Raw genomic sequence first — 256,614 nt, 5'->3', positions numbered from 1 at the left:
AACGCCCCACGGCTGGGAGGGCGAGCATGTTTTGGCGCAACTCGGGCGCGAACCCGCGACCCTCAGATTACGAAGTGCACGCCTTAACGCGCTAGGCCACTAATGCTGAAACTCAACTAACTTTATTTTCTGTTTCGAAAGATAAAAATGTATTATTCAAAGGAATATCCTGTGCATACATATACAAATAATTTTGTTTTCAAAAGTGAGACATTTCAGTAAAACAGTTTTTTGATAGACTGAAATATATTTTCTGTTTTAGTAAGGGAAAAATAGACAGAAACAAAGATTCAATGGACAAAACCCATTTCTTATGATGAAGCATCTTAAGACAAACAAAATCTAGACACAAGTAAAAACTTTCTTGTTATTTGTTTGTTTATTAAAAAAATGTCATGCACACAAAAACAAAGTCCTTCCCCGTTTTCAAAATAGAAATCACTTATTAAATTAGTATCATTTGTTTTTGTTAAGACAAAGCAACACAACGCCCGCTGCAGGGACAGAACCTCGACATTATAAGCGATATAACCCTGATGCTTATCGCTGAGCCATAGGGGAAGAGTTTACAAAACAGACAAATCCACACTACTGCACAAATCTTTGTTGCAGAGGTACAAACAATTGAAGATAACAGAATAAAGTGTCTTAAAATCACAATTCTCTACAGAATGGATAGTTAGTAAGTTCACAAAGAATTTTCAATTTTTTTCATTTCACTTTTTAGCCATATGAGTAGTTTTAGCAACAGAATGTTGGTCAAGGATTGTGGATAACTTCACGTAAGTTGTGTTTAGTCTCTTTCTTCAATAAGAATCAAAATTTCAAATCCAGATTTGTGATGCACTTCCTGGTTGTTATTTCTGTTATTTGCAACCTAAAAGGTAAATTAGTGCACCTCAGAATTGTCTGTAAATATGTCGCCGCGTGATGTTCCAAGACTCAAAAGAGAGGAAGCACATGGTATAATGAAAAATATACTGAAGAACAGATGTATTAATTTGTTGCCAGATGAATGAAAGCGAGAAAACTGAGAGTGACAGTGAACAAAGACAAACGCATTATTACAAGAAATATCATTTGAAACGAATTGTTATAACAATATACTTTAAAATCTTAAATCTGTTTGCGTAATTAATTTGGCAATAAAATACCCATGATTAGCAGTTGAAATATTATATCTAACAACAACAAAACAACATGTAGACCAGACATCCTGGCTGTTCCTGGTACTTGTAACAATAACAAATGTAAGAGAAAACACAGGAGCTATAATGCCACTAATAACAAAAGGATGCAGACAAGACGTAACAGTATGTTGTAGATCTTCCTAGTTTAAAAATATTTCTTCAAGATCATCAAAACTATAATTCACAATATTTTGTTCTACCCCACCCCATGTGATGGTAACGAATTAATCTTACACGCGCACGTGGTGATGTTGGCTACAGTAAAACTACCTCTTGATATAGTACGAACAACATTTGAATGAGTCATACGCACAGGGTTAATTACTCACCTGATTTATTTTATTAGGTTCTAAGCTAGAACTTTAGGATAATGTAAAGTTTTTATTATTGAATATAAATACCAGCTACAACAGAGTGGGATGTGTGCTACTTATATAGCACAACACATGTTCTTTATTTTAGGAGTGTTCTCAAACTAGTTTTGTTTCAAATCTATCTTAATTAATATGCGATACATTTTTCTCTTAGCAAATTATTACATCTTAGTTGACTGGATACAGTTTTCATGGGAGCTACATGACTGAACTGTGTATAAGTTACACTTGCAGGAGACCAATAGGCATGAAAAGTAACCTTGAGCAACACACAAATAGCTAACTGAATAAGAACTAAAGAACAATGCAAAAATTGAAGACAAAGATCAAAATAAACATAATTGTAGGTAAATTTATTTTGTATTTACAGAAAACAATTAATAAAATAGTTTTGAGTACGGATAGATGAGCTCCATAAATACAATAAACCTTCTAAACACAATAAAATTAATTACATTATGTAATTTCCAAAAATTTGTGTTTCCGTTGGGGTGAGTTTTTTGTTTTCAGTTGAGACTTATGTTCGTAACATCTGTCCAATGTACGTGTCACATACTTTAACATTTTGCTTTTCTTTTGGCATCTCAGCAGTCTTTGTATCTGGTGTATATAATAAAATGCTGTTGATGTGGGTTTAACATGAAGCTCCTAATCCACTGAAAGAAAAGGCCAGTGTGAATTTGAATATTCACGGGACTTCAGGAGTTCAACTGCTACTAATATATTTCATCATTGGCTCTTCTCCTTAATCTTCATCAAGTTAGATCACATATATGGTGGGAAATAAGGAGGGATGGCCTTTATCTATCAGCAAGAGAGCTGGAAGTACGTCAACACCAATTAATCTGATACAGTTTTCATTCATTCCTCTATTTCCATTGATGAATTTATCTCCAAATTTAAGATGTTTTGATATTGTTAACATTGTATTGGTGGTTCTTTAAAAAAGCACAATTTGGTGAATGAAAATAAATAACAAATTTAATAATTATCTGGCCAACATGAAGTCAAATGTCAGAATTTCACACACACAGTCTTAAATATAAATTGCTTTTACCGTAGCAACTATGAAGACTTCTAGACCACACTGAAAATTTGGTGTGTGTTTTTTTTATTTACTTGTATGTCAATAGTTTGTTTTGTTTTTTTAATTTCGCGCAAAGCTACTCGAGGGCTATCTGCGCTAGCCATCCCTAATTTGGGAGTGTAAGACTAGAGGGAAGGCAGCTAGTCATTACCACCCATCGCCAACTCTTGGGCTACTCTTTTACTAGCGAATAATGGGATTGACCATCACATTATAACGCCCCCACGGCTGAAAGGGCGAGCATGTTTGATGCGACCAGGATTCGAACCCGCGACCCTCGGATTACGAGTCGAACGCCTTAACACACTTGGCCATGCCGGGCCTGTATATCAATATATATATTTGATAGAATACAAGCTTTTCATCTACACGGGAATGTAATAATAAAATCACAGCTTATAAGTAGTGAAAGGCTGTATGTACTTAATGTGTCATTTAGTTTTTCTGCCTAACAATGTATGTAAAATCTCAAGCCTTAAAATACGTTGATAGTACTTGCTTCTTCACAGATTGGCTGTGTTGCTTTGGTCACCATAACAGTACAATACTCTCTCCTTGTGTCTCTAATTGTTCATATAAGTCAAAGAGTTTTCTTGCTACATTCAACAATCGGTAAAAGTTGAATTTAAGCCTGTTAATAAAAACCAATTTTTGAGGTAGATTAAGATTTTTTAGCAATCACCATCCATTAATCGATGGAACTCTTACTCCTGATAAAATATATTTTAAGATATAACAAATCATAATATCTGACCTGGCAGTATTGCTTGTTTTGAATTTCGCACAAAGATCCATAAGGGCTATCTGCTCAAGCCGTCAATAATTTAACAGTCAAAAACTAGAGGGAATCCCCAAGAAGGTTCACTTGATGTAACTCCAGTGACTGTCCAGCTACATGATGGAAAAAAGAAACAGCAGGAAGAATGCAAAAAAAGTCTAGCCAAAATATTCAGAAGTTTACATCTCTTACTGTGTCAAGGTTTAGCATTACGTGGACGTACTGATACAGAGGGGAACTTCCTACAGTTAATGAAGCTCCTGGAAGAGGAAGATCCTGAGTTGACGGCCTGCTTGTTAAAGAAAACTACATTCACATCACCCCAGGCTCAGAATGAAATTATGGAGATGTTCAGCCATCAAATATTGAGGAACATAGCACACGAAGTGCAGCAAAGTAAAATCTTTGCATTAATGGTTGATGACACTCAAGATGTTACAGGTGCCGAACAGGAAGCAATATGTGTACGATACGTAGATGAGAACCTTGACGTCCATGAGACATTTCTTGGTTTGTTCAGTGTTTCCAATACAACTGGTGAAACAATATCCTCGACTATATTTGATGTACTGACTAGACTCAATTTACCACTGTCAGGATTAAGAGCACAAACTTATGATGGAGCCGCTAACATGAGTGGTGCGTACAGTGGATGCCAGGCAAAAATAAAAGAGAAGCAACCATCAACTTTGTTTTTCACTGCGGAGCACACAAGGCTAATTTAATAATGCAACATGCAGCTGAAACTTGTGAATGTGTTCGAGATTCTATCCAGTGGGTACATGAATTTGGTGTCTTGCTTCAGAGGTCAGGCAAATACAAGACAATATTGTATCGTCAGACAGCCACAATGGTCCAGTTAAATACATCTGCCCACTGTGTCCAACACGCTGGTTGTGCCGCTTATCTGCAATTACATGTGCTAATGATCACTACAGTGACATTATTGATTCTTTGTCTGAATTATCAAATGAAAAATCAGATGTAGCAGTGAAAGCACGAGGTGTGCTGGACAGATTTAACAAAGGAAAGACAGTTTTAGGATTGTTGATGGCTCAGCATCCATTAGCTGCATTAGAGGAACTAAACCATGCATTCCAAGCAAAATCAGCGACAGTATCTGGCTTGGTTGAAGCATCTGCAATGACAGTTGAGCAATTTCGGGTATTGCGAACAGAGGAAAATTACAACAAGATATTTGATGAAGCTGACAAAAAGGTAACTTCCTTAGATCTGGTGCCTATTGAACTACCATGCATTCGCAGACCCCCCAGAAAAATCACAGATGATAGCTCAGCACACCATTCTGCAACAGCTAGAGATTACTACAGAAGCCAATATTTTGAATTTGTGGACACAGTCATAAAACATCTGACCACTAGATTCAATGCATACAACAATGACTTGAGGCAATATCTGGCACTTGAAAACATGATCACATCTGGCAAGATTGACAACTCGGTTATAAACTTCTATCTAGAAATCTCTGCACAATGGCTCGAGTTTCAGTTGCTCACGTTTAAAGGAACAACAAAACCAGTATCTCTAAAAGGTGCGAAGGATGCTTACTGTAAAATGCAGGAAACAAGCCAGCAGAAGTTTAGTGAAGTGTTTCTTCTCATGAAAATTTTGCTTGTATGTCCAGTATCCAGCTGCGAATGTGAACGCAACTTTTCTGCATTAAGACGGTTGAAGACGTGGTTAAGGTCAACTATGTCTCAGTGCTGTCTCAACCATGTGGTAGTTTGTTACACTCACAAAGATGAGGTCGACAAGATAAACATAGAAGAGCTTATGAAAGAATTCATAAACAGATCATCACAAAGGAGGTCTACGTTTGGGAACATGTAGACTAAAGGACTAAATGAATCTTACTTCAATGAAAAGTATGAATAAATATGTGCTACATTGTATTGATGTGTAATTTTCAAGAGTTCGTAAAGACAATTTAATTATTTTTATCAAACAACATGAACAGTTTTTCAGTAGATATAAACTTATCAAGGATAATTACTAATTTTATTAATATTTGAAAACGTAATTCATGCAATGAAAGTTATTAGTAACCTTGTAAAGTATAATGACCATCTTTTATACTGTGCAGGGTGCAGGAATAAATTCATGTGGCAGTTAATTTGTGACACATTTGTCTTTATTCTATTAACATTTTAAAAACTGTTCACAACACCTCACTTATACAAACCTACATGGAAACCTTGAAGTATCGTGGCAACAAGATTACTCTATGACTGCATGTTTACACCTTTCAGGTTCACGTAATCAGAGATCACTTTTTGCAAATTGAACAGTTTACATAAGTGGTTGCAAAAATATTCCCCCCTCCTTTGGGTGTAAAATATCTACGCCCCTGAATCCTCTCCGTATCAGTATGTCCCATTATAGGTTGTGGGAAAATATTAGTAAATTTTGTTAAAACATGCTTTGCAAAGCCGTTTAACAAATTTTAGAATTGCTTTATATAGTACCCATGGTTCCACTGAAAAAAATCTTACCTTACAAATATTTCGATATTCTTTGAAAACGTTACTGCTTATATAGATGACAGTGAGGGTAGATTAGGTTTATATAGATTTGTCAGAAAGCACTTGCAAAGTTCCACATAAATGGCTGTGAAGAAACGTCTCTCTATTGGTGTGAAAGATAAGTGACTGGATAGAAGAGTGACCGGATGGAAGAGTTAGGTTGTTACAGATGGAGATTAGTGAAACCGGACTAATATTGTAACTAGGGTACCTCAGGGCTGGGTCTTAGGACCATTGCTCCTTTTGATTTTCATTAATGGTCAGTAAATTACTTAAATTTGCTGAAGGTGTCAAGTTCTATGGTGTTGCTGGCTGTGAAGACGATGCTGCTGCTTTACAAAAGGATTTATATCACTTAGTGAGTTGAGAAAATAAATGATAGATGAGTTTTCATTGTGATAAATGAAAAATATTCCATGTGGGTTATAATAATTTGAGTTACAAGTACAATTTGGATGGGAATGGTTTTATCAGTGTCGTGAAAGAAAAGGATCGTAGTTTAAAGATTGATCAGTCTCTAAATCAATCTAAGAAGTTGAATGTTACTAGTGACAGGACAAATAATATTTTAAATTTTATCTACAGAAATATTAAATACAAGTCTAAAGAGGTTATGATGTTATTGAATCTGTCACGAGTTAGGGCAGATTTGGATTATTGTGTTCACTCTTGGGCTCCTTACCTTCAGAAAGACATTAAATTGTTTTAAAGGGTTCACAGAAGGTTTAGTAGAACAGTACCTGGGATGGAGGGGTTCTCATTCAAAGACAGAACTTTTTTAAACTGTGTTTTTTTTTATAAAATAAGAGTTATGAAAGATCTGATTGAGGTGTTTAAGTTCTTAAAGGTAATTGATACTATTGATGCATTATCTTTTTCCATATTTATTAGTGAGAACAGTAGGACTAGGATACTCAAGTATAATTTTTGGCAGAGTACGAGTCATCTTCTGCTAAGACAGTTTCAATTTTCTAAAAGTCCGATTGATTTTTGAAATGGATTACCTTCAGATGTAGAAGAAGCAGAAAATGTGAGGTGAAGAAAAATGCTTGATAAGTACGTGAATAATAAAGGCTGGCTATAACATTTTAAAATTGTTTTAGTTTAATGTAGAGGATGGAACAGCTGAGATGGACAAATAGGTTACATATTGTCTCAAAATATTATGTTAATAGACGTGCCATTTTGTGTATGACACCTCCTTTCCACCTGAGTCTGACACTCATTTAACGACTTATTGCACAAGAGCTGGGACAACTAGTTACACCTATCATATTTTTAATAACTATGACACAACGTTACAAGTTGCATGGAAAAAATAAAAACATCTTTAAAATTAGGTCGTACAAGAGTATTTTTTATGATCAACGGTAACCTATAATTTATAATTTTACTAAAATTTAAGTAAAACGTTCCAATATACAATGTTCTATATAATTACGAAAGTTACATATGGGGGGTTATTTCTTATAATGTATTCAGTCTTTATTTTTTTCTGGGATTATTTTGTTTCAGACGTTGGTTTACTTTTAAATTACTGCCAACCACGTAAGGTGTGTTGCTAAATATTTATCAATCCAAATCCTCTCTCACTGGCCATAACGCGCATTCGAGCTTCCTCTATGTTGGTATTTGGGTAATTATGTGGAATACCCAGGAGAGTGAGGTGCACTAGACGTCTTTCTCTATCCCGTACTTTGATGGCGTCTATACTTAGGGTTTGGTATTTGGTATACCTTTGGGCCAGAGTATTACACCGTACTCAGGCCCGTTTCAGGGCAGTGGCCATGTTATATGTTGTATAACAGTGACTGTGTTATAATCGTGAAAAAGTGTTTTTTCTTTTCCTTTTCTTCTCTTTTATTTTTTTCTTTCTTTTTCCATATATATGAAATACTACTACTAATAATAAGAATAATAATGATAAAATAAAACTAGTTTTAAGTGTCTACTGCTCGGTGACCAGCTTGTTTGATATTTCTTAAATATATATTTATAGGAGAGAGGTATTTAGAGCTATGTTCATCATGTTCGTAGTATCTGTCGAGATCACACATTAAGTCATTTTTATGCCAATTCTTATTAAAATACATTAGTGTATTATGCAAGAGTCTTTCAGATATTGTTTCTATGTTCACATACTTGTAGATGAAGTGCTCTGTGGTACTTTATAGACTGAAGTTAAAACTGAATTTTGTATTCTTTGTAGTTTCTGTAATTGTTTGGGTGATTCCAAACAATCCAGGCAGGTTAATTTTAATAATTACATTGTTGCGACCTTTTACCATCATCATTAATTAAACATTGTAATTATTGTATTTTGAGAACTAACCTTTACCTTAGTTTCTGCAGGATTATTCCATGATAAATGCCAGAATAATTTTGTTTTCTCTACAACGAATTAACTTGCAAATAATAATCCTTTCATTTTGAAATATATTAATAAAGTAGATGTTTGCTGAAGGGTCCTCTAATGTGTTTTGTTTGAATAGTAGACAAAAACAAAGTCACGAGTAACAAATATTTTTATTTCTCGCTTTTAAAGTTCATATGTCATGCTCTTACAGAGTCCATAATTATTGTCGTGACTGATGGCATATGGAAGTTTTACCAATGTCACGGCAGTACAAATTGCAATTTCAAGCGTCACTCATGTGACATCATAGTAGTGCTACCTGATTGAGTGACAAACAGACAACACACAGTGGCGCAATTGGTTAAAACAGGCTATCTCTCTAGGTGGTTTTGGTCCTCTGTTATTGTAATAACAATAAAATAAACGCTGTTCTGTTATAAACAAGAGGGTGCTTACCTTCATTGTTTTCGATCTTTCTCTGGCCTACCAAAATTCCGTATAGTTTTCCAAGAGGTTTTATTAGCTCCACTACAAGTGATCCATCTGAGTGAAACTAAATAAGTGCTCCACTCGTGTCATCGGAAACAAGAATATAGCTTCTGTAACTATATCTAGACCTAGGTAGACTGGAGTGTGGTTTTATACGTCTTGTGAGAAGAAAAACTAAGTTAATATAAAGATTGATGTTTCTATTTTATATTAACATGGGTGAAAAAACTTAAAACATTCAAGTACTGTCATGTCAAGTTTATGATACTAACAAACATAAAACACAAGTCATGGTTGTTGATAGATATTTTACAAACATATATGATATAAAAACTCCACACAATTTAAACTTTACTGTGAAATGAATATTAAATTAAAATTCATCGATCATCCACAAGTGATGTCAAAACTATTGTATTTTTTACATCTGAAAAAAACACGCTTCTTTGAAACAGATATTTACTAAAGTTAAACTTTATTAATTTATTCTAATATCTTCCACTAGCATGGGAGAGCAGTACATAAAGTCTGCATATAGGGTTGTGTATCTTAATGTCTAAAATTCGAGCCAAGGTGCAGCTAATTACAATCCGTAATTTCAGTTGTGCTTGCGTTATACAGATGACAGTTAATTTTGACCCTAGGGTTGAATAAGTTATCTTATTTCAGAGGGTGCTTCTGAGTGGTTGGTCAGTTTAAAATTAGGAACGATGAGATGATTTTGGCTTTTCATTTAGCTCTCGTGAGGACAGGATGCCCACCAATTGAAAATATCGGTATTAATATATTAACAGAATTCCAGAAGGTTTTAGAAAATTATGATCTCTCAGTTTTTAACCAGACAGTATTTGTGTTTAAATGTATTATATTTTAAAACAAAAACTACCTATTAAATATCTACTGGAAGTTCAAGTTAATTTTCCTCTAGACATTTAGTATCATTAGTAGCTCTAAAGACCATGTTAATAATACTGAGGCCACTTTATGGATCAGATAATGACTGTTGTATAAAGAACCCTTTTAATTATTAACTTGGCCACTAACAAATTATTGTCGTTTCACCAGGTAAAATACAGCTAAATAGTCAGTGTGACTATTACTTGTATGAGAAAAATATACAAAGGGCACACAACGTTCTCTGCAAAGTCACTTATTCCGAAAGCTTTAGTGCTTAACCTTTGTCTAAAATGTTCACCATGAGAAATTATTATATAGATATATAAGTATAGACAGAAATGTATATTTTTAAGTAACGAAAAAGCCAGTCAGACCATGTCCTGACCATCTTTTCACAATTACAATTTATGTATTACAACTTGTTTCTTGTAATGTAACACATTACGTTCAGTATATGCTGTATGAAAATTCGGTATCCAACTTAAATCATAAAAACCTGGTACTTACGAGTCGTGACGTACAAAGTCCGTCCGGTTGTCAGTATTTCATTTTGTTCTTCTGAAGCACGTGGGAATCCTCAGCCTTTTAATAAAATTATGTGATTTATCTGCACGGATTTTGCTGTCTTTCTTCTTTAGCAGGCATTTGTACAGGTCATTGTAATAAAAGAAATAATTACAAATAACGAATTTGTCATTGTACATTTACACAAAAGTGAATCTGATAAAAGAAGATATATATATATATTTATTTAAATAAACAACTAAAAGCAGCAATATATAATATACATAAACTGTTACACATTGTTCTCAAGCCGTTTGAGTCCAGTTTCATTTAGAAGATATTTAAAAACGTCTTTATAATTTTAAAATATTTATTGAATACTACGTTTTAAATGCTTGGTTTGTTTTGAATTTTGCGCAACGCTGCATGTGAGCTGTCTGCATTAACCGTTCTTCATTTAGCAGTTTTAGGCTAGAGAGAAAGCATCTTGTCAACACCACCCAACGTGAACAATTGGGTTACACCTTTATCAACAAATAATGAGATTGTTCGCATATTATAACATCCCCTCATGGCAAAAAGGGTGAGAGTATTTGGTGTGACAATAGTTCGAATCTACGTCCCGCAGACTACAAGCAGAGTGCCCTAACAACCATTAAAGATAAGAGTCAGGATTTACTTCAAAATTCATAAGTTTGAGTTATAAAAACTTCTGAAGGAACTAGGTGGTCTTGTACGCCACATTATTTATTTTTTTTACCTTTGATAGACGATTTACTGATTGTACTAGGAAGAGATGGAACGCTAGATCTTATGTTTTCCGTAACATCGTGATGAGTTGTTCCCACGTGCTTGGTTTTGTCTGATAACATTTCACCTGGAGAAGAAATATTGTAAAAGGGTTTTCTTTAATAACGTGGTTCTGGGAAGCTTCTAACTAATATGATTTCGAATTATTCAATGTTATTCACACACAAATATATTTATATATACGTATTTCAGAGGTGAAGTGAACAATTACATTTTGGTTTAGCCCAAAGATCATAGATGGGGCTTTTATTGAAGTTCAGAGCCTACTATACTAACTCTAGCCTTCTGCCGACATCCTATATCACGCCAAAATACCCTCATGAAATCACTAGTCTCTTTAATATCTTGAGCAGTGACATTAAATAAACACGTTTTTATCTAACCCTAAATAACTCGTACTAAAGAAATGAAACAACGCACTCACACACACACATATATATATGAATAAAATTATGAAAAGTATGAAGAAAAACATAAAATATTATGGATAAAAGTTGTCATTGTTGGCTTAACCATGAAGTATTAGAGCCTATGATATTTGTGAACCATTGTAAAATACAACGAGTTAACAAATATAATGAATTTTGGAACAAAGAATGAAGATCCAGCATATTTCCTTGTCAGAATGTGTTGAGACTTCTCATAAACTTTTGTTTCATCTGTGATGGACTTATTAGACATGTTAAGGGAATGTTAATAAATGTTAGACGTGTAAGAACTCAACATGGTATTTACATTCCCTCATTTTGTCTTTAACCTCAGATAATCATTAGAAACACGTGAATGTGATTCTCAGTTTGAATGTTCCTTGGTATGTACGTATTTTAAAAAGATTGAAGTAAATTATTTGTCTGATGATTTTTACTTTTCTTCAATCCAACTTTACTTGATAGTAATGCTGTAAACCGGTAATCAACTACATCTGCGGAACTGACTTACTGTAATGTGACATTCGATTTTTGATCTATTTGTTGTGTGTGTTGTCTATTCCAGTAGATAGGTCATTTCGTAGTCCATCAGAAGTTGATGGTAGCTCATGCTCAATCAAAATATAGTTAAGTGATTTAGTTTCAACTCTTCTAAAGAAACACATATGCTAGATCGCGACGATATTCTGAACTAGATTTTCCTTTCGTCTTTGATATTTTTGGCCCATAAGAAACATGTTTTACACTCTATATTTTGACCATTTTTTAACCAGCTTCGGTTTGGCAAGAGCCTTGTTAGATCTACCGAATATAAGATATGAGTTAGTTTTCTGCTGCTTGGGATTTTCTGATGGTCATACATAACTGTGGCTTGAAATATCAGACGCATTTGGTCTTAATTTGCTCTAATAAGAAAAGTGCTCAGGATGTGTGTTTACTAACTCTACAAGATTAAGTGATTGGTCGTTTTTATCAGATGAATATTCCGAGTATATATTAGGTTTTCGAGCACGAGATTAAGTTTTAAAAAGTGGAAGTTTTTGCGTATATTGATAAGATATGTTTTCTTTCCAAATTTATTTTCTCCATTTTTGAATACAAATTGCTTAAGAAACATTTCTGTGGTTATTTTAGCGAAGAAAAGTAAATGAAATTTTAATTCTATACTTTCGATGTTTCCACTGAAGATCTACAACTGTGTTAATTTGGAAAGTGGGGAGGAAGAGGTTTTGTTCTCGGGTCTACAAATAAAATAAACATTCTAGAAAGATTTTCACTGGGACTTTAAAGATTTTACAACTAGTTTTAATAAGGAGTATAGGAAAAATAGAGATATTTTGCATTTTTCTTTAGAGAGTTTATGGACATTTCAAGGCTTTCAGGTTGGTTCGAAGTCATTGGTTTTGTGGTATTCTAATGAAACAAATATATATACAAATGTAACCAAAACTCTGTTTCATTGATTATTTGTAGTTAAGCCAAAGCTACACAAACGGTTATCTGCGCTCTACCTATCACGGGTATCGAAATCAGGTTTCTAACGTTGTAAGTTTGCAGATATGCTGTTTCTTTATTGATGTATTTTACTGGTTTCGTAATTTCAAAAGTCACTGTTCAGGAAATAGTCTTACTGAGAATCTTTAACAGGAAAACATCTAAATACTGCTTTTCAACTGCATATAAATATTTTAAAATACACTCTTACTCAAAAGGTTGTTACATGTTCGAAAATGTGATTTTTGGTTATTTATATAATTTTAAAATTAAATTCAATTTGTGTATTGTTCTTAAACTTTCAAGTTTTATTTATCTACTACCCTGCATTACTGGAGTTCATTTTGAGAGGGTTTAATCCTTTGAACATTGGAGTGTTCTGAGAATTGTCCCAAACGCAGTGTCTGGAGTGAGGTATGAAAACCAGGAATCTTGGTGTTACTTTCGTACCCTACCTGTTGACGACGCGTTTTCAACTCTGTAAATATTCTAGACATTATGCTAGGTCCTACTAACGTAGATTTGAGAAATCAGATGGTCGCCTACAACAACGCTGGGTTGAAACAAGGCGATATTGCAAGACGATTTGGTGTATCCAGGCAGACCGTCAACAGAGTTCTCAGAAGAAGATCTCTAACAGAAGGTGTGAATGACTCCAAGCAGACCTACGGGCCGTTCACGTACCACTACAGCACGCGATGATTGCTGGATCCTCACCATTGCTCGTCGAAACCGTACGATGTCCTCCAGGTCTATTGCCTCTGTGTTACGTGCGCAACAACTGATCTGGATTTCACGCCAGACGCTTAATCGACGGCTAGTGCAAGCTGGACATAAAGCAAGAAATCTAAACTTACAGTTAGACACCGCAACAACAGACTGCAGTGGGCTCAGCGACACCGTAATCTGACGATCACACACTGGAATTATGTAGTTTTTTGCTAACGGATCCAATTTTCTGCTATACCCCACTGATGGACGGATACGAGTGCGCAGGCTTCCTGGAGAACAGCTGAATGATGAAAATGTTCAACCCAACGTCGCAGGAAGAGGAGATTCAGTGTAGGTCTGGGGTGTATTCTGTTCTACAGCTGTCAGCCAATTGGTCATTCTGGTTCAAAACGTCACTGGTGCTGTGTATCAGGATATCTTGGATCACCACTTCCTGTCAGGGTATTTTCCAGGACAATGCACAGGCTCATACTGCTCGCAATGTGCAAAAATCCTTGCAACAACGTGGTGTGTTGGTCCTTGAGCAACCACCTGTAAGCCCAGACACCAACCCGATAGAACATCTCTGGGATGATCTTGGCCGAACAGTTAGGAAGAGGAACAAACCCTCTACAATCCTACAGCAGTTACGCCATGCACTGACTGAAGAGTGCAACATAATTCCAAATCAAAGACTCGTAAAGTTAATTGAGAGTATGCTACGCCACCTAACGGACATTATTGCAGCATGTAGGAGTCACACACGTCACTGAGTTACATATTGTGAAGTGAATGTAATTGTTGCACGTTTACTGAAAGTTTTAGTTGTGGTTTGTTTATCTTTTTTTCAATGCCTTATATAAATTCTTCGTTTTCTGCCATTGCAGCAGTTCATGAAGGAAGGAAGAATGGATAAATCAGATGTGTACATTACAACTGTGTATATTGTTTTTTAGTAATACGAAATGTTGGATGGAAGGAAAACCAAAGGGTCAGAGAAAGACGTTATTAGTGGATATAAAAGGAAAGGCCTTTTAGTGGGAATTTCTTAAAAACCAGAATAGTACTGATGAGATTAGTGAGAATCTTTACAATCAGATTAAGATTTCAGCTCTTAATGAAATCATAATGTAACATATATATTGGGTAATATTAAAGTCAAACCATGAAGGAGAAATGATTTTGTAAACTGTTGAGCTTCTTAAGCAATTAGTCAATGAATCTATTAAAACAATGTTATGTTAAATTTATTCTTAATACAGAAATGATTATGAAAATTGTGGAACATCTGGATGGATATGATAAGTGATCCATTAGATGCAATGTTTTGTTGTAAATATAGGTAAATAACAACGATATTTGGGTCATAATTTAAAATAAAAATTAAAAGGATGGTACAAGAATAATCTGTTTTGAATTGGTCAACTGAGTTATTTGGCGACACTGATCAGATGTATAAACTTTTTAAAGGTAAATTCTTCAATATTCAAGGTAAACATATTCCTTATAGAATGAAAAAGGTAGCTGCTGGGAAACAACAAACAGGTTGAGTCACACAGAGTTTAAGAGATAAGATTTACTAAAATCATCATAAATTTAAGAAATATCAACTCACTGGTATGACACCAGATTCATAAGATCAAAAAAGTTGGTTAAACAATAAATCAAAATATCAAAAAGGATATATGAGAAAAGATGTTCTGTAGATTTAAAAATTAACAGTAATGATTTTTAAAAGTACATTAAAAGAAAAGAAAATGTTGTTTTGTCATACGACGAGATGCTGAAATTTATCAAACTGTTTTCTCTACATGAAACAAGAGTTGTATTGGTCTGATGAAACAGTTTGAGGTTGAAAGTAAGGTTGTTATTGTGCTGATGTATTTTACACATATAAAGATAGCTACATTTTGTAATCAAACTGTCCGTCAGGGCTGAAAACTGTTGTATTCAGTGAAGCTTTCCTCATAAGTTATATCTCTATCCAGATTGATTCCTCTGTAGCAAGTCTGTCTTGAATTCTACCCCCTAATAGCTAGTGTTACTTCCTTCTTGTAGCCGTCTGCCAGTCTCTGATTTAAAAAGAGTTTGAAATTAGCTATTTCACTGTCCAGAAAATAGTCAACAAGTGGAGGGTTTTCAAAACAACTGTCAACATGCACAGGTCTGGTCGTCCAAGTAAGTTCACCCCGAGAGCAGACCGCGAGATGCTAAAAGAGGTCTCCAAAAATCCTAAAATGTCATCACGGGACCTACAGCAGGCTCTTGCTACGGTTGATGTGAAAGTGCATGCCTCTACAATCAGAAAGAGACTGCACAAGTGTAACTTACATGGGAGGTGTGCAAGGAGGAAACCTTTGCTCTCTAAGAGAAACATCAAGACCAGACTGACGTTTGCCAGAGAGAATGTAGACAAAAACCAGGACTTTCGGAATAATGTTCTTTGGACAGATGAGTCCAAAATTGAATTATTTGGACACCAAAACAGAGGACATGTTTGGCGTAAACCAAATACAGCATTCCAGGAAAAGAACCTCATGCCAACTGTAAAGCATGGAGGCGGAAGTGTCATGGTTTGGGGCTATTTTGCTGCAGCAGGACCTAGGTAGCTTACAATAACAGAATCCACCATGAATTCTACTGTGTATCAGAGGGTGCTTGAGGATCATATGAGACCATCTGTAAGAAAATTAAAGCTAAAGCGGAACTGGACCCTGCAACACAACAATGACCCAAAACATACCAGTAAATCTACTAAGGACTGGCTGAAAACTAAGAAATGGAGAGTCCTGGAATGGCCGAGTCAAAGCCCAGATCTTAATCCCATTGAGATGTTGTGGGGTGACTTGAAACGGGCTGTACATGCAAGAAACCCATCAAACATCTCACAGCTGACAGAATTCTGCATTGAGAAGTGGGGCAAACTTTCTTCAGACCAATGTTAGAGACTGGTAGATGGCTGCAAGAAGCGTCTCACTGCAGTTATTTCAGCCAAAGAGGGTAACACTAGCTATTAGGGGGTAGGGTGTCCTAACTTTTTGCTCAGTTAGAATATGCATTTTTGTAGAATTACATTTACAGAAGATCTTGAAAAGTCTTTTCTTCAGTTTTAATTGTTTAGTTATATTCCTATAATCTTTCAGTATTGTTAAAATTGAGATTAAATATCTATATATCCAAAAATGTTACAAATATACACAGGCTTTCATAGGGTGTTCTAACTTTTTCACATGATTATATATTCAGTTGTGTTTTTGATCCGATATACACATGGTTGTCAAACATATATTCTTAGTTTTTATTATTTTGTTATTGATCTCTGTGTTGTTCTCCACTCTGACACTGGCGCCACTTAATTCTATGATGACGTCACCCGGATCAAGAAACGAGGAGAGCGAAATCAATGTTTAATGATCTTTCATCAGGGTCACGAACACTCCTGGATCTATTAAAACAATATATATACAATATACACTTTGTAGTGATTCCTACATGTTAGTACTCTGTCACTAAACTAAAATTCATCTATGAATAGCTAATTTGCTTTGTTCAACGATGTTAGTGAGGTTAGACACGAATACAAAATATCTTGAAAAAGATATTTTCCATATAAGGAAACAAAATGCTTGAAGATTTAGATTACGTTAACCAATTGAAATCCTTCTTCCATTAAATTATCTCGTTGATGATCCGACAGTTACGGATGGTGAAACTGATTTTTTCTTATTACTATTTATCATTTTCTATAGGTAAGTATTTCCCAAACTGGCAGTTCAGTGTTTATAACAAATTAATTATAACAGTTATATTGAATATTGTTTAACTATTTTTGGCACAAAAAATAACAACGCATTGCGGCTTGTTTTTTTCTTCTTCTCTTTTCACAACATAAACAATCCTTAAAGTAACAAGAAATCAATGAAAGACACGCGGAACAGCGACTTACAACTATGAAGGCGTGATTACGCAATTTTTTTCCAGGCTTTGCTATGCAACTGTTGGTAATACAACGTACCCTGAGCAAATGGGTCCTTATTGACTGTGTTAAATTCGCATATTTATTACCTGACTTGTCCCTCAAATTAGAAACTTGGCTGTTAACTACAGGTGAGGAGACAACATATTAGGTCATATTGAATAATTTCTATGCTTTTCCTTATTGAAACTGTTAAGTGGGTAGGGTGTGGGACTGTAATAAGCTGAAAAGGACAATGGTCTTATTCAGTAATTAACTTCCATCTTGTTCATTAGTTTAAAACCTAGAACTGCTATGAGCAGTTATTCCATGGGTGACTTTGAGTGAAGAACATGCTAAAACATAAATTAATCAATCTGTCATGACACTTCTGTGTAAATCTGTGTGTGTGCGCGTTTAATCATATCAAAGGACTATCTGCACTATGCTCACCCTAACTATTTTTTAAACTTTATTTTTCAAACCTTTTTCAGTGCAAAGTGTAAAACTAATAAAGTTTGTTCGTTTTTGAAATTCGCGCAAAGCTACACGAGGGCTATCTACGCTAGCTGACCCTAATTCAACAGTGTAAGGCTAGAAGGAAGGCAGCTAGGTATCACCACCCACAGCCAACTCTTGAGCTACTCTTTTACCAAAGAATAGTGGGATTGACTGTCAGTTATAACGTCCCCACTCGCGACCCTGGGATTACAAGTAGAGTGCGTTAACCACCGGGCCATGTCGGCTCAAAACTATTGAAGTGAAATTTAAAAACGTTAAGATAAAATTGTTTCAGTTACGATGCAAAACTTGCTAGACTAAATAATTAAATTCAAAATACAATAACAGCAACTTCTACAGTAGGTAAATCCTGACTTTAATAACTGCATCATATCGACCTTTAATATGCATATCATCATCATTAGTTCAAAATTGTTGTTATTGTAATTTTAAATTAATCGTCACCTTATTTTCTGCCGGCTTACGCCATGATAATTTTGTTTCCCCTGTAATTAATTAACCTGAAAATAATATATTGAGCACATAGTCCTTTCATCTTTGTTTAAATTTGCACTCACGAAATACATTAATAATCTAGATGTTTGGTGAAGGGACCTCTGACGTGATTTGTATCAAAAGCAGGTAAAAACAAAATGAATAGTAACAAATATGTTTATTTCTTGCTTTTCAAGTTCATACGTCATGCTGTGTTGTATCCTACAGATTGAAAATTTATTCTCGTGATTTATGGCATGTGCACCATTTACTAACGTCACGCAGTACAAATTGCAATGTTAAGCGTCCCTAAAGTGACAACATTTCAGTGTCTACTAACTAAGTTACAGAGAGACATCATTCTATTATAAAGTGGTGAAAATGGTTAAAACAGGTGATCTCTCCAGGTCATCTTTTACTGTTATAATAATAATAAAAGAAACGCTGTTCTGATACACACAAGAGGTTGCTTACCTTTCCTGTTCTTTAACCTCCCTGAGCAATGAAGAATCCATGTGCTTTCTTCTTTGATTGTACTTCCTCCACTGTACGTTTTTCTTCCGCTTGAATATCAATCACTCGACCACACATTTCGCCCTGTTTAGTATTGTTGCAACTAGAATATGGTTTGGAGAAAATAAATGTTGTTAAAGCACAGATTGTTGTTTTCCTTTTATACAAGCATGGATTAAAAAGTTAAGACATCTAATTAATGTCATGCCACGCGGATGATAGTAAGAAACAAAAAAAACCACGACATAGTTGTTAAAAGAAGTCCAACAAAGCTGTATGATATACAAACTAAATACAATTTAACGTTTACTATAAAATGTATTCTAAATTAGAAATCGTCGATTACCCAAAAGTCATGTTAAAAACTGTTGCATTTTTCATTTCTAAAAATCACTCTTTCTCCAAACAGATCCGTACTGAGATTAAAAGCTGACATTATTTTATACTTGTTATATTCTACTTGGACAGTGGCCGATATTCAGAGTGCAGGATTGCGTTTCTCTGTGTCTAAAATACGAGCCACAATGCAGATAAATACAATCAGTATTTCGGTTTGCTCGCGTTATAGTAATGACAGTCAGTCCCATTATTCGGCTATAAGAAATGGCTAAAGTTTATTATGGCAATGAGTGGTTAGTCAGTTGTTTAGAATTAGGAATGTTAAGTGATTCTGACTTGCCATTTAGCCCTTGTGGGCATGGAATACCCATCAATTGAAAATATCGGTATCCAGTCAGACCATGGCTTGTCCACTTTTACACGGTGAGAATTTATGTATTAAAACTTGGTTTTTGTAAAGCAATACATTACGTTGAGTATATGTAGTATGAAAATACTATTTATCCTATTTAAATAACAAAAACCTAAAACTTACGAGTCGTGACACCAGGAGGACTCTTCCTCGTCCATAGGATCTTTTATACTTCTTATGGTCTCCTCTTTGAACGGCTCGTAGCTATGGTGACAACTAAACACATTTTTGAGACCGTTCCAGATCCGCTTCCTAAGTGACTTTTTGTTCACGGCAAAGTCACTGGAATAGAAGCAATACTTACATGTGATGAATATGTCATAGTATATTTACACATAAGTGACTTGTATGAGAGAAGATCAATATTTATTTAAATGAATTGTGTTATATTGATAAATCAGTACCTTAGTGTTAATGATTAACAACTTAGATAAAATTGGTAAATATCACGATTCACTCTAAAACAGTTATTGCTCAGACAACATGACAACAGTATTTTAACAACTACTAGATCTGTCGTGTACCAGTCAAACTGTGGAGTACTGGTATTGTACAGAAGTCCTCGACAACAGTGGATATAGCAGATGTAATGGAGTTGATATATTCTTCTCTACTTTCATTCACAAGTTACTATAATATCCACACTAAAGTTACTTAGAATGAAAAATGGTTGGAATTGTGTCTATAGAAAAACAGTAGTTGAGGTTCGTCAAATGATTATTAAACGTACTTGAATATTTATATGGTGGAATAGATAACGAATTATTGTTATTTCAGGGTCACATGAAACATATGTTACGAAATTGGTCTGCTTGAATCAAAAATACAAGAATTAAGGGCTTAAAAGAAATTATAAGTGAAAACGACTCTACAAGATGTTGACGGCAAAGATGATATGACAGGTAGCGTTTAACTGGTTTTAGCCAAGCAGCAAAGGTGCAAAGTATTGAAGAAATACATAGATTATATAAGTAACTATAAAACCTAATTATATTATTGGATTACATACTTTTCATTGCATTTCAAGTTAACAGTTTTTCTGCTTGATAACAGATTATAATCATCAATAGTACACATTCATATCAAAACATAAGTTCACCATGGTGAGATAAAAACAACTAAGAACAATAGTACATGAACTGTTACACATTTATCTTAAACCATTTGTGTCCTATTTCATTAAGAAACTATATGAACATATTTTGTTATAGTTTTAAAATGTTTATTCAATACTTAGTCAATTTGATTTGGTTTTTTTTAAATTTTGCGCGACTCTACTCGTAGGCTATATACACCAACCATCCTTTCATCAAAAGAAAGACACCTAGTCAACACCAAACAACGTCAACTATTTGTTTACTCTTTTTATCAATGAATAGCGAAATTGACCGTCATATTTTAGTTTTTTCTTTACAGCTAAAAGGGTGTATGTGTTTGGTGTGATAGGAGTTCAAAACAGCGTTCCGCAGATTGTGAGTAGAGCGTCCTGGCAACCATTTGAGCTAAGAGTCAGGACTTACTTGAAAATACATAACTTTTGTGTATGGAAATCTCCGGAGTCATTGATGTTTCTCGTTCATCACAGATGGTGTTAATTGTTTCCCAAGATTCATCTAAAATAAGATGAAAAAATGCTGATTTTCAGAAAACTAAATAATATCTAAACTAGCTTTGATTTGTTATCTAGTAAGGAATCTGCTAGATTAAAAAATTAAATTCAAAACACAATAACATCAGCTTCTACATGAGGTAAATTATGACTTTAATAACTACATCGTATCGTCCTTTGTTTTTTTTTAATTTCACGCAAAGCTACGCAAGGGCTATTTGCGCTAGCCGTCCCTAATTTAGCAGTGCAAGACTAGAGGGAAGGCAGTTAGTCATTACCACCCACCGCCAACTCTTGGGCTACTCTTTTACCAACAAATAGTAGAATTGTTTGCCCTATAATGAATTAAACTGAAAGTAATGAACTGAACATATCATTCCTTTATCTTTAGTTAGATTTGCACTCACGAACTATATAAATAAACTAGATGTTTGGTGAAGAGTCTTCTAACGTGTTTTGTTTCAAGAGCATATAAGAACAAAATGAAGATTTAAAATATTTTTATTTCTTGTTTACAAGTTCGTATCTCATACTGTATTGTATCCTATAGATTGTATAATTTTTCTCGTGATTCATGGCACGTACATGTTTTACTGATATCATGGCATTATAAATTGCAATGTTAAGCGTTTCTCATGTTACAACTTCTGGAGGAACTTATTTCTCTTGCAGCTCACAGAGGATGTCACTCATTGCCCTACGAAAAAAAATGTGGTATCCTGACAAAGGCAAGATTTTATTTTTTCAGTAACATCATGGTTGGTTTTGTCTGATTTTAAACCTGAAGAGAAAATATTATAAAGCTGTTTTCATTAACAATTTGACTTCTAAGAAATTTTTAACTGATATCTTTACGAATTATTCCATGTTATACGAACACAGATATTTAAATACATGTATGTAAGATATGAATGGAACGATTATTTTTTGGTTTTAGGAGGAGAATCCTAGAATCACAAACTCCTTATTATATTTTGTTACAACACTGTAAACACAAAGAAGACTCAGAATTGAATTGCACTACTTAGAAAATGTAGTACTATCTAGAGGTTTAGCCAAACTTATAAATAGGGCTTGTATTAACTTTCAAAACCACACAATATATTATAATAACCCTAGTCGTTCTTCCGACATACCATTTCATGCTCCCTCTAGTCTCACACTACTAAATTAGGGACGGCTAGCGCAGATAGTCCTTGTGTAGCTTTGGTGAAAACATTTCTTTTACTATAGATTCTTGTATCTCTTGTATTTGAACTTGTATATAAACCATGTACTGCTTTGCTGAAGACCATATCTGAAGAAGACAGACCAATACTCTTTCAAAAAGTGTTGTACGTTCACCCCAAACTAAATCACTTTATTGTGTTTATAGATTATTGTTTACATTACATACTTTCGATGCTTGTATTGAAGTTTTGCAATTGGTGTAACTTTGGTAAGTGGGAGGAAGAAACGGTTTTCTTTTCGGGTCTAGTATATGATGAAATAAATATTTTAGGAAAACATTTCACAAATTTTAAAAGATTTTGCTTGTACTTTTAATACTAGACAAACAAAAATAAAGATATTTTACCTTTTTCTTTGGAGATTTCGTGGACGTAATTCAAGGTTTTAGACTTGTTCTTAGTCATTCTTTTTTTGTTATCCTAGTGAAACAAATATATATATATTTAACAAAACCTTTGTCTGTCTATAAAGTTAAGATAAAGCTACACAATGGATTCTCTGCGTTCTGTCTATGACGGGTTCGAAACCAGATCTCTAATATTGTAAGTCCACATATATACCGTTTGTTTCTGGGAGTAATATCCAAAATATCTAAAAGATATTATATGCCTTTTATTTCCTTCTTTTACCGGTTTCGTAATTTTTACTGTTTAAGAAATAGTTACACTGAGAATCTTCGATATCCGTTGTGAGCAGAGCAAAAACAACCAGTTGTGTAAATTTGTGCTTAATTTCAAAATATCAATCATTCAATTAACGTTTGTCGTCTTTTTAAATAGCTAGTAGTAAGGAAGCAGAAGAAACTGGTTACGTACAGCCACCAGGAACTGTGAGAAGCTACTAAGACTTATAGATATCAAAAAGTAAGTTAAAGTTTGAAGTTATATCATAAATAAATTGTATTTTTATTATAATAACAACAAAAGTATAATTAGAATAACATATTAATTTAAAAAGGAAAATATAATAAGTAGTTATTTTTTAATAAGTACTTTATATATGGATTGTATGATGTGTGCACATATGGCCAGCATATGTATTTATTACAGATTGTTTATGTTTAGTTGAGAAAACGGTATTTGCATGTTTTATTCTTGTCGCAGATTAATGGTAAAACGGCCCGGTTTGGCCATGTGGTTAAGACACCCGACTCGTAACATGCAAATCGCGGCTTCGAATCTCCGTCACACCAAAAAAGTTCGTTCTTTAAGCGGTGAGGGCGTTATAATGGGACGGTGAATCCTACTATTCGTTAGTGAAAGAGTATTCAAAGAGTTCTTAATATTTTTTCATAGCAACATTTAATGTAAATATTAATCTGTCTTTATTATAAATCAATAAACATGTGTCATTTCTACAGTCTGCTGCTGGTGCAGTGGGAAGTATTCAGACTTACAACACCACAAGGAGGTTCTCAAATCTCACCGGTGGACTCACCAGATAACCCGATGTGGCTTTGTTGTAAGGAAAACACATTCTTAGAGTTTAAGGTTAATTCGGTAAGTATGAAAAACAGAACCACAGTTATTAAAATGTTAATATTATTTTTAGCGAAAATGAAATTTATGAATATAATTTACGCTCAATTCAAATTTACAGCTGACTTCACTTTGTGATAACAGGAAAGAAAATCCGTTGATATCTTAGTCCAACAAAACTTGTAATGTAGGAATGGCCAGGTGGTGAGGGCGTTCGACCCTCTGTTCATTGATAAAATAGTAACCAAGAGTTTGACATATGGTATTTCCCATAATGCACTTATTAATGTTTATCTTAATGTTTCGTTTGTGTTTATGGCATAAAATACGTAAATTTATTCTGAAACTCGATGCAACGAAAAGAGAAAAAGGAGGCTGATAAAAACAAAACATGGTGACAAAACAATATAATAACATGGACAGCATTAACGTCTGTAATAAGTGAAGAGAGAACAGGCATGGAAGTGTTCGAAGTAGTGTCCTCACAACACGAGATACTGGCGATGGTTGTGAGAATAATAATAATAAAAAACTTTTCTTAACAGACAGCTGTTAAAGCATCCGAAGTAATGTCTCCAAAACAAAAGCTGAAGAAATGGCACATTATACAACAGAAAGTAAAAAACCCATTTCAAATCCTTCCTAAGTTTTAGACAGAGCCGCTCTTTATTTACAGCTGTTAAATAGATACGGACGACTATCAGCAACAGTTACCATTCTTAAGTAGCTATTCTTAACCGAATAACGACACTGATTAAGGTAGTTAAAACACCCTACAGTTAAAACACCCTACAGTTAACAGCATGTAATGTGTTTAGCGATACATTGTGGTTCGAACATGGGGCCATCAGTCAATGACTCCCAACACTCGACATTAAACAACACCCAGCATTACTATCACGTATAGTAATTTGTAAGACCCGGAGAAATTTTACGTAACTTGTGATCTTTTATATCATGATGTAATTAGTACAGGTGTTTTCTTGTTGTAATATTTTCTTCTAAATGAAATTCACAAAAACCTCATTGCATATATTGCTTACTTCGCACATTATAATAAAACATATTGTTTCCATTTATTCAAAGTTGCTTTGTGTCTCTGTGTAAGGAAATTCAAATTGGTGGTCGGCTTTTAATTACCGTCTTGTGTAAAATATATTTAAAAATAAACTAACAAAGACACTTCGTTTCAGTAAAAGTTTTAACGTTGGGAAGATTCGAAATGCATTTCTAGTTTATCTAGTTTTCTCATTTAATTACTATAAAGACATATTTCTACAAAACAGATTATGTCCCTCAATTTTTTACATGAAAAGATGAAAAGAATAAAAACCAAAGTATGTCCATATTCACAACTTACAGCCATGATTTTCCTTAAGATGTATCCACAAGGACAGTTGATGGTGTTTTGGTGTGCCAAATAAACTGAATAAAAAATTAAATAAAACTGCAAAAAGTGCCAACATAACAATCTTCATGAAAATATTTAAAAAGGTGTTTTATTTGTGTTTGTACAGGAAGTTTTAATGACGATAGGTAAAATTCTTCAATCTTTTTTCTTGCTGGTTTCATTTACACAATATTTTTTCTGGTATACAGCATTACATTGAAATGGCTCATATCAAGAACTCATAGAACCCAAATTAAAATATCACCTGTATAAGTTTTACACTATGATTTTATCTCCGACCGCTTTAGCCTCTACAATCGTTAATTAACAGAAGCAGTGATTTAGGGTTTTTCGGTTGGAAACAAGTGGTGTACAATGAACTGCTTACTATTTTGTTTCTGGTTATAATAGTATATGTTTTTCACGTTTTTAAGAGATAAAATAGATTTTTCATACATTTGAGTTTGGGTTTTGACAGTAAATATAATTAAGCAAAAAAACACTTCTTAATGACAATTCTGTCATCATAACTTACTTCTTCGTTTATGAGATGAAATATCAAAATCTGTTAAGCGTTGTAGTACTTGACAAAATTTCTGAAATTCTTTTCCTAACATTTTCGTTGCTTAGATACTCGTATAGTATAATCATTATTGGTTGAATTCTACTTAATAGATGTTCAATCACAGTCGTAGTAAATATTCAGATAACGATACATATATGTTATTCTATAAGAAAAACTCCTGAAGTATAAATAAGCAAGGTGGTCTTGTGTTGAGTGAGCAATGAACTTCTTTTATCACCTTCACTTCAAAGCACATGCTGTGTGACCCAAAAATTGGTAGATAAAATACACAATGTGTTTTACACAGTAACTTCCTGTTGTTATTTTTCACACTGCAAATATTTTTTTACAAATCTTCACTTTTGGTGAATGCAATTAGAATATATTAAACAGTCAAAATTTGTAATTCTGTTTATTTCTCTTTATTGTTGTCACAGTGTTAAGTTGTATATTCTTCAATGAGTAGATTTCTGGGAGGTATAATAGCACCACAGAATAAAGCACCTTTATCAATAAAATTCCACACTTATCAATATGTTAGGGATTTTCTGTTAATCTCAAAGTATAGGTTCTTATTTGTTAAGAAACTGTCATCCATTAAAAATACAATTAACCAACTCTTGTTTCTTTTATGGTTTGTTTTTGTGTTTGAAGACTCATTATTACACATTTCAAGTCTCATCAAATGATGCAAGACCATAAAAGGGTAAGAGCTGTTAATAGAGAACAGCTTTGGAAATGAATAGAAGTAAAGTTTAGTTATCACTGGATAAAGATTATCAACTAGTTACATGATGAATAATTTATGCTTCTGTGATAATGTCATTTAAATGTAACTTCTGTACCAATGATCAACATAATTTAGTGGAAAGTTTAAAAGATATCGACATAAATCACAGTCTTAGAAGTTTATTATAGTATTTTTAGATATTGTCTTCATTCCTGTAAATGTTTTCACATTAGGTCTATTTGTATGTGTAGATGTCAAAGCGGATGTTTTTTGACATTTTAGAGAGTACCATTTAACATAGTATTGTGTATTTGATGTCGGTTATTAAATATGTTTATTTTATACTTTATTACTGACTTAGAAACATTTTGTGGTAGGTGAAAGTAAGTAACAGATTCAATATATGTGATAGTATTTACAAAAACTTTAGGTATGCATTTCAAAGGCTGTTTAAATACAATATGGAGATCATACAATGACAAAAAAGAAACCTTATTTTTAACATGAGCTTTGATATGTTAATCTAAGTAAAACAGGTATAATCAATTTGCAGACATATCTTTGTAACTCATCTAGTTTTTTGTGCATAATAGACTTTTATGTTCTACTGAAAGCTTGCTGTGTTTCGTGCACATATATATGATAGATTTTGAATTTTATTAAGTATTCCTTTTTCAATATCGGGTCAGTCGATTGAACCAGTTCCATGTATGCTGGATTCAGTTGTATTTGGTCACAAATTATGACAATTTTTTAGTATTTGAGAAGACATTACACAAGCCTTTTTTATGTTTTAAGAGTGTACAGCAGTAATAGTAAAATATCAAATTGGTCCAAATGTAACTCATATCCGTAAGTATTGAACATTATTGTTAAATGTATCATATTCAAGTAACACAAATAAATAAAAGAAGTTTTAAGTTATGTAGAGACAAAATATACATAAATTAATTATAACCAACAATACTGTTAGCAAAAATATTGTTAAGTAAATGTTTGTCCTTTTTTTACATGCAAGTCTCTTTTTTTTCTATATATTTTGGAGTGAAAACAACAGGTATACTGTATTCATATTTATGATTAGCCTTCCATCTCCATTGTTGTTGTTTTTTTTTAACTTGTAGTCAATGTTTTATTCCTCTCGGTGTGGATTCCTGTACTTGATGAGAGGACCTCCGAGGGAAGGTTCTGTTCTTTCAGTTTACCTTTTCTGAGATCTAAACATCTACTCACATGTTTGCCCTGCATGACAACCCATGAAGGGGAGGAGAGGATCCTGGTGGTTGAGGGGTCCAACTCTAACACACCACCTTAGCTTTGAATTCCTATATACAGGTGACCTTGGGGTGGCCCCTCCTTAGGTCAGTTGCATGGCTCCCTTGGGCTAGGGTCATCCAAGTACCAGTGTTGGAAGTTCTCAAGAGGTGTTGTGGGCATTGTGTCTGATGCTGGTATTTGGGTATGGTGCTCACAAAACCCTGGCGTTGCTGCAGTGTCCTTGCTTGACATTGTAGTGTGTCTCTCATAGGGCTCTATGGTGGGTGGGGTCAGAGAGCACTGAAATTTCCTTTTTTCTTATGGATACTCCAAACACAAATTCAAATAAAATAGTGAAAAAACAGTCAGTAGGTAAACGACCACGTCTTGATATTTCTCAGGAGCAATCATCAACACCTGTACCACCTGCTGTACCTCATTTTCTTATCCTACGTTCTCTTTCAGAAAAACCTTTAGGGCAAATGTTCCCATTTTTTTATTCAGAAGGAACTGGAGGGACTTGCTGGCTCTCCAAAGTCAGTAAGGAAACTTTGATCTGGTGACATATTGGTGGAAACATAAGAGATTCTCACTGGTTTTTCCACTCAAGGGGTTTACTGCAGTGAGGCGTATCTCCACTCGCAAAGATGGAGTTACATTTCTGACAAATATCCTCATTCTGACATTTACATCACCATGTGCACCTGCCACCATCAAGGCAGGTTATCTAAATTGGAAGGTATGGCTGTACATTCCAAACCCTCTCCGATATTTCCAGTGTCAGAGGTTCGGTCACTCAAAGATGTCATGCTGTAGTTCCCTGACATGTGCTCATTGTGGTGGCAAGGACCAGGATGCATATGAGTGTGAAACGGACCCACATTATGTCAATTGCAATGGCTCTCACCCTTCCTACTCATAGCTCCGAACCAGGAATAGAAAGGCCATCTTCAGGTGACTGACAGTGGTTCTTGTACTTACCTGTTAGTCTTCCTGGTGGGTTATTATAATTACCATTATGCTACAGAAAGTCCTTTACGACTTCACTTACTGTAGTTTCTCTCTTAACGTTGTAGACTAGATTTCAACATTGGTTGAACAAATTCACAAACATGTCTCCCAATGGAACAGCGGTATGTCTGCAGAATCACACTGCTAAATACCAGGTTTCAATACCCGTGGTGAGCAGAGCACAGATAGTCTATTGTGTAGCTTTGTGCTTAATTCTAAACAAACAAACACATATTATAAATTAATAAAGGTACAATTCTCCATTTAATATTCCTAAGACATCCACATATTTTTCTGAATATTTTTTTTTCACAGCTTTAGAATGACCTTGAAATTGTATGCTAATTCTGTAGTTGAGAGACAATTAAAGGGTTTTGGGCACCTACAGTTTCTTTTCCTTTGGCATTTCACATTTTGCAAATGCTGTCATTTTTGCATTTGTATGAGCTTTGAAGAGAAAGAAATGTCTTGTTTCAGATTATCAAAGATTTTTGCAAGACTAACCTCAATGTCAAGTAAAATTGCTCATTATATTTCAGAGCTAGATATAAAAGTAGTCAGTTACAGAGAAATATATTTTAAAACAGCAAAAGATGTGATACTGTGATTGTATGTCTATTAAGTAATCATTTTCTTTCTCTGTAATTTTATAACATTTAACATTTTGTTAGGAGATTTTAAGAGGTTATGGATATGAAATTTCAGATTTTTTCAGATAAGTGGAAGTACTTTCTAATTTTAACATAAAAAATCATTTTTCACTCTGAGCAGCCAACACTTTGACTCCATATGTTCATGGAGAAATACTTATTAAAAATACTTCATTAAAAATTCTGTTTTTCTCAAAAAATGGTTCCTGATGACTACTGACAGATTTTGATATTTAGTAGAAATGAACAAAACATATAAGTTATTGAATGGACACAATAAAGATCAATTTGGGATCACGAACTTAGTTAACCCTTTCACTGCTTGGCTTGATATAACATACACGAGTTCGTCTACACTTTTCCACACATTTAAGTGTTTGTGCTATAACCTTTGCATATGTATTTTTGCAAAATTTGGTATACTTTTAGTAAAGATTACAGATTGTTTAATGAAATATTTTTACTAGAAATGTGTTTGTGAAAATTGTGTCTGTTCGTTACTAGTCTGAATGTAAAGGGATTTCATGTTGGGATTAAGAGAACAATTCTTCATCTTCAAAATCTCAAATATTATTTACCTAATCTCTAAAACATCCTAAATACATTTCAAACATTTATTGATGACGAGAAACCCACTTGAAATAAAATTGTATCTCGGAACGGCGGGTATGGGTATTAACACTTTTATTGAAAAGGAGAGAACAACGTTTCAACCTTCCTACATCATCTTCAGGTCAAATGGAAATTCAAACGAAAGCTTTGAGTCTTCAACGCCCTTAAAGAAAACGAACGGAAGAAAACAATGGAGAAGGGACAATTAATAAAACATTTTCTGAAAACCATGGTTGGTTATTTTGTTTTGAAAAAACGCTCTGTGGTTCATAATGTCCGTATTGTAGGTAAAAGTCCAAGTGAAGACAAAGATGCTGCTGAAAATTTTCATATTAAATTTATAGAAATTATTGAAAAAGTTCGGTGCAAAGATAACCAAATTTTTTATGTTGATGAAACTGGTTTCTCATGGGAAAAATTGTCTTCTAGAACTTTTCATCAGAAAATGAAAAAAACCCTCAACCAGTTTACAAAACGTAAAAAATTGTTTCACCCTTTTGTTAATTGGAAATGCATCTGGCGATTTAAATTAAAACCCATGCTTGTGAATCGTGTGGAAACACCCCGAACACTGAGCGGCTGTGCAAAGAAGACTCTTCAAGTTGTTTGGCGATCAAATAAAAAGTATGGATTACGAAAACTTTGTTTGATGACTGATTAAAAAGTTACTTTTGTCCTACAGTTGAACGTTACTGAAAGAAAAAAAGGCTCAAGGTGTCATTGTGACGCTTAAAGCTCACCATTTGAAGCGAACTTTTTCTCAAGCAATAAAGGCTACAAAGCGACGTGGGAGAACGTTTTGCCTGATTGTACAAGCCATTCCTGTGGCTTTGAGTCCGAAATTAGGGATGTTTCGGAAGACGTCGTCAAAATTGGACACAATATTGAATTCGAGTCTTTGGAAGTGGATAATATTCAAGAGTGCATTTATGCACGTTCTCAAGCTCTCGACAATGATACGCTTCTTAATTTAGACCAAGATTGGGCATATCAGGAAGAAGACGAAAGTCCAGAGTGTAACGAAAGTGCTAGTGAATAGCAGGAAGAATAATTTCTCTTAAGGAACTTGAGAAAAAATGTTTCGGGCAGTGGAAACTGCTACAGACTTAATTATGAATCATGATCGATATTCCATTCTGTAATTTTGTACCTATCATAAATAAGACGAATCACGTGACCAGTTTAACGTTAGAAGCATGTGAATGCAGAGACGAAGTGATATAAATGGACCTGTCAGTTGATAGATATCCGTCCAATAGGTACTCCGTATAGAAAGTTCGTGTAGACTGCATACATGGCAACCTACGAATTCAAAATGAATTATACGTATGTTCGTTGTTATTTATTTAGTGTTATATATCTGTATTACGTTTTTATAGTGTGTGGTGATTAAGATACGACATTCAGTTTTCTGAACTGGTAAAATAACACTGTACAACAGTTCTGCCCAATAAGAAAAGCATGGGCACGTAATAACACGAATAGCGAGTACTGGTTGGTTATTGGTTCAATGAACAAAATTATTTTTTCTTCCTTTCTTTGTTTTATGGGTCTACATAAACCTAAATAATTAGACTACAGAACATTGATGAATGAGGACTTGAGGTATTACGTGTATGAGTTTGGAAAGTTGTTACCTGGATTATCTCCGGATGTTGTCATTAACATAGTTTAATTAGAACACGCATACCTTTTCTCCTGCTAATAGTCATAATTCTGAAATCAACATCACTATCTATTAGATGAACTCCTGTTATGTTTCCCAAATGTTAAATCCACCATAGAAGTTGGATGAGTTGTTCTTTGTAAAATTTTAACAGAAAGCATTATGTGGTACAAAAGATAGCCTACAGTAAACATTTACAATGAAAATATCAAGAAGTTAAAATTGTATTAATCTCAATTTAAATGATGGTTTTACGTGTAATGATAGTTTATTCATCTATTCATAACTTCTTTAAGACATTGTCCTATAGGGTACTTGTTTCCGCTATCATTAGTAAAACTTATATATTATTCAAATGTGACAGTTATTATCATGAAAAAATTTTATCACCTTACAACTAAACATAATGAATGATTTTTTTTGTTTAACTTTACTGTTATATAAAATATTAAATTACATAAATTTTTAGATTCTCCATGTATAGAGTTTGGAGACTTTTAAGAATTACAAAAGTCATACACTTATAGAAACAGTGATTATACAGTACACAAACTACTGTGGAAATATCGATGTTGTTATCATATATACTTCAAACAGCCTTTAAATAAGAGAGAAAGGTGATTAGACCCTATCGAGTTAGACGTTTAAGAACGCTTTCCAACTTGGTTTAGAAAATATATACGACAGTCGTTAAATTAAGAAAAACCATTTGGCCTTTAGAACTAGCTAAACCTTGAATGTTATAATATAGAATATTGCCACATGGTCACTGATATATATAAAACACTTGAAGGTAAAGTTGACGTTGTATTCGTACAATCTGAGTAATACTTTCATTTCTTGATATCTATTTCAGTATCTTACATTGAAATCCAGTATTTGAAATGCAAAAAAGTACATCAAATTATAAATCAAGTCATTATTTTTAAGATTTTTGCTAACATGAATCACAGAAATCGGTGTTTGTCCTACCTTAATATATTAGAGACTCCAAAATATCAGTTACTATAATACAGTGGAGCGCCATTAAGCCGCGGACCAGTAAACCGCGAAATCTCTTAAGCTGCTGTAGCAAGTCTTGTCCCAAAATTATTGATGTATTAAATCTACTACCTGGCTTTTTAAAGTTTCTCACACTCTCCTTGTCTTTATAACTTCAAGGGGATATTTAAAAAGGATTTGCTTTAATTTGGGAAATAAATAAAATATATTACAATAGAAATCGACCATTAATCTACCTTATCCACTCTCTATGTCAGCTTTATGGAGGCCGCCATTGTTACCGAATCACACCTCTCCATACGTTAAAGTAAATCCGCGGTAAATCCGTGAAAAAAGTGATCAATAATTAAAGTATTATTTTTAATTCGATAATCCGATATTTTTATGGAATTGTATAAATATTGGCCACAAACCCAATAGAAATCACTTCAGTTTCTGAATTAATAGTGAGCATATCATATTGACATGGCGGCCCGCATGTAACACGGGAAGACGAAATTTTAGAGGGAAAAGCAAACCATCGCAATGCATTGGTTGTTTGTGTTAAAACGGCACTTGTCAATTGTATCTGAATAGTCTATACATTAATATTATAATGATCACGCAATGGCCCGGATGAGGCTCCTCGGCGGAGCTGTTGGCGACTTCGGCTTTTCCGTCACAAAGGTTTAAGCCGCGGACCACTTAAGCAGGTTGACCCCCCAAATACCGCGGCTTAACGGCGCTCCACTGTATATGTATACGTAAATATATAGAAGATTTGATAATGAAACTCTACATAAGATTAATGTCCACTTTACAGAATGATAAATGTATTCAAGTAGACTGTGAGGTTCTGTAAATAAAAACTGTAAGACAATATCTCTATTTAAAGACAAAGTATATAATAATGAAATTAAACTATACTTACAGTTAATGTTCACCATACGTTAATTTGTTTTTTGTGTGTTTCTGAAACTTAAAAGTTGGCAGACGTAATCTGTTAAATAGTGTTAAAAAACAGTAAATTTTTATTTTGTCACTCAGCTAACCTACAGTTATTATATACAGTGCCCAACATAATCAGTGATGTCGAGAAACCCACTTGTTGAGAAATTTATATGCATAAACGGCTCGTTTGGGTTGAGAAAATATTTTGCATAGAAGAGCGAACAACGTTTCGACCTTCTTCGGTCATCGTCAGGTTCACAAAAAAACCTCACAACTCTTCCAGATTTTCTTTGCCAGAATCCAAAGTATAGAATTAAAAACCAACCGAACTTCATTTGCACCTCTTCTTCAAAACAGCCACAAAGAAATTTCTCAAGTAATGTAAAACTTAAGTTGAAAATAATACAAACACCTTATAATTAAAGACGTTCAAGCTTCGGATATGGGTGAGTAAAACTGTAATGTTATTTACTGGAATGAAGACATCAGGCCACAAACCAAACAACAAATCGTTGTTAACCATTATTTAAAAGGTAGATAATTGTACTGAATATTTATAACTTCATGTGAATATTTACCTTACGCTTAGAAAATAATTTCCGCTAACATAGTATTCTAATTAACGGGGATTTAGAGTTAACATCAATTTAAATTTGCCATGGAATCTAATACGATATTTGTACAACAAAAACGTTCAAGGCTCATACAAAACTACAAGTGTGGTGAGTGGCCGTAAAGTTACATATATTGGCGAAACTAAGCGCTGTTTGAAAGTTAACTTAGGAATATATACCGATACCGTACAGATCGCTTGTTTGTTTAAAGTTAAGCACAAAGCGACACAATGGGCTATGTGTGTTTTGCCCACCACGGGTATCGAAACCCAGTTTCTAGTGTTCTAACTTCACAGACACACCATTTGGGCCACTCGGATGTACATAGATCTTTACTACCGTAACAGATAGATATACAGACATTGACGTTACCATCAAAAGTCTTCTAATTGTGAAGCGCACACGAATCAAAATATTCAACAAACACCATTCCAACTCATATTGTTTTATTTAACCATCTGTAATTCGCGTATTATAAATTGTGATTGATGAATATGTAGCATTACATTTTTAGTTTATCGTATTGTATATATATATATGTTCCTTAATTTTCATTTCTCAAAAATAATAACAGTGTTTTTTTATTGCACCCTATAAGCTACTCTCTAAGTTCCATATTCTCATGGGTCATGTGGACTTTGCAAAAGTCTACTAAATGAAAATGCGATACCTTATATCCGAGAGCTTTCAAAAGGGAGACATTTGTTTTTCATTGGCAAACTAGAAATAACCGTTTTGATTAGTTTCTGTCACTCTGTGATCTTTAACAGAGTTTATGTCTTATAGAGTAACTCATCAAGAAATATCGGAGAGATAGGAGAAGTGGCCAGGGGGAGGGAAAAGTTTTCTGAATGTTCATGAAGCAAAATAATCGTGAGGTATAACTACTAACTAAAAAAAAAGGAATACTAAACAGATGTAATAGAACAATAACCCGAAAATTATCATAAATAGATGACAGTTTATTACATTTTGCACTCCTATATGATCAACAAAAATAAAGATTATTGAACAATAAACTTATATGGGAACAGATTTCTACGCATTCACGCGTCCCTTGGAGCTCAAATTTCGTTTATAAAAGACTCAATACTGAACTAATTTGGTGGGTATTTTCAAGGGTGGTCTTAGTCATTCTGAAGCCCCGGGAGAATTCAATAAATGGGGATCCCATAATGATGAGAAAAGTCAAAAATATATTAACAAGCACAGCATCGGGGACCCTTCCATGTCTGAGGACCCGATCAATTGGCGAGTTTGGGAAACAGGTAAGACCATCTGTGAGTATTTAGGTTCTAAGATCTAACAAGCTCTTAATGAGCTTGATTGACAAACGATCAGGAGCGCTAAAAATGTTGTTTCTCTTTGCCCAAAGATACGCAGACACCATCCCGCCAAACATGCTTGCCCTTTCAGCCGTGGGGGCGTTATGATGTGACGGTCAATCCCACTATTCGTTGGTAAAAGAGCAGCCCAAGAGTTGGCGGTGGGTGGTGATGACTAGCTGCCTTCCCTCTAGTCTTACACTGCTAAATTAGGGACGGCTAGCACAGATAGCCCTCGAGTAGCTTTAACAAACAAACAAACTTTTTGTAAGGAAAGCTCGAAGCTACTTCAATAACGTTAAAGATCCACAATCTTTCTATTAGAGCATTCTCCCATAATTCCCTAGACGTAGTTTCTAGTATTATGCATTATCTTGACTTTAAAATTTCAAACTCATCAGAGATGTTGCCTGTGAGTATCATGCCGACATAAGACTCATTTATGTTAATGAATGTTGATGTGATATAAACATTCCAGCTTAAGATGTTTAACTAACTGATGGTTTAAACTTATAAATTTACAAAAAATTATAAATCGTTTAGAAACAGAAAAATTTAACTAGACAATTTCACATATCGTCATTTAAACTTCGTGTTAAAACATACAGAAAAGATTGTTTAATATTTTTCAGTAAAATGGTTAACTTAGCATATTTTAACAGTTTAATTAATTTTTTATTTCAGTTTATTCGTCACCAGATAACAATATCATCTGTCCATATGGATACATGTTAGGGAAAAGTGATAGCTGTAAGTTGTGAATAACGATTTACTTTTGTTTTTATTATTATTATTTTTTATGGAAAAAAAGTCTGTTTCGTAGAAACATGTGTTTTCATTAATTTAAAGATAAAACATGAAGTACATTTGGATTCATCACAACTCAAATGCTTTTACTGAAACCTTGTGAAGTGTTTTTGTTAGTATATTTCTTCTAGAATATTTTTCACGAGAGGATGATGAAAAATCGGGTTTGAATTTTAATTTCTTTTACACAGAGACATAAAATAACTTTTCTTTTGGAAAATACATTAACAAAGCAGCTTTTACAGAAAACTTATAAATACTGTAACATATTTATCTATAAAACTAAATGTTTACGAGCTTGTGTTGGTTCTGTTACACGATTTAATTCATGTTATTTAAGTCATGTTATTCATGTAGTTTAATATTATCCATTTCTTATATAGTGAGTAAACCAACTTACGCAATGAACTTAATACCAAGTTCAGACAAGTGACCTGTTTCTACTATTCAGACAAATTATTTTGTTATAATTTTATTCTTTGGTACCCCTGATTTTATTAAATAATTTTTGTTTGAAACAGAGATTTGACTGGTTTTTGTTTCGATGTTTTTTATCAGTTACCTTTTAAAATTATATTTTCTGTTTTTTTGTTAGTTTTAATGTAACTTATGTTATTTTTATTATCACCGTTTTTCCTAATTTTCTCCGACTTCCTGTTTTTTTTTGTTTAAAAATACGTTTATCTTTTCTAACGATCTGAATTATATGTTCTCATAATGCAGAATATAAAATACAGTAGCGTATTGTTGTATTTGCAAGTTATGGCATATTAGGCCACATGCTTAGCATCTTATATCCGAATGATTACAAAAAATTTCCAAAATAAAAATATTCTTATGTCATGGTTGGTAACTACGTAGAAGTGAGAACAATGTTTTAAAAGGGGGCTCAGTTTTCCAATAAACCAGAAAAGACTTGAGAATTCGACAAGTTAGGAGTGTAAGGAACTCTAACCTATCCTGCACAACATCATCATTTATTATGATTACTGAAGAGAAGAAACAATTGAAAAACAACAAAAAGCATTGTGATGAAGCTGGACACATATTTCTATTTTTACAGGGTAATAAACAATAATTTGAGTTTTATAGGCTAAAAGTTTACAAATGAGCTACTGTTTTCATTTGAACAATGATTGAAACAGTGAGAATCACATTATATCTTCAAAGTCCACAATGTAACTATACAATAGACATTTATTCATTTAGCCGTTTTAAGATTAGCATTAGAATCCGATATACAGAGAAGAATCTATGTAATATTTGAAAAATGTTACTGGTCAAAAACTGACACAATCTGCGGCTACTAATAATGGTAATGAAGTTGAGTACGATCGGAACAGCCCGTCTAGCTTGTAATACTTACAGTTACTTGGACAGATTTTTAATTTTAATTCAGACAAAACTGAAGCAGAAAATATAAACTCAATGGAACATAAATTGTACAGCCACCCTCTGAAACATTCTTCATACGTCTATGATTTTGGGCATAAAGAACTTTAGTAAAACTCCATAAATAAGTATTTATATAAATGTGATCCGTGCATATGGGATGTCGTTTCGACACATTTATTTGAAAAAAGATGCTATATATCTGATTTAATAAAAACATCTTCTGTAAATTAAGTTTCGACGAGGTTTATAACAAATGGTTTCGGTGCTTTATTCTCGTTGGTTGCCTTTATCTATAGGTATTGAAATTTATAATGAGTTGAAATTAAATATTTTTCACAGGTTAAATATTACCCAACTGGTGCGGTTTGAAAATATTTATTAAGAAAGAATACCAATGTTAAACAATGATAATATTGTTTTAATTTCAACACCAATCATAGAAAAGATATTCACGCCTCCATTTTTTTTTGCCACGGTGGGAATACCACTCCTAATACTTTTATTACGGTAAGCATAATATTTTTGTTGGTTTAATTTGTTTATTGTAAGGTGGTACAGAGGCATCCAATAGGATCGAATTCTCTCAAGTTTATAGCTAATTGGTTGGGCAGGGTAACATTTTGGATATATTTCAATATCTGTATGGTTTATTATAAATATTTTGAAATTGATATTTTATAAAGTAAATTTTAAATGGCACTTACGAGTTTTATACTGATTAAATATTTCTAAGATGTAATAGGTTACGAATAAGGAAGGTGTGGAGTTTTAGAACTATGAAATTAAACTCAAATTTTTAACAAGTACTTACAGTGGGTGAAACAATTTAGATTTAACTGCTAATTATCAGTATTCGTCAGAGATATTTAGTCACCAGCTAACTCATTTAATATACAATTAATATTTTTATTTCTTCCTCTAACTTAGAATACAATTTAAAATTGTTCTTTAAGAACAGAACTCTACGACGTTGATTAAAGCAATTAAAAATCTTATTATGAAACGTGTCAATTGCCGATGTACTAATATTGTACTGTAATATTGTAATGACGTTAAAGTTATATAAACTATATTAAGATGGTTGCTACTCATCTGTTAGCTCAGGTTACTTTTGATACAAGTGTATTGATAATTATAGCTACAAACATGTTTATCAAAATTAAACTGTTCTTTTTTCAGTATTATAATTCGTAAACGACAGAGTCTCAAAGTATCACTGTGTTACCAAAACAGGAATTCAGGAAGAGAAGGAAAATTCAATTATGTAAAATATTCACCAATTAGAGATTCTAGTGTAGAACGTGAAGAAGATGCAGAAAAAACTACAAATGCTACAACGACAAATTTATCAGAAATTTGTGACGTGAGTGTTAAGAAATTTAGTTCCAGATCTTATTAAGTAATTATGCAATGAATGCAAAATGTAGGTTGCTTTTTCTTATTGTGAAGCATAAGCCTACGCAGTGGGCTATCCAAACGAAATACGGTTTTTAGCATTATAAGCCTTCAGATTCGACACTGAGGTACTGGAAAAAAAAACTTGAAATATACAGTGGCGAGATCGAATCTCGTCATCGAACATGACTGTCATTACAGCCATATAGGCATTATACTGTGACGATCAGTTTCACTGTTCATTAATAAAGTGTAGCACGTGTCTTGTCTGTCACTTAAAAATTAGGGACGGATAGCAAAGATACCCCAGGCTTGTACGAAATTCAACAACAACAATAAAACTGATAGAAAAGTTATCTGTACCACTCGTCGTTAGATTGAAAGCAGCCAGCCAACACACCAGCCGTCACACATACTTAAACTACTATAATCGAATTATGGGACTTCATCGTCACTCTTATAACACAATCATAGACGGAAAGTCTAGAGAGTAAATTCCCATTAATGGAATTAGAACTGTGGGCCCACTCTAGCTGCTAAGGCACACTGGACAAGTGATTACATCAAATTGACCGAAACAATAATCTTGATATGTACCAAATTAAGCTGTAAATCCACTGATACAAAATACACATTGACTGCAGAGTGAATCACGGAAAAGACGTACTTTATAATTATTGTTCTTACACTTTAATGAATATTTAATTTATATCCTAATTTGAATATACAGACTTTAAGAAATTAGCTCATCAGCGTATTTATCTATGATATTCAAGATTGTTTTATTACATTTTATTATTAAATTAGGTTGAAGCTTGACTTTACGACCTTAAGCTGGGCCTGACATGGCCAGATGATTAAGGTGCTCGACTCGCAATGTGAGAGGCGTGGATTTGAATCCCCGTCTCCTTCTAGCTGTCGGGATGTTAAAATGTGACAGTCAAATCCACTATTTGTTTGTAAAAGAGTAGCCCAAGAGTTGACGGCTGGTGGTGATAACTAGGTGCCCACCCTCTATTCTTTCACTGCTACATTAAAGAAGATTAACCTCGAAGTCTTTAGGTGAAATGAAAAAACAAACGACTTTTAGGAAGTTGTTCATCACCGTATGATATTTAAGATATTTTTTTAATATTTCAATATAATAAATAAATAATATGAATTCGTTTAACAGTCTGAGATATATGAACATTAACTTAGTAGCTAAAGTTTCTATTACGTCCTTCCTGCATTACAAGTTTTCGTGGGCCAGTTTTTTAACTGTTTTGCTTCTCGGTTGTCACATACACAAAGTGAAGTTCGCTGTGAATTTAAGATGAACGTAAACTGATATTGATAAATCATCATAAGCGCTGAAAGTAATTTGACATTAATTACTTTTTTGTATTTTAATACAAATCGAAATTTCTTTATTTTCTTACAATGACAAAACACTATAGATTTATATATAGGACAGATTAATATTTATACTAAATATTGCAAGGAGAATATGTTACAAACCCACACATCTGATATTTAAAAATGAGTTTAATGTATTTTTGACATCAATGTTAATACATATGAGTTACTTAATTAGGAATGTTTTTTCTGTTAAATAAGGATATTATTTATTTTATGTGACCGATTTTGTTTGAGACAAATATATTATTAACATATTTTTGTGTTTATTTCACAAGGATAACAAAAAGCCAATGATTTCAAGGGATCTTACAAAAAGTGAAATTGATGGAGTGCCGAAAACTGAAATTACCAAAAAACTCTTTAAACCTGTCGATGAGATTCATTCAAAAACATTTCATTTATCTGCAAAATCAAAGACAAAATCTTTTTCACTTTAATCTACCCTTTCTAAACTCACAGCTCTTGCAGATTTTCTTTGCCAGAATCCAAAGTACAGAATTAAAAACCAACTTAAGTTCAGTTGCATCTCTGATTATTAATGTATTTGATGATGTTTCAATAAAGTGGAAGATAATCGATTACATGTGAGGAAAACATTTGAAACATAAAATAATTTTCTGAGCCGACAAAGTGAAATGTTTAGTTTATTTTGAATCCATTATTCGTTTATTTGTATAATAAAATACGTTTGGTATGATGTATCAATGTTTATTTTCTCCTATTGTTATACAGATGTAAAATATAGACTTTATCTGAAACCGTAATAAAATCATAGTGTAGAAAAGTTTAATGAAAGTTGATCCGGTATTTTATGAACTAAAGTGTTTCTGGAATAACAGTGTATTTAGAAGTTTTGTCAATAAATGTATCAGTTTTATTCTCAAGCCTGTAATTTCACATTGTTATTGTAAGGTGTGTTCTGTAATAATAAACATAAGTATATTGGATATATAAAATGTGGAAGAATATCAAAATATCAAAAAGGATATATGAGAAAAGAAGTTCTGAAGATTTAAAAATTAACATTAATGATTTTTAAAAGTACATTAAAATAAAATAAAATGTTGTTTTGTCATACGTGGAGATGCTGAAATTTATCAAACTGTTTTCTCTACATGAAACAAGAGTTGTATTGGTCTGATGAAACTGTTTGAGGTTGAAAGTAAGGTTGTTATTGTGCTGATGCATAATAGTTGTTTCTATATTTGCCAATGAAAATAGAAGAACTAAGGGACACAGGTACAACTTATGGAAGAATAGGAGTCATTTTTAGCTAAAGCAGTTTCAATTATTTAAGAACTTGGTTGGCCTTTGGGATGGGTTATCTTCAGATGTTGTAGAAGAAAATGAAAGTTTAAACAAAACGTTTGATAACTATATGAATGATAACAACTGGTTGTAATTCTTTTAAATTATTCTAATTTAGTTTAGACGATGACACAACCGAGATTGACTAATACTTTCCGAAAATGTTATGTTACAAGACGTGTCATTGTGTGCATGTCATATTGAAAAATATATGTTGTTAGAAAATTAATAAATTGTTAAAAAGAAATATGTCCTGATTATTTCATTGTAATCATGTTACCGAAAATCATTATTGAGTTAATGTAATATCTAAGAGCTGTTTTAATTATTCTACAGTGTCATCCTTTTCTATGATGGTTTAATTGAATGGTAAGGAAAGTTAATTAACTGGTCAATTACTAATTTAAACTGATTTTATTAATTATATCTATATTGATCAAATATGTACTAGCCCGACTTTGTGGAACAATGACATTTTTGTAACCAGTCATAGCAACCTAGTAACACTTCGTCTGGTGACATAAGCAAGACATATAAATTTAGCACATAATGATGCCAGATAGGAAAGAATATAACTGTACAACGATATGAATGCATTCCAGTGACACCTGAACCAAGTATCTAAAGACAGTTACAATCCGTGATGACGAGAAATCCCACTTGGGCCCGGCATGGCCAAGCTTGTTATAGCGTGCGACTCGTAATCTGAGGATCGCGGGTTCGCATCCCCGTCGCGCCAAACATGCTCGCCCTCCCAGCCGTGGGGGCGTATAATGTGACGGTCAATCCCACTATTCGTTGGTAAAAGAGTAGTCCAAGAGTTGGCGGTGGGTGGTGATGACTAGCTGCCTTCCCTCTAGTCTTACACTGCTAAATTAGGGACGGCTAGCATAGATAGCTCTTGTGTAGCTTTGTGTGAAATTCCAAAACAAGCAAACAAACAAAGGAAAAAATAATTACAGGGGTATAGTAAGTTATATCGTAATATTTAAATCTGGAAGTCTCGTGTCAGTCACAACCGATAGAAGCGATATTTGTAACAGTCCTTTCCGACGTAAAATGCACATATACTAAAATCTAGGATTAAGAATTATCAAGACGGGAATATATCTTGTACTTAATGACATTAGAAAACAAGGGAATGTGGATCAACTTGAACACCAGGACCACCTACAACTGAACCTGCCACAATTCGCACCACAGCCAAGTTAAGCAAACTGCTGTGTCTTTTAACAAGTAAGAAATATATGAACAAAAAGGTCAATACAAAAGCCATCCTCGCCAACAGTATACAACTTTATCAAGATGAACAGCAATTATAAACGCAAGAAAGCTTATTTGCTGCGGTTTTCTACCATAAGATATTAAAAACCTAACTGTAGGAAATTATATGTGAGCCGGAGAAAAGTAGTATATGTGTACATTTAAAACACTTATGTACAGTTGCTTCCTTCAATGTGAAAATTATTATTTTTCAACGTGAAAAACTATAGTTACTCAACACAATAAAAGTATATCATAATAAATCATCGTCCCTCCCGTTATCCTAAAATAAAAACAAAGTTTCAGATCTAAAGCTTTTATTAATTAGTATGTGACCCAAATCACTTTACTATCGTGTTGTCAAATGTAACAGTTTGAGTGGAATGACTGCTATTGTTTGAGGTGTGATGGTATTGTTGCATGACGATATATATTGTTTGACGGAGGCGACTTTACTATCTCTACGTCGGGTTTCACGATGTAATATATGTTTTTTAGGTACAGTTTTGGTGATAGTGTATACATGCAGATCGAAAATAAATTATAATTTAACAATGCTGTCTGTTTGAGAATAGAATACATTACAATGCACAAAGTTGTAGTTTCAAAAACGAAAAAGTTTAGAATTTAACAATTTTTTAGGTTTGATAATTAAAAGATTATAATGTAATAATATTATAGTTGCAAGAGTTTGCTCCTGAAAAAGAAAGTACCATCTTTCAAAAACACTCCGGTTATAGGGTTTTTATAGTTTTGTAGTTGCAAGAGTGATAGAGGTTAGAATGTAACAATTACATAGATTTGAAAGTAAAAAAAGTTCGAGTCTTCAAATTTTATAGGTTTGGTGTGAAAGAAGTTACAATGTGACTATTGTAAATTCGTGTGTAGTGAGAGTTTACAATGCCACAATGTTTGTGTATTGGAAGGTTAGAGTGTAACAGTGTAGTAGATTCGTGAGTATAGAGGGGTAACAGTGTTGTAGGTTCGTGTCTAGAGAGAAAGAGGTTACAGTGTAACAGTGTTATAGACTCGGGTGTTGAGAGGTTACACTGTAACACTGTTATAGATATGTGTGTGGAGATGACATATTGTAGCAGTGTTATAAATTCGGGTATAGGGAAAGGATACAATGTAACAGTGTTATATATTCGTATAGAAAGAGGATACAATGTAACAGTTATTACAGATTCGTATAGAAAGAATATACAACGTAACAGTATTGTAGATTCGTATATAGAGAGGTTACAATGCAATAGTGTTATAGATTCGTGTGTAGAGAGGTCATTCTGTTACAGTTGTTACGTATTATAATTTATCTCGTACGAATTACCAATTGATTATTTTTTCGCACGTTACGTGTTCGATTGTTCTACATTGCTGTAAAACTGTCAGACAACTCCAGGGAACGTTTCAGGCCCAATAGCCTTCCTCGGTAACTATCAATTACACCTGCCCTGAGAGCAGGTATTTCTGTTAGTTAAAAATAAATAACTTGTTGTTAATGTTGGAGACATTCTCTTTCATTCTCGATGTTTGTGTGGAACTATATAACTTATTTTAAATTCCGTTATCTCTGCAATCACTTCCCGCTGTTTATGTATCATGTATGTTAAATGAAAATTTCCATAACATAAAATTACTTCGAATGCGTTAAAACACACGTTATAATAAAATATGTTACTTTGAAAAAAAAGATAATTTTTAGTTGGTCCAGTGTGTGAAAAAACGTCATAGTTTGTTTGTTTTAGATTGGAATTACAAAGAATCCAGAGTATGAGTGTTGAGCGGCTTGAGGAAACTCAATACAAAAAAAAAAAAGTTTGATAAAATGTTATATTATTGTCTTTTTGTAAAACAGGCTAAATGACGATAAGAAACTTGTCAAAAGTTTTTTTGTATTTGAGTAGCAATTATTAGAGGTTAAATTCCCTAAAATGACGTAGTAAAGCATCGTCCTGTATGAGGGCCCGGTATGGCCAGGTTCGACTCGTAATCTGAGGATCGCGGGTTTGAATCCCGATCGCACCAAACATGTTCGCCCTTTCAGCCGTGGGGGCGTTATAATGTGACGATCAATTCCACTATTCATTGGTAAAAGAGTAGCCCAAGAGTTGGCGGTGGGTGGTGATAACTAGCTGCCTTCCCTCTAGTCTTACACTGCTAAATTAGGGACGGCTAGCACAGATAGCCCTCGAGTAGCTTTGCGCGAAATTCAAAACAAACAAACAATGCAAATAACACTATGTAACAAAGTGTTTACCTGTTCTTGGACAGAAAGTGTTATTTCCCAATTGCTTATGCCTAAAGTAAATGGAAAAGACCTATTTTGCTCTTCAAACTTTGTTTTTGTTGACCTGGGTAATGAAATTCTCAAATTTATCCATTTTCCAGAACATTCCAGGTAGATTCAGTGCTGAGTAGCTGAAAGAGAATTTACAAGAATTTTCAAGAACTTTCTAGAATGTTGTAGAGCTTATGAGAATTTTCTGGAATGTTATAGAACTTCACTCGTCAAGATGGGTTCTGATTCTGCCACAATGTATCCGGTCTGTGCGAGGCAATTAGAATTGACTGTAACCCGAATGAGTGGTGCCTAATAACTACTAGTGGACCTCCAGAAGGTGTTGTTCCCACCATTGCACATAAAATTAGACCTTATGAAACAATTTGTTACAGCTCTTGAAGGAGTCTGCAGCCTTCAAATACCTTCGAGACGTTTTCCTTAAGCTGTCTAAGGCAAAGGTCAAAGCTGGTGTCTTCGTTGAACCACAAATAAAGAAGATTCTGGAGTGCACAGAATTCCCCAAGAAGCTCAGTAGGAAGGGTAAAAAAAGCTTGGGGCAGTTTTGTCGCAGTGGTTCGAGGCTTCTTGGGCAATCACAAGGCCGAAAATTATGTGGAACTGGTTGAGGCTCTGGTGAAGAACTACGGCAAAATTGGCTACATGATGTTCCTGAAAGTCCATATCCTCGATGCTTATCTTGATAAATTCAAGGAGAACATGGAAGCATACTCAAAGGAGCAAGGCGACCACTTCTACCAAGATACACTGGACTTTGAACGCCGCTACCAACGAGCGTATAACGAAAACATGATGTGAGACTATATTTAGGGGCTGATACGTGAAAGTTATTTATATTACAGTAGCAAATCTTGAAAAAACTACTCACTTCTAAACATTTTTGTATAACTTGAGCACGAATACATGTAAATCTTGATTCATATGTTGTTTTATTCAGACCTTATGTACATGAAAATGTGCAAATTTGCCCGCTTTTACATAGAAAATAGGTTAATTTCTAATTTTCTTTATCCAGGTCACAAAAGCAAAGTTTGAAGGGAATAATGGCAATTTTCTGTACTTTTACAACATAAGCAATTAAGAAATAACACATACTATCCAGGAACAAAATTTGTGTTGTACAGTGTAATGATTGATACTAGAATATTGACGTGAACATTTTTAATAGTAATGATGGCCTGGCATGGCCAAGCGCGTAAGGCGTGCGACTCGTAATCTGAGGGTCGCGGGTTCGCGCCCGCGTCCCGCTAAACATGCTCGCCCTCCCAGCCGTGGGGGTGTATAATGTGACGGTCAATCCCACTATTCGTTGGTAAAAGAGTAGCCCAAGAGTTGGCGGTGGGTGGTGATGACTAGCTGCCTTCCCTCTAGTCTTACACTACTAAATTAGGGACGGCTAGCACAGATAGCCCTCGAGTAGCTTTGTGCGAAATTCCAAAACAAACAAACTATTAATAGTAATGTCAAACCAAATCATTATTAGTACAAGAATACTTATATAAATATATTTAATTGTAATGCCAAACCAAAAAATGATTGGTTCTAGAATACTGACACAATTGTATATAATATTAACGTTTATTTATCACTACAGTAAACTAATACACACAGCTCGATTTATTATGCTATCATATCTTATAAAATTCGTTCTAAAATTTATTATTCTTTTACAAGTGGATTACTCATACTGCTGCCAGATCGAATTTTGAAAAACAACGCCAATCCTCCTGCTCCTATGATTAAACCAAGTATCAACATGGTGATCCCAAGTGCGGCCATTGCACCTGAAAGTTATACATGTATTTAAACTGGGCTCTGTAACATTTAGACATTCTCACACAGCGTCATCATCCTTTGAAACATTATTATATTTCGTATAATATTATTTGTCAAAAGTATTAATTTACTTATTAGTAGTATGGAAGATCTTATTGTCACTAATAATGTAATCTTAGCCTATCTATATATGTATGTATATACACTGATATTCTGCGAGGCATGTTCTCACTAAATTCTCTATCTCACCCTATTCAAAATCCTTTTCATGGACGATGACTAAAGAACCAAAGACTATTATCGTCAGTTAAGATCTCCAGATGATCCAGTTAGTGTTAGAACCATGAGCTCTGTATGAAACAGTGCAGAGTATTACTACTGCTGTTTTAAATCTCGGAATGGTTTGTGCATAATTTGAAGTGGAAACCACTCTCCCACTATGACGATACAGTTGTATTCCGTCGAAAAGATGTGAAACATTCCATTGTTATATTATCTACACAGTTACAGAATGCAGACTTTATGATAACTCTACTATCTATCCATCTTTCACAACTAGCAGGAAATAATCAAATTTCACTCAGTCTTAAAACTTTGAAATGTTAGTTACCCATTATAAAACTTCCATTGTTGTATATTCTTGGATTAATTCAATGTATGGTTGATATGTGCCAGTTCTTCAAAGGCTTGAGTTCACTTACACAACACTTCAATACAATTCCATATCAAGTGTGACTTTGTTTCAAGTAATGAGTGTTTATGTTGTTTTTGTAGCCTAATGTATGCTTTAGGTCAAGGTTCTTAGCTCTTGTATTGTCTTTCCAGACTTGTAGCCTTTTCTTTACTTCAAATTCTCAGTTTTTCTACTGTCTTTCTTGTGTACCCTTGTCTCGTGGCTCAAATACGGATTTCTTCCACTGCATTTATAGCGTACCCTCGCCCTTTTAGTTTAAAGACACAGTTTTCTGCACAGTTCCTAAATGGATTCTGTAAACCTCGAAGGCAGTTAAAAAGTTCAAAATTTGAAACTTTTCAAACTATAGCTGCAGAAGAGGGATTAGGGTGGATTTCAGGAAAAGCTGCTTAAATATATTTCTGATTTTCCTAAACTATACTTGAGATTCGGGTTTATTAATCCAGAAAGACTCCATTCCTTTTAATCCACCTTATATTTTTAACCCTCCGACTATTGTTTGGATCTCTTTACCCTACACTGGTTTGCATAACGTTCAAAAAATACAATTTAATATACCTGAAAGGGATTTGCTCTGTTAAGAGTTTACATTGGCTTCTAATATTCTGAAAAATGTGAGAAAATATGCAATGAAAGTATTTCATTAGTTCTACACTGTTCCAATTTGTGCCTAATTTCCGAACAAAATGTGAACAATTACTTAGATAACACTAGTGTAATGAGGAAAGATGGTTTTTGATATTCACTTACCTGTTCCATAACCATCAGTGCCTGTAATACAAAAAAAAACTACAATCACTTAAAAAAACCTTTAAGTGACTTATTTCATGCGCTTCAATTAGTCAACTAGCTTAAAAAATAAAATTTAGGCCTATGTCGAATAACTCCATTTCCTGTCCTCAAGAATAACAGTTTGTAAATTTTACAGTTTATTAAAAGATCTCAAACTATCAACAGCAACAGAATTTAAAAGTCTAAATATAAAAAAATAAAATTAATAGTTTGATTTTCTCGTCTCTAATTCTCTATTATTAAGACTGATTATTTATTATTCCAAGTTCCTAGATATTATTAGTTTGATTTTCTCATCCCAAGTTCTGGATGTTAATAATTGGATTTTTCATTTTCTGTTCCTGGATGCAATACTTTAATTTTTCATCTTTATTTCATAAATATTAATATTTTTATTTTTTATTTTTAGTTTCTAAATATTAATATATTGGTTTCCTCATCTACAATTGATAGATGTCAAAGTCTTACTTGAAACATCATAAAAGTTGGATTTTTTAACTTCTACATCGAATTTTTCCTGGAAAGAAAAATATTTAAAAATATGAGGTTGATTTTAGTTGGCATTTAAATATACATATATATAATATTTTGGTATAAAGAATTATACAAACGAACATTAAGGAACACGTAACTTTGGTTTATAAAATCAATACAATATTTTAAGATATGCCAATCAACATTTGTACTATTATTATCTCTTTTAACTTTGTCGTTAATTTAAGTGATTCTAGGAAGTGGCAAAAAGTAGAAAGCAATGAAAAAGACATTAACAGCTCCTTCTCCTATCCCCTAATATTTCTATTAATTATAATTATATTCAATAATATAGTCATCCTATTATTTGAAGTTTCTATTGTTTTTAATCCAATATGTATAGTATATAGTATTGTTTTTTTCTAAACTAAACTAAATATAGTTAACACAAAATTACTGAAAACGTAACATAGGTTAACAAATAATCGTACTGCTGTTAAGCTGTTAATAGAAGATACTTCTCATTCGTGATTAACGAAACTCAGTTTTTCAGAAAGGAAACTTCAAGATAAAAACAACATTTCGCAATATACAAAACTGAATAAAAACAATTAATTATTTTAAGTTAATTTTATTAGATTAAGATGTTTGCACTAAACTACACATGGGTATTTGTACATAGTTAATCAGCAATATCCATCACCAATTATTGGGCTAGTCTTATCTCACTGAATAGCGGTGTTCAACCATCTTCTTACATTTCACCTCCGTTTCCGATATATTAATATTTTGATAAGGTGTTTATAAAAATATTGCAAGCTAAAATAAACCTCTTCAGATTGGAGACAAGAAAAATGGATGTTTTTTTTTGAATAACACTTACTGTGAACGTACGCTAAATGACCAGGTAAAAATGCCTTAAGATTCTGGTATAAGTGTCCAGAAATATGTCTTTTTTGGCTCCCTCAACTGAATAATGAAAATTACTGTTACTCTTATAATCTCACCCTTACCATAAATCCTGGAATATTTACGGCAACATCACATATCTCAAACCCTGGATCCTACAACTTGCAAACCATTACCTTAACAGCAACATCCTGTGTGTCAAACCCTGGACAATTCACCCTTAAATCCATTATATTAGCACTATCACGTGTCTCGAACCCTATACCTTTCAACTTGCAACCCATTACGTTAAGAATGATATCATTTGTCTCAGATTCCTGACCTTTCATCTTGTTTCCCGTTATATTAACATAATCGGCACAATATTTACCAAAACAGATAACACAACGAAATAACTGAATTCAACCTTAACAAAACAGATAACACAGCCACAAGACCCACATAAACTTCCCCTAAACAGCTAACACTACTACATAGTCAATATCAACCTCACCAAAACAAATCACACAACTATATAACCGACATTAACTTCAATAACATAGACAATAAGACTATATATTTCACACAAGTCTGCAGAAAACCAACATGTTAAGACTATATATTTCACACAAACCAACATGTTAAGATTATATATTTCACACAAACCAACATGTTAAGATTATATATGTCACACCAGCCTCATTAAAACCACAATACTTTCACTACGTATCCGGCTATAATCTTACCAAAACCTCCAGGTTTACATTGCATATTTGACACTAATATTACGCAAACCTACATGTTTACGCTACATATCCGAAACTAGTATTACCCAGACCTCAATATTTACACTACATATCCGAAACTAGTATTACCCGGACCTCAATATTTACACTACATATCCGAAACTAGTATTACCCAGACCTCAATATTTACACTACATATCCGAAACTAGTATTACCCAGACCTCAATATTTACACTACATATCCGAAACTAGTATTACCCAGACCTCAATATTTACACTACATATCCGAAACTAGTATTACCCAGACCTCAATATTTACACTACATATCCGAAACTAGTATTACCCAGACCTCAATATTTACACTACATATCCGAAACTAGTATTACCCGGACCTCAATATTTACACTACATATCCGAAACTAGTATTACCCAGACCTCAATATTTACACTACATATCCGAAACTAGTATTACCCAGACCTTAGTATTTACACTACATATCCGACACAGGTATTACCCAAACCTCTATGTTTACAACACATATCCAACACAGATATTACCCAGAGCTCCATGTTTACACTATATATTTGACATTTTCCACGACCCATCACGTGAACAAGGACGACAATCTCTCACTACTCGTTTCAACAATCCAATTACGTCGAAATTTATAGAAACTGTGGCTTGATCTACGTATTTATAGAAACTGTATCCGGTGATCTAAGTATTTTTATGTGGAGTAATGTAAATACCCGTTTGATTTTGATTACAGTTGAAAGGATATAACATGGAAGGAACTTTTGTTTATAACTAAGTTTATTCAAATTCCTTTATTTTATAATGTCATTACGTGCAAAGGAAATTCTTGGAAAATGTAAATTCTTTATCCCGATAGATTTTTATAATCTTAGTGTACAATTATTTTGAACTGGAAAGAGCTTTTTATATAATTTGGTAAAACTGGTCATATTTTAGTGGCATCACGAACGCTAAAACTCGTCAAGATGTAGTTCTTATACACCCGTTCCATCATGACCTTACAACACTAGTCGCGTGAATTGTTGACTAGCATAATCATAACAGACGTAATATACCGTGCGTTATCCTCAGCACGTGATTTATTTCTCTCTATATCTGACGTCTACTTCTCTTCGTATATGAAGCCGAATTCCATTGACTCAAATATATGAAGACCAGTAAATTATAATTTAACTAATCTGATATCTTATTCTCGGGAAAGTATTGATATCAAGGTTGGAGGGGTTATCAACATGATACACTATAGATCTAGATAAAACAGTCCCAATACTTAAGAATGCCATATTGTAGATATAGTACTTTTTTTTTAATTTCGCGCAAAGCTACACGAGGGCTATCTGCACATAATAATAATATTTAAAGATGTTACATTGTTGATTCTGATAGATGCAGTAATAAAACTTAAGGATGTTATACTATGATCCAAACAAACATTGTAACAATACTTAAGGATGTTACATTGTAGATTCAGACAGGTACAGTAATGATGCTTGAGGGCTTTACATTGTAAATTCCAATAGATAATTTCATAATACTTTAAGGACGTTATATTTTAGATCCCCAGGTATAGAGAACCAACCCCACCTATTACGACTGACCATAATCCCAACTACTCTGGGGTCGGCCAGTATTTTGGTAAACCAAGGATTTTTACACCCGTGTGGCTAGCCCAGTCGGCAATCATGTGGGACGTTTATGCTCAGATTGCAAGTCGAGCGCCCTAACCACTAGGTCACGCTAAGCCCAATAGAGAGATTAACAATAATTAAAAATATCAACATAAAGATCCAATGAAAATATATAAAGCTGTGGCACTCAAATATGTTGCTGTATAGAATAAAATGTGTAATACCACAAAATATCTGAGATTTCTGTTTGAAGATATTTATGTTTCGCTTCTTGTAAAGTTGTTAAAAACGTAAACTGACAATATGATAAATATTTCAAAAATGTATCCTTCTATTTTTTCACTTACTCCATTCTTTCCTAATGTAAATGAAAATGTTGTCCATTTCTTCAAGTTTTCAAGTGCCTGAGAATTGGATATGTCATCTTTGATAGTTCCTACCTTAACTTCAGAGAAATATAGTTTTAAGTAGCTAATACATTACAGTAATAAGAAATGTTCCATAGTGAAAAATATTAATAACACTTTTGTTTGCACGCTATATTAAACTTTTTACATCAACACATTACAGTGTCTGGAACGTATCTCTTCATACAACTAGAAGATACAAAACATAAGAACCAGAAATACGTTAAGAATTTATAATTTCCATTAACAGTAATTTTTTAAATTTTCCTCTTTAACATTCTGTGTTTATACGATCAAAAGTAAAAGAAAAATGTTTAAAGTATTTTATTACTGAACCTTATAATATAATTCAAAATTAGTATTGTATTGCGTGTTAGTCCTTAAATGTATCGTTTAAAATTGTATATTCAAAATAAGGTTATTTCAAAAACTTCCTACATTCAAGAACTTCGAATGAAAAACATGAAACATAAGACTGTACAAAGAATAAGCAGAGAAACACTGGTCAAAGAAGAGAGTATCAAAATGAAAACGTGAAAATAAGACTGGACAAAGGACAACCATGAAAGAAGAGAATGTGAAACATAGCATTTGACAAAGAACAACTAGTAAAAGAAGATGAAGTGGAACATAAAACACTGGACAAAGAACAACCAGTGAAAGAAGAGGGCATGAAATATAATGTCAGACAAAGAAAAATAGTGAAAGAAGATGACGTGGAACATAAAATATTGGACAAAGAACAACCAGTGAAAGAAGAGGACGTGGAATATAACATCAGACAAAGAACAATCAGTGAAAGAAGATGACGTGAAACATAAAACATTGGGCAAAGAACAACCAGTGAAAGAAGAGGACGTGGAACATAAGATTCGACAAAGAACAACCAGTGAAAGAAGAGAATGTGAGACATAAATTTGACAAAGAACAACTAGTAAAAGAAGATGAAGTGGAACATAAAACACTGGACAAAGAACAACCAGTGAAAGAAGATGACGTGGAACATAAAACACTGGACAAAGAACAACCAGTGAAAGAAGAGGGCATGAAATATAATATCAGACAAAGAACAATCAGTGAAAGAAGATGAAGTGGAACATAAAACATTGTACAAAGAACAACCAGTGAAAGAAGAGAATGTGAGACATAAATTTGACAAAGAACAACTAGTAAAAGAAGATGAAGTGGAACATAAAACACTAGACAAAGAACAACCAGTGAAAGAAGAGGACGTGGAACATAAGATTCGACAAAGAACAACCAGTGAAAGAATAGAATGTGAAACATAAATTTGACAAAGAACAACTAGTAAAAGAAGATGAAGTGGAACATAAAACACTAGACAAAGAACAACCAGTGAAAGAAGAGAACGTGGAACATAAGATTCGACAAAGAACAACCAGTGAAAGAAGAGAATGTGAAACATAAATTTGACAAAGAACAACTAGTAAAAGAAGATGAAGTGGAACATAAAACACTGGACAAAGAACAACCAGTGAAAGAAGAGGGCATGAAATATAATATCAGACAAAGAACAATCATTGAAAGAAGATGAAGTGGAACATAAAACACTGGACAAAGAACAACCAGTGAAAGAAGAGGACATGAAATATAATATCAGACAAAGAACAATAGTGAAAGAAGATGACGTGGAACATAAAATATTGGACAAAGAACAACCAGTGAAAGAAGAGGACGTGGAACATAACATAAGACAAAGAACAACCAGTGAAAGAAGATGACGTGGAACATAAAACATTGTACAAAGAACAACCAGTGAAAGAAGAGGACGTGGAACATAACATCAGACAAAGAACAATCAGTGAAAGAAGAGGACGTGGAACATAACATCAGACAAAGAACAACCAGTGAAAGAAGAGGACGTGGAACATAACAGCAGACAAAGAACAATCAGTGAAAGAAGAGGACGTGGAACATAACATCAGACAAAAAACAATCAGTGAAAGAAGAGGATATGGAACATAAAACACTGGACAAAGAACAACCAGTGAAAGAAGAGGACGTGGAACATAAGACTGGACAAAGAATAACTAGTGAAAGAGGAAGACATGGAAGATAAAACTGAACAAAGAACAATCAGTAAAAAAAGATGATATGGAATATATCACTGGTTAAAGAACAACCAGTGAATGAAGATGGCATGAAACATAACTTTAAACAAAGAACAATCAGTGAAAGAAGAGGATATGGAAGATAACACCAATTAAAAAACAATCACTAATAGAAGAGGACGTAGAACATAACATTAGACAAAGAACAACTAGCGAAAGTACAAAAAGATTTTAGAAACACACACAGAAGAAATGTTATTGAAAGAGCAAAGCTAGAATATTCACAAAGACCTGTTGTTAACATACTTACACACAGAATAGGGGTCCTCCAGTAAGTTCACCTCAACTTCTAATGTTCTATTATCTACACGATTAACCTTTGGAAAAATGTTAGGTATACCTTAGCAATTTATCAAAATAAACTTAAAGTAGCACATAATAAAAACACAAATAACAAAATTAAATGTAGTTGTTAGTAGATTTCATTTTGTGCATTAGGTATTAACACAACTTGCGATTTTACTGCTTTACTTAATGCACTAAGAGCAGGTTCGTGAGTTAATAATCTTTGATTCCTGAAACTATATTTGATACTTTAATCGGGAGTTTGTTTATTATTTTTTTTTCACTTTAATTTAATGCTACAAAAAGCGTTCATTCAAATATTTTTATTTATTTCCCAGTTACAATAAAAAAATCAATCATACATGTTTTACCTCTCAAATATAGGTTCTCACTGTCTCAGATATATATCTTCACTTGAAACACGAGACATCGACTGTCTGCGATACGAAACTAAGTAAATCATGCTTTCTTATTCACTCTTTAAAGATAGGACGTTTGATTCGTCAGATACGAAACTAACCGATTCGTTATTTTTCGTTTCAGTGCTCTTATATTCAGTAAATTTGAAATATAACAATTATATAAATAAAGTAAAAGTAGCTTTATCTCTCAAAACAAAGTATAATCGAAACATTTGGATCACAGTCCTGCGTTAGGCAGTTACCGATTGTAAACTGCTAGGAAAAACAACTATACATGACTGTGGTTTAATTTTTTTAAAAAAAGGAAAACACACTTTGTGTTTGTTCGTCATTCCTAGCTCGGGTGCTCGGGAATCTCTGTTTTCCTTCAACCCCGTCCCAGAGATTTAATTGTGTTAGTGAATTCGGTTGTAAGTTGTTCTTGCAGAAATAAGCTGGTGAAAAGAGTTAATAGCCAACGAAATAACCGGAGAACAGTGAAGAAAGTCGGAGGAGACAGGCGAAGTGTCTTGTTGTTCAGCAACGGTTGAGTCGATGAACTTGATGTAGTGACATCAGAGCGTGAGACACACAGACGAGACAGGAATATCCACACGAGTTCCATATATTAAGTTTTCCTATCGCGTGGTTTTAGCTGAGATATTGGATTGGAAGAGTTATTGATGCCGAAATAAAGTGAATTTTGTTTTAAATGTTTTCCTATTTCAATTGGTTTCTTATTGTTGGGATAGGCTAACGGCCCTTTTCCGGATGGGGACCGAAGGCTCAATGCCCAGTTGAATTTAAATGCACTAGGAAACCGGGTTGTCTGGAAAAAATTATTTTCATAGAATAGACATGGAATGATTTATTTGTTCTGTGTCCTCGTTGTAAGGCCATGATTATCGTTAGATACGACATAATGGTTCACCCTTTGTGTGAGTGTGTCTTTAGTTGTATTATTGTTGGCAAAATAAATTGTATGGTTAGGTGTGTTTGGTGGGAGAGCTAAGAGTCTGTGTATTACTGAAGTCAGGCTCTTTCTTTTTTCTGTTTCTTTTTGTTTGTAATATTTGAAATATAGTTATGTTAATCTGTTTTGTTTTTTAGTGGGTGTGAAAACTGCTTAATTTGTGTATGTTTTGTCCAGGGGTAAAAGCTAGGAGATTTAAGGCTAATCTTGTGGCTTTGTTTTACTGGAGTTAAACTTTTGACGTTGTCTTTGGACATATTATATGTTATTTGGCAGCCGTATTCTATGAGTTGACGAACGAATGTTTTGTACATTTTTGGGATGGTTGTGGGTGTACAGTTCGTATGTTTACCTGCAATTAGACTTACACAGCTGATGCATGCGCTGATTGAGGAGTGTATGTTCTGAATGTCTTTGTTCCATGTTAATCTGGTGTCAAAAATAATTCTCAGGAGTTTTATAATGTTGTTAATATTTACTTGTAAACATCCAAGTGTTAATTTAATTTCCTGTGCTTGCAAATAATTTTCTAGAAAAGACTATGTCTGGTGTTTTCATTGAATTGTGCATCCCTCAACATTTTTTGTACCATTTGAGGATTAATTCTAGTGTTTTATGGATGCAATTTGTGTCAGTGATAGAGTTTCTACAAATGATGTGGACTACAATATCATCAGTATATTGGGAATGATATGTATATGTTAATTCTGAGAAGGGAACATCATAAACAAGGAATATATATATATAGGAGGTGCGAAAGGAAGGACCCTTGCGGCATTTCTGCCGTGATGTTGAATGTTGTAGATAGTATGTCATTGACTTTGACTAATCAATTTCTTAAGACGTTTGATGTCCATCTGATTACCGTTTCGTTAATATTTAACATATATTTTACGGCACTGTGCACACACTGTCAAGAGCTTTCTTAACATCTAGAAAAACACCTATTGTGGCTTGATTGTTATCTAATGATTTAAATATTAATTCGGTTAATCGTGTGAGGTGGTTTATTGTTTGCCTGTTGTTTTTTAAGACGTTTTGATACTCTAATAAGAAATTGTTAGAGTCTCAGAAATATAAAAGTCTGTTTGATTTTTTTCCATCAACTTGCTGTGGAAACGTATAATACTAATGTGGTGAGAGTTATATGGATTTGATCTGTTGGTTTATTTCTTGTTGTTGTTTCTATTATTAGTGTAAATATTGTTTGTTTCCATGTGTCGGGGTAATAGCCACTGAACAGCGGCAAATTCGTGATGTTTGCTAGGTGTAACAGTAAGAGGTTAGATGATTTTTTTTAGAAGGATATTTCTTATACCGTCATGCCCTGGGGCTGTATGTTTGAGTGTTTTGATGTTGATTTTGAGTTCGGTAATAAACACTTTTCTGTTTATCATATTCTGTTGACTGTTATGTTTTCATGGAATGAAAAGTGTAGGATTAGAATTGTTGCAGGTGTTCACATGAGTGTGATGGTCGGAGAAGTCATTTTTACAACTTCATAATCAGAATATAACGTTATCGCTACACAATGTATTGACCTGATATCTTTCTGGTTGTGATTTAGTTTTTCTTACATACAAATCAATCTCTGGTATTCAACCCAGAAAAAACACCAATAACCAAATCAATCTCTCACCTGAAATCGTGACAAACGTCGTGGGTTTTTAAGGTTCATTTTCTTTGACAAGTTCATCACAATTTCTTCTTTAGCAGCAGTCATCTGTGAATCGCTGTCCTTCTGGAAGTTACCTTGGGATTATTAATATAACTAACGTCAGCCTCGCACAGTAAAAATAAAACACAATGATGCACACAGTTAACCACCCAACAATGTGTTAAAAAACAATTGTCTTTTTAGATACCAAGAAATTTAAAATATTCATAAATTAGAAAATTTTGGATTACATTAATACCGTTGGTATGGGTATTAAAGGTCAGTTGCAAACTCTCTGTTAACCTGAAGATGACCTGGGATATTTACTAGCTGTCTTATTTTTAGTCTATCAGTTCAAAATAAGAGGCGGCAAGCGCAAATATACACATGAAGATAGTACTTTAGATTTGACTTTCAAATGTCTTTCCTTCGTTAATTAAAATATTGAACGATAGATAATAATTAAATGTGATTTACGAATGTGTTTCCTTCAACAACGAAAATATTCAGAGTATGTATGTTTCTTTATGTATCACTACGATGAGGGTAAGTAATGGAGGAATATGTTATTTATCATTATTCTTGAGAAGTTTAAATATAAGATTGGGAAATCGTTTACACTGTTGAGATATCAAAATATCTCAGCATTATCATTACCTTTCACTCCAAAGTGTAAATGAATCTGATTCTTGTTTGCGTAGCAATACGAAACATCGAACGCAGTAAATCGGTCGTGGTCCACAGTTTGGTAATTGAAAATACTACGCTGGAAATCTTCCCTTTCCTAAGAATCAACAGTATTTTAACCAATAAAACTGATAAACTTTATTTTTGTATTTTTCTATTATTATAAAGGCTGGAGGTGATTAATCGGATATATAATTGAATCACGTGTTTCTACCACGCTAAATAATAAATATAATTACTTGTGAAAGTATCACTCGTTTGCACTGAAACGTTAACTATGTGCTGTAATGCAATACATATAAATTTAGTTTCTCAGTTACGGTGATCATATCCTAATATGATGTTAACACGATCTCTAAAAATTATTAAACATCCGTTGACACTGGAAAAGTATATGCTATTCTCAGAAACAAATCTAGCAGCGTAATTAAATAAACATAAGAATAAAATTCAAATATTTACTTACAACTGAAACCTGTTGACTGTGTGTTCGAGAATTAAAGAAAAGAATTAAGAATTAAATGAAAATTCTACAATATATAAATCTAAAAATTATTTTTTCCAAGCATTTCAACTTCATTCATTTGTTAACAGCGTTTATACAGCGCTACACATAATAAGCTCCCTAGTTTACAAACCTAACGAGTGAAGATGACAGATAACCTGTCTTCCTGTCAATAAAAAACCAATACATCTACATGTTTCTGATTTCATTTCTTTAAAGAAAAATGTCTTAAAATTACAAACCTTAAAATTATTCTTAACCTAAAAACATTGTTCTACTGCTCAGTAAAAATGTTTTAAAGACAACTATCGTGGTAATCAGTTGAGACGTTTCCATTACGACTAATATTCTGATAATCATTAGAAATGTATTAATCAAGAATATTATCCTAACAGTCAGCAGAATAATTTCAATGAAGAATAATGTACTGATAACCCGTAGAAATATTTTAACAAAGAATAATGTTTTGATAGTCAGCCTAAAACGCTTGTTAAGTTAATTTTTTCTGTGTGGTTTAGATACATCTTAAAGTGTCTATCATACAAATGGCAGTTTATCTTTATCCTCGTTTGTTAACGTTGATGAATACGTTGTTGCTATCTGCTGATTTATGCCTTGAATACATCTGTCTTCATAAAGAGAGCCAACAATGACATAAAAGACTTAATTATAAGCTAACAGTTTAGTAGTTTCCAAAACATATCTCGTAATGTAAGTCATAATAACAAAGCTAAACCTTCTTTAATGATAAATCTAAGGAAAGAAACTTGTCTCTGAGGCATCAATTAAAATTTTACATATAACACGAAAACTGTAAAGCCCGTTATTTTGATTCTTCTTTCAACACGACTGCTTTTGTTTTGGAAATACTGTAATTACACAGTTGACAGATATTGTTAAATAACAATAGGCGTTATTCGGTTTCATTATCAGTCTTTCTAAGAAGTAAAACTAGCCTCTCGTGACGTAACCCCACAAAATTAAAATACCAGTTGCTATTTTCATAAAGTATTAATATTAAACCTACAGAGATCAGAAACAAAACAACTTGGCTGTAAGTACACCTAATTAAATATACTGCTCTTGCCTACTTACTTATACAGATTAGTACGTATTATTATATCGGTTCAGTATTTTCACTATTAACGACAATTTCGGCCATCATCCCAACAATAACGCAGCATGTTCGGCAAATATAAGAAATTTAGATTAGTTCTAAATTCATACACTAAGCTAGTAATGTGAAATAATTCCTATAATAAAAGTATAATAATAAATTAAAAACAATAAAAATACATGTATTAAACGAAAGCAACCTTGCTTATGAAAGTAACATTTTAGATTTTCTTTATTTACTGGATTTGTCTTAAATGTTTGAAAGCTGCTATCGTAAAAGAGGTTGAGAGATGGATAGTTTATGGTTAAGCACAAAGCTGCACAATGGACTATCTGTGCTTTGTCCACCGAAATCTGGTTTTTAGCGTAATAACTCCGCAGACTTACTGCTGTGCCATTAGGGAGTAGACAGACAAACTCACCTGAGTGTTTGTGATAATGTATACTCTAATACCAATTGGAACAGTTGAAACTGTAATAGCATCATTCTCCACCACCGTGTCCTAAAAACAATTTAAACGTTAACGAGGTACTAACCAGTATGTTCTTTTTATACAAACTGTTAAGGCAATTTATTATGGTGAGATAAATAAAATGCATTAATAAATGAATACAGACGTAACACCAATAGTTAGTTAAAATTAATTAACATCATGAAGGCGTATCACAATTAAATATTAACAACTCATTTTCTCTGGTCTCAGAAACTGCGCCCTAGCCAAAGAATAACGTACTTCTTAACCCAGTTCTTTAACTTACTTTCTCAAAAAATACCATAACCAAACAATTAAACCTCCACCCAATCCTTTATCAGAACTCTCTCAAACAGCACCATAATTGGTTTATTCTTCACCCAGTTCTTTTCGGACTCTCTCAAACAAAGAATTAGTTAATTATTCACCCAGTTCTTTGATATACGCTATCAAACAGCACCATAATAAAAGTTGATATTGTCTTGATAGTTTGAATGACTTACCTACCCCTAGGCAAAGATTCTCTTACTCATTCAATAATAATAGTAAGTGCAGCATTGTCTCATCATGTGACATATATCATTGTTCAGTTTTGTTATGCCACTTCTCAACTTTATGGTTTTGTTATAAACTAGTGACGACTTTCAGGAAACAAAATAAAGGATTGAAAATCCATACTCTAAAAAGCATTCTATGACATTGCCATATTATCAAATAATATCGTGTTGATTTTAGCCCCGACGACTTCAAGCTGCCACAACTGTATCAGTTGTTCTGGTTTTAAAGTAGCCGGGTGAAATGTTTATATTCAAGCATTAAAATTTTCTTATTTCTTTGTTATTTAGTCAAATGTGGTTTTATGTCCAGATTGTAAATCTGAGGGTTTGTCGTTTGTTTTACATGTAAATACGTTATAAAAGTGATGGTCAAATTCCATTATCTATGTAGAGTAGTAGCTCAAAGGTTGATTTACTAGCAGCCTTCCCTCTAATCTACGTATTTAAAATTAAAGATGGCTAGAGTAGAGAAACACTGGGAGGCTTAGCGAGAATTTCCGAAATAAACATACATATTTACTTATGTTGTTTCCGTGAAATATTTGCATATGTATATAAAATATGACTGTCACATGCAATTTAATACAGTAACGAAATTCAACAATCAAAATAATGTAGAGAAACGCGAGTAGATATAAAGTTATAATCATAGAATAATAATAACTGTTCAAACCAAAAGAAATTTGTTCCTACCTTTAATATATACAAATCTGAAACTTCTTCTGCGTTTTCATTTAATTTAGACATTGCTGACCAGACAAGACATTGGTGTCCTCTACACCTTCTCTAGGTAAGTTTAATAAAATAAATAATAATGGTATATGTAAAATGATTTTATCCAAAATAGCAAACAAATTAAATATTTTACTGTGTGAAATAAAGTTTGAAAATAAACACACTTCACAACTAATAAATACCGAGGGAAATATTGTGTTACTATTTTTAAATCTATGTTTCGTTTCTTCGAAGAAAATGGTATCGAAACAAACAATGAATGTTTCTTAACTTAAAAAAAAATAGACATACATACGGTTTTAAGTCGATCAATTACAATTAGAAACAACCTGTCTTTGTATTGAACTTATGCTAAATCAATTTTAAACGGGTTACATGTATTTCAAGACAATTTATTCTTCAATTTCCGGACTCTTGAGTTTACACGGATAGATAGAATCGATCTACTGTGTCCGGTATGGTTAGGTGGTTAAAGCATTCGACTTATCATTTGAGGGTCGCGGGTTCGAATCCCCATCACACCAAACATATTCGCCCTTTCAGTTGCAGAAACGTCATAAAGTGTCGGTCAATCCCATTGTTCGTTGGTAAAAGAGTAGCCCAAGAGTGGGTAGTAATGAGTAGCTACCTTCCCTCTACTTTCACAGTGCTAAAGTAGGGACGGTTAGCGCAGATAGCCATCGAGTAGCTTCGTGCGAAATTCAAAAAACAAACAAACATCATTGGAGAAACAACTAAGCCATCAGTTTTCAACTTTTTGCGAACATTAAAAGTAAATATAAATTTCTTTTATCTTTCGAATATTTCAACTACATTTGTTGACACGAAACATTTTAAACAGTATTCTAAAAGTAAAGTCACTTTTCAAACGTATTATTTCGTAAAATATCAAACAATAATTACAGAATATGAACTGTTAAGCGGCAAAAAACAATATATATGTTATTTAACTAATTATTTGAGACTATATATCATAAAGCTGCTCATTATGCATAGAATATAAACAATAATTTAAAGTAATATAATCTACAGTACCATATATACACTACATGGCCAAAAGTATGTGGACAACCCTTCTAATTAGTGGGTTTGGCTATTTCAGCGCCACCTATTGTTAACAGGTGCATAAAATCAAGCATACATCCATGCAATCTCCATAGACAAACATTGGCAAGAAAATAGATCGTACCGAAGAGCTCAGTGACTTTCAACGTGGCACTGTCATAGGATACCACCTATCCAACAAGTCAGTTCGTCAAGTTTCTGCCCTGCTAGAGCTACCCTGGTCAACTGTAAATGCTGTTATTCTGGAGTGAAAACGTCTAGAAGCAACAACAGCTCAGCCACGAAGCAGTAGGCCACACAAGCTCACAGAACGGGACCGCAAAGTGATGAACCGCATAAAAATTGTTTGTCCACAGTTGCAACATTCATTAACGAATATCAAACTGCCTCTGGAGGCAACGTCAGCACAAGAACTGTTCATCGAGAGCTTCACGAAATGGGTTTCCATTGCCGAACAGCCACACACAAGCCTAAGATCACCTTGCGCAATGCCAAGCGTCGGGCTGAAATGTTGTAAAGCACACCGCCATTGGACTCTGGAGCAGTGGAAATTCGTTCTTTGGAATGATGAATCACGCTTCACTCTCTGGCAGTCTGATGGACGGATCTGGGTTTGGCGGATGCCAGAAAAACGCTACCTGCCCGAATGCATAGTGCCAACTGTAAAGTTTTATGGAGAAAGAACAATGGTCTGGAGCTGTTTTTCATGGTTTGAAAAACCAGGTTCTTTAGTTCCAGTGAAAGGAAACCTTAATGCTGCAATATACAGTGACATTCTAGAGAATTATGTGCTTCCAACGTTGTGGCAACAGTTTGAGAAAGGCCATTTTTTGTTTCAGCATGACAATGCCCCCGTGCACAAAGTGAGGTCCATAAAGACATGGCTTTCCGAGGTTGGTGTGGAAAAATTTGACTGGTTTGCACAGAGCCCTGATCTCAACCCCATCGACCACCTTTGGGATAAAGTGGAACGCCGACTGCGAGCCAAGCATCCTCGCCCGACATCAGTGCCCAACCTTACTGATGCTCTTGTAGCTGAACAGAAGCAAATCATTGCACCCATGTTTCAAAATCTAGTGAAAAGCCTTCTCAGAAGAGTGGAGGCTGTTATGGCAGCAAAGGGGGAACCAACTCCATATTAATGCCTATGGTTTTGGAATGAGATGTTCAACAAGCACATATGAGTGTGATGGCTGACTGCGAGCCAGGCCTCCTCGCCCGACATCAGTGCCCGACCTCACTGATGCTCTTGTGGCTGAAATTAAAATAAATATATAAAGGAGATAGGAGTTATCTATACATAGAAAATAAAAAAAATTAACACTAAAGGTTTAAATAAGAAATTTAGAGTAAGTTACACACAGGCAATAATAACATTTATAATAAAGACATTAACATAAAATTAAAAGCAATTGTACGTTAGGGAATAAGAATATTAAAAATAAAGATATTATCATGACATTGAGAGAAAACAACACATAGGGAATGACAAAATTAATAATAAACTATACACGTGGGTTAAGCAAATTAACAATAAAGATAATAACAAGCAAATAAGAGTAACTTATACATAGAGAATTATTTTCTTTGTTTCTTTTTGAATTTTGCGCAAAGCTACACAAGGGCTATCTGCAGTAACCGTCCCTAATTTAGCAGTGGAGTACTCTTTCATCAACATATAGTGGGATTGACCGTCACATTATAAAGTCCCCACGGCTGAAAGGGCGAGCATGTTTGGTGTGACGGGAATTCGAACTTGCGACCCTCAGATTACGAGGGCCCTCATAGGGAGTAATAAAATTAATAAAAGTATATAATCAAGATATTACGAGACAAATAGAGAACAACAAAAGTGATAATAAAATATACACAGGGATAAGAAAATTAAAAATAATGATATGATCAAGGAGTTTAGAGTAACGAAATTAATAACAAAGATATAAAAAATAATTAAGAGTAAGCTATACATATGGAATAGCAAAATTAGTAGAAAATAAAACCAACGAATTAATGGAATTAATAAAAAATGTGTAGCCAGTGAATTAATAAAATTAATAGTGAAATTTGCCCACAGAATAACGAAATTACTAATAAAGTATACACGGAAGATTAAATGAATTGGTAGTTGAATATATACAAAGAATCAAGAAAATATATATAAACATAAAATTAAGAGTAACAATGAAATTTACAAGTGGAATAAATAAAATTATTAATAAAGTATACAGTTGCATCAAGTACAAGATGACAATCTGGGGAGTTGAACCCTCTTCTAAAAGTCTGATGTCTTTCTGACTATTTTATTGCCCTATGGAATCCCTATCCTTTGATTTTCCCAGCTGCGCCATACAGTATTGTGTCTTCTAACAATATATTTCCTTCTCAATGTCTATGAAGACCTTCCATGGACGCTTTACTGGTGCAGAGAAGCTCGATAGCCCGCATGAAGAGTTGTACCGGATTTAATACAATGGTCTTACCATGCGGTGACTTTTCTCTTAGACATCCATCTGGAACAACCCAGATGTTGTACGGACTTATGTAGTACTGCCTGCGTGTCAGCTGTAAATATTCCGTTGAGGTTCATTCTTTTCAGGAATCCAAAGTAGAGCTTGCTTTACTTACCATTTTCGTACTTGTTTAACTTGTACGAAGTTTGAGATCTTTATTATCTCTTTCACCATCTGTGTTGTAGAAAAATCTTGAATGTAATGGCAGGTGACTGTCCACAATAATCCTTAATATAGGAACTAACTCTTTTCTGGTTTTTTTTTTGCTTAAACCTCTACCCAGTCTATATATTTTCCGTCTAGGCTGATTTCTATGAACCACGACGATACAAATGTTGTTGTTTTTTCCGCAAGAGGGGATTTGAGACCCAGTGATGACCATTTATCTCGGTGGTGGTTGTATAGTATCCATTCCTGTTTCCTGACTCTTCTTTCAGAAAATCTACTTCTTCACTGATGCAAATGTAGTTCTTGTGGAGCTAAAATATACCAACTATAAAGGCAGTGGCTCAATGATAGAATTTGCAGTATTTACACTGCAAGGCTCTATTGAAGAATTATACTTCTAACTAACTCTCTTGATGACAAGAAAAGCACTTGAAACAAAAATGTATCTCAGAACGACTAATATGGGTATTAACACTTTTATTGATTATTTGCTGCTTATCAATAAAAATGTTAGTATTGCCCATCCAGCCGTTCTGAGATACATAACTGATTTTCTACAGTGCTGCTGAAGTTTGTGAGATGTAATATTACCTTGATATTGGTGGCTGAATTACACACAATGACTAGCCATAAATAAGTATTTTGCATCTAATTAATTGCATTCAAGAAAGGAACTGATAAGACTTTGGTACAGCATATGTAGATAACGTAACTGATAATTCTGATTTGGCATGAGTAAATGATGGAACTGATAAGACTGGTCGGGCGTAAGTAGGTAATGGAAGTGATAAGGCTTTGGTGGGACATAAACAGGAGACTTCCTTGTGTATAGCGTATTACAATAGTATGTGTAATTATGCTTTTGATTATCATAGATTTAATATGGCTGAAAATGTTAGGTTGTCTTTTGAAGGCTACCCGCTAATACTTCAGTATTTCTTCATCGAAGATTGATGATAGTTAGTATTGTCCTAAGCATTACTGTTGTTAGTTGTGTATATTATTTATGATTATGATAGGATGATAATACTGTTTAGTTTTTTTTCAGCTATGTACACCAGAATGTCTTCAACACATGGCATCTGGTTGGACTGTTAAGGTACTAAATCTATAGTGTACATTTTGAATAGAAGTGGTATTAATGGTCATCAGGTTTCATTGCCAGGCTATTTGCCAGATAATGCATCTTCTGGTAGTTAGTGAAGTTAGGACCAGTCTTATTCATGCTACACCGATGCCTATTCTTGACATATCGTCAGCAAGAATTGGCAGCTAGACTCCAGCGTAGAGACCTACCAGATATGTAGTTACTGTCAAAGCTTTCTGAACGACTTCAAAGCTTTGTCCATGTATCAGCTGTGAATTCAGCGGTATTGATCCGTAATATTCTTTCATCACCATAACCATATAATGATAATAATATTAGTGATTGAATGTGATGAGCAAGCATTTTACACGCAGCCTTCTCTGGCATCTTGCCAATGATATTTTGGAGCCTTTGAAATGACAGTGATTTCTCTATGGGTTCTAGTGAGGATTTGGTAACGTATCAATCCATTATTCTAGTACTACACCTGCTGCTTAGCTACGTTGGTACTCCAACACTAACTGCGTGCATGTATAAGTTCTTAAAAATGTAGATTTTTACATCATCTGGACTTGGAGGTCTTCTAACTTTAAATGTATTTATGGTTCGGAGTACCTGATCCGAAATAAACATGGCTTCCATACCTGAAACTTACATTGACAAGTCACTTTTTTGGTCTTCATCTGTACGACGTGATAACATCATCATCGAAAATAACCATTTCTACAATGGATAATACATGTAAAGATATAAACAAGGAATTCACAGTATTAGTACTAAAGCTCTATCCAGTAGTTCAGCATAATTTGTAACAGCTTTATACACGTGGAATAGATAGAACTGGTAGAAAAGGTTTATTCCAGGTAATAGTATTTGGAATTATTTGAGATACAAATATTACCTCTCCAATGAACTGCACTTGACTACCATTCAGATCCATTCCCCACACAATCTCAGCTACAGAAGGTGCTTGAGTTTTCTCCATAGTGTTTATTGTACACGTTCCAGTTATCTTGTTAATCACGTAGCTAATACCTGAACAAAATAAAACAAAAAACTTAAGAGAGAAACTTGAATAGACAAAAAGAAAATACAAATATAGATAGACAAACAGATAGATTTGTAGAATGGTAGGTACATAAATGGGTAATTTTCCTCTTACTTGCTTTGTAATCCTTCAAGTAAGTAACGTAGTCAGGGATTATTGGTCCAGATGTTGCCACAAGAATTACATCAGTTCTAAGAACTTGATGGGTCTTATCATACCAGACCTAGGGTGAAGAATTAAAAGAGTATGACTTATAAAGTTTATCAAAAAATATACATTTACGTTTTCGGTATGAGACATCTTATATTTAGGGACTTTTCTATGATGTCCATAAATCAGTTAATTCGGGGGATTATTTTAAAAAGTACTTATAAATCATTTATAATACTAATTAACCTAAATTGTGCAGTTTTCTTACGAAATAAGATAGACCTCTACGTTTCATACAAACAATAGAAAACTCACTAAAGTTATAATAAGTAATTATTACTTGAAACGTGTTTGAACCATCGGCTTATAATTTTATGAAGACTGAATAACAACATCATCTCGAAAAATGTTAGATGTTAGTAATCTTAGCCCTTTTTTAAAGGTGTTTCTTATTAACCAGTCTGATAGTCCATAATTCGTACTCTGTTATTGCAAAATCACGTCACGAGCTTTGAGGTAATGTGTGCGTTATAAGAGTCACAGTCAAATTCCACTCATCAATGACAGTAACCCAAGGGTTTGTCTAACTATCCAAAACAACTAAATGTCACTCATACACAATGACAGTACGAAATAGAATTATATCTCTCCTTTCTCAATACTACTATGATCTTCGACGTTTCAAAAATCTGACCGACGTTTTGTGTAATTGTGCTATATCTTTCAGAGTGTCATCATTCTCTTTGCTCGTAATGTTCAGTTTATCAAGGCATTAAATAAATCACGCATGTATATAACACCACGTCCAGTTATAACGATTCTGTGGGACTGTATTGTTTCTAGCGTTAATTGTCCAGTTATAACAATTCTGTGTGACTGTATTGTTTCCAGCGTTAATTGTCCAGTTATAGAGACTCTATAGGACTGTAATGTCTGTACTGTTAATTTTTTAGTAATTGAGCAAGACTATTTCTTTTCTCACTTTTTGTAACAAATTTTAGTACTGCATACACACCTCACAGGCACAAGTGATTCTCGAAAATAAACCAGAAATATAGAGTGCGTCCTCAATCCTCTTGTGGTTATTCAACAAATGACCGATTTGGTTTGTTTCAAATTTTACTATATGCACTAGCCCTCCCTAATTAAACAGTGAGGAACTAGAAGGAAGACAGGTAGTTGATGAAAATCACCGCAAATTCTTGGGTTACTTTTTGTCAATAAATAATGGGATCGACCATTACATTATAATTTGCCCACTATTGAAAGAGCAAACATGTTTGGTAAACAGAGATTCGGCCAAACAACCAGAGGGTCTTCAACCTTACCTAGACGATTTTTAATAGTTTGAAGTAAAGAGTAAATTCTTGTCTCATGCATTTTCATTTAAAGTAGTATTTCTGAAAATTAAATTCGAAATACCCAACTCTAGTTTCATGGCACGTTCTGTTTCATTTCCTAATGACAAGCTGAAATGGGAACGAGAGTATAAACGGGTATCGGATTGTAGGGGACGTTGCCAGATACTAAGTAGGGAAACAAATATAAACAAACGCAATATCAAAGAAGCCCTACTTATACAACAAGTTAAACCAAAATTAAACCAATATAAAGGAACACCTTTATACCTATACTAATTAATCTAACATCCAACTGCAATGCCCCCTACAATCCTTTATCCGTTTATAATCTCGTCCCTAAGATATGTGTCCGGCAACGGTCAGTTGCAAACTCTCTCTTTGTTGACCTGAAGATGACATAGGAAGGTCGAAACGTTCTTCTCTGCTTATAAATAAAAGTGTTAATACCAATACCAGAAGTTCTGAGATACATTTTTATTTCAAGTGGGTTTCTCGCCATCAAGAAGGATATGCTGAAGTGTTCTGTGGAAGCCACATTGTACGGTGGATTAATGTAACAATAATTCTTACAGTTCCTGTAGTAAAAGCAAATGTTAATAAAATTACTCTATTACAAAGTGCTATGAAAATATCTTGTGCAAACATTTAATATTATCACATATTAATGATTGCATAAGACAAATCAAATTTCAGTAACAATATAAACATGTCATTCCAATGATTTTAGTGTTCATTAAAAACTAATTTCTATAAACATATATCAAAATTCAAGCCATTAACAATTATTGTTCCGGTATTCTATTCCCAACCTCTCCTGAGTGGAATTAAGCCAGAAATATCATTCGTCAGACGGATGTTGTAAAAACTGGACAAGTGAAACTAATGCCCTAACTATCAATAGTAAGATTCTTTTTAATAGTTCAAACTACCGCAATCCCATACTTTATAAGTATAGCCATTATGTCCATAGTGTATTGTTAGTATTTCTCTTTTGAAGATTGAACTTTATACAACTGGAATTGCCCTCACGAGGTCAGCGGTAAATCTAATGGTTTTCACACTAAAAATCTAATTTAGATACCTGTGTTCAGTACAGCACAGTTGGCACATTATAGAACTTTGCGCTTAACAACAAGTAAATATCTTACATGCCAGGTAAATGTTGTAAGTAAACATATCCAAGTGAATGCCTTAAAGAATTGAAGAGGTTAAGTTTATATAAAATTGAAGAAGTTAACTCGCTAGAAAACTATAAAAGCTTTCGACCCCGAATATCTTACAGACTAGATATTTACCCTCAGTTGTTGTTTAATCCCGTCTGGAGCTTCAATCCTGCTTTCTGCCCAAACTTTCACATGACCTGGACCTTTACCTTTAATTATTTGCTCACCTTGTCTGTAGCTTAAATTTCGTTAACTGCCCCAAATTTCGTACAATCTGGACCTTTAACTTTAACTGTTGTTTCATCCTATCTGGAATCTTAACCTCCCTTTCTGTCAAAATTGCACATAATCTGGACCTTTAACTTTAGCTGTTGTTTCACCCTATCAGGAATCTCAACCTCCCTTTCTGCCAGAATTGCACATTATCTTGACCTTTAACTTTAGCTGTTGTTTCACCCTATCAGGAATCTCAACCTCCCTTTCTGCCAGAATTGCACATTATCTGGACCTTTAACTTTAGCTGTTGTTTCACCCTATCAGGAATCTCAACCTCCCTTTCTGCCAGAATTGCACATTATCTGGACCTTTAACTTTAGTAAGTGTTTAAATATGTATAATGCTTCAATCTCTCTTTCTGCGTATGGTTTGGACCTTTACCTTTAGTTGTTGTTTCACTCTGTCTGGAAATTCAATCTCGCTTTCTGCCCCAAATTTCACATAGTCTGGAAAGGTTGGCAGCTTTTGTCCAGGTTTTTTATCTATACAAAATATTCCATGTGGTTGCTACAAAAACAAATACATATCATGTAAATGATAGCTGGTAGGCAGTATTTAGTAAGGGAAGAAGGGTGTAACAAAGTGATAGAATAATATCCTTAGTGGTATTGTGTCAATAACTTGTCAAATATACAGGCTAAAAATTGAAAATTAGTTACAGAATCAGACAAATGGATGAACAGACAATCAGACGATCGGTAACGAGGCAGGAAAAAGGGAGGTGAAAAGTTTGATTGTAAGAGGAACCACAAATAAAACAGTTCATACATAAATATAATACACAGAAGTCTTGAAGAATATAAAAATTAAGCCAATCACATAACAACGTCCTCCTCATCCCAGGGAACATCGTGCTCTATGAGAAAGCAAACTTTCCTTCTTCAGAAATTAACAGGGAATTAACTTAGGAAACAACAGGTGTAATATTACTAACCTAAACCCGTTCTTTTAGTCAACAGAGATAGGTTTTCGTGACACATAATGTCACTGACGATTATTACATACAGTAAAACTTTTTTGAACTACATACTTTTGAACTAAATACTGTACATATTACATGCTATACAATCTTAGCTTCTAAACAATACATAATTTACATACTCGCTGGTTTTAGCTTCTAAATACTGTACATATTACATACTCTACAGTCTAAGCTACTAAATACTATATGAAATAGATACTCTCTAATCTCAACTTCTATTTATGAATTACATACTGTATAGTCTTGGTTTGCAAGTATGTATGAATTACATACTATCTAGTCTTAGCTTCTAAATGCTATACGAATTACACACTCTCTATCCTTAGCTTTTAACTACTCTATGATTTCATATTCTCTCGTCTTAGCTTCCAACTACTGTAACAATTGCACACTCTATTCTTAACTTGTATCGATACTGTGAGTTACATAATCTACGGTCCTAGCTTTTAAATACAGCATGAAGTACAAACTCTTTAGTTTTAGCTTCTAAAAAATATATGTATTACATATCTATAGTCTCAGATTCTAAATACAGTATACATTACACACTGTCTAGTCTCAGTTTTTAAATACTGAATGAATTACATACTCTTTAGCCCCAGCTTCTAAATACTGTAACACGTACATACTCTTAGTTTCAACTTCTAGTCACTATATGAATTACAAACTTCCTAATTTTAAGTTCTAACTGCTATATGAATTACATAATATCTAGTCTTAGTTTCTAAACGCTGTATGAAATACGTATTCTCTAAATTTTAAGTTTTAAGTACTGTATGAATTACATATTTTTAGTCGTAGCTCCTGATTAAAGGAATTATTTAGGAATTACTTTTTTCCTAGTCTTAACTTCTGAATATTGTATGAATTGCATACTCTCTGCTCTTAACTTCTAAATACGCTACGAATTACATTCTCTATACTCCTAATTTCTAAATATTATATGAATTGCATACTCTCTGGTCCTAGTCTCTATATATTGGATGAATTGCATATTATCTAAATAATGTATGAATTACATAATCTGTAGTCCAAATTTTAAACACTGTATGAATCACTTATTCTGTAGTTTATTTAGCTTAAATCTTATTTCGTATTATTTTACTACTAACCTGGAAAACTTCTGTGTTCAAAATAGTTTCTGAGTAGTCAAAGACGTCTGCTATCTCTACGAAAGATTTTGTACTGTCAAGAGTTTTGCAGTTAGATTCTGTTTTCACGGGTACGACAGGACATGGGATTTTCTGACAAGAAGGAGGCTGCCATGCCGGTTCTACATAATAACACAGTAAAGTTTCTTTATTATTGTTTCTATTGTTTCGGATTTAATATAGAAACTATTGGTTAATCAACCACTAAACTATCTTAGCAAATCGAGAGGAGATAATAGAATTTTATTACCTTTAGTCTGGTGTTAAAAATCGTCACAGATTGATAAGTGTTGGTGGAACGTTATCGTATTTGGTTAGGCTATCAACTAGCTGAAAAGACCAACATGAGTTGACAGAATTCTCTTCTGTTTATTCAGCCACTGAAGAAACTTATTAGACTGATAAAATTTTCTTCTACTTAGTCAACAACAGAAGTTGTTTAGTAAATTGTGATAATTGATAAGAACACAATTGTATTTACTCGATTGCTCGACTATTTAAGCATGGTTCAATAACTCATTGTCGTGGAAAAGAAATTCTCCACCTTGAATCATTTATAAGATTGACGGAAAAAAACCTCACTTTTCATTCTGAAAAGAGTATCTGAAGTGTTACAGGTTGGTGCTGTTGACTAGCTTCCTTCACATTCAGATTGAAACTAGGGAAGATGCACTTTATCTTCCCACAGTTTAGTTCAGTACTCCTAACTAAACTGTATCTGCTGTATCTTTTCATAATGACTTGTTGCAATAGACGTAACATCTGCTGCATCGTCTTACAACGTGGTAGTCGGGTAGTCATAAATAATAACACCTGTATCATCTCACAACGCTATAATTCATTAATCCTAATTAAACAATATCCGCTTCATCATTATTAATTTTATATTATAATTTATTTCATATTCAAAAGACAAACTTACTTGAATAGTAATGAACAATATCACACCGCAACGAAGTTCCAAATACGTCATATTTGTTGATGGAACTCTTCCAGGTATCGCAGGGAATACCCCGTGAGATACCTGGCCCTAAATATGTCTGCAAGATAAACACACTTTCCTATATAAACAGTCTGTTAATATTAAATTAAGCCTAGTTCTTTATTTATTGAACATATAATAAAAGATTATCAATAAATAAAACTGAAAGAGACGAATAAACTAGACCCGTTAAAATGTATAAATTGTTTGTTAGGTATTACTTGTTTTATAACATGCTCCTACCTATACCTAGTCGTGGTTAAGGTATTTCTTGTTTTATAACGTTCTCCTACTCATACCTAGTCGTGGTTAAGGTATTTCTTGTTTTATAACGTTCTCCTACTCATACCTAGTCGTGGTTAAGGTATTTCTTGTTTTATAACGTTCTCCTACTCATACCTAGTAGTGATTAAGGTATTTCTTGTTTTATAACGTTCTCCTACTCATACCTAGTCGTGGTTAAGGTATTTCTTGTTTTATAACGTTCTCCTACTCATACCTAGTCGTGGTTAAGGTATTTCTTGTTTTATAACGTTCTCCTACTCATACCTAGTAGTGGTTAAGGTATTTCTTGTTTTATAACGTTCTCCTACTCATACCTAGTAGTGATTAAGGTATTTCTTGTTTTATAACGTGCTCCAACTAATACCTAGTCGTGGCTAAGGTATTTCTTGTTTTATAACGTGCTTCTTCCCATACCTAGTCGTGGTTAAAATACTGGTGGTTTTATTATACGCTGCTACCCATACATAATCGTGGATAATATACTGGTTGCTTTATTATATGCTGCTACCCATACACAATCGTGGTTAAGGTATTGCTTGTTTTATAATATAATTGTACACATATCTTACCATCACTATATTATTACTTATTTTTATAACGTGTATCTAAGTTGATCAGACCAATAGCCGTGTGCTGTATTAACTTAGCATAAGTAGTTTATAACAGAATATAACTTGTTACGTCTTGAAACAAAACACCATTTATTTTTAAGCTCCGTGTCTCATTTTTAGCATTAAATCGACTCACCGCATTATTCAACCAAGTCCCACCTTTCAGCGTCATGTTTCCAGATTTATCAATCTCAACTATGAAGGGGAAGTTTTTATCTCGTACTACATCTTCAGTGAGAGTTGTAGCCTTACAATTTGTACCTTTATGTTTAGAAAAAAAATATGGTTAACAAGCAAGTATTAATCATACAGAAGTAACGAACGGAAATATTATTACACCTCTTTCTAGCTTTATTTTCTTTACGACATAATTTTAGCGTTGTGAAACGTCACCACGTCGTTGAGTTTTATATTATTTGAACACTGGTAAAATGTGACTTGTTTCCTACTTTGATCCAGTAGAACTACAAATTGTAATGTTTTTTTGAGATAATTAGAATGTGTGTGTGTGTGTTTTCTTATAGCAAAGCCACATCGCGCTATCTGCTGAGCCCACTGAGGGGAATCGAACCCCTAATTTTAGTGATGTAAATCCGTGGACTTACCGCTATACTAGCGAGGGGCGGGAGGGAATAAAATGCTATTAAAATGTTATGAATATAATTGTAAAACAATGATGGATTAAGTTATATTGGTTAAAAACCCTGATATTAGTTAAAGTTTTGTTTGTTTGTTTAGAATTAAGCGCAAAGCTACACAATGGGCTATCTGTGTTCTGCCCACCACGGGTACCGAAACCTGGTTTTAAGCGGTGTGTGTCTGCAGACATACCGCTATTCAACTGCGGGCATTAGTTAACTTTGAATCAAAGTTTGTTTGTACTTAAGCACAATGATACAGAAAGGGCTATCTGTGCTCTCCTCGCCATGAGTATCGAAGCCCAATTTCTAGTGGCATCAGTCCGCAGACTCTCAGCTGTGCCACTGGAACACGTGAATCAAAGTACCACTCGTTTTATGTCAAAGTAACCCAGAATTACTTGTGCAGACAGAACAAATCTGAAGCATCCACAAGTTTCAACAACTGATTATCAAATTAAATATAGCACTTCAAGACTATGAATTATAATTGTTGAAACTATTCACTCAAATGAAACAAACAGTATTACACAAGACTGAAGAAAATCTGACGTGGTAATCTACTACCCTTTCTTTACATTTCTTAAACTTATTCCAGAACTCCTACCTCGAATTTGTAACACTTCCTTGGTTTTAAAGTCAATTACTGTCTGGATAACACTTCCGTTTACTTTTATTGTCTCAGAAAACCTGTTATTTGGTTGATCGTAGTAAATATCCTCAATCATCTCAAGCCTGGAGTTGCTACCATCTGATATCGCAACAAAAGCTTTGGCTTTAAACACGTCCGGTATTTTCGGAGGTACTTGAGCTAATGAAAAGAAAAATCATAAATGAGAGTGAAGCTACCACACGTTTATAAACACCACAAAGTTTTAATAAGAGTGAAGCCATCACAAATTTACAATGAAAACGAAACAACCATCAGTTTATAAACACCACAAACTTATAATGATAACGATAGTGAAGCCATCACAAGTTATAAACAACACAAGCTGATAATGACAGTGAAGCCAACACCTGTTTATAAACAACACAAGCTGATAATGAGAGTAAAACCACCACAAGTTATAAACAACACAAGCTGATAATGACAGTAAAGCCAATACCTGTTTATAAACAACATAAGCTGATAATGACAGTGAAGCCAACACCTGTTTATAAACAACACAAGCTGATAATGAGAGTGAAGCCTCCACAAGTTTCTAGTGAGAGAGAAAAGTCACTGAACCTTTATAAGCACCACAAATTTATAATGACAGTAAAGCCAACACATGTTTATAAACAACAGAGGCTTATAATGAGAGTAAGCCACTAACTACACTGTTGTAAACAGATAAATACACTTATCTCCCATGGTACTGGACGTTGCTTTTTCGTGTGTTTTTTTTTCTGAAATCGTAAAACTGAGAGAGGAATAAGAACGTTGTTAAACACAACACAAAACGTTTTACAACTCTGCTGAATCTTTATGAGTAATTTTAGTTGATAAATAGAAAAAGCAGAATCTTGACGAGCAACAAACTGCCCTTAATAAAGGAATGTTACGTTCAACTGGTTATGTTCATGTCCACCATTTGAATATGTATGCATTCTCTTCTGTTGCTCCTTACTTTTCTAATTTACTGTGTCTGCTTACTGAAAAAAACTTATAATTTCCTAACATGTTAGTATCTTGCTTTAACTCGCTAAATACATTAGATTATTTCCATTTCAAAAATTTTTTAAGAAACAAAACGAAAAATTCATCTCTCATATTATTCTATGTATCTTTATAATTAATCAATTATATTATGTACGATTTTTTTCCATTTTTACCAGCATATTGTTCTGAAAATGTGTGTATAATGTATTATACAGATCCAACAGCATTACATAATCCCCTTATTTTAACTAAATAGTAGTTGGCATGGCCTGGTAGTGTTGATTGGTTGGTCAATTGTTCGCGTCCCCTTGTTTCAAAATAGCGCTATTGCTTTAAAGACATTATTGCACAGAAGAGTGACGGTCAAGTCCCAGTATTTGGTTTAACTAAATTTTGACCAGCTGTCTTTCTTTCAGTCTTTCAGTTCAAATTTATACACAGTTAGTGCACATACACAACTGCCTTTCTTTCAGTATTTCTTTTCAAACTTATTCACTATTAGTGCACATTAACAATTGCCTTTCCTACTAGACCTTCAGGGCAAACTTATTCACTGTTAGTGCACATTACCTTTGTGTAGCTTCGAGAGGATACCGAAACAAACTCAATTAAATATATAATTTTGTATTTTAAATGTTGGGCCTTCGATTCTATCTAGAAACTCTCACCATTTAATGAAACCCAGTCTTTTCCAACTAAAATAGCAACCTGCGTGTTCTGTTAAAATAAATAATGTCACAGAATACATTCTGAAATAACAGATTACAACGATTGCTTCCAAAAACAAAAAGCATTAAAAAGTGTTCAAAAACACTACATAGATGAGCAACAATAAACACAGCACTAATCAATTATCTATATGATAAGTAAGAAAAAAACATGCATAAAGGTAATACTGAATCGAATAAAAAAACTTTTTAAATATCATGAAGTCCATATAGTCTTTGGAACTTGAACGGATTAGAAAATACAAACACCCATACCTGATACAGTTACCAAATACAGAGTCCAGAAGGACATCAAGTAAAATAACTTTAAAAACTTCATTTCGAAGGCGCTTGAAAAACCGGACACAACTGTTGAAATCAGTGAGGAGTTTTTTCAGGGCATATCAATCAAGAGGAGTACGTCAGAGGGCACTTCTACTACAAGTATAATAAAAGATTACATTTCACGCCTACTTTGATAACAGGTACTTGTAAAACAAAGATTAATGTACTGAATTCATCAGTTTTTTTATTGTTCTTGGAAAATATTTTCGCGATATCTCTTATCACAGTTACCTCGTGCAGAATAAACAAAACGCCCCTGCCATTCCTCCGAGGGCAATAATGATTGAGTAATTCTATCCAGAATCTTTGAAAATATTTTGTATTATTTAACATGAGTGATTAATATCTAATAAACCTTCTGAGCTTGTGTTAATTTTTACTTCTTTTTTAATAATTCGTGTCCCACCCTCTAGAAAAGTCATTAGACGTGTTTAAAATAGTTAACGAACTACCATGGGTTTCCATCCGCAAACTATGAATTCTTTTGAGCGTCTGAATGAATTGCGTTACGTACAGGTGCAAGGATGCGACCTCTCACCTTATTATTTAATAGAAATGTTAAATTAAGCCACTTATAGGTACCTTACTCTCATCGCAATTCCTTCTTTGAAAAAAAATTCAAACATAGAAAAGACGTTGTGTAATTATGTTTATTGCAACTGGTAAAGGTTAACTGCCCAACTCCCAATTATTTGCTAACGTTTATTGGAATTTATTTATTATATAATTAATGTTCATGTTGAAGATATTGTTTTTGTCTGAAGTTATGGATGTTTTAAAAAGAATATATCTGCTTATGTTGAGATCCCTTACCCCCTCTTGCGAACTTCTGTGTCTGAATAATTATTTTATTAGGTTGTCCAAAAATAAATGTCGCTTTTGAACTGCAAAGTTTGGAAAAATATAAACCAGTGTTATAAAATATGCTTTAATCAAAGTAACCACCATTTGCTTCAACACACTTTTGCCAACGTGTACCGATGCTGTTTATGCCCCTTCTGTAGAAATCAGAGTTTCTTTGGTCATTGAACTTCCTGAAAGCTTCTTCTGCAGCTGCTTCGTTTTGAAATCATTTATTGTTCAAAGCTTTGTCAAAGTGCTTGAAAAAATGAAAATATGTAGGGGAAAGGTCTAGAGTATAATGGCCCTGCATGGCCAGGTGGTTAAGGCGTTCGACTCGTAATCTGAGAGTCGCGGGTTAGAATCCCCGTCGCACCAAACATGCTCGCCCTTTCAGTCGTGGGAGCGTTATAATGTGACGGCCAATCCCACTATTCTTTGGCAAAAGAGTAACCCAAGAGTTGGCGATGGGTGGTGATGACTATCTGCCTTCCCTCTAGTATTATACTGCTAAATTAGGGACGGCTAGCGCAGATAGCCCTCATGTAGCTTTGCGCGAAATTCTATAAAACAAACAAAACAACTAGGAAATAAGGTGGATGAGGCAGAACCTCGATTCACAATTCGTTCAATTTTTGGAGCGTCATCCTTGACAGGTCACATAACGCCGATTTTACTGATTTTCAGTCAGCTAATGCGGAACTCACTTATCCAACTTTCTCGTCTTTCCAATCTCACTCAGGTAGTTGGCAATACTTGGTTTGCTTATGCCTAGCTTTTCTGTAAGCTTACGTACTGTTGTGGGAGGATCTGTCTCAACTGCTTCCCTTAATGTGTTTTCATCTAAGGATGGCTTCCTTCCACGTTCAGTAACAGATTCATGGCCGAATGTCCGGTTGGTGTTACGTGTAGTTTCGGTAGCTTTTCATCCAAATTTGAAGTCGTAGAGGAAAATCAGACGAAAGTCCTTCTTGTTCATGCTGCCTTGCGAGCTGCAAAACTTACTCTGAATAGATTTGAAACAGCAGACAATTAAATCACCTTGTAAGCGACAAACGTTAAATTAAGCCAACCAACCAACCAACTATAAGCTACTCAATATTCAACTTCTAAATGTCATCGTGAAAATTCCGATATTTAATTACCGACAACCTAATAAAATGTCTCAGGTAAGGATATCTGCTTTATTCATTGCAATAATCTTTTTATGATCAGAAGTGATCTCTATATTATTACATGTCCCACGTATTTAAAAACAGTTTAGAAAGTTGGTTCTTGTCATTACGCTACTCCTCGGTGGACAAGCGATAAGGTTTGTTTGTTTGTTTGTTTTGAATTTCGCACAAAGCTACTCGAGGGCTATCTGTGCTAGCCGTCCTTAATTTAGCAGAGCAAGACTAGAGGGAAGGCAGCTAGTCATCACCACCCACTGCCAACTCTTGGGCTACTCTTTTACCAACGAATAGTAGGATTGGCCGTCACATTATAACGCCCCCACGGCTGAAAGGGCGAGCATGTTTGGTGCGACTGGGATTCGAACCCGTGACCCTCGGATTACGAGTCGAACGCAAGTGATAAGGTTGAGGGCTTATAAGACCATAATTATAGGTTCGATTCCTGCAGTTTATTTTTAAACAAACAAAACGTATATTAAATTACACTGATGCTGGCATATCCATTAATTTGGTATTTTTAAAGTTTCTAAACAGGGTGACGTAACCCTAAGAGAAAAAGTTTAATTAAAGAAAGCTTAAAGCATTTTACTTTATTTTCAAGACTTTCTTCAAATTAATTGAGATACACAAAAAGAAAAACGTTCCTCTTAAGGACAGTTATTTGACACAAGGAATTTCTTATGTTGTTAATTATCACGTTTTGAGGAATAAACTAGATTTAAACTCGGAATAAAATTCAAGGAAAACGCACTTGTTACAACAACAACTGGTTTAAGTAAATAAATAAGATACTTGTATAGAGCAGTCAACTTTCTGAAACCTTTTATTAAATGAGTAAACTAATTCACTTTGGAAAGCACCATCTTCGATGTCTCAATTGTTATGGTTTATAATACAATAATCGGGTTTTGATACCCGCGGTAGATAGAACACAGAAAATTCATTATTTAGCTTTGTGCACATCAAGAAAAACAGTTTGAAAAAAATTACGTCATCTATACGTTAGCTTTGTTTGAAGTTACTCACAAAGAAACATGTTGGACTATCTGTGCTCTGCCTGCTACGGGTATCAAAACTTTGATTCTTGCGTTGTAAATCCGCAGATATAGCACTGCGCTACTGGAGAGCCCTCTACGTTAGCATTCATCCTATTGAGTGAGTCTATCCAGAAAACCCTCAACCTAGAAGTAAACGTTTCAGTGACTTTCTATATTTAACATTACACAATATGTAAAAGGAAATAGAAAATGTTCAAACATAACTTACAAGTTTTGATAGAAAATAACATGTTACAGACAGAATACAGTTCTCCTTCATAAAACATTTCGAAAAATGTGTTACAAGATCATGAGAAAGACATAATAAAAATTATACGAATGTGAACTTTTAAGTTATGTTCAATTACCCAAACTTCGAGTGAACGTGTAGTAGCTATTTACTGATTAAGTTAGGTTTTACTTGAAGTTTAGAAACGTTTCATTCATCTGTGTAGCGCAGTTTCGTTTTAGTTTCACCAATTACTTGAACTGCGCTTGTACCTATAGCATTCCTTTAAGATGGTGTTTTGATTGAACAAAAAGAGATGGGCCCGGCATGGCCAGATGGTTAAGGCACTCGACTCGTAATTTGAGGGACGCGGGTTCGAATCCGTGTGGGCGTTATAATGTGACGCTCAATCCCACTATTCGTTGGTAAAAGAGTACACCAAGAGTTGGCGGTGGGTGGTGATGACTAGCTGCCTTCCCTCCAGTCTTACACTGCTAAATTAGGGACGGCTAGCGCAGATAGCCCTCGAGTAGGTTTGCGCGAAAATTCAAAACAAACAAACAAAAAGTTTTGTTACAGTCCTACCTCATGTATTGCGAGAGGTATTTGAGGATGCTGATGGCGTTTTTTGTGATGTTGAGTCAGCTAACGAATTGATCCAGGCTTTAAATGGTAAATGTCTCAATAGAAAGTTTGTAGACACTCCTGTCTTAAAATAACCAGCATATACTTATCAGTAAATTTTATAACTTTCATTGGACCTATTCACATTTTGCAAATTTCGTTTTTTTCATTTTATCAAAGAAAACCTAGTTGTATCCCTGTTAAATAAAACCGTTAAGATATTAAGAAATGTGCGTAAAGTTTTCAGCAGGGAGCGAGCCCATAATTGTATTGATGCTTAGCGCTGAGATTGAAAGACTTCAACAATCAAAACATATATTTTGAAGGTGGAGACAGTTTCAATGTGTCTATCTATAGTCCATTTCTAACTTTGTTTACAAGAAGAAATGAATGGTTGTTTTACACAAAATAGCATACAGCTTTTATTTATCTTTACCTCAACTAAATGTCGTGATTAGTTGAATGTCAGATTATCAGAATACTGTTCAAGTTTTATCAGATATTTTATACTATGTGTAATTATTATAAAAGAACTAATCCCAAAATGAGTGAACTCCGTAACCAACATCTGGTTGGTTTAATAATGAGATGTGATTATGACCTTGAAAAGATATGTGGTCTTTCTGGGCGGCCTCTAGCTGATTGAATAACTTAAGTTTTATTAACTTTGACGTTTACACTAAGTACAGAGGGAGTTTTGACGTTGCGTAGTTTGAGCGAGATGGTACTAAAATATTTTTAGAAGTTGAAACGATAAATGAAGTAAAGTTTGTTTGTTTGTTTTGAAATTTCGCATAAAGCTACTCGAGGGCTATCTGTGCTAGCCGTCCCTAATTTAGCAGTGTAAGACTAGAGTGAAGGCAGCTAGTCATCACCACCCACCGCCAACTCTTGGGCTACTCTTTTACCAACGAATAGTGGGATTGACCGTCAAATTATAACGCCCACACGGCTGGGCGGGCGAGCATGTTTAGCGCGATGCGGACGCGAGCTCGCGACCCTCGGATTACGAGTCGCACGCCTTACGCGCTCGGCCATGCCAGGCCAAATGAAGTAAAATATAAGTGCAAAAATAAATCAGTGATCTATAGAAGAACATCAGCGTCATGATAAACATTTATTAGGTGAACTGGCATATGCAAGCATCAAACCACCCACACATCTCTATACATGTGCTGAAGAATTAGGACTACAAACATAATAAATTATTTCAAGCACAACAGAAGACACCATGTTATCTACACCTGTTAGTACTACTATTGAGTCATCTATAAAGGTTGAATCTTCCTGAACTATTCCAATTATTCCACTATATAATCGCTTTGCAAAGTATTTCTTGTACCATAAGAGGCATATCAGACATAGTGTGAAATAATTTCTAAAGTGAATGGATGGAATAGTTAACATCAAGCTATTGATCTTTCTGTTAATTTAAAGAACCAGCTTTATTGACATTAAGTTACTTTCCAACAGTGCTGTAATACCTATTAGACATGAACAATTACCTTAAAAAAGCAGCTTATCTGCAGAACATGGTATATTTAAGTTAAATTATCATTATTTGAAGTGATGGAATTGATGTACTGTATAGGAGATTTAACAGATATCTATTACAAATCGGTTCAAAGCTTGTATCAATAGCTGAGTTCATGAAAATCAAATAAACACAATGTAAAATACAAATAAACAATCTTTATCATACCACAAACACAATGAATGTATGTGTGTACTTTCTTGACTAGAAAAGGATGGCTGCATTTACAACTGACTCAGCTAACTACTTTCCTCGAAATTGTATATCATACATTCTTAGTATGTAGCAGGCTATTTAAACCCAATGTACCTTATTTGATAGGTAATACCAGACTTAAAGCAACAAGTGCTACCTCTGTAACTAGTCTTTGTGACCTCAAGTTGTCACCTGACATATCATTGAAAAATGTTGGACACTAATGTATGAATTCTTAGATAAAGTTCATCAGTATTTCCTCCCCTGCACAAGCAGCTAAAATGGAACCGACTTAAAGTCTTTCTTAATCACGTGTTGCATGAAAACTGCAGACACAAGACAAACTGGCAAATGTAAAGTAATATTGTATTGAGACCAGAACGAAAAAATGTATCTGAAATGTACTGTGACCAAAATGGTTTGTAAAGACACGACTTTGGCACTAAAGCAGTATTGCGTTGGAAGAGTTGCTTTGAAGTTTCGTTTTGTCTTGTTTCTTTGTTTGTGTAATTTCACGCAAAGCTACTCGAATGATAACTGTGCTAACCATCCTTAATTTAGAAGTAGCAGACTATATTAAAAGTAGCTTGATAACACCACGTAACACTAGCCCTTGGCCTACTCTTTACCAAATAATAGTGGGACTAACCCTTACATTATAACGCCCCCACCAATGAAAGAACAAGAATGTTCGCTGATGGAACATAAACCCATGATTTGCAAGTTGCAGAGATTACTCAAACCACCAGGTCATGCTAGTCCTGTTACAACAGAGCAAGAGTCTGAATAAATATAGTTTGGTGAGTAAGAAAAATTGTCAATGCATTTGTTTCAAAATCTCAAATGTTCTGAGACTTCATTCAGGGTAACAGCCCTTTATCCATCTTCCAATGAAATGTTAGGGATACACAACTTACACATATAAATCATAAAATGAACACCAAGAAAGGTGAGGTCAAACTCTTTTACTCTCGCTTATAAATTACCAAACAGCAATACATTAAGCCACAAGTAACATACAAGTATCACTAATGTTTTAGAGAGGATTTGAAGTTCAGTTGGACCTTCTGAACTCAAATCCACAGAATAATTACTCAGCAGTCTTACACAGAATAAATGATGAAACTAATGAATACGTGCATGACTTTAAGCAGAAAAGACTCAAATCTTCTAGTGATAGGATGAAAAGCCATTATAATAATGTAAAGGCTGAATGATTGGATTTCTTCGTGGTGACTCTGTATAGTTGTACAGTCCATACCAGAAGATACAACTATCTCCAAAATGAAATAGGTGTTAAGATAACTCTATGTGGTAGCCAAAATAAACAAATAAGTAATTTATTGAATCGAAAGTAATAGGATATACCCATTTTGTTTATGTTCATCATGAATATTCCATCTAAATAATCTATAATGCAACTTACGAGTACAAATCATACAGTTCAACAACAACAACAAGAAACATTGTGCAAAGATTTTCTAGCCTTTACCTGTGTTTATAAGATACCGGCCCGATTTATTTTTTATTTTTAAACGTCGGACGCACGTGATTATATGTTTCAATTGTAACTCTACAAAATTACAATTACAATATACTCTTGTTTTGTTGTTGTTGTTCTTTTTTAGTAAAATGTATGAGCAATAGATGTCACTATTGAATCCATGTGATATTTATTTAACAGCATTATAGTGATAAGACTATACCGACATTTCAGGTAACGTGGACGGTGTTAACGTTGCATTAGTTTGAGTTGTTTTTAACAGACGTTTGGTTTGTACGGACAGAATTTTGGAAACAACGCGATTGTTATTATTATCGAAATGGAAGCACTTAGTCCTAGCGATCCAAATTCATTTTCACGTCCAGAAGAATGTATTGTTATTGCAATTCATATCGATTGGGATGTAAATTTTGAAAAACAGGTACTAGATGGTTTCGTTGACTTGGCGATAGAGAAGAAAGACCCCAGCGCAAGTCACTTGGTAGGTACAGTGTAAACTTAATTATACACCGGAATCGAAGTTATTAAATGTGTAATACAGCGCGATTTTCAAATATTATATGCAGAATTTTGGGACTTACAATTAACAGCACAATATTTTATCTTTAAAATTAAAGGATAATATTGTAAACTAGCTAATAACTTTAGAAGTAAATGGAATAGACAGTTTCGCCAATATTCGTCTTAAGTTTCTAGAATGATCTTGAAATTATCAACACGTATTTGTTTCTTCTCTTACTCTCTTTGCATATTTCAAGTATTTGTAAAGAACTTTTTAATGATGTAATTTTATGTTTTCATGTATTGGTTACAGTCACTCCCAGTAACATATTTATTGTACAGTAAGGCATTATTTTAAGTGTCAGTAATACCAAAATATTTTTAATATAGGACCTCTTTTTCCTTTTTTTACTGTGAGAATTGTTGAGTTTATGATCGTGGAACATTGTTACACATCGTCAAGTCTAGTGCACAAAATACAACAAAAACTTTGACCACACACTTCTTTTCAGTATCTTATCTATGCATTTCTTATACATACCTGTACTATTTTAAACTTTTGTTAGTAAAGTTTAAAGATCAATAAGCCATTATACTTGATTAGTTGTAAGTTTGCCTTTACATCTGTTATCTATAAATATATATCTTAGTACCCTTGTGTGCAATAACAATTTTGTAACACTGGATTTAGTTACTGTTGCAATTTAATATCTGCAATGACTTACAGGATGAAATTCTGAGAGTAATTATATTTTTAAGAAAATGCATATTTTTGTTTGTTTCAGATTACTGTAGTAGTTCAACAGAATTTATAAACTTTGTTTTAAAGCCATTGTTCATCTTTTGAGAATAGTATCTTAAAGAATTAACTGTGGATGTTAAACTGTGTTATGAAATGTTTGTGTACAAATATAATGTATAATGTTGGTTCGTATAGGTTGTTCTGCCCCTATACTAAACTTAACATAAAAATAAGGAAACTAGCCCTCATCATTCAAATATTTATCAAGCTTTCCATTAAATTTACTCTGTCCACTACATCTGAAGTAAATCCATTCCAAAAGTCATTTACCCTGTCTTTCTCACTTTTAAGTTTCAATAAAATATAATGCATCAATACTCTAAATTTTCAATACTCCTAATCATCTTCAACATTCTAAGTCAGTAGGTATGTAGATGTAAGGTGAGATATCAACCATGCTTCAGGTTTTTCCATCGTTACTATACTTGACTTTCAGAAGGTTGTTCATAAGGTAACACAAAAGAAACCTCTCATATCTGTTGGGGCAGAAAATATTAAATAGTTTGAGAATTGGTTGAGTGGTAGAAGCAAAAGATTGCTAATAGAGAGATGAAATTAAAGCAGGTTACATGTGGTATAACTCAGTTCTGTGTTAGAGCTTTACTGATTTTAATTTTCATTTACAGCATTAATAATAGAATAACCAATAATTTAAGTTTACAGACAGTATTAAATTAATAGTTATATCAAATTGGTTTGAAAATTGCCATGGTTTTGCAGAAAGAAATAAACTGAAATAAAATATGGTTGATGGCATTTAACATCTAAAGTTATGCAAGGTGGCCATCATAATACTTATCATTCTTATAGCATTGCTAGGGAAGCTAGTGAGAGGAAATGTCTTATTATAGCTATTAAATAATGAATCAGGATGTACAGTATAGTTTTAAAATGAGTACAGACATACAGTGTATAATTGTAAATATTGAATGAAGGAAGGATAATTTAGGTCAGCTATTGCCTTGTTTGTAGTTTTGTTAATGTTAAGACTTGTGTTATTTTGTCAGCTATGAGGATAAGGCTTGCTTTCTGTGGAGGTATTCTGTTGTTTTTTTCCATTGGGCTGTAATTCAATGAAAAGAGATGTATATTAAATTCTAATTAATATAAACTTTAACAATCCAAAAATGATTTAAAGTAATTAGAGTTAGAGAAAATAAAGGTTCTGTAGAGGTTGTTTAACCCAATGCTGACCCTGTTTTCTCTTGCTACATTACTACCTTTTAAATGATTTGGGTTTGTTTTTTTATTGTAAACAGGCTATTATTTTGAATATTAATTTGTTTATGTTTCAAAAATGTTTAGTAACAGCTGCAAGAAGTATACTTGTGCATGTATAAAACTAGTTTAACTAGAAAGTGTATAAGGTTAAGAAATAAGTACATTGTAGGTCCCTGAACCTACTTGATTGAGGTACGATAAGTACTAATAACAAAGACAAACATTGAAAAATAAAATCCTTGTTGTAAGTTATTAAAGATAAGGAGTACCTTCAGTTTAAATGGGTGTGTTAAGTTTTATATAAACACCTTGCACAGGGTATCTTCTGTTTGTGTGGGCTCTGTGGTCACCACATGATTTAAACTAGGTAACTTATGCTATACCTCATTAATCTAATGTTTACTTCCTGTTTGGTAGGAATTGTTGAAAGTCGCTAAACGTGGTGCTACACTGTAACTAGTTAACACTGTGTAAATTCAGGTTTGGTAAATATTTGCTTCCTGTTTGTGTAACTTCTGTACCACTGAAAAACAAGGCTCTGGTTTATCATTCCACTGACTAATCTTTAAGCCAGTTTTGCTATTAACATTTTTAATTATGTTTCCATATTTTTTAATTTATTTTTTCAAATATAGATTTTGCAAAATTTAAGTTTCAAGTTTGTCTTCATGAAACAAAACACAAGAATAAAAGTAAACATCTACTAAAGGACTTCTTAACTGTACTCTTGATTTTTCTTTTTACTAACAAATGCAAAGACTGTAAAATAAACAGCACATTTTTGCAAAACAGTATCTGATGAACAAATAAATTAATGTTTCAGTGGTATATACTTGGTAATGCAAATATTTTACAAATTGTTTTATTACATTGTAACATCAATATTTATTTCTCAGGTTTTAGATATTCGGGACCTTACTATAAAAAATGTAGTAGATAAATCAACTGAAAAATCATTGAACTATGTATGTGGAGAGCCAGTCCTCACTTTTGGTTCCAAACTGGAAATTGAGCTCCCAGACAATATGGAAAACAGGTATTAATTGTTTGCTTAGAAATTATTTTGCATTAGTTACAATGATTTTCAAAAGAGATTCAAAACTCAAGTGCTTTCAAATAGTTCACTATTCTTCTTCACCCTTTATTCTCCTGAAGTAGAATAGTGAACTATTCAAAAGCATTCGAGTTTTGGGTCATTTTTAAAAACCATTGCAACTTTTATGTGTGATCCTGTGTACTGATTTCTTAATCAGAAGAAATTAGTTGTTTCATGGATTTCAGACAAATTATACAATGTCTTCAGACAGAAGTTAAAATGAAATAGTGTGACAGCTATACAGTTGAAGTGAAAAGTGATACTTAAACAAAACAAATGTACATTAGTATAAGAAAGTCATTGTTAGAATAAAAGAAAAAAATATTAATTAAGTTTTAAAGTAAGTGCAAGTGTACAGGACCAACTTCAGAAACATTCAAAACAAATCCTGCTAGAAAACAGCTTATCTTTTTTTAAAAAAAACAAAACTCTCAAGATATCAAAAAATAAATGTAAAAGAATAGTTTAAATTTATCAGTCAGGTGCAGTGTTACGATGATGAATAGAACATAGCCAGACCACTTGGCCTATCACTTGCATTTCTTTCCTAATTTTTATCAAAACTTGGCCCATTATCTATACAGTTTGTTAATTTTTTTCAGTCAAAAGACATTTCTATATGTATTTTTTTATAATATTCTGATCCATTTGACAGTTGATGTCAGCTTAAATTAACATAAAGCCATAATGATTTATATCCTGTCCCTTTTGCTCACTTTACATGACAGGTTAATGGTATCATGGTAACATACACCAAAGAGAGGTTAAGTTAATAAAACATACAAACATTATTGAGTGCCAACATGAGTTAATTTAGGTGACACTATTTGATTCTAGTCCTATTCTACAAGACCAAATTTCATGTTAGTAGATTTGTTTCATCGAAGGTATTGTGAGGTGGAAGCAGTTGTTGATAGACTGCTGATGTTTAAGAGAACTCTAAATGCATTCTGTCTTGCAGTAAGTATGACAAACATTGTGAGAAAGAGCTGTAAAAAGATAACCAACCATGTAAAATAGAGCCATAGTACTTCATTCTAATGTTAATAATTCCAGGTTCACTTAAAAAATTCGTTTGTTTTTTATTTACTGCAGTTTATATGAAATAAGTTGTCTAATTGTAGACAATTGTAGACAAATTCAAAAAATATAGTTAAAATATCCTTTTTGTTGATTTTAAGAAAGTGTCATTCTAGGAAATAATCTAATCTACCAACAACCAAAGTGCTTAAAAGAGGATAATTTCTACTTACAGGAAAGAGTTTAGAATATTCTATGAGACCATTCCAAGTTGTAGTGCCCTTCAGTGGCTAAAACCAGAACTAACAGCAGGAAAGAAGCATCCTTATCTCTACAGCCACAGTGAGGTGAATTTTCTACATTATGATAAACTTGATACTCAGTCTCAGTTTCATAATTTTTTCTACATTGTAGAGCTTCCATCAGAATTATATACCAAACATCAGAGACTGCCAGTGCCCTCCAGTGGTTGTCCAAAGAACTAACTGCAGGCAAACAGCAACCTTATATGTTCAGTCAGTGCCAGGTATACATTTTATTAGTAATATCACATGCAATTTTTTTATTCATACTGATATATATATTGTGGATCACTCATAATAAATAAGTAGAAAAAAAAGTCATTGTTATTTGGTACTTGCGTAAACATATGGAGGAAAATTAGATAAAAATTAGGGTTAGATATCTCACCACTTAAATAAAAAAAAAAAAAAAAAATTCATCAACTAATTGGTCAAATTTACTTCACATTGCATTTGTTGACTTGCATTCAAAATTTTATTGAATTACTATTTTATGAACTCATGTCAATAAGTTTGGAATCAAAATGTAGATTATAATTCAACTTTTAGTATTACATATCAGTCCTTTTCTTAACTTAAAAGTAAACATTATAAGAACACACCTAAATATTGATTTTTGTGAATGTGTTGTATGCAGCTCTGGTTCAAATTGGACATTTGTGAGGTCAAAATACTAAGTCCTTAGATGCATACAAATTAAAAACTCAAATTGGTAATATTGAGAAGCTACAATATAAAACAGGAATCTCAAATCATTATTATATGTTGAGATAACACTTATGTACTGAATCAAACATGGTGGCCCCATTTACCTCTTTCTATTTTTGAAAATGATTCCTTAAATACTCTTATTTTAATATATGACCTGTGAATAACTAGTTGAAAATTCAAAATATCCCACTGGTCACTTTCTCAGCCATTTGAAAGTACTTGGAAGCCATCTTGTTTGTTTTTTTTAACCGAGATTTTAAGCAGGTAGGTTGCATGTTTAGTCTGCTTTAGTCATATTTCTTAGACAAAATGCAGCTTGATTACTAAGTCTGATAAATTATAGGAGAATTCTATGATATCATTATAGTTATTTATGATTTTTCTGGTTATATCAAATGTATACATAAAACATAAGTTATTTAATATCAACCACATGCAAAATTTGAAAAGGCTTAACAATCTACAGCAAGCAGAAAACAAGTGCAAAGGTCATTGTAACTAGAAAATTGTTTTCTACACTTGTCTATTTACTGTTCTATGTTTTAAAAAAATACATTTAAGAATTTATTTGTAAACAGTAATAATCAATATACATATATAATGTATATTAATGTATCTGCATTTTATTAAATACTAGTCCACTAAAGTACAGGTCAAGGTTGGCCAATTTTACAGGCCCCACATAGTAGGGTAGAAAAAATAACAGACAAAATATAAAATCTTACTGAAAACAAACATTTGAAATATGTTTAGGAGGTTTTAGAGATTACACAAATAATATTTGAGATTTTTTGGATGGATAGTTTTTAATCACAACAAGAAAATCACTTTGCATTTGGACTAGTAACAAAACAACTTGTTATTGTCTCAAACAAATTCTTTGTGAAAACATTTCATTAAAAAATCTGATTTTATATGTACAAAAACTTTCATTCTTTATTGAAAGTTTACCAAATTTTATGAAAGTATACTTACTGCGTCTAAAGCTGTAGTACAAATACTTAACTCAAGTGTATTATACCCTTCATTAACCATGAAAGGATTAATGGTCATATAATAAATTGTCAGTTGATCAGCTGGGAATATTACTATGTTGGTCACATGAATATTTGCCAGCCATTGTGAAAATACTTTCTGTGTATTAAAATGTAAACAGTGACAATTTTTCTCTGTAATAGATACAAATCTATGTGTATTAGTGGTGATGGCTGTTTTCAGCAATGGCTACAAGTTTGTGTGTATTGCAACCTAAATGTTGATAGTTGTTTTTGGTAATACATAGAAGTTTATATGTATTAACACTTAAATGGTGATGGTTGTTATTGGTAATGGCTACAAGTCTAATCACCTGAATTTGGAGATGCTTTGATAGAATATCACTATTATAACTGTTTCTTGTCTAAAATTGTTTTGCCAAGTTTGAAGATGTGTTTGGTAAGATGCCACTACTTGCATATGAAATTTTATAAAATGTCTAAAAGAAATAGCAAGTGAAAGGAATCAATAAACCGAGGAATATTAAAACTACTGGTTTGCTTAAGTGAGAATTATAGTCACACATGTTGTATGTGTTTGGCAGTAAAAAGATAAATACTTATAATAATACAAGAATTATAGTTAGGCATATTGTATGTCTTTGGCAGTAAGAAGATAATATAACACAGGAAGTATGATAATGCATTTGATAATCGTGTCTGAAAATGTTGTTTTTCCCTTGTCCTGTGTAGGCTATTCATGCCCGCTCTATGATTCCATGTCAAGACTCTCCTGGAGTTAAGTGTCCATATACAGCTGTGGTAAGGTTCTTGTTATGTAGCTGTCTTTCTCAGACTGGTAAACATAGTAATATCTTTTGAGTAGCCTATGTTCCACATGTAATACACATTTGTATAGGTTACTTAGTAGATTTATAAACATTCCTTTTTAATGTCTAATACATATTTATATAGTTTTTAATTAATAGATTTATAAACATTTGGTTATTGCTTAATATGTATTATACATCATTAGTTTTGGAAGGCAGCAAGATGTGGTCAGAAAGTGGGTCTTTCCTTATTTCATATCATTATTTACATTATTTTCATGTTTGTTTTAAAATACAAATATAACAAATATGTTGTGCCTTTTGTTTCCATAATAAAGAAAAATAAAAAAAGAATAAGAAATGTTGAAAATTGTTTTACATAGTTTTAGAATCATGTATAAAACACTGGCATGTTTTTAAACATACCCCTACTTCAGACCCAATGATTCATGGTTTGTATTCAGTTGTTGAAAATCATACTATGCACTTTACACTGTGTGTACTATAACAAGAATGACAGTAAAATCTCGCTATTCAGCAAGACCAAAATAAGCTTGCAGGTGCAATTGTCTCGATACCTTCCCTCTGATAAAACTGTTAAAAATTAGGAATGGCTATGTGCAGGTAGCCTTTATATAATTTAAACAAAATTCTAAAACATAAAACCTCACATTTTTCTAATGAATAAATATTTCTGTGTAGAGGTTTTCCAAAAAATTGAGAATACGTTAAAGTCTTGCTGTTTACTTTTGAACTCCTGATTCTAAGATGTTTTAATTTGTTTGTTACCCTAATAATTGAGTTATCAGTACAACACATTATTATAATACAAAGTTTTTTACCAGGATCAGATAATTAATTACCTGAACTAGTTAAAAGCTGAACTTTTTTTTCTTTTAGGTGCGAGTTCCAAAAGAGCTGGTTGTTCTGATGAGTGCTGTACGTGATGGAGAGGAAGATTGTAAAAACACAAACCTAAAGACTTTTAAGTTTACCCAGAAGGTCAGTTCAACAAGCTTGTAACTGGATGGAGCTGTATTTCACTGTTGCTCCAAGTTGCAGCTCCACAACTATTTTGTCAGTAATGAATTATTCAATGTTGGATGGGGGATAAACCATAGTCATCCAAACCTAAGGATTTTTTAAATGAGCTTTTTTATTATTTTTTCTACCCCCATTACTTACTCTAAACTTTATTTCTCTAGCCTGTCTCCTTAATTTAAAAAAAACAACAAAAAACATTAAACCATAGCTACAGATTAGCTTATCAAACAGTAAAACAAACCTTATTTTTTTCTCTGCTAGGTTCCTGTCCCCAGTTACTTGATTGCAATTGTTGTGGGTGCTTTGGAAAGTAGGTCAGTTTGATTTCATTTGTCTTTGATGTATATAGTTTAAAATTTAGTAAACTAAATTCATCATATCTTCAGTTTAGTTTATAACAGTTGCATTCAAGAATGTTTATACCCCTAAAATGATATGTTAGTTAATGTCATATATCAGTTAAACATTTCTAATGCTGTATAATGCCTTATGCCAATTATGTGTTATTATTTTGTTTTACTGGAAATTCATATAAGGCTGGTAGAAAAAGGTTTTTAAGTGTTATTGTTAACTCTCTTGTGATGTAACAATGTACAAATCACAAAGTTTTATGTTTTATTAAATTGTTCTGCTAACCTGGATAACCTCATATTTCTATATTCTGTATCATTTTTTTAACTTTATGAATGACAATATTGCATTTAATTTTGTAAACATAACAAACAAATCACTCATTTTTGACTTGATATTATTAAAGGACTTAGTGAAAGAGACAGATATTGTTTTATTGATTCAGTAAAACAACATATACAAGTTATTAATCCCATTCACCCAATAAAAAAAACCATATTCTTTATCTTATTTATCAAATAAAAAAAAAGTAACTGTATTGTTAACAGTATGAGTATAATACAAAATATACCAATATTTTAATCCTATACCAATAATATCTGTAATATATAGAATATGTTTCTAATAATATCTGTAATATATAGAATATGTTTCTAATAATATCTGTAATATATAGAATATGTTTCTAATAATATCTGTAATATATAGAATATGTTTCTATTTACATGTATGCTCGTTGGTTATAAATTGATTAATTTGTCTTTAAATACAAAATAAACATCTCGGACAACTTGTAACAAATTAGGAATATCTACTGGAATTATTCTTGGTATCATTTTTTGATAGCTGGGAAATTTAAACAGCCATGAAAATGCAGACATTAGTTTGTTTTAAAGTTTTGATAATGTGACAATACAAGTATGAAAATATAGAAGTTAGTTTCAATGGTTTTACTGTTTTCCAGAGAAATTGGACCCAGGTCTCGTGTGTGGTCAGAAAAAGAATTTGTTGACAAATCCGCTTTTGAATTCAGTGAGGTAACATTGTTTAATCAAATATTCATTTGATATTTAGAGGTTAAATCTCATGACTGAAAAGTACAAGAAATGGAAGTGAAATAATTGTGGTCAAAATTTTGGTCATATGGTCTGTTGGTGCCTGCCTTTGAATGATAAACCTGAAGTTGAAGTATAACATTCTAAATCTTTTGGCCTAATGATGCAACTAAAATACTGATATGAGGTATGACAGAATATAGAGAACCAGTTGACATTACAAGTTTCTAAGGACAGAAGAAAAAGGTCACCTTTTGAAAGTGCTTGGGTTAGAGAGCATCATATTTTTGTATTTAATTGATTTCTTGAACATGAGTGTTTTTCTAACATCATGAATGTATCTCCATATAAGGAACATAGACCCAGTTTGGGTAAAAAGATCCTTCAAGTAAACCTTTCTATTTTCTATTGTTGGCATCTTAGGAAACTCTATGGTCAAGTATCTACATGAACATTTAAAATTTCTTAATGGAATCCAGTCCTTTCAAAATCCATTAATAGAGATAAAATAATAATGTTATAGCTATAACCATTTCCTCTTCTGAATCTATATGATTTTTGAGTATTCATTATGGTACTAATAACCTGAAACAGACCAATAAATCTTCTGAAGATTGTTTCTCAGAATGTGAAAACAATAATTCATATCTTTAACCTCAAACAACACAATAAACTTGCTATCTCTAATTTAATCCACACACTTTCACTTGATTACAACACAAGAAACATCACACCAATCCCATAACTCAACAATAAAATTGAACATTTTCACAAACTATGAAAGCTTAACTCCCGACTTACCTTCATTAACTACACAAATGTAACACCACTCACTGATTTTGTCATGTGTGATGGGCTTCACCTCACCTTTATCACTTCAAATAATTTATCACTGCTATATTCATCTAGTCTTTTTTTTTTCTCCAAAGTCATCCCAACTGTCCCTAACTAGTGAAACCACCACCAAGGGAATGAGCTTATTGAAATCAGCGAGTAAAGAAACATGAAGGCTGCAGTCTGCTCTCCATATGTTTCTATTAGTTTTTCTATCCTAACCTATCCAAACTCTACATACTCTCCTAGCTCAAGAACTATCAGTGTCTTGCACTTCAGTACCTCTGTCACTCGTTTCCTCCATCTAACAATTCCTTTATTTTATCAGAATCATCTTCTAGGTTCTTTTGGTTCTGCTAATGAACTCAACACAAATTGCACTTTCTTGTAAACACCAAGTTCCACCAATAAGAACATTTATTATTCTTATACTTGTGTTGTCCATTTTTCTTACTACCAAATCCTTCATCTTCCACTTCCTTATCTGAGAAATGACAAAATCAACACTAGTGAAAATACTGTGTAGCCATACATGTCATCACTTCTACTTCTCCTGCTGCATTCCCTTCATCAAAACATTATAGAACTTTCACTAAGATTGGATCTAACAATGATCTTCAACCTACATCTTGTGCTTCATCACTTTTTCTCATACATGCACGTGCACACAGCAATGTCCCTTTCCTTTCCCTTGAGCTCCCATTTTCTGTATTTAAAACGTAAAGCAACATTCTCACCCCAATAGCTGACAACACTCAGCTTAATCAACATCGCGAAACGTTTTAAATGCAGAAAAAGCACCTTTTTCAGAAACTTATGAAATTCATTGAAATGTGCACCAGACACTGTCAACATGCCAAGTTGCTACTGTGTAACATAAAGCTTATAAGCATACCTCATCTCACACATTAAAAGCAGTTGTGACCAGAATTTCTCCAACATATGGCAACAGATCCTTTTTTTATTCTGTTTTTAACTCATTAAAAAGTTACTTTGACCACAATATTGCAGAAGTTTAGATGGTCCTTATTTATGGTAATAAGGCAGCTTGACTCTTTGTTCTTGAAGATTAGAGTATTTTATTTGAAAAATTACAGTAATTATCTAGAGCAGAATAGCTAAGTAACTGAAAAGACTTAGTTATGTCATCTAAATTTAGATATATCTAAGACACTGTATCTTACCTTAATATAAATGCCATATAGCTTTTATTGTAATCCCTATGCAAATAAATTTGCTGTTAACAGAGTTGATAGTGAAATATATCTCTGAACCTGACAACTTACTAAAATTCTTGGTGTTGTAAAGTAGACACTTGATTAATGTGTTCTTCATTTATCTTATAGACGGAAGAAATGTTAAACACAGCTGAAAAGCTCCTTGGACCATATGTTTGGGGAATTTATGACCTTCTCATTTTACCTCCATCTTTTCCCTTTGGTGGAATGGAGAATCCATGTCTGACATTTGTTACTCCAACCCTTTTGGTAATTATAAAGGATCATGTTTCATCGTCTTAGATGTTGTCTATAGTACTGAAATTACTCAAGCACACTTATTAAAATAAATATGCTACTTGCATTATATAACTTTGCTTTATTACTCTAGGGTGTACTAAGGTTGACTCTAAAAGTAGGTTAATCTAAAAAGAAAGAAACAGGAGTAAAATAACTTATAAATTATAAAAAGTGGTATAAAAGGATAATCTAGGAAAAATAGTAGAAACAAAATATAATTTATTCTAATTAAAATTAAAGAAATGAAATGGATAACGTATGTATATATCTCTCGACTAAACAGCAAGTTTTAATTTAAAAAGAAACAACAAAATATGTCAAGTCTAATGGGATGGCAGTCTATGGAACAGAGACCCTGATTTAGAAATATTACTTGCCATTGATCAAGCAGACTTTCACACTTCAGTGTTTACTTTCTGGACTTGTAATAAATGTTTTCTGTGACATATAACAGAGAATTCTGAAAATGAACTACCTCTGCACCACTATAGCTATCTCGACTTTCATTTGCTCTCTAGTCACTGATAACCATTTTAAAAGTTCACCAAATCTTTTATACCCCCTTTATTTTTGTGCATCCTTGCATCAACGTGCTGATCGTGTGACAACCCTCCACCAATCCCATTATGCCCTCTATACAACTTGTGGCACATTCTTCACTTTCTTAATTGGCATTCTCATGTACAGACATGTTTTACGTTCTTTATGTAACTGCACACTTTTTTTTGTGCTTGATTACCAAATAATATCAGGTTCACGTTTCTACTTGTTTATTTATTTCTATTTCCCAAATTCTTCTTTGTTCATATGAATTTGAGTTTCTTATAGCAACTGATAATTTTTCCACCATAAGTAGACACAGGTCACGACACCAGGTGTCATTCTCAGGTTTCAAAATGTCTGTTGAGAATGCACAGACTTTTGTTTGCAAAAGTTTGTCTTACCTTCAGATAGTGATTTTTTTAAAGATAGTATTGTTCTTTTTCTCAAGAGATGTGTAGATATATTCATGTTCAGTGAGTTTGTGAGTGTAGGTAGTACAGTTTAGAAAATGTATTTCCAAGAGGTACTTCCCAATTGATTTGCCAAGGTTTTTGTGTTTGCATGTGCTAATTCTTGAAAGTGAGAATTGTGCCACAAGGGTGCTAGTTATAGAGGGTGGAATGTGATTGGTGGAAAAAGGTCACATGTTCAGCACATGTAGTTACAATGAAGCAAAAATTAGAGGTATAAAATACTGGTGCACTTTTAAAAAGTTCGCTAATGCCCAGAGGTCTAATGAAAGTTGAGAGAGTTATGGAAAAAGGAGGTAAGTACCTATCAAAAATACATTTTCAATGTTAGAAAATGTTAACTGTCATTTTAAGTCTGTAATACCCATCCAAATATTGCAGATGTTTTCTCATTGGAATTGCTTTAAGCTTATAAATGGCCAGTAGTGTATAAAATGGGGGATGAATGAGAGAAACAAAGTATAATTTAGGTAATAAAAATATTAGCAAGTGCAAACTAGGCTAGTTAAGACAAAGAGCAATACATGTTTAGACTATAACCTATACTAGTTAAGACAAAGAAGTTAATACAGTAAAACTAAGATAGAAACCTGTACAAGCTGGAAATATCAAAATTTTGCAGCATTATTTTAAGATTTCTCTTATAAAAGGCCCTCTATATGGCATAACCTGCATAACATAGATGGAAAACTATCTTTCACCTACCTCATCTATCAACAAGTAGGATTAGAACCTGAGTAAGGTGGAAAAAATGTTTTCAATTAAATATTAATTTCTTTAAATGTTCATAAATTTTTGTTTAAGGAATAGTTTGTTTAAACTTCAAATGTTCATTTAGTCTTTCTATCTCCATGTACAACATCAGTTCTACAACCACTAAATAATGAAATTATTGTGTATAAAATTGAAATACAGAAAATTGATACTTCAGCATATTATTGCAAACATGGAAAACTGTAAGAGATCTCTGAAGTGACCATGAAAATTAGTGTTACATGCAATTGCATTTTTAAGTCATTCAGTCAAATGTGTAAAAGATGAATGCAAAATAGAGTGCATTTGAAAATGTGGATTTATTCTTGATAATGGTGGAGATTGTGGAGAAGTTGTTTGCTATGATGATTCTAGTGAAATCCAAACTCTGAGAAGATTGATGCAGATGATTCTGTGAACATTGACAAGAATATTTTAACAGAAACTGATAAAATTGATTTAAAATCTATAGTAGAATCACAAGATGGTAGCAGTGTGAGAGATTCAGAAGATGAACAAAACAGAAAAGATAGCGAGGAAATAGAAACTTCTACTTCATCACAAGCGTTAAGTTATATTAATGCTGTCAAATTGTGTGCAAAAATGGAGGAAAATGAACTTCATGAAAAGGCCATAGAATTGGTGTTCTCTTCTAAACACATGAAAAAGCCCATTAAAAAAAAAAAAACAGTTGAAATTGGACACTTTCTTCAAATAAATTTGATTAAGATTTTGTGTATATTTTAAATGTGTATTTTTGTTGTTATTCTAATAAATATAACACAAACAGTATAATAACTTTTATTCACAAACGTCTTATTTCCCTTGAGTCAAGCAAGTATAACATTCTGCTTGAAAATCATACATAATTAAAGAAATGCACATTCACTATGTCTAAGCCAGAAAACCTGCTTAAGCTGGAAATTTTACTCGGTCCTGTGCAATTCCATCTTAAACAGGTTTTACTGTACTCTAAGCTAATTAAGATAAAGGGGTAATACATGGTTAGACTGTAATCTAAGCTGCAGATTTTATCTTAGTTATTGTATGATAATATTTTGTCCAGTATAAGAGGCTATGGATGCTTGTTTTAAGTACACAAAAATCTCTTTAGTTTCTGTTTTATAAATCACTTGAAGATATGAATATTTAACTAAGAATACTGGACTTACAACATCATTAATTTTTATTAATAATAAATGTTTCTACCTTCCCTGTATGTAACAAGTGACTTAGAATTTAATGAATTTGTTAAGAATGTTAAAAATGTAACTATAAGTATAGTTCTACATAACAAACTGACTAGAAATACAAAACTACAAATCCATGTCTAGAGCTTACCAATTTTAGTGGAGTGAAAATTGTGTTTATAGCTTCAGTGTATAATATAGACACTATTACCAGTTTAGTTTCTTTACTGTTGTTTGAGACCTTAGTAGTAGGCTTAAAAATATAATATTTGCATTTTGATTCTGCTTGTTTCTGTACTTTTTATTATCTCTAGTCCCCTTTTCAAACAAACATTTTTTAAATATCTTATTTCTTTACTTTTTATGTTTATTTATGGAAAATGTATTTAAGCTACATATGTGTATATGCATTTATTTGATTGTTACATATGTTTCAATAATTCACTGCTGCACCCAGCTGTTGCTTACTGAGCCAAAGGATTTTGTGTAAACACACACTTAAGTAAAATACAAAAATTGGTAGAATAAATCGCCACACACAAGAGTAGAAAATATATTATGGTAATCATCAAGTGTGAGAAAACTTGCTGAAATAGTTGCAGAAAACCACATAGAGACAAAGTACGACAGTGAACTTGAGAAATGAGAAATTTTCATTGTAGGAGTTTCCAATTAATGCACTATAGATTTTACAAATTATACTCAGATTAATGTGCATCAATCACATACATGGTTCTTTCAATGACTGAAGTAAGGACTTAGAGAAATTATTCTGAGTGAAAAAGCAAAACATTTTTATTAATCTTAACTTTCCTATAACATACTCAATACTGCATTCATTATTATTATTGTCCATGTTTCAGTAAAATATTTGTAGTTACTATTGCTGTAGTGGATTATGAAGCTTTAATCAATAATATACACAGTTTACTCTAATAAAAGATTTACAATGAGTATAATGGTGTTTCAATGGCTTCAAAGAGCTTATGTTGATAGAAAAGAAGAATTTAAAACACTTTAGAAAGTGTAAATCTCAACATTCGAGAAACAACTTTAAAATAGCCCCACAACCTCCACATGAGTTTGTTTAGTAGCTGTATACTCTCTTCTTCTCTTTGAAAAATTAACATTAAATATATCCCTCTGACCTGTGTTAATAGATTTGTCTACATTTGAATAAAATATTTATGGTTATTTTTTGTCTAACAATTGGGAAACCAACCTTTTTGTTATCATCAATATTTTAGCAGCCTTAACCGTTGAATAGATCTTGTGTTGTTTTGAAGAACAAGTCTTTTTTTATTAAGATGATTTTTACTTCTGTGTTCTATAATTTTTTGTGAAATTTCTCAGTGATCCCTATCCAAACCTAAAAATATATTACATCAAAGATAATATACATTATAATTTTTTTCCATTGATTTGTAATTCTTATATTTTTTTGTCCAAGAAATTAACCATATTTCTAAAGCTACTGAGGTGTCAAAGTGCTTTATAAATATAGCAAATTATCTTGTGCATAGTGTGTGCATGTTAGTTATGCTTATTATGTTAATTATTTTTATACATGAATTTGTCAGGCTGGTGATCGTTCTCTATCTAATGTTGTGGGCCATGAAATTTCCCATAGTTGGACAGGTAACCTGGTGACAAACAAGAACTTCCAACATTTCTGGTATGCTCAACAGAAAAAATATTTGATCTTTCTGAATTAATATAAACTGAAAAAAAAGTTAATTTAAACAGGGTTTCATGAAGTAGTTTTTAAAGGGAACTATTATACCATTTTGTTTGAAAATCTGTTATTTGGTTTAAAATCAAGTTTAAAATCTTGTTTATAATTTCAAAATTACTAATGAAGGAATCAACACAGGCAGCTGAAAAACATAAAATTATTTTACATTTGTGTTACCCCAAGATGAAACCCCATGAAGGAATTTTTTTTATATATATTCTTTTAAACCCCAAAAAACTTTCAGATCTCTTGATAATCAGTTTTGTTAGTAAGTAGCACCAAATAACACAACTTTAAGGGAGTTAAGAATGAAATTTTGATGTTCAGTCACTTCAGTATGCAACTTTTGTATATTTGGATAAATCTAATAAAGTAGTTACTGTACCAAATAACTACTTTGTGCTAGTAAGCTAATATGATAGCATAATTTTGATTTATATCAAAGTATAATCCTTAACTAAATGAGTTGTCAGAAGAAATTAATTGATCATACTTTTTATTGAGCCAGATACGTAGCATGTTGAATAATTGTTTCCAGTGTATAAAGATGCCACAGGCAGTCTTTTGAACTATATTTGTTGTATTTTTTTAAATGAGAATGTTTCTAATAGGCTAAATGAAGGATTCACAGTCTTTGTTGAACGTAAAATTGCTGGCCGTATGCATGGAGAATCCCACCGGCAGTTTCAGGCTGTGGGAGGTTGGAAAGAACTTCAGTATACTGTAAGTATCAATACCTTGGTTCTACCAGTACTCAAGTGTTCATACTTGAACTTATATTTTAAATTACACAACATCTAACTAGACAAACAGAAGAATACGTTTCATTTCTCTAATTGCTTTAGTGCATCACGGATAAATTTTCCATGTTTGTTAACCTCAATTCTTTGTATCATTAAAATAAAAAAATACAAGTGTTACAACTTTGTTGTAGATGTTACTTTTCAATCTGGAAACAAAGGCCGTCACAAGATCCTCATAATTATGGAAATAAACAGATCAACTTTTAAAATTTTAAAGACATTTCTAAAGTCTTTCAAGTAGTTTTAGATATTTTATATCTCACACCTTATTATGGAAACGGTTTGCCAAGTGTTGAGTTGCCAAACATAATAGAGTATACATTCAATTTCAGGTTACATTTTATTGTGATTTACAAATGGAAAAAGTTAAATATCAATATACTGATCAATTTTGTGTTACTAGAATTTAATGCAGTTGTTATAAGTTACCAATTACCAAATTATGCTTTATGTCATATACAGAAAATCTTTTCCATTAACAGTAGTAAAATGCTTTTTTTTTCTTCTATTTTTCATTTATCTTGTTTATGCCAAACAGATTGACACTCGAGGAAAAGATGATCCTTTGACAAAACTAGTGCCAGACCTGCGTGGTGTCGACCCTGATGATTCTTTCTCAACTGTACCTTATGAAAAAGGACATACATTGTTGTTTTATCTAGAACAAAAGTTGGGAGGTCCAGGTATGTTAGTTATTACCTGTTAAACTTATTGTATGAAAAGGGAACTTGTTTTGTTGAATTTACTATGTGATAATGGGGACAGGCTTTCTTTGTTTTATCATTTTATCCAGAAGTTGAAAGGCACAAGTCTGTCAGTTATTGTCTGTTAAATTGATCGTATGAAAATATCTTCTTATATCAAAGTTAAGAGGTCGGTGTCTGTTAAATATATTTATGAAAAGGGGGTGACTTTTAGCTCATATTTAACATGACAACAGTATAGTTATCTAGAACAGTAACTGGAACACTTCAAGTTTATCTGTCATATTTTGTTGTACAGGTTTTCTTACAAAAATATATTATTTAGTGTTTTGCAGACACTGCTTTCAACTAATAATTATGCCCTCAAGTGGCTCAGTTGTATGTCTGCGGACTTACATGTGAAAATCTGGGTTTTGATACCCGTGGTGGGCAGAGCACAGATAGCCCATTGTGTAGCTTTGTGCTTAACACTCCTACGAAAAGACGTTTCTAGTCCTGATTTCTTCAAGCCCGTTCCCCTGGCTGTGGTTTCGCTAGATAGTAGATAGGGACAGTGGGAATCTCGTTAATCCATTCATTAATGGATTTAAATGGGAATTTCACTTAAATACAAAATTATTAGCCTAATATTAATAACCTTTCAAGTTGCTCTGGGGCCTATTAGGCCCCAGTTTTCGTAGGAGTGTTAATTCAAAACAACAACAACTACTAATACTTATGACTTATATAAACATTATGCCAATTTATGTGTATTTTAATCTACTGTTTTATTTCCACATTGTTGATTGGATGAAAAATAATATAAATTATTATGAATAAAATTAATTATCAGATAAAACTATCAAGTTATGGCCAAAGAAATGCACAGAACCAATGAAATCCCATGTTTTTCAGTTTAGTTTATGTATTGTTGTGTAAAGTGTTTGAATGTTATTCATCTCAACTAAGCACTTGGTTAATATTTTGATTCATTATAATGATTTTTCAAATTCATAAGTGTTTTCCTCAGGAAAAGCAAAACCAGACATTGGAGAACCCATCACATTCTCAATATTGTTAAATTTTCAGCAAAATATATTGAAATATGCAACTTAAAGTTGAAATAAACTCCTGGACATGATTTTCTATAATGAACTTCAAAGTCAAGTTTACTGTAGTTATTACAACCAATAGTATCTACTGACATAAGTTGGTAACTTTCTACTATGGAATACTATTGTTAAAATATTCTGGTAACTAGATTTATATCAGATCATTAACAATGGTAAACATCCAGTACATGGATGTTTAGAAAATTTTATTCTGTACAGTTTTTCATGTAAGCAAAAATAAAATTAGCTAATTACAAAACATCTTCAATAAAATGTGCAATTCCACAATAGCAAAACTTGCTTTTATAGCTTATGTTAAGAGAACAACATAATTTTTTTTCAAATTCTCATTAATTAGATATGTGTTATAAAAATATATTGTTGCTCAAAGATTCTAAATTGACAGTAGCACAAAAACCTCACAAATTTTAAGGTCTATATTCCACATAAAAAATGTTTTAAGTTATGGGTCTCATTGGGTTTCTTTATGTACTTTAGAAAGTCCAGAAATATAGGGCAGGTGAGCTGACTAATTGTTAATTTAGTTTTTAAATTCCACATTAACAAGACAGAAAAAGATACTACTGTAATTGATGCATCGTTCACTTTCATAATTCGCCTTAGTGTTTGAGAAGGTGTAGATTTTGCACTTTAATTTGTTAATTTTTCATACTGTCTCTACATCAGAATATGCTAGAGTAAACATTGCTGATTGTAATATTACAGTATATATCTTTAAGATGTTAGAGAAAAGGGATGATTTCAGTGATTTGTCTTCTGTTATGGGTTCTAGAGTTGCCATGTAATTGAATGTGCAATAGTTAAGTCCACCATCACATTTGTTTCTGTAGAGTCATACTTATGGTTGAACTACTTGCTTCAAATGTGCAACAGTTATGTCCACTATCATGATAAATTATTATGAAAGTTCAGAATGCTTAAGTAGCACAAATCCCAAACTGAGCATTAAGTTAAACTCTAGCCAATATGCATTTTAATATGGTTTTATCGTAAATGGTTTTTGTTGTTTTTCAGCAGTTTACCTAATAAAAACCAAAAGTTTTCATTGCTTTGATATTAAAATAGTAATATTAAGACAAAACTAATGTCTTATTTTGTTGAGGTTATTTTTTGTCTGTTTGTAGAAATATTTGAACCTTTCTTGAGAGCATACCTAGAAAAGTACAAATATAAATCACTGGACACTGATGAATGGAAAGAATTTCTGTATGAATACTTTAAGGACATGGTAAGTACATCTTCCAATTTCCAAAATACTGTAGATATGTTGGTTCACAGTTTGAATCTTTCCTTGTCATGTACATCAGTATTAAGTATTTCTACTACTAATACATTTAATACTATATCTTTAAGTATTGTAACACAACTCTTGTGACTCAGTAACAAAATTAGAACTAAAATGAAAGTATAATTTAAAAATAAACACTATCACAAGATTCAATGTTTTGTTTATGTTACTGGAAACATAACACTAGAAGTCAAAACTCATTAATATAGCACTGGAAGTAATTAAAAATAAAAATGAGGAATTCCATTTAATATATTTCGGTCCTAATACAAGTTAATTAGAAGTGATTTATCATAAAGCATAGATGAAAAGTTATGAAAAGTAGACATATATTACAATAATCTATTCACATAGCATATGTGTGTATGTGTATGTGACTGAAATAAGAAATACAATATGGTGCCATCTATTTAATGGCAAAAATTTCACATTTTGGATATTCCAAGTTCAGACAGAAAAATAACTAACAATTTCTTTATAATAGAACAAATATTTCAGTTGAACTGTATGTGAAGGTTTGATTATATTTTTGTTTATGTAGTTTGTAAATACAGTACTAAAAATGGAGTTCTTAAAAAAACTTTTCTATAAAGATACCATGGTTTATATATATAATATAAAAACATTACAGCTTATATCAATACAATCTGAATACTATTTTCAAACCTTTCATTGAGATGTGAATACCACAATTAGTAATTACTAGCACAAACAGCTGCCTAGGTACAGTCTTTTACTTTGTTTTGCAAATTTGTTCAAATTTCAAATATTCTCAGTTCTTGGACCAATAAACAACAATTGCCAACATTACATATTTATATTTTTGAACAATATGTAACAAAACACTTTACAGATTAGTAAGGTATATCTTTTTTATATCAGTAATGGTGTTAACTGCTTGTTACAGACTGACAAACTAGATGAAGTTGACTGGAATGCCTGGCTACATACACCTGGAATGCCTCCAATAAAGCCAGAGTAAGTTTGGTGTATAGAGATTGTTGTAGTAAATAAAGTATAATGAATATTCTTGCTCTATACATATGTAGTGTCTCCATTAGAGCCATAGTAAGATTGATATGTAGAGATTGAAGTACTAAAATAAAGATGGTATTCCTAGCTCTCTTTATTTTGGTTTTATTCACACAATTATAATTGTAAAAGTATGAAATATTTTTTGTAAGGCTTATCATTTTCGTGATATGGCAGATTCAGAGCTTAATGTATGATGGTTTGTCCCTACAGCTATGACATGTCTCTGGTTGATTGTTGCACCACTTTATGTAAGAACTGGATCGCTGCTAGTGACGAACAACTTGACTGTTTCTCTTCCAATGACATTGCTGAAATGAGTTCACAACAGATCATTGAATTTCTTGCCCAACTACTTCAAGAGGTATTTGCTCTGATGAAGTAGACCTCACTCCTTTTCATCTTAACATTTTTGAGATTGTATAAGAATGGTTCAGTATACTTGCAGCTTGCCCAAGCATAGTGCATCATTATGAGTTATAATGTAAGATAGCACTTCACTCTGCAAAATAACTAATGTTTGGAAATCCATTGCAACATTATGTTTTTTGCATTTGTATATGTGTCTGGAACACAACAAAAGACGTCTTTAAACTTGGATGCTTGTACATTCATAGAAAACAATATTTAAAGAATGAAAATTAAACATTTGTTCTCATGAAAGCAAAATGCTCAGGAATAAATATATGAAATAGAAGTCAGACACATATGGATTAGTTGTAGGCTAGTATTACAAAAACAATTTAACCTTTTAATGACAATTAGTGTATTAGAGACTTAAATATATTTAATCTGAACAATTTTAAGAATTTATTATATATTGAAACTTTTCATTTTAGGAACCTTTATCTGTTTCCAAAGTGAAAAAAATTACTGAACTCTATGGATTACGTGACACCCAAAATTCAGAAATTAAGTTTAGGTAAGAAATTTTACTGTCTTGTAAAGGTTCACAAAATATTTGGAGAAGTTAAAGTAGAAGTATATAGAATATATTTTTGTTAACTTTAAAATTTTATGACATTTAATTACAGTCAGTGTTGACGAGAAAACCCACTTGTAGAGAAAAATATATGTTAAAATGGCTGGTTTGGGTTGAGAAAATTTTTTATGCATAGGAGCGAACAACGTTTCAGCCTTCTTCGGTCATCATCATGTTCACAAAAAACAGTGACCGAAGAAGGTCGAAACATTGGTCACTCCTCTGCATAAAAAAATTTTCTCAACCCAAACCAGCTGTTTCTACATATATATTTAATTAGAGTATTGAGAGGAAGTTTTAATTCTGTAATGGCAGTCAATAACTTCCAAAAATATACAATGCTGGGATGACATTTAGCTGCAGTATGTTAAAAAGAAAATATGAGCCCAGTATTAGTTTTTTTATACAGATGGCTTCGGCTTGGCTTACGCTCTCACTGGAAGGACGTAGTGGAGAATGTAATAAAGTTTGTGTCTGAGGTTGGACGTATGAAGTTTGTGCGTCCTCTCTTTAGGTATGTTGTTGAGTTTTTTCTTGTATTTTTAAATGAAAAAATTATTTTTGTGTTTGATTTCAATGAACTTATTCTACTATAATAGAAGTTAAAAGTATGAATGTATTTAATTTGTTTCTGTTTAATAGAAATTAACTGAGAATAATCTTGTACTTAATTTTGCCATATCTAACGGCATTTGTGTTATAACTCCAAATGTCTTAGTCTAATTCAGTGAAGTAGCTAATTTCCTCCAAGGACTGGGAAATTTACTAGCTCACTGATAGTGTGATCAATATTGACAAATACATCTTTGATTCTTAAATGTTATTTTTAAATCACTTTGAATTTTAAATAACTTATTCCTCAACAACTTTTACAAGATGTGAATAAAAACCCTATAACCCAAGCACTTTCAAAAGGTGGACCTTTCTTCTTAAGGGGCAAACTGGGAATTGCAAGCTTTCACAAGGGTCACTACAAAATAGTATAGCATGTTTAATTTCATTCTTACCGAAACAACAACTGTCATGGCAAAAGTATTTGTTGAACAAACATTTGTAATATTAATGTTTTCATTATACTGTCATGGAATTTCTTCATTAAAATATAATGTGAAAATATTCAACTTTATGTACAGAATACAGGGATGTATTATTGTTAATAACATTAACACAATGTAACACAAATTTTGTTCTTGGATAGTATGTTATTTCTTAATTGTTTATGTTGTAAAAATACAGAAAATGGCCATTATTCCCTTCAAACTTTGCTTTTGTGACCTGGATAATGTAATTTAGAAATTAACCTATTTTCTATGGGCAAATTTGCACATTTTCATTTACATAAGGTCTGAATAAAACAACATATGAATCAAGATCTACATGTATTTATACTAAAGTTATACAAAAATGAACCAAAATGCTTAGAAGTAAGTAGCTTTTTGAGATTTGCGACTGTAATGTAAATCACTTTCACGTATTAGCCCCCAACTTTAGTCTCCCATCATGTTTTTGTTATATGCTCCAAGGTCACAAAAGCAAAGTTTGAAGAGAAAAATGGGTCTTTTCCATTTAATTTAGGCATTAGCAATTGGGAAATAACACTTTCTGCCCAGGAACAAGGAAAAGTAAAAATTTTGTTACATTTTATCATAAGCTTTAGCTCTTGAACTTCGAGCAATCTGTTTTCAAAAGACTTGATTTACCTCTACTATACCAAATTATCATGTTAAAAGAATGCTTTTGAATTACTTTTTCATTTTAATTTATATTGTATTTATATTAAATATTTTTATGAATTCATTATATTCATATAAATCATAAAAATCACTGAAATGCTTATTTTGTTAACAACAGAGACCTTTTTGCTTGGGATGAGACTAGAGATACAGCTGTAGAAACCTACAGAAAGAACCATTCCTCCATGATGTATGTAACTGCCTATACAGTGGGCAAAGACCTTTGCCTCACTGATGAATAAAGTGTACCAAATGTATGCTGAATATCAGTTTGAGTCCACTTTGTATGTTGTATTAATAAAAGTGTGGCATTTGCTCCAAACTTTGGCAAGTACATAAAATCAATCAGCATATAAAAAAAGGAAAAAAAAACGGGTTTGCTCCCATTTTCTCTTAAGTGACTTTGCAATATACACTTCAAGGAAAGAAGTACTAAATTAATAAGTATCATTTACAATAAACAAAATATGAACAAAAATATATCCATTGTTCAGTAACACCAATTTTAACTATGTTGTATGATTCTAATTTGATTTTAATTGCTGAAATTATTTTTGCTAGAGAAATTAAAATTGATTTATTTCAATTTGTGTTGTCTTTCATATCAACATTTTATATATAAATCAATTAGTTGACAGCAGTAAAGTGAAACATAAATGTAGCCCTCCTAAAATTGGTAACTAATTACATTGTTGATTAAGATCATAATATTTTATACAGAGAAAATAGTACTATGAATGATTTTGAAACTAACTTAAGTTGTCCTGCAAATAATACATGTTAATACACACTACAATGAAACAATTAACTTTTAAAGGAATCAGAATTTTGTTTCCTCCCAGTAAAAGTACAAATTACAACTCAAGTTTAGATTTTTATTAATCATAATTACTAATTTATATATCAGTTATAGCCAGCATCTTAACAATAATGTTGCCTGACTTTCATTAAACGATCTGTTCCAAACGTCCACCTTCATACATAAGTTTTACGTAAAGATTTTGGGATTACAGTTAAAATTTTAACAATATGTTGCCTGGCTTTCTTAAAGCATTCACATTTTGTCAATAATTTATTTATTTTTTTTACTATCAATATAATAAACAAATATTCCAGCACATCTGACAATTTATGGGAGTATCTAGTTCAACTTTTCAAGTTGAATATAACTACCCAAAGTTACATAAACTATTTTTTCAGTCACTTTATGAATCCATTGTCATTGCTGGAACATAAATATGACAACTCAAACTACCAGTAAGTGGAGTATTTTGTTATTTCAATTATTCAGATATCATTAACTAAAATAAATTAGAAAAGTACATTATGACAAATACTCTTCTTTTTACAATACCAGCACTGGTCCAAAGGTTCATTTTATTTGTTTGTTTGTTTCCAATTTAGCACAAAGCTATATAATGGGCTATTTGTGCTCTGCCCACCATGGGTATCAAAACCTAGATTCTAAATCTGCTATTCCACTGGGGAGCCTGGTCCAAAGAAATAATTAATAATGTAATGGTTTCTATTGTTAATTGGGCTTTTTTTTTTTTTCTGGAATACTCAGTCAATAAAAAGTATATAAATTTTAATCCAATTTATCCAAATACCAAATCCACTTGACTAATGATTGGCCTAACTTCAAAAATAAATCCCTGCTGTAAATATTCTATTCTGGTAAAACATGTTTTACAGAATTTGAGTCATCTTAAAAAAATTAAAGAAATTCCATACACTAAGCCATACCCTTGCCAAATGATCTCAAGACTATGTTAAAATTACAACCCAAGTGAACAAAAAAAGCTTGGTACCATCCTCACTTAGTTACAAAAAGGTGAATGCAATATTATTTTCACTTCCAAGTGTGTAAAACTGTGGCCAAGTTTAATTAGAATGTTAAGTTTGTTATAACATCAAAACTTGCATCTTCAGATGTAAGGAATATTCAATGAATGTTAATTTTAGTGCATGAGTCTAAAAACACCTACAAATGTTTACTCATGAAGAAATTATGTAAATGTGGAACTTGACTAAATTTTTGAGAAGCAAACTGTGTACAAAGCTCTGCTCTTTGTAAAAGCCTACATGTAAAAATTACCTCCCCCTCAACACAATCACAAGTCTGCTCAAAATAAGTAAAATATCCGCAAAAATTTTAGGTATCCTTAATTCTCAAAAAAAATTGTAAGACTAGAGAAGTGAGAACCTTTGCAAAAATAGCAGAGCAATTGTGTCATTTTTTGTTCAAAGCAGCCAAGATTTTTACTGTCTAAATTTCGTACATTTAATGCATGAAATTTAATAATAATCTTTATTTGCTTATAAGGAAAACTATTTTACATCAAGAAGTAAGAAATATCCTAAAAATATTTTGAATATAGAAAACTAATCTAATTCTAACTTAAAATGCTTAATTTAACCCGAGACAAAAGCGGAAGTGAAATTGTGTGAATCAGGAAAAAAGAGAGGGAAACTGAAATAGCAGGAATATATTCATTTTCTGCATGGGCACTTTGTTTTCCAAATTTTGCACAAACTACACATGTGCCATCCCTAATTTAGCAGTGTAAATGTCATGAGGAGTGATCATTAAGAGAGACTTGAAGAACATCCCAGAGTCGGAAATCTTCGCTGGTTTCTCCAGCCAAGGCATTTCTGCTGTGCAGTATATTTCCACATGCAAGGATAGAATTATGCTGCCAACCAATGTCTTAAGTTTGATATTTACATTGCCATGTCCACCTGCCTCTATCAAGGTAGGATATCTGAACTTTAATGTATAGTCATAGACTTCTAACCCTCAGATGTTTCCAGTGCCAGTTGTTTGGACATTCAAAGGCATAATATTATGGTTCTCTGATGTATGCTCATTGTGGCAGCAAATACCACAAAGCTTATGAGTGCAAACTGGATCCACACTGTGTTAACTGTGATGGTTCCCACTCCTCTCACTTTTAGTATTTGCCCTAAAGTGTGGAGGAGATAGATGTACAGCATTTAAAACTGTTAACAACATTTTACCCTGAGCCTTAGAAGTTATGGCCCCTAACTCCATTTTGGACATATGCTGCTGCACTGCATGTCATTGCTACAGTGTGAGTACAGGCAGATTTTTCCATGCCTCCATCAGAGTCATTTTCAAACCATGTAAAGAATCTTTTGCCCTCTGTGGATAAGTAAGTTGACAAGTCAATGTATACCCCTGTCTCTGTTTCTCCCAATAACTGCCTGGGTCCACTTTCTTCAGCTCCAGCTCCTGACATCTGTTCAGTTCCACTTTCTTCGGTCCAAAAATGTAGAACAATTATTTGTTCACACCCTCAATTACTGGAATCATCATCTACTGACAAAAACATGCCCACTCGACTCAAGGCAGGATCCATGGAGATCAATAGACCTTCTTCTAATAAAGAAAAGCAACTTTGTCATAAACCAAAAGGTTGTTTACTCAGTTCTCTTCTATCTAAATGAAAATGGCCACTTTGATAAAGTGGAGTTATCAAGGTTTCTGTTCTAAGCTGGATGACATTAAGGCCTTCTTTGATTCCTATGTGCCTTTCCTTATGAGAAACATTTCTAAAATCGACAAATACAGCCAACTTTCAGCAGTTTTCTTTATACCACAATGACAGATTGTATGATGAACGAGTGCTTGTTGGGATGACACAAGTGATCAATACCCCTTGAAGTCTGTATTTCCTTGAGCCATACCATTACTGTTTATTCTTTCTACTGTATCCTGGGAAGACTTATGATCAATCAAACCTTTAGGCTCTTGTTGATCAGTTGCCTTGTACCTTTTTAATCCTGGTGGACTTTAATGGACACAGTCCCTTCTGGGGTGGTGCTGATATTGATGGGAGAAGTCATTCCATAGAGTGCATGCTCTCTGATCTCAACCTGTCTCTACAATACTGGAACTTATACTTATTTCCATGCATCTAGTCAATCTTTTACTGACATTGATCTCTCTATCTGCTCCCCTTCACTTTTCTCTTGTCTCTCTTGGAGATTTCACAGTGACACACAGGACAGTGATAATTTTTATATCATTTTGAGGAAGATTTTTTTTTGTGGTCGATGCTACCCAATCCATATGCCATGGTGTCACTTGAACCAGGCCAACTGGTCCTTATTCACTGCTTTCTCAGATCTTGATCCTGTCGTCTGTCTGCCATCAATAGACAATTTCACGGTTGCACTGTATCATCCAGGAAACTATTCAATCTGTTCGTAAGATCTCGACACATTTTCCATGGTATCCCTATCAGCGATGGAATCCTTTCTGCCAAGAGGAACAAAGTTCACAAATGTGCCTGAGATGCCACTAATTGAATCACATTGCTTTCCATTGTGCCTGTAACCCAGCATGACAGGTTAGACATTAAATCCAAAATGAACCTTGAATTAAGTTCACAACTAGCATCTTTTCTACCACCAGTTCCAACCTCATCTGGAACAAGATGTGAAAAGTCACTGAGAGGTTTACTTCCCATCCCATTTCCTTCTTTCTCTCTAATGACCAGGAAGTTGCTGATGTCCAGACCACTGCTGATACTCTTGGAGAGAGCTTTTCTCATGCATTTAGCATTTTTATTTTGTCTCCCATCTTATTAGCCATTAATTCTCAGGTGGTTCGAAATCCTGTGACCCTGTATGTGGCTCTGACATGGTTTGTTGTGACTCATTGGTTACTCACAGGATCCCCTCTATAGTTTCTGTATTCACTGCTGAGTTGTACGTCATTTCTCTTGCCCTGGACCACGTATAAGTTCTACTATACACAGACTGTACTGTCTTAACTCTCTACTGATCCTGGAACCGCTTAAAGTTAGTTGTCTCCCTTGTGTCGTTGATATTAAAAAATGACTGGCTCATTTTTCTTTTTTTCTATCCATGTCCAATTTTTCTCCATACCTTACCACGTTGGTATTCGAGGGAACAAGCTTGCTGACACCATGGTAACGTTTGTCTATTCTGGTGCTGTCATAGCTTACCACTGTTGTATTAAAGGCTTGGCTTTGTGCCAGTTTGTATTCAATTTGGAATGAGCAACATCATAAAAACTAGGCCCAGCATGGCCAAGCGTGTTAAGGCGTTCAACTCATAATCCGAGGGTCGCGGGTTCGAATTTCTCTCGCACCAAACCTGCTCGCCCTTTCAGCCGTGGGGGCATTATTATGTGATGGTCAATCCCATTATTCATTGGTAAAAGAGTAGCACAAGAGTTAGCAGTGGGTGGTGATGATTAGTTGCCTTCCCTCTAGTCTTACACTGCAAAATTAGAGATGGCTAGCGCAGATAGCCCTTGAGTAGCTTTGCACGAATATCAACCATGATTTAGTGTATATAGTTCCTTGAGTAAAACACACATGAAACTAGTCTTGAGTTATAAAACAAACAGCACTAATAGTTTAACTGATGGTGTAAAACAGTTCATATTTAACATGACATGTTCCAAAACAAACCAAAAAAATAAGGTCTCAAACATAAGTTTAAAAAGTAAAATTACTAAGTTTTAAACCTAAATTAATAAAGTAAACCATAGTAAAATATCCAGCTTTGAAATCTAAGTATGAAACGAGATAATTAATAAGTTGCCAAGTTTTAAATGCAAGATTAAAAGGCAAAGAACAGTAAAAATGCCAAGTTTTAAACATAAGCTGGAAAAGCAAACAACAGTAAAAGTGCAAAGTTTAAAGCAGAAGTTTTAAAAATGAAAACTTTGCTACAAATCTACCTACCTGTATTTCTATGTTTCACTTAATATCACTTAGTGTATCTGATTCACTTACTAAGCTTTGTAGGAATATTAGCACCTCACAAGAAGACAAAACATCACATATCACAATTGGTTATGGTAAGTGTAATGTGGATGGGGTTGCAAGACAGCCCCATTTTCTTGAGTAAATAATAATAATAAGTAATATATAACCAGAACAAGTTGGGAATGTCTAAAATACACTAACCCCACTTTCACAAACATATCCCTTTACCAAATTTAAATACAAAAACATTACCATCGAAATTCAATTCCCTATATCAAAACAACAAGTGCACTTCGTCTTTCATTCTAATGAAAACATTAGCTGTCCAGAAAAATTATTACTATGATTGAATGACAGAAATGTTATTTTTTTTAATGACATCACACTTTCGAGTACTAATTTTAATTTTCATAACTTGTTTTTGTTATACATCTACATCAACATAAAAAAAAAACTGCATCAGGTCAGTGCTGTCCTGTGGTTTGGTCTTGAGCTGCATCAGATCAGCGCTGTCCTGTGGTTTGGTCTTGAGCTCTTTCAACTAAACTATAAAGTATGAGTATTCACTCTATTTAAATAACAGGCTGGCTTAGCTGTAACACAGCTATCTATTATTCTCCCTCATGATCTTCTAAGTTATTAGTTTTATAGTTACAAATAATACTGAAATATATATCATACCTTTATGCCAACTCGGAAAAAATATTTGATCATAGCTGTCATTAACCAGTACCATGCCAGAACATGCATCACATTCAAGGAGAAAACCAATGAAATAAGCTATGTTAGAATGTCCAAAGGCCAAAGATAAGAAGTTATTGTAACATCAAAATAATGACAGGCTCAAAATAAAATTGAAAATAATGTTGTTTCTAATGCCCTGTATTAACAATCAGAATGAATATCTTATAAGTTGACATTCAAGTTTTACAACCATTATAAATTTAAAATAAGAAAAAAATATGTGATTCAAATACTAAGTATTGTTTTAACATCTAAAACAATCATGTCTACTACAAAAAGGCTGATTAACAAGTACAAGCTAATAAGAGGTTACAAATAAACATACTGTATGATGTGTACTATTAAAGGTCAATAACTTTTCCTTTGATTCTTAAGTAACGATTTGTATTATAATCAACTGATAACAGAAAGTTGTATAGGTGAAATAGTTTATGTAATAAGTATTTTATTTTACTTCATGAAGCCAAGAGCATAATTTCACAAAAAGACTTGTGTCTTTATGGGAACAAGGGGGTGTAAAAAGAAGACTGACCTCGCGAGCAACCCCATTTCAGAGTAATTTACTTATACATGTTAATCCATTGTTACCAGATATGCATTACAGAAACTCATTTGCATCATTCTCTTAACACTAACTAACTTTGTTAAACACCAAGTCGTTAAAAATTCCGTCTAGTATCTTTAGTTAATACTTTTCATTCTACTTGAACATATACAAATAAATTGGTTTTTATCTACAAACTATTTTTAACCTCGTGTTAACTGGATTAATCCATTATTTTATTATAATAACTGTTAAAATTACGAATTTTTTCTCCTCAACAATGAGTAACATACTGAAGAAAACAAAGAATCCATGAAGGTAGTAAAAGTTTTTTTTGCTACTCCTTCTCTAGTAGACTGGTGTTATAACCACACACTGTAGATGGTGAGACTGTTTTGGATTATGATGTTAAAGTAACCCAAGACCAGTCCATGTTGTGATAATAAATTAGTTCCTTTCTTTTACACATAGATACAGCATTAAATTTGCTGAATTCACAATTCATCAATATTACTTGTGAGTCAAACGAATAAAGTTCCAAAACCATCTTAATAGTAACTGAAGGCTAACAATTGATAAGATTAAGTATCACAACCTTAACTCATCACAAATAACTGATGACATGTAGTACCACTGTAACGTATTTTCATACTGTTCTGTGGTGCATGTTTTTATATATATTTTGACTTTAAGTTATTTTCCTCTGACACAACTGGTTTGTCTTGTTAGTGTAAGAATGATGTATTTAATCTTCTGCACCACTAACACACATACAACAAAACAAGTTTTGTAAATTAATACTTCATTTTTTGACTTAATTGCTTTGAGAAATGTCATTCATAAAATAACTTATGCAATAATGTTCCACCTTTCTTTGGAAATTCCTTTTAAAACTAATGACAATGTTTTGTTATAGAAGCTACTCATATGTAGGAAACATCTTCAGAAGATATATCGCTAGGTTATGTATGTGAATATGCTATGGGCTTCTTCCATGAACAGAATAGGTCCGACTGGGATAACTATCTTATTATAATTATTTACTGGAATAACATTCAGAGAGATATGTTCCTGTTCTTATCTAATTATCAACTGGAATAACATTCAGAGTGATATGTTCCTGTTCTTATCTAATTATCAACTGGAATAACATTCAGTGTGAAATGTTACTAAAGTTTAACACATCACTTTCATTTTTATTTTTCAAGGTATGGATTCTCAATTTGTGAAATTTTAATCACATGAAAATCTTCTGTTGGACACCTTTGACTACAACTACAAAAATGGAGTATTCCTAAGAGGTTTATGATAAATCTAGTCTTGCTGCCAGTGACATCCTTCGAATTAAAAAGTTGTATAAATGTCAGTACTTTAAGAAATTCAAAAACGTAACATTACCCAGAAGAATTCTGGGGAAGTGTAACTTACAGGTTCAAACAAACCTGTTCATTGCTGAAAATAAAACTTCTTAGCACCAAGATTATGTAATACATCTTTGTTCAAATAGCCATGGACATCAGAGGTTGGAAGATGTGAAATTATTTCCAACAAATATCCAAATAAACACCAGCTACTTAATAGTATTGATCAACCCAGACAGACACTAGCCACCTGATAGTAGAGATCAATCCAGACAGACACTAATCACTTGACTGTAGAAACCAACCTGGACAGATACTAGTCAATTGACAGTTGAGATCAATCTAGACAGATACTAGAAACTTGACAGTAGAAATCAACCCAGACAGACACTAGCCACTTGACAGTAGAAATCAACCCAGAAAGACACTAGCCACTTGACAGTAGAAATCAACCCAGACAGACACTAGCCACTTTACAGTAGAGACCAACACAGACAGACTCTAGCCACTTGACAGTAGAGATTAATCCAGAAAGATACTAGCCACTTAATAATAGACCAACCCACACACACACTAATCACTTGACAGTAGAGATCAACCCAGACAGACAACAGCCAATTAAAGCAAGGCAACTAACAAGTGTATACTTATTTTAAAGCAATCAAGAACCATATCATACTAGTACAGTAGATAATGGTTGTGTAAATCTTAGTACATGCAGAGTGATAATCCCTCTGCATTTCAAATCACATTAAAATGAAACAGAAAACTGATTGTCACCATTCTATACTGGCAGTTTTGTCTTGTCATAACCCTGTTACAACGTACCTCTTTTTTGAAGTTTATTATTTATCTTACTCTGTTTTCAGGCTTTGCTAGTTCTGCTTAATCTATCTATGAGGAACATATTTTAAATGTATTAAGATTACTAAATATGCTTATAATGAAACACAAAGGAATGAAATAAGTTAAAAATGAATCTAAAGCTGAATTGACTTTTTAAAACACACTCCCTTGGGCCACCCTGAGTCCTCCAGCCAAGTTTTGCTGGCTAATATATATTAGAAAAGAATAAGACTTGACTTCAGTGGAAGGTGGGTGCTATGTAGTTTTGCATGTTTGTGAAACACTTCTCTTTGATATATTACTGTTAGAAAACAAAATGCACTGAATAATACAAAGTTCAAATTTGCAAAAAAAAATAATCATGAGGGTTCATCTAACTAGTTCTACAGCAGTGGAAAACATAATTTTATAGGCGTTTTGCATTCACAATTGCATGTAAAATTATATGCATTAGCATTAAATTTTATAAAGTGGTAATTAAGTTTGTGACTTTTGACAATTAGTGATTGAATTGGCAACTGAAAATATATCAAAATCATTATTTCAGTTTCATCAAACTTTTAAGTTGCATGAAAGTTTAATGAAAATTTTGGGGAAAATTTAATCTTTAATTTCATTAATTGACTGAATTTACGTTTAAACAACTGTCAGTAACAATTTCCAACACATCAGTTTCTTTGGTTCACCATCACATTGTTTCAGATGATTTTTTTTTAACAAGAGCTTACAGAAAGTTCTTGTCTATTTACATTCTTATCAACATTATATGAAAAGTTACACAAAAGACAATTAACTCAAAATTAAAAAGATTTTGGTTCATTGAAAATTGTATATTTTTTGTGATCTAATTTTCCAGTTAAAAGCTCTTTTTTATTATTATAAACTGGCATATGAACAGGAGTTATAAAGATTTTGGAAATATTTTTACAAACAGTAAAGATTAACTTGACTTCAACTAAGTTTAATCTTTAATATTTAATAAAGAACTTACTGGCCAGAATTATTAATTCACAAATACAATAACTCCAATAGTAGACACATTCTGATTTTATTAAGTATAATGTTTTGAACCATCTTAGGACATTATCAGGTAAAAGTTAAAATTAAAAGGCAGTTGAATTTCTCTAAAATTTGTCCACTGTAAAAGTTACTTTCATTGTGTTTTTGAAATGGTATTAATCATAACATATAAAAACAGAAACTGTAAAGGTAATATTTATTTCAATATTACAAAAACTTGTTTTCTTACAAGTTCTACATATTCTACAAACAAATAAGTGAATTAAAAAAAGTATTTGCAAATCAGTAATAACAGTTACATTTTAACTACCACTGGTTACAATCAGGCTTTAACTGGGTAGAAGGAGCCTTTGGTACAAACATGGTAAGAGTAAATAGTGAATGCCTTGACAGCTGACAATTGTCAAAGTTTATTCATCACAACATGACAACTATGGTATAATTAATTAAAAATATATTTGATGATAAACAAAACTACCTTCAGGACATTTGTTTACATCCTGGCTGTTTTTCATTTTAAGATCTGTTTATTTATAAACAAGAAATTCATCTGTTCCAGTGTATTTTGCTGCAAATTCTTTTCCTGCTGGCGTAGGATCAGAGAAAGCAATTTCATTGACTGACAGAGCATGGCCATAGTAGAAATTACATCTAGTAATGAAAACATTAAAGAATGCCAGATGAAATATAACACACAGAAACATTAGAATAATTCATACCAGTTTAGGTAAAATTGTAAAACAGTTTAAATCTTGAAAACATTTATTTGTAGCTACAAAATTTTTATCACAAAGTAATGTAAAGGCTATGTATAGAAAAACAGATTATTTGATTTCTGCCCTCTCTTTCTCTTCAAAGAGAATTGTTGAAATCCACAAAATAAAGTACACAAAATGCATGGTTTTCACAATTTTATATAAATTCCAAACCTGCCAAAACATATTGTCACTGTTTTCACTTTTAGTTTACCATATTAGTATTCCAGTTACCTGAATTTGTAGTTCTTTTTCTTCATTCTTATAAGTTGCTGTTAGCATTGCATCCTAGTATGTTAGGGCTCTGTACCTGGACGATTCATTGTTAGATTATGTTACTGTTTAAGTAACAAAAAAAAACTTGTTATTTTTTATCTATTTCTCTTCAGTTTCTTTTGTTGTGGAGGTGATGTCCTGATACAAAATTTTGTCTTTTAAGCTTTGTCAGATACATTTTCTTGGCCAGGTGGCTTTTGTTTCTGATGAAACCAATATGGCTATCCCAATTTCTAAGAGATCTGACTACAAGTTCTGACTGGCCAATATTTTATTCAGTGTTACAAAGGTGTTTGAGTCTGGTTTAAATGCAGCTGCAAAAGTACAAACACTTAAATGAGGATCCCAACAATGCTATTGCTTCATTTCACTCCCCATTACAAATTAACTGCATCAAAATGTATAATTGTAATGGTATAATATGGGGCTACACCAGTGGTTCCCAACCAGGGGTGCAAGATAGCATTCCAGGGGGTGCGAGATAACATTTCAGTTTTTTTTTGTTTATATTCAAATATTACATTTGATTTTTATCTTATTTTCCTTGTTACAGACGTAGCTTTTTACCTTATTATGATAACATATCGTTTCTACCGTCACTGGTGCAGACCGAAGTCTTAATGTACAACTGTAAACAAACAACACACAAAACTTAAACGTGACCTAAGTACTCGGCACAACTAATTAGGTTACGTTCGTGAACGCCGTCTTAAAGTGTATTATTTATTTATGTTATCTATTCACGTGAACGTGACTCGAGAAACTTCCAGAAGTATCTGGAATTAATCGATGACGTCATGTGACGTATATTCGAGAATGTTTTAGAAAGTTTTGCAAAGTATATAAACCCATGTGTGATGCTATGGTAATCAGTGCATTGTTGATTCTGTGTTTGTGCAAAAAAGCTTCATTATGTCAAAGAAAAGGAAATGGAATAACGATTATGTGAAGTTTGGTCTCACTTGCATCGGAACAACTGAGGATCTGCAAAAACCCCAGTGCATGCTTTGTGATGCTGTCCTTTCAAACGCAAATTTGAAGCCATCTAAGCTGCAGGAACACTTCAACAACCAGCATGGTGAAACAGCTGTTGCAGACCATGATGTTGAATCATTGAAAAATAGAAGGGCCCACTTTGATTCTCGAGCAACCCTTCCAAAATTAGGTTTTATATCTGCTGACAAACCACTGCTGATGGCTTCATACCACGTGGTGTATAAAGTAGCCAAATCAAAGAAGCCCCATACAATTGCAGAAGAGGTGATAAAACCATGTGCATTAGAAATAGCAACAATTGTTTTGGGAAAAGAAGCCTCAAACAACTTAAATTAGTGCTGTTGTTAAATAATATTATTCAAAACCGAATTGGTGATTTGAGTTCGGACATTTTGGACCAAGTTATCGCAGATATCAGGGCTAGTCCGTTGAAAATCTGATGTTGCAAATTGCAGTCAATTCATCGCACTAGTGAGGTATGTCCATGATGGTGTCATAAAGGAAGATTTCCTGTTCTGTGAAGATCTGAAAACTACCACAAAAGGGAAAGATGTCTTCCAGTGTATGGAGGAATTCTTTGCGAAATATGATTTAGATATCCAAATTATTGGTTCTGTGTGTACTGACGGTGCCCCTGCTATGCTAGGAAATAAATCAGGATTTTTTTGCACTGATGAAACAAGAGATTCCGCATTTGCAAGGTACTCACTGGTTTCTTTATTGATATGCTTTGGCATCAAAAACATTGCCTCCAAAGTTGAAAAAGGTCCTTGACACTTCTGTGAAGACCATCAACTAGATTATGGGTTGAGCTCTGAACCACCACCCCTTCAAGTCGCTTTGTGAAGATTTTGGAAGTGAGCATTCAGTTTTGCTTTTCCACACTGTTGGCTGTTCAACCAATTCAACCAAATGCTAAGCTATTTGAGTGATATTTTCACTCGTGTGAATGACCCGAGTGTATCTCTTCAAGGAAAAACATAAACATATTGAAATGCTTCAAAAGTTAAGTGCTTTCGAAGAAAAGTTACATCTTCAGTGTCGACGAGTTAAAAGAGGAAATCTTTCAAATTTCCATCACTAGAAGAAATGGTAGGTGAGGATGAGTCCTTAATCCCATGTGTGTGTGAAGAAATTGTGGATCATTTGGAAATACTATCAAAGTCATTTGATAGATATTTTGGAGGAGAACTGGAAACTTCTGAAGAATGTATTATGAATCCATACTCCTTCAATTTGGATAATATGTTAAATGATGAAGAACTGAAGGAAGATCTTATTGAACTGTGCACAAATCGAGTTCTTGAAATGCAGTTTGAAAGCAAAACTTTGGGAAAATATTGGTGTTCAGCAATGGACACGTTTTCAAGATTTTTTGAAAAAGCACTAAATGTGCTCATCCCATTCGTGACGACATACTTATGCGAGTTTGGATTTAGTGCCCTTTTGTCAATCAAGACAAAATCTAGAAATCACTTGAGTGCACAGAAAGACTTGCAATTGCTATCAGCAACAAAGTGCCACGCTTTGAAAAACTTGTAAGAAATAAACAGGAACAAAAAAGTCATTAAATTTAAATTGACTTATGAACATTTGAACTTTTCAAATTCAAAGAAATTTCATTTCATGTGTGGATGATTTTTTTTGTAGGCCATGTAGGGTTTATGCAACATTTAGTTTGTTGTAATATTTTTTCTTTTCCAAATGTTTCATTTTTTTTTATATATCATTAAAAACTAATTATAAAAATTTGTTTTGGCCACCTTTATCTTTATTTTTAAATAATAATTACTGTGAGGGGTGCAAGAACATATTAAAATTTTTTCGGGGTGTGGGGCATAAAAAAGGTTGGGAACCACTGGGCTACACTTTGTAAGAATCTGCTAAAGAAGTACTGGTTGGAACCTCTGTATTTAATACATAAGCTCAAAATGTTAAGTGATTTTTCTCCTAAATATTATGCTTTACTTTTTAAAGTTTTCACGAAGCATTGACCTAAAACACAGGATGCCAAATTTTATAAAAAATTACTAAAATACTAAATTTGAAAAGTCATGTCACAAATGAAAAAAAAAATTATTAGTTTTAATATGTAATAATTTTTAAGTGAGACTAATCTACAGCCTCAATACAGTCAACACTGATGATTGTAAGTAGTATCATGAAACTCTTTTGAAGTCCTGATTGACCCCAAAATATCCCAATAAATGTTTAACTCACAGGTAACCCAATCAAGTATAGGCTGATGAACTGCCTTTAATCTCAAATATTAGACAATTGCACAAACAACAGTAAGGTTTGACACTTAGTTTATTATATTGTTATTCAGATATGTTTTCACTCTCACTTAAAAAAACAAAATAAAGATTTTGTTATATACGTTAATCATACGTATCTACATATAAAAACAGCATTTAATATTATTAAATAATTTACAAGTGTAACTCCATTATTTTTTTATTGTTAAATGAAGAATTTAGGGTAAAAAACTTGATTATCTTTGAAGTGTTTATGCCAACAATGGAATTAGAAAGATCTTGAAATATCCATGTTCTTCATCCTCTAAAAAATTTTATGATTTTAGATTTCCAAAGCTGGAGTTACATGGCATGTGCTTACTGATAAACAGAAGAATAGTTCAAAACCTGTTACTGATCAGTGTTGCAAATTCAGTGTATTTCCCATTTTATGAGTAAGCCTGTCTAGATCATTTTCTGCAAAACAGAGGTTAAAAACAAGAGAATCTAGGAGTAATAAGTAACAATCTTCCAGGATTTCCAGCAATTAAAAAATTTGTTTACAAATTACAAAACCTGATATACATACAAACAGAAACAAACAAAATTAAGAAGTTCTAAATTACTTATGCTCTAATTACAACAATAACGGATACCTCAAACAGTCCAAAAGACGTGAAGCAATTCTTCGACGCCTACAAGAAGGAGCAACCCATACTCGGCTAACACCACAAAGAGCCCTCTCTGGCTTGGTACTGCAGCACCATGGTTGTTGTGGAGGTTGTGGGCATGTTTTCAACAAGCTATTACTATCAACATTCTTGTGGTCTTTATCTTCAGTAATGACACGATAAGCCTATGTGGGAAAATTCTTATTTTGGTCTTCTTCCAGATAAAAGATAAATCAATATTTGTGAACCTAAGAGGTAATTGTGTATAATTATGTGAAGTTAAACTTTTCTAAGGAGGACAAAAAAATTGTCCCAAAAGATAATTAAAGTTTAAAATATGATAAAAAATTAATAATAACAGAAAGCAAATATCAAAAACAAATCTGGAAACAACTGAAAACATAACTTTGAAATCCAACATAATTTTGGAACACATCCGATTTTCAGCAAAAAAGGGAATTGTTTAGAAATATTACACCTCGAGAGTGAGGCAAGTTATTTTATTGACATTTTTAAAGTGGACAATACTCTTACTCAGTCTTCTACTGCTTGAAACTGTCTGGAAAGTTGAAGGACAATATTTTAACTTAGAATTTATAAATTCAGTGTTATAATTTCAGTATAAAATGCACATTTGTTGCAAGATTTTGTTTTACCGACTAACTATATTCCTTTGTTTTTACTTACCTGAGTTATACTTTCAGCAATGACACAACCAGCAACTTTCTTATCAACAGTGATAAATAAAAAAAATGCTGAATTTGTCTTGTTTGGAAGCCCAATATCAGGAAAGCCTAAATCTCTGAAATAACAAACTTAAAATTTGTTTTCTGACTTCAATAAAACAGTTGCTTTAAATCTAGATAACTTTATTGCAAAGAAAAAAAACTTCAAAACTCCATTTTATCAGCTTTATCAGTTTCCATATAAATAAAATGAATTTTCAGGTTCTACTTTTTAATCCTACAGGCATGACTAAGGTCAAAGTGTACAAGTTCAGACATAATACATTGTTAATTTCACAAAAGTTTGTGTTGGACAAAAGTATTTTGATTCTTCATATGAACATCACCTTGAACTCTTGTCACAGACCAGGTCAGAGTGATTTATTCAAATCACAAACATATCATTAATACAAACACTTTACTTCCTGTTGGTTTTAAAGCAAAGCCACATTAAGCCATTTACTGTGTCCACCAAGGGAAACCGAATCCCCGATTTTAGCAGTATAACTCATGTCCACAGGCTTACTGTTGTCCCATCAGGAGGTCAAAATCTTTATTAACAAATTATTTTTCATGAAGATATGTATAGTAAATTAATAATTGAATTCAACATTACTTCTGCAGTAGAGGTCCAGTCCCAGTGCACTTTCAGTTAATCATACGTATCTACATAAAAAAACAGCATTTAATGTTATTATTAAATAATTTACAAGTGTAACTCCATTATTTTTTTATTGTTAACTAAAAGTAGCTTTAACATTTAGTTCACAGACCCACTTTTGTTGAAAATGTGCTCAGCTACACTTTAAACATTTCTTTTCAATCAATAATATATACGTGTATATGCAACATTTGTATTGTTACTAAGTTGTGTGTGTGTGTGTGTGTATGTCATTTTGTATATGGAGTTTGTAGGTTAGAAGAGAAGTTTAATGTCTTTCCAATTAACTCTTTCTGCACAAATTGTGAAAACTGCCATGCATAGAAAAAAATGACTTATTAACCTACCAATAAAATCATTGATTTTTGTTTTGTCTTTAAAAGCATATTTATGAATGCATTACTTATATAATATCTTCTTTTAAAAATATATCAATGTATTGAAGTAAAGCTACATAATTAAAAGAATTCATTTATTATATCATGTTTTGAAATGTTCTGTACTGCACAGGCCTGGCTTTTCAGGGCATCCACTGCAACATTGTCTTGTTTCTTTCCATTTTGAATAACATGCTCTGTATTTCTTTTTGGAATGCATAGTTGAACTACCAGGCAAAGGTGGAATAGGAACTAAAGCATAGATAGCTTTTTCAGGCTTTTGCTTGTAACTTGCATGAGGATTGCTGGCAGTGAATTTCTTCAAGTAACAATTCCTTTTGAATCCTGCATTTTCACCAGTTGCTGTATGACCACTATGATATACTGCTTGAAAGTAAATTTTTCTTTTCCAGTATTTTTGTAAATGAAAAAACTATTCAGCAGCATTCACATCAGCTTCCTAAACTTCGTGTGGGGTTTACGACTTGGGTGAAAAGGCTCCAGCAACTGATGTGCTTCATCAACAACTCTCATGTATTCATTATACATTTTTTATGTGTTTATGTGGTAATGTTTATTTTTGTAAAATTTTTTGGTCAGCACAAAGTAAGTTTAATCTTGTTCACCAAAACCAGCTGAATATTTTGGTAATACTCTTCAGTCTTCCCACTTATCTATCAGAGTTTTGTCTTTACAAACAAAAGCTGTGTCACATTAACAAGCTCTTTTGAGACTCCTCTATTAGTGTGAATTGTTGCTGTCATTGTTATATTTAGTCTCCGGAAAGTGTGCCAGTTGAGTACTTGTATACCAATTGTCTACAATTACATGATGCTCCTGTCCAAAAATATATTCTAATAAATGGACAAATATGTTTTCACAAGGTACATTTACTCCTTCAACATCAGGTACAAAATACAGGTTGTTGGGGTCTTTTCCATAGAACACCCTAAAGTTATAGTTGTATCCACACCAATTATTTTTGCTGTTGCACATGACAAATAACTGGATGCCAAATCTTGGGTGTTTAGTTTTTATGAATTGGCAAAAGCTTACCCATCCTTTCCATAAAACTAATGCCACATCAACTGAAATATGTTCTTCTACATCCACATTTTTCAGTGATATTTCTTTTAAAAGCTTACAAAAAAACATCCAAGCACATAGAACGTACATTTTTTTCACATCATTTACTTTGGTAAAGCATAAAAATTTCATAATTGACATGTACCTATTTCTATTCAGTGTGGCAGCACAGAAGAAATTAATGCCTGGCTCATAGGGCATTTTTGCCCAATACTGGTTCATATTGCTATATTTACATATTCCAGTATAAAAAATAATGGGCAAAAAATGTAAATATATCATATTCAGTGACATCTTTCCATTGGATACTATTTATAATTCCATTAGCTTGTGGATTAACATAAAAAAAAAGCCTTTGCTTTATCATTTACACAAAAAGCAGCATGGTTTATAACTTCACGTGTAATAAACTTTTTCACACATTCTAAAACACTCATGTTATCTAAAATGCCAGCTGTGAGGTTGATCTCACTAAAATTATACATTAATGGCAGATCCATTTGAGGCCTAGCATCACCAAACACAGTAGGAACACATCTCCATCCTCCAGCCATTTCATTCAGTTAAGGCAAGTCTTGAAAGTGAAAATTGTCACTGCAATCTGAATAATCACTGCTATCAACTATTGGAGAAAAGGAAAAACAAAAGGGTCAGAGAAGGATGTGGATGATAAGTAGGTGATTATTTGACAAAATATGTCAATTGAATAGACTGTTGAGTAAATAGGGAGAAAAGAATCAGATTATGTTACCCATGGGCATAATTGGAGGATATAACTGACAAAACAGAAAAAGAAGAAATATAAAATTCTTACACGACACTAGTAGTGGTACGTACAAATCACACAAGGTACTCATTCTAAATACTGAATCACATTTTCATGATGAACTAAATATAAAATTATGCTACATTATTGAACTTAAAACTGCTAATTTAAGTGCAAAGGAATATATATATATCATATCACAAACTCTCTCATTTCAAAATGCTAAGCCTAAATTACAAAAAGATCGTGCACCCACCATTTGATAGATATTAACCCTTACATTTATGGATTAACTTTTTCTAAATATTTATATATTTTGGGTTAATTTTTTCAATATGATATTTAATACAATTAGATATTTGATATAGAATGATACAAGATATTATAAAAAGTCACATACATCCTATGATGTTTTACCAGAAGCAATTTTTCTAATAATAAAAAGTATTATTGGCCAAATCTAAATATAACCTCTACATAAAATGATAGCTACTGTAATAAGCACCACCTACATTCATGTTGTAAAATCCAGAGAAAATCATTTCATTATGTGCTTTGTTTATCATCCTATGAGTTGTCAAATGTTAAATACAGTGACTGGAATAGCATGATACTGAAACTTGTATCTTTGACTAGGATTGGCTAAAAGTTTTACAACTAATGATAACATGCTCAGATGCTGTATTATAAAGAAAACAGACTAGAATGGTTCATATACCAATCATAGATAGCAGAAACAGAGCTAAAGTGAAAGAAAAAAGTTTTCTTAATGTTGAAAAAATGTTTTTTTTAGAAAAAGCTAATAGTCTCTATTTACAATAAAAACAACCTGAAATCCAATAAAAGATATTTTCTCTATAATTTTTTCAATTTGCAAATGTGATCTTGCCCTCACAGTAAGACAAAATGGTCACAGCAGGTAAGGGGTTAGGAGTCTTGGATATTGCTATTTGTGAAGAGAATGCTATTACTTTACAAAAAAATTTAGATCATTTACTGAGTTGGGCAAGTAAATGCCAGATGAGTTTTATTTTTATGATAAATGAGGGTTAATGCATGCAGGTTATCATAATTTGAATTATAAGTGTAATTCGCATAGAAATAATCTTAACAGTGTCATAAAACACAGGGTCTTGGTATAATAGTAAAGCCATCTAAGCAATATGCCATTGCTAGTGGTACAGTAAATACGATTTTGGGTTGAATCTACATAATTGTTGAATACAAGTCTAAAGAAGTCATAATTTCATTGTAAGGGTTACTGTTTGTGCTAATTTTGGAATATTATATTCAGTCTTGGGCTCCTTATCTAAGAAAAGGCATCAAATTGTTGAAAATGGTTCAGAGGAGGATTACTAGAATGGTGCCTGGGATGGAAGAATTGTCATATGAGGAAAGGCTGAAATCTCTCCAATTCTTTTCTTTTGAAAAAAGAATAGTAAGTGGGAATCTGACTGGAGTGTTAAGTTTGATTGATTGATTTAGTGTTTTATGGCACAAAGCAGCTAGGCTATCTATACCAAATGTCCAGTAAAAAGGTAAAAATAAATTAAATGTAGTAAAATACATAAAAGTAAATGAGGGTAAAACAAAACATCATTGAGAAACATAAAAAGCATAAAATCAAATGTTGACACCTAGTCTACAATATTAAGAGAGAAAGCAGAGTAAGAGAAGGTGTAAAGGGCTTTCTCTAGCAATATGGTAATGATCATAACACGCCAGGAAGACTAACAGGTAAGTACAAGAACCACCGTCAGTCACCTGAAGTTGGCCTTTCCAGTCCTGATTCTGGGTTACATTGTCATAACAGCCATTATTTAAAGGTAAAATAAGAAAAGTGTTAAAAGACATATAGCAAAATCGTAATAAAAATTAGACAAATGTCCTGTAAAAAGGTAAAAGTAAAGTAAATGTAGTAAAATTTGTAAAAGGAAACAAAGGTATAAACAAAACATAAAATGGTGTAACACCAATGTTGACATCCAGTCTACAAAGTTGTAAAGGACTTTCTCTAGCAATATGGTAATGATCATAACCCACCAGAAAGACTAACAGGTAAGTACAAGAACCACCATCAGTCACCTGAAGTTGGCCTTTCCAATCCTGGTGTCGAGTTATTTAATGTTCTGGCCATTTTCAAATGTCAAATTGAACTAGAGAGAATGAAACTGTAAAAAGGGAACCACAATTAAAAAGGTGTAATGAATAAATATTCAACACTTAAATGAGATTAAAAAGATTAATGGCCATTAAAAAACTAAAAACTTTATCATGGTGGACAGTGTCACCATCACCAATAACACTGTCCAATGTTACAGACAAACTCTGAGACAGAACATGTTTAAAATACTGCCGTCATTCAGAGTCGTAACGATGGCAAGAAAGTAAAATGTGGCTTACAGTGATTTCAGTGTTACACAAACTACACACTGGTGCATCAGTTCCAGATAAAAGAAAACGATGAGTTAAAAAACTGTGACCAATATGTAGTTTAGTTAGAACAACTTCCTTCTTCCGAAACTTACAGAAGCTAGACGTCCAAAGCCTAATATAGGGTTTTATTTAAAAAAGCTTGTCACGTTGCTCACTCCAAGTGGACTGCCAGCTGGCACTGAGCCGAGCTTTGAATACAGGACCATAGTCCATGTACGGAATAGGCACAGTGGTGATAGTGCCAGAGCAGATAGATTTAGCTGCCGTGTCTGCAAGCTCATTCCCACAAATACCAACATGGCCTGGTATCCAGAAAAACTGGATAGAAGTAGCTGTTAATGAGAAATGGGCCAGTCGGTTTTGAATATCAGCGAGAACAGGGTGTGAGCCAATGTGATTCCAAGGCTAGTAGAGAACTAAGCAAGTCAGTGTAAATAGTGTAGTCAGAGTACTGCTCAGCTTCAATATGATCCAGGGCAAGAGATATGATGTACAGTTCAGCAGTGAACACAGAAGCTGTAGAGGGGATTCTGCACACAACCACCGAACTGCAAGAAACCATGGCAGAGCCCATAGAATTACCTGATTTGGAACCATCCATATAAATTGGAATGGAATGATTGTTTGAAAGATGTTCAGTAAATAAAAGATGGTACTTCCAATTGGGAGTATCTGCCTTTTTCAGATGACTTAAAGAAAGGTCACATTTGGGGGCTGTAATAAGCCATGGGGGGATGGGCTGACCAGTGGATTCTGCAATGTTATCCAAGGACAGACCCAATTCATCCAATTGCACCTGGATGCGAAGTCCAAAAGGAACAATAGCAGATCATCTGTTCTAAAAAAATATAGCCCACCAAGGAAGGAAAACACATACCCAGGTGGGATGCTTTGGTAAAAAACGAGGTTTCAAAGAATATAGTAAAGACAGTTGCAAACAGCGAAGGTGCAGAGAAGGTTCATGATATTCTACATATAAGTTGTGAACTGAAGAGGAGCAGAAAGCCCCAGTGCAGAGTTGAAATCCTTGATGATGAATGGGGTTTAAGGCCGAGGGTCTGGCAGAGCCATAGATCCATAGTCAAATTTTGAATGAATAAGAGCATGATATATCTTTAACATAGAACATCGATCCACTCCCCAATTAGGTGGTCAGTGGTGGAGTGCTCCCCAACTGGCAGTAGAGAGGACACGGAGGATGTTCAGTGCTCTTGTGCATTTGACCCATAGTCAGCATGCGGTCAAAGATAAACCCCAAGAACTTGGTCTCAGGGACCACTGACAATGAAATTTCACTGATACAGTATTCAGGATCAGGGTGAATACCCCGTTGACGGCAAAAGTACATGCAAACGGTTTTAGAGAGAGAAAAATTAAAGCTGTTCACCATAGTCCACTTCAGTACACGATTGAGGGCAGTTTGTAGTTGCCGCTCAATATATCTCATGTTTGATGACTGACACGAGATGTGAAAGTCGTTGACATAGAGCCCGTTTGCAACAGTGAGAGGGACTGGTTCAGTGATGGCATTTAACTTTATACTGAAAAGTGTGACACTCTTGGAATCTCCTGTCCATTAAAATTTTTTTAATAAACATGGGTAAATGGCCACATAACCCATATATATGGAGGTCTTGCAAAATGCCATACCTCCATGTTGTGTCATAAGCCTTCTCAATGTCAAAGAATATTGATACAAGATGTTGGCATTTGAGAAAGGCTTCTCTGATTGAAGTTTCAAGTCAAATTAGATGGTCAGTGGTTGAGTGCTGTCATCGGAACCCACACTGGGTGGGCGGGGGGGAGGTTGTTTGATTCGAGAAACCAAACAAGAAGAGCATTGACCATCCTCTCTAAGGTCTTACAGAGACAGCTCGTCAAAGCAATTGAACAGTAGTTTGAAGGAATCTTGGGATCTTTCCCTGGCTTAGAGAAAGGAAAAATAATAGCCTGGCACCAGGCATCAGGAAAAACATTCTCCTGCCAAACCCAGTTAAAAACAATTAGAAGAATATCAAGAGAAGCAGGAGAGAGATAGCACAGCATGTCATAGTGTACATCATCAGGTCCAACAGATGTACTGCCAGACCGATGAAGGGCCATTTTCAGTTCCATCAGTGTAAAGGGACAATTATAGTCAAAGAGACAGTCAGTTCGAAAGGAAAGAGGTGAACGCTCTGCCTGAGTCTTGATGGCCAAGAAGGTGGAGGAACAAGCAGAAGTGCTAGATACCCAGCAAAAGCTTTCACCTAGAGTATCAGCAATGCTCCGGACATCAGCTACCTCTCAGCCATCACAGAAAAGGTGGAGAGGGGGACAGAATTGTAGTCTTTATTGACCTTTTGAATCCTGTCCCATATGACCTTGGAACTGGTGGTAGAAGATATGCTAGTTGTGAACTTAATCCAAGATTCCTTCTGGCTGATTCAGAAACGTCTTACCCAAGGAGCATGAGCACAGGCCCATGCTGGAAAGTGATGTGGTTCAAAAATGTGGGATATCTACGGAAGGTATTCCAGGCCCGTTTTTAAGCCTTCTGTGCCAAGTGGCAATCAGGATTCCACCACCATGAATCCTGCCCTGGGTAGATTGGGCAGGTCTTTGTTGTTGGAAGGGGATTCCAGTGACTGAGGACGTGAACGAATGATTGTTTTGCATCGTGGAATGGGAGAAAAAGATGTATCAGAAGAAAAGCCTGTATTTGAAACTGAAGGACGTGGATCTTGAGGTTTGTTGGAATGTATGGGAGGAACAGAGATGGGTGTAGAAGTCGATTCATCAACCTTTTTAACCATAGAGATCAAAAGGCTTTTCATTTGTTTTGAAAACGATTCTCTTGGAGGCACAGAGAGATCTGTCTGAACTCCCACTGTAGTTGTAAAATGAAGTGCAGCAGCATATGTCCAAGATGGAGTGGCGGACAGCAATTTCCGAGCCTCAGGATAACTAATGTTATGAGTCGTTTTCAAACACTGAACCTCTTTTTTCTCCAACCATTTTGGGCAAAAACAAAAGTAGGAAGGGTGGGAACCATTGCAGTTGATACAATGTGGGTCCGTGTGACACTCATAGGCATTGTGGTCTTGCCTATCTGACAGCAAGAATCTCTGACATGGGGACATTCTTCAAATCCCTCTCAACAATAACTCCTCGTGATGAATTCAAGGTAGCATGAGGGGTAACCTTAATAGGTACGTCCCCAATTGCCTTTGAATTCAAGAGGAGTTCACTGTGTTGGGATGTGGATGTTTCAACCAATATGTCTCCAGATCGAAGCTTCTTTACTGACTTTGGAGAGCCAGCAAGTCCCTCTAGTCCCTTCTGAATAAAAAAGGGGGACATTTGCCCTAAAGGTTTTTCTGAAAGAGAATGTAATATAAAAAAATGAGGTAAGTGTGTTACAGATGTTGAAGATTGCTGCTCAGAGTCTTCAAGACGTGGCCGTTTACCTATTGACTGTTTTTTCACTATTTTATTTAAATTTTTTGTTGGAGAATCCATAGGAAAAAAGGAAAAATTTCAGTACCCACTGACCCCATCCACCATGGAGCCCTACGAGGAAACACACTACAATGTCGTGCAAGGACATTGCAGCAACGCCAGGGTTTTGTGAGCACTATACCCAAACACCAGCATCAGACACAATGTCCACAACACCAGTTGAGAACTTCCAACATTGGTACTTGGTTGAATCTAGCCCAAGTGGACCAGCCAATTGACCCAAGGGGGGCCACCCAAAGGCTGCCCATCAACAGGAATTCAACGCCAAAGTGGTGTGTTAGGGTTGTACCCTTCAACCACCAGGATCCTCTCCTCCCCTTCACGGGTCACCACTCACAGCAAACACGTGGGTGGATGTTTAGATTCCAGAGGAGGTAACCAGAAAGAACAGAACCTTCCCTGGGAGGTCCCCTCACCATGTACAGGAATCCACACCGAGGGGGGAGTGTTAAGATATTTTGTAAAGGGAATTGTTAATGTTGATGAGTAACCTTTTTGATATTTAACAGTAAGAACACTTAGCACTAATTATAAATAAATTTAGGCAGTGTAGGCAGTGAAGACAGTTTTATTTTTTTAAAAAAGAGTGATTGACCTTTGGAATAGGTTGCCTTCAAATGTTGTAGAGGCAGTAAATTTGAATAAGTTCAAGAAAAAGCTTAAGTATATGAACAGTAAAGGCTGGCTTTACCTTTTGTTTTAAGCTGAATTAGTTGAGAGTGTGAAACAGCTAAGATTGATCAACAGGTCCTATGTTATCCAATTATAACATTTTTCACATTATTTGCAGAAGTCCAAAAAGTAACAATATGTTACTTTCATCAATATTTTCTGACTGTAATGCATGTAATTTGGTCAGTAGTGTATGAAAAGCTAAAATGAATAGATACAAAGAACTTACAAGAAAATAAATGCAATACGGTACCTCCATGGCAATTAATGTGAAAGTGTGTTCTACTACCTCTATGTATCACATCAAACAGGTAGATTGATTTCATTAGCTTAATGGAAGTTTCAAACTCTGAAGATACAAACTCTACGTTTGTCTAAACGTTCAAAACCTTGTACTCCATATAAGGTGAACAATCTTAGTCTTTATAAAGACAAAATTAAAGCACAGTATAGCTGGTGTGTTTCACAAACTTTCAGCTAAACAAATCTTTATGTAACTAAAAGCAGATCATCCACATAACTATAAGCTTTCACCAATATCTGCTATAAAACCCAATTGTTTGCAAAGCAAAAGCAGCAGAAAAGAGCTCTGACCAATTATCAGGACAGGAAACTGAAAATGTTATGAAGATTACACAAAGGGTGGTGAAGAATGTTTTACAAGTGATACAGAAGATTCAGATAATGAAACAGGGACTAAAAACGTGTCAAACTTGGTAGTTAGCACCATACTGCAGAGATGCTAACCATTATGATTTCAGCATAATAATTATGATTTTGGTGTATACATTACAACTATACACTCATACAGAGAAATATTACGACTTGTTGCAACTCCCAAATTATTATATATTATATAGGCCCACACAATAAAGTGATAAATTGTTCCCCCAGGGCTTGAAAGGGGTGAAAAGAAAATTTCTAGTGAGATACAAATAAATTTTGATAATAAGTGAAAAACATAGTCCAAATGGCTACTTGCAATAATCATGTTTGTGCTTGAAATAAAAAAAATATTTGTATCTCTGATGTCTACCAATAGTTTGAGTGCGGTGCTTCTCCATACTTGGTACGTAGGAGAATCCATAGTTACGTCATCAGTGCTTGTCAGCCAATCAGCTCTCGTGTAGATGGGTATTTCTCTTTTTCTAAGCGGCATAGAAACACCAATGCGATCGTTCACAAGATGGAAAAAAAAAAAAAGGCCTCGTTCACCAGATTATCTTCTTTCTAAAAGGACTAAAACTGTGAATCAAAAATTCAGGAAAGAGTATTGTGCAAAATATCCACTCATTGCATCAAAAGTCAGTCTTGTACAGTTCGTCACATTGATTTTTCTGTGGTGCATGGCAGGATAAACAATTGTTCCAGACAAAAGGTTGAAGCAAAGACAAAAATGATGCAGATAACGACATTTATGAGTAATAATTCAGAATATGAAACTATAAATGCAGAAGTGATGTTCACACAATTCGTCATTGCTCATAATTTACCCCTAGCTGTAGCTGATCATGCAGGACATCCAATCAGGAAAATGTTCCCAGACTCTGATATAGCAAAAAAAATATGGCTGTGCTAAAACCAAAACTACAGCCATTGTACAAATGTTGGGTTGTAAAGATGACAAAATGATTTCAAGCATACTTACTAACAGTGTTTACAGTTTAGCCACAGATGGATCCACAGACATGGATGACTCAAAACTGTATCCAGTGGTTGTACGATATCTGTACAAGCTCTGTCTACAATCATTACACTCAGTCATTTGAAATAGTTGGCATCTCTGACACTGTCAGTTGAAGCTTGTGCTAATACTAACACTTATTTGTCAACATCAAATGTCAGACATAGAGGTGTGGCCAGGTGATTCAGAGATATTCAGTTTGACTGTCTTACAGAAGTGTCATGTGTTTTTGGAATTTCAGATTTTGTTGACTGGTTCAAAGCACACCATTCATACTGATAAACTGTTCTCAGCAGACAAGCACATTCAATTCCTTTATCATGTCATTTGATTATGTGGCCACACAAGCTAATAAGCCCACCACACATTGTGGTACTCGGCACAAAATTTTAATTTTTTGTTTACCTTATCATAGATACAGTTACGACTGAAAGTGTTCGTACCCCTGCACCCCGACTAGTGTTTTTGCTCATATGTTAAAAAGTATCATGATTAGGCTAATAGATGTATAATATATTATAAATATTATACTAACATACATCTACATAAATTTTTATGTAAATTAAACGACAAATAAACTGTTTATAAACAAATAACCAAAAATAGGAGGAGCAGAAAGTGTTCGTACATTTCAGAACACATGAAAAAACTGATATTCCCGTAAAACTTTTGTTTAATTTGGCGAATAAACTACATTATACCATTCCAGAACTAGACACTGGGTTCATAATTATTGGAATTTAGCCAGCAAAAAATGAACTTCCGGCAATTTAGCACCATCTCCTTTATTATCTGCTTGGTCATCATGGCAAACAGGAAACAACTGTCCAGTGATTCAAAAAACCGGATTATTGTAAAATACAAATCTCGTGTGTCTCTTTCCAGTATTGCTACACAACTTAATGTGCCAAAATCTACTGTTCAAAGCATAATTTCCAAGTTTAGGCTTACAGGATCAACAGCTAACCTCCCTCGTTCCGAACACCTCACCAAAATTCCAAAGAACCAAGAGGAAGGTTCTCAGAGAAGTTAGTAGGAACCCTCGTTTAACACGTAATGTCATAGAGAAACTGGTAAGGGAAACTAGGGGTTAAAGTAAGCACCTCTACAGTTACGAATATGTTACACTCTTTGGATTCAAAGCCTGCCGTCCTCGTAAAACTCCATATTTAAAGCCTGTTCGTTTAGAAGCACGATTGAGGCATGCAAGAAAGCATATAGATAAACCCTTTACCTATTGGAAGAGTATTCTTTGGTCAAACGAGACTAAAATCGAGCTTTTCGGCCACAATGATGTTTGTAATATTTTCCATAAGAAGGGAGAACGAAATATTCCAAAGAACACTGTCCCTACAGTTAAACATGGAGGTGGCTCGATCATGCTATGGGGTTCCTTCAGCTCTTCTGGTGTAGACAGCTTTCACCACATCAATGGAATCATGAAAAAAGAAGAGTACGTTGATATGATATATTAGGCACTTATATCAAGAATGATGCTCAAAACTTATGGCTTTGGTGTCATTGGATCTTCCAGCTTGACAATGGCCTTAAGCACACATCAAAATATGTGCAATCCTGGTTGCAGAGGAACCATATAAGCGTTCTGGAGTGGCCATCGCAGTCACCCGATCTCAACCCAATTGAAAACGTTTGGCATGAGTTGAAGACCAGGGTTCATCAGTGTCATCCGAAAAACTTGCAAAAGTTGGAGGCCTTTTGTAAAGAAGAATGGAAGAAAATACCAGTCGAGTACTGTCAAACGATCATGGAGGGCTATGAGGAGAGATTGCACCAAGTAATTCACGTAAAAGGCTACACAACTGACCATTAAAGTAGACGCATGAACACTTTCTGCCCCTCCTATGTTTGGTTTTGTTTATAAACAGTTTATTTGTAGTTTACTTTACATAAAAATTTATGTAGATGTGTGTTAGTATAATATTTATAATATACTATACTTTCATTATCCTGATTGTGATACTTTTTAAGTTATGAGGTAAAAACTACTGATGATGCAGGGGTACGAACACTTTCTGTCATAACTGTATGCACATTTGAAATTCAAAACAATTTTTAATATAATGTTCATTTAACATATATTCCAATTACATTTAATTCTTCATCTATGACTTCTGGTTACAGATACTGCTCTAAAACAGTGATGATCATCTCAACAGAGGACATATGTTTAGAGAACAGCATCTCTATGACAAAAATATCAGAAGATAATCTTAATGCATTCCTTATATCTTATACTTCTCTTTGACATAATGTTCACAGATTGAAATTGAAGAGCACAATAAATTTGTTTTCAAACATCCATCAAAAGTTGAATGTTAAGAATAACTAAATGATTTCACAAGAATAACTTGAATATTCTGCACCTGATATAATTTGGCTAAAAAAATTTAAATTTTTGAAATTCCTACAACATATTTGATTTTGTTCAACCTTTGAGTTTTTGTTTGCTGTTATGTATAAAGCTACATAATAGGCTATTTGTATTGTGCTCACCACAGGTATTGAAACATGGCTTTCAGTGGTATATCCTACACATTTACTGCTGTGTTATAAGGATTATCATAAAAAAAAACAAATGTCAAAAATAAGAAATACTATTAGCTTGAAGTAAATATATGGGATTCTTGTAGTATCTTTAAAAACAACTTACATGCCAAAAATTGGCAGAATATTAGTAATCGATAGGCCTAAAATTTACATCACTGCAGAAACATTTATAAACTGCAAACCTGTCTACAAATTTCCGAACTTCTTCAACCCTTTTCACCATGAAACTAGAATCTGTTGGTAACACCATGATAACACGACCATCGATAAACTCACCAAGCACTCGTTCCTTTTTCCAGCCCTGTAACCAAAAAAATAAGTTATCTTTTCATACATAAAAAAATAAAACACAAAGAGAACTACAAACACATCTTGATACAAGTATTGCTAAATAAAACGTGGTAATTTCATAAAATCAAATAGAGAGAGTCACATGCATCAAGATGTGTGAACTTGGATGACACTTGAAGTAATAATTGTAAAATTAAGAGATTTTTGGATTTTGTCCACCAATACATAATTGAAGAACAAATATCTATTGATTTTGAGGCTGAACTTTGTGGTGGAGGTTTGTTGCACGATGATTTACGTGTGAGAAGCAATTGAGCCAGTTAATTGTAAGGTAAGGGAGATCAAGGCTTGTCATGAACAAAAAAAAGTTTGCATATAGAGGGAAACATTGAATGAGAAGAATGGCTATTTATGTTAGTGAAGGTAATGTACTGCATCAAAAATGAAGAGTAAACTTACTAAAATTACATTTTGCAAAATCATCTGTCATTGTACACCCACCCTTTAAAAAAGCAAACAACTGTCAGTAAATTATCAGTTCCCTTTTTAAACTCTTGTAAAGTGCTGGCCTCCACTACTGCCAACAGAAAATTGCTCCATATGTTAATCATCCTATTAGAAAAATAGCTGTCTTAACTGAATCCTATCCAGAGTTTTAAGCTCGTGTCCTTTCATCCTATTTTAATGAATATATCATAAAGAAATGAGGTACATTTATTCTGTTGATTCCCAGGATAACCTTGTAAGTTTCATTAACATAACTTCTTATCCTTCTTTTTATCTAGAGAAAATAAAATATCTTAATTCACCCTTATAAATCTTCCATCCTTGGACTTTTCATTTTACAACCTAGTATTAAAATGTGCATAATTCAGCTAAATCCTAACAATGTTCTTAAAAAACTTTAATGTTTAGTGGTCATGGTTCTGATTAATTCACCATAAATCCAATCGAGTGTTGCTCTAGGTGTAAAAGTGATCAACTTGACAAATGACACATTTTGATTCAGATATGTATGTGAATAAATCTTTCATTCCACCAAGTTATTAGGTACATTACATTTCATGAAACTCAAAACTTTTGGACTTGTCTGACACTTGAAACAGTAACTGCAAAATTAACAGATTTCTGGATTTTGAAATGCAGAATTCAAATTGAATATCTATCAATATTGGAGCTGAACTTTGTGAAATCCATGGAAATAAATGAAATTATACTCACAGGGAATTTCAGGCTTGACAAAAACATGTGATGATATTTTGAATGACACTTCTCATCTTGGGGTTCACCAATCATATACACCATGTTACAAGTGTGGCACTGATTTGCACCCAATTTCCATTGGCCAGCATCAATTATTAACTGTTCTTTCTTGTCACTCTTTGCACCATATCTGACAGGAGGTTTAATTCTTGGGGAAGCTGTTCTAGCAGCTGGAGACTTAGTAACAACTTTATCAGTACTAGAAGGAAAATCCAAAACAGGAATGCAGTTTAACTGACATGTGGACACATTAATGCTAGCTACAAATAAACTAAAATAATGTATTGACAATAACATAACATTACACAATAACACAAAATTACCAGTACACTAAGATAACACATCAACACTAACACTAAGAAATTAAGAGAGTGTGGGTGGTCAAACCCACAACGTCCCATACCTATATCACCCTTCACTGCCTGCAGTCATTTGTGGGAAGGTGACTGCTCTACCAAGTTAAAATAAGATAAACATAAAAAGATGAAAAAAAAAGGAAAATAAAATGAAAAAATAAAATAAAATAAGGTACTACCACTTGGGGGTAAGCAAGATGAAACTTACCTTTTGAAGTTAGCATTCCTGCTCCAAATACGGTAGAGGCACTAATTAGCACAACATTGAACCACATCAATGTACTAAGTTTACTATGATTGTCATACTTTTATATAAAGCTCAAGGTGTCCAGCCGCATTAAGTAATACCAAGTTCTTAAATGACCTGATTTTTAACTAAAAATAATTATTAGTAATTTTTTAGTAAAATGTTTCTGATATGTTAATAATTATTTTTTCTTATGTTTATCTTTTTATTATTCTTATTTTAACTTGGTAGATCAGTCACTTTCCCACAAATGACTGCAGGCAGTGAAGGGTGATATAGAGATGTGGGACATTGTGAGCTTGAGCACCCACATCTTGCTCTCCTAATTACTAATATTCTTATGTAAGACTAACGAATTGGAGGTTAAGACTGATAAAGGTGTATCCCCACCGCTATGTAGGTCCTACTTTTCATTCACCTCCAAAACCTAGGATACATTTTATAATCCCACATTGTAGCTTGTACCCTAAGATCTTTTTTAAAAAATGCAGTGTATTTTGTTTAATTTTAATGTGTTTTGTGTTCGCTTAAAAAGTTATGGTTATAATATAATTAATCAGAGGTTGGGATTTGCTGTTTTTAATACAGTCCTCCTTCATGATTTTGTTTACTTATTTAACTCCATTTAAATGTAATTATTTAATTTCACTATGTATATAATGTGCATATAAAACTTTAAAAAAAATTATGGAAAAAAATTATATGGCTTATATAGCATACACAAAAGGAAAATATTAATCATAATCACAGTGCATCTATAACTTGTATAAAAAGTAAATACATGCCTAAACTATACAAACCTGTTCATTGTTTTTGAAGAAAATGCTCTTGTAAAGATTGGGTAACATTTCTTGGGTGATGAACCTGTGAATGACATCAACATATTTATATTTAAAAAAAATAAATTACAAATAACTGTAACAATAACTTAAACATCCAACAAGTTAGTCCTCTTATAATTAGTTGCTGTTTTTTAAATACTATTGATGAATATTGTCAATCATTTAAAACATCTTTCAAACTAATGATTTCTTATATATATATATTAATTTTTTGTAAGATAACTGATTATTAAATTTAATGTACCTTCAGAAATAAGACAGAAAAACATATAATTTCTGAGAGTTTCAGATAGTGCATTACACAAGTTACTGATGTTACACAGTTTTCAACATGTTCTCAGACACTAAGTTACTAAATACGTTATATTTGTAACAACACCTAAAACATTGTTTTACAGTGAGCTATATAATACACCTCTATCTCCCCATAAATGACAAGTTAAATATATAAAAAGTAACTGATAAATCACTAAGATGAAATCATACAACTTAAGGTGTATACATGTACTTGAAAAAGTGGGAGATGTATCAAAATTGACAACATACACACAAGTAATGATACTTCAGTTCATACATAGGACTCATGCTTGACTTTTTCAAGGAGCTAGTTGGACCCTAAAATCATGAATCTTTAGAAGCCAATCCTATAGCTCATTGTATAATGTATTATAGTAGAGTTTATCAGAAAAATTACTGAATCAAACAGTAGATGTTACATATGTCAAAAGGATATCAATATATCAATATACCACAACTTTGTCGTGAACTCATTTCATGAAAACAAACACAAGACAAAACTCTTTTCTTTTTTCAGACCATTTAATAAAGTTTTACTCTGAAGCACAATATTAAATTTTTATTCCCCTTTAAAGTAGCATCTTTAAATAATCAAAATAAATAATGAAAGAAAATTATACAAAATTGTTGGTGTAATCTATTCTTGATCCTACATAACCCACTGCCATCAAGCTGACACGTTTCAAAACGAAATGACAAACGTATTTGATGTAGAGATATAAAAATCATATAATTTGAAGCTTAATGGAGAGCCCATAACTGTTCCCCACATTTACTTGACAATAAATTGAAAATATGCTGCCATAGCAATTAATCCTCCCTTTACTAATAGGTTTCAGAATACCACCTTATAATTGGCTAACCTTAGCTGGGTATCTAGCGGTCAAGCAGTCATTTAGTGTAGTTCAAATTGAGTCACAGCCCAACATTTATGGAAATTCCATTATTTTTGAATTTTTAATGTTTCTAATGAAACCATGTCTCTTAAACTATATATCAAAACAACTGGCAAACAAACTAATCCAATTATTTATTGCAAGATCATATCAGGTGAGAGTACATGCTAAATTTTATGAAAGAACTTCTAACACATTCTAACAAATTGTCAATATGGCAGTAACATTTATTTCCACATATGTATTTCCTCTTTTATTTATGATTACTACTTAGAATGTTTCACAAGCATTCACTACAGAGCATACTAAGACTTTTGTGTGTCAATTTCACAAACCACAGAATGTGTAAGCACCAGCCTTTGAACAAGGCACACTGCACCCACGAACAGCCAAACTAAAATAAATAATTATGTCTGATTTAATCACTGCTATAACTGAAGCCATCAGACACAAACCCTAACTCTTCTTGACATCAATTTTAATACACTGAAAACCATTTAAACATTACTATTTTTACTAGTTTTAAATGTGTTTGTCCCCTATCAAAAATTAAATAATCAATCACTTCAGACCTTAATTATCACTCTTATTTTTACAACTTATGGCAACTTTGAACTGGATATCCTTGGTATAGCCTTGGTTCATTCAATCATCACATCTGCTTCATCAACAGTCACATTTTAGATTCAAGCTTTCATGTAGAGCAAGCAGCTTTTTTTCAGTTTTGGTATCTATCTCTCTTTCTTTCAACAAATTTCCTGTTTCCTGTTTTCAACTCCCCACGTCTTAGGTTTTCTCCCGACATTTATTATAAGGTTTCTTTTTTCCTTATTCACTAACCATAATTGTGAATAAGACTCTTAAGCTTCAACAACATTAAGTTCCACATTATTTCATCAAAGCACTCAAAAATATTATAACCTAATTTCTTTCAGCCTTGGTAATTGTTCAGCCAATTTTTTTACAAGCAGGGCAGAGAGAAATTGCAGTTTCTGACTGCCCTTGATTACCTTTCAGGCCCTTCTGGAACAAAAAGTTTTCAATCAAAATGCCTACCCAGAAATTTTGCTTTTCTTTTTCTCCACAAATCCCCAACTTACAATATCCTGAAGAGTTGGGGCTAACTAACATGGGTCATTTGGGATATTGCAATCAAGTAGAGGTAATTTAGTCAAAAAATCCTTGATATAAAGATATGAACCATCAGGAACACATCATCTTGAATACACATTACTTGATCTGTATACAAAATACATGCACACTTATATTGTGTATACACTGCTTGTTAGGCATGATATGCTATACACTCAGTATACATTGAACATCAGTACAGCTAGCACACATCTTCAAGCTAAACATTTGTTGTCCAAGCATTCACAGTAAAGGCATTTGTGTAGTGTTCATAACTGATAATGTTCATAAATTTATGAAAGTCCATTCACAGTGTGTCAAGTTCTGCCCAGTTAAGAAATGTTTAAACCAAGTTATGTGGAGTCAAACTTTTAATAGTTCTTTTGACTTTAAGAGATCATGCAGGCTACCTACCAGACACTTTATATAAGCTCATCAGCATTTCTGGAATCCACTGGCTCATGGATCCCCACTAATTTCAAGCCCTTATAAAAGTCAGAGATAAAAAAAAAAAAACATTGAGACTGATTGTTGTAATTTTAGAATTTGTATTTTCTACCTGAATATCATCTCATGCAATACCTAGATTAAACAGTCAGGTCAGTGACTCAATGTGTTAGTTATAACTATTCCCTCTTTAAAACTTTTGATCAGAATGAGCAACATGTCTAAACACCCACATTATAAGTGAAAGAAAAAAGTTCAGCAACATGTGGCTTGAACCTTGGGTCATTTCAATGAGAAGCTCCACCAGCAGCTTTTGTCTAACCCTTAATTCTACAAAATCTTAAAGTATAAGTCAACTGAACGATATTGGAAGTTTATGTTAAAATTCCATAACTTGTTACAATGCACGTTATTCTGTGTACAAAATTACACAATGTAATCCTGTATTTAATCATCAGTAAACATTAAAGACCTGTGTACCAACTGTTTGCAAAAAAAATTCAAATGTTTCTATAAAATAATAAAAGGTGTATTTAAAACATAAGAGAAAACAAATATTGAAGTCATGGTACAGTTACATATTAGGAACCAATTTGCAATTATTTTTACGATATATTTCCTTGCCTTGAGTTTGATCCCAAGACCTCTCACACACCAAGGAAACACTCTATCAAACATCTAAGGGGCTAGATACTTAGCCCTTACTTGTAAGACAATTTTAGCAACTCATATTCTTACAACAGTTCTGTTTGAGTTTACATTAAATATGATTTAATAGTAAATAGCACATTTATAAGGCCTAAATGTCACTTTTTTCATAGAAAACAACTAATGTCAGTAACATGCTAAACTGTTACAAACCCAAGTTTTCTGATGATTGATCTGGAAAACATGCTTGTTTTTTTCCTGCAGGTACAGTTTCCTCTTCTTTTTGAGATTTCAAGTTTGTTGTTATGCATGGTTTATCCATTCTGAAACTGCTTTCTAAACTTATCTTACAAAAATCTTGGTCCTTTTGACTCAGTACTACAACAGGTGACATGAGCTGATCACTTACGGGTTTAGATCTAGCTTGATTCTCATTAACAGATAACATATTTTGTTTGGGACTATCTTTTCTGGTAAGTGTTGTAACAGAATGTTTGGATTTGACAACTCTAATATCCAGAGGAATAGTTTTCTTTGGTTTAGATTTGTTTTTCAATTGCATAGTGCTTGCAGCTTTGAATTTGATGTGAAATACTCCCCTTCGAGTTGTTGTGGACCACCGTTTTGAATCAGATTTTGGGCTACGGGAAGTGAAAAATTTACGAGCCATTGTGGGAGTAACAGGAGAAACACATTCAGGAACAGTACTAGCTTTTCTTGGACTGGACCTTACTAATACATCATTTTCATTTTCTAAAATATTTCTGATTGGATTTTTAATAGGTTTAGTTAATACACTGTTTAAGATGCTACGTTGATACTTTTGCTTATGCATTACCAAATCATTGTTACTATTAGAACCTAACTTTCTAATTTTGCGCTTTTGAGTTGGTCGGTGTTTTAGATTGGTTGATTTAAGATGTTTTATTTGTGGCACATTTTTCAAATCTGAAATCAGAGCTTTCCTGATTCCTAGAGCTTTTCTCTGAAGGGGATCTAGATACTGAGTTTTTCTTTGATAAAAACGTTCAGTGTGAATTCTTGGAGACCCCTTATCCACATTTCTCCTAGATAAATACAGAAGATGAGGCAATGTTGTCAAGTTTTCTTTGCCTTTTGGTGTTCTTGGAGATGGTGGATAAACAGCCTTATATGCTTTGATGCTTGGTGAGGTTTCAAGATCTGGAACATCAGACATCAACCTTGGTGATCGTCTCAAATGATGTGTATCGTTTTCAGTTTCTTTTACCTTTTTCGGAGTGTGAATTAAGAAGCTGAAATACACAAAGAAACTAAATTATCAGGATACTAAAAACAAACAACATAAGTTATGTTATAGTCATAAATTTGGCTTTATAAATACAAAGTTTAGAGAAATTCTGTGGTACCGAATAGAAATGTTTTAATTCTAGCATCCTTAAGAGTAACAATAAACAAATGTACAAGTACACCAACAACGGATTTTCCCGACACTTTATTAAATACATATCTGTATATACGTTTTGTTTTATTATAATATGAAGACAAATAATTCTAGACAAAAATTACATTTTAATAACCTCATTCTAAAATCAGGACTTAGTAATATGCAAAGAGAAAATGGAAGCACTTCAAAAGACACAAGTAAAATTTAACTATAACAAGGTCACAATCATACTTTTGTATTCAAAGAAGTATTTTCAGCAATCATTTTCCTAATTATGAAGAGAAACTCAATAAGTCAAGCTTCTATTTACTATAAGAACAAGTGGTGGCCTGATTTATCAGTTTAGAAAAAAACACCAAATGGACTAGTATAAACACAAGTTTGCAAATGAAATCCTAAATATTAGAGTAAATAACCTTAATCAATGAAAAGCTTGGTCCAAAATAGTTATTGAGTTAACTTCTAAAAATATTTATCACATGATATACTTTGTTATTATTTAAAATAATTTTGTGGAAGCAAGAAATTACCTTATTTAAGTATTATGAAACCACTTGGTCCATTTAAAATTTGCTATCACTCCACTACTCAAAACTGCATATAGAAACTATTTTTCTTATGTCCAACCATGTTCATCCAATCTCCCTTCAATGTTGCAGCTTATACAACATTCGAAGAAAAAGTATACCACACTTACCATCTAACTAGAAACGTAACAATGCCTTAACAAGAGTATTGTAGTCAAACTTACTACACACATTGTATTTAAATGAAATCTATGCTTATAGACTCCAAATCTAACAACTTCAAAGACGTCAAGACACTCAAAAAAGTTTAGCGTATCCCTACAAAATAACCTCACCAAACCTGGAACCCCTCTGATAGCTCTTTTCTAAACCCTCTCCACCTTTTAACACTCCTACGAAAAAAATATTTACATCCACTTAAGTGATTTTGGGGCCTATCAGGCCCCATATATTTTTCCAATAGAAACACAGTGATTTAGCAACATTCATTACAAACAACTTTAGAATGGCTCTGACAAACATTTTTTTTTACAATTTGAGCAAACAATTTTCGACTGTCTATCTTTTGATCTGCTGCACAAATGGCATCGTCCTCTTTTTGCCCTCTTTGCAGGCGGTTCACATGAGGTTGTTTTGTCATTATCTTTGCAGTAAATTTCTTTGATTTCAAGCACCAATTGCCATATAAATTCTCTTCTGGCTCTTGATTTATGTTGTCGAAGAAATTCTGGATGTTTTGTCGAGTATAGAACGAAAGCATTGTACGCAGCAAGATCTAGAATGTTATAGAATATGCAGACTGACCAGCGCTTTGATCGCCTCTTTATTGTATAATATCTCAACAGTTGATCGAGAGTGTCGACACCTGCATTCGTTGCATTGTAAAGATTGACGATTTCAGGCTTTCCATTCTCTTCTACTTCACCAAGACTGATGCTGAGAACTCAGTAGTAGCACATATTTTCCTGGTTTGTCTGAGTGCCTGAGAAGAGTGATGTTGTCATGATAGAAAAACTTTGGTGATAACTCTCTAGATTTTGCATTTATTTCAGGAGGCAGGAAGGTTCTTGATTTCCATATGGTTCCAACACGTCTTGTTCTTTTTGTTCGTAGGTACTTGGCAAGTGTCATTGTTGTGAAGAAATTATCTGTCGTTACTGTCCTTCCTTTTCCAAGAAATGGCTGACTCAGTTCTCTGACTATTCTTTCTCCTTGATTTGTTTCTGTCGTATTTCCAACCTTTCCAGTATAAATTTGAGCGTTGAGGAGGTAACTTGTCTTTGCATCTGTTAGGCACCAAATCTTTATTCCGTATTTGCCTGGCTTTGTCGGAATGTATGTTCTGAAGCCAACTCTTCCTTTGAAGTTACATAGTTGTTCATCCACTGTCAGGTATTCGCTTGGGTTGTAACTGTTTTTGCAATTTTCAATGAAAAAATTCCAGACTCCAGAGATGGTGGCATCTTTGATTTCTCTATTTCTTAAATCTGATTTTTGAGCACATTTTTTTAAATTTGTCTTGTGTAATCAGTTTTCGCAAAAATGGCAAACCGAATTCAGTTGAAAACATTTCGTCTATCGATGCATTTTTGGATTTGCTTATTCCAAGGAAAAGATTAGCTGCGATCCATTTCCAGAGGTCTTCTTCAAAATTGGTTCTTTCATGACGGTGTTTGTTGAGTGAATGATCTGTTCCATCATATTATCAGAAATGAAAATTTTGAATGTTTCGAATGGTGTAGAGACTCTTGGAGCAGCTTGCCCTGTAATGCCTGGGTTCCCATTGAATATATTGAGAGCTGCGGTTCTCCTGTTGATCCTTGAAGGTGTTGTTGAATAACTAAAATTCTTATCTTTGGACAAAAGTTCGCTCACTGGCATCGTAGTAAGATCTTCTTGATTACTTTCTTCACTTTCAGAAGGGTGCGGCGCGATTTGTTCATCATTTTCGCTTCAGAAGGATCATCATCACAACTTTCAGAGTAGTCTTCGACATTATCATGTTCACTTTCATTGTCATGGTTTTGTCAGTAAATGTACAGCTTCATCAAGAGATTATTTTTGACACGGTTTGAAGATTTAAGCTCCTATATATATAGGATTTGTGGATTCTTCTAGAATATTCTAGAAGCTTCAAGATTATTCTAAATACTTCTGTAAAGTTTCTAGAATGTTCTATAACAGGCGTGGGCAAACTAGGCAATAATCAGGACCGTCTAAAATTATTGTTGGAGTAGAGTTATTATCCTAAATATCCATCTTTTGAAAAGAAGTTGTAAAATTAATATATTTTTACTATAATTTGCTTTTTTCGGTTGCCCAGGCCTGTTCTAGAATTATTCAGATAATAAATAAAGTCATTTTTATGTTTTTTGATCTGGAGCCTAATAGGTCCCAAAATACCCTTAGTGGATGTTTTAAAAAAAAATTTTTAAATATTATTTCGCAAATGTCTGAAAAGTCAAAATATTATTGCTCCTTAAAATATAAAGGGATAGGGTCAGTTAATGGCAATTTCATTTAAATACAAAATTATTAGCCTAATATTAATAACTTTTCAAGTTGCTCTGGGGCCTATTAGGCCCCAATTTTCGTAGGAGTGTTAAGCATTCTTTCTTTAAAAGGTAAATAAAGCTAAACATACTACTCCAACACTCTATACACTGAGCTTATACGATCAACTTGCACTCCAGGTTTTGAATATTCTAGGTGTAAAAAAGGAGAAAACTGGAAAGGAAAAATATAATAGGGAAAAAATAGCAAAAACTACATGCCGACAATTAAATTTTGTCATGAAGCAATCTTGCTGCAGTATACAAACATAACATTTTCTGTCTTATTATTTTCATATAATACTAAGCAAATTCTGTCAGTAATTCCAGTAAGTACAGTTTTCATGACATGTGATCAAGATAGATATTTTAATGCTTCTGCCATAGCTATCTTTGTTGTTTTTGAAACAACATGTTCTACTCCTGGGAATTATGGCTGTAATTCTGTAAGTTATAAAACATTACAGATGGCTTACCCTTAGAGTTGTATCTATTGCATCATATCCAAGAAAAAATACAGACTTACAAACATATGAACTTCCTAGTACAGGATTGGGTTATCTAAATTTAATTTTGGGTCTAGTTAACTGAATATGCAGGATCAGATAACACATTGGGTTCAACATCTGGTATGCAACATTACAAATACAGCCAATTACTGTTATTTTTTAAAGTCCTTGAAAAGAGAGTACATATCAGAAGACTGGAAGTTAATGTATGTTACTCTTATTTTTACGTCATTTTTTTGTTGTTCTTGTTTACATCAGCAGTAGGAAAAAATTTAAAATATAGACAAAAGACTTAGTAAATTCAGTTAACAAAATCATGTAAAACACACAACACCTTGCATTTTAGCTAAATTAACAAAATATAAATAAAGCATACTAAAGCAATCATTTAAATAAAAGTTAATATTTTACTAAACTGAAAATATATTTCCAATCATTCTTACTTCCTCTCACACTTACAACTATTATGTGACTGCCAGGGTCTCTTCTTTTGCCCATCTAAGCACTGATCAGATTTTTTCTTGCTAACTCTTATCTTTTATACCCCACTCAACTGCCCTTAATGATATCTTACGATACTCTCCACCTACATCAATGTGTCCTCTATTCTTTAAATAGTGTAATCATGTTTGATACTGACTCGATCCTAGTCTCTAACACTGTCTCTTAGTTGGGAGAAAGAATGGAAGAGCATCAGTGGAAGTATTATTGGGAATACATTTTTAGTTTAGAAAATGTTAATTTCTGAAACATACATACTTCCACTCCCACTTACAGCTATAATCACACATTGATAAGGTGAAGAAGCCAGTGTGGACATTATCCATACAAAAAGCATCTGTACAGATTACGGATATGTCAACAAAATATTGACACCCTAGTGAAAGAACCACACTACATCCAAAATAGATATGCTCTCCACCCAGAAATGAATTCCTGTATAATGGGTGTAGTTTTACACAAGATCATTACTATAGGCCAACCCCAACCTGGTAGCTGAGGTTCTGCTACTCCTGTTGTAATTAAGAAGTCTTAGAACCTACACCTTTGTGCAAATTAATTGAAACAAATGGTCATTTTACAATATTTTCAGCATGGTGGCCAGTGTAGGCTCACTGGACCTGCTAATTTCCTTTAATAGTCATTTCTTCACACAAACAGCATCATTAATTGTGTTTTGCAGTATGACCACAGTACATCAAAGTTTTGCAGAGAAGAGTCGTTCCAGAATTAAAAAATATTTCCAGATGGATCTGGCATTTTTCAGCAAGATCTGACTCCGTGCCACACATCAAAACTTGTGAAGAATTTTATGACTACAATGCGAATAAAGGTGCTGGACTGGCCTAGAAACTCTCCGGACTTAAATCCTAGTGAAAATCTTTGGGCGATTTGTAAAGAAAGACTTCAGGGAAAAGACTGTACCACAAAAGATAAGTTAATTGAGGCCATAATTGAGGTGTGGTACTGTGATCCAAAAATGAGCAAAGATTGCAGTCAACTCATGGACTCGATGCCAAAGTGGATTAATGATCTTTTGAAAAATAAAGGCGGTCATATCATGTATTAATTTGTAAGTTATCTTTGGATTCTCAGAAATAAAATGCAAAAAATTGAAAAAATTGTAATTTTCTGTCTTGTTTCAACTAATTTGCACAAGGGTGTATATACCATATTGGTGGCCATGATAATAGGATTGCAACATTATATATATACACTTATGAGTGGATTTCAACCCATAGCCATTGAGTGATGTGTTCCACATCCTAACAAGAAATAAAGCAACAATGAAGTGGACAAACCTCTTACACACCTAAAGACCAAAAGATAATACCCCAGGCTTGGAATAACAAGACTGTGTATGCCTTACTCAACCAAAGGAAACAGAATTATAAACATTCCTGGCCTGGAATTATAAACATTCATCCTTACTCCCCAACCACTGAGCAAAGTATGTTCCATTTTCCTCATGTAATTATGGAGAAGATGTGGAAGAGCTGTGCTCAACCAAAGATGGGACCCTTCCATCTTTGGAATTATGAGATGTACTGAATCTACATTGATCACAGTGAATGACCCTTCACACTCCAATCGAGTACCTCAGAATTAAATCTGAACCAGTATTACAAGTAAGCTCCTGTGCAGTCTGGTGTTACTCCTCCTAATAAGTGAGAAAAAACATCCATGGACCCTGACAGGAAAGCTCACAACTTTGCCCTCTTCTCCAAGAGTGGAAGAATTCACTCTAACAGTGACTGGAAACCAGGTGTGGTAAGGACTCTCTAGCTCTCCTAATAGACAGTGCAATGGGTGAATCAATTTCCCTAAATTTTTAAAAGCAGACCAATCTCAATATATTCACTCCAAGCATCAGCAGCAACAGGAATGATCTCCATCCTTTACTAATGATGGACCATGATAGAACAGTAATACCACTTTGTCAGCTCCTAAGTAGCCTATGAAACACCTCATTTCAACAGAGCCTGTTACAACTTGAATAAAATATATTGAATACCGTAAATTCCGGCGTACAAGTCGACGTGGCGTATAAGTTGAGGTCTATAAGTTTGGCCTAAAAATCATGATTTTGACATGTACCTGCCGTATAAGTCGACCCCCTTCTCTGGCTCAAATCGCTTGGTCGGAATATTTCAATCGGCATCAGCGCGTAGGTGTAGCTAAGGAAGTGATATTCAATAATCAACTCGCGTCATCAGCAGACTTTGTCAGATGGCCATTTTCAAGAATTCTTATTATCCGCTGTGACTAGCTACGCCTGCCTCTGGTCGGCATAAAATGACAGATTTGCACTTTACAATAGAGAGCAAAAGTTCTGTCACTACGTGTTCTGAGAATTCATTTTTGCTGACTCATTCGTGCGCTTCACCTCGCTTTAACTCATGTGACATTTCGTTTGTCAAAATAAAGTGAGAAATCTGCATTGATTGGCCAACATGACATGCTTGCTCGACAAATAAGGCTTTCACTAAAAGAAGTGTCACGTTTTATGCACCTTACGGTATTCCTGTCTAGACAAATTTATTGATTTTCTTTTATCTGGTGTGTCTAACCTTGCTACGCTTTAGCTAGGAAATTAGCTGACCAATCGGCTCTGAATGAATTTTTAACTGTCTATCAGTTTCAATTTCCAGTTTCAAAATGTCAGTTACAAATTTCAGTGACAAATTTTAAATAATTATAAATCGTTAAACAAGCAAGATGTCCAGTCAACCACGAAGAAAGATGAAATATGATGCAGCATTCAAGATAAAAGTCGTTCAAGCAGCCAAAGACAGTAGCAACAGCGCAGCAGCTCTGCACTATTGCATAAGTGAAAAATTGGTCAGAGATTGGAGGAAGGCAGAAAACACTATCAAAGAATTGCCCTTAACCAAATGTGCGAATCGTGGTCAAAATCAAGAAAAATGGCCAAGAGTAGAGAAGGAAATAGCGACATGGGTGTTATCTGAACGTCAATGTGGCAGAATCGTAACAAGAGCCCTTATCCGACTGAAAGCTTTACAATGGGCAGCTAAGAATAAAGAAGACAGCATGGATTTTAAGGCAGTCAGTTGGTGTTCTCGCTTTATGCATCGTCATGATCTGGTCATTCGTCAAAGACAAAAATTGCTCAACAGCTACCAAAGATTTGGACTACAAGATCACGCAATTCCAGACCTTCGTCATCAATCAAAGAAAACAAAATGAATAATGATATGGCTCACATTGGAAATATGGACTAAACGCCCATGTTTTTGATGTCGTCGGCAACTCTACAATTAACAAAAGGAGAAAAGACAGCTCTGTGAAGACCACAGGGCACGAAAAACAACACTTCACCGTCAGATTGGCCTGCCTCGCGGTGGAACAAAACTGCCGCCTATGATAATATTTAAAAGAAAAACGATGCCAAAGACAAGTTTCCGCCAGGAGTCGTGGTTCATGTACAAGAAAAGGATGGATGGACAATAGTGGATGTGTCAAATGGATTAACGGTGTGGGCCCGTTGGCCAGGTGCCATGCTTAAACCCAAATCGCCGTTAGTGTGGGACATGTTCAAGTCACGTTTAACGGATACTACGAAAAAAGCATTAAAATAGAAAAAAACAGATATGGCAGTGATTCCAGGTGGATTAACATCTGTACTGCAACCTCTGGATGTATTGTTAAATAAACCATTTAAGGATTCTATGCGCACCAAGTGAAATGAGTGGATGGCATCGGTCAAAAACTTACACTGCCGCCGGAAATATGCGTGCTGCATCTTTGCCTACAGTGTGTCAGTAGGTAAAAGATTCCTGGGACTCTATTGATCTAAAATCGTTGTCAACTCATTCAAAAAATGCTCAATTACCAATGCGATGGACGGCAGGAGGATGATATGTTATGGGAAGAGGATGACGATATCCCTCATCATCAGTGGAGCATGACATTATTCCAGAAGAGGATCCTTACGATGACCATTTGAATGGTGAGGAATGGGACTTTGTGTTTGATCGATCTCATGTTGAGTAGGATTACTAGTATTTTACTATTTTATAAATAAATACCTATATGTCATATCATATAATTTTGATTTCGCGATGGTTTTCTCAATCTGAATTTACTAGAATTCATGTCATGAAAAACGTCACCGCCGTATAAGTCGAGGATGGATTTTTAAACTTGAAATTTGGTGTTAAATTTTCGACTTGTACGCCGGAATTTACGGTAAGTGGTAGCTAGTGCAGCATTGGTTTGATAAAAGCACATCTGTCTGAGAAACTCTTGCCACACAATAGGATCCTGTGAAAAAAATAAGCATAGGAACCTGAAGGGTAGAAACTAAAACACTCACCTCTCTGGATAATCTAGCAGATAGACAAAAACCCTTAGATGAAAAGACTGCTAGATCATGCAAATAATGTGAGATAAAAGTACTGGAAAAGGTCCACATCAGTCCATGAAATGACCTCCAGCAGGCAACTCGACTGGACCAATAAGGACAAAGAAAAGTGACAAATATGATTGTATGTAACTTGCAGAATATTCCTTGCTTTCAAAGAGAACCCAGGATAAAAATACTTGTCTAAAAAGCTTCAAAACCCTCACTGAACACGATCAAGATTGAAGAGAAAGAAGGAAAAGTGAGTAAGAGTGTGGCATCCTGTTCTGTAGTGTTAAGTCAGATGAGAGAGAGCTGAGCCAAACTAGGAGACAAGATAAAAAATAACTATTACTCAAACTGATGACATATTGAACTGGAGCAATATGGTTGTATCTGAAGTAGAATCAAAATATGATAATCTAACAATTGACAAGATGGTGCCAGTAGTAACCAGTCATCCATAGAATGGTGTGTGCACAGTAACACCAATTGAAAGGGATGAGAAAAAACTTGTACAATATGGTAGAACCCACATGAAGCTGATGTGAGTCCAAAGGAAAACACCTGAAACTACAGTACTTGATCTTTGTGCACCACAAACATCAATAATGGTGGAACTCCACTAATAAGGCAGAGTGCAGATAGAAGCCTACTATACCAAGTTGTATATCTACAATCCAAGTATAAAACAATTTTGATTGAAGAAGTTACTTGTGGTCTTTGGAGAATCTAGGTATTGAAACAGACAAAGAAGATCAATGACTGGACACCAATCTCCTGTCTGTATAGACCCAACAACTGGCAGGAATAAAAACTGAAGAACTAACACAGCTCTCTCACCACCCTCAGACCAACCAAACTCAGATAACCCTATAACTAAATTCCAAATCTTGATGAACTGTGGGAGACAGAAACTCTACAGGTTGAATGGATAACAGTGGTGAAGATTTGAAATAACTGTGACTCAAGGACCTGCAGCCCCCAATATATCACCTATGCTACTGGCAAACTGATCAAGCAGTGGAAACCTTGGATATGAACATTTTTTGGTACCAATGTATCAAGGGGCTGATATTGGGGGTTGAAACTCACAAACAAGGGAAAAACTATAACCTCCTATATGAACTGATGTAATTTAAGACTCCAATGGCAACAGAGAGGAATCCTGAAGCCAAAAACTGAGCCAACATGCATGCTAAAAAATGGATCCAGCTCATCAAAAATGAAGTTGGAGATCCTGAGTCATCTAACAATATGAAATGAGAGAAAACAAAATGCTGGATTTTACAGCTGTAAATCATCCTTAGACTTACTCTGTCTCATCAGGGAACATGGAACTATGAGCAATAAAACTCCACCACAGAACCCTGAAAAATGAGGAGTAGATATATTATTTGAGAGTTGGAAAATGCCTCCTACTGACAATGGCAGACTAAATTATGAAGTTCTGATACTGTGTCAGATAAGGCCTTCCAGCATAAATCATTATATCCAAGTGTGGAAAAAAAACTTAATTTTCACTCCCAAACCTTTCAGCCACCAAGTAATGTACAACCAGGGAAAAGCCTAAAACATCACACACTCAAAGAACCAAGAGCAGAAAAACAAATCAATGGCAGTTCATACCAAAGTGGCCTCCTTTTTTCATTTTTGTAGGTTATTTAAAGATTATATTGATTAACATTGATTGAAACAGCATTTTATGAGATAAAATTATCTGTTTTGTTAGAACAAAGCAACTTTGCACCCACCCTAGGAAACTGAATCTCAGACCTCAGTACTAAAAGTCCATAAACTTACCACTGTCCACAGGTGAACTGAAAATCCAACAAAGTACAAGACACAAGAAAAAGCAAATTTAAATTATTTTTAAACTACACCTTAGAACCCCCTGGAAGGTCACCCCAGATCTTAATATGTCTCAATCACAATACAAATAAGATCACTGAAAGTATTAACCATGAGTGACCTTCTCTCATTACCTGAATGAGGTGCTTATTTACAGTATTAGGATAGAGGAAACATTGATGTATTGGAGAGTATCACAACATAAATATCACCAAAGGCAACTGAGTGAGGCATAAGTGACTAAAGAAAGCAAGACAAAATCTAAACAATGCTTAGATGGGCAAAGGAAGAAACCCTAGCAGTCAAATAACAGCTATAAGTGGGAGAAGAGGTATGTATGTTTAGCATAACTGTATATTTACATATAGAAAATAGATACAAAAAGAATGTAGATAAGATACAACAAGATAAAATATGAATGCAAACTTTCCAACATTTCAGAAACAAAACACTTATGTTCACTTAAAAATGCTGATAGTTCAGTCTGCTTTATTTGGTTTCAAACCTCTTTCAGAATGTAATGTGAAGCATTTACCATAAGCTTCACTATTTATGAAATTAGCTATTATTTGTTGTTCCATTCAGTATAAAACTTTTTTGTCAAACACTACTCTAAACCAGCTGTAGTTAATGGCATGACATCTCTATTTCCTTAACACTGAACAGTATGTTGGTGTCACCTATAAACAATTTCTTTCCCTCTCTACAAAGTTAGACCATTTCCTCTTTAATGACATCACCTATGACCAAATAGATGAAATCCCTGCCAACTCCAATGGTAGCTAATAGTTTCCTAAATTCCTGGGAGGTAAGGCACCTTAGTATTATATCCGAGAAAGCATTATAATGAGACATTACTGTATTTCTGGAAAACCATTTTCCAGTCCTGGTGTCGAGTTATTTAATGTTCTGGCCATTGTCCAATGTCAAATTGAAGGAGAGAAATTAAAACTGTAAAAAAGGAACCACAATTAAAAAGGTGTAATGAATAAATATGCAACACTTAAATGAGATTAAAAGATTAATGGCCATTAAAAAATTAAAAACATTATCAAGGTGGACAGAGTCACCATCACCAATAACTCTGTCCAATGTTACAGACTGACCCTGGGAAAAAATATGTTTAAAATATTGCCGTCATTGAGAATTGTAACGATGGCAAGAAAGTAAAACGTGGCTGATAGTGATTTGAGTGTTACACAAACTACACATTGGTGCATCAGTTCCAGAAAAAGAAAATGATGAGTTAAAAACTGTGACCAATCGCGTAACCTAGTGAGAACAACTTCCTCCTTCGAACTTTACGGAAGCTAGATGACCAAAGTCCAATTTTGGGTTTGATTTGAAAAAGTTTATTGTCACGTTGCACACTCCAAGTGGACTGCCAGCTGGCACGGAGCCGAGCCTTGAAGACAACACCATAGTCCATGTACGGAATAGGCATAGGAGTGATGGTGCTGAAGCAGACATATTTAGCTGCCATGTCTGCAAGCTCATTCCCGCGAATACCAACATGGCCTGGTATCCAGAAAAACTGGATTGAAGTAGCTGCTAATGAGAAATGGGCCAGTCGGTTTCGAATATCTACGAGAATAGGATGTGAGCTAACGTCTAGCGATTCCAAGGCAAGTATTGAACTAAGCGAATCAGTATAAATAGTGCAGTTGGAGTACTGCTCAGCTGCAATATGATCCAGGGCAAGAGATATGGCATACAGTTCAGCAGTGAACACAGAAGCTGTAGAAGGGATTCTGCAAGCTACTGACCCATAGCAAACCATAGCAGAGCCCACTGAATTACCTGATTTGGAACCATCTGTATAAATGGGAACTGGATGATTGTTTGAAAGATATTCATTGAATAAAAGACGGTACTTCCAATCTGGAGTCTCTGCCTTTTTTAGGTGACTGAAAGAAAGGTCACATTTGGGGGCTGTAATAAGCCATGGTGGGATGGGCCAACCTGTGGAATCTGCAATGTTATCCAAAGACAGACCCAATTCATCCAGTTGCGCCCAAATGCGAAGGCCAAACGGAGCAATGACAGATCGTCTGTTCTGAAAAAGTACTACCCACCGAGGAAGGAAAACACATTTCCAGGTGGGATGCTTTGGTAAGGAATGAAGTTTCGAAGTATATTGTAAAGATAGTTGCAAACAGCGAAGGTGTAGAGAAGGTTCATGAGATTCAATGTATATACTTTGAAGTGGAGAGGTTCGGAAAGCCCCAGTGCAGAGTCGAAGTCCTTGGTGATGAATGGGGTCCAGCATCTTTAAGGCCGAGGGTCTGGCAGAGCCATAGACCATTGATCCATAATTGAGTTTCAATCTAATAAGAGCACGATATACCTTTAACATTGAACAGCGATCTGCTCCCCAACTGGTAGAAGAGAGAACACGGAGGGTGTTCAGTGCTCTTGTGCATTTGACCCGAAGCTGCTTTAAGTGTGGTATAAAGGTCAGTTTACGATCAAAGATAAGCCCCAAGAACTTGGTCTCCGGGACCACTGGCAGCAAAACTTCACCGATATGAAGTTCAGGATCAGGGTGAATACCCGTCGACGGCAAAAGTGCATGCATACAGTTTTGGAGAGAGAGAAATTCAAGCAGTTCGCCAGAGTCCACTTCCATACACAATTGAGGGCGGTTTGTAGTTGGCGCTCAATATATCTCATGCTTGACGACTGACATGAGATGTGAAAGTCGTCGACATAAGTCCATTCACAACAGTGAGAGAGAGTTGTTCAGTGATGGCATTTATCTTTATACTGAAGAGTGTAACACTCAATACACAGCCTTGAGGGACTCCAAGTTCCTGTACAAAAGAACGGGAAAGTGTCGAACCCACACAAACTTGGAATCTCCTGTCCATTAAAAAATTTTTAATAAACATGGGTAGATGGCCACGTAACCCATATGTATGGAGGTCTCGCAAAACGCCATACCACCATGTTGTGTCGTAAGCCTTCTCTATGTCAAAGAATATTGATACAAGATGTTGGCGGTTGAGAAAGGCTTCTAATTAGGTGATCTGTGGTGGAGTGCTGTCGACGGAACCCACACTGGGTGGGAGAGAGGAAGTTGTTTGATTCAAGGGACCAAACAAAACGAGCATTAACCATCCTTTCTAATGTCTTACAGAGACAGCTCGTCAAAGCAATTGGACGGTAGTTTGAAGGAATCTTGGGATCTTTCCCTGGCTTAGAGAAAGGTAAAATAAGGTAAAAAGGTAAAAGTCGGAGGAGGTCTATCAACCTCCATGGATCCTGCTCTGGGTCGGGTGGGCAGGTTTTTGTTATTGGAAGGGGAATCCAGTGACTGAGGACGCGAATGAATAATTGTTTTGTCTCTTGTGGTGGGAGAAAAAAGATGTATCAAAAGAAATGCCTGTATTTGAAACTGAAGGACGTGGATCTTGAGGTTTGTTGGAAGGTATGGGAGGAACAGAGATGGGTGTGGAAGCTGATTCATCAACCTTTTTAACCACGGAGGTCAAAAGGCTTTTCATTTGTTTTGAAAACGATTCTCTTGGAGGCACAGAGAGATCTGTCTGCACTCCCACTGTAGTTGTGGAATGAAGTGCAGCAGCATATGTCGAGATGGGTTGTGGACAGCAATTTCGAGCCTCAGGATAACTAATGTTATGTGTCGTTTTCAAAGGCTGCACCTCTTTTCCTCCAACCATTTTGGGCAAGAATGAAAGTAAGAGGGGTGAGAACCATTGCAGTTTACGCAATGTGGGTTCATGTCATAGTCATAGGCATTGTGGTCCTTGCCTCCACAAGAGCACATGTCAGGGAACCACGACAAGATGTCTTTGAGTGGCGAATCTCTGACATTGGAAACATCGAAGAGGGTTTGGTATGTATGGCGAACCCTGCAAATGAGATAACTTGCCTTGATGGTGGCAGGTGCACATGGTGAAGTAAATGTTAAAGCGAGGGTATTTGTTGGCAGTGTAACTCCATCTTTGTGAGTGGAGATGAGCCTCACTGCAGAAACTCCTTGAGTGGAGAAACCAGCAAGAATCACTGACATGGGGAACATTCTTCAAATCCCTTTCAACAATAACTCCTCGTGAAGAATTCAAGGTAGCATGGGGTGTAACCTCAATAGGTATATCCCCAATTGCCTTTGAATTCAAGAGGAGTTCACTGTGTTGGGATGTGGATGTTTCAACCAATATGTCTCCAGATCAAGTTTCTTTACTGATTTTGGAGAGCCAGCAAGTCCCTCTAGTCCCTTTTGAATAAAAAAGGGGACATTTGCCCTAAAGGTTTTTCTGAAAGAGAATGTAATATAAGAAAATGAGGTGCGTGTGTTACTGATGTTGAAGATTGCTGTTCTGAGTATTCAAGACGTGGTCGCTACCCATTGACTGTTTTTTACAATTTTATTTAAATTTTTTAGAGGATCCATAGGAAAAAGAAAAAATTTGGGTACCCACTGACCCCACCCACCATGGAGCCCTATAAGGGGACGCACTACAAAGTCACAAGGACAATGCAGCAACACCAGGGTTTCGTGAGCACTACACCCAAACACCAGAACTTCCAACACTGGTACTTGGTTGACTCTAGCCCAAGTGGACCAGCCAATTGACCCAAGGGGGGCCACCCAAAGGCCGCCCGTCTACAGGAATTCAAGGCCAAAGTGGTGTGTTAGGGTTGGACCCCTCAACCACCAGGATCCTCTCCTCCCCTTCACGGGTCGCCACGCACGGCAAACACGTGGGTGGATGTTTAGATCCCAGAGAAGATAACCAGAGAGAACAGAACCTTCCCTGGGAGGTCCCCTCACCACGTACAGGAATCCACACCAAGGGGGAGTTTAAGGAAAGGCTTAATAAATATTTGATTAAAAAAAGTTGGCTCTGAGTGTTTAGAGAAAGTAAAAGTTGAAGAGTCAATACCAAAGTGGATGATCACAAAACAGAAGTGAGCAAATTTATTTACTTGGAGCAATTAAAAAATCAAGATGGTAAATGTGAGACAAAAGTAAAGAAATGGATAGGAATTGTAAGTGCAAATTTCATCCATATGAACAATATATTAACAAGGAACATTAAAGACAAAGAAAAAGCTTATACTTGGACTTTAACCAAAGAACTCTGGAACAAAATAGAAGCATTAAAAACAAGGATCATTAAAGAATGTTGAAACTGTGATATACAGAGTATAAAACAAACAATAAAATCCTAAAACAAGTCAAAACAAAGTGTACACTAAAATTAGACATTCAAAAGAGAGATTGTATTTTGGACAATTAACAGAACTAGTAACATTCACAGAACTCTGATAGAGGACAAGGTGAAATGTTATAGAATGAGAAGTGAACCTTGGAGAACATGGATCACAGGTGTCACTAAATAGTTGCAGTCAAGCTACAGTGATTGTGTGAGGAAAGCACAAGTCAGACAGATGGTCAGAGCAAGCATTAACAGCTAATCACTTGAGTGGAGCACCTACTAGAATATTATGATGAAATCTATAAGCAGATCTTAAACTATTGTTAATGGAAATCTCCAAATATCATAATAAGTGCTTTTTTTTGTAAAAGTTTCCCTGATGAAGAGTTAGTTTAAATCATTTAACAATTTTGTTTGCTTACAAGTTAAATAAAGTTCCACCTTTCCATGATACAAAATCATCAATTCATATATTTAATTAAGCTATTGAGAATGACAGATAAAGACCAAAAAAGTCTATTGTATTATATTGTCTTGTCTCTAACTTGACATTTAGCAATTAATTTTAAACCTACCCAGATTCTGGTGATAACATGCTGCTTAACTTCCTTTTTCTAGGGCTACTGATCATCTTCAATTAGCTTCTATTTGGAGGTTTACCAACTGTAGCAAAAACACAGCAAGAAATAAAATACAATTTTACTTTTCATAAGACAACATTAGGCATATTACACTTTTAAACATTACACTCTTAATCTACTCCCTTAAGGATGTTTAACAGTTAAAGTGTTTAACAACAGTATTCTAACTCTGCTATAGTATATTTATTATATTTATTGTTGATGGTGTGTTTTACTCAATCTACTGTTTTTCAGAATGGTTGGGATACAACAAACACGGCAATGGTCAGATCATTATTTATACAAGCCATTTGAAACAACAATTGTTATAATGCTTATGCCTTTCACAAACAATAAAAAGTAATTACAATAACATTGGTTATAAAACATTAGTATTAGGCCTGTTATATTTTTAACTCTACATTCATAATCTAGTCACTTATGGATTTTCATGAATTAGAAGTGTATATAAATGTAAAAACAGTATTCCATTCACACCACATTTGTTATATGTAGAAAATAACAGTATTGAAAATGAAGAAATTATAATCAATCAATTAGTTATTAGTTACCAGAATATATGAAAATTGTAATTTATGTAACACCTCAACAGAAAAATGAAAAAAAATTTACAAACTATAATGTTACATATATCTAGATATTCACAACCTCAGTATTGACTCTGAAAAGAATGTCACTTCATAAACAAACATGAAACAAGTTCATGATTACTACTAGTACTTAGTGGATCTCTTATTTCATATTACTTAAAAAAGAAACACTGTTCTACATCCTATTTATGAGATCCAAAATCTGAACCTTTGGAATTTCACACTCTTCCTGATGAAAAAATTGGATGATGTTGGTTGTTTTGCCGGGAATGATCACAGGTAAACTGCATTTGCTCAATAGGGTTCACGTCTGGCGACTGGCCTGGACACAGCATGGTAGTAACTTCCCAACACTCAAAACCTTGATTTTGTGACAAGCTAAATGAACAAAAGCCCTACCCTGCATAAAGAAACACCAACTTTAGTAAGTTGATTACTAAGTAGCAGTGACTATCCTTTCACATGTTGTCAAATGTGTAATTAACCAGGTATCCAAATGCTACCATACACCATAATAGAAATACTACTATATTTTCTTGTCACTTATAGGTGGTTTCAAAGATGTTTGGAAGTATAGTCAACCAACCCATGCATATCCAAGAATTTTGAACACCTGGATTTCTCAAAAGCATCAATGGCCCAAGAAGCATAAGGGTGCCACAACATATATCATGATCTATGCTGTTGAGGTACAATATTTCCTAGAGTGAGAAATGTTTTCTAACTAACTATTCTTGTCCACATTGTCCCCACAATGAAAATAAATTATGGTAGTGCTACAGCATAATTGTATCTACTCGGTATTCCACAACAGAAGCAGCCATTTCCCATCAGTTAATAGTCATACTTTTCACAACAGTTTGTTCTGTTACTTTCCAACATAAATGATCACCATATTTAGTAGCTTTTGTTTGCCAAGTTAATTAATAGAAGTTTTTCATTCTTGACATTTAAAACGTATTTGAAATAATTTAACTGAAAATGTTTCTGGTTCTGTTCAACATTATTATTAAAATATCAAAACTATTGATAATAGAATTATTGCAACTTTCCTTACTTCTAGTAGCACTAAGTTAAACTTACTTTATTCAACTTTCAATGGCAAGCGTGGAATACATAAATAATTAATAACTTATTATTATATTTTTCTTGAAAATTTTAATTAGACATAAAAGCAAAAGCGTGGTTAAGTGAAACTAAAAAACAATATAATTACTTTCAATTTTTAAGATACACAAGTTTAATTCTTCAGCCTTCTTATATTCTATACAAAATTACTGACCTCGTTTCCCGCTATCTTCCAAGTTACAGTAAACCCAAATCCTGTCTGTACTAGTATTACCAATAATAGTTACATTATCATTATTAAGTTACAGTAGTGTTAGTATTGCACTACATAGAACAGCTCTGCATAATTTAGCCATTGGAATCTTTCGGCTAAATTATCATTTCACATACGAATACTTTATAATTATGAAATCGTACAATTATGTTTTCTCATTTCATCATTATTTACCTGGAAAATCTTGCATCAGATTTTGCGTTTTCCACTCATATACATTAACTGAGCAGTTTGAACTACACTTCAAACTCAACACACTCGTTTCACAAATTGTAGTTGGCGGCAAAATATAAAGGCTTATGGGTAATAACTTAACTATAATAGATGGCGTTCTATTAGTAGCAGCTAGTTATATTTTGTGGATTAGTGCAGCGTGATAAAAAGGCGTTTTGTTTCTTGTCGGTAAACGTTGAGATGGTATTCTACTTTACAAGTAATGGTAAAGTAATTGGATATTTTCATTTCTCCCTTTCAAAAGTTTGTATATAAGTTCGGTAAGAGATATTGGAATTAGAGTATGTGGAAAATGTTTTGCAGTATAGAGTACGTGTACAGTTTTATTGTTACTAACCCTAAGTGTAATAATTATTAATATTTTGTATTAGTAGTATTACAATTAGTGATTTTTTGCAAGAAGAAAATTCCGAATATAATTTATTAATTTAATATGTAGAAATTGTCTACAGTGATGTAGAAAACGGGAGGTGTGAGCTTCTCCACTTTGCAAAATGCCCTAATAAAGTTTAAAATGCATCAGAATTAGGAAAACTACTCTCATGAGGACATAATGTGGCTTGGATCCTAGACTCAAAAAGGTGCGTCTTCACCACTGTTCCCACTCGTAATTTGATTTTGCATCTTACACCTCTATCCACATGAAGTACATGCCTTATGTATTTTGATATTCTAGTGACTTGGTTCTTTATGAACACAAAAAACAACGTAATAAAATTGCATGAGAATTCAAACTAAAATTTTTGTGATGTAATAGACATTCATTATGAATGTATTTAAAATACTAGAATTAATTAATGTTACATGTCTTCTATTACTTTAAACTTTGTTTACAGAATGAAATGTATTGGTTGAAGCTCAAGATATTAACAACTTGGTCCTTTCTTGGAATCACTTGGTTATGGTTATGCAAAAAGTGTTTCATTCATCCAAATTGGCCTTTCTGTGTGGTTGTGAATATTTTACATTATTTTCTTTGCAGATGAAAACTGTTACATTTAATGATGGATGCTGCAACACAATAATAAGATTTTATGCTTACTAGGAGGAAATGATGGTTAAACTGGTCCTTTAATACTGGTTTTAACTTTCATTATGGACCTCAACAGAAAGTATTTGCATTTTTTAAAATTTGAATGGTTTTCTGAGCAATAAACAGTGTGAAAGAGTGATCTGGAAGATAGGCAAAGAGAGCTTTGTATTAGTTTACTCTTTATATTCCTAGTTCTGTTATTGATATTTTACTGTATTAACATTATTATTTTACTTTGAAATATTAGATTTCATTACTTCTCATAACTTATTGCTGAACAGACTGAATGTAAAACATTGTGTATACCTGGATTTTATATCTTTTTTTTTTTTTGTTGTGTCTCCTCAATGACCATTTTATGGGAATTGACAAGTATGAAAGTAAGTAACACCTTTAAGGTATTAACATTTTCATGAAATGTGTAACCTGACTTAAGTTAAATTAATCTAGGGCATTGTTGTTTCTGTTTTTAAATTTTAAACACACCTTTAAATTAAAATAATTTAACCTAACACAAAATAAAAATAATAAATATATATTTTTAACACAGTCTCACACATCAGTTTATCATATTAGTTATCTTGTTGAAACATTGTTTATGTTTCTGAAGATAATTATTAACATTTTTAGCCATTTTCAGTTTTATTTTATACAATGTGATTCTTCAAACTTAGTAATTGAGTTCCTGTATAGCTACTATTTATAGAATATTTAGTGGTATTTGCTTACTGTATAGTATAACATATGATAAGGAAAAGCACCGTTCTCTGTAAACTTTGTAGACTGTATTGCATGAAAATCTCAGGAGATCAGCAGTTGCTGAGATGTTGGAACCACCATGTCTGGCACCAGCAATCATTCAACTCTCAAAGTTGCTTAGATTACAACTCTTCCCTATTCTGATTTTAGGTCAAACAACAACTGAACCTCTTGACCATGTCTGCATGCTTTATATATTGAGTTGCAGCCATGTGATTTTCTGTTTGGTTATTTATGTTAAAAGAGCAGGTGTGCCTAATAAAGTAGCCACCAAGTGTATAATAACTGTGCTATTTCCTATAAGTTGGACCTCTTTACACCACAAATACACACTCAGCTAATTAGTTTGATAAAGTAGAGAAACAGATACACGCTCGGCTGATTATTTTGATAATGTAGAGAAACAGATACACGCTCGGCTGATTATTTTGATAATGTAGAGAAACAGATACACGCTCAGCTGATTATTTTGATAATGTAGAGAAACAGATACACGCTCGGCTGATTATTTTGATAATGTAGAGAAACGGATACACACTCAGCTGATTAGTTTCATTAGTAGAGGAACATAGCTGTATATTTAGCTGATTAGTTTGATGAAGTTAAGACACATAGCTGTACACTCTAGTGATTAATAAATTAACAGATGGATATTGAACATAAGTTTTTAGATTTTTGCTAAAATCAACTCCAGTGTGACATCAACATTTTAAAATAAACTTTTGTTTGATGACAGTATACCCCATTGCTCTCTGTGATGTTTCATGTGCTTTTACTTCTGAGTATGTTTAGAGTAACAAAGTAAAACTAGTAATGGTTTTATTGATGAATATGTTTACAGTAATGAAGTGAAACTCCAGTAACAGTTTTATTTGATGAGTATGTTTACAGTAATGATAGTGAAACTCCAGTAACAGTCATATTTGATGAGTATGTTTACAGTAACATAGTAAAACTCCATAATGGTTTTATTTGATGAGTATGTTTACACTAACATAGTAAAACTCCATAATGGTCATACCGATGAGTGTGTTTACACTAACATAGTAAAACTCCATAATGGTCATACCGATGAGTGTGTTTACACTAACATAGTAAAACTCCATAATGGTCATACCGATGAGTGTGTTTACACTAACATAGTAAAACTCCATAATGGTCATACCGATGAGTGTGTTTACACTAACATAGTAAAACTCCATAATGGTCATACCGATGAGTGTGTTTACACTAACATAGTAAAACTCCATAATGGTCATACCGATGAGTGTGTTTACACTAACATAGTAAAACTCCATAATGGTCATACCGATGAGTGTGTTTACACTAACATAGTAAAACTCCATAATGGTCATACCGATGAGTGTGTTTACACTAACATAGTAAAACTCCATAATGGTCATACCGATGAGTGTGTTTACACTAACATAGTAAAACTCCATAATGGTCATACCGATGAGTGTGTTTACACTAACATAGTAAAACTCCATAATGGTCATACCGATGAGTGTGTTTACACTAACATAGTAAAACTCCATAATGGTCATACCGATGAGTGTGTTTACACTAACATAGTAAAACTCCATAATGGTCATACTGATGAGTGTGTTTACACTAACATAGTAAAACTCCATAATGGTCATACTGATGAGTGTGTTTACACTAACATAGTAAAACTCCATAATGGTCATACTGATGAGTGTGTTTACACTAACATAGTAAAACTCCATAATGGTCATACTGATGAGTGTGTTTACACTAACATAGTAAAACTCCATAATGGTCATACTGATGAGTGTGTTTACACTAACATAGTAAAACTCCATAATGGTCATACTGATGAGTGTGTTTACACTAACATAGTAAAACTCCATAATGGTCATACTGATGAGTGTGTTTACACTAACATAGTAAAACTCCATAGTGGTCATACTGATGAGTGTGTTTACACTAACATAGTAAAACTCCATAATGGTCATACTGATGAGTGTGTTTACACTAACATAGTAAAACTCCATAGTGGTCATACTGATGAGTGTATTTACAGTACCTGTTTTGTTTCAGATGAAGACTTGATCAAGTGGGGATGGCCAGAAGATGTGTGGTTTCATGTAGACAAAGTTTCTTCAGCTCACGCGTACTTAAGGCTCAGGCCTGTAAGTAGGCATGGTGATAATAGTTAATTGAATATGTTTTGTAAACATAACAGTGACAATTTTTTGTATCGGGAAGTGATTGATACTTGATTTGCTCAAGAGTGAAGAAATGTAATAAGAAAACTCCATTAAGTTAGAACGTAATCAAAATTTTGCATATTGCTTTACCAAACCATCCACTTTCAACCAGTATGGTTTGCTCTCCTGGGTAATGCATCAAACTTTCCAGGGTGAAGTTTATGTTATTCAAAATCAAACTTTAGATCTTCATTAGAACAAATTATTAAGATTTACAGTTTATGACAACTCTAGGTTTTCAGTAGAACAGATAAGTGAGACTTATTGTTCAATAAAACCCTGAATTCATTTCTACCAAGGAAATGATTGAAGTTTCTGTTATTCAGAATCAAACTCTAGATGACATTCCAAGCAAGGTTCTTGAAGACTGTGCTCAACTTGTGAAAGATAATAGCATCCAAGGTAATGTGATTGTTTGCATTAAAACTGAGATTCAAAGAATATTGAGATTACTTGGAAAGATAATTTACTTAATTATATTTTAAATGTCTTCAGAATAACTTTAATATGTACATTCTTCTTCTGTACTGAGGTTCTCTTGTGGTTTAATAAGAAATTTCCAGATTTACAATAATAAAATGTGCAGTTTGATTCCTTACAGAGTGCAGTTAACCCATTATGTAGCTTTGCACTAGAAAAATATACATCACTCCCAGTGAGTGTTCCTATGTTGCATAAAAAATATATTTTATCCAGCAATGTAAAGAAATTAAATAAGAAGAAATCCCTTCTGAAACTCTTAATTTACCTCTAGCAAGGGTCTGAGTACAACTTTATTCAGAGAGAACATCCATTGTTTTGGAATATTTATTTCCAAGTCCCAGTATGAAAGATGTTGATGATTTATGTTCATGTTACTAAGATGAAAGCTGATAATTACATGTTTTGTGTTGCTAAACAACAGGATAGACCTAAGTGTTATAATTTGTTTATGTATTTATGTTACTAGAAAATAAAATTAATAATTTGTTGCTAGGTAACCAGATTAACACAAATGTTAATTATTTTATTTTACTAGGAAGCAAGATGAATAATGTGGATGTTGTATACACAATGTGGGAGAATCTGAAAAAGACACAAGGAATGGAAGTTGGTCAAGTGGGGTTTTACAAACAGAAGATGGTGCGAGAACTTTGTCTTGCACTGTTTAAGCATAACTTGACTATTATATTCATCATTTGATGAGGAAATTTAATTCTTAAGAGTGTCACTACCATGTAACATGCATTTCCTAAATAGTATCAACTTTTTAGTATAAAAATTTGTTATTATTTGATTGAGTGTCATAAAATTTGAAAAACTTTAAAATCACTTTTACTTTTTTATATTGTCCATCAAGCACTTTTGTTTTGCCATTTGTAGCTCTCACTACTTTCAGTTATAAACTGTAAAAACACCACATAAATTGACAAACATAGGTGATGTATGACCTGACATTTCAAAATGACACTAGGGCAGGCTAGATAATATTTTTCCTAGTAATTTTATTAGTTAAAATAATTTATAATTATAAAATATAGTTTGATTTCAGGAAAGTATTTGTCTTGTGCACATTGTTTTAGTGAAATCAACTGACAATCATAAGTGTTAGAATTATTGGAACATTTTGTTACTATACCATAAACCTAATAAGGCATACTTGATGGCTTGTCATAAAAGAAAAATAATTACATACTTCAAAAAAAGTATAAGTTAATGTGAAAATATTTCCATGAATAAAAGGAATGTTTAAAAAAAAGGTTTTTAAACATTTCTGTGATCTGTGGTTACACATGGTACTAAATACTTGTTTTCTCTGCAGGAGCTACATCTAATCACTTTGCCACATCAGTTTGTTCACTCTATGTTAACATAAATATTTCATAACCTGCTGTATCCAACAGTATTTAAAATGTAACTGTAGCTATTGTAAAAGATGTTTTTCATTAGTAATTGTTTCTATCTTTTCATGATCTCACAGCTTCTGTCTAAATGTTCTTTTGTAAGAATATTGTTTACTGGCAAGACTACTCAGAACTTTGTAAAATCTAAATTTGTATGTTTAATTCATTTTTCTTTGCAAATTACACAAAAATTACAAAATGATAAAAGTATTTCTAGTAAAGTTATGCCTAAGAATTTACTGAGCTAATGATTTTCATGGGAGTAAAATACGTTTTTCAACTTAGAGTTTTCATATTTTATTTGCATAATCTCTAGAATCTCCTCAATGAATATCAAGAGCTGTTTTTATGTAAACTGTATATTTTTTCCTGTACCTTATCACAAATTGTAATAAAATAATCTATAGCAAAAGTTAAATATATGAAATAAAATCAAAATATTTTTTGTTATCTTTCTTAGAATTATTTGTTATAAAATTCTCAGGTTTATAAAAGTTTAAATTATATTTTCTTTTAATTTTACTGCTCTTTGAACCATGTTCTGACCAGCATAACAAAGTAATAAATTACCTTGTGGTAGTCAGTACATTGAGTTGAACTTAATGCACATAAATTATGTGCAGTTTAAATATATTCCTCGTGAAGAAATTTTGTTTCTCTTATGTAACATAATGCATTTTTAATTTTACATTGTAGTTACTTTTGTAACATGAAGTGAAAAATATGTATAAAAAGCAAATTTTGTCCATGCTTTAGCTTTGAGGCTTTATGCACTCAGGTTCATGGTTTAGAAAGCCTGTTTTATGCTTACGATGTTGATTATACTAAAAATAATTCATGTGGCTTTCACATATTTTTAGGAAATAAAACATATACCAGACACTAATGTCTAAGAAACTACTACAATTTACGTGGCTTACTAACTGAACTGTAAGTTGTTTAGAAAATTTTATTATTTTTATGAGCAATATTGTTAGTCCAAAGAAATTGAGCTTTCATAAAAAATTATTAGATTTTGCCGTTAAATTGCAATATAACATGTAGTTTACTCTTTCCTTTGCTTATAAACGTACACATTAGCTGTATCAGAAGGAATTATAGAAAATTTGGGAAAGACATGTAAGTGTAGATTTAAAAAATAATGTGATACCTGAATGAACCAAGGAAATTGGCTAACGTAAAATATTATATGCTGACTTTTCAATATCTGTATCATGTTTTTAACTGGCTGAACAATCTGAAGCTCTTATAAGACAAAGAAAAGAAAATTTAAAAGTGAGAAGTCACAGTACCATCAAGTCATGTAACTGTAAGAGGTGCAGGTTAAGAATTTATCTAAATATTTTATTTTGAAATTAAGAAATCACACTTAGGTAATATAAATATTTGAAATAAGAACTATTTTTTAATGCCAAGCTTATTGATGTATCATTGTGGTAAAGTAGTGTAGTTGATATTTGGATATAATTGTAAAAAAAGGTTATGGCATGTTATATTTGCTTTGTTAATCAAAGTGTTAATTTCTGTATGTGTAGGTTCATAGTATTCATGTAGAGAAGAAAATAAATGAAATAGTAAATAGATTAAACAAAACAAAAGAAGAAAGGCATCCTGATCTTCAAGCTGAAAGAGAAGAGAGAGACAGAAGAGAAAGGGAGGATAAGAAGAAAATACTACTGAGAACAGAAAGAGAGAGAAAAGAAGAAGAAAAGAGAAAAAAAGAAGCAGCAGAACTAAGGTAAGTTAATTTTTCTAATTATGTGCATAGGATATAGTATAACTTGCTGTTATACAAAAAGTAATTTCATTTTATGTTACAGTCGTGAATCTTGAAAAACTACACACTTCTAAACATTTTTATTCAATTTTGTATAACTTTAATATAAATACATGTAAATTTTGATTCATATGTTGTTTTATTCAGACCTTATGTAAATGAAAATGGGCAAATTTGCGTGTTTTTACGTAGAAAATAGGTTAATTTCTAAATTTCATTATCCAGGTCACAAAAGCAAAGTTTGAAGGGAATAACGGCAATTTTTGTACTTTTATAACATAAGTAATTAAAAAATAACACATACTATCCAGGAACAAAATTTGTGTTACATAGCGTTCTGATTTTAGTTTGTTTTGATATATATTTGTGAGAAATCTATAAAACAGACATGACTCTGATTAACTGCATATTCAGTTTAAAACTTGGTTTTTAATGAGGAAGACATTCCTGATGATTTGATTACATCTTACTTTACCAACACTATTAACCATGCATTTAATACACTACAGTAAGTCACATCGTAGAAGTACTTTGACTCACCTGAGACTTAATTAATTAACAGAATGTACACATGCTGACCCCATATAGAAGAGGTATGTTGACTATAATTCTGAATTTATGTGAATCTATACAAAATGTGTGGCAAGTGTGTAGTTGTGCACAAAAAATCAGATGTGTTACAGAAGTGTTTGTAATCAAGGTATGTCAGTCTGAATTGGGCTTTGACAAGTCAGAGAGCATGGTAATGTCCATCATATAGTGTGTCTATGTTATATTTACATAAGCTCTAGAATATGTGAAATCATAACCACAGTTTTTTTCAGTATCCCAACATATTGTATCTGGTGAGTGCTTTCCTCTGTCATTCACAGAATATCACTAAATTAGTAATGTAAGGTGACTAAACAATAAGTCTTGCCATCAAATATGTAGTACCTTGTTAAATAGTAATATGTTAGTGGTTATGATAGGTGCACTTTGACCCTACCTATGCATGTAGGGTTAATGACTAGATATGTATGTATATATAAGCAGTTGATACATTTGGTGGAAATTGAAGTCTAATAATAAACAGTAGAACAACAGCAGCAATTGTAAACGTCATTAATAAATGTTTCTGAATTACACATATTCCATCTTCAGCAAATCTATAAAAATGACAAACACAACAATCTATAGAACAATTACTAATATAAAAATAGAAAGAATAGTGTAAGTAAAATCATAAAACATTTAGTTAAAAAAGTGAGAGAGTTATTTGTATAAAGCAAGAGGGAACAAATTTGAATGTCTTTTGTCATAGCATTGAGTGAGTTAATCATTTAGTTATGAACAGCAATTACACAACTTGGTGACATCTAAACTAATCACTTTCATTGGTTGGTGACACTTAATATTTTATGTACACTTGCTGATAACAAACTAATTATATAAATCATCATTATATTTTGGAAGTTTCAGTGTTGCTATAATATTTTACTTCACTACAACAAACATAGGCAATTTTTTTTCATTGTCAGTACATACCTGATTTAAATACTGACAGTAAAATTACAGTGATCAGGTAGCAGTTTTTGTCATGGTTAGGAGCTTTTACAATTACCCAAGTCTAATTATAAATCGCTATTTAATGCCAATAGATAAAATTATTACTGTTAGAATAATTACCAGTTACTTGTTTTGTGTTTGTGGCTGTGAACATCAGGGTAGTCCTGAGAAAAAGATAAGTGTTGTAGCAGAATCCAGAAACTGAATTGTCATCTTGTTAGAAAAGTTGTCCACTTTTGGGTTCTCATCTTGTTGAAACTTGGTATATTCAGAAGGTTTTGCTAACATCTCTGCTGTGCTGAATCTTTGTGTCTTAGGTAAATGTGGAAGGTTTCTATTATCTTTCTTGTGCCATATTCACTGATATTGTAAAGTCTTCTTCCCTGGCATTAGAGCCATGGACAAAGTGATTGGATGTGCAGTCACTTGAATGATTGGCTGTGAAGAAAACTATGCTCTTTTATTGTTCAGTTAGTTAACCTGCAATGTGCAGATATCAATTTGCAGAGTTAGCAAAAAGTGAATCAATTGTAATTTCACTTTATCTCATTAAGTTTCAGTTTAGTTCAGTGAATTTTCAGTTTAGCTGTCTTAATCATTAAGAAACCAGTGAAGTAATGCAAAAATAATAAAAGTAAGTTTACTGTAGAGTTACTAAATAAATGCACCAGCTTACAACAACAAGTGCTGAATATTTTAATCTTTTTAAAACGGTGAAATGCATATGACTTGGTTACATTTTATGTTTATTTATGAAAGGTATTACTTTTATACCAAAGCTTGAGACAGACTATATATATACAGTATTACTAAAGTATGTATATATACTTATTAGTTGTACAGTGAGTGACAACATAATTAAGTTAATTAAGAATGACTTTCAACAGGTGATAATATTATCAAGATGGTTTTCTAAAGAACTACCTCCTCATGAGACTTTCAGAGGAAAGATTTTTTGATGGAAAGAAAGGAGGGACATAAAAAAATTGTTTAGTTTTATTTTACTTGCTTAACCCTTTTGGAACAGATTCAGTTTAAAATACAGGAATTCACACACACATTTGTACACGTTAAGCTTTTATGCTATAACTTTTAATGCAGTATGTGTATCTTCACAAAATTTGATATATTTGTAGTAAACATTACATGTCTTTTGTACACACACAAAATTTGATCTTTTAATGAAATACTTCTACTAAAGAATTGTTTGTGAATATATTGATTGTTTTGTCACTAATCAGAATGCCTAGTCCATTTTAATGTTATGAATAAGAAATATTTTTCGTCCTAAAAATCTGATATCATTTATGTAATTTCTAAAACCTCTTAAATAGTTTCAAATATTTATTTTCGGTGAGAATTTGTATTTTATCCATTGTTTTCTCTAACTTCGTACATGATTCATCAATTTGACTAACCTTATAACCACCATAAAAATTAGGAAATAAATAAAAATTATACTTTTTGTTTTAGAATGACTACAAATTATGACACGAAAATCCAAATATTTTGTCTAAGTAGCTTAAATGCCATAACATTAAACATTTATATGTATTTATTATTTTTATTATATTGACATTGTAGCAATAGCTGGCTAACATTATAGAAGTTGCAATGGTGTGAAGCACATGCACTCATGTTATTATATCCGAGAGCATAAAATTAGACTTTAGACATTGACCTGTCTTGACTGTGTTTTAACAGACTAGTATTTTGTAAAATATAGTCACATTTGAGTTATTTTTCTTAAAACATAGAACAGTTAAGTAGGAATTATGGAAAATAATTACCTTTTCTAATTACTAACTTTTGAACTGTTTGCTTACAACTATAGATAGCTAAGCCATGTCAAATTTTGCACAGAAGATGTCAAACAAAATAATTTTTTTTAGTTTTTATTTATACATTTTGAAATAATAAAAAAATCATAAGTTACTATATCAATACCATTAGATTCCACTACAGTTTATCAAACTTAGTAACTTTGCTGTATATGGGTAAAAATATATGAAATTTTGAGCTCACTAAAGACTTACCTTTATCATTTGAAATCTGTCATAAAAACAAGAAGTTTACAACATGAATGCTTTGCAAAGACTCAGAGAACCATGTGGGGAATATTCTGAGACTTTCATTTGATTACACTGGGGAACACTCATTTTGTTGCATTTAAAAAAAGACCTTTCTATAGTCAATTTGAGTGTGTTGATTTTAAATCTGAAGTCGGTTTTTGTCTGCAAGCTACAGATTTTATGCAATTTGACATTTTTATTTATTTTTTAATTTTTTGTTATTATAGGAAATTATAGGAATAGCTTATCAATTTGTTTGTATATTTTATTCAGGTAGGAATTTGCGTTTGTAACTTTTGCGTTTGTACACTTCATCTGGACAATCTCGTTTAATGCTCCAGCAGTAGTCAGCCATCATACTTTTGTCCCAGCCCTTGGTAGCGTTCTTCCATGACCTTTAGGTCTTGGTGGAATCGTTCTCCTTGTTAGTCACTCACAGCCCCCAGGTTGTCAGGGAACTTATCAAGGTGGCTGTTCAAAAAATGAAGCTTGATGCTCATGTTGCACCCGAGATCACGAAAAGCGAGGAGCATTCTATTCACAAGTTCACTGTAGTTCTCCGCCTTATTGTTTCCAAGGAAATTCTGAACGACTGCCACAAAGGATAACCATGCTGCCTTTTCTAAAGCGGTCATCTTAGCAACAAACTGATCATCACGAATTAGGGTTCAAATCTGTGGGCCATCAAACACGCCTGCTTTGATCTTCTCAAATGATAACCCTGGTAAAGCTGTGATGATGTGTTGGAAACATTCACCTTCGGTTTCCAGTGCCTTGACAAATTGCTTCATCAACCCTAATTTGATGTGAAGAGGAGGAAAGATGAACTTATCTCTGCTTACAATTGGGTCTTGTATGATATTTGGCATGCCTGCTTCAAGGGTGTCACGAATAGGCCAGTCCTTCTGGACCCAATGTCTGTCTCGTGCTCGGCTGTCCCACATACAGAGGAAACATGGAAACTTGGTGAAACCTTTCTGTTGTCCAAGAAGAAAGTTGACCATCTTTATGTCTACACAAATGATCCAATTGTGCTCATGATATTTTAATAAGTCCATGACCATTCTCATATCATCATAGTCTTCCCAAAAATGCACTGAGTGACCGACAGGTACTGCTCCATAAACATTCCCATTATGTAAAGAACACACTTTAGACTGCATTTTGAACTGTCTAAAAAGAGTCTCCCTTCAGCAGGTCTATAGTAAGGTACACCCAGTTCTTTGAGAAGCCCTTGGATGTCGTGGCAGTAAACAAACTGTCTGTCTTCTGAAAAGAAGGTCACTAAAAGCTGGTCACGCTTTCTGAAATATGATACTTTAACAGAGTGATCAACAAGATTTCTGCCTTGTAATCTTGATGCCAAAAGCTCTGCTGCTTTCTTTGAAAGACCTAAATCCCACACTAAATCATTCAGTTCAGCCTGGGGAAGAGGCTTGGGGACGGGAAAAGGTTCAGTGTCTGAAGAACAGTTCTCCGATTGTGTACACTTTTCTGACAATTTACTGTCACAACTGTCTTGTTGCTTGTATCATGTCCAATGTCTTTATCATCCAATGAAGGCAAGCCTTTGAAAACTGGAACAGGAACTTCTTCAGAGTGCGGAGCAGGCCGAATAGCTGAGGGAATGTTCGGATATGTAATCTTATGTCGGTTTTTCTTCCCAACACCCGTTGTGTTTACCATGCAGAAATAACAGTCAGTTACATGGTTGGTGGGTTCGCGCCAAATCATTGGAACACCAAAAGGCAGACCATTGCGTTTTCCTTTGGTGCAGTCTTGAAGCGTTTCCTCACAATTGTGGCACACAACATGAGGAGCCCCATTGCTTGTCTTGATCACCAAGATGAACTTCAAAATATGCCTTGTAGGCACGCTTGACGAACGAGGATATGTTACGTCTCTGACGATTGAGTGTGTAGCATCCACATATGTAGCAGAAGGCATCAGGCTTGTTTCTGCAATGATATCTATTTTTGGAAGCCATGTTTGATCTGAAACAAAAGAAGAATGATCAAAATATTAGAAGCTATCTATCTATATATATATGGACGTGAAAATGCTTATACATGGTTTACGCAAGTTCACATTTGTACAATTTCATTAACCTCAAATTGCATACAAACTAGAGCTTGTAGAGAAAAACTAATTTCAGATTTGAAATCAGCGCCTAAAACTCCTTCAGAATCAGTTAAAGTATCCAATGCAACTCAAAGTTACTGAAAAAGTGTTCCCCAGTGTTATTCACACATTGCAAACTGAAGTAGGTCTTTGTAAGCATTTCAAAAACATGAAATAAAGTGGGTGAGACCATTGTATTTGATTCAATACATGTATCAATATCTCAGCAAATAGAAAAGTAAGAATGTCTTTATTTTAGATTCTAAATTGTAAATATGGATATTTTAAGTTCTTAATTCATAAGAAATTACAAAGTTTTTATATTGACATAACAAATGTCTAATTTGAACCAATGCTGCATTCAACATAACATGACACACAAAAATCAGTATTTTTTTCTGATATTTACTTTTATATTAAGAAATTAACTAAAGAATCATACTAAAATCTGTATTATAATTACAATTTTATACCATACTTATTGACATGTATTCAAAAATAGTAGTTCAATACAATTTTGAATATGAGTCATTAAATGCAATATGACATGGCCTTTGAAATATGACCAACAACAATAGGGTTAATCATAACATACAGAATGCTATAGTTTTTGAAGAGAGGGTACAAGCTTTTGATATTTTTAAACACTGAAGAATGTTATGACATTATATGTTAAAATAATAAACTACAAATGTAAAAAGTGTTTTGATTCATAGCTTACAGTATGTTAGAGTACATTCATATTTTGCAAATGATGTTAAATATTTTGCTTATTAGCAAACACTAAGAGGGACACATCAAGATTGTAGTGGGAATAACTTCTGAGACCATGAGGGGAGCATCCCCTGCATTGAAAATACTTTAAATGATAAGTGGGAATTTTCAGTTCCACTCGTGGCTTTCAGAGAAATTATTCAGTTGGCTCTACTTACATCTGGTCCATACAAAGATGATATTTTTAGATGATGTCAAATGGCTAACCTGGGTATTTTTCTTTGTTCTTTGGCTGTACTTAGTTACCCTGGTCCATACATAGATAATATTTTTTATGGTGTCAGGGTGGCTAATCTGGGTATTTTTCTCTGTTCTCTAGCTGTACTTACATCTGGTCCATACTGAGGTCATATCTTTTTATGGTGTCAAATAGCTAACCTGGGTAATTTTCTTTGTTCTATGGCTATACTTACTTACATCTGGTACATACAAAGATGATATTTTTTTGATTGTGTCAGCATGGCTAACCTGAGTATTTTTTTCTGTTCTCTGGATGTTTCACATTATAGATATTATCTACAGTCATCAAAAAATTTTGTATTTGAACTGTTGTGTCACTGGCAGGATGATGATAACTTGCCTGAGCTTCATTGTACACAGTTGTATGAACATCCACTCTGTTCAATGTTTACAGTTCTTAGGGAAGTTACTACATCAGTGTGTTCTTGAGTACTTTGTTCAGTATTTACTATTCTTAGAGAGGTTCCCACATAAGTGTGTTCTTGAATGCTTTATGCAATGTTAACCGTTCTGAGAGAGGTTCTTACATAGCTGTGTTCATGAGTTACTTCTGGTAACAAGCTGTTTAACATTATTCATGGCCTCTGGTGTGTGTAAATGGTCTTGGGTTGGAAAGTAACCTGATTTTTCCTGCTGAAATCACATCTTCTTTGTTTTATGATACTACAAACATCCTTTTATCAAAAATGTTAAAATTTCATACTTTTATGGCCATGAAGTAGAAAGTATTGTAACATAACTTGTAATCTTTCCAGACCCACATGAATGGTTAGGATTAAGGTGGTTAAAAAGATCATCAAAAATGCTCTGTAGATTTTGAAAAAATATTTTCTTATTTTTTTATATGCAACATAATGTAAAAGAGGGTTTAAGATTGAATTTAACTGTAACTAAAACATGTTGATTGTTCTTTGCTAATTTTGTTTTTTCAGAAGTTACTCATCACTAATGAAACCTGAAAATATGACATTGAATAAGGTAAGAAAAATCGTAAATTTACATTTCATTAATTTTGTATTGAATTTTTCTGGACCAATAATACTTCCCAACATTTTTTAAGACTTAGCTTTTTAAGAAGAGATACTTTAAAAATACATTTTGTCTTAAAATGCTTCTGAAAAACAACAGAGTGTGAGCAAAATATAGACCCATTTCTCTCTTATTGTGTCTCAGCATTCATTTCAGGTGGCATAATTTTATATGGCTTTATGGCTGAGCAGAATTTGAAGTTATAATCCTACCTGGCAGACAGTTAAGGCAAAGCAGTTTTGAAAGTTATAATCCTACTTGGCAGGACTGAGCTGAGTTCTAAGTTATAATTAGATTTTGCATTAAAATATACAAATATTTGTGCATTTCAGAAACTTTGTTCATGAAAATTACCAAGGTCTAACCTTAAACATTTAGTGAAGAATTACAGTAAATGAACAACCTATTAGAATACTTGGTATTAAAGAAACTAGTTTTGTCACAATCATGCATTATCTTCAAAATTAATAATAGTCAGTTACATATGTTTATAGTCACAAGCATACTCTGAGCAAATAATCTGTTTATTATGTGTGCATTAATAACCCAATGTTGTATATTGTTTATCGAATTTTAGCAACAAGTATATTGTTAATAGATGCACCTTTTATGTTGTATATGTTAGTAACCTCATATTGTATATTATTTACGTAATCCCACCAACAAGCATCTTGTTAACAGATACACCTTTTAACATGTGTGCTAATATCTTAATATTGCATACTGTATATCTGATGCTAGTAAAAAGATATTATTAACAATATAGCTTTTATTTTCTGTATTAATATCTTATAGTTCTGTGAATGTCTTTTTTTCTTTCAGGATTATTGTGATGACTCCGATGATTTTATGTAACAAGAAGGTATGCTTTTTTATTTGTGTCATGTATTGTACAGCTGAAATAAAGAATTGTTACAACTTGTGCAGTACTGAGTAATATTTTGCCATTATAAGAATGCAAGAATGTAACAAAATAAATTTTTTGTTGAATAAATTTTGAGTAATTTTTACAGTATTAGTGTTGAAAAAATCAGTGAAACATCATCAGACTAATGGTGCTGTGCCCCGTCTTTCTCATTATTATGGTTACATAATTTTGTTTTGAAGATTGTTTTACAGATGGATTAGCACTGCTTAATGTAAATTTTTGTATTTGTAACAAGGAAAAAAATGCCTTCAGAACATCAGTTAAAGTGTTGTGGGTCAAAAAGGAATTGAAATAAAACACATCCTGATTCCATCTTTCTCTTAAAAAATCATTAAATCCAGTCTGGATCCCCATTTATTCCTTTACACTTTTCTTAAGTTCTTATAGAGATTCAGCCTCTTTTTCTAAAAAAGAAATTTATTATTTCACATACATATAGTCCCCCTCAGTGTGGATTCCTGTACGTGGTGAGGGGACCTCCCAGGGAAGGTTCTGTTCTCTCTGGTTACCTTCTCTGGGATCTAAATATCCACCCACGTGTTTGCCGTACACGGTGACCTGTGAAGGGGAGGAGAGGATCCTGGTTGTTGAGGGGTCCAACCCTAACACACCACTTTGGCCTTGAATTCCTGTAGATGGGTAGCCCCCCTTAGGTCAGTCAGCTGGTCCACTTGGGCTAGAGTCAACCAAGTACCAGTGTTGAAAGTTCTCAACGGGTGTTGTCGACATTGTGCCTGATGCTAGTGTTTGGGTATAGTGCTCACGAAACCCTGGCGTTGCTGCATTGTCCTTGCATGACATTGTAATGCGTTCTCTTGTAGGGCTTCATAGTGGGTGGGGTCAGTGGGAACCAAAATTTTTCTTTTTCCCTATGGATCCTCCCTCAAAACTTTTAAATAAAATTGTGAAAAAACAGTCAATAGGTAAATGGCCACATCTTGAAGACTCTGAGCAGCAATCTTCAACATCTGTAACACACATACCCCATTTTCTTATATTACATTCTCTTTCAGAAAAACCTTTAGGGCAAATGTCCCCCTTTTTTATTCAGAAGGGACTAGAGAGTCTTGCTGGCTCTCCAAAGTCAGTAAAGAAGCTTCAATTTGGAGACATATTAGTTGAAACATCCACAACCCAACACAGTGAACTTCTCTTGAATTCAACGGCAATTGGGGATATACATATTGAGGTTACCCCTCATGCTACCTTGAATTCATCACAAGGAGTTATTGTTGAGAGGGATTTGAAGAATGTTCCCATGTCAGAGATTCTCGCTTGTCTCTCCACTCAAGGAGTTTATGCAGTGAGGCGCATCTCCACTCGCAAAGATGGAGTTACACTACCAACAAATACCCTCATTTTGACATTTACATCGTCCCGTGCACCTGCCACCATCAAGGCAGGTTATCTAATTTACAGGGTACAGCCACACATTCCAAACCCCCTCAGATGTTTCCAATGTCAGAGGTTTGGCCCAAGAGTTGATTGTGGGTGGTGTTTAGTAACTGCCTTCCATCTAGTCTGTCACTTCTAAATTAGGAGTGCAAATAACCTTCAAATAACTTAGTGCAAAATTCAACAAATAAAAAAATAATTTTATTAGTATGGGAAACTACGTTTAAAATTTGCAGAAGACTTATTTTCCAATTGAACTCTAAAGCAGGCCCGGCATGGCCAAGTGTGTTAACATGTGCGACTCGTAATCTGAGGATCGCGGGTTCGCATCCCCATCGCGCCAAACGTGCTTGTCCTTTCAGCTGTGGGGGTGTTAGTCCGTGCACCTGCCACCATCAAGTAATGTGATGGTCAATCCCACTATTCGTTGGTAAAAAAGTAGGCCAAGAGTTGGCGGTGGGTGGTGATGACTAGCTGCCTTCTCTCTAGTCTTACACTGCTAAATTAGGGATGGCTAGCACAGATGGCCCTGAGTAGCTTTGTGCAAAATTCAGAAAACAAAAAAAAACAAACTCTAAAGCTTCAACCTTGCTGTTTTATAAGAATTCTAAGCAACAAATGATTTCAAATTTTATTTTGTATTTAAATACATTTGTATATATTTTTTCATATATTTTGTTTAAGTACAAAGCTACACAATAGGCTATCTGTGCTATGTCCATAGTTAGTATCTAAACCTTATTTGTAGGTTCATAAGCCTGTAGAGTTACTGGAGAATTTTTCTTGAAAATTTTCAAAGCATGATTGTTTCTATGCACCAAATTTAACCTTTTCATCAAAACTCCAAAAGGCTGAGTCTCAATATTTTGTTAGAAAACCTGGCTAATTTCAATCTACTTTTGAAAAAGTAATAAACCCTGGAATGGCTTTTCAAAAATACAGTTTTTCAAATCAAAATTTCCAAATCTTGAAGTTCATTGTTGTGTTTTTTTCTATTGTTATGTTAATTCTGAATTTAAGCTTGATGAAATACATGTTTTTTCATTAACCTCTTCAAAGTTTTAACCTTAATGTATTTGTTGGCATTTAACAGGCAAAGTTTTAAATTTGATGTAAAATACACCCTTGTTTGTGCATTTCAAATTTTTTCTTCATGCAAATTAACAAGGTTTTTTATTCGAACATTTTGTTCATTATTCTGCAAGAAACATGCATCTGTTTAAGTTTTTCTACTCCTTTTTTTTTTCCATCAAAATTCCCAAGACTTAAACCTTAATGTTTCATGAAAATTTTGGCCAACTTTGTTCTTTCTTTACTTTTGAAGAACGACATTTCAAAATAGGAATTGCTACACAGAATGTACCCTAGTTAGTCAGCAGTAAGTTAGAGACTTGATTAAAATACGAGATTCGATTCCCTGCAATAGACTTATCAGATATCCTAATACTGTGCTTAAACAAATAAGCATAATTCTCATATTTTAAAGTTGATTTATTTTGTTTTCATATCTGGGCCATCTTTATTTTAATTCTGGAGAAGAGATTTTCATACATTAATAGAATTTTTTTATTTATTTAGTGAAAATTTCTTAACTTTTTTTTCTGATAAACTGATTCTAGAGGTACTAGAATAAAACCTAAAAATGCTTGAAATTGTAACTGTAGCGTTCTGCTATACGTTTGTTTAGATGTGTTAAGTGTAAATTGAGAGAGGTGAATATTGTATAATTATTTAGTATTATTAAGCACCAAAAAATGTAAAAATAAAAGTTGGAAGATGTATTTCGATGGATATTTGTTAACATCTTTCTTCGTAGTGTCTCACACTTTCCGGGAATATAATGAAATAAGAAGAGATAAATTGTTATTCGAATCGAAAAAATCAATATCACTTTTAAATAAACATGCCAATCTTTCTTTAAGAATTACGTACTGCAGCCCTAAAATGATTAAGGGTAAATATTCTACAAACCAACAAATTCTGCTTGACCTACCCAACCACCTTCAGTTAAATGTATTGACGCCAGTAGCTTTCTGATACATATAGCCATATCAAGGACATGTAATATATTTGACGTAATACTTTTGTTGTTTGTTCTGTATTGTAGGAAAATAATTTCATTTGATGTATAAACAAAATTCTACATTAGACATTAATTATATAATTTTTTTAAGTGTTAAAAGCATAAATCTATGATATTAGGAAATTATAGTTTGTAAGGAATATTAGCTCGCAGATTCCTCATGAATTAATTAAATGTTTTATTGGTTTTTTCCCTTGCTTCAGGTGATGAGGACACCAGTAAAATATAAATGAATTATATACTTTTTAGTTTGTTAATATTTTTATAAGAATATTATCATTTCACAACATTTATTTTTCGTTCCAGATCCAACATTTACAACTTGATCTAACTCTGATTCTCAATACAATGATCCCATTAAAAAAAACAAAAAAACATAAACTTCATGCTGCAGACGTCGCAAGCTAACTTCAATATCTTCATGTTTTCAACATTACCAATACTTTTGTACTCCAATCTATTGCATTCTTTCTAAAGTTACTCGAAGAAAATATCAAATTATCTATGATATTCTCACAATTACAGCTGTTCTTGTATCGTGATCAGAAGAATTCTTCCCAAGTTGATGTATATAGTCACAGTTGCAACGTTCTTTAAAACTGATTGTGATCAAAAACAAACTTCAGTTATTTAAATAAAAGATACTGCTGCAGCTAATTTCAAGGAAAAACATTTGTGAAAATGTGGCTTTTTTTTTTCTCAATACAAAAGCTAATGCTTTCGTATTCTAAATAAAATATACAGTGTATTTTCCTACACAAAAGAGTGAAATAAAGTATTTTTCATTAGACAATTTGTTTGATTAATTATTCCTTGCTTCCCAATTATGAATGTCTCGTATAAGTTTGCCAAACTTAAAATCTATTATTCTCTGGTATATAAAATCTATTACATCCATACGTTTTTACGTTATACGTAAAAATAATTTCTGTTCACATAGTAATTACATAATTTGCCAGTAGAAAGCGCTTTAATACCACAAATCATTGCAACACACCTGGGATAGTTTGATATGTCTGTTTACACTTGGCGTGAAGGTCATGCATATGTATTAATTTGCACAGAACACCAAAACTAAACCTTAAATTGTTAATTAACCAGTAATAATTAAAATTTTACAAAAGATTATTTTAGGTGATTTTGAAGACCTTTCCATTCTTACAGGAAAGGTTTATAAAGTTGGCTATTTTACATAGTGAAATTTATACATTCTTTAGCATTTTTTTCATATCATTATTTTATTCGCATGTTATTTCAAATAACATTTTCAGTCCGGATTTGCTTAATTTGAACTGAAATTTTGTGGGTATTTTTATTGGTTAAAAAGTAGGTATTTTCCCGCATTCTACGAAAAGATATTTGAAGTTGATAAAGTTAATGAAATACGTCAGCGCGGAAGCAAGAGTTTCCAAATGACACTCGGAGATATTCAGGAGCCGTTTAGAACGATCTTGGTAGCTATTGTGCATCAGGCCCAGTATAACAATCGCCAGGTTGGTTAAGGCGTTTGACTCGTAATCCTAGGGGATTGGGTTCGAATCCCCGTCACACCAAACATGTTCGGTCGTCGGGACATTATAATGTGATAATCAGTTCTACTATTCTTTGGTAAAATAACTGCCCTAGAATTGGCGATGGGTGGTGATGACTGCCTTCCCTCTAGTCTTACGCTTTTAAATTAGGGACGGCTAGTGCAGATAGCCATTGTATAGCTTTGCGCGAAATTCATAAACAAACCCAGTAAAACATTATAACTGTAGCTGCTTTTAAAGTGTTCCTGCCTGTTCATCCTACTGCTGAGTCGTGATTGTCGACTTTCCCTACCGAATCGCAGGTAAAATCGTTCGTATCTCAATTGAAAGGTAAATATAAAAAGGTGATACTAGAAGCGTAAAGTGTTGGCAGTTGCTTATTTGATATATACTATATTTACGTTTAGCGGGTAGACAGACCTTAGTACACTGCTGGCCAAAATCTTAAGGGCAATGAACAAAAAGACAAAAATTTGCGTTTTTCGTTGTTAGACTCAACCACTTATTTGAGTAGAGCTTCGAAAGATGAAAATAAGAAAACAAAAATGAATCTTTTTTTAGCATTTGATAGGGAAAATGTGAACACTATGAAATTATATAATAGTTTAAAGTATGATATGTTATTATATCACTATAATTATAACAAATTATTATTGTGTTATTAGAGGTATGAATGATAGAAATATATGGAATAGTTAGTTACATCACGCAGTTCTCGACTTAAGGCAGGAAGAATTACTGAACGGCACAGGAGAGATTTATTTGATAAATCAATCAGACCCAATGCAGTTGGGTAGCTCACAACTGGTTACAAAGAGTGAATAGTAGTGGGATCTGAGATGGGTTCTCAATAAACCTACTTTCCACTTGTGTAAGTATTGTTTTGATTATTTCTAATAGATAGAATCTGATTGATGACGAATATCCTCAGTGTTTTGAGGTGTTATGGCTGCAGAAATTTTCAGTTTAAAATAGTACAATGCATATTTTTATATAAATGCTATAATTATGCACTTTTTGTCGGAGCTTTGTTGGTGTGATCATGTATTTGTTGGTATGAATATCAATAATGAAAAGATATTGTATTTTTACATAATACCTGAAGTTAGGAAAATACACAGGTTCAAAAATAGAAATCTCTTCAACATATCATCTTAATATACTCTTCAAAAAAAGAAACGCAAAAGGGATATTTTGTTATTTTAAAGAGAAATATATGTAATAACGTTACAAGTTCACAGTATGTGATGTTACACGTGTTAAGGCTCTGATTGTCAGACCAAAATGACAATGAAAGTTGTGCACTTTGAAAACGGAGGAAAACATCGGATTTTTCGCCAAAACGCATTCGTGTCCAATAAATTTGTTTGAGAGATCTGCAAGTGCAACATGTGCAAAATCCCTATAAAAGTGACGGGTTCTCGGTTTCCATAGCTCAGTGTTAAGCCACCGACACACAATACAGTTACGCCAAGACTTACTGAAGCACAACGCAACAACGCCATTGGTCGCTTGGAAGCAGGCGAATCTCGATCAGATGTTGCCAGAGCTGTGAATGTCCACCCAAGCATCATCACAAGGCTATGAAATCGTCACCAACAACATGGATCAACTTGTGACTGTCCACGATCTGGCAGACCTTGTGTGACCACGCCCGCACAAGATCGCCACATCCGGTTACGTCACCTTCGGGATAGGACCACCACTGCGACGTCTACTGCCTCAACCATACCAGGGCTGCATAGGATTTCCGATCAGACCGTACGCAACCATCTACGAGATTCTTAGGCCCCATATGCAACCCATCATGGTGAACGTCAACGACGTTTTTCAACATGACAACGCCCGTCCTCACACAGCCCGACTCACCACTGTCTTCTTGAGACACCATAACATCAACGTTCTTTCCTGGCCCTCCAGATCATTAGATTTAAACCCCATCGAACATCTTTGGGACGAGTTGGACCGACGTTTGCGACGGCGACAACCTCAACCGCAGACTCTACCTCAGCTTGCAGCAGCTTTACAGGCTGAGTGGACAGCCATTCCACAGGAAGTGATTCGTCATCTCATCGCTTCCATGGGCAGGAGATGCCAAGCAGTTATTGATGCTCATGGGTGGCATACTCGTTATTGACGTTGAGTGACGTTAAACTTCAACTAGTGAGCGTGGACTTCGCCTTTGCAGACTTTGGATGTTCAGCAGTGAATGTGCAAAGTTTCACACATGTCATACAGAACTACCCGGAATAAACTTGTTAACAATATGTCTCAAATTTTGCCTTTTGCGTTTCTTTTTTTGAAGAGTATATTTCGTAATACGACCTCATGTTTTTTTAATAATCTCACATTTCATTTCAAATAATTTAAAGTATTTCTTTCAACCAAAAGTCATATCTTTAATATGTCAGGTCACTTTTAAAGTCGCTTATATTTTATTTATTGAGTGTTTCTGCCATTTATGTGTTCGTTAATATTATTTTAATGAGTTAAAAGAATGTTTTTTGCTAAAATGACATAGAAAAATTAAACGTGTCTTTTTAAATATATTTAGAAACTATTATATTTGTAAACTCTTTAATCATTGCTTTAAAAATTGTATATCACTATTTACTGCAACACATAATGCATTGCAATAAGAAACGGAAATAGAATTGCAAGAATTTTAAAGGAACTAATTATGCTAACAAATAGAAGTTCAGTCAGTATTAGACTAAAGCGATATACAAAGATATTGGAGCGCAAGCTGGAAAACTTAAAGGTTCTGTTTTATTATCTTATAAAAAATTCATATCGTTGAACAAAATTAAAGAAAGTTTGAAATAGAGAATTTCTCTGTTAATATTATACCTTTGTAAATTCAGATATTATTTTTATTTTATTCACATGATGGCTCTAATAGATTAGTAAATATTTCCCACAGAAACCAATTCTTGTATGTTCAGTTAGTGTTATTTGATAACCGAATGCATCAGTAGATAGACATATTGTGTTGAAAATAACTGGATTATAGTGTCATAGACTTCAGTTATACTGTTTATAGCGTTCTGTGTTCACCGTCAGTGACATATTATTTTATATTAGATTTATATAGTAGTTAATACTGATATATTAATTTCCGTACATCTAGGTCAAAAGACGGCCTTCAGTGGACTAGGTTTGACTTAATTTAAATAAGCTGGTAATGAGAGTAAGGGGGTTACCACTTAATCCTATAACTGTATTCAACCTTGATATGATGAGAAATTTTCTTAATGCCGGTTACATATGACAAATATTTAATTAAATATTTAGCCGAAATTGCAGGTACTAGGAAATCTTGACAACAATAGGAGACAAATAGTTAGCTTATAAGTACCGAGGAACTCAGAAAACAATAGAGCAATTCAGTTTGAACATCCAGGTCTAGAAAACCTAGGTAGTTGTTGTTGTTGTTTTGAATTAAGCACAAAGCTGCACAATGGACTATTTGTGCTCTGCCCACCAAGGGTATCGAAAGCCGGTTTTTAGCTTTGTAAGTCCGCAGACATACCGCTGAGCCACTGGGGGACAAAACCTAGGTAACAATATAAGCTATTGAATTGGACCTATAGATTTTGACAAAACCTATGTAACAATATAAGCTATTGAATTGGACCTATAGATTTTGACAAAACCTATGTAACAATATAAGCTATTGAATTGGACCTATAGGTTTTAGGTTGTTTTGTCAACAATATAAAATATCCTTGCATAAAAATGTACATTAATTAGGAAAGTTCCTCGATTTCGATACTGAACACTAATACACTGACTAGGGAAAGACCTTCGATGGTGAACAGTACCAAGAGAAGACCTTCACATATTAGCGTAACTGACAGTAATACCATTTTTCTCTGAAATATATTTTTCACGTGTACGTTATTTTTAAGTCATCCGATAATTCTGACATCTCTTAACTAACAAGTTGTATTGATGTACGAACTTCTACATCACCAACTTCTTTCCTCCCCATTGCGGAAAAATATCATCAATCAAAGTTTTGTTTTTAGATTTGTAATTTTGATGTGTTCATTAATATGTGTGTAACAGCCACGTTCAAATCCGTATCAACGTTTGAAACACGATCTACGTTGTTAGTATTTCAGTGTTTCTCTGTGCTTTGAAATCTCATGAACAGAAGTTAGGAACCATGCAGCTTTGTGTCCTATTACATGATAAAAGTAACAAAAAATAATTGAATAATCGAATACTGAGTATGTGGGCGTTACCACTTAATCCTATAAAGTTATTCACACGTGCCGCTAGTAATGAGGACGTCTTCAAATCGTCAAAGCAGCTACAAAAATGATGGGCTAAACATTACAAAACCACGGTGTGTCAGTATGCACGATAAATTCGCATCCTTTCATTTATAGAGTAAATACTCTATGTATACTAGGTTTCATGTGGCGCCAGTTATTTCCTGCATTACCCAGTTAGGGGTCCTGATAGTCACGGCACAAATTAAGGATTAGTGTGAAAAATCAACCCGAATGTTTCGTGATGACGAGAAACCCACTTGAAGTAAAATGTATTTCAAGGCGGCTGGTATGGGTATTAAAACTTTTATTAAAATATTTTAACCTGTATTTTTACATGGACGGTTTTATATGTGGTGTAAAAGCCATGAAGATTTCCAATATGAAAATATACTTTTGTGTTGCACATCCAATTTTTATTTTATTTCTAAAACATTTATTAAATTAATGTGCTAATTTGTATTAAAAAATCACAAATACCTGAGCAAATTAAAACTCTCGGGCAAATTATTTAAGCAATTGCCAAAATTTCCGTATACAGTTCATTAAGCGTTTGGGTAGAAAGGGAAGTCAGCACATCTGATGTACTGATAAACAAAGATTAGGAAAAACCTAGGTAATCAAGACAAGGACAAAAAAAGACAAATTTACACAAACATGTAAAAAAAAAGTATTTTAAAAAATAGTGTCAATAATAGCTCAGCCAAGCTTAAACCAATTATTGAATGATAATAAAAAAGTAAAATGTTTATTTCGACATTTGTCGTTTTATACCATTTCTAAAATATAGGATTTTTTCCTAAATTTTTTAAGTGTTTGTTTAATTTTCTTTGCAATTTTTCCATTGTCTTTATTATCGCCACTGGTTTAGAATGGAGGGTCAACATTCAAATCTAGTAGCAGATAAATAACAAAATTCATGCGGAAAGTAGCAGTAGGTTTGTTTGTTTGGAATTTCGCACAAAGCTACTCGAGGGCTATCTGTGCTAGCCGTCCCTAATTTAGTAGTGTAAGACTAGAAGGAAGGCAGCTAGTCATCACCACCCACCGCCAACTCTTGGGCTACTCTTTTACCAACGAATAGTGGGATTGACCGTTACATTATAATGCCCCCACGGCTGGGAGGGCGAGCATGTTTAGCGCGACGCGGGCGCGAACCCGCGTCCCTCGGATTACGAGACGCGCGCCTTACGCGCTTGGCCATGCCGGGCCAGTAGCAGTCGGACTTATCTCTTTTAAGTTGTTCAGCTTAGAAACTATCTAAGGTTCTGGTGGGGAATAATACCTAGTTTTAGATAGTGTAAATGAGCCCCTTGTCCACTGGAAGGAGGTAGTTTCAAGAAGGCGTTTCTGTCCGAAAAGTCACCTCTACACTATCATAAATGTTTACTAAACGAGGGGGTATCTGCCTATTTTACATTAAAAAGTGGACAAAAATGATTAAAAGAGTCAGCGGACAACTTAGCTTCAGCCGTCAACAGGATGTGATATGTTCTGGCTGAAGTGAGTTAATTAATTAATTAATATCGTAATTAAGCTGTTTCAAGTATATTGTGTTTAAAACAGCCTAACAAATAATTTTATAAATGAATTTTGTAGTTCTAAAACGTTGTAACAAAAGTTTACTTTATTGGATATAAACTGTTTAGAAAATCTCACTCTATAAATGAGGCGATTGTGATTAATTTAATAATATGTTTAATATGTATTAGATCCCGCTTAAACTATTTTAACTTGTAAATTTTCTTCTTACAAATGTGATTTTCCCACTTACACATCACACTAAATGACACCACTCCCCAAATACCTTTTATATTCATCTGAGCTTAGAATTCCAGTTATTTAAACCAGATTCCTGGAATTAGCTGTAAAGTTGCGTGCCGAAAGAATACGTGAAGGGCGCGCAAGCGCATAATATTACTTTAGTAATAAGTTATGGAACTGTAACTGAGATTATGATTTTTTTTTTTTTTTTGTGCAGGACTGCAATGATTCTGATGGAAAAACCTGATTAAATAGTTGAAACCGAATAGTTCTGAGATTATTCCATCCGCAAACTGTACACATTGACATATGTTTCGTTAAACACAATATTCGACGCACATCGATGCCATAAAAAGCAAAAATAAGACTTTCTGAAAACTTTAACAGTCTGGGTTAAATTCATTACATCTTCTATTCTGGTTACTGATGAATCTGGAAAATCCAATATGCACAGAATTTCAAAAATAAAAATACGAAATAACGATTTATTTTTATCGTAACTGTCCCTTCTGTTTCACTTCTCGCTTTTCTAGTTCTTTAACGGCAACGTCTACTAACAAATTCAGACAACTGAAAGGATCATCACTAGTAAGAGTCAGAGAAGATGAAGCAAAGACTGTCGAAGATGCGGTTATTGTTAAGGCAGGAACGGAAAACTTCGACTTTAACTGTCCGTTATACGTCTCGTGAGCCTGGCTGTTTGAAGGCGTATTTATGATGATTTGAGAAACAGTTGAGTCTTCCCATTCTTGGCACAAGATTTCTTGTTCGTGATTACGCTGCCATCTCTTTCTAAGCTTCAAGGGGCAGGTTGTGCTATTTAGTGACGAAGGTGAGGTGGAGCGTTCATTTGCAAATCCTTCACTTGAACTGTCCTCGCTCTCCGCGTCACCGTCCGTGGCGCTGTCATCAACAGAGGAGAAAAGGCTTGTACCATGTTTGGACAAGTCATCCTCGTGTGACGGCTCCGAAATGGCTAGATCATGTGACTGATGCAATCCTCGTGGTCTGTGTGACGTCTTTCTTGTGATTGTGTAACGAAGAGGGTCGTGACCTTCCCTACGAATAATATCTGGCAGTATGCGACGTCTGGCGTTGATGAACCAGTTACAAACTTGCAGAACGCTCAGGTTGGCTTCTTTGGAAAGTATCAGTTTTTCTTGATCAGAAGGATAGGCGTTATAACGATGTTCGTAGAGCCACATTTTAAGAACTTTCACAGATTCTTTGGGTAGATTCCCCCGACGTTTTCGAGAGTTAAATTCTGACTTTTGGTGGTGAGGACACGGCATAGGAGCTTCACAGATTTGCACGCGGATCTCCTCTCTCCCTACAATAATAACAATGAAACGATTAAGCTAAACAGAAGAACGATAGACAGCCAGAATTAATGGAAACGACTGTATTTTATAATTCTGGAAGTGTGTCTCTTTTAGCGGTACCAGTTAGAATATTTACAACAATCACTATGTAAAAAAATTGTTTGTTTTTTACTTAAAAACTTATTTGATAGACAGGTCGTTTTTGATATGCGCGAATAGTAATTTTGTGGATATGAATCCTAAAGAGTGTAATTTCATTGACATAACTCCCAAATAGATCACGATTATGTAGGTGTGAAGCCTAACTAGATATTAATTTTGTAAGAATGACTTCCTATGTAATTTTATAGGTATGATTTCAACCCCACACACATTGCTGCTTACTTAAGGAACAACAACAAATAAAGTTTACACATAAAAGTTTCAGTTTTCATATTGCAAGTTCTGTTTCCATCTTTTCTCATACAGCTATTGGATCAAACGTATGTTGTACAGACGTTGGCTAAACAGCCAATTTAGATACTCTTAAGACTAAAGTTTAGCTTACCATAAATTGAAGCTACTATTTATAAAAAAGATGGTAGTAAGCCAGTTTCACACGCTACTGCAAGGAGTTTCTTTGTTTTTTTAACCAAAAAATGGTATTGACGTCACTTTTATAGCGCATTTTCAACTGAAAATCCAGAAAATGTTTAGCGAAATCACGTATCGGATCCCAGATCTTCGATACGCAGCATAATGCATAAATGATGAAGACACATCTGGCTTTAGTTTAATTAAAATGTGCAACTAAAGCAACAGAATCCTACATTTTCTGCCATATAACCTATTTCTGAGGTCGAGTACATGCTACGAACTTCAACAAAGGTAATACACATGTGTTTCGGTGTGAAAAATCAAAACGAGGGCGACTGGAATCTCGAAATTTGCAAAAAAATAGTCTTGGTTAAAATTTCTTACGCAATCTTCTTTCTTACATTTCAACGTATTACTCATTTTGAAATTTACAGAAATGTTTCAATTAAAACTGCAAAATGTCTTGCGTATCTTACGCAACCTTAAATATAATAGGTGTGGATGCTGCTTTCAATATGGTGAAACATCGACATTAACAAAATCAGTGGCTCAAAAACCTGTTTGTATTTTTAACGTTATTGAAACACAATATTTTGGCAACACGTGAAAACTGAGCCTAAAGAATAACGTAAAATGTGAAAAATAAAAATATCTTACAAACAAGGAAGGTTTGATGTAATATTCATCACGACAAATAACGTGACAAAGGAAAAATATCTTTCGAACAAAATAAGTTTGTCGTAATTAAAGGAAATATTTATCAATTTGTTGTACCACCTTAACTGTTGTGCTTTTATAGTTTGTTTGTACCACATTAACCTTTCTGGACTGGTAGAGTTGGTTGCACTACTTTGTTTTAATTGTTACAGCTTGATGTACTCTTTCTTACTGGTACATCTCGAAACACATTAATTGTTACAGCTTGATGTACTCTTTCTTACTGGTACATCTCGAAACACATTAACTGTTACAGCTTGATGTACTCTTTCTTACTGTTACATCTTGTAACACATTAACTGTTACAGCTTGATATACTCTTTCTTACTGTTACATCTTGTAACACATTAACTATTACAGCTTGATGCACTCTTTCTTACTGATACATCTTGTAACACATTAACTGTTACAACTGTTACATCTTGTAACACATTAACTGTTACAGCTTGATATACTCTTTCTTACTGTTACATCTTGTAACACATTAACTGTTACAGCTTGATATACTCTTTCTTACTGATTCATCTTGTAACACATTAATTGTTACAGCTTGATGCACTCTTTCTTACTGATACATCTTGTAACACATTAACTATTACAGCTTGATGTACTCTTTCTTACTGGTACATCTCAAAACACATTAACTGTTACAGCTTGATATACTCTTTCTTACTGTTACATCTTGTAACACATTAACTGTTACAGCTTGATGTACTTTTTCTTACTGATACATCTTGTAACACATTAACTGTTACAGTTTCATGTCTACCTTTCCGTACTGATACAGCTTGTACAACTTTCCCTCTCTAAACGGTTGTATTCTCACTATAAAAGAAGATTATATATCACTGATAAGATTCAATAGCAAGCTGCTGTCTGTGTTTTAAAATGATTCCTTTGAATCAAGATCAATACCTCTTTAAGCAAAACAACAAAAACATAAAAACTAGTGTCGACGACAGTTATTTCTGGCCCGGGAGTAATCGTATATATGGGTCCCCATAATATCACTTAACCATAAAATACAACTTTCCAAGCCTTTTTCATGGTAAAGTTTTAATACACTCTAAAAAGTCAATTTAGCGAATTTTTGTACAGTTCCCCTTATGATTCATAGCCCGGAGGTAACATCGGCAGTCATGATAAAAACATGTGGTATGAGATTTCGCAAACCATCAAAGAAAATCTTGTATTATTTCTTTTATAAAAACTCGTAAACTTTCTAAACAACTCTGAGAAATACAGTTACGTCATACATACATATAGTGCGTTGAAGCGTCATACAAGCGAAAAAAGTGAGGTAGAAACTATCTTTCTTATGACCAAACATTTCATGTAGTGCCGACTAAAAATATTTTATTTATGAAATACTCGTAACAACTGTATGGAGGGTGCTATCGTCGCCTTAAGGAAACAATGCGTTATGCGCAGGTATATTTGTGTAACGGCGGAACTTGAACGAAAAGTGATTTGGTGAGAAGTGTTAGTTACAGCATTGATAAGGAGAACCTTATCGGCTTACGATTCACATATACAACATTACAACCACCTAACTATATTAACTATACTGAATGTATCAATTTAGACGTTCGATCTGTCAAAACTTGACACAGTTTTAAGTTATAATTAAACATAAACACGATCTAACAAGTACATCATACGCTTAACAAACTTTGACCTCGATCACTCAGTACAATCTAAGCTTAATGAAGTTTCTTGCTGGTGGGAAAGACTTATGGTGGATCTAATTCGTTATCGGGGCGGTGTCTTCGGTTAAGCCTTGTCGCAAACAAAATTCTAACTAGTTTAAATTAACTTGTTTCTAAACTTTATTACAGACTTCCTGTTTAAACTCCTCACTGCCACCCGAAAAATAGCATTAAAAATGTCAAGCTAGCTATCACGTTTTACCTGTTGCAGCGTTGTTTATCTTTAATAATATATTCTGAAAAGCTGTTATCACTCTAGAATTTGACTGTTTTCGATGGCATCTCAAATGAGAACTTTGTTTTTGTAATGTGTTTAGTAAGCGGCCACATTTTATTTGTATTTTAGTTAAACTCGGAAATCTCTTTGAATTTTTAAGTTAATGATTGATGTTTCTAACAGAAATACACACACGCTAAACAATGTTATGCCAATACTTGTCATGACGTAAAACAAAAGTACTATAGATCATTGTGGAAAAGTAACATTAGTTTTAAATGTCATCCATGTAAGTGTGAATCTATTACAACAGTTCTAAATGACGTCCATATCACTGAATTTGTTAAAACAGTTGTACCTGTCATTCATGTAAGTATGAATTTATTACAATAGTTTTAAATATCGTTTATGTCAAAGTCTACAACAACAAAAAAAGAATCGTTGATATATAACTAACAGACGAACCATTGATGAATGAATACATCACCATCTCTATTAGTGTTATATAACTAACAGACTTACCACGTGACACTGACCCTAAAGCCTGTCTGATCACTAGAAAAAAGTCACATTTCTTTCACGTGCAGCCTTGTATATTATCACCCATTAAGAAGTGTCAGCTCGTAATGTGAGGGTCGCGGGTCCGAATCCCCGTCGCACAAAACATGTTCGCCCTTTTAACCGTGGCGACGTTATAATGTTACGATCAATCCCACTATTCGTTGGTACAAGAGTATCCCAAGAATTGGCGGTGGGTGGTGACGACTAGCTGCCTTCCCTCTAGTCTTACACTGCTAAATTAGGGATGGCTAGCGCAGATAGCCCTCGAGTAGCTTTGCGCGAAATTCAAACAAACGAACAAAATCTGAAAAGGGATGGCGAGAGTAGTTTTGTACGAAATGAAAGGAAGATAATACCAGAAGCTTTGATTAAAGCCTGACAGTAGAAGTTTCGTACGTGGAATTTAGTCATTAACGTACAATAAAAGTTTCCACAACTAATCTGTAAAACGTTAATTTTGGTAAAAATAGTTAAAATGTTTTTGGTAGAGAAACGGTTACTGTTTGTATTCATTTTCATAAACAAGTTCACTCTTGCAATGAAGTTCAAGAAACAAGTTTATGTTTACGGTTTTACTGTTTCCTCATTAGATTATTCGATAATTAAGCAAACTGATCGTAAACTCTGTATTAAGCCTAACTCAGGGCACAGCTGTGTGCTTATGTAATAGTAGGAAGAAAATATAAGACATGGTTTGTGAAAAGCGGCTAACAAGGATTTGTTTACCACGTGTAAAACTAACCTCTAAGAGTATGATGACCACGTGCCATACTCGTGCATGATTTCTAGGTGTCACAATAACACATGAAAGTTGATTATCATGTGTCATACTGAGCTAACCTGTACTTAAGAAATGCTGAAAGTTTTATACTAAAATGTAAAACAAACAAACAAAAATGAACTAAAGAGCAGTTTGTGATACCCACAAGAAGGGTTGAAATGTTGCTGCTAATACTGCTTTAGATGTGACAGAAAAAAAGACCCGTACCTGATAAAAAATCCATTCGCATGCTGCTGAGTAAACGTTAGCCTTTAAGAGCTTCTTTAAAATAACGTTTTTCAACACGTTCATGCAAACATTTTATCTAAAGCCAAGCAACACGTCACAAACAGGTTTCGCACCTTTTCTCTGACTACCACATTTCGCGGAAGCCATCTAGTGGGTGGAGTCAGAAATAGAAATACTTGTATATGACTAAGCTTATTTCTATCGTTGCGCCAAACACTCATGTGCCCTATACTTTTTTTTTATATGAATGGTCTTTTTAGTTCTCAATACTGATGGGTTCCTAACGAGATTCTTTTTCAGCCACGTGCGTGTAAATACGTCAGCCAAGTTTTCAGTAGTTTTTAACATATGAGGTCAAACTTAGACGCAACTTTTATCGCAGTTAATAACAAAATGAACCTGGTTTACATTAAAAATCGAAAACGTTAATAAAAGAATAAAAGTAACAGATTATACTGAACAAAAATTACAAAATCAGAATATATTCTCCCTGATCCCACGATTTTTATCGTATTTTATTGCTTACGATAAACACTAACAAAACAGTGATGGCCTTGATTTCTGATGCAAGAGTACATTCGTTTGGTTTGGTTTGGTTTAAATTTCGCGTAAAGCTACTCGAGGGCTATCTGCGCTAGTCGTCCCTAATTTAGCAGTATAAGACAAGCGGGAAAGCAGCTAGTCATCACCACCCACCGCCAACTCATGGGCTACTCTTTTACCAACGAATAGTGGGATTGACTGTAACTTTACAACTGCCCCACGGCTGAAAGGGCGAGCATGTTTGGTGTGACGGTGAGTTGAATCCGCGACCCTCAGACTACGAGTCGAGTGTCTTAACCTCCTGGCCATGCCCGGCCTCAATACATTCGTTACAAGAAAAAAAGAAAGTGACCATTACAAACCTTCAGAATAAGTTAAACTCATTGACTGATTTCTTAGCATCTGCAGCTTAAACAAGCACTTGTATTCGGAAGTGAATGTGTTTAATATTCAAAATTAATAAAATGTAATAGTAATTCGAGTGACTAGACTGTGAACCTGTAGCTTCAAGGTTTGATAGCCGTTGCCTAAGCTTGAGGGAAAAAATGCTGTAGCTTACGTGTGGAAGAGCGTTGTTGTAGTGAAAAGAACAGTGCTGCTACACTACATAAAGTTCTTACAGACGAAGAAGTCGATATTTCTGGTCTTAAATTATAGGGAAACTTTTAAGTAGTGGTTCTTTAAGAAGTTGATCTATTCCTGCCATTTCCCTTTATGTGACGTTTTTTAAACTATAACTAATAACGTCTTAACAACTATACATTTATTAAGACTGGTCTTAGTTCCGCTTGTTTTTGGCAGCATTTCCTTCACCTACGTACATATCACAATTTATTCATCACCAAACGTACTGTACATTCTGGATAGGTGATGAATGCTAAGTTTTTTTATTATTCATCAAGAGCGCATTCAAGTAGAAAAAAAATAGAGGCACAACTGATTGAAAGGCTAGTCTATTAGTTATGACACTCCCCAAACTATACCATTCTATATAGTACACAAGTCGTCATGGATTAACCTATTAATTATGGCACTACTCAAACTACACCTTTTTACTACTAAAATGCCCGACTCTCTCTAGTATCAACGTTTAATTGTAGCAAGGTTGGTTTCGAGGAGCAGCTTTTATGTAAATACATCTACCATATTACCAACTGTTAAGCTGTATAATTTTAACCTGCCCTTCGGGAACGTTTGAAAGAAGACTTCCTTTTACGGCAGCATCGTGCCTAACTCCTTGACGTTTCTCTATGTAAATATTGGTTGTAGTTCTCCGACTAAGAAGCTGGTACGTTAATTTACAGACCTTACTCAAGTGGTACGTATCTACATAACTTCTAATCTAAATTCCTCGAAACAGAAAAGATTAAAAAAAAAACAAAAAAACTGTTTGCTTCTGCTGACCAAACCGACGTCTTTTCATTTGAAATGGCCCGGCATGGCCTAACGCGTAAGGCGTGCGACTCGTAATCCGAGGGTCGCGGGTTCGCGCCCGCGTCGCGCTAAACATGCTCGCCCTCCCAGCCGTGGGGGCGTTATAATGTGACGGTCAATCCCACTATTCGTTGGTAAAGAGTAGCCCAAGAGTTGGCGGTGGGTGGTGATGACTAGCTGCCTTCCCTCTAGTCTTACACTGCTAAATTAGGGACGGCTAGCACAGATAGCCCTCGAGTAGCTTTGTGCGAAATTTCCAAACAAACAAACAAACAAACAAAAATCATTTGAAACATATCGTTAATACTCAATAACCAAGTAAAATAAAACAAAATCAAAAGAAGGGAGTATGTTAAAAAAAGCAAATCCAAACCTCTAATAACGATAATTTGTTATAAATAAAAACAAGCCCCCAAAAATAAAAAACGCTGCATCAATTGAAAGGATCCCCACGGTACAGGCTGTAATGTGGGATATAAAATGTATCCTAGGTTTTGGAGGTGACGGTGGTAGAAAATCCCAAATTGCGATGGGAGTACACTGTTTATCAGTCTTAACGTCCATTCGCTAGTTTATCTTACTTACCCCAATAGCCCGACAATAGTGCGACTCGTAATCTGAGGGTCGCGGGTTCGTATCCCCGTCGCGCCAAACATGCATACCCCTTTTAGCTGTGGGGATGTTATAATGTGACGGTCAATCCCACTATTCGTTGGTAAAAGAGTAGCCCAAGAGTTGGCAGTGGGTGGTGATGACTAGCTGCCTTCCCTCTAGTCTTACACTGCTAAATTAGGGACGGCTAGCACAAATAGCCCTCGAGTAGCTTTACGCGAAATTTAAAACAAACTAATCTACTGACCCCAAATTGTAGTATCTTATTATTATTACTTTTTCTATCTTTATTTTTCTTTTTTTTCTTCTTTACTTTGGACAGCTGTCATCTTTACCCAACTGTCTACTGGCAGTGAAGGGTAATACAAATATAAAACATTGTAAACTTGAGTACCAACATCTCGATATCCTGATTTCTATTTCTTTTATTATTTAATTTTTATTTATTTTTATTATTTATGAATTTCTTCACGTGAGACTGACGATCAGAGAATAATAGACCCTGTATAGCAGTTCTAAAAATAATTAACAGTCCTTAATTTCCGTTAAATATTATTTATTTTCCTATATATTTGTTCAGTTGTTATATGTCCATGTAATGGACACTGTCATATTCCTGATACATATAACTTTTAAAATACTTAAAACCACAATCACAAATTTATCAACTCTTATCCTTACTTTACTGCTATCTCTTGGGCTTCTCTTTACCAATGAACAGTGGGACTGGCCTTCAGATAATATCATCCCCACAGATGAAATAGTGAGCAGCTTTGGTTGCTTTGAACGTATACCCTCTTTCTTGCGGTGTTTACTGAATTTAGCACAAAACGTGCGAGTAGGGACATTATACTGTTTTGTTACACAGTGCCGTAAGAGGTACATAAATCAACGAATACTACATTACGTAGAGTAAAAGTTCAGGCTTCATTTTCAATACATTTCTCTGAATCATGTATGCACTAAACTACTTGTAGGTCGTTATGATTTCTTATAAGTGCTTAGAAATAAAGTCAGTTTAGGCTTCAGTGACCATAACGTTGTTTCATAATATTAAAATCAGGAATAGGGAAACAAAATGAAAAGTGGGAATCGCAGCTTATTTGTAGAATTGCTTTAAGAAGTATCCAAAACAAAATGAATACTGCAATAAAAAGTACACAAACAAGTAAAGTGGTACTAAGTGAATACATTTTAAAACTGCTTAAAATTCATTATCTTTAATAAACTTGCGCGTTTAATTTTTATGTTCTACCTGTATAAAGTACATACTTTATCTTTAGAAATTGTCGTGTGTCTATCCATCGATGTGTAGCACTCACTATTTAATGTGTTTAAAAGATATATAAGTACCTGTATGATATGTTTACCATGTATATCTATATATATTTATCGGAATATCAAAAGCAGATACCCACAGGCCAGTCAAGTGAGCTAGAGAAAGTTTGTAGCTATAGTCTGGGTAGTCTCCGCGCTAGTCCAGTTGACCAGATGTGGTACTCAACACTTTGAGTGGTCGATTTTTCGCTTAGGAATTCAATAGAGTGTTTTTTCAGCGCGTCAATTATTTGGAGATCTTGTTGATACCTAATATTAAGTACTGCCGAACTTAATGTCAGTTTGTTTGTTATTAAGCACAAAGCTACACAATGGATTATCTGTGCTCTGCCCATCACGGGTATCGAATCAGGTTTCTAGCGCTGTAAGTCCGCAGACAAACCCTGAGTTACTGGGGGTATCGTACTTAATAATATACATATGAGAACCAACCCATCAATAAAGGAATAGCATTCTACACCTGCACCTTTTACAGGTAAAGTGTTTTATATATGTTTTAAACCTTTGTTTGCGGTTTGTGTATGTCTACCTACCACCCCCATGCGCAATGATTCACTATTATTTCCGGCAGGGTGTTAAAAACGTTGTGCGCAATCATTTGATGTCGGCCGCAGTTGAAGGGTTAAAAACAATTTATTATATTTGTTTATTTTACTTGTTTTATATTGTCATATGTTGAGAACCCAATTACCACATTTGCCATCAAATACCAAGCTTCAGTAACGCTATTATTTCTAAAATTGCAGTTAAACGGAATATTTAGTCTCAGTGACATTTTACGCGCATGTGTGCTACGTCACACAGCATAAGATTTCAGTCATAATCGTTCTGTGTTTTGACCTGTTAACCGAGGGCGATGGAGAAAGACTTTGTCCGGCACTTTCAATCAATCAAATAAAAAGACTAAACAACGTTTTCATAACATGTTTACAGCTTACACTGGAGAGAATCAGAGGGCATCAGTCTCGAACCTTGGTGATTTAGTAGCCCAATCCCCATTAAAAAGGTGTAATAATTTACAGAGTTTTGTTGCAAGTCGCACCGGCATTTATTTTCCAAATTATCCATGGAAATAAATAAGGTTTTACCGGTCACGTGATCCATATTCAAACTACTTCTCAGCCATTTAATTTTAGTTTTTAGAAGAACTGTGTCTTTTTCACGACCTCTTCCTACACTTAAGAACCACTAGTTGAGTAAAGCTGTTTTTGTTACGTATCTGTTTAACAGTGATGTGTTACCGTGTTTACCGGTGGTAAAACCAGCATTGGGACAATTAAAAGAAATTGTGTTTTAGTCAATATAAAAATATTTGAATTTTATCCATTACTAGCACAAATATATAATTACTGTAGTTTAGTTTTGAGAAAAGTTGTGATGAAAGATGTTACTTAACGCTGGCCGCAGTGATTGTACGGGTACTGATTATATGTGTTGCTCATGGTGATTGGTGCACCGGAGACAGTTCAGCCTATCAAAATGCGTTAAACACTTTGGAAGTATACCCCTCGCTATTGCAATGCAAAGTAAGGTTGTAAATGCCATATGGAACTAATTTAGTATTATTTATTATGCTAACTGTTTTTTGGTTACGCATTTTTGTGATGATTTTGAATATTTTTTATATTTTTTATCGCTGTTATGTATATATATATACATACATACAATAAATCAAAGCCATCTGCCAGGATACACACCTGATGTTTCTGTATATCAAATTCGTTTTAGAATTAAAGCGAATTTTGAAGTGACAGATTAGAGGGAAAGTAGTTAACTACCCTTCCACTGTCAACTCTTGAGCTACTCTTATTTGACCGAATAGTAAGACTTGACTGTCACTCTTACACACTACATTTCTAGCACATTCGCAGTCTCAAAGGGAAGAGAAAGCTTTATTCACTACAGTTTCGGAAGCTCTAAGCATTAGTCCACATCCGACTTACCATCTGACGATTAAACTCTTTAGTTGAATTTCGTGGTCTAGTAATCTGTGGTTCGCGTGTTCGAATCTCTATCGCACCAAATATGCTCGCCCTTTCAGTCGTGGGGTCGCTATAGTGTGACGGTCAGTCCCACTATTCGTTGGTAAAAGAGTAGCCCAAGAGGTGGGTAGTGATGACTAGCTGCCTTTCCTCTAGTCTTACACTACTAAATTAGGGACGACTAGCGCAGGTAGCCCTTGTTTCGCTTTGCGCGAAATTCAAAATCAAACAAACAATCAATTTCATAATATAATGAAACCCTGGCGGGAAAATATGCTGTTTATAACTGTGGATTGTTAATACAGTTACATGTACCAAACTGAAAAACTCAACGATCAGACGCTCCCTAAGCACTGTTTACACGGATATCGTTAAATTCGTGCAAGCGCGTTTAAAACTAACGATGCGCCTGAATACATTAATAACGTGATGAGAACAACAACAACAACAAAAAAAGGTGAACGCGGAAGATCACACAAGAAATACATCATATAAGTTAAATTACGTGATAAGGCCTCTTTTTTTAAGACGATGTAAGAGATAGATCGTATACGTGACGAGATGAACATGAAAGAGAGGAGATGGGGATGGAGGACACTCCAAGGGACCCGGCCCGGCATGGTCAAGTGGTTTAAGACGCTCGACTCGTAATCTGAAGGTCGCGAGTTCGAAATCCCGTCGCCCAAAACATGTTCGCCCTTTCAGCCGTGGGGGCGTTATAATGTTAAGGTCAATCCCACTATTCGTTAGTCAAAGAGTATACCAAGATTTGGCGGTGGGTGGTGATGACTAGCTAACTTCTCTCTAGTCTTACACTGCTAAATTAAGGAAGGCTAGCGCAGATAGCCCTCGTGTAGCTTTGCGCGAAATTCAAAACAAACAAACCAAGGAACCTACAAAGTACGAATAAAAATTTAGAAAATGAAAACACATTGGCGAATTGATATACATACAGGTTAGGCATTCAAGGTGACTGATATGCGGGTTGAATTTTTAAGATGATTCCTCAGGCTACAGGAGTGGCGTCTGGGATTTTCCAGTGAGTGGAGACGATGATATTTCATTAGAAATGTTCTTGTTTTTCCTTAGGAGCACAGTTAATGCTAATGGTACCAAAGTTACAAACTGCTTTCCCGGATGCTTGAAATTGTTAATCCTTCCTCATTTCCACAACTTCATCGACTGATGAATATTCGTTAAAAGACAGAAATACCTTTCGCCAGATTTTAAACAAAGAGCTGTTTTTGATTGGTAGTTTCAGGCATCACTAGTTTTTAACTGAGACTAAAGGCAAAGCAGCTAGTTAACAATACCAGAGATGCCAGCTCTTTCAAATTACTGAGCGTAATGATTGTAGACAGAGCCCTTTATCATTTGCGGTTACTAGGCCTGATCAATGTCTCTAAGGTTTTTATTATTATATTATTATTTATTACTGCTATAGATTGCTCATTTATGACTGTGTTTTGTGTATTTAATAAATAAATTAAAAAATAATTTTGAAATTATGTCTTTTATTTAGTTCAGAGTAACAAATATACTGGTAAAACAACATTGAACATGCACAAACAGTAAGCAGAAAAAGCCTTTGTGTAAGGACTAGTTTATATCATGTTTATGACACTTATTGTAATAGTTGTGCAGCTGTTCCAGCCTTTGCTTTCATGAGAATGTCTCTGGATGGTTGGGAGCTATAACAATATTGTTCATTTGACTAAATACCCATCTTGTGTGTTATAATACTGCTCAAAACTGAGGTGCTCAAGTTTGGTCTGAACTTGCTTTTGTTTTTAGTCACTAAACTAAATATCTTTTCACTGTCAGCATTAGAATGGAAGATTGTAAGAATTTCAAGCATAACCTTACACAGAATGTCATACTTCTGGTTGCCATTTCCATCCTTAACTGTAAACAGCTGAACCCAAAACTTGTCAACATTCAACTGAAGGACAGTTTCTGAGAAAGTATCAATTTGATAGTTCAAATATTGCCCTTCCAACTTGTCAATAGTGTCGTGCTCATGTGTATTGACAAGGAAATGATACCTGTCTGTGAAGAAGTGTAGAGAAGAGAAATCTTTGCTGACTTTCAGTTTTGGATCAGCAACCACTGCATGATTCAAAGTTCATCATTTAGATGGAAATGTTTCATCATGTAATTTGCAGCTACAATATAGTATTTCTTGACACTGGTGTAGAAGCTGATCAGGTCCGGGTCCTTTTCATATTTAACAATATATTCCTTGGCAGCATTTCCAATAGAAACTGCCTCATAAGATTTGTATAAGGATTCATTGTTGTAGTCAAGTTCAGTGATGTTGCCTTCAAGATATTCTGGCTTGATGTATCTGACAAGTATATTTTTAACTTGTGTAATCAGAGTTCTATGCATAATGTGTATGCAAGGTTCTTCTCTTTGAAATATCAAATTGGCTTGCTCAAATAGAGGAATTGCAGACTGAAGAAAAAAGACAAAATAACAAGTTCATTTTGTTGTCCAAGAAAACTGTTAACTTATTTAACTTGCTCTGCTCATAACGTTTCTTGGTTACTTCCTTGCTAGCTTTCGTTTTTTTCTCTTTTTTTCATTGACTGTCTCTTCTTCAGTTCAAGTTCAGACTGCCTAAACATATATTGAGTTATGTTAAATGTTTCTTTGTCTGCTTTTTATTGTGTCCCTGTATGGCTGAGAGGATATCCTGCCGTTAAAGTATTGCTACCTGACTGAGCTGCACATTTAGATCCTTTTGAATCTAGTTTTTCCTTTTCACAGTGAAAATACTTCTTCAATGGCTTCCACATGTCCAATATTCTGTTGAGGCACACCCCAAGTGATAGTCATCTTGTGTTAACAAGTTGTAGAATTTTTCTTGTTTCTTTGTCATACAATCCTTAAAACTCTTTGAAATTTGTTTCTGCTAGCACTTTTGTCCAGAAAATAGTAGATATCTATCAGTATATCAGAAACTGGGCAGGGCAGTTCTCTGGAAGCTTTCTGGGCAGCAATATTTATGAGGTGACAGGCACAGCCCATGAAGTGAATGATAGGCTGTCGTCTTGAGATGTGTCCCATCACACCTTTACCCATACCAGACATAACTGAGGCATTGTCTGAAGAAAAGACAGTTTTCCCATGGAATTTTCCTCTTTGTCACTTCGTAGTCCAAAAGCTTGAAAATATTCTCTTCTGTTGAAACTTCTTTCCATTCCACCATTGTCAAAAAGAGAACAAACAATTTTTCGAAGCAAAAGGTCAGGATGTCGTACAACCACTGGATACAGTTTTGAGTCATCCATTTCTGTGGATCCGTCTGTGGCTAAACTGTAAACACTGTTAGCAAGTATGCTTGAAATCATTTTGTTATCTTCACAACCATATTTTTTCGCTATATCAGAGTCTGGGAACATTTTTCTGAATAGATGTCCTGCATGATCAGCTACAACTAGGGGTAAATTATAAGCAATGACGAATTGCATGAACATCACTTCTGCACTTATGGTTTCAATTCTTACTCATAAATGTTGTTATCTGCATCGTTTTTGTCTTCGCCTCAGCCTTTTGTTGGTTAGATGCCGATTATGTATGTCTGGACCAATCGTTTATTCCGCCATGCGCCACAGAAAAATCGATGTGGCAAACTGTACAAAACGCATGACTGTCACTGACTTTTGATGCAATGACCGGATATTTTGCACTATACTCTTTCCTAAATTTTTGATTCACAGTTTTAGTCCTTTTAGAAACAAGATAATCTGGTGAACGAGGCCTCTTTTTTTTTCCATCTTGTGAACGATCGCATTGGTGTTTCTATGCCGCTTAGAAAAAGAGAAATACCCATCTACGCGAGCGCTGATTGGCTGACAAGCACTGATGACGTAACTATGGATTCTCCTACGTACCAAGTATGGAGAAGCACCGCACTCAAACTATTGGTAAACATCAGAGATACAAATTTTTTTTTTATTATTTCAAGCACAAACATGATTATTGCAAGTAGCCATTTGGACTATTTTTTTATTTATTATCAAAATTTATTTGTATCTCACTAGAAATTTTCTTTTCACCCCTTTCAAGCCCTGGGGGAACAATTTATCACTTTATTGTATAGGCCTATATAATATATAATAATTTGGGAGTTGCAACAAGTCGTAAGATTTGTCTGTATGAGTGTATAGTCGTAATGTATACACCAAAATCGTAATGATTACGCTCAAATCGTAATGGTTGGCATCTCTGCAATACCGATCGCCAACTTTTGCCGACCGAAGAGTGGAATTTCACCGTCTTATAGAGTATTCACATCTCGAAATTGCGAGACAAGCTTTGAAACAACGGAATGCGAGCCACAATTTTCCGATTGACGGTCCGATCACGCTATCATTAACTCATTGATTTTTCAAATATTTTTCACGATACTAACTACTTATATCAAACACATAAAGTAGGTTTTATTGTCCATGTAGACAATAAGTAGATTCAACATGCTTGTGTTGCGACATCTAAGCAAGTTTGTTTTCTAACAAAGACACATGTGAAGGAAAGTTTTACTCTATGTTTTTTCTGGCGAGCTAAGCTTTTGAAGTCAGGTCAAAGTTTTGATCTCTTGTGGATCTTAAAGCTGGGTTTACAGTTCGTGCTATCACGTGAAAAAACAACATAGTTCGCACTTGGTCACAAATGACGAGTTTTCCTTCCAAAAAAAGAGAAAGAGGAAATGTATTTCTTTACAAACAACAATCTACTAAAGAAATATAACTTCGGTTTTTCAGCGATAAGCTTGAACACTTATAATGTGAGTTTGATCCCTACGGTAGAAACAACCCAACTGTTCACTATAAACATTTGCATTTAACAACAACAAAAATTATAAAAACAGATAACTCACAATCGATCATATTGGAAAATTAATTTCAACTGTAAGCATTAACTTGTGTTTAACATATCCGGTTTAAAACAGAAACCGAAACACCGCATTTCGATGTGTAACTAAACCTTGAGTTTTATGGTGTAACGGATTCGCATTATATGTACCTAACTCTTCTTACATCGCAACAGTAAACCTCGTGTTATAAGACGTCCTAAACCTTGTGTAAAATCTGACAGTAAAACTCGGTAATATAGTGTTAAAATATGTAACTAAACTTTGTGTTACATTGTGAAGTAAACCTGGTGTCATAAGATGTAACTAAACCTTGTGTTACACAGTGAAAGTAAACCTCCTGTCATCAGATTTAAACAAAAGTTGTATTTTGCATCGTGATAATAAACGTTAGTAAGACAACCCTTCTAGCTAAGTAAAGAAAAAAACAGCAACTTCTGTTGGAAAAAACTCTTGTAGTTAAATAAAAAAAATAGAATATTCAACACCAGTTGTACAATACTTCTACTCATGTAAAAGCACAAATCGTCAACGTTAGAAGGACAACCCTTTTAACTGAGTAAAAGAAGAAAACAGTCAACATTACTAGTACAATCCTTCTAGCTAACTAAAAAAAGAAAATAGTCAACATTACTAGTACAATCCTTCTAGCTAAGTAAAAGAAGAAAACAGTCAACATTACTAGTACAATCCTTCTAGCCAAGTAAAAGAAAATAGTCAACATTACTAGTACAATCCTTCTAGCCAAGTAAAAGAAGAAAACAGTCAACATTACTAGTACAATCCTTTTAGCCAAGTAAAGAAGAAAACAGTCAACATTACTAGTACAATCCTTCTAGCCAAGTAAAAGAAGAAAACAGTCAACATTGCTAGTACAATCCTTCTAGCCAAGTAAAGAAGAAAACAGTCAACATTGCTAGTACAATCCTTCTAGCCAAGTAAAGAAGAAAACAGTCAACATTGCTAGTACAATCCTTCTAGCCAAGTAAAAGAAGAAAACAGTCAACATTACTAGTACAATCCTTCCAGCCAAGTGAAAGTAGAAAACAGTCAACATTACTAGTACAATCCTTTTAGCCAAGTAAAAGAAGAAAACAGTCAACATTACTAGTACAATCCTTCTAGCCAAGTGAAAGTAGAAAACAGTCAACATTACTAGTACAATCCTTTTAGCCAAGTAAAAGAAGAAAACAGTCAACATTACTAGTACAATCCTTCTAGCCAAGTAAAAGAAGAAAACAGTCAACATTACTAGTACAATCCTTCTAGCCAAGTAAAAGAAGAAAACAGTCAACATTACTAGTACAATCCTTTTAGCCAAGTAAAAGAAGAAAACAGTCAACATTACTAGTACAACCCTTCTAGCCAAGTAAAAGAAGAAAACAGTCAACATTACTAGTGCAATCCTTCTCGCCAAGTAAAAGAAGAAAACAGTCAACATTACTAGTACAATCCTTCTAGCCAAGTAAAAGAAGAAAACAGTCAACATTACTAGTACAATCCTTCTAGCCAAGTAAAAGAAGAAAACAGTCAACATTACTAGTACAATCCTTCTAGCCAAGTAAAAGAAGAAAACAGTCAACATTACTAGTACAATCCTTCTAGCCAAGTAAAAGAAGAAAACAGTCAACATTACTAGTACAATCCTTCTAGCCAAGTAAAGAAGAAAACAGTCAACATTACTAGTACAATCCTTCTAGCCAAGTAAAGAAGAAAACAGTCAACATTGCTAGTACAATCCTTCTAGCCAAGTAAAAGAAGAAAACAGTCAACATTGCTAGTACAATCCTTCTAGCCAAGTAAAAGAAAAAAACAGTCAACATTACTAGTACAATCCTTCTAGCCAAGTAAAAGAAAAAAAACAGTCAACATTACTAGTACAATCCTTCTAGCCAAGTAAAAGAAGAAAACAGTCAATATTAGTAGGACAACTCTTGTAGCTAGAAAACAATCAATATTAGTAGGACAGCCATTGTAGCTAAAGTAAAGACAATAATCAACGTTTGTAGGGAAAATCCTTTTAGCTATGGAAAATACAACAATCAATGTAACTAAACCTTGAGTTTTATGGTGTAACGGATTCGCATTATATGTACCTAACTCTTCTTACATCGCAACAGTAAACCTCGTGTTATAAGACGTCCTAAATCTTGTGTAAAATCTGACAGTAAAACTCGGTAATATAGTGTTAAAATATGTAACTAAACTTCGTGTTACATTGTGAAGTAAACCTGGTGTCATAAGATGTAACTAAACCTTGTGTTACACAGTGAAAGTAAACCTCCTGTCATCAGATTTAAACAAAAGTTGTATTTTGCATCGTGATAATAAACGTTAGTAAGACAACCCTTCTAGCTAAGTAAAGAAAAAAACAGCAACTTCTGTTGGAAAAAACTCTTGTAGTTAAATAAAAAAAATAGAATATTCAACACCAGTTGTACAATACTTCTACTCATGTAAAAGCACAAATCGTCAACGTTAGAAGGACAACCCTTTTAACTGAGTAAAAGAAGAAAACAGTCAACATTACTAGTACAATCCTTCTAGCTAAGTAAAAAAAGAAAATAGTCAACATTACTAGTACAATCCTTCTAGCTAAGTAAAAGAAGAAAACAGTCAACATTACTAGTACAATCCTTCTAGCCAAGTAAAAGAAAATAGTCAACATTACTAGTACAATCCTTCTAGCCAAGTAAAAGAAGAAAACAGTCAACATTACTAGTACAATCCTTTTAGCCAAGTAAAAGAAGAAAACAGTCAACATTACTAGTACAATCCTTCTAGCCAAGTAAAAGAAGAAAACAGTCAACATTGCTAGTACAATCCTTCTAGCCAAGTAAAAGAAGAAAACAGTCAACATTGCTAGTACAATCCTTCTAGCCAAGTAAAAGAAGAAAACAGTCAACATTGCTAGTACAATCCTTCTAGCCAAGTAAAAGAAGAAAACAGTCAACATTACTAGTACAATCCTTCTAGCCAAGTGAAAGTAGAAAACAGTCAACATTACTAGTACAATCCTTTTAGCCAAGTAAAAGAAGAAAACAGTCAACATTACTAGTACAATTCTTCTAGCCAAGTGAAAGTAGAAAACAGTCAACATTACTAGTACAATCCTTTTAGCCAAGTAAAAGAAGAAAACAGTCAACATTACTAGTACAATCCTTCTAGCCAAGTAAAAGAAGAAAACAGTCAACATTACTAGTACAATCCTTCTAGCCAAGTAAAAGAAGAAAACAGTCAACATTACTAGTACAATCCTTTTAGCCAAGTAAAAGAAGAAAACAGTCAACATTACTAGTACAACCCTTCTAGCCAAGTAAAAGAAGAAAACAGTCAACATTACTAGTGCAATCCTTCTCGCCAAGTAAAAGAAGAAAACAGTCAACATTACTAGTACAATCCTTCTAGCCAAGTAAAGAAGAAAACAGTCAACATTACTAGTACAATCCTTCTAGCCAAGTAAAGAAGAAAACAGTCAACATTGCTAGTACAATCCTTCTAGCCAAGTAAAAGAAGAAAACAGTCAACATTACTAGTACAATCCTTCTAGCCAAGTAAAAGAAGAAAACAGTCAACATTACTAGTACAATCCTTCTAGCCAAGTAAAAGAAGAAAACAGTCAACATTACTAGTACAATCCTTCTAGCCAAGTAAAAGAAGAAAACAGTCAACATTGCTAGTACAATCCTTCTAGCCAAGTAAAAGAAGAAAACAGTCAACATTGCTAGTACAATCCTTCTAGCCAAGTAAAAGAAAAAAACAGTCAACATTACTAGTACAATCCTTCTAGCCAAGTAAAAGAAAAAAACAGTCAACATTACTAGTACAATCCTTCTAGCCAAGTAAAAGAAGAAAACAGTCAATATTAGTAGGACAACTCTTGTAGCTAGAAAACAATCAATATTAGTAGGACAGCCATTGTAGCTAAAGTAAAGACAATAATCAACGTTTGTAGGGAAAATCCTTTTAGCTATGGAAAATACAACAATCAACGTTAATACCACCAACTTACTAGTTAAGTAGAAGAAAAGTGACAATGCTCGAAAAACAAGCTGGAAAGTGGATTGTGAGAAAATGAAAAGTCAGAGTTGTAATAAGTTGTGATTTTAAAAAAACAGGTTTTTAAAAAGGAGATGAAGAAAGAATACTAAATTAAGTAACAGTGGAGAAGGAGTGTTTTAACAAGTTACTGTTGTTTGTAGCATAATTTTGAAGAGAATATAATGAAAGAATGAGGAGCTAAGCTTACACAGTATCACGTATAATGTTACACAATACATAACACAGGATCACATACAAAATTACACAATAAATCCTGTAGAATGTATACACATAATCAAATTCTAAAAAAAATCAGTGTAGACACTCACATATTCTGTTAGTTACAGGATATAAATGATTTTATTGAGTTAAAATATACACAACACCATCTTAGTTTCATCTGTACAAAGTTGGAGAAACGTTAAGAGTAACTAATTAATGCATTTTTTCGAGACGTTTCAAGTTATTGTATACACCAAACTTCTGAGATTTCAAGGTCACATTTCTAGCTTTCTTCTAGTTACCTGTCTATTTGCTACTCTAAACGATGCCAATTCCAAGAAAACTTCATGCTCTCTTCTTCATGATTCATGTTATCACTAAAGTGTTGCGTGATCTAAATGCGATTATATGAGACATAAGCCTAATATTACAATTTTCATTAAGACGTTCAACAACAAAAGTGGAAAGAATGAGTAACGTCATATTTTATTTCAGATTTCTTCACTAGTCTACTTTCCCTCCAGTTGTATATTCCAATTGAATGTTTATTTTAAAAAAAAATGAATCATGACAGATTTCTGAACCTCTTTTATTTAAAAGGAACAAAACAATCAGATCAGGTTTTATTTGACGGCCTTCCTTGCTTTTTTTTGCCATTTTTTACTTAACTATTGAAATATAGCCAAGACAAATAGTCTGCCAAACGTCAAGTGTGCAACTAGTTTTCGACCATTCCCTGCTTGTTTTTTGTTTTTTTCATTTACCTTTACAGTGTGATTCCAATCTTTATTAGTCACTAATTTCGGTTACAACATACAGTACTTACTAAATATTATTCCAACCTACAGTGTCACAAGTTCGATTCCTTTTACCCACTGTCCACGTTAAGGAACTGACTGACACTCTGATAAGTCGCCCATAGACTAAAGCTCTGACAATATTTCGTTCTATGGCACGGATCCGAACCTAGCTGGCCAGATCCAGAATCCAGAGCTTTAACGTTTAAGATATTATAATTCCACCCAACCACAGTTTTATCTGATTGATTTCTGAGTTCTGGAGACGGACTAATACCATTAATAATTCTCTAGTCTCAAAGTTCACACACACATCTAGAACTCCTAGCTACCATGCACATATCTAGCTGTCACACATACATACATCCGTAACATCTAGCCATTACATATCTCACACACTCCCAGAACATTTAATTGTCAAACACATACATCTTAAACATTTGTCTGTTACACACATTCTTTTAGAACATACTCGATGTTAACAGAAAGAATGTGGAAGACTGCTTAGATTTATCAAACAATGAAGATAGTTTTCCATCTTAACTTACTCCAGTGTACAGCTCAACTGATTACCCGAAGCAGTGTATTAAACTCTGATTGAGATGTGTTGTCCTTTACTCACCACTAAAAGCCTAAAATAATTCAGACACGTGACATACCATTGTAATTAATTATACAATATTACTTAGCAGACTAAGTGTGAGTTAAGCGATTGAATACGGCGTTAATGTTTTTTATTATGTTAATATTGATAACAATGCCTTCTCTCTAGTACTGAACAGCATAAGTGTTTTTGAATATATATATATATATAAATAAATTAAAATACCAAGTTTCCAGACTTCAACGTTCCTAAATGTCCAGTCACTTTGCTGTTACCCTTCACTGGTTCTCATAGCATCAAACTAAGAAGGGAAATAAAAAATATTCTGCAATCAGCTTATCCCCAAATCAGCCCAAGAGTGATATTCAAATCGAACAAACATATATGTAACTTTTTCTGTTTAAAGACAAAAACACCTCCTTCCAAATATCACTGGTGGTGTATCAGTATTAGTGTAAATGCTGCATGCATGTCTACATTGGATCAACGACCCGATCCCTAGCTACCACAATTAAGGAACATGCGTAAAACAACCCTTTCAGCAATAATGGAATTTACAACCATCTAAGCAAAGATTGTAACGAGAAACATAACATTGAACACTTAAAATATTCTGAGAGATAGATGAATGGACATCAATAAAAAGGAAGCCCTCCTGATTCGTAACTTATAATAAAAGCTATAATAATCAGCTAATAACACCACTGTTATCTCAAACTTGGATAAACTTATCACACCCAATATGGAAAAATATTGAAACCTTAGTCGAACAAACAAATGTTAATATCTATTTCAAATACATCTAAATAGATGATTACGTGTTACTTAATAACTGAAGGTGATCGAGGCATGATCGAAGTGTTCCATATTAGCTATTATATTTTTGCATTATCACGAGACTAAGTGGTTACAATCCTGTCTGTCCGAAATTAAGCCTTTCGTTTCTAAGCGATACGTTAATAACACTTTTATTGTGTTAAAAGAACAGAGCCATGTCAAAAAAAATTCAAGTTTAATCAAATTATGAACATAGAAATATCAAATTTACCGTTGAACAATAAAAAAGAACATAACTTTCCTTTTTTAGCCCTAGAGGTCATCAACTTGAACAACAGGCACGAAACTAAATACTATCACAAACCAATCATTGTCTGATCTGTATTGCTATTTCATCACATTAGTTAGTACCTGAATGTTAGATAATAATTTGTTAGAAGAGACAACTTGACCTGGACTTAGATCATAAAACAATTTATTGAAAGAAACAACTTGACTTCACTTTAGATGATAAAATAATTGGATAGAAGGGAAAAAATTGACGTGGGTTGATTTGATAAAATAATTTATTAGAAGGAAAACTTGACGTGGGTTTAGTTGATAGAATAATTGGTTAGAATGAACAGCTCGACTTGGGTTTGAATGATAAAATAATTGATTAGAATGAACAGCTCGACTTGTCTAGGTGATGAAGTAATAATTAGTTACAAGGAGCAGCTTGACATAGGTTTATACAAAAAATAATTTATTAGAATGAACAGTCAACTGCGATGCGTTTAGATGACAATTGATTTTGTATGCTGTGTGACATATACACATATATATTTACTATATATGCATGGAATAAATTGATTTAAAGTCTAAGCAAACGTCAAGTTAGAATTTTTTTAAAATCTCTGATTTTGATTGAGGTTTTTAATGTTACATGTGATTGTTTTATAACAGTATTCCCACTTGTTTTTTTTTAATTTTATTATCGAATATTCGCGAAAAACTACCCAAAGCTGTACCTTATTGTGAACTGACAGAAAGCAACTAGTTAAACAGCATACATCTCAATACACTCTTGTGTATTTTTTGATAATGTTTGTGCCATAAAGTTAATTCTATTCATTATTTTAAGTACGAGTTCTGAACTTATTCTACAGTTTTTACCTAACATTAGCGTAATAAATTGGTTAATTATACTAACGTGAGTTATAATTCTTAACAAGTGATTATTTCTTATGGATTGGAATAGAAGAAATAAACACCTTGATCAAGCAATGTCTACCTCAAGAGATAAGTATAATTAATTCTTCCACAAGTGCCTCTCTCGAAATTTCCTAATCAGAAGTTGTCCCTCGGTTTTTTAATCTTTGTATCTGTACTTCTAAAGTTCTTGTCTCTTTTGTTGAGGTTTCATTGAGTTCAAATAAAAGGCATTATTGCATATCCTGTTCAACAATGGCCATTTGGAACGTGAGACTTAGAAAGTGATGTGACCACAATGTTGCGCTGTCGATGCAACAAAGATCTTTAGTAACTAATTCTGGACTGTTAACGAGACCATATTGTTACGTGGTCAGTGCAACAAAGTGTTTTTAGTAACTGATTCTCGGCTGTTAAAGCAGACCACATTGTTGAGTGATCGGTGCAACAAAGACCTCTTGTAACTGATTCTCGACTGCTGATGAGACCATAGTTTATAACATGTTTTAGGGTAATAGTCACCAGAAACTTGTTCATGTATAACTTCATAGGTTATGAGCGAGCAAAGTCAGAGAGATATACATTTTTAAAGTATTTTCTTCGTAACATTTCAAATGAAATATATATACAACAGATTGGTTATTTAGGCTGTCCAAGCTCACTCATTTGAATAAAACGAATATTTAAACCCAGCTTTTATGTTTTATGAATTTATCGATTCCCCTTCTAAATTCTCGTAAGTTAATTATCCCCACACTGTCTTAACCGTTCCCTTTCTAATAACTCTCAGAATGCAGCACAAATAAAGCCAAAGATTTTTTTTACTCCGCCGACCCTTGAATAATTTTATATTCTTAACTCTTTTGTCGAAAGAAGATTAGTTAAGAGGTCTTAACCTATCCCTATAAGATTAATCATTCCAATAAATCAGTATTCATTTAGTATTTAGGCTAATTTTATAGTGTTCAGATTTTCTCTATTAAATGCTAAAAAAGATTTTTATTTTCCCTTTTCTTATTTTCGTCTTTCGAAGCTCTACTCAAATAATTGGTTGAGTCTAACAACGCAAAATGCATATTTTTTTCTTTATGTTCATTGACCTTAAGATTTTGGCCAGCAGTGTATTTCCAGTGGGAACAACCACAGCCTTGTATAAAGAGATTATTATGTGACGTTTTCGACTAATAATTTTTCTTTTTCATAATATATTTTATTAGCCTTACTACTAGAAACACAGCACTACTTTCATGGCTTAAACGACTTCACCAACACAAGGCCAAGGTACTTTTCTTCTATCATGCTATAGAGCTGTTTTCCATCTATATTAAATGAGTGATATAATTAAAAGTCATTTACACTAATCGGTTGGTCCAAGTATTTCTGTAATAACTGAGGATCTTCGTATATCTTCTCCACAGTCAATATTAGTAATGTAAATACGAAACAGCAAGTCCCAAGTTCCTCTGAAACACACGCCACCAATAACAAGGATACAACTTTTCGTTTTCTTTCACCCAGACACTCTACAGTCTTATTAGATATTCTTTCCTCAACCAGTAGCATTACTATAAAAGATGGGAACTCCGTGTATAAACTTACTCTCCCCTCCCAACATTCCCTTGTTGGCAATTCTCAAGTTTATTTAAGTACTCGAGTAAGGAAGGGCATTATGTTAATATAGAAGTAATTAGACAAACAACGTTTTATAAGCTTAATAAAAGATTTATATTGGTGATGAAACATAATACATGTAATCATAAGTTTGTCAGACCTTTGGGGCCCCTATGAGCTCGCACACCCTCGACAAATACGGATACATACTTACGCCACTGTCTCCATTCTCACAATGTAATATTTTTTTCTGATCTACTACATGACAATTTATCAAAAGCTTTCTGAAACCCTTAATTACTCCAAATCTATATTCAGAAAACACATAATATCCTCTAGTTAATCCACACTGACTCTTTTTTATAACATATTTCAATAAATGATTTCACAAAGCTTCTTTTAACAAACTCCCTGTAATTTTCTCTCTACAGAAACACAGTGATAGAAAACATTTTTACATCATCCAATGTTTTTCAGACATTTCTTCGTAACCATCGTCTATTCCGAGATGTAGACAGATTGACTGCATGAAGCAACAGAAGGTAATGAGTAAGAAGAAAGCTTCTGCAGTGACTAACATATCATGTTGTGAAACGTATGACCTTGGAGAAATTTCTTCTATCGTCCACAGGTCTTTAAATAGTATGGAAGAAAAGTTTAGAGGTACTGTCACCACATGCACCATCCGGTCACCCAGCAAGATGACCAAGAAGACCCCTCCTACCAACTCACTCAACTGGGCCAAAGAACATGCTGATTGGATTAAATATGTGAAACAAAGTGATCTTCTCAGACGAGTTAGAGTGCAACTTGCTTGGGTCTGATGGGAAGCACTTTGTAAAACATGGAAATTTTTTCAGTCATCGTGTTTGAATGCAAAGTATGAGGCATCCATCCACAGTGTAAGATGATATGGAGATGCATCTCTGGTTGTGGTGTGGGATACCTACATTTTGCAAAAGGTACTGTCAATGTGGAAAAGTAAATCGAAGTCCTCGAGCCCTGGTTAAAGTCAATAATTCGGGATCACTTTGGTGGAGCACACACGTGCACATTCTAGGATCAAATAAAGAGAAATTTTCATTCTGTACATGTAAAAAAAAACACCAAGATTTTATTTCAATGCTTCAGGCAAAGGAATATCTTCGAAGAGGATTAAAACACTATTCTAATCAAGCAACAGCCCAGGTCTCAACCCTACCTAAAACTGCTGGAAAGTAATGAATCAAAAAGTGCAAAAGAAGAAACCAAGAATAAGCCTGAAACTGCAGGAAGGCTTAATCCGCGAACTTACGCATGCATATATCCAATCCCTTCAGTCTGTGCCATGGCGATGTCAAGTAGTTATCAAGACCATATGGGGAACTACAAAATAATTAAACAAGAAACAGATACTGTTCCCACTTTTGTCAGTTACGTTAGTGGTGTTGTCTTTAAATCTAGGTTTTCTAACTCAGAGAACATTTTCGTTTTTGTCAAGTAGTTATTTATCCTCTGTTGTAATTGGTTTGCCACGATTGTATATTAACAAAGATGTTTATGTGTATTTGGATGACTGAAATATGAGTAAACTTACATCCCACAACGTCCATAACTATTTTATACCAGTTATAGCACTTCCATAATGCACATTCTTGTGACAAATTTACCAGAGCCGAGAAAGGTGTAAAAATAAGTGTATGGTGCCTCTTAAAACTTTCATTTGCATAGTTTAAAGATAATATTTAAGTTTAGCCATATCCTATTCTTCAACAAAACTTTACCATCAGCATACTTTAAAGCCCAATTTCATTTTAGAAACCCGCTTACTTTTAACATATTTCCCAAATCCTTGCTTAAGTGGAGCTTTTCTCTAACATCTAATTCACCTTTTCTCTTTAAACTATTCTACAGGCCCAACAAGCCTACCTGTTACTCCACGCATAGCCCTCGTAACTTTTCATTTAAATTTTGGATCTTCCTAACAACTTCATTATTGTATCTAGCCTGAGGAAGCAATCTGGAAAGAGCCAGACTTCTGTTTCTGCTAATAAACCTCTTTAGTTATTCTTTAAACAACTATTGTTATTTATAATTAGCACAATAATTTGTTCCCATATTTATTATAAATAAACTGTTTAATATTGTATAATGTCCTCTACTTCAATATACATCTCTTTCCCAATTACAAGTCGCCAGAGCTTCAAATGTGTTAGAGACCAACCTGAATGTTAATTCAACCTATCTATATAGTCAACTTACTACCAGAACTCCTATTCTCATAACCCGAAGTGCAACTTTAACCCAAAGTGCAATCATTTCGTTTCTTTCTTAAGCGCCTTCTTGTATACTTCAGTACATATTAAATCATATATAATATTTTTCTACATTTAACACTCTCACGAGAAATTAGATATATATGCTTTCTCCTTCAATACCTCGTAACAAATTCAGTGAAACATCTTTTATATTGCATGAAAGTAAATGGTGAGTTGAAGTACTTTTTCCAAAGGGTTGGTGAGCACAGAGAGTTTTGAGGGATCACACGGTTATTTTGTTGTGTTTAATACTATGTGAAAGTTATGAAGGAGGAAAAGAAGGTATCCCCTTCTGTCTACAACACTACATCCTCATATTCTTATAAAATATTAACTTTTCGCCTTCAAACTCATAAGATTTTTTTAAGGATTGTGAAAGGTTAAAGGTAAAATGTGTTTAAGTTACCTCAAAATAAGAATACGTATTTGATAAGCCAACTAACTTGATTGTTTGGGTTTTCCACCAATCCACTTATACATAAAATGACATTAAGTGAAAAATCGAACAATTGTTTTTACATTTATCTTTCAGTGCGAGCAAAGAAGTGTATTAATGCATTTAATGTTCTTTTTACACACGATGGACGACTTAGTCTAATATTCGACAAGTCCCAACTCTGTATGCATAGATTTATGGTTCGTAACCTGTTGTCTTTTAAATAAATTCCACACTTTGCAGACATGAATGCGCTATAAGCTATTTTTATTCGTTTCAAATGCTTTGACAGAGTTGCAGAAGAGCCACCTGTGCTAGTCGTCTGTAATTATATCTACATAAAGAGACATATTGTTTGTATGTTTGTTTTGGAATTTCGCACAAAGCTACTCGAGGGCTATCTGTGCTACCCGTCCCTAATTTAGCAGTGTAAGACTAGAGGGAAGGCAGCTAGTCATCACCACCCACTGCCAACTCTTGGGCTACTCTTTTACCAACCAACAGTGAAATTGACTGTCACTTTATAACGCACGCAAGGCTGAATGGACGAGCATATTTGATGTGACGGGGGTTCGAACCCGCGACCCTCGATTTACGAGTCGAGTGTCTTAACCACCTGGTCATGCCAGGCCGCGTTACAAATAGCTATGTTGGTACTGTGTTGGGGAAAGGTATGTTTAATTTTAAACAGCATACATCGCCACTTGGGATACTCGAAGCAAATTATGGAATTTGACTGTTACTCTTATAATGCACATACCGATATTTGAAAACGGGATACGAACCAAGGTTCCTCGGGTTCACAGTATGGCACTAACAACTCATGCCGAGCCCGAGTTATAGATCAGACAAGGCGTAGCTAAGAAGTTGGTGTTATTGACTAGTTTTGTATCCAGTCTATCCATTCAACATTCAGTTACTTATGTCTCTAGACAGCAATGACTGACTCTAGTGTATCTCTGAAATACTGAAACAAATTTCTCACCCACAATACTCTGACGATAAAATATTAAACATCAGATATGTATACTTCTTCTGTGGGTTGCTTCTATCTCTTTCATTTATATGCTCCGATATTTTTTTTTAATCAAGCTTTTTTTATATATTCGAATTGTTATTTCTACTTCTAACTTTTATTTTGTATTTCGTTTCCAACTTTAAACTCTAAAAGTAGATTGTTTGTAACTTTTATCGATGTTAAAACTTATTTATTGATAAATTCGTTAATATTTATTCAGTATTTGTGATTATACATCAAGTTACTTCCACCCATATATAAAGCGGCCCCAATATCAGTTGACTTTAATAGAAACATGTTTGTTTGTTTTTGAATTTCGCACAGTGATAGCCGTCCCTAATTTAGCAGTGTAAGACTAGAGGGAAGGCAGCTAGTCATCACCACCCACCGCCAACTGTTGGACTACTCTTTTACCAACGAATGGTGGGATTGACCGTACCATTATAACGCCCCCACGGCTGAAAGGGCGAGCATGTTTGGCGCGACGGGAATGCGAACCCGCGACCTTCAGATTACGAGTCGCACGCCTTAACACGCTTGGCCATGCCGGGCCTGAAACATGAACAAAGCATGTTAAAATAATATCTTTAGTTGCAATACTTTTTGTTCTTTTAACGCAGCAGACAGAACATTTCCATGAAATACTGTACTACAAGTACTGTGCCGACTCCAGCCTAGTTAAAAGATGAATTAACTACTGTCAGGATTCATAGATTTTGTTAACTAGCGTTAGTCCTAGGTTAGATGCAAGGCTGCATAAACTGTTTATTAACTAGAGATAAACCTTGCCAATATATATATATATAAAGCATAAAACGTTTATTAAAAGGTGTTAGTCAGTGACGTTAGTCCTACACTAGACGTAAGGATATATAAAACTTTTGGTAACTATTATAAAACCTAGACTACATACAAGAAACGTAAAATGTTTTCGTATGTGTGTGTGCGTTTTACAAATGTTTGTGTTGAGTGCAAACAGTGAAAACAGTTTCTGAAGTTCGACTCATGCACATAAATTGTTCTTCCTACATTTTAAACAGTATAATATATTACTTCATACCCAGTAGCTCGGTTTTGACTCCGAAAATGTTGAAAGCGTGATAAAAACACTATATTTTAAGAAAGGTGACCGACAAATAATCGCCAAAGGGCGACTCAGAAATCCTTTGGAAACAGCTATCTCATGTTGGTTCTCTTTCGAAATTAAGAATCGGGTCACTCCAGTCACGATTACCGAGACTCGTGTGATTCGGGTTTTGCATTTTACGGTTCACACAGACTTAGCGTTTATCAAAACCAGAAAAACCTTAACCAGACTGGTTGAAAGCAGTTATTATTAGTTTTTTATGTATAATTTTGAATAGGGCTGATTTTAAATAAGCAATAATTACAAGGAATGAGCATTAGGGGCAGTTTCCCCGTTTTAAAAATGATTTTCTTGGTCTTAAGTCAAACGGTAAGTACGTACATATGTGTAATATCTTGCGTGTAAAGGCGTCAAATCATGACTACATTAAGGTATGTTCTCTGCAAATAATAAGAAACATCATCCATCCTAAAAATGAATATTTAATTTAGATAATTATATAATATCAGAATATTTCTTGTAAGGTTGTTTTCATGTGTGTGATGGTTTCTATGCTGGATACCTGGATGTATATCCTTATCACTTTTACTTGTTCGTAAGTTTTCATCATCCCAGTACAACAGTTTGATCTGGTGTGCTGCATTAAAACTGCACTACTGTGAACGACTGTTCAAAGCTTAATTCAAAACATTCGAATATAAATATTGAGTTAAGAATTTAATTCCGTTTCCACCAGCCTCTAGTTAAAGATTCGATACATACGTTCTATATCACTAGAATCTCGTTACTGCTTAATATAGCTGAAACCGTTATTGTGACCAAACGACTGTACTCAAATATTATACAAAACACTATTTAGACAACCACGACTGTGGTCACGTGATGTAATGGAACATCTGCGACATAGCAGGCTGCTGTTCTTGATTATTTCAGAAAGACAACTGTAATCACGTGAAGTAGGCGAACATCTGTGATATAGCAGGCTGCTGTTCCTGATGAGTTTCGAAAGACACGACTGTGGTCACGTGATGTTGAGCAGCTATAAACAACATACTACTATTATTGAACATATCTGTTTCCATAACTTTTGCACAAAGCCACACAATGGGCTATCTGCGTATAGCTGTCTCTAACGTTGAACTGCTAAAGGAATTAGTCAACAGCACCAACTGACGGCTTTTGAGATATTTACATGTGGCCGAATAATGAAGTTTGACCATCATTTTTACGGTACACCTACCGTCCGAAACTTTGGAGCGTGCTTTTGCGGAAACTGGAAGCGAATTGCAAATTAGTCTTACCAACAGGTGTCAGCACGTAGACTTAGGATTAATTTAATCAACAGTTTGCAACTGTAACGTATACACAGAAGAGTCTATTTTGTTTGTTTGTTTTTAATTTCGCGCAAAGCTACACGAGAACTATTTGCGCTAGCCGTCCCTAATTTTGCAATGTAAGTCTAGAGGGAAGGCAGCTAGTCATCACCACCCACCTCCAACTCTTGGGCTACTCTTTTACCAACGAATAGTGGGATTGACCGTAATATTATAACGCCCCACTGTTGAAAGGACGAGCATATTTGGTGTGATGGGGATTCGAACCCTCGACTCTCGGAGCACGAATCAAACGCCTTAGCCCACCTGGCCATGCTGGGCACACAGAAGAGTCAAAAGAACTATTTACAGTTACTGAACTTTCAGATCTCTCAAAACATATGTTAACTTGGGACAAAGGTAAGTACGAACTTACGGTAATATATACAGGATACGGCGAAAGCAATTCACTTTATCAATTTCTGTTACTCTGAAAACTACGGTAATTCCGTTGATTTCAACCGTCTTCGTAATATGTTCTTTATAATAAATCGTACAATAACTTTTGCTTCACACCATACGTTAATAATTGCACAGTCATTAATAGAAGAAACACAAAGTAACACAAGCCAAAACTAGAAAGTAATATGACCGTGTTTTACTTGGTGGTCAGTATAGGTGTTAGAGAATCTGTGTGTACAGTTCGAGTCCCCTTCTGGAGAAACGCCCCTCATACTTTGTGCCCCTGGGTGAATTAATTATAAGAGTAACTGTCAAATCCCATCATTCAATTAGGGTAGCTCAAGAGTTAACATTGGCTACTGTTACCTATCTTCTCTCTACTCTACTAGCTAGCGCGACATCTCTTGGGCAGCTTAGGTAAATTTCCGAAATAAAGAAAATAAATGGGATAAAAACAAGTGTAAAAACAAACACTTCACGCTGACTCTAAACGAAACACTAGGAATCATAAATTTGATCCCAATTTTCAACTAATTTTGGGAAATAATAAGTTTGGAATCTGCAAATACTTTATTTTCGAAATTTTAAAACACTAAATACTATCAAATCTAATTCTGAAGAACCAATTTCCGGTACTTAAATACAACAATAACAATGCTGCACGACGTAAATCATTGTTTTAATTCAATAACACTGTATCAATCTATCACTAAGTATTTCCTAGTCAGGTACATTTTCCATGTTTACCAAATCCATCAAGAACAAGTTTTGTTATAATAAGGTTTTATAATAAACACTTCCTTTTTCTTTCATATGCTATAAAATTCTAAATTTTCCTGTTTCGTAACCTTGCTAAAACTCAAGAAGAAATTTGTGAAAGTTGAAAACCAAAAACGAGGGAGGAAAAATTGAAATGCGTTTCTTAGCGACTGCCTTAATCAGTTATGATATTAGGTAGCAATGAAAAGTCAACACAACCTAAGGTAGAGAGACAAACATTTTGTTTTGAAACCTCCTGGGATCAGCGAATTTAACCAATTTACAAGCTATACGTCAGGACAGCCTTACTTCATGTAAATAAAAAGAGAGATGATCAACCTTTAACACCTGGCTGACACACGAACCGCTTCTTGGTTGAGGCACGGACAACACCCAAAACCACCTCAAGTTATTATTGTTTATATTCAGGGATGTTTTCACTTAGCAATTTAGAATATTATTTATTTTTTTCTAGAATTCCACAGACAGTCTTACAAGGGCTATCTACGTGCGCATATGTGTTCCTAATTTAGATATTACAGACTAGATGAATTGCAGCAAGTCAACCGACGACTAGTGGGTTATTCTTATGTTTACGAATAGTAGGATTTGACTGTGATTCGTATAACTTATCCTCGATCCCAAAGTGTGGAGCACGGTTTTGGGGGACAAACGGAACTGGAACAATGGACTTTCGGACTCGTGTTATGATGAAATAAGGTCATTGAAGCAGATGGATTCGTTTTTTGTTTCGTTTTTTAAAAAGCGTGAAAAACAAAGCCGAACTATGATTAATTTGAAAACAGATTGAAATTTCGGAAGACTATTACTTCCGAACATAATCTCGATTTTCACTAATGATCTGTAATGTACGATGTATACGCTCGTATACCCCGCTGGGAAAACAGTAAGTCTTCGGATTTACAACGCTATAATCAGGAGTTCGATTCCTTACGTTCGACACAGCAGATAGCCTGATATGGCTTTGCTATAAAAAACCACGCGCTGTAATTTAGAAATTTTAATTTTTTTATGTCATATAGCTTAATTAGTTTTATTTGTGTTCGGTACTAAAATATTCCAATAATTTTTAAGTTCTATTTAAAGAGTCAATCCAGAATTATAAAGTACAACGTGACGAGAAACAGCTTTCAAAGTACATTTTAAATTTTAAAATGTTAAAACTGCTATCAATGGAAGTAAAATTCAGGCAGCCAATTTTTATTGCTGTCTTAGATCAGGTAATAGATGCTGGGCCATGAAGCCTAAAAAGACGGAATTCGTCTAATGGGCTATTCCTTCATTCATTAAAATCTTCTCTAAGTAATATATGTAACGATTCCTCAGGGCCCAAGGTTGCTGTTATCTCTTCTACAAAAGAGTGCAGTGATTCGGTTCCCGAGTTAATTTTCAATTACAAAAAGTAGGTATTAAATGTCACCGTCCAAGTCAACTACCTCTTTCTGACGTCATTCGCCCAGTCAACAACTGCGATTAGCATTAAGACTTATCTTTCAAACTATCAATGACGGCATCGGTAACTGCAATCCTTGTTTTAATCACGTTGAACTTGCTGTTTCACGTTTCCCACAACAACTATTCTAAGGATACTGGCTGGGTTAATACTAGTGATTAGCGTACTGGACTACTGATAGTAGTGCCGCTAAATACGCTCTACATTATTTGGTTCATAGCTCTTTTGGTGGCGGAGGGTACTGGCTGGCTGTCTTCCTTCCTATACGTATTTCTAAATTAGAAACAGCTGTAACTGAATAGTACTTCCCTCTGACACTGGTAAACAATGAAGTTGAAAATTCCAAGTCTAATAAAATAATTCACACTTCCATAAACTACACCATCAATACAAACGAATATGGACGAAAATGGTATAATTTAATTTTTGTCATCCTCGATATCTTTACTGAGAGTTAGTTCTTAAAATATAATATAAAAATGTTTTCATAAGGAAACCATATAGTTACACTGTGTAATACATAAACTGATGATATGAAATTATGGTAACAACTCTTGGGTGAAGCACTAAAATACCGGTCATTTTCATCATTTGTGGTCCTAAATTTTAAACATAGAAATATCAAATGAGGTTTACACAACAATCTTTCTCCTTAAAATACCACGCATGTATAAAGTTTCAAACAGCCATATCCAAAACATCAACTAACAGTCACAAAACGATATTTTTCCTAAAATTAACAATAGATACAACGTTTCAAATATCAGTAAATCAGTACATATTCTAATAGTGATTGTCATCTCTATAGTTTACAAACACTCAACGAGAATGTTAATCAGATTTCAAATTCCTCGTGACGTATACAGACGTAACTGTAAATGTAGTCGATTCCAAGGAAAAGCCACCTTAAGAAAAGAGAACACGTCAAAAACTAAAATCACGATGAAATTCTCAATGCACGTGACGTGTCCTCAAGAATGCATACATACAAAAACATGTTCATTTTTTAATTTTCATTACGTATCAGAGAAGAACGATAATAAATACATGTTTTTCCTGTCTCTTAATGCATAGATACATCCGAGTACACATTTAGAATGCACCAACTTGTTTCTCACATAACAATAGTATTAACCATAGTGCACTTTCTACAATTTTTATTCGGTCCCTTGTAACAAATATAATTGATTAGATAGAGCGAACTCGTACTTTGTCAGTTTAAAAACAAACAAAAAAAACATCCCATCTTCACAGTAAGCGTGCAGATCTATGGGCGATAGAAGGCGAGTCTACATAGTTTACAGTAAAGTTAAAGAATACAGAACGAAATCCGTGAAATAAAAGGGAAGAAAGAAAGGCCCCTAAAACAGAAAATTGTTCGTTTTGGTTTTTGAATTTCGCGCAAAGCTACACGAGGGCTATCTGCGCTAACCGTCCCTAATTTAGCAGTGTAAGACTAGAGGGAAGGCAGCTAGTCATCACCATCTAACGCCAACTCTTGGGCTACTCTTTTACCAACGAATAGTGGGATTGACCGTAACGCTGTAACACCTCCATGGCTGAAAGGGCGAGCATGTTTGGTGCGACAGAGATTCGAATTCCCGACCTTCAGATTACGAGTCGAGTGCCTTAACCACATGGCCACGCCGGGCGAGAATGTGTATTTGTGTTTTTTGTTATAGCAAAGCCACATGGGGCTATCTGCTGTGCCCACCGAGGGAAATCGAATCCCTGATTTTAGCGTTGTAAACCCGTAGATTTACCGCTGTACTAGCGGGGAGCCGGACGAAAATGAGAAAGATAAATAAAACATAATAATCAAAGTCGCATGAAGCACAACCACAGGTGAAAGACAAAACCCCAAAGTGATTAAGACAGTGGGAGATGAATGTACTGGGCGTGGTCCACATGCCAGCGTGGAGATTTCCTCCGATGGACAACGAAGACGAGAAGCGAGATAAAATGCGAGAAGACGGATTGGATTGAAGAACGCATGGAATGAGATACAGGATAAAGAAGATATAGAGGAGTAGGACAAACAAACCAAAAAGTAACCCAATTCATAAGGGAAGAGATCATGAAGGAAGGAGGACTGCCAGGGAATAAAAAGATAGTTGTGCATACTTTGAAAAGTAGCTTTATGTGTAATATCACACCTGACATATCTCACTTGACACAAAGTCTATCGGATTCGAACGAGGGTAAAGATAAAGCTAGAAGGTGGAAAATAGGAAAAAAGGAGGAACAATTTTCCTGAGCTACCTTGGACCTGAGGGGGAAAGGAGAAGATAGGCAGGATGATAAGGGGTACTTGAAACGTCAGTGACATACAAATAAGAGCGGCAACATCTGCAAGCCAAGAGAAGAAGAAAATATATCTTAAGGGACAAATGAAACAAGGAGCACAAGGAAACTGGCGCACATGGAAGACCACAGTAATGATTCAGTCTGGGAGGGGAGGACAAACAGAAGGCCTCTGAATCCAGAAGAAACATATGAGCAGAGTCACAACAGAGGAAGTAAAAACCCTATAGTGACTGGTAAAACAGAAGATGTGGGAGAGGACCACCAGGAGACTGAAGATCCATGGTCAAAGAACCAGGAAAGAAATTCTGCTACTTGAGCTAAAGAAGGCTAGTCAGCAAGAAATCCCCCGATAGTTGACTAACAGTGGAAAACCTTCCACCTGCACTGTTACACTTCCATTGAAGTTGGGAAAATTGAAGAAAATAAAAGGAAGATGAGAGGGAAGGAGCCGATCGAGGTTAATGCAGAAGGAAAGGTTGTAAGAAGAGTAGAGAATGAAGCCTTGGGCCACAAGAATGAGTGCTGGGGAACAATAAGACAATTGTACATACCTAAGAAGGTAGTTTTCTGTGCAATACCACAATTTTTTGGATCCATATGAGAGTATAGGTGGAAGATAGAAGGTAGGGAAAAAGAGAAGAAAGGGACGAACAAACCTATCGAGCTGCCGTGGAGAGAAAGGAAGTATTGAAAGGGTATGTGAAACATCAATGGCATATGAAACAGTTCAATGACATCTGCAAGCGAGGAGACCAAAACCTATGGTCAAAGAGACAGTTGAAAAATTCCGGCACCTGTGCCACAAAAGGCTAGAAAGCAGTAAATTCCCTTCTAGCTGACTAGCACAGAAGACCTACAACCTACACTTTTACTCTTCAATGGAAAACGGAAGTAGTTAATAGGAAAATGACTCTAGATATGCACCCCAAAGGCCAGGCCAAAACCAGGTGTGAAGTTGCAGAATGAGGAGAATAGGATGTGGAGTGAAGATAAAAGTTGACAGAGAAGGGAAGGAAACAGTAGAAGAGTGATTGATGGTGAGAGGAGTATACATTGTAGCCAAAGGAAATTAAGTTAGTGCTGGAAATTACCCAATAAAGCAGTTTTATAGGAGGATATACATAAAAGTATGCGAGATTAATTATGACATGTGAATCAGGTACAAGTAACCAAAAGAGAGGTAACTGTGCACTGAAGCCACAGTAAATGCATCCATTTGGGTAAAACTCCCTCAAGAGCAAAGCTCCCTGAAAAAAACAGAATCAAATGACCACTCCATGGAGAGATTTGGCCGAGGCGTGAAAGACTGTATTGAAATCACCCAGCATATGAGATGCAATAAGACGAATGTGGTTTATAAGCCCAGCATAGAAGATCCAAAATAGAAAAACAGATATCGTCTCTGGGCTGGGTGCTCGTTCATGGTTAATAAGAGCCACCACCATAAATAGGTCTGAAAGATCCACCACCAGATGGCAAAGGACAAAAGATATGAAGTAATGTAATGCCAGATAAATCACGAAAATGTCGAGAAAAATCAATTAGCAATACATTCTCATCTGCAAAACAAAAGCCTGAAGAGAAATGTCCATGAGCAGATGTGCAACTGAATGTAGAAGAGGAAGTGGTACACTAACTGATTTATGGGCTTAGTCCAGCCTCAACTGCAGCTCATCTCTCAGGGAAGGAATAATGTAAATAGTGACAAGAGAGGATCCCATACAATATTTCATCATGAGCAATAAGTGATCGAGCCAAGAAGGTATGATGAATTAATAGGTCCATGGAACACAGGCATAAAGAAGAAGGGTAAAGTGTGACTGATGTCAGAGTAAGAGAAGACTTTCAGATGCACAGGGATTGAGTGGACAAAATTAAAGAGCTCTTCAGTGTAAACAATCAGCTCCTAAAGGTGCTACTAAAAGGCGGTAGTAAGTGTAAATGATCGACTCCTGCTTGGAATGAGCCAAAAGGAGTCATACGTCCATTTAATAATGCAAACACAATCCCAAAGCCTGAAAATGAAGAGTCAAAGCTTGTATAATGTGACAAAACAAGTATGAAGCCAAGGCAGGTCTATAGGTTGTGCCTGAAAGAGATCAACGAACCTGAGATGGATAAATCAAAGAGAAGATCGAAATTGAAGTGCTAAACAGGATGCGGAGACGGGCAAAAGAGACATCCATTACCTGCACCTACCACCAAGTGAAAATGCCCGTCTCAGGATGAAAAAAAAAAACACGTAATGAAGTGGTTAATGCGAGAAATCAATGTCCGGCTGTCAATCCCCAGTTGTCTCGGGAACAATGAAATACAAAGGAAGAAAAATTACCAGAGGGATTGTGAACCTGTTCGGTTGCACAATGCAAATATATCATAAACTGCCTCTAACAGAAAAAGGCATGTAAAATTATCTCAAGGAGGAAGATGGAAACAGGTAAGGAGAGATAGGAAGGGAAATGAAACTAAAAAATGAAACCTTCCAAACAAAACCTCAGCACCCATAGCTCATTGATGAAGGGAAGCCAGCGAGTTAGAGACAGCAACAGTTGAGCACTCACAGAATCTGAACTCTCAGGGTAGTCACTGGTACCAATGGCAGTTCCATTGAGGAAATCGCCAAAAAGAAGTTTCCAGAATTGAAAGAAGAGGAAAAGGGTGGAAGAAATAGGTGGCATATGAGGTTCCAAGAGAAAAAAAAACGAGCAACAAAAGTGTCAGACTAGACTGATTTTGGGCTGATATCACTCATAGCTCAATATTGTCAGAGACAAGAGCAAATAAATGAATCCTTAGAAAAGGAGAAAGGTATAAGACACGGAAATATTTGAAATGTAAAATGATCCAATAAAAATGAAACCACACATGTAAGGTCAGAGTTGAGGACAAAGTACGACCTAGAGTAAAGGAAAGAAAGTGAAGAACATTGATAAAAATCCATAAAAATATTTATGGAAATTTTCTGAGAGTTAGTGTAAGGAAGAAAGATACCATAGAAGAGTATGTGTAAAACTAACAAAAGATTCTAGATCAGCCAACCCCTCAAAAAGTAAAAATAAATCAAACAACTACTGATCAAAAACATAGTCCATCCGATGGTAAGAAAGGGCGAGCTGATCACATTGCAAAAAATTAATCGCCTCGCGGAAATGCGAGGTTAATAGAACAGCGACAATCTGAATATCAGAGGAGAGAAGAAAACCGAAGATGAGAAAATAGCATGTATAATGGAAGACAAGGTGAAAACGAAATAGGTGATAAAAATAAACCAACACAAACCTGAGACAGAAATTCCAAGAATACCGAATTAGAACTAAGAGAATCACCAGGTTAGGAACGAGTATGATCGCCAAACTCTAGTGGCAAAAAAGACGAACAAAGTCCTGATCAGCTAAAAATGGCTCAGCAATTTCACTAGGAACCATGTCGCAGTTCAGGGATAAAGGACGGATCCTGTAACTTTCGACCACCAGATACACAACAGCAGATAAATTTGTGTCTTCCTTATAGCAAAATCACATCGAGCTATCTGCTGAGTCCACCGAGTGAAATCGAACCCCTGATTTTAGCGTTGTAAATCTGTAGACTTACCGCTGTACCAGAGAAGGACAACAGAAGATAAATCCATCATCGGGTAGCCCGCAAACACTCCAGTCGTTTTTGTAACCCCCGAAGTGGTGAAGTGAATTGGAATGCATCACACAGAAAAGTTTCACAAAATTCAAATGAAAAAGCATGAATTAACTGATAAATACAAAAACAGAATCTAGATGAACAAATCAAATGAAGTTTAAAATGAATCACCTAGTGAAGAAAAAACCAAACATACAGTAACAAATAAAAAAGCATATAGAGGGCAGCAATGAACGAGAATATATCATATTCTAAGTGATGATAAGCATCTTATTGGAACTACTTTTACTTGATACAAGTCTCCACATACACTGAACTAGTTTACTACATAGAGGCATCCACATAAACTGAATTACTTTAGTAGACAAAAGTCTCCATACATATATAAATATATATATGCTGAACTACTTTACTAGGTAGAGGCATCCACATAAACTGAATTACTTTAGTAGACAGAAGTCTCCATATACATACTGAACTACTTTTACTACATAGAGGTCTCCACATACACTGAGCTACATTAGTAGATAAAGTTCTTCACATACACTGAGCTATTTTATTAAATACAGGTCTCCACGTACACTGAAGTAAATTAATAGACAGAGGTCTCCACATAAAATGATAAATTTTATCAGATAAATATCTCCACCTACACTGAAGTACTTGAATAGATAAAGGTTTCCACATACAATGCATAAACTACTGCACTAGACAGAGGTCTCCAAGTACCGTGAATTCCTTTATTAGATAGAGGTCTTCATACTAACCATAACAAAACGATCACACCCCGTTAAGCTAATTAGTAACTCTGTGATAGAAACTTTCATTTTGTTTTTGTTTCATAAACATGTTTCAACGACACTTATAAAAATAACAAAACGGAATACTAATACACTAGATCTCTGTAAACCTTGAACAATAATGCTTTGATTCACAAAGCTGAATTGTATCTAGTCGATTTACGTCACAAAAATAAGTTATTACATACTCTTAAGTTTCCAGATTCTGATAGTGGAAGTTTAAACCAGCATTGCCAGTAAAAGTGGGTGTTCGGATTCATATTTTAGTGACTATTGGTCCAACCGTGACGCTTACATCATGCAATGTTGAGCAATGAAACATTCCAACTAACTATGATTTAAAAATACAAAAACGAATAAATTCAACTGAACCATTTTTTTTATCATTTACAGACTGGAAAACTAAGTGATACAGTTAGTCAAACTGTTATATTTTTTGTTTGGTTCAGCAAAAACTACTTCTGAGTTATCTGCACTAGCTGTCCCCAATTTTGGGATTATGGACGACAAGAAAGACTAATCAACCTATCACTGCTGTCTCTTGGGCTTCTCTTTACCAATGAACAGTGGGACCAACCTTCACTTAATATCATCCGCACAGGTGAAATAATGACCAGCTTTGGTTGTTTTGAACGTACACCCTCTTCCTTGCGGTATTTACTGTATTTAGCATAAAAAGTTAGGGTATTATAATCTACTGTTTTGTTACACAGTGCCGTAAGAGGTACATAAATCAACGAATACTCAAGTACGTAGAGTAAAAGTGGTTTAATTCCAGAATACGAACAGTTCAGGCTCCATTTTGAATACATTTCTCTGAATCGTGTATCCACTAAACTGCTTGTAGGTCCATGACCTCATTATGATTTCTTAAAAATGCTTAGAAATAGAGCCAGTTGAAACTTCTGTGTTAAGAACCCAATTACCACATTTGCCATCAAATACCAAGCTTCAGTAACGCTATTATTTCTAAAATTGCAGTTAAACGGAATATTTAGTCTCAGTGACATTTTACGCGCATGTGTGCTACGTCACACAGCATAAGATTTCAGTCATAATCGTTCTGCGTTTTGACCTGTTAACCGAGGGCGATGGAGAAAGACTTTGTCCGGCACTTTCAATCAATCAAATAAAGAGACTAAACAACGTTTTCATAACATGTTTACAGCTTACACTGGAGAGAATCAGAGGGCATCAGTATCGAACCTTGGTGATTTAGTAGCCCAATCCCCATTAAAAAGGTGTAATAATTTACACGAGTTTTGTTGCAAGTCGCACCGGCATTTATTTTCCAAATTATCCATGGAAATAAATAAGGTTTTACCGGTCACGTGATCCATATTCAAACTACTTCTCAGCCATTTAATTTTAGTTTTTAGAAGAACTGTGTCTTTTTCACGACCTCTTCCTACACTTAAGAACCACTAGTTGAGTAAAGCTGTTTTTGTTACGTATCTGTTTAACAGTGATGTGTTACCGTGTTTACCGGTGGTAAAACCAGCATTGTGGGACAATTAAAAGAAATTGTGTTTTAGTCAATATAAAAATATTTGAATTTCATCCATTACTAGCACAAATATATAATTACTGTAGTTTAGTTTTGAAAAAGTTGTGATGAAAGATGTTACTTAAAGCTGGCCGCAGTGATTGTACGGGTACTGATTATATGTGTTGCTCATGGTGATTGGTGAACCGGAGACAGTTCAGCCTATCAACGTGCGTTAAACACTTTGGAAGTATACCCCTCGTTATTACAATGCAAAGTAAGGTTGTAAATGCCACATGGCACAAATTTAGTATTATTTATTATGTTACCTAATAAATAATAAACCAACCTATTTTTGGTTACGCATTCTTATGATGATTTTGAATATTTTTATATGTTTTGAGCGCTGTTATATATATGTGTGTACACATATACATACATACAATTAAAATTAGTACAATAAACTAAAGCCACCTGCCAGGATACACACCTGATGTTTCTGTATATCAAATTCGTTTCAGAATTAAAGCGAATTTTGAAGTGACAGATTAGAGGGAAAGCAGTTAACTACCCTTCCACCGTCAACTCTTGAACATTATATTATGATCTAGTGTTTCATTACACAGTGCCGTAAGTGGTACATAAATCAATAAATACTGCAGTAAGTAGAGTAAAACTGGTTTAACTCCAGAATACTAACGATTCAGGCTCCAATTTGAACACATTTCTCCGAATCACGTATGCACTAACTGTTCGTAGGTCCATGACCTCGTTATTACTTCTTGTAATTGCTTAGAAATAGATCTAGTTTTGGCTTCAGTGACCACAACCTTGTTCCATACTATTAGAATTAGGAATAGGAAAACAAAATGAAAAGTGGGAATCGCAGCTTATTTGTAGAATTGCTTTAAGAAGTATCCAAAACAAAATGAATACTGCAATAAAAAGTACACAAACAAGTAAAGTGATACCAAGTGAATACAGTTTAAAACTGCTCATGTCAATTCTACAAATAACCAAAGACCCCTACTTTACATTAAATTTTCAGTTTTTTCCTATTTATTTCTTCAGTTTTTACACGCTCACTGATATGGACACAATATCTATAAACTTTTAGTATAATTGTATTCATACATGAACAAAACTGCTAAATTAAGGATTACATTTTATAACTTTGTGATTATGGTTTTAATTATTGTTTCGTTACTTTTTGTAGTGAGATCCCGTTTTTCGCTTAGGAATTCAATATACTGTAATTTCGGGTCGTGAATTATTTTGAAATATTGTTGATTCTTAATATTAAGTATTACGGTACTTAAAATAATCGTTTATTAAACTACTTGCAAAATAGAGCGTGTTTAGGTTTCAGTGGAGGTATCCCAACCCTGCAGTTGTTTCATGCTCTTATAATCTGGTAATTGATTAATAAATTCCCCAACAATCTCGAGCAAAACCTCTACTAAGTGAAACAAAATAGTTAAAGTGTATATTATATGGAAATTACAGGTAAAAGAAAAACCAAAAACGATCACACTTTGTATCAATCCTTTATGTTAATGGCTACGTAGAAACAAGAATTTACTACAATATTTATTTTGTTTCCACAGCAGTTTTCGTTATAAACTGAAAATAACTTTCGCCAAGCTACAAAGTTTCAATATCTTTAATTGATTTATTGTTTATTTAGTTGAACTAGAAACTATTTACAATGACTTTTTTTAATTTTTAAATTAAATTAAAATTTTTGAATTTCGCGCAAAGCTATACGAGGGACATCTGTGCTAGCCGTCCCTAATTTAGCACTGTTAGACTAGAGGGAAGGCAGCTAGTCATCACCACCCACCCCAACACTTGAGCTACTCTTTTACCAACGTGGGATTGACCGTAACTTTTTAACACCCCACAGCTGAAAGGGCGAGCATATTTGGTGTGACGGGGATTCGAACCCGCGACCCTCAGATTACGAGTCGAGTGCCTTTACCACCTGGCCATGCAATATAATACCACAAGTCCTACCCAAAATCGTAAGGCCAATGAACATAAAGTAAATATATGCATTTTGCGTTGTTAGACTCAACCACTTATTTCAGTAGAGCTTTGAAAGAAGAAAATAAGAAAAGGGGAAAAAAAAAAACAACTTTTTTAGCATTTAATAGGGAAAATATGAACACTATGAAATTAGCCTAAATACTAGCTGGTCAAAATTTTAAGACCATACCAAAAAGAAGTCCTAAACAGGGTAGGAAATGCTCAACAATAGGTCTCAGTAGTTAAGTTGCACGGCCGTAATTGCGAATAACTTCAAACATTTGCTTTGGCATGGTCGATATAAGCGTTTGCAGAAGACTGTTTCGAATGTTTTTCCAAGTGGTGCAGATGGCTTCACGAAGGTCATGCACTGTTTGAAATTGACGTCCATTTCTAGAGACTTCCCTTGCCATCCACCCCCAAACATTTTCAATGGTGTTCAGTTCGGGCAAATACGCTGGATGGTCCAAAAGAATCACGTTATTCGCCATGAAAAAGTCCGTTGTCCTGTAGTCATTGTGGATTGCAGCATTGTCCTGCTGAAAGATCAGTCATCTCCACACAAGCGAGGGCCTTCAGTCAATAAGGATGATCTCTCCAACATGCAAATGTAGCCAGCTGCTGTTTGACGCTCCTGTATAACCTGAAGCTCCATTGTTCCATGGAAGGAGAAAGCACCCCAGATCATGATGGAACCTCCTCCTTTGTGTCGTGTAGAAAATGTCTCCAGTGGGATATCCTTATCGTGCCAGTAAAGTTGGAAACCAACGGGACCATCCAGGTTAAATTTTTTCTCATCAGAGAACAAAACCTTCTTCCACTTTTCTACGTCCCATATTTGGTGCTTCTCAGCAAAGTTTAACCAAGCTGTTTCGTGCTGTGGAAGGAGGCGTGGCCTTTGAAGACGTTTACGGCTTTTAAAGCCTTTCTCTCATAGATGCCGTCTTATTTTTCTTGAGCTGCATTCTACGTCCGTAAGGGCTTTAATCTGGTTCGACGATCGGCTGGTGTCTTGCCGAACAACCCATCGAATCCTCCTGCTCAACGCCGGTGAAATTTGTTTGGGCCGACCACTTGAAATTCTCGTTCCGTATCTATCCCTCAGGATCTTTTAAAAAAATTAAAACAGCAGTTTTACTACGCCCAATATCACCAGCGATGGCACGTTGAGAGAGACCTTGCTTTTGCAGCTCGACAATTCTGCCATGTTCAAACTCTGTCAACTTTTTAGCCTTTGCCATGTTCAAACTCTGTTAACTTTTTAGCCTTTACCATGTTTGTACTTAATGTAACACAGGAGATGTCAGTGGGAGATGTTAACAACGCTAATGCTTGAACACAAACGACTAAATTTCGTTACGTGTTTACCGATTAACGCTTCGTTTCAGTATGGTCTTAAACTTTTGACCAGCTAGTATTTAGGCTAATTTCACAGTGTTCACATTTTCCTTATTAAATGCTAAAAATTTTTTATTTTTATTTTCCCTTTTCTTATTTTCATCTTTCGAAGCTCTACTCAAATAAGTGGTTGAGTCTAACAACGCAAAATGCAATTTTTTCTTTGTTCATTGGCCTTAAGATTTTGGCCAGCAGTGTATGTTGGTTTGTGTATTTGCAATTAAACACAAAGCTACGGGAAGAGGCTATCTGTACCCAATCACTGGTATCAAAACCTGGTTTTTAGCGATGCGAGTCGGCAAACATACCGCTTTGTTCGAGAATAAAGGAGCACAGGAGGTCAACCAGTCGTATACCACATATGTCACCACATGAAATGTTATCGTTGTAGTATTATCTGTAATATATTAGATAAACCACACCAAACGGTATTTTTGGAGTGTTTTATCACTACTGTGATATAAAACAAATTTAACTGTTACTTTTGTAAGTAATGCGCACGTAACAACAGAGATTCGTGAAACAAGCGTGGTTTGAAGTTAGGAAAATGACTTCGATTGTCTCTAGTACTGATTACTACAGTAATGGCACACTTGACGTCACAAGGTAAAGTTACTTCCATAAGTTACTCATAATCATCAGTGTAGACGTTCGTGACAGTTCGACACAAACTTTATCTGGTATGAGACAAGCAGATATACAAAAAAAAAAAAAAAACATAACGCTGATAATGAATTCGACTATAGGCAACTAATTAGACGTTACGCTTGCTGGGAGCGAGGTAAACTGTTACATGATCTCCAGTGTTGATCCTAAACGAGAGCACGTAAATCTCAGCATCGTATTAAATTCGAAAAGTATCTTAATAAACACTGAAAACTAGATAATTAATAGGCTCAAATGAGGCATACACTGTTATTGGCCGTGTTTTGCTTTTGTAATTTATATATACTTTTATATCGATATTAGCTAGACGGAAGTTCGGCATCGTGTGACTTCAGCATGGTTTAACACCTGTGATTTTCTTTAAACTTTATAGAGCACGAGGTCAGCCAGGATCTCCCACCGAAATAATAATTACAGAACATTCAAGACGTTTGACATAAGAAAAATGCACTTAACGCTTAAACCAGATTTAATGGCTTGTTTGTTTTTTGAACTTCGCGCAAAGCTACACGAGGAACATTTGCGCTAGCCGTCCCTAATTTAACAATGTAAAACCAGAGGGAAGGCAGCTAGTCATCACCACCCACCGTCAACTCTTGGGCTACTCTTTTGCCAAAGAATAGTGGGATTGATCATCACATTATAATGCCCCACAATTGAAAGGGCGAACATATTTGGTGTGTTGGGGATTCAAAACCGCGACCCTCGAATTACGAGTCGGGTGCATTAACCAGCTGGCCATGCCGTGCCCCGACTAAATGGACACAAACATAAATTTCATCAAAAAAAAGTGCAAAATTTTACGTTAATCAAATTGGTAAACTAGACTGAGTAACGTGGAAATATTAGAAATTAAAAGAAGTATAAAAACGACTAAATCAACTTAAATATCTTTTCCACCTCGTAAATCACTGACCTTAGAGTGAATGTCAAAGTTACTCCCGAATCTCTGTTTTCGGTTTGTATCTGATGCCGTGTCTTTCCTGAAGATATCATAGTCGTAGTTAACAACAAAATATTTGTGAATTGAGCAATTGTCTTTCTTTACCTCAATTTTGTAAACGTTAGTCTATTTGTTTGTTTTTTTTTTGAATTTCGCTCAAAGCTACTCGAGGGCTATCTGTGCTAGCCGTCCCTAATTTAGCAGTGTAAGACTAGAGGGAAGGCAGCTAGTCATCACCACCCACCGCCAACTCTTGGGCTACTCTTTTACCAACGAAGTGGGATTGACCGTCACATTATAACGCCCCCACGGCTGGGAGGGCGAGCATGTTTGGCGCGACGGTGATGCGAACCCGCGACCCTCAGATTACGAAGCGCACGCCTTAACGCGCTAGGCCATGCCTGGCCCTCTTATGCAGTAACTGACTGTATAATATTGTGTCTAGAAAGATAGGCCTAACGCTTTGATAATTTTACGTTATTGAGGAAAATGTCTTGAAATCGAGAAATTGAAAAAATGTACCTCTACCAACCTAAGCTCTAATACATTTAACTATCATATTGATATTAATGGATTTAGCATTGTACATTTATTTTAGTGCCTACGCTTGTTTCTGTATAGTTTGTTTTTCGCATGACGTATGTTGTTGATTCTGTATTGTATTTAATAGTTAATTAAGTTCTAAATTCAAATTTCCATTTATTTGAAATAGTAATAAGCAAGGTACATAAAAAATCGGAGACTCGTCTAAAATAAATTATAATACCTAACAATAAATCGGAAGAACATGTCCGAAATTTGAATCAGAGACAAAATTCGAAATAAATAAAAATTCAAATCATAATTCGATTCGTATTTATCAGTACCAACAAGATTTAATCATGTTGGATTATCGAGATTTTCTTGAATCATCCTTCCTCGAACAACTAAAAAATATAATGATTGTGAATTGCTTGAAATTGCCAAAATTTTAGAATTAGAGGTTAAAAAAATCAATGAGAAATATGAACTGAAAATTGTATTTTCGAAATATTAGTAGATGATAATTTGTTGTCTGAGGAAGCATTAGGGGAATACTCTAATGTCTCCACCAGCCAACCAGTATTGAATGATAAAGATAAGTTAGAAATCCTATTAAAGCTCAATCGAATTGAGATTGAACAAGTCCACATCGAAGTCCAGAAAAATAAGCCGGTATTGAAGAGAAAGAAAAAAAAAGAGCAAGCCTGTATCGAATAAGAAAGAGAAAGTCTTAGAGCAGAAAACAAAAACCGTATTAAAACCCAAAAAGAGCAAGCACGTATTGAAGACGAAAAGGAAATTAGACAAGGCAAAAAGACAACTCTATCGATATATTCAACCATTTATCTAAATTGAGGTTGATAAATATTTCCAACATTTGGAGAAAATTGCCCAAACCATGGAATAACCCACCGAAAAATGGTCACTATTATCACATAGTATGTTAACTGGTAAAACACAAGAAGCTTATACTACTCTCTTTAGAAGATTACACAAATTATTACAATGTTAAAGCAGCTATCCTTAAAGCATACGAGTTAATACTGGAGGCTTATCGCAAAAAATGTCGATAATCAAACTTATATGGAATCCACCCCCGAAAAAAACATTTTACTTTGATCAATAGTGTACTTCTATGCATATTGGCAAGTGTTTCGACAAATTAAGACAATTATGTGTAATTGAGGAATTTAAACGCTGTACCTCGAAACTAACTTGGATGAAAAGAAACTTGAAACACTACACCAAGCAGCGGATCTTTCTGGTGATTACATTTTAACTTATAAAACCATTTTTCATTATAGAAATTCCTACCACCTCAACAAAAACCTGTACCTGTTTAATTCACCAAAGTTGAGAATTCCAATAAAAAATCCAGCTCCTATAGTTCGAAATCTTCTGACAGTTAGGATAATATTTCAAAATCATCAAGACTTGGCTGCCATTTTTGTAAAAAAACAACAACAAAAAAACTGGTCATATCCGATTGCTGGAGTTTTAAAAGAAAAATGAAAATGAAACAACACCCAGTGGGTTTGTATCTACACATGGGCGTAGTTTCATCAGATCACCTGATATTGTTGATTTGGCCACTGATAAAAAGGCGGATATAGTTAGGGAGGAATTTAAACCTTGTGTGCATTTTGCTTCTGTGTTTTTGACAAACGACACTGCTAATCCCATACATATGTATTTTACCTGATACTTTGATGGTTCAATCATTGTTGTTAGAAGGTATATTGTCTTTAAATTAAAGTTTTGTTTGTGGTGAATCTGTTATTGTTCAATGGGGGGCTTTGTTAATGTCCCTATTCATAACATTTATTTAATATCAGATCCATTACAGGGGTCTGTTGCGGTCGGAATAAGACCTACTTTGCCAACTAAGGATGTATTATTATTGTTGGGAAACAATTTGGCTGAACCCAAAATGGGTAGCAAGCCGATCACTGATTTATCTAAGGATGATGTTGAGGAAAATTCAGATGTGTTTCTTTCGTGTGCTGCGACTCGAGCTCAGGCTAAGAAATTAAGCCAAAAACAAATGATAGACACGTGTTCACAGGACAACATTACAGATTTATCACATATTTTTTGGGTCCTACATAGATCTTTTGAATGATTATCTTGCTGACAAGTCTTCGATAAGTGACAATAATGGGCGTAATGGTTCTGGTTCAGCTAGTGAAGTTCCGTTTGATAGAAGCAAAATTATTGATGCGTGTGTGTTTTCTAATAGCAAAGCCACATCGGGCTGTCTGCTGAGCCCATCGAGGGTAATCGAACCCCTGAATTTAGCGTTATAAATCCATAAACATACCGCTGTACTAGCGGGGGGCATTATCGATGCACAAGAAAAGGAACCACAGATCTCCTCACTATTTAATTATGCACTCCCAAAGAATGGAATGGAGAAAGTTCCAAATGGTGACTTTTAGAAAAATAATGTGCTCATGAAAAAATGGACACACCAAATGTAGAAGCTCAGAGGACGGGGCTGTAATCTATCAAAACGTTGTTCCAAAAGCATATCAATCAGAGATATTGAAATATACCCATGAACTTCCCATAGGAGGTCATTTAAGTGTGAACAAGACATGTGACAAAATTATGAGACATTTCCTTTTGGCCCAAAATCAGGCAAGATGTTTCTCGCTATTGTAAAACTTGTAACACATCAACTGGAAAACATAACCAGAACATTTCCATTACTCCTATCCGAACTTTCAAAGAACACCTAAATAGTATGTGATTATCGATTCTGTTAAGGTAAAAAGATAGCATTTGTGTTTAAGCACCTTCACATGCTATGTAATCTTATTATCATAAGGTTATTTGTATTAATTGTGTTACACATTGTGATGATTTTTGAAAGCAAATATTTCAGTATATTCTTGTCATGACTAAATTTATATATGAAAAGCATATCCATTCGTCTACAAGTATTTTTAAGCTTGCGAGTGGAGTTTGAAGCAACTCAAACGAAACTCACCTCACTCAGGAAGAATACAATTCAAGGTACCCAATATGAGGCTGTTCTGTGACACTATACATTCCTCATAATTCCCGAAACAAACACCAACATGGATCTTTTGCGGCTCGTTTTGTCAGTGCACCTTCATCTTGTGTACCCAAGCAGTTAGGCGCCATCTGACAGAGAACGAGGTGACCAGGTAGCCCAGATACTGGAGGATAGCCAGACCCAAAAGAAGGGTGGTACAGCGCGTCATCAATCGACTTTGGCGACGCTACCAGAAGACCAACTCTTATGGAAGGAGACCAGGTCAAGGCCGTCATCGCTGCACAACAGCCAGAGAGGACCTCCACATCGCAACTACCGCTCTGTGGGACAGGTTAGCTATGGCTCGGCCACTGCAAATGAGCATTCCACTGGAACCCTTGAGCCGACCCAAACAGTTCGCAATCGTCTCCACGAAGGACGCCTTAGGGCCAGACCTGCAAGAGGCGTATTCTGACAATCAACCACGTTGTTTCCACGAAGGACGCCGTCAATGCGCCACCGTGCTGTGGACAGACGAAAGCAGGTTCACTGTGTGTCATGATGATGGACGTGCGAGATTGTGGAGATACCGAGTAGAGCGATTTTCCGCCTGTAACATTGTGCATCTAGATTCTAGACGCTTATGGAAGAGGTTCTGTAATGGTCTGGGCAGGCATATGCTTGGGTGACCGCACGAACTTACTCATACTCAACAAGGGTGCTCTGAACGCACGACGATATAGAGACGAAATTCTGGAGCCCATTGTGATGCCTTTTATCAGTGCTGTCGGCGATGGGTTCATTGTTGTGCAGCATAACATACGAGCCAAGTCGCCAGACTGTGTATGGACTTCCTTGACGAGAAAGAAATACTTTTGAGTTGCCCGCCAGATCTCCAGATTTAAATCCGATTGAACATTATTGGGATATGTTGTCGAAGCATGTTAGTGAACACCAGCACCCTCCTCAGAATGTACATGAACTTCGACAAGCCCTGGTAGACGAGTGGTCTTGCCATACCCCAAGATAACATCGATAGACTAATTCGAGTGTTGTATGTTTTCTTATAGCAAAGCCATATCGGGCTATCTGCTGAGCCCACCGATGGGAATCAAACCCCTGATTTTAGCGTTGTATGACATCGCAGGGGCGACTAATTCGAAGCGTGCCAAATCGGTGTCAGGAGTGTATCACAGCCCGTGGAGGCCACACTAGATATTGAATATTTCAAACATTTCTTGAATAAGAGCACGTAAACTGTTTTAAGTATTGTTTCATATGGGATATCAGTTTTGGTGATATTGGTCATTTTTAAACATTTTATTTCTCAATGTTTTACTGTTCATCACACATTAAAAATGGATACAGATGGAACTGAAATGAGGCAAATTACCTAAAAAATAAAAATATCACATTTGGAACACTGTGATAAATTATATAAGAAAACGTATTTATTCCTTTAATTTTTTTTGCAGTTTATATATTTAATGTCTTAGTTTAAACTTGGCGTCAGACAATTTTTAATCTTCCAAGGAGGAAGATGTAACGATTTACCATTATATATTTATTCTAGTGCCTTCGCTTTATTTTTTTTGTATAGTTTTCTTTTTTTTGCATTGAAGTATATTGTTGACTATGTATTGTGCAAGTTTTGCCTGTTCTCAAAAACTGTAGAAGATTTTTTAAAGTAATAATCAGCAATATTTGTTTTCTGAAAAAGCTGGTTTGCTCCATCATTGCCAAGACTTCGACAAACTCGCGTGATTACTATATAAAACCAACGCGCCGGAAGAAGAGTACTATTGGTCAGCTGCGGTCAGCGTGCTAAAGGCCTCGGTAACTACAACTGTGATTAAAGTCTATTAATCAGAAAACTACAAAATTTGACTAGGAACGTTTACAGATTTCGAATATTACAAACCGTTCAACTTCAGTGAATTAGTTCGGACGTTATTTCTACGAGGATATTAAATATTTTCCTCGATAAGAAGTGAACTGGTGAGGCCAATCACGAAACGACAGCCGGGAAGCTGTCGATGTGCGTCACTACGGACTCGAATTCATTTGCTCGTTGGGGACCTGAACCGTCGATAAAATAACCAGTTCTAGACCGGATAAAAAAACTCAGTATAGTTTGTAAAACTGTTGTATATAAGCCATCATTTGCGATGCTTAATAGTAAAAACCGTTATTATAAACTGTATTGTTTTTACGCTTATATATTAAAATATTTGTGTTAAAAAAGAAAACTGTGTATTAATCCTGTTGGCAACTACAGTAAATTTCATACATATTAACAGTTAATTAACTCTGAAATTCAAATTTTCGGTTATTCGAAATAGTAATACGTAATGTACATAACATAACAACTCGGAGACTCGTCCGAAATAAATTATAATACGTCACAAGTTGAATGTGGGAATTAATTTACTTCGTACTAACGAATAAATAAAAACACAAGATGGGCTATTCCCACAAGCGAAACATAATGTTTAGTTTTACTTAGTCAAGATTATGGAATCATCCGAACAAAAACTTCGAAATGAAATGAAATAAATGAAAGTTATTCGTTGGATTTAGAAGTATTAATATTACAAATATGTTTATCAATAGTCCCCCAAAAATCTGATAATTTGATAAAAATTTTACGCCTACTGGTTCTCAATGATTCGTCACCTTTCGGCGTTTAAACCGTAACTTTCAATTAAACCACAAAGGTCTTCACTAGTAATTCTCCAATGGTTTAAATTAATAAGCCACAAATGTCTAGTTTAAAAGTCCCTAAAATCTAAAGAAAAAATCAAACATCCAAAGGTTAAGACTAACTCCTTCTCGTACATAGCGTAGTTCGGAAAACTTATTAATTTAACAACAAATTCAGCATCACGGTTTATATCAAACTACAGTAGAAATGATATAACAGAAAACAACACACAAAATATAAAAAATGCAGTATTTCTGTCGTTAACATTAGCAGCGCTACCAATATTATTGCTGTATTTTTAATTTAGTAGTTTGTTACTTTTCTAAGCGTTTTTCGCTCGTCTCCTGTTTTCATTTGCAAGAAACAAATGATCTGAAGACGCTTAGAATTAACTACACTACCTGATTTAATGTTTAAGTTTTTACAAGAAGTGAAAATGGACAAAACAGCCACTAAAATGATTATTTAAGGGCTTGCTATATTGCAATTCCTTCTTTCACGTGGTTAAATAGACATAGCGTGATTAACATATCTCAATACAAACATCGAAACAATATGACAAAGCAGAAAACTGCACGTGGTCGGTATTATTCAAAGGCGAAAGTTCTGACACTGTATTTGGACACCCCTCAAAGCATTTCTGGAAAATTTGGATTATTTCATCTTAACTTTGAGTAACTCTTATTATTCTTGTTACGGTCCGCATCTGGGTGTATTAGAGCAAGTTAGTGGCCTCAAACATTTGGTACTCAACAGAAACTAGCTTACCTCTCGTACACTTCTTCCTCATGGGTACCTTTTATTGAAACAACACAAAACGGTTAACACACACTGGTTTTCACAAGGAACTGTCCCAACTCACGCACTTCACGCGGGCAGCAAGAATGGAAATGATTCCGCTTGAAGAAGCACCGATACCAACTAACCCAACCAGCGTCATATAAATACAAGCTCAAACCATACTGCGGAGTTGAGTTTGAGTTAACTCAAGTATCGTCCGCTTTAAAGCGCAGTAATACAACCAAACATTGGCGTTCAATTGCATTCTGAATTTTCATGCGAAGATAATTACTTGACAGTTGATGGTAAGTAAGGGTATAGTTTTAATAAAAGTTGTTATAGGAACAAAATGTCTGATCCTGTGACAAGGCCTCTGGTAGTAAATTCATATAAATAAACAATTAATTATTTTATAGGCAACCAAAAATAGTGACTTTAAACTCACCCAATAGGTAACATATCAACAATTAAAATACGGGAAAACCAAGAATACGTTTTATATTAACCAAACAAATTTCAATCTAAACCTTCAAATGTTATGTATCAACCAACAGAAACTTATTCAACCCCTTATTACGTGACGTATCAGATAAATGAATCTCATCCAACGATCAAACAAAAGTAAGCGTTATATTTACAAACAAAACTCGGTTTTCCAAAGCATCATCCAACCCCTTTTATATAGACGTACACCCACCAACCATAAATTTATGAAGATAACAGGAAACAAAACATTATAAAACTTCGTCAAAATCAACCAAAATGATGTATTTAAAGTGACCCTTTCCTCACATAACAGTTAATGTTGTTTTAGTAAATCATAAGAATGAAACAATTTTTACATAACTTTTTAGCGTTAACTTTAAACCAAACCCCGCTATTGGGGCTTTCAAAACTGACATTTTTCATTATTATTGTCAATAGATAATGTAAGAATGAAAATCAAACTTATTGGTAAACGGTAATACACTGTTACATAATATAGATTATCTACACTAGTGAATGATACATTCACAGCATTCGATATATTCAATGATAGTACTCAACGAACGCAACGTCAAACGCTAAATAAATACGATGGCAGCAATAATAAAATATGAGCTAATAAGTTTGTTTGTTTTTTGAATTTAGCGAAAACCTACACAAGGACTATCTGCGCTAGCCATCCCTAATTTGGTAGCGTAAGACTAAAAGGAAGACAGCTAGTCATCACCACCCACTGTCAACTCTTCGGTTACTCTTTTACCAACGAATAGTGGGATTGACCGAACTTTATAACGCCCCAAGGCTAAAAGAGCAAACCATTCTGGGCCAATAAGTTTATGACAGCAACTGCATCCCATAACACGTTTAACTGATTTTCGTAAGCGAAATGCAATGTAAGTGTAATTATATACAACATATACCAAATACAAACTTATATAACTCTATTGTGTTATAAACGTGTAATATTAATAATAATGAAAAACTTATTTATACAATCATACCAAATACAATTATATACTATTTACAAATAATTATAATTTATACTTTTCATTACAAGTGTGTCAAGTAGCAATTTGCATAAATGAAAAATGAAGCGACGCTAGCTGCAATCGTTATGAATTTTCGAATGTGACGTCGATCGACTAGAAACACTGCGGTTCTACGTTCTGGTACCTCATCGTTACGTAATACGGTCTATTCTGAGAAGCTGTATTTCCCAATTTCAATGAGAACCTGATTCTACAGGATCGTTTTGAACACTTGCCATTTTACTGTCATAATATTCTTTATCGAAACTTAGAGGATGTGTATGTGTCATAGATGTTAACCATCTATAAGTTTAAATCTGAGGGTTCATGGTTCGCGACCCAGTGTTACAAAAACACACTCGACATTTTAGGTTGGTGAATGCTAAAAACATGCAAGGCAAATCCCACAATTCCGTGCGAAAAGAGTTGGCACATCGTTACGTAATACGGTCCTGAGAAGCTGTATTTCCCAATTTCAATGAAAATTCTACAGAGTTTTGAACACTTGCGATAATATTCTTTATCGAAACTTAGAGGATGTGTATGTGTCACCCCTATAAGTTTCAATCTGAGGGTTCATGGTTCGCGACCAGTGTTACAAGTCACACTCGAGGTTGGTGAATGCTAAAAACATGCAAGGCAAATCCAACAATTCCGTGCGAAAAGAGTTGGCGAAGATACACCCCCCCACAACCAGTTTAAAGTCAGAGGCAAGGGCAAGTATGTAGATAAATCTTGTGCTGGTACGCATGCGTAACACAGAAATAAAACCAAACCAAAACTTCAGATGAACAACTATGATTAATTGTGCAAGTCCTAAATATACTGCTAGGATTGTATGTATTTATTATTTATGTCCATCCGTATTTTACATTAATTTGATAAAAATTACATTACTTACCTGATCGTGACGTGGAAACGTTATTTGTTTTGCTTTGTTATGAATTTCGCACAAAGCTACACGAGGGCTATCTGCGCTAGCCGTCCCTGATTTAGCAGTGTAAATGATAATAAAAGGTTTCTGGAGTCAGTATTGTACAGTTACTATAGATTAGTCACTACACGTCCTTAAACAAGTAAGTGATAAAAAAAAAGGTTTCTTGAGTCAATATTCTACAGGTACTATGATTAGTCACTACATGTCCTTAAACAAGTAAATGATAATAAAAGGTTTCTGGAGTCAATATTGTACAGGTACTATAGATTAGTCACTACATGTCCTTAAACAAGTAAATGATAATAAAAAGTTTCTGGAGTCAATATTGTACAGGTACTATGATTAGTCACTACATGTCCTTAAACAAGTAAATGATAATAAAAGGTTTCTGGAGTCAATATTGTACAGGTACTATAGATTAGTCACTACATATCCTTAAACAAGTAGGTGAGAAAAGTTTCTAGAATCAATATTGTACAGGTACTATGATTAGTCACTACATGTCCTTAAACAAGTAAATGATAATAAAAGGTTTCTGGAGTCAGTATTGTACAGGTACTATGATTAGTCACTACATGTCCTTAAACAAGTAGGTGATAAAAAAAGTTTCTAGAATCAATATTGTACAGGTACTATGATTAGTCACTACATGTCCTTAAACAAGTAAATGATAATAAAAGGTTTCTGGAGTCAGTATTGTACAGGTACTATAGATTAGTCACTACATGTCCTTAAACAAGTAAATGATAATAAAACTATAAATTAGTTTCTGTAAATGATAATAAAAGGTCAATATTGTACAGGTACTATGATTAGTCACTACATGTCCTTAAACAAGTAAATGATAATAAAAGGTTTCTGGAGTCAGTATTGTACAGGTACTATAGATTAGTTACTACATATCCTTAAACAAGTAGGTGATAAAAAAAAGTTTCTGGAGTCAATATTGTACAGGTACTATAGATTAGTCACTACATGTCCTTAAACAAGTAGGTGATAAAAAAAGTTTCTAGAATCAATATTGTACAGGTACTATGATTAGTCACTACATGTCCTTAAACAAGTAAATGATAATAAAAGGTTTCTGGAGTCAGTATTGTACAGGTACTATGATTAGTCACTACATGTCCTTAAACAAGTAAATGATAATAAAAGGTTTCTGGAGTCAGTATTGTACAGGTACTATAGATTAGTTACTACATATCCTTAAACAAGTAGGTGATAAAAAAAGTTTCTGGAGTCAGTATTGTACAGGTACTATAAATTAGTCACTACATGTCCTTAAACAAGTAAATGATAATAAAAGGTTTCTGGAGTCAATATTGTACAGGTACTATAGATTAGTCACTACATGTCCTTAAACAAGTAGGTGATAAAAAAAGTTTCTAGAATCAATATTGTACAGGTACTATGATTAGTCACTACATGTCCTTAAACAAGTAAATGATAATAAAAGGTTTCTGGAGTCAGTATTGTACAGGTACTATGATTAGTCACTACATGTCCTTAAACAAGTAGGTGAATGATAATAACAGGTACTATGGTTTCTGTCCTTAAACAAGTAGTCAGTATTGTACAGGTACTATAGATTAGTTACTACATATCCTTAAACAAGTAGGTGATAAAAAAAAGTTTCTGGAGTCAGTATTGTACAGGTACTATAAATTAGTCACTACATGTCCTTAAACAAGTAGGTGATAAAAAAAGGTTTCTGGAGTCAATATTATACAAGTACTATAGATTAGTCACTACATATCCTTAAACAAGTAGGTGATAAAAAAAGTTTCTAGAATCAATATTGTACAGGTACTATGATTAGTCACTACATGTCCTTAAACAAGTAAATGATAATAAAAGGTTTCTGGAGTCAATATTGTACAGGTACTATAGATTAGTCACTACATGTCCTTAAACAAGTAGGTGATAAAAAAAGGTTTCTGGAGTCAATATTATACAAGTACTATAGATTAGTCACTACATGTCCTTAAACAAGTAAATGATAATAAAAGGTTTCTGGAGTCAATATTGTACAGGTACTATAGATTAGTCACTACATGTCCTTAAACAAGTAAATGATAATAAAAAGTTTCTACATATCCTTAAACAAGAGTCAATATTGTACAGGTACTATAGATTAGTCTACTACAAACAAGCAGGTGATCTAGAATCAATTTGTACAGGTACTATGATTAGTACTACATGTCCTTAAACAAGTAAATGATAATAAAGGTTTCTGGAGAGTCAGATATTGTACAGGTACTATGATTAGTCACTACATGTCCTTAAACAAGTAAATGATAATAAAAGGTTTCTGGAGTCAGTATTGTACAGGTACTATGATTAGTCACTACATGTCCTTAAACAGGTAAATGATAATAAAAGGTTTCTGGAGTCAGTATTGTACAAATACTATAGATTAGTTACTACATATCCTTAAACAAGTAGGTGATAAAAAGAATCAAAACAAGTAAATGATAATAAAAGGTTTCTGGAGTCAATATTATACAGTTTCTAGGAGTTTCTAGTATTGTACAGGTACTATAAATTAGTCACTACATGTCCTTAAACAAGTAAATGATAATAAAAGGTTTCTGGAGTCAATATTGTACAGGTACTATAGATTAGTCACTACATGTCCTTAAACAAGTAGGTGATAAAAAAAGTTTCTAGAATCAATATTGTACAGGTACTATGATTAGTCACTACATGTCCTTAAACAAGTAAATGATAATAAAAGGTTTCTGGAGTCAGTATTGTACAGGTACTATAGATTAGTCACTACATGTCCTTAAACAAGTAGGTGATAAAAAAAGGTTTCTGGAGTCAATATTATACAAGTACTATAGATTAGTCACTACATATCCTTAAACAAGTAAATGATAATAAAAGTTTCTGAGTAATTGTACAACTAAATTAGTTTCTGGAAACAAGTAGGTGATAAAAAAAGTCAGAATATTGTACAGGTACTATAATTAGTCACTACATGTCCTTAAACAAGTAAATGATAATAAAAGGTTTCTGGAGTCAATACATGTCCTTAAACAAGTAGGTGATCAATAAAAGTTTCTAGAATCAATATTGTACAGGTACTATGATTAGTCACTACATGTCCTTAAACAAGTAGGATAAAAAAAGTTTCTAGTTTCTGAGTCAATATTGTACAAGTACTATAGATTAGTCACTACATGTCCTTAAACAAGTAAATGATAATAAAAGGTTTCTGGAGTCAATATTGTACAGGTACTATAGATTAGTCACTACATATCCTTAAACAAGTAGGTGATAAAAAAAAGTTTCTAGAATCAATATTGTACAGGTACTATGATTAGTCACTACATGTCCTTAAACAAGTAAATGATAATAAAAGGTTTCTGGAGTCAGTATTGTACAGGTACTATAGATTAGTTACTACATATCCTTAAACAAGTAGGTGATAAAAAAAAGTTTCTGGAGTCAATATTGTACAGGTACTATAAATTAGTCACTACATGTCCTTAAACAAGTAGGTGATAATAAAAAGGTTTCTGGAGTCAATATTATACAAGTACTATAGATTAGTCACTACATATCCTTAAACAAGTAGGTGACAAAAAAAGTTTCTGGAGTCAATATTGTAGAAACTACTAGAGGTGAGTTACTACGTCTTTAAAACATAAATGTTCTAACGATGTTTCTAGAGTCAATAGTGTACAATTACTAGAGATGAATTATTACAGGTCTTTGAACAAGTGTAAGAATTACGTTTCCAGAGTCAGTATTAATATTATACAGCTACTAGAGATGATTTACTACAGGTCTTTAAACAATTAAGTGTTAATTTGTTCACAGTTGTACACAAAACTATACAAGATGCCATTACCCACATTAAAACCGTAAGCTTGTAGCCTGAAGACATACTGCTGTCTCATTGTGAGGGAAATCATTGTTAAAACAACGTTTAAGGACTCAGTAACGTATGCTTGCTAGAGACGAATTACTACACGTCTTTAAAAAAATATTAAAAACGCAATTTTGAGTCAATGTTGTCTGGTTACAAGAAATTAATTACTACATGCCTTTCAACAAATCAGTGTTAAATTTTCTTTTCTGAATTTAGTATTCTAATATTCTACAAATACTAGAGATAAGTTGCTATACGTCTATAAACTAATGTCAAAAATACGTTTCTAGAGATAAGTTACTAAAGGTCTTCAGAGAAATCAGCTTTAAAATTACGTTTCAGAAGTCAATTTTGTACATTTGCTAGAGATTATTAGGGGTCTTTAAAGAGATAATTGTTGAAACCACATCTATAGAGTCAGTATTGTATGGCTGCCAGAGGTGAGTTATTGCAGGTCTTTAAATAAATTATTGTCAAAAATACATTTATGGAGACAAATACTGTATGGCTATTAGCGAGGAGTTACTACAAGCGTTTAAAGAAATGTGTTAAACCTACATTTATGCAGTCAATACTGTACTACTACTGGAGATGAACTGCTACATGTATTTAAACACACATGTGATAAAACTACTTTTTTGGAGTCAGTATTGTGCTGCTACCAGTGATATGTTAGTACAGATCTTTTTAAAACAAATTAAATTTATAACTGTTTCTACAGTCAATATTGTATAGCTGTAGAGATGAAGTACTATAGATCTCCGAGCAAATCAATGTTAAAACTAATTTCAGAAATCAATATTATATGGCTAAAAGATACAAGTTACTACTGGACTTTAAACATATCAATGTTAAAACTATGTTTCTCAAGTCAAACACTAACGTTTCCCAGAAAATATACTTTACTTAAACTACAGTGGAATCCCTCTAAAGCAGCCACCATCGGGACTGAGACAAACTGGCCTGATTAGAGGGGTTCCACTGCACATAATTAGGGATTATGTAAACAAAAAAAGGGACTGTGATTGAATGACCACTTTCAAGGG

At 34.0% G+C, this 256,614-nt stretch overlaps 5 protein-coding genes across 11 annotated transcripts; 2 read left to right on the top strand and 3 right to left on the bottom strand.

The window, feature by feature from the left end:
• Positions 1-47,375: 47,375 nt before the first annotated feature.
• Positions 47,376-79,043, bottom strand: LOC143235262 (uncharacterized). The gene is made up of 17 exons (XM_076473235.1): positions 78,886-79,043; positions 76,865-77,068; positions 75,756-75,880; positions 74,664-74,781; positions 73,703-73,863; positions 71,990-72,115; positions 68,773-68,881; positions 68,512-68,645; positions 62,739-62,831; positions 61,438-61,518; positions 59,365-59,491; positions 58,690-58,802; positions 55,642-55,708; positions 53,200-53,297; positions 49,547-49,595; positions 49,037-49,057; positions 47,376-47,600 (listed from the first exon to the last, which is right to left on the bottom strand). The coding sequence occupies exons 1-17, from the start codon at positions 78,947-78,949 to the stop codon at positions 47,476-47,478; spliced, it is 1,815 nt and encodes a 604-aa protein (XP_076329350.1). The 5' UTR covers positions 78,950-79,043; the 3' UTR covers positions 47,376-47,475.
• A 7,227-nt stretch (positions 79,044-86,270) lies between these two features.
• Positions 86,271-111,017, top strand: LOC143235260 (leukotriene A-4 hydrolase). 2 transcript variants are annotated; one of them, XM_076473233.1, is made up of 17 exons: positions 86,271-86,573; positions 89,513-89,652; positions 91,147-91,258; positions 93,473-93,541; positions 94,450-94,551; positions 94,855-94,907; positions 95,909-95,981; positions 98,180-98,320; positions 102,887-102,981; positions 103,653-103,764; positions 104,383-104,527; positions 106,785-106,888; positions 107,856-107,926; positions 108,194-108,344; positions 108,820-108,902; positions 109,372-109,476; positions 110,814-111,017. In XM_076473233.1, the coding sequence occupies exons 1-17, from the start codon at positions 86,412-86,414 to the stop codon at positions 110,935-110,937; spliced, it is 1,842 nt and encodes a 613-aa protein (XP_076329348.1). In that variant the 5' UTR covers positions 86,271-86,411; the 3' UTR covers positions 110,938-111,017. The 2 variants fall into 2 exon arrangements, with proteins under 2 accessions (XP_076329348.1, XP_076329349.1); XM_076473234.1 differs by lacking the exon at positions 91,147-91,258 and adding an exon at positions 90,968-91,079 and having other exon boundaries at positions 86,281-86,573.
• Positions 111,018-121,157: 10,140 nt separating this feature from the next.
• LOC143235256 (uncharacterized) lies at positions 121,158-166,605 on the bottom strand. 2 transcript variants are annotated; one of them, XM_076473226.1, is made up of 9 exons: positions 166,470-166,605; positions 164,298-164,385; positions 147,021-148,081; positions 143,347-143,410; positions 141,902-142,142; positions 140,572-140,690; positions 126,601-126,715; positions 125,899-126,098; positions 121,158-121,629 (listed from the first exon to the last, which is right to left on the bottom strand). In XM_076473226.1, exons 2-9 carry the CDS (start codon positions 164,351-164,353, stop codon positions 121,506-121,508), a joined length of 1,980 nt encoding a protein of 659 aa, XP_076329341.1. In that variant the 5' UTR covers positions 164,354-164,385; positions 166,470-166,605; the 3' UTR covers positions 121,158-121,505. The 2 variants fall into 2 exon arrangements, with proteins under 2 accessions (XP_076329341.1, XP_076329342.1); XM_076473227.1 differs by lacking the exon at positions 166,470-166,605 and adding an exon at positions 166,236-166,401.
• A 3,878-nt stretch (positions 166,606-170,483) lies between these two features.
• On the top strand, positions 170,484-187,198 carry LOC143235259 (coiled-coil domain-containing protein 25-like). The gene is made up of 6 exons (XM_076473232.1): positions 170,484-170,957; positions 171,574-171,677; positions 173,974-174,176; positions 181,903-181,948; positions 182,822-182,861; positions 186,712-187,198. The coding sequence occupies exons 1-5, from the start codon at positions 170,858-170,860 to the stop codon at positions 182,852-182,854; spliced, it is 486 nt and encodes a 161-aa protein (XP_076329347.1). The 5' UTR covers positions 170,484-170,857; the 3' UTR covers positions 182,855-182,861; positions 186,712-187,198.
• Positions 187,199-193,832: 6,634 nt separating this feature from the next.
• Positions 193,833-249,603, bottom strand: LOC143235258 (uncharacterized). 5 transcript variants are annotated; one of them, XM_076473230.1, is made up of 3 exons: positions 249,226-249,407; positions 216,770-216,845; positions 193,833-195,311 (listed from the first exon to the last, which is right to left on the bottom strand). In XM_076473230.1, the coding sequence occupies exon 3, from the start codon at positions 195,271-195,273 to the stop codon at positions 194,473-194,475; it is 801 nt and encodes a 266-aa protein (XP_076329345.1). In that variant the 5' UTR covers positions 195,274-195,311; positions 216,770-216,845; positions 249,226-249,407; the 3' UTR covers positions 193,833-194,472. The 5 variants fall into 5 exon arrangements, 4 of the variants coding, with proteins under 4 accessions (XP_076329345.1, XP_076329344.1, XP_076329343.1 ...); XR_013018989.1 differs by lacking the exon at positions 193,833-195,311 and adding an exon at positions 215,260-215,537 and having other exon boundaries at positions 249,226-249,603; XM_076473229.1 differs by lacking the exon at positions 216,770-216,845 and having other exon boundaries at positions 249,226-249,418.
• Positions 249,604-256,614: the final 7,011 nt, after the last annotated feature.

The sequence above is a fragment of the Tachypleus tridentatus genome, chromosome 12 (assembly GCF_004210375.1).
Source record: "Tachypleus tridentatus isolate NWPU-2018 chromosome 12, ASM421037v1, whole genome shotgun sequence".
Classification (NCBI taxonomy): Eukaryota; Metazoa; Arthropoda; class Merostomata; order Xiphosura; family Limulidae; genus Tachypleus; species Tachypleus tridentatus.
The sequence above is the reverse complement of the archived record's forward strand: the minus strand, read 5'-3'. Positions and strand labels throughout refer to the sequence as shown.

What these genes read in the sequence shown, in the direction of transcription:
- LOC143235262 (XM_076473235.1), bottom strand. Translation starts at nt 78,949, where the DNA reads ATGAAGTTTTTAAAGTTATTTTACTTGATGTCCTTCTGGACTCTGTAT. An exon ending in CTTGAAGGATTACAAAGCAA is followed by an intron (nt 68,646 to 68,772) that starts GTAAGAGGAAAA and finishes TATTTTGTTCAG; the next exon opens with GTATTAGCTACGTGATTAAC. An exon ending in AAGTGCAGTTCATTGGAGAG is followed by an intron (nt 62,832 to 68,511) that starts GTAATATTTGTA and finishes AAACTTACCTAG; the next exon opens with AGAAGGTGTAGAGGACACCA.
- LOC143235260 (XM_076473233.1), top strand. Translation starts at nt 86,412, where the DNA reads ATGGAAGCACTTAGTCCTAGCGATCCAAATTCATTTTCACGTCCAGAA. An exon ending in ATGCCTCCAATAAAGCCAGA is followed by an intron (nt 107,927 to 108,193) that starts GTAAGTTTGGTG and finishes TTGTCCCTACAG; the next exon opens with CTATGACATGTCTCTGGTTG. An exon ending in TTTGTGCGTCCTCTCTTTAG is followed by an intron (nt 109,477 to 110,813) that starts GTATGTTGTTGA and finishes TGTTAACAACAG; the next exon opens with AGACCTTTTTGCTTGGGATG.
- LOC143235256 (XM_076473226.1), bottom strand. Translation starts at nt 164,353, where the DNA reads ATGATCAGTAGCCCTAGAAAAAGGAAGTTAAGCAGCATGTTATCACCA. An exon ending in TCAATCATCAGAAAACTTGG is followed by an intron (nt 143,411 to 147,020) that starts GTTTGTAACAGT and finishes TGTCATTCACAG; the next exon opens with GTTCATCACCCAAGAAATGT. An exon ending in GTTCGGAAATTTGTAGACAG is followed by an intron (nt 126,716 to 140,571) that starts GTTTGCAGTTTA and finishes TTGTTATTTCAG; the next exon opens with AGATTTAGGCTTTCCTGATA.
- LOC143235259 (XM_076473232.1), top strand. Translation starts at nt 170,858, where the DNA reads ATGATTGAAGTTTCTGTTATTCAGAATCAAACTCTAGATGACATTCCA. An exon ending in GAAAGATAATAGCATCCAAG is followed by an intron (nt 170,958 to 171,573) that starts GTAATGTGATTG and finishes TTATTTTACTAG; the next exon opens with GAAGCAAGATGAATAATGTG. An exon ending in AAAGAAGCAGCAGAACTAAG is followed by an intron (nt 174,177 to 181,902) that starts GTAAGTTAATTT and finishes TTGTTTTTTCAG; the next exon opens with AAGTTACTCATCACTAATGA.
- LOC143235258 (XM_076473229.1), bottom strand. Translation starts at nt 249,247, where the DNA reads ATGAGGAAGAAGTGTACGAGAG. An exon ending in GAGGAAGAAGTGTACGAGAG is followed by an intron (nt 195,312 to 249,225) that starts GTAAGCTAGTTT and finishes TTATTATTGTAG; the next exon opens with GGAGAGAGGAGATCCGCGTG.